The sequence below is a fragment of the Siniperca chuatsi genome, linkage group LG14 (genome assembly GCF_020085105.1).
Source record: "Siniperca chuatsi isolate FFG_IHB_CAS linkage group LG14, ASM2008510v1, whole genome shotgun sequence".
NCBI lineage: Eukaryota > Metazoa > Chordata > Actinopteri > Centrarchiformes > Sinipercidae > Siniperca > Siniperca chuatsi.
Genome location: NC_058055.1, coordinates 13,517,438 through 13,805,795, shown reverse-complemented (window position 1 = coordinate 13,805,795; position 288,358 = coordinate 13,517,438). Strand labels below are relative to the sequence as shown.

The window sequence follows — 288,358 nt, the reverse complement described above, 5'->3', positions numbered from 1 at the left end:
GTGGGAGGAGCAGAGATGGACAAAGTGGTGGGGTTCCCTAATGGGCTTTCATCATCTTCACTGTCAGAGGGGACATTGATCCTCTTGGTGTTCACCTCAGCTTTCAACAGGGGAAATGTCTCTTGAAAGGACTCCAGGTGTGCTTCATTTTCTTGGACCATGACCTTTCCTTTGGTGTAGTATGTGATGGTAAGCAGAGGGCCATCCTTGGCAAGGTGTTCATCTTTACAGATCTTTAATCTGCCTCCTGAGCCGATGCCCCTATAAACACTGGCAAAAAAAAACTGATCTATGCACAGTTTATCAGATATATTAATGTTACCAACAAGGATTCTTTAATTTTTCTTCTTGTCTTTATAGAGTACCTCTTCTGTTAGCTTCTTTAGTGCAGTTTCTCCTTTGGAATGTTGGTAATAGTAGCAGGTAGCAGTTAACAGTTGCTAGCTAGCTTAACAGTTAGCCAGTTGTTTTGATTTAAAAAATATATCCAAAGATGATATTACCTCTTCTGTCCTTGTTGATCAATGCAGTTATCTCTTCTTTAGAGTCCTTTCTGAAGATTATTTGAAGGTAATTTTGCAAAATGTCCTATGGATCCAAGTTTGAGTATTCAGGAGCTCATCTTTTCAAGCAGCTACTCTAATGGAATATTCTCTCTCACTGTCAGCATATATTCATCTGTGTTTGTGCACCAGTGGAGCAGTCTCAAGTGATGCCCAATAGGATTTCACATAGTGCCAGCATGCTGTTTGGGTAGCAATAAGAGGGTGATAGGCCATGGTCAGGGGAGGTTATCGTTACTGTGGTGGGTGAGTTACTGGAGGGTTAAAACAGATACAAATTAAAGTTTAGATCTATGACGTGTACATGAAAAATGTCACACTGCCGATTGGGCGTCAAATCAGAAACTGTGTCATTTTGGAGGACTTGTTGGAGACTTTGACAGCCTGAGTTAGCCAAATCATATTTTATTATATTTATTTACCTGTCATCACAACATCCAGCTCTGATAATGCAGGTGTTGAGTTAAACACTTCTTTGGTTTGACAGACACATACTTTCACCTCTATTATCATTAGCGTCATACAATTCTAGCATATAATTTTCTTTGCAGTAATCTCTAGGTCAATCACGTACAAAGACTGAGTGTGAATTTGCAAAAACACACACACACATACGAACAAATTATGAGGCTTTGATGTAAGCCATCCCCGTAATGATCAGGGCTTTGCTCATCTCATTTCCTTGATTGAAGCTGTACAGCAGCATAAATAATTCATTCTCATGTATATTGCAGTGTTTCGATTCATGTTTTTTAGATTTAAATTTGATCAGTCAATTCGGAACACATGTACACCTTTGCCAAGTTGTCTGTCCTAAATGTAATTCTATTTTAGATTGATCCCTCTGTAAGACAGGTGATTCTGTCTGAACATCTGCCTCCAAGATCAATTAACAAAGTGCTGTGTGACGGGACTAATGACTAAAATGAAAATGATGCAGATATCCTTTTTGCATGGCTGTTGTCCATATGTTTAACGATGTGTTTCTCTAATATTAGTAGTGCTAAACAACGTTTTATTTAAACATTGCTAAATTAACATACAAATGTATGTATTTTCTGTATTAGTCCATACAAATTTGGTGCAGTCCCTATTTTATAACTAGTCTCTTTCTTGCTGTCTTATTAGGTACATGTCATGATGTGTCGATGTCTTCTTATTTTTTATCACATACACATGGTAGGCTGCAAGTGAAATTTGCACAAAAACTTTTTGAGCCACTAAGTATCTGAGAGTGAAGAAACTGCTAATAAAGCCATTGTCACTTGGCAAAGCCCATTCATCCTGAAGCTCAGGGCCTTTAAAGCCCTACTAAAATTGCTTTTACAGCAGCACGAATACACAAGGTGAGATTCTGAGTTATTATTCATTCACACAAACAAGACGGCAATTAAACAATTACTACTTGTTAGTAACCGTGTGTCAAGGATAATTGGTGAAAAAATTTAGGTGTGTTTTTAAGTGGAAAGGAAATTAGTCCAGGCATCTTTTGTGAGTATACTTGTGGAATTGGGAACTTGATTTTTTTAAGTCCCTGAATGATTCCTGATTTCAACTTTGTCTTCATTAGATAACAGTAACCACATTCACCTTTAAAAACCTATTTATCTAAACATTTCCACAGCATCTTGCATCTCTCCTAAAATACCACATTATACAGATTTTATTGGACTTTTGTTTCTTCTTCTTCTTCATCAACAACTGCGCACAAACACCATTTGCATGATGTCCATCTGCTGCAGGTAGCACTGATGAAAAGTGAAAACATGAGAATATCAAAGCTTGCTGTCAGCACTGCCCTTCACAAAAAGTTCAATTTGTGTGTTTCCACATCAATTAATCAGAAGGGCATAGGTGTTGCAAGCTAAATGTGTCACTGAGTTCACTGCAACAAGGCTTGTTTGTTTGGTTGGCTGGAATGCTGTCAATTAGACAAACAAGTTTCATGCTGCTTTTCTGCAGGGAAGAGGCGGGTTTCTGTAGAGCCTCTGGTATGGTCTTCCTGTATGTGTGTGGTTCTACATGGCTCTGCTCAAGTTGTAGGGGGCAGAGTGGTCATTCTGTCACCACAGATGGACAGGAAAAGCCCAGGGGGCATCTGAAAAGCCGCAGGCAATGTAGTTTGCATACTGTGTATGTGCATGTGTTTGTGTGTGGCATTTGTGTGTGGTATTCTAGTATTTGTGTGTAAGTGTGTATGTGCCCGCCACAACAGTGTAGCTGACAGAAGCAGTACAACCCCCCTCTCATGTAACAAATGTCATCCCTGTCTGCTTGGGTTGCCCTCCAAATCATCAGATCAGTCACACACTAACACACGTATACACATAAATACATGCAAGCCCACACACATGCATTCACAGACACAATATGGCCATACAGAAACAAATATCTCTGGGACCAGATTATATTCAGAAAGGGCAGTTTAGCATCACTTGAACCAATGGCTTATTTATTTCCCTGGGTGATAAACTGTGCTGTCCTTCAGAACTACACACACTGAAAAGACAAACATGCATACAGGAGTAGTGTTAGAAATGATGGAGAGAGCAGAGTGAGATATTAATGACATGCCATGAGGAAAGGGGGGCAGGGGGGCTCCATGCTGCTAATCCTCAAACAGGCAAGTAGATGCAAAGCTAATTTACCCTCTGTCATATTTATTAATCTATGACCTAAAAGATTCAAAGTACTAAAAGTACAACTACAGCCAGAAAAATATTTAGATATTTAGATCTTCTATTTGTATACTGCCATCAATCATCCTGACCTTAATTGCAATCTACAGTATTTTGCCAAATCAGTCTGTGTGTTCTGTCCATAGGTTCTCCAAATAAAGAATAGAGATTTGTTTGCCAGTTGGCTGTCACAGCTGCTAATGAATTAATTAAAATTGCACACTGGAATATTCATAGTGCACCCCTCATCAGGAATAGCACACTCAACATAGCATTAAAGTGTAGTGCTAATTGGGGTGGTGTCAGCCATTTGCACCAGTTTACTGCTCTCTAGAGGTCAATGTCAATTTTGTAGTAACTGATACTTATTACATACGTTTTTTTGCACATCATGTTCATAGATAAATTACATCTAATTTGCAAATAAGTAATTATTTGTTAATGACCTGACACATAGAAATGTATGTTACAGTAATAAATACAAGTGTTCTTAGAACTGGCTTAGGCTGGAACAAAGTTTTCCTCAATATGTGGTCAGCAAACATGCCACTATAAAAAAAATTGGATATGTCAAACAAGACCTGTCTCTTAAATACCAGGGCATTTATTGCAGTAAGTACAATTAACAAACAACAAATCTAATCTTTGTCTGATTGCAGCACTGTCTGTGTATTGATAAATCCTTGTTTTTTTCCAAAACAGCACCAAACTCTAATATTTTGCTCTACTGATCTTAATTGTTACTGATTCAAGCCCCTAGAAGATATCTTAGTATCATGTTGAACACTCATGAGCATCTCATATTAATTGAGACAGATCTCATGTGGTCAGCGGAAGAGAAAGAGTCACCCTACAATATACCCACTTTCTGTCCCAAATCTGAATGTGACTTCCTGTGCACAAAAACACTCTGAGAAGTTTTTTGGACTTTTACTGTTTTAGAGCATCCACAGGGATGGAACATTTATGTAAGTGACTTTTAAAATACTGCAATATACTGTATGTTCCAATTCAGCATCAACCTTGAAACACTCTTAAACCTCTTTACTTTGTATGATGAGTCACCTTGCTAAGAGGCATGCTATTGACATGGAAATTACAGAAGCTCTGAAACAAACTTTTACCTTCACTGAAAAGGCTCATGAATTTTTTTTTTTTTTTTTTACTTTGCTTCAAAGCTCTTCTAACTGTGGTTAGAATACTAACATATAATGATGTCTTTATGCACTGATGAAAAACAGTAATTGTAAAGTTCCTTGCTTGCAAACCTAAAACTAATAAATAAGCGTAAATGAATGACTAATTACACAGACACAAAAAGGTATACATTTTATAAACTTTAATTAAATAATGTGTGTTTTTGTTCAGATGTATTTTGTTAAGGGAAACTGAGCTCCTTATACAGGTTATTTTACATTCTCTGTAATGTTTGGCGACATGAAGTAAACTGATCAAGCTTCAGAGACATTTAGCCTCATCTAGCAAGACTATCTATTTTTTTTTTAAAGTTAAAACCATGTTTCTGCTGGTGGGCCGGCAACCAGAAGGTGTTTCTCAGGTCAAATAAGGCTACCTGATATATCTCCATCATTTTATGTCAAACGTGCAGTATAATGAGTATGACCAATGCAGCGCAGTAACTACTGTGATTGTTTGAAATGTCATTTATAAAATGCAGCAAGTAAAATCCACCAAACCTGACTGTTGGCATCTGTTTTGACCTAACCTAAGCTGTGCAGTAATGCTTTGCAACAAGTTTGGTGGTTATCTGGTAAGCTTGATGATGAACGTTTTCTTTTTGAAGATTTTGGGAGATTGGAGAAGAGTGCGTCTAAATGTGTTGATGAAACATTGTAAACCTTGGGGTTATAATAGCATATTAGCAGTATGAATATATCAGTGTTAAGTGCACTAGTTTATAGCTTGGGTACTTGGAGATTTTGTTGAGGAAGTCACAAGGCCATTTCCTGGAGGAAATAATGACCTGAGTTGGCATTATCAGAGTTTTCAGCACAAAACTTTCTCTCATCTTAAGCTAGTGCTCGATGGTTCAACTTACTCTGGTCTTCACTGGTGTTATGGAAGGCATGCTGCAGTATTACAAGAGGATATCATGCCAGATTTCGGCATGATTTTCATTACGGGTTGCAAAATTGTTGTAAATTAATTGGTTTGTGCTTTGTTGTTTGCACAACATGAGAGAAAATGGTTGCTCTCTGTTTTGTTTTTTGTTGCTAAATAATTAATATATGTATGTAATTCTGCACGTTTGTTTCTCCAGCACATTTCTTTTGACTCTGATTGAGCAGGATGATGCAAAAATTTTACAGTGATGTGATGTGTCTTATATGTTTGTTGGTTCCTATTTAATGATAATGAACAACCGTAAAACCAATGAAAAGGTACTTAAAAAGCCAAGTAATGTAATGGACATCATTAAATGGTTCTGCTGAGTTGAGCAGCAGGAAATGAGTCCAGTGTGTGTGTGTGTGTGTGCATGTGTGTGTGTGTTAATCACAAGAAAAAACAACAACATGACAACAGATGTGAGGCTGGTTTTCTACCCCTGATGTATAGTATGGCTAAAGGCTCATAAAAGGGTGAGATAAAACTCTCAGGTCTCATTAAATATTTTTCATATCCCTATTAACCTAGTTACTGTGATCTGCTAGTAATAAAGCTGATTAGAGGTAATATGATTTTAAAGTGTATTAAATTTAGTTAATTTAGTTTGTGTCAGCAGGACATCTGTCCGATTTCCACCTCAAATCTCCCGGAAATCAATTTAACTTGAGATGAATGCTGTCTCAATGATCATGCATACCAGTGAATGATTGAATAGATGGATTCCTTTAAAAAAGAATTGAATGCAGTGTTATTCAGGCATTCAGACAGTAATATAGATGTGTAGACACATACACACAGACAAATGTAGTAGGTTTTCACCTATTGTTGGTGATGGGGCTTTTTGAGGAATCGGGGTTCCTGCTGATAAATGAACTCTTCTTGCCTTTCATACTCAATAATAACCCACAATTTCCTCACATTTGTTAATCCTGAATGATAGCAATCTATGTGAATTCCATCTCAGTCAATTTCTCTTAATGTCAGCAGGCCACTATTATTACCACATTATTTTAACCAAAACTACCCACCGCTGCCAACCACTTTTGTCACACAAGATAGATATTCTGCTGTAGAGCCCAGATGTGTAATCTGCACTGATCCTAGTGTCTCAGTTGAGGTTAGAATAGCATGTTTTCAATCAAAAACCTTTCTGTTCCTATAGTGTTTGTCAAAGAAAGTAACTCAATTTAGCATACTGTGCTTTTCAATCTTGTTGCGATAAAGGCTGAGCTACAGTACTCAAAAAAATTGTGTGTTATTAGGAAAAAAGATTTATAATAAAGAAAAATAAAACAGAAAAAATAGATGATAGAATAGATGTAAATCAGGAGGTAACATCACATTTTTGAAAGAAAAATATTTTTATTTCTGTCAGAAAATGAAAACAATGTGACAAAGACCATTTGACCATGATGTACCAATGTGTAAGTTTAATTCATCTCCAGTTATTCGTCCAACTAATTCTCAAAGGCAATGGAACAGTGTTGCTAATCTTAATTGTGTGTGTTGGATGTTTGAGGTTAACCCAAGCTGTAACAAGTACTTGCTTGCAACGTTTTATCTGATGGCGGAATGCTGATATACACCAACTACAGTAACCATTGCTGTATGTGTATATGTGTGGAAAACCTAGGATCTATTCTTCCACCAGCACACATGATTAAACTCATCAGGAAATATAGCTCTTATGCACCTCAATATGCTGATAATGGAATAAAGAAAATTGATATGCTGGATAGCTGGATTTGAAGGACAGGTATAGAAAAATGACAAAGATTTACATTATATTATTATTATATTAAGTACAGTATATTGGAGCAGGTTAGTGCCATTGGGCATAACCCACAGTATTTACATGCATAAAGTTTACATGCTTATCATAAGCCAGATTTTACGAGTTTTAGAATCAATTAGAAGCAGGATTTCTACTTGGGATTAAGGGCTGACTCTTAACCAGTATCTATCCACCACTGCTTGTAGGATCCTTCTAGCATGCTACTTCCCCCCCAAATGAGTAAATCCTTGTAGCCATCTGAAAGTAGCTAGATAAGGATGTGCAACCTGCAGTTATTTCGTGCACACGTTCAAACTACTGCCTAAGAATAAACATCGCTTTCACTGCGAGTACCTTGGTTAAATCTCCAGCCAGCACCATGTCACTGGCAACATGCATATTTGCTGCATGATCTTGTGCTCTCCACAGTAGGCTAAAACTTGGTAATAACTTTAAACAATCAATTGGTAACAATTTAAACAGGGGTACCCGAGCATGGACATTGACATTCTGGATGCACTAAACACACCAGCTCACATTGCTCCACGAAAGATCGTCAGGACATTTCAAAGTTTTCTCGCTACTCCTCCCTTTGAAACATATTTCACTGGATAAATGAAAACTTTGACCTGATGGTGGCACTAGAGGAACAGTCAGGGGATCACCCAAGTCATTAGGATTCATAATCTCAGCATCTGTACCAAATTTCAGATAGACAGCTAGATAGCTAGATAGATGCTTTATTACCACATTTATTTATTGCCACACAACAGTGTTGGTGGTAGTTGGTTTTGGTACAGCATGGTAGCTCAGTTCCAATGCAAACAGAAAGAGAGAGAGAAAAAAAACAAGCAAACAAGCACCATAAACCATTACAACAACGCACCCAAAAAGGAAACACATGAATGTGAAAATATGTATAGTGAATATATATGATATGTACAGTTCAGATCCCCAGCATATCAAGTAGCCCAACAGGCAGAAAGTACAATGATTGATATGCCAGTGCAAACAAGTTCAGTCCAGTGCCTGCAGAGCAATTCATGTCAGTATATGGGATCTTGTGGCAAGGGGAGCAAGCAAGGGGAGTTACGTGTTCTGACTGCTGTAGTAAAGAAGCTGGTTTCAAATCGAGTGGTATTGGTTAATATGGACCTGTAGTGCCTTCCAGAGGGAAGAAGCTGGAAGAGGTGGAAGGGGTCGCTGGTTATTTTAGCTGCCCGTTTGAAGGTGTGCTTTATATACAGTGAGTTAACTAGGGCAAGGTCACAGCCAATTATGTTGGAGGCTTTAGTGACATCTGTTCCAGTTTCCTCTTGGTGGGATTGTCTGAGCTCCCATACCAGACAGTGAGAGATGATGTTAGGATGCTCTCTATGATGGCTTTATAGAAGTGGACCAACAGGTGTTTTTTGACGTGATACTTTTTCAGTTGCCTGAGGAAGTAGTCTTTGCTGGGCCTTTTTGATGATGTAGTTGGTGCTGATGTTTCATTTCAGAGTATTACTGATGTAGGTGCCAAGGAATATGTCAGGGTTATGGGTTGGTCAGAGATATGAACTGGGGCTTTGATGTTTGTCCTTCTCCTGAGGTCCACAGCTATTTCCATTATTTTGGAGGTATTGATTAAGAGGTTGTTGTCCCTGCACCCGTGTACACCTCAATACACCTCTTGTCGGTATTTAGTCTCATCATTGTTATTGATGAGCACAATGATAGTGGTGTTGTCAGCGTACTTGAATATTTTGACTGAGCTGAACTTGTTGGCGTAAATGGAGAAAAGCAGGCAAACACAGCCTTGTGGTGCATCAGTACTGAGGTTCGGAGGGTGTGATGTAGCGTTGTTAACCTTGACAGATTGAAAGGTGTTTCTAAGAAAGTCCAGTATCCAGTAACACAGATCTGGGCTGATGTTCATGTCTTAAAGCCTGGTGAAGAGTGTGAGGGAATTAATGGTGTTAAAAGCTGAGCTAAAGTCTATAAACAGGACGAGAGCGTAGGTGTTAGTTGCTTCCAGGTGTTGCAGAGTGAAGTGAAGAGCCAGGTTTATAGAACATCAATTAGCCCAATAAGCAAACTGATATGGGTCCATCAGTGGGGATATACAGGACTTCAGGTAGGAAAGGACTAAGCGCTCAAACACTTTCATAGCCAATGAAGTCATTGATGCAGGTATTGAAAATGTCAGTGAATACAGTTGATCGCACAGTGGCTAAGCACAACAGCAGAGAGCTGATCTGGCTCCGTTTCTTTCCTTTTATTTTGTTTTTTGAAAATCTTCTTCACCTCAGCCTCCTGGAAGGAAATGGGAGGAGTGAGGGGAGGAGGGAGAGGGCTGATGAGTGCTGGGGTGTGTACATCCTCAAACCATGTGTAAAAATCATTGAGTCTGTCAGGGAGACTAGGGTCCTCATGTGGTGGTGAAGCGGGCCCCTTTTTGTAGTTTGTCATCTCCTTCAGGTTTTCCCAGACTGCTCTGGGGTTATTGGTTAGTGAGTTGTACCAATTTTTTTGGGAAATCAGATGTGTTTTTTCTGATTGCAGAGAGCAGTTCATATTTGGAAGACAATCATATCATCATTGGCAGACAATCATATCATGGCAACCAATTGAGCAGTTGTCAAGAGATTTCACAAAAAAACTGAAATATCAACCTTATGGTGGTGCTAGAGGAAAAGTCAGGGGATCATCAAAGTCATTAGGCTTCATGCTCTTGGGACCATGGGTGTCTGTACAGAGCTTCATGGCAATGCATCCAGTAGCTGTTGAGATATTTCAGTCTGGCCCCCCAAAGCAGTGGACCAACCAACAGAGAGACATTGCCATCCCTATAGCCAAGCTGCAAGCATGGCTAAAAATGTTCCTCACATTGGCTACATTTCATAGGTTGAAAGTAAGCCCTGTGCAACTGACATAGCACCAGGTTAAAACAATATTCTGTATGACATAATATTAAACTGTTGTACCAGTGTTGTTGTAATCAGTCAGTGCTGATTGAGAAAATGATAGTGTTCAGCTTACGCAAAACACAACACATTATGAGATTGATTAATTATAACTAATGATGGTACTGCCTGTGGAGAAATTGGTATCGCTCTGTAGAAATATTTTAAGTTTGGAGCAGATCTAGAGTATTTGCACTACACAATCAAATCATACTTAAATATACGTATACTGTATCTACAAAAGACGACTTGAGTGTAGGCTACTGTGACATATGGGCAGCTATGGCAAAGCGCATTCCTGTGATAAAGCCTTCCCTTTATCTCCTTGAGACTGACAGTGGAGTACTCCTGCCATCTCTCTGCCTTTTTTCCACAGGACCCTGAACAACACAAAAGTCGCCAGATCCCCAGAGAGCATTTCTCACAACTTTGCAAACACTGTTTTGATGTGTCTGGTTTTTGATGACGCAGTACGTTTCAGTGATCAAGGGCAGTTCAGAAGAGAACAGTAAAGGTGAACGGATAAGCACACACACGCACACACACACACACACACACACACACACATACACCCACTTTGAGTTGTTTGCCAGAACACCTGTGCGTTTGAAAAAGAGAGCAACACAAAGCATCCCTCTTTTCTATTCTGCAGCCATGAGGTGACACGCCATTGTTTTTCCCCATATTCCTCCCCTGTGCATTTTGATTCCTGCCAGAGAAAGGATGGACCTATTGAAGTACTATATGAGAGAGGCCATTAGACCCTGAGCTGGTCATCACTCTATTGTGAAAGGCATTCTACTGATGTGCTGTCCTTCATACAAGTAAACTTTTTCAAAAAAATGTGCATTTTGGTGTCCACAGGATTCAAATCCAGCTCCCAAAAGGAGGGAACATGTTTTCCAGAATATGGTACCACAGACATATACAACTTACAGATATATCTTTTTTTTTTATTTTGTCTATATTTTTATCTTTGAATTCCTGTTACGATGGGCCTAGTTGTGACAACTGGCTGATATCATTTGTGAATTAAGAGCCAAGATAGCCTATTATTTCATTGAAATAGATGTTGTTTCTTATACCAACATTACAGCATCCTCATTAGATTAGATCTATGTGATAAATGATGCAAAGCATTTGACTTAATCTGCACAATTACTGTGTTAAACTATAATTTCAAAATTACACTTGACGATCTTCAGATTCTAAAAATATAATTAAATATAATAAAATATTGATACAGATGTATCTCAAAAGAAATCCATAACAGAAGTATAATACTTCAGTATTAATCTGCTCACGGTAGTTGAGACTCCAAGACATCACACACCTGCAAATGCCAATGTCCTTGTCACTCATCCTTGAAATTTAGTACACTATGTGTTCACAATGGAAATCCTAACATGTTGCCTGGTTTTTAACCATTTAACCACCACCTTTAAGTCATTGTGATACCTACACATAAAAAAAACTAATATTTACCCTTGGACTATTTAAAAGTGATGACATGGCATTGACTCAATGAGACGGCACATTTTACTGTTTGATTCTCATAGTGACATTCAACTAATACAAATTAAATAATAAAATGCCACAATTCAAAATTTAAGTGCCTTCTAAACTGTGCAAGGTAAAAAAGCACAGCTCCAAAGTCTAAGATAATCAAAAGCCCAACATTTGTATAAATATTACCTGATGTTCAGCCCATTACAATGTATCAGATTGTAAGAAAAGCTTGTAAAATCAAAATAAAGAAGGAACCATACATTACACACACCCTGGATTTCATAGGCAAAACATTATCCAGATAACTTCCAAAATCAAATCAGTTGATCCTTCAGTCAAGGGATTCATGCACCAATTTCCAGCCCTTCTGAAGTATTGTATTGTGCAGATTGTGTTTCCCCCTGAAGTCTGAGATAGTAATCAACCAGGTGGATAACATTGCCCAGACTTAAGTCAAAATGTTTAGTCAGCCAACTCATGTGGATTTATTATATGAATACAGGCTTGAAATTACAGATTTGATATTTAAACTCCCTCAGCATAGACATGAAACTCAGTACAGTTGGGAATAGGGGTTACAACCAGGATTATCTACTGCAGGATCATCAGATGAGTACCATCCTGCTTCAACAAAAAATTCATTAGCTAAAAGCGACTATATTGGCATTATTTAGTTAAGTCAGCTGTTTGGCATTACATCATTTAAAAAATGAGAAGGCGAAGACCATGTTTATCCAGGATGTGGTTTTTTTATTGACAATATTGACTCAAAGGAAACCCATTCTCCTCCTGTGTGTGTGTGTGTGTGTGTGTGTGTGTGTGTGTGTGTTTGCATGTGCACATGTATGAGAGCAAATCCATCAGTGTAAACATATTGACCTGTCAATGGGGTGTCTGGTTCATTGAGTTACCCTGCCAATGGTGCTCAGTTCCAAATTAATCACACATGATGAGATGATTAATCCCGTTCATGTCCCTAGATCTGTCCACTGTACGAATCCATCTGTCCTCCTCTCTATGTCTCTGCTCAGCAGCGAAGGCTTTCTGCTGGAAGTACAGCCCAGTCTAATATCATTGACTGGGCTGTGCTCCCACTATATACACTAACATAAAGGCTTAGATGGAGTTCAACATTGTTCCCTTAAGCTGGTATATCTCTTATAGTGCAGTGCAGTGCATAACCTCTGTTGGTATCTTGACAGTCGAACACTGGTGTTCAACCAGCTTCACGTTTAGTATTTAGCTTCCATAGGCTTATGTTGTTTGTAAAATGAAACAAAGGATACACTTACACTGAGCTTTAAACTCTGACTTAAGACGGTCATTCTACATAATCATTTAATGCAATATATAAGCAATATAAAGGCATGCAAAGGGAGACAGGCAAAAAGCAATCCAATGTGATAAGAGAATGTTAAAATTTTAGACTAGGATGCACAGAAATGTGATCTCATAAATCATACTCTTTAGGGTCAGGTATCAAAACTTGCACTGAATGCCAAATTTAGCCATACTTTAAGATACTATGATGGAGAGCAAATAGTGACAATCACGCAGATAGGACAAAAAAGCAGGGGTAGTTGTATCTAGTTCTGCATGTAATTTAGCAACACCACTCATGCTAATTAAGTCAAAACAGTTTGGTGCTATCTGGTGCTTGTACTGTCTCTCTCCAAAGTGCTGAAATATTCAGACCCAGTCGCTCTGTCTGTGCCTCCCTGAGATTATTAACAGTATTAGTATTTAGTGGTCTCTCTGTCTGTCTGTCCCTCTCTCTAAGGTGCCAAAACAATTAAACCCAGTATGTTTTGTGTCTCATTCCAACATGCTGAAACATTCTTGCAAGGCTACTGCTCCTCTACGGTTTTTGTGCCACACATAATACATCAAAATGACCCACCCAGAATGACTATAGCAAACAATCCAGACATTCTTAAAGGCAAACAGCCAGTAACACCTACCAACCAACTAGTCACATCCAAGCTTATGGTTATTGGAGTTATACACCACTGTACATTCAGTGACTCAGGATAAATCCATGTTTACCATCATCCAACCCATTCCTGACCTAATGGATTTATTGTTGGTGTGGGTCTGACATTCTTCTGATATGACACTGGCTTCAATATGAAAGGGGGATTACTGGTTTCTCTAACAAAAAAAACATTACATTTATTATAGAATAACTGGAACACAATTTTACAGTGATATTGTTGCATTCATTTTAATAAGGTGAAAAAGAAAAGACACCACTTTGCCCAAACCATATGCCATGTTGAATCTCCAGAGTATGCACAGGTTGGTATTAAGCCTATGGGCATTGCTCCTTGTCACACCTATGGCATCACCAGTGCCTTTAAGCCAGCTGCCGGATCATCAGCTGGGAGCTATCCCTCCTTGAAGTTCACTCTTTAATCCCAGAACATCTTCTGTTGGTAGGGCCATGGTCTGGGACTTCTCCCTGCTCCGCCTGCAGCTGCACAATCCCTCATCTTCCAGCTGGTGTTCTTTCATCGTTGTTTTTGAACACTGTTTACACACATTTCAACATGTTTCTTTTTAGAAACAAACCGCAAACACCTAAACCCAGTAGTTTACATGGCTTCAGACAAACAAAAACACACTATTGGAAACCTGATATTCCAGTCACTGAAAGAACCTAAGTTTTAATCTTAATTGGACTTAGTTCATCACACCTTCTGTAACCTCTAGAAAATCTTGAAAAATAGAAAGTTATATTCAGAACATGGAGTCATCATTACTTCAGATCTAAACTCTTAACTAAAATGTTTTCTTTTAATCTAGTACACCACAACCAAAGTATATCATGAGTCTTAAAATCAAGTCAAATAATTGAGTCAAGTCTAAACATCTTCTTAAAATACGAAAGAAATTAACATGTTTGTAGATGTTCTGATGGAAATTACCAATAACCCTGATACAAGTTAAATGACGTTCTTACTGTTCTTGACTTTATCCTATTTTAAGATATTCATACTTGTTAATAAAAATACATGAAGTAAATGATACTGCATAAGAAACATATGAATTTTTCCCATTGCATGGATATAAGTCCATAAATTAAAGGCAGAATGAGTAGGATTTGTCGGTTGCTGTCTGTAAACACAGGATACAAAGTTGGCCCCGGCTCAACGAGCAAGAGAGAGAACAGCAGTGGTCGACCGAACTAGAGAGTGACTGAAGAGATGGAGCGGCGTTAGAACAAAGCAGTGAATCAGAGAAAGAAAAGGTTATTTTCTGATTGTTTCATTGCTTCATCCTGTCTGCCTCTGCTCTGCCTGTGTGTGTGTAGCTCAGCCCTGCCCTCAGTCAAACAGACACACAGACATCCATAGTCTTGCATAGCCAGACCTCTCTGCACACTTAATTTTAGCGCTGTGACAGCGCTGGAGATACATTCATGACACAGATAGAGAGCAAAGGAGAGAGACTGAGACAGCAATGTGGTCACTACATTTATAGAGTCCCACCCTCACAGCCTGTACACTGTTATTGGCTGGGGGCTACACACCACTGCCCAAAGGTTGATGCCCAAACACAGCTAAATAAGAAGAAACTAAGAAAATACAAGCAGAGGGAAGGGTCTCTGCAGATACAGACACCACCACACACTTCTAGTGGGTCATAAGTGATGATTGAGAGGGATTATTTTTGTATAGTTTTGAGTCTATACATTGTTTTTTTAGGAAAATCCTACTCATTCTGCCGTTAAAGTTCAAGTTAAAACTTACAACCATCACAAGAAACAATGCTTTAATACCAAATACTTAGCACTTACCATTCCACTACTGCGATTTTTACAACAATTTGCACCTCAAGTTATGTGACTTTGACATGATTTGCACCCAATCTTAACCACTCATTTTAGTGTGTGTGGTGTTGTCATGTTGGCCCAGTGGTCTAAGACACATACCACTTAATGGCAATGTCTCATGTTCGAATCCAGCCAACATAACAGTATTACATGAACCATGATATTCTTCCAAGATGTACACCTAACAAAATATAGCATTAAATATACATTATAAAGCTGTTTCCACAACATCTTCAGTCCTTCTTACTGTGGGTTTCCTTAATACAAAAGTCCTGTGTGGAGTAGAATATTGGACCATTCTTCAAGGACAGTCAGTTATGTAAGGGATGAAGTAAGAGTCAAGATGATATATTAGACCAAGTTACATTTCAAAATATTCAAGTTTTGCAATCCTTACACAAGGCTATGCATTGTTGTGATTTTCCTTGGGCATGAATGGCTTCTGAATGGCAGATTTGTTACAGTATAAAAGCTAGCATTGCAAAACTTATACTGTAAAGTGTTTTTTCAAATTGTCATATGATATATTCTGTCATCATTTTTGAGACCAAAGAGTTATGTTGTTAACAGAAAATGAGGATGGTTTTGCACATGTTACTATAAATCATACATACTATAGCAATACTAAGTGAATAAGTATGGGGACAGTGTTTTTGCAAAATAGACAGACAAATACCTGCCAATCACGTCACAATTATCCCAACAGATCCCATCTATCACAGGACAAACTTTTGAAACAACATCCAATCCTGACAGCTGTTATAATCAATGATTACAATATGTAGCACCCTCCATACACATTTTTCAGTTTAATGCACCATTCACTATAGGCTGTGATTCACTTGGGCGTGGCAGATGGGGAGACGTTATCATCACGCTTTGCACTGTGTGCTCTCTATTTGTGATACTTTATGTTTTATGCGTGTAGGTGACGGCCTAAAGCCTAAATATCAACTCTTTCCATATGTACATATACTAGTCTGGTCAAATCATCATATGAATCCCATCAAAACTACACTTTCTGTTTTAACAACGCTTAACAACCATTCATGATTAATATACAACTGTATTTTACAACATTGTCAAGATGACTGACTGCAGAACCCAAGACAAAGCAATTAAATGTGTCTGGTATCAGGGGACTGGGACACACTCCTCTAACCTTTTATTATATTGCTTCTGTCAAAGTACATACATTAACATGAATGCCTCTGATGTAATTAACTTTTCTATTAGCACACTGGCCTCAGAGGCAGCCAATGGCACATTTTAAAAAGGAGTTGTTCATTCAGAGTGCACAGTTTCAGATGACTCATTAATGATCCGGCCCTAATTAAAATGCAGAAAGACTTTATTGGCATGGTGATCTTTCCGAAATTCTAATGCCTTTACCCTTGTGGAGCAGCCTTCCAATTTTTGAGTAAAAAAGACGTAGTAGCTGGTTAATAACAAGTAATATGAAAAAATCAGATCATATTAACATCACCACAAGGCTAAATCAAGTCTTTGTCATCAAAACTGCAATGCTTCCAAGATATTGTGCTAGAAATGTTGTACAGATCTTTTGAAGTTGTTCAAAATTCAGCACACAGCTACTAAGTTTCATCTAATTAATATAATAAATTAATGTCTAACTATTAAAGAAAATATGACCCATATGAACACTGTGAGGCAGAACATTCTGAAATAATTATCAATGTTTTAAATGTGTACCATTACTTTTAATCAAGGTTGGTTTGTTATGTTTGTAACTCACCAAACCAGGATAACATCCCTTCCACAGCACCCTACATTAGTAACATGGTTGAAAAAATGAATAAATGAGTTGCTTTCCTACTTTTTTACTGTAATTTACACAATTTAGGGAGCTTTTCTCTTTACAAAACCTGGTTAATGACATTGTTTAAACCAATTAACTACTCTTGTTACTCTTGTGGAAGTGAAATTTAAATAATACATGGCACCATGTGTGAACACACCAAAATACATATAAGCTCTTTTTACTGTTGTGATACATGGAGAATGTGGACCCAAAAGCATGACTGACACAGAGAGAAATGGAGTGATTAGTTTCATTTTATTGCAAACACGAAGAGAGGGACACGCCGGGAGCTGGTGGACTAGGCGATGATGGCTGGCTGGCGAGGCAGGCGGAGCGAGGACAGCAGGCTGAGGTGGAGTGAAGGAGAATTTGTGGTGAGCGGTCGCTGATGGAGCTGGTGAGGGGTTGGAGACAGGTGTCGATAGATGAGGTGAGCCTGGACACAGGAATTCAGAAGGTTAGTAAAGGGTTCAGAAACACAAGCACGAGAATCTTTCATAAATCACAAGTCAGAGACGTAATACCACATAGGTAAATGGACGATCCGGCAAAGACTGGAGAGAAGAGCCGGGTATATATACTGTCAGGTGTTGATTAGTGGATGGAGAGCAGGTGGGTAACAGCAGGTGAGTAGCAGGTGTGTCAGTTCCTGATTGGAGGTTCCTCGGAGGCCGCGCCCTGCCAGCACACAAACACACACACATACACACTAACACAGGAGGAGAACCAACATGGGACAAATAAACAGAGACACTAGGAATGGTATGCTGTACCATGACAAAAGCATTGCAACAAAAAGAAGCATTGCTCATATTGGATGTCCTAAATATGCTCAAACTAGCCAAGGAAATTCTTCACATTCTTCAATTCTCTTATTAATGCACACATTTGAAACAGAATTAACCTTTGGAGAAATGCAACCTGACGTCATGCTGCGGTGGCCAATCTGGCCATCAGACCTGTCAAACTGCTTACAGTCACCCTGAAATATCACTGAAACTGGGCACTATCCAGGCGGAGTTCATGGACCAAACTATGATGCTCTCCCAGTTGTGTCCTTGCTTGGTTTATTTTGTGTAGTAGAGTCTGTGTCTGGCTTAGGATACACAATGGGTTTTGGTGAATAACACTAAATCTAAACAGAAACTTTGTTGACAAAGTCCACAGGGCACCTGTTAAGTTTAGTCTGTGATATAATCCTTAAAGTCATATGATCTCCAATAAAATCTTTCTGCTATGCTTTACTACAAGATTTAAAATATGAAGATTTATAACTAGGTTTGGGAACAAAGCCCACACCTCAAACACATCCCATTTGCACACAAATGTATATAAGCACACCTTATCTGTCCCCTTCCCCTTTTGACTCAGTTTTCACATGACCTGTGACAGACTAGTACAGAAAACACTTACCTTAAACCATGGAAATATTGGAAATTAAAATGTTTTTTAAGGGGCACCAAATTGTGTAGGTACAATCAATTATTTTTGGATATCAGAATTATCAAAGATAATAATAATTAATAACTTAATATTAAAGTTCCTTGGGGGCACCACCCTTAAAGAAGGGAACATGATGAATTGATTCAGTCTCATTAATAATTAAATGAATAACTACAACCAAAATTACCATCAATAGTTAGTTGGTTGAAGGATTTGGAGTTCGACATAGAAGATGATGCCAGCATTCACTCTTGTGCAACATTAAAGAAACCAGTATGCATATCCACATGCATTTATTAAAAAGATAAACGCAAAACACAGAATATTTAATCTAACTAAATGCACTTAGCTAAAGAACACAAGGAGTGTGTGTGCATGTGTATGTGAGAAGGGGAGCATGTGTGTGTGTGTGTGTGTGTGTGTGTGAGGTTGTGCATGGCTGGGTGCGTGTCAGAAAGAATGTGTGTCTGTTGCTTTGATCTGCACCATATGTTCAGTGTGCACGAGCATGGACACACGTGTTGCAGACAAAGAAAAGCACATGAAACAGGAGTTTTAAAGTTCCTCTCCGCCGTGTGTGGTTGTGTTTAAGGCTGATTCAAGATGTATGTGTTTGATCTGTGTAGGATAATGGTGCCAAGTAAAAAAAAAAAAGTTAGTTAGCATACAAAGACACTGTGTCTGCGTGGAGCAGAACTACATTATACAATAGCCTCACGTTAACCGTGGAAACAACCAATAAACCTCAAATAAAAATCTAATCAATACATGTAAGTTGCACTGACAAAAGTTAAGCAGTCCTGTGCTTGTATGCTAACGTGTGCTATGTTATGCCCAGTTAAGTTACATTACCAGTCCATGGAGGGAGTTATGTGTTAGCTGGCAATTCCTGTGGATGAGTCAGGCAGGGAACAATTGTGGTTTCTGATGCAGTCTTTGCTGTGCAGTGTTTTCCGATTGTGCATGCCAGAGGAAACCGGTCGCTCCGTCCTTTGTTCTTCTCACAGAGTTAGCAGCTTGGCATTAACTGGCTGTTTTGCTCCTGTTGCTTGTAGTTAGCTGGCAGACTTTGTGTTTGCTTCAGGCACTAAGCTTGTTTAATTAGGTTATCAGTACGTAAGCAGGAATCTTAAAGAAAAGGCAAGCTCTTGTGTTGCGACTTAATCCTGACCGTCATGATAAAAAGTTTAGGTTAAATCATACAAAATGAACAAATTAATCTGTAAAGTGATCCCTACAGTGATCTGTTTGAAGAAGATCAACAAACTCTTGAATTCTCTGAGTCCTTTCCATCTCCTAACATCCAACCTTGTCAGCAACCTCGTTTGTGCTCAGCAATCCATGTTCCCCAGCACTCTTGGCTTTCATCCTCTGACAACTCCAATGTTGTCAGGCCTTTGTCTTCCAGCTGCTCCAGGGGAAGATCCCGTGTTCGGAATTAGATGGACCTTGGCCCTTCCAGATGCCCCTCTCTGACCCGCCCGAGATCCAGGCACTCGAACAACAGGCGAAGCCACCAAGACCCAAATTCACTGTCCCGCAGCACCAAACATATCCGAATGGACAGTCGCTCGCCTGAAGCACGCACTCAGTCAGCGAAACATTCCTTTCCACTGCTCTGACAATAAATCAAAACTTTTTCAGCTGTTCGTGGACTTGCAGCAAAACACCACTCTCCCTCCCAAGCACTTCCGGGTTCCCAGCATCGTGTCCATGGTAACGCCATCACGCCACAGCCAAAGATACCCAGCCTTCCACATCAGCTCTCTCGTATCAAACCCTGTACAAACACTCTCTGTTTCAGAGCTATCTGATTCCTCCAGTATTTTCCCTCAGGCTTCACAAAAAACCCAAGCACATGCATCCCTCCATCCCAGCATCCTTTCCTCTTGTCTTGCTTCTACCTTTCCTATTCCATCTTCTTTGGCCACCTCAGCTACTCCCACCTCGATACCAGCCAACACAGCCGCACAGATCGCACCAATGACAACAATCCATGGCGCTGCCATTGGCCAAAACCCATCGTTTCCTCCCGTTTCTTCTTTTCCCCCCAGCTAGTTGACTTTCTTACTGTCTTGCCACCATCCTCTCCCTCATCAACACTCTGAGTTTCACATTTCACAAACGTCAGAGAAAACGGAAGGCCCCAGCACATCCATGGAATTTCTTGCCATCATCCTTGACTCTGTCTCACTCCAAGCATCCTCTCTCACTGCTAGGCCAACTCATCTACGGCATCTGTATCATCCCTCAAGGTCTAGCCTTCTCTTCACACCTCCTTTCTATAGCCGCCTCTGTTCTATCTCTCAGCCGCCTCTGTTCTATCTCTATGCTTGGATGAAGCATGCAAGATGAAGCTAAAACTGTGGCATCAGTTCCTCTCCTCCTGGAACGGCATCTCCGTCTTTTATGATGACCATGTCACCAAGCGAGAAGACATACAGCTGTGCAGCCACTTCAGTTGGCTTTGGCGGCTACTACGGTGGCAGGTGGTTCTCAGCAGAATGGCTGCCCGAATTCTCATCTCTCACTCCTTCCTCCACCATTTGCGAAATGTACCCTGTCATCATAGCAGCCAGTCTTTGGAGGCACGAATGGTACAAGAAGATCATCTACTCCAACAACAGCGCTGTCGTAGACATCATTAACAAAGGATGGTTGCATAGTCTAGATATAATGCAGTTAATTTCAGCTCAGCACCAGTTTATCATCTGAGCCTCCCACATCCGTGATCACGAAAACTCAATTGCTCACTTTCTATAAATTCAAATGATTGGCATCAGCCTCCGACCTTCTTCCGACTTCAGTCCCACTGTTTTCAGCTACCATCTTCAATTGACCCTGCAGTTGGAACATGATGTCATCCTCAACAGCATTGCTCCCCAAACACTCTCATCATATCTTGAACTGCTTCAAAGTTTTCCATACCTACAGCCTTTCATTCCCTTCACTCAATGTCCTGACCCTCTCTAGCTTTGTCATATTTTCCCATTCCGTTCTCAAGATTAAATCTTCCACTGTACAGGTCTACATCAGTGGAATTAACTTCTTTGTAAAACTGTCCTCAGGGGCACTATGTCCAGCTTTGTCCCACTCACACATCAGAATGTTAATCAAAGATCTCCGTAAGGCTGAACCACATCCTATGCCAAATTGTTTTCCCCTCACTTCAGACCTCCTTGCCTTTTCTGCATAGGAACTCTCTGCACAGGAGTTCAACCCCATCCCTTCGTCCCCCATCCCTCCCCTCCCTCTGGACCCTTAATCCATCCCTCCTACATCATCTTGGCTCTCCTTCATCCATAATATACAATAAACTATTCTAAATCCATATCATTATTGCCGTGGTCTTTGTTAGTGAAAGGATAATTATTAGTGGTCCCAAATACCCTGAATCTGTAAGAATTAGCTGCAGTTCCCCCCTGACCTGTCCTGGTGGGTGACAAGGCCCAACACCTACAGACGTGGCCCTGCCTGTCAGAATGTGAGTTGTGTAGCTGTATAGTAGTTACAGAAACGATGGGACCGAACAATCACAGTTTGTGTTGCTTTAACAATGAAACATTTCAGCCCATCCAGACTTTGGCACCTGGTTGAACAAAAGAACATGAGGGTTAGCAGGAGGTTCATTTTGGCAATAAGACTCAAAATTCAGTTAATTCAGTGTTATTTAGACAAAGTAGTAGTAGGGTACACTGGAAACAAATCATCCATTTATCATCACATCAGACAGCTACGCTACAGTAGTCCTCCACCTCCTTTCATGTGTTTGCACCCCATCAATGGCGGTGTTAGGAAGTATAGCTATGCCCCTGTAGAGGAACATAATTCAGAGGACAACCCAGATCTTGTTAATTTCACTGCTATAGCAACCAGTTTAACAGAACAGTTTTAGCATCAGCATGATCAGGGTTAAAGTATCCAAGACTTTGCAAACACAGACCCAGTGTGCTTAAAAAGTAGACATTACCCACTGGAAAGTGGGTAGCCACAGAGACAGATAAAATGAAGGCCATGCAAAGGCACTTATTATCATTTTCAGATTTAGCATCTCTTCCACTGACAAAACAGAACAGTCAGCATTAAGAACATACTGACCTTTATCAACAAAATCCATCTATAGACAGGCCCAGATGGTCAAAAACATCAGCAAAACTGAAATGTGGAGGAGGTTGTATCAACTAACTGAGGGAAAGAAAAAAGTAAGCCAATAATGTGCTGTAGATCACAAACCAACACCAAAAGACTACTGAAATACTGGAAGAATGAGGAAAAGAAGTGACCAACACCTGGTGACACAACTTTGAGGAACATACCATCAAATGGAGAAAGAAATGGGGGAGAGATGTCTCTCACGAGCTCCAAGACAACACTGCATCAGAAGGGGGGTAAGTAAATAAGGCAGTGGATGAAGAAATTGAAGAAATAAATACACACAGACACACACACACACACACACACATAAGCACATTCATGCTGCTCCTCCTGACATTCACACATCTGAGCAATAGAATTGCAGACTGGTTTGAGCCAGTGCAAACCTTTTTAAAGAGGTTGATCTATCCACATATCATCTTTAACTGTCTGGCGGGATGCCTATTTGTGGAGCTAGCCATCAGACATTACGTCAGCATTTTTTGTTCCCCCACACCAAATAAAATCTCCACACAACCATTATACTTAGCAGGCTGCATTCTTACTTTTTAGTCCAGGGTTGGCTTTAATTGCATCACAGAATGTCAAATGAAAAATCTATATTTTATTATTTCTACCACAAATCCTAAAGGGCATGGATTATTAAATAAATCTTGGAAACATAACCTAATTTAGTACAGCTATGTCCAGCACTTTTCATGTGAGCATAAATGAGAAAATAAAATATTTCAGAATTAGACTAAATACAAATGTTGTCAATGGTAGACTGTGTACATTGATATGCTTTTATGGTTTTTACTCAAGCCTGAAGGGGAATATGTTTTCATCCCTGTCTGTCTGATTGTTATCAACACGTCTTTAAAAGATGGATTTCAAAAAGTTAAAAAGCTTGGCTCATTTGATATGATTAGACATGATGATTCAGATATTGGCTTTCCAATTTTTTTCTTTAGTTTTTTTCACCTTGACTGTTATGATGCATTCATGTGCTGGTCAGAAGTGCTGATACGTTGCACTTGCATTTCATTTGAAAAACAGTATGGTATTATAGTGCTCTTTTTGATCACAAACAGCCTAAACAACCTTAAGATGGCTACATTTGAGCAGGCAGTTGTACTTAGTTGTACTATCCTTTCGTATCCCTTTTCATGTAACACTGTGAAGACTTCTTTTAAAGTTTGACAAAAACCAAAATTATTAGATAAGCCTGTGGTATAGCTAAGTCAAGCTAAGATATAAGTCAAAAGATGCTTGATCAAAGATTACTTTTAGAAGTTATGAGTAAACAAAATTCCACTGACATCTCATGTTTCTGCTAGTCCTCCTTGAGATGTGCAACACCAACAAATTGAATGTGTGTATGTCTGTGTGATGATCTGTATGCGTGTTACTGTCTTCATATTGACATGTTTTTTGCTACATGCATGAACTCAATCACAAGCCTTCATCTCACTGATGCCCACTCAATGGCACCATGACAAGAGGCTACATTTATTTGTATTTTGTTCCTCCCTCTAAATAAAATCCATATCTATCACTATTGATACCATCATGTCTTCCACAGTCCAGGCTTGTCGCCATCTATCTTCCTTTGTCACTTTCATCCTCATCACTTGTCTTCCTCCACTTCTTCCTCTCCTCTTAATGGTGTTGGTAATCCTGCCATTGTTGTTGTGATCATGTTTGTATTCCCAGCATAATTGGATGAAGTGCTGCTGTCTAGACGGGATTGGCACATCAATTGTTAGCCATCAGTCTCCTTTACAGATGACTTTACTGTGCCAGATGACTTTCCGTCTATGAAAAGAAAGAGAAGAAAAGAGATAGGGCTTTGGAGAAAGGGATGAATTATCCAAATTTTAAAGCCACTGAACAGATTTGAAAACTAGGGGCAAATATTCATATCAGGGCGTGTGTCTATTTGTTTTTTTATCATACATGCCTGTCCATGCAGATATGAGTGCACTTTCTGATACAGTATGTGTTGTTACATGACAGATTGAAGTGCTCATAGCCATTTAAACTGTTTTATGTATGCTAACTGGTGAAAACTGAAGAGACGAAGAAATAATCCAATGATCCTCTGTATTCTTTAAAAAGAAAGAACTCTCCTTGAATGTTAAATGTTTCAAAGAGCCAGGGTGCAGTGAGGAAGGCAATTTATTAACTGTATGCAGATGAACCCAGCTAACAGAAACACCACAGGACCAAAAATCACAGTGTTTCATTGAGAGAAATGTCAGGGTCTAAAAGACATTGCAGTGGCTCAAAACTTGAGCTGAATGTAAATGAGAAACTTGTGGTTTGTCATAATAATCTAGTTTTTTGAAAGTGATTTTTTCCCCCATATGACTGTTGTTTACTAGACAGAAAACAAAGCGATCGCAGAGTAGAAATAGATAACAAGACTGCTTCATGCTGTAAGCCTGAGGCCACTCTGAGCCACTGGGTGGTGCAGTGCTGCTAACAACCCATTAGCTGCTAAATGAGTGACCTAACGCAAAAAAGGATCTAACAGATCCAGCACTGAAATTATGAAAATATCACCGGTCACTCTCACATACAGTTTTCATCCTTTACCTTTCATCCTCTGCCACATTATCTCACTAAAGTTCTTGTTCATGACATTGAGAAAAAAATGGCACAGATGTATCGCTTGCAGTTGTACTGTATAAAAGCAGCTGATTAATATATCTTCTTTACATTAGGTATTCGTATGGTGGCTACTGGCAACAATGTAGTACTACTGAGAAAGTTGAATGCACCTGATGTTGATCAGGAAGCACACGACTGAAAGAGTTTCAAACTGAAAGTAGAAAATTGAAGGAGTGAAGGAGAATATATGATACCATAAACTATTACATGCTATATTTGTAACTTGAAGCCTGGCAAAATGGATTCTCAGGTGATCCCGCGTGATCTCGCAAATCCAGTTGCCTCGCAAGGTAACAGGTCTCTAATCACCTTTCAAGCCTACTTATAACTGGTTAACCCATCCTCTTCTGTTTGTCTTAGTTTTTCTCAACCCATCCTCTCTTCCCCTTTCCTTTGTCTATTTACTTTCCCGCCTCACCCCTCCCTCTGCCCATCCCCATTCACATTCATTGATCCTCTCATCCCCCGTTCCATGTATACCACTCCCATCTCTCCCTTCTCCAGGTACCGTCTAGTGCTCATAATAGCCTCTATTACCAGCCTAACCCGACGACTTCCTCCTCCTACAGTACGTTCATCACCACCCCCACGCTCAATGTTAAATATTTCCCTCATCACATACTGTTATGTTGTGCTTGTTTTAGGCATTTGAACAAACAACCAGTGCTGTCATTTCTCTACTGAGGACATTCTCCTTAGAGGACACTACTGAGCATGACCTTTAACCAAAATCAGATTGCACTTCTGATCTTACAGTATGTTTATAAAATGAGCATAAAACAGGTTAAAAGCCCCTTTAGGTATTGTATAAACTTTTTGCACAGTAAAAGCTCTTTGACGGCAACGTAAATCCATCTAAATCACTGCCTTTATTTAAGCCTTATTGTTTTTCTATGTAAGGTATGTGCAACATTATTCAATGCTTGTTCTATCTGTAAGTTTTTATATAAAGATTCGTATTACAATAAGGACCGGAGTATTGTGAAATAGATTTTGAAAATAAAAGTATATTTTAGAAATGTTCTTCATTAACACTCCAAAGTAAATTTAATCTTGCCTATTCAGCAACTGTAAGTTTGTCTTATTCAACTAAGGCCAAATCCCTATTTTTATAGTTAGGATACTGCATGGTAGAGATCCTTACCTAACTCAAATTCACTCTTTCTTGTCATAATTCACTGAATACTCCAGAATTGGTATAATAGCTCCGTTTAGCTTCTCTTCCTTATCAGGAAGTTGTATCAACTAAAAGTGTGCTGTTTTTTAATTGATATTTAATATTCGTAATTCTTCATCTTTTTAAAGCATAAAGCTCACATGTCTTTATCAGAAATTCCTGCCACTGTGGATAGACATAATGTAATTCTGCTGCTATACTGTACAGCCAGGATCCACTACTCCCTGCTATATACAAACTACTTCGCATTTGCTCCATTGTAAAATCTTCTTTGCATATCATTTTACTACCTGTTGTTGCAGTGGCCCTGCTTTACTTTCGAGATCATTAAATTTTCATCTAATCTATTTGAACCTGAATTAAGAACTCAGTTAAGGGATAGGTTAGACTTGAGGATTTTGTGAATGGCATTTGAAATGTCACCGCACGGCACAAGAAGGGCTCTTCATCTATAGTAATTAGATGAATATTTAACAAGCACATTATCTGTTCCTGGCGGCCAAAAACAGCCTAAAAAGATGGGCTCATTGTGTTTATCATGGACACAATGAGCCATTCCAGGTATTGTTAATTGCTCACTCTAAAGGTGACACTCCTTCTCTCACTGTCATTTACTCACTATTGATGACACAATGTGGTCATTTTGCATCCCATGGTAATGGTATTCAAACAACAACAACAGCTATACATTTTAAATGCCATCTTCCGCTGTCTTTCTCAACTACGTCCCATATCTCTTTCTTTCTCTGTCATACATGAATATTATGATTATCCTTTCATACTTCCTAGATTCCTTGCAGAAAGTGTCTTAATGTCTATTAAAATGAAAGACTGGTGGGTTTAATGTCTCCTGAAATTTTTGGTTACTTCCTGTGTGCATGTTAATGCTGTGTTTTACTTTTTTGGTAACATGTGCACTTTGATTACACCTGTGTGTGAGAGGACGAAATGGGTATTCCATGTTCTACACTAATACAATAATACTATTGTAGTCTGATAGGGCTACCAAATAGGCATTTGATAAATCTGACCTTAAGAAGCTGATTGTTTGAGTGTCAGACAGTTGTTGAGTCAACTATGCAAGTTTAGAGGCTGTAGTTGTTTGTGGTGCTGTTGAAATCTACTGATGTGTAGTAAATTATTTTTCTAATATTTTTGTAATTAGTGTTTCAATAAAGTATAGCTGATCGTAGTAGAAACAAAACACACCACATTGTGCTGAAGTGGGCAATCACAGGTATAAACACAACAAATTTTAAAGAAACAAATAATGATTACAGTACAAACTTGTGAAAGACCTACAATATTTCCAATATACACCAATTATGCAATCTGTGTGGATTACTTGTGTATGTAAAATAATTAGTTATTGATTCACTATTGCATTTCATAATATGACCAGTTATGATTTTTAGACCATTCTTGCCATATGACCATTGTTTACAGTCTCACAGTTTTAGCTAGTGTTTGCTAAAAAAGTAAAAAACATCAAAATTTGTTTTTCACCCAAAGCCAATGATAAATCATCACGCCTCAGAGAGATATGAAGTATAAGTCAAAAACTGTTTTACCATTTACTCAAATCACTGTGCTTTAGTCAGTTATAGTCTAATGAGGTCAGTAAAGCTCACCTTAATGTTTTGTCCTTCAGTACATAAGAAACAAACTATGAGCAGCTTCTAAAAACTGACAGAACTGTCAAAGATATTGGTAGGAGTGGCTAAATTTGTAAAGTTTGACCTCTGGGTGGCAGGATGTTTCTTCCTTTTGGGAGCATTAATGTCCACAATAAATGTCCTATTATATATCCTAATTCATTATATAATGTCTAATTGGCAAGTGAAATATTTACCACAAGACTGCATATTGACACATCCGATATACAAGAGAAATTTTTGGCCTAATGGTTGCAATACAGGAAAGGTCAAGGGGTCATTACAACCAAATTGCCTACTTTTTTCCCCTCTTTGAACATTATTAATGTGGACTATGCCATTAAAGACTGTATGAGTTGATTATGGTTACTTATCTGATCCAGAAATTATCACTGTCATTATTATCAGTGTTTCCTCACTAACATCTTGAGAATATGATTCAGATAAACTTGAGGTTTGTAATGTAACATGACTGCTGTCATTTTCAAATTTATGGAAATACAGTAGCTTGTAAATAATCTAAAAATCCTACAGTTATTGTCATTCAGGTCTACGTTTCTATACAAAAATATCCTATTCATCAATAGTGACATGAAGGAACAAATAGGGTATCTTGCTAAATATCACCTTGCTAACTAACTTAGCTGCTAAACCTTAAGTGAATTACCATTTCTAAATGCTTCTAGACAATGGAATGAATGTAAAATGCAGTAAATGCATAATAAAAGTAGTAAATAAAAAGGCAAGATATACTGTATGTATAGTGTCTTGTCAGTGCCCTTTGGGAAACCATCTCTACTTTTTGTGCTATATTATAACATTGCATAATGCACACGGTTCTTCTCAAGAGGAAAAACCTTTAAAAGGCAACATAGCACAGCTAATTATGCAGAGCTGACAAAACATGGCTCTTTCTCATATACCTGCTACTGTTTATTGTTAGCAACCCATATTGTTAATACCCCATTCCATAAGGGAATAACAATACAGTATGAGAATAACTAATTAGAGATGAGTTGATGAGACCAGTTGCCATACAATGGGATGAGTGTTCATGTTTCCCTGCTGTGTGTCCTTCTATCTCTGGAGCTGCATAATTCCAAGAGAAAGAATGAATAGTTGTGAGCGTGGGTCACTCTCTGACAATGTTTTGCATACCCCATGATGAGACACTGGCACCAGCGTATGAGCACTCAGCCCAGGGTGGCAGCTGCATGTGACGGTTATCAGCTTTGCTTATTCACACGTGTGCACATATGCAAAACACACACACACACACACACTCACACGCAGTGGGATCAGAAACAGCCACATATGGTTTTGATCCTGATCTGACTCATTTGAATGCTGCTCCATGTGACACTTGTCAGAAGGGTTGTTTAAGCCATTCACAGAAAGCATGATCATAGTCAGAGATGGATGTTTTTAAGGGGGTTTTATTTTGTATACCTGTGGAGGTGTGCTATGGTTTAATTTAGCAAGCACAGCTGTGTGTATTTTTACTTTACCTTTTCTCATGAACATACAGGTGTCTTTGACTTAGTAATTAGTGGATAACTGGATAACCAGAGAAGTGGAAACAATAGCAAACTCTGTCACACCTACATCTGTTCCAATTACCTTTATTCTGTTTGCATTTGCCTGCTATGTTTTCCTGTTTTACAGTTCACTCACATGTCCTACGGTTTCACGTCTCAAAGTGTTTAATAAAGACAGTAAAAAAAATAATAAAAGCTTCCTGCTGTTAATTTCTAAGCCTGTGCATAACCTCAGTCCCTGCCTGAGTCCCAAACCATTGCCCCTGGAATTGGCATTAATTGCTTGAGAGAGGAAAGTAATTATCTCAGGTAATTATTACTCTGGGTAGAGTGAGAAACTAGACAAGCCTTCTCTGTCGGTTCCCTGTGGAGAGAAGTAAAGAGAATTCTGCCTTTAACGTGTTATAATTGGAGGGGCTGGGCCCTCAAAGCTATAAGCTCTCACGGCTCAAGGGTTTATAGCACACACACATGTACCCATGAGGGGACACACACACACACAAACACACACACACACACACACACACACACAGTGACACAGACACCATCGCCTTCTCATTCATTTTGTACTCAGACTTTTAGGCCCAAACACAAATTAACTTAATGCATGAAAATTACTTTGGTGTCCACATTTACAATAATCTGTCTTAAAGAAGAAAAAAAACATTTCATGCACACTTATGCTTTTTTTCTTTTTAGGAAACCTAATCACCAGTTATTACAAATTTGTCTTTGCAGATACTTCTGAGGCACTTGAGCTAAAAATGCATGGGACCACTGATTAGTGTCACTGTTAAAGGCAATTTAATTAATCGTCAAACAAATAAAGCCACTAAAGGTAGCGAGTGAACTTAGAAAGTATGAAACAGGAACAAGGTTGTGTAATGACACGTCTGGAGATGTGCCCACACTACCTGCTGCGCAGCAAACATGCCAGTCAAGCACCAGGGGGTCAGTACCCTGCTAAGCATTCAAATCTGTAAACACACATAGACACAAAACACAAAACCACATTTACAACCACACATACACAGTTAATTTAGTTAAAGACAAGTAAAGAGTTGAACATTTAACATTTATTAATATCAATACAGATAAATGCAACCATGAGTAAAGATGAATACAGCAATGAATAATTAAATTAATGAATGGATGACTAGTTCACCAGATAAATCAGTGAATGAAAGATGTCTTAATTTGTGGAAACAAAGGATACTGGATAAAACCTTAAACTGGCCAATGAAATACCTTAATGTATCGTTCAGCAGCTGAAAGAAGTTGTGGAAGCACTTGTGAAATATTTCCCAATCATGACTGAATTGATGGGAGATTCTATTCCTGAGCTCACACTAAATTACTTTTAGTAATATATTAGCATCAACCGCTATATAACACAGGCAAATTGATGTTTTAACTTGGTGGTTGAGATAGCCAGGGGACAAGTCGCGCTGGAAGGGAGGAGGGAGGCACAGTCGATTCTCTTGTGAGGGCAGCTCTGCATGTTTAGATGCACTGAGTCCCATGCGCAGTTCGATCAGTGATTCATCTTGTGGAGCTCCCAAGAACATTGGCTTCTTCGGCCATTGTCGGTCCATGTTAAAACTCGGTCTCATCAGTTGCTGAAAAAGACTAAACACATTATATGAATAACAGGATATCATCCTTCTAAGTAATAGACTGGTAACCCAGGAAAATGTCATAAATGACAATCATGTTACATCTGTTATTATTAGACGGCATCAATTCTGCGTGGAATATTAAAATTTTTCACCATCATCATATTTCCTACATAACTGATAGTACCTGTGTACCAAGCACATGAGCTCATGTCATATATATGAATATATAGGAAATACCTTTGTTGACCTGAGTTTATTTTCATGGAAAGATATCCTCGTATCTCTGGGAAATAGAGGGACTGAAGACAGCTACTAAAACAGATTTATACACTTTGTTCACACAAATGTGACCACTGAAGTTTTTTTGCAGTCTCTGTTTATTAACCACAGCCAGCAGACATCACAGTACAGACTGGATGACAGCCCGCTAGCTGATGACAAGCACAGACTTGTGTGTGTGTGTGTATGTACAGCTTAGACTGAATTTAAAACTTACCAGGAACTTCAGGTCTTTTTCCCTTCTGCTTGTGTGCACTCAAATCCTACAATTGACCTTGTATGTAATCACATCGCCTCTAAAATTCACTCGGTGTTCAGTCTGAACACCTCTTAAAAGAACTTGGGGAGAGTGTTCTCTGATTTGCTAATCATCCAAAGACTTAGCTGCTCCCCTTTCGTTGAAAATATGTTGATCAGTGAAGCACACGGTGTACACTTTGACTTTGGAATGAAAACCTGCAGACCTTTTGGCCCCTGTGGCAATTTCTGTGCTAGAGGATGTGCAGACTGAATGAAGACATCACTGTATTCGTAGAGAAAAATCAATGAATGAATGTTACAAATCAGGTAAGAAACTGTCCTCGGATATTTAACATGGATTTTTAAAAGAAAACTAAGACAACTCACATGTTAATAGCTTCTGAGGATGCAACGTGAAGACAGCTGTGATGTAATTGGCCCTTTCCCAGCTAGGCCCCTGGCTGTTGCCAATACTGTGTACTTTTGAGTAAATCCACTTTTCAGTTTTCATTGGAATTTCACAATCGCATTGAATTTGGCACAAAATCACATGTGGGATTGTGTTTATCACAGCATAAACCACTGAAGTAAATCAGTGCACACTATGCTCTCTGTCAGAAACACTCAAGTAATACAAGTAAAGAAAATATTGATTTTAAATGTATCGCTTACCTGCTGGGGTCGCCAGTAGTGTTCAGCACATGGCTGTTACCAAGTTTAGAATTAGCAGCATAGGCACTTTGCTGAAGATTGATTTTGGCTTTATAAGGACCATCTGTGCACTGTTTGTACTTCTTTTAGAGCATTTATGATTTCTGTTGCTTTTGTGACAGATGGCAATATGTACATACTTTAACATCATAGCAGCATTGATTGATTACTCTTTAAAGGTACCACTGAAGATGGGCTTTGTCAGACTGCACTGTCGAGGTCTCATTAAATTGCGAGGTTAACTGTACTGTTGGTTCTTACTCAAAGTACAAATTGATGTCTTCTGTAACAATGACAACATCCTCTTTCTAAAAATGTAAGTAAGAATAAAAGATAAAATGGAGGACTGCAGTCCTGACTCAAAGGAAATTGCATTCCAGCTGGAGGGAAGACTTTTGACCAGATTGAGAAATGGATGGGTTACTACAGAGAACAGATTGCAAAACCTGCAGCAGCTGCGCAGTGCGCAATAGGAAGAGTAGTGCCGGATCATATTCTGGTGATGGAAGGAAAGTGCTACCTTTGTATCCTATGGAATGGACTCTGGCCCTGACCATCCTGAAAAATGAAGGTAATTTTGTAGTAACAAAATATCTGTGCACACTAAATGCCACAGGTGTGTACAACATCTTGCACAATTATGTGAAAACACTGGCTCACCACCTGATTCTCTGCCTTTTAGCATATAAGTGGGAATACATAGGAAACAATGTCTGGGGCAAAATGTGCCAGCAGCATAATAATATGACCAGTGTGACATGAAATGATTTGGAGGACAATGGATAAAGCAACAATAACTGTTACCATCATTAAGTCTTTAACTCTTCTTTTCACCGAAAGGTGAAAATTTAATTATTTTATATAGGTTGTCCCTTGAAAATATAGACCTGTACATATATATACCAAAGATACTTTATTTTATTCAACAACAGCTGCGCTTTTGAGAATTGCTTTGCAGTCATCACCTTGTACCATCGATCACTGAGAATATTTTGAGCTGAAAAAATGAGACCTGATCAATTGTCCTGTCTGTGATTTGTTGATGCCACACTCACATGAACCTTTTCAACAAGACCAAGCTTGGCTAGATTTCAAACATTATTTTAGTGAGAAAATATTGCTCATAAAACATTTTCATTCCCCCCCCCAAATTGATCATGAAACATAGTCTATTTATTTATTTTTGCTTATCAGAATCTGACGGACTCGTGTTCTTGCTCCACTTTATGCCATCACTCCTCTTTGTTGGTCATGCAAGACAGATAAAAGAGCAGCAGTGCAAAAGATTATATGTATTGCACAGCTAATACAACTAGGAATTGAAGTAAGCCAGTGTGAGGCTCTGTGACGTGCTTGTTTATTCGAGCTTTTCAGATTTCAGAAGGTAAAGCTCTGTTCTTTCAGGGGGCAATGAGGAGGAAACATGAGGAGGGAAAAATTTTCAGCTGGGTCCGGGATGAGTACATGCATTCACATTTTTTTCTTGAATTCATTAATCAGAGCAATGGCTATAACCTACATTTTAAATAGAGCGATTCTTTCCATAATTTAGAGAAACAGAAAGAGCCATTTGTCCAATTCATGTGTGCAAATGACTGAGATAAAAATAAACCAATCTATATTCTGGGCTGATTAACTATTTCAATTAGCCTTCTTCAAAATATGCAGCCTGCTATTGCAAAATACTGTGATATATATTTATAGTACCAATTTGACAAAAAGTCCTTGGGCAAAATATACCTGGTACCTGGTCACTCATTGTATTCATTGTTGTCATCAGTTTGGATATAAGCAAAACAGCAACAACCTTGAAATCTACGATATTTATTGTAACAAATATTTTCCTATATTACCTCTCCACTTTTTCTTCATATGGGCTTTGATCCAATATCTGCCAAATTACACAGCCAATTTATTTTTAGATGCACTGTCTACAGTATTTTAAAATTAGTCTTCGTGGTGGAATTAAAGGCTGTATTTTAATATGTGCTCCTCTCACTGGATTCCCCATAACTCCACCTTTGCTGCTGTGCATCAAATTCCAATCAGGTAAGCATCTGCTTAGAATTCACTAAACAACCCTTCATATTTACGCTGGGAAAAAAATTAAAGCTTTCTAGGATATTGCTCATTTTCTCCTTCTGCTGTTTGGGATAAGAGCTATGATTTATTCATTTCTAACCATTTTGGGCTCTACATGGTATTCAGGGCCAGTTTTCCCTTTTAATCAATGTTGAGATAAGCAGGAGTTGCATTTTGTAATTTATAGCACCATCCCTGCCTGACTCTATCTAAAGTCCCGAGTTTGTGTGTATCTTAGCGTGAGTGTGAGTATAAGCATGTATGTCCACACTTGCATACAATTGTGTTTTTGAGAGAGAGACAAAGACATGCATAATGTGGCTACATACAGTATTTGCTATTTTGTTCATATCTTTCTATGAATCTTTTGTGTGGGCTTGTTTACATCAGCATTTGTGTCAGAGTCCACATGTACATGCCAATTATTATGTGTGTTAAAAATGCTATATCAGATGCTATATCAGATATAGGCACTGAAATGAACACAGAACAGTGTGTAGATGAATGTGAGACATTGTAATGCATGCCTGAGGTTGTGATGCAGCGGGTGATTAAACTATTTTAAAAATAGCATCCCGCCCATGAGTAGGGACCAACACTCATTCAAACACACACACAAGAAGATCAATGAGTAAAAATAAACCAATATAGTATTTCACCTAGTTGGCATGATGGTACTTGACTACTGTGTTTGACATATTCATTCAACAGTTATGGTGACTGATTAAAGATACTTCTCTCTGCCTCAGCGTGGAGTTTTAGTTTGACATGCCCATTAAATCCTGTTTCTATGAGTGTGATGTGCTTTTACTCAGGCTTCTGGGCTCTGTTTTTGTATGTAGATCTCTCTGACAGATGCTCCTAATTTTCCCACAGCCTGCCTCCACTTGAGATAAAACTAATAAAGAGGAAGAATTAAAATTTATCTGGATTTATTCCACCCTTTTCATTTGTTTCTACATTTGTGAAGCATGACTTGTGTTTCGATCCACACTGTGTAAAAAAAAGGATGGAAATTGGATAGCCATGATTATGAATAGAGAGTAACCTGAGAGCATATTATTGCAACAGGCTGGGTATGGTGTGTGCGTGTATGTGTATTTGGAAGGGGAATACTGTATTGTTAACGGTGAGAATTTGTTGATATGAGCTTCATGTTAGTTGAGCTAAACTTAGTCAAATTTATTACAAAACATATCATCTAAACAGTGTCAGATTCACGGAGACAATATGTCATATCAGGCAGCAGCATATGTTAATATTCTGGACCATGGGAAGTTCCCTATTGTATCCTCAATTAATGCCAAAGGGAGAATGTTGTTCTCCAAACCCTGCAAAGGAGGCATAATCCACTAACCCAAAAATGTGTTATATTAACCACAAAAACAAGGGGTGTGTGTCTCCAGCTTTCTCCCCTTTATATTTAAATTGAAAGTAACAACAGAAGGACTTCTCCATCCCAGTTCTTGCCTAAGTTACACTGCTGATTGTTGACAATCAGTATGTCTGGATGGTTTAGTTTTTTTAGCAATTTAAAGCAATGCATGTTAATTGCATGTGATTTTTCAGTTGGATGCAAACCACCTGCAACTTTCTCAACACGCCACAGTTGGGCATTGCTCCTTTTGGATGTGATAATCAATCATGTTGGGGATTAAAAATTGTGATTTTTATCAGCAACAGGCAGAGTGAACCCACATGAGTACAACCAGAGCTATTCAGGACTGTCTAGTAACTAAGAATCTGTAATTGGGTAGGGACAATCCAGTCTGGGCTGAATTAAATTTGAACACAATGCCCTCTGCTTTGGCATCATTACAAACGTTTCACACTGAATAATGAAGTAGAGTGCAATGCTAATTCAGGATGAGTGTCAGAGTAACAATACTCATCCTAAGAGAACATTTCCATGTTATCATTAATTAAGAAACAAGAGCTCTCAGGTATGATGAGGGGGTAAAAAGTCTGGGATCTGAGAGACAATGCCAGATTGCACTCAAACATGTAGTAGCTGACCTTTCTTTTCTCACAGTGAATCTATCTGAAACTCAGATGCTTTGTTACAATCGATTAGGGGACAGATTTAATTTCTAGGAAATTGCAAATACTTTTTTTAAACACTGAAACCCTGCATGCAAGTACAGGCTATGCTAAACTTAATGCAGCACAACGGAGTTCAGAATAGCACAGACCGCAAATGTATATATCCTTCAAGAAAAAATTTGCTCAGTATAAGTCATTTAATGTGTAACTTAAAGGAATCAAGGCAAGCAACAAGAGAATGCATCACTTGTGTTCAGTTTTCATGTTCAGTATTTTATTAACTGTCAATAATATATAATTATTGTAATCACAGATGTGGCATCCACACTTTCTGTAATTAAAATATGATCGCTGCTATTGATAGACTGTGCTGGCAGATAGTGTCTAATTCTCTCTTAGGCTGATCAGAAGAGGCAAGACTGGATGGTCAGCTAAATTATATCCAAGGCTCTCTCTAAGCTGATCTGCTGTTATATCTCTGTTGACCTGTGTGCGAATGTGTAAGAGCATGTGTACGCGTGAAATAAAGTGTTAGTAGATTTGACTGTTGTCTAAATCAACACTGAGTAAAACAAATTGTATTCAACTTGTAGGTAACTGCAGTTCTGTTTTCTTATTATTCCATATTATGTTGGTGTGTAATCTCAATTAAGAGACTGTAAAGTTTTTATTGAATGAATTGAATCAATTTGAATAAAAAAAGTTTAATTTGATTGAAATGAAAAATTTCATTTTCTGAACATTGCTCCAATAATTAGCTATATTTTAAAGTCCTCTAAATTGACATTTAGGAAGATTCAAGTGTGATACTTCATGTTGACAAAGTGCACGTGCAGGATAAATCTGCAGCATTAACAAACTCTTTAATTATGAACCAGCAGTCATTTAAGGCACATCAACTATTAAAGAGAGAGAAAGCTCCCCAAACCATACCCAATCATGCTCCAAATTCTGAAACATCTCCTTTCACTCCCTTAACATTAAAATATTTTGCATGTCAACAAGCATCCATTGGCATAGCCAAAAAAGCAATTTGGGGGAAGAATGTTCAGCCAAGAGGAGGTAGGGTAGCAAAGTTCTGAAAGCCGATTAAAAACCTCAAACTCTGAGCCAAATAGGTTTGATATCCTGTGCTCAGGAGCATTGGATTGTGTATTCACCAATCTCTGCGCTGCTTGTTTTGTTGAACGTGCTGTCAGAATCCACAAGCTTCGAATGAGCAGAGCCTAATGATCTTTAGCAGTCCCAGTTCATTTTGGTTTGAAGTGATACATGAAAATGATTGCAGTGTTTACTTGTACAAATTTTGTAAACCTCTCTTCCGCTCTCCTATCAATTTTCACCAAGCCAGCTTAGCTCAGGCTACCTCAAGCATGGCTGGGAAAGTACCACACAATGGAGTCAATTCTGCACAAAAAGACAGCTGGGAACTGCTGCCCTCACACACACACACAAGCTCAGCACACTCAATATAGTAAGACTGGGCTGGTGCTGTAAATTACAAAATGCAATTCATTCTACACACAAACACTCATATGCATGCACACACACACATGTTGTGCCTCACCATTACATCCTGAACCTTAATCCCTACATTATTGTCAAGGTAAATCTAATAAGAATTCTAGCCATTACCCTTAAGATGCCTGGAAATCAATCTGTACAAATGATTACTTTTCTGGGTTTCCAGTTTTTTTCATGTCTTCGTGTGCAAATTGTATGTGTGTTAATTACACACATATAACTTGTATACCTAGATATGCTCTAGAATGTAGAGGGTTGTGGAAGTAGAAAATAATGTAAAAAACAAAACAAATTAGTTGTCATTTATTTACAGATCCTTCTGAAAAAGAAGAGTATTTTATTTGATGAGTACAAGTATTATTCTATTACTGTGGTGTGGGGAAAATGAATGTCTGTTTATCACTGCCATGTGCTAAATGAAAGATTCTGAGCTGTATTATAATGATTTAAAATCCATGTCATGTTTTAATGCTGCTGATGTCAGTAAAAAGAGCTCTGTTGCTACATTATAAGCTGGTGTTCAGCTCAACCATCTTACCCAACAAACTTGTTCATTCCATTTATCCAGATGACTTATCATCAGAGGGAGTAACTTTGCCTTAAGGTTCATATTTTACCATAATTCATATAGGTGGATACAACTCAAGTGCCTGCTTAATAGCATGCCTTGCTAGTTAACAAAACATTTCAAAAAACATGTCCTTGTATCCATTTCTCACTGAGTTTGTATCAATATTACAGTAACACATTCCTTGTTTGATTACTGCCACATCCAACATTTGCTCTAATGAAGTAACCTACTTTTAAGGCAGCACAGAAACAATTTGTGCTATTTAAAGAGCTACAGAGGGGCTACTCTAAAGTGACAACAATATAGTCATTCTAATATATTGTGTCTGTCTATTCATTCTCATTTACCAAATCAGTGGATCGTCTTGAGGGTCCAAATGTGTGCAGATTGAAGAAGGCTGGTTGTGAGGATGGCAACAGAAAGAGGATTCTGCTCAGCTTCTGTCACAGGCTGTGCAGCGGTGGGGGTGGAGGTTTGTCTCGGCTAGAATCTCTAGAAAACAGGGTGTAGAAGTCATTGGGGGACTGATTGTGTTACCTTGCTGTGTGTTCCTTGTAATTTCATTGTGGCGGGACTTTGGTAGTGCCTCTAACAGGCTGGGACGGAAGCCAGGTGTGTGAAGTGATGAACTGCCAGCCAGGGCTCTGGTGACTCCTCCTTCCATTTGTGTGCCATGCTCTTCTTTGTTTTCGCGTGCACCATCCATGGAGCAGCGATGGTTGGGCCCAGAGATTTCTGTTGTTATTTTGGTTATTCAAGTATCCCCGTTTTACCCCAGTTTTAATCTATTTAAGCTCATACTTATAACTCTGAAAAAATGGTAATGTGTATCACTCTACACTAAATGGTTCACTTTGGTATCTTACCATGTTCCCTCCATTCACTTTTGTTTTGGAATTTACGTATGTCAACAAAACTTAGCAGTACTTGGCATCATTTTTACCACTGGCATCATCATTTTTTTTCAAAGATTAAGGTATATGTAAATGTGGCTGTTGATGCAGGAGATGGATGCTGTGCGCTCTCTCATTTTACATCAGTGATAATTTCATATAACCCAAAAATAAGTGGCGACTCCCTAACTTTGAAGCCCTCATAAAGTCCCAATATGTGTCCATTCCTCGATTATTTACCGTATTTCCCACAAATAAGAGCCTGTGCTATTAATTTAAGTTTTACGGTATACACCTGTCAAGATTGATGCACTGATAGGACAGACCCACATTTTATGTTTGCCTGAATGTGTCAGTAAGAGTCACAAAATTGTGACCAGCAGGTTAACAACACTCTGCTTTATATGAATGGGTGAGCACTTGTTTTGGATTGCTAGTTACTATAGAATTATAGGAATACTGTAACCTTATAGCAGATAGTGGTGCTCTCTTAACCTTCTAATATATTCTGCTCTTTTTAATGACAGAGATTTTTGAACATGAGTGTAGAGTTGTACCATTTAATGTACAAAAGCTGACAGCTCCGTGTATTTCCACAAGGTCAGAATTCTATAGTTTGTCATTCCTGACCTGCGTTTTGTGTGAATGAAGGAGCCAAATGCATGACAGGTACAAATTGATCAAATGCGTGTTAAGCATGTGTTCAGTGTAATGCTTAAAATGTGGGTTGTATGTGTAAAAGTGGTATTATGCTGCCTTACAATGTGAGGACATGTTACTTTGGCTCTACTCTTGTATAATTTGGAGGATATATGCCATGGGTCTTCAATGTCTATTAATGTGTAAAAACACCACTTTGTAAGTGGAATATTATGACAATACCGGTGTTTCCCAAAGGCTTGGATGAATGCTGTCACACAGATGTCATCAGTCAGTTTTATTTCATGTAATATATAAGGTCATCTTGATTACCATTGGTGTCCAAGATATGATTTCACAAAGCATCAAGCAAACCACTTAGGGGTATGCATTAAAGTTACATGTATAATATGTGCCACTATAAGAGAACACAAAAGGAAGAAGTCACAGGTCCAAGTTTAATAATAATATGCTTTTAATAATATAAACTTTATGTCATGACTTTATGAGTAAGATTCATTTTAGATTGGTTGCCATCCATTGGCCTTTTTATCATGTAATTTCTTTTATTAATGTCATTAATGTTCATTGTCAAAATACAGTAGTCACTGTCAACAGTATAGTGCAGACAAAGCTGCACGTTAAAGTCTGAACAATACAGATCCTAATTCAGCCTTCACTCCACATGCCTATGTGATTTCCATCATAATAACTGTAAAGGTTTATGAGGCAGTGTGAGCATATGTGTGTGTGTGTGTGTGTGTGTGTGTGTGTGTGTGCATGTGTGTGCACATGCTCCCAGATGACCACTAAACAAAACAGAGAGCTGCAAAAGTCTAAAGATTTACAGCCGAGGCATGGGCTTTCAGGAGACATAAGTCACACAGGAACATTAAATATTGCAGTATCTCTTCTATGTGCGTGCCTCTGTCTGGGTTTGTCTGACTTTGTGCATGTGGGCACATGCATACTTGCTCCTCTCTCCACGAGCATAGCATACAGTGTTTGTACACATGCACATGTGTCCATTTAAGTCTGTGTGAATTTGCACGCATATCTCTTAATAGGGATATCATCCTCTCTTTCTTCCTTTACCCTTAATGGGTTTTTGGCTTGTTCACAGCCTCTTGTCATTAGCCAGTGACCAGCAGCAACAGTGTTGTTCTGAGCTGTTCTGCTCAGCCCAAGACAGAAGGGCGTAGCAGCATAGTGGAGAATGGATGACTAAAAGGGGTGAAGATAGAGAAGAGAGTGGGGTGATAGATGAGGGAGACTTGATTTAGGAGGGGTGGGTACAGGTGATCGCTGAAAGCCAATGAGTGAAATGGGGCGAAGAGGGTAAGAATAGGTGAGGAGAGATGAATGGGTGTCACATGGGTGGAATAGGTGGATACTGATATAAACGGCATAAGATGAAAGTGTGCTGGTGAAGAAAATATGGGAAACAGAGTGGGCTGAAGGCATGTGAGGAAAGATCAAACCTCCCTCCAAAGGACAACACTGATATATGAATACACCATTATATTATTAGAACCTCTTCATCGCTCTCCTCTGTCTCTGTCTCTTCTCCTTTGTCTCAATACTCATTTTAGACTATTATCTCCCATTCTTTTCTCTCTTTTCCTTTCCCTTACTTCTGAGTTTTCTATCAGTATGTCAATCTCATTGCTTTGTATCTTTCATCCATCCTGGGATATGATGATCTAATCTATTTCTGGATCCCAGTCATGTAACATACAGCATACTTTATGATTTGGACCTCATGACTTTCTGCTGTTATTTTACAGCATATCGTATAACCTTGTCCTCCTGCTGTTATTAGAATCAAATACCATCTCTATCTTGTTACCAAGCTGAACCCATCGGGTATCTAATAACCAGTAACACGTAAAAAAATACACATGAGGACGCAAACATGTGTATTTTTACCTGAATTAGAATTATTATTTTTTCAATATCATGTTTTCAGCATTTTTTGAGGGCATTTATTAAAAAAAAACACTGAGAAAGTGCAAAAAGCTGCAGAGGGTATTTCTTATGTTTTTTTCCTATACACATCTCTTCAGCTCTTGTGTTTTCTGTTTTGTTTTTTGTTTTGTATCAATGTTAAATTATATGGCTCAGAGTAAATTTAATAGTACATAAAAAGCTGTTCAGTGGTAATTGTAGTAGCTGTGTTTTGTGTAGGTTACAATATTAGATGCATTTAGATACATTGTTGGTGGCCATTGGTGTAGCAGTAGCAGCTGTAGGTGTAGTACTGATAGTAGAGGGAGTGTAAAGTGCACACAAAATTGTTCTAATAAGTGCTTACATCTTTGTTTACCATTGTTTGCTGCTATTAAGAGTGGCTATAAAGGTATAAGAAGTCACACCGTGCCAAAGCCCACAGCTCTTAGTGAGAAGTCACAGCTGTAGAAAAGTAATGAGACCCTTTTCTAGCAGAGAGAAGACATATTTCCCCACAGCCTGCCTCAAGCAATACAGTCCTCTAGGACTTGTAGTGGTGATCAAGGAAGATAAAGGATGAAAAGGAAGTATTTTGTGCTACACACTAATAAAGTTATACAATAATGTCAAATGGCAATTCAAAGGTCTTTACATTTTTAACTGGAACATGTTTAGGACACCTATCATTTGCATGCATTGATCTCTACAAATGCAGTAGTTATTTAGCGCCTATCTCAGACACAGGTTTCTGTGATAGGGTTCTCCCAGCCCAGTATCCATATGCAGTGTGTCCATATTGGACAAGTTCCGCACCTCACAATTTATTTCTATTAATGCCACCATTCAGTGCCACTACAGGAAGTAGTGTGTCCTATATGTAATGAGGTGGAAAGTAAGGGTGTAGAGGTTGGGGCTGTGGACGGGCATGTAGTGTGTTCAACATTCATGCTGGAGTCTGGAGTTGCACCAGAACTGCAATTCACGTTTGTATAATTCAACATAAGTGTTGCTGGAGTTTTGACCGCTTCAGACTATTTACTTTCAAGTAGGTGAAGTTGTGCCAGAGATCTGTACTCTGTATACCCTAACCCTACCCTCATTTTAACCAAAAGTTTTAGTTGTATAACCCTAACCATATCTTAACCATAATTTATTTGCCATAAGCACTATCTTTCCCTAACCTTAACCTCACCATAGCTGTCACAGATGCACAGATATTGTATTTTCTGACCTGTTTTTATAGTGTATTGTATTATATTTTTGTTAGTACTTTCTCCTGTGTGCACTGACGTAAAGCCGAGCTGCTGTAACAAAGAGTTTCCCTTCGGGGATCAATAAAGTATTTCTGATTCTGATTCTGATTCTGAAAAGTGAGAATTTTAAAATTGGGGGCAATAAAACATCTCATCATTGAACGTGATGCAGGGTTTTGTAGAATCATCCAATATCTGGCTATAAATTTGGTTCCTCCACACATGAAACCATCACTGTAGTGAAGCACTGAATTCGCCCATCCCTTTCTTTCTAACTAATTTGATTAGTTGAAAATGTTCTACCATTGCCTCTGCATCCAGAAAATAACTTTAAGCCAAAAAAAACATTATTTTTGGATAATAGCTGCTGTGGTAGTGGCAGTCTCTTTACTTAAAGATGCATATACATTGCAAAAGCAACATTTTCCTCACAGCTCACTGTTGATGTTATGAAACTCAATTCCATTCACAGCTGAGTTTCAAAATGTCATAGAGGAGCTGATAAGACATTTGGAAATTTTGGTGCACTGCTGGATACTACTGCATGAGAAAATCTTTATTTGATTTTACACTACACAGACTACTATGGGCAGCCTATACTATGAGAAACATAAGTGTGCACTTGTTGCCTAAGACTCTTGTATACAATTTCCACTCTTTCTAAGCAGCAGAATAAAAGTCCCATTGACCAAACTATCTTCCAACCACAGGTACTGGAGCTCAAACAAACACTGCAATAGGTAGCTGAAATTACACACAGGCTTAGCTACCTGACAACATGTTCACTGATATTACTGTTATGGGGGTCGCAGTGACTAAGAGTTGTGAGTCCCTGTAATGAAAAAGGTGGGAATACAGATCAGTTTTCCTAGACCCTTTGACAGTCATTGGTTTCCTGTTGCAGTTAAACAGGTGGTCCACACTGCATCTTCTCAAATTTGAGCTATCTGAAACTTTTTTTTTTTTGTCTCGCGCCCGGCAACAAAATAATAACTCACTGCAGCCCTGCACAGTTGGAATGCTACAAGTCCTCTGAAATACACAGCGTTCAAAACCTCTCTTTGAAGAAGCTCTAATGTCGTTCCCTAGTCTGTTACAATATACTGTAATTATCATCTCAATAGTTGCTGTTTTAAATGTACCTAAACTTGTCATAATCAAAATGAATCACAACAGAACTGAGAGACAAAAAGCAGTCTGAGCATTCTGTAATCAAAACATCAGATTTGGGTGTGCAAAAGAACATTTCAAAAATAGATGGCATTCCACCTGCTTGCAGCATGCTAGGATATTAATAGGCTACATATTTTATGCAATTACTGTTTGGCACTTGGAGGTAAATGAGCATAACAAGACATCAGTTCTTTGCAAAGTGATACTCTAGATTTAGGTTCAGAGGCATTCCCGCTATGATACACTTCCCTGAAGAGGATTAAAGGCACAGCAACCTTTAATTTCATGCTGATTTGTAATGACCCATTGCTTGATTTGACTTTGCCTGCTGGGTCAAACATTACAAACGACACTCCAAAGGAAGGCTAAAGACTTAGTAATAATAAACCAGGGGATCGTGGGTTTTGGTTTGTTAATAAAGCTCCTAGGTGTTACAGTGGATTGGAAAGTTCAAGACTTTGCCAGTTCCTTGTGGTAGTATCCAAAATGGCAGACAACGATGCATGCCACTTATACACAATATAATCGTGTTTATCCATATTAACCTCAAAAGTAACACATAAATAATTTATCAGCATGTTATTGAAATATGATTGTGTCCTTTTATCTAAGCTCTGAATTGTATTTTGTGGTAGAGATTGGAGGGTGCTTAATCTGTTCCAAAGCATTTTGTGTGCACTGCGGCAAAGCTACCAGAAAAGTATTTTTCTTGTGCTATGTTGAAGCAGCAGCTGGTCCTCACTAAACAAATTTTGATGTTTTCCCCCTTCTGATTGTGTGCTCAAATGTGTGTGTGTGTGTGTGTGTGTGTGTGTGTGTGTGTGTGTGTGTGTGTGTGTGTGTGTGTGTGTGTGTGTGTGTGTGTGTTAATAGTACAGGGAGGGCCTGTAAACTCAGTGAGCCTGATGACCAGAAAGTTTGTCAGCACCCAGGAACCCTTCAAGCCCATCATCATCTGGACCCCGTCATAAACCCAAGGTTTATTGTATATTTGGGTCTAGACATGCTCACCGACACCTCAGTCTTAAAAAAAAATAATAGGAGCGATTTGATGAGACAGTAAAGATGAAGGATCCAGCAAGGAGATTACTTGTACGTCAAAGGTTGCAGCCTGAAAACTGTGTAGTGGTGTGCTGTACCAACATGTTAGTAGAGTCACACTGTTTCTGAATTCCTTATCTGATGATCAGCCCTAACCTTTAATAAACTGGCCAGTGAAAACCTAAAAGTATCTAAACATGTTTTAATTTTGTCATAACTACGAAAAACAAATTTGCTTTTAGCTAGAACCACATGCATCTTTTCTTTGTATCCAATGAGCTTTGAATGGGCTTCACAGGGCCAAGAGTTGATTTTGGATCTGTATCAGACAGCTAAACCCCATAGTCATGTTTATGGTCAGAACTGGAAAACCAGCATACCAGATGCTAGTTGGATGAGGTCTAATGGTAACACACATTGCTGTCAGTCTCCTGCAATGTAGATGTAGTTGACGTTGGATGCAGGCTCCATTGTGTGTTTCTGCCCACAAGTGAAGTATTTGTATTTATTTTTTGCCTCTTGGAACCAACCTGTTTGCTTGGAACATATGAGTCAACATCACTGTTGTCACAGTACAGAATGGTTTTTTAATCTTTTAAAATCTTGCAGGCTTTATTTATATGTGTAAAAAAAAAACTTTTGACTTTCATCCCACATGTTTCATAATGGCTATAGGACCATGTGAAGATAATTAGAAAAAAGAACAGTCAAGCTTATTTAACTATTGTTTAGACTTTTTACAGATAGGATTTCGACCTATCAAAAAAATTGTAACAGGACAACCCTGTCTCCTAGAGATTATGTTTCTATACAACTAATTTGCAATAGCAAATACATTTTGGAGAAAATGCTATGCTGCTCGGATTACATTTTCTATTAACATAATGAGGAAATGTTGTTAATTAACATATCTATCAAGTCCCAAAAAATGATGATACTGAACGTATCATTAAAATGTTCACTGACAAAGTACTTAATTTGCTTTCAGCCAAATAGCCGATCTTGCAACACAATATCCACACGCAATAACTACAGCATTCTTAAACTTTTTTATGGTTATGGTTAGGCACTGGCAGCACTAGGATAAGGTTAGGGAAAGAACGTTGTCTTGGTTTAATTCAGAAAAAGTCTGCAGTAACGAGACATGACATGTTTATTAACATTTAACCAAAACCACAATCTTTCACTAACCTTAACTAAACTACAGATGGGACTTAAGCGATACATAGTGTCTGTTGAAAGTTATTGCTTACTGTACAATCAAAATGAGCAATGCATATCATATATAAAATATAGCAAGAGAGCAAAAACAGTGACTGGGAGATAACTGAGTAAATAAGCAACACTTTTGGCCATATGATGACAGCCGTAATGATGTTGGTACTCACACTGTACCAACTATATAGTCGGCAAAGAAGCAGCAGCAACACACAAAGACAAAGACTGAAAAAATGCTGCTTATATTGTATTAGCATGTTAAATTTTTAAAAGATAAGGGAACAACCACAGACAAAATTAATTCTTGACATTTCAGAATAAGTAGTTACATTGAGCTGAAAGTTGCTGAAAATGAAGTCATGTATTTTATTATCATCAGATCTATAATTGATCCAAGGGCAGCCTCAGCCAAGTGCTTGCCATGTTTAAACACTGGCAACAACAGTCATAAAGCCCCTGCAGCACCCCCAAAAGTTCAAAGCTGTGGCATCTATATTTTGTCAAAAATGCAGCTCAGGAATTTTTCCTCACACAGTTCTTTGTGTTTAAGTTCTTTAACAGTGCCACTGGGGATCCGATAGAGCAAGGCTATTGCACAAATAATGACCTCAGATCCAAATGTGATGTGGCACAATTGAATAAATGCAATGTCTAACCTGGCCAGGTGAATAATTTGATTGACAGGTGATCAGTCTTAGACATTTATGATCAGAAAGAAGGAGCCATGCTACCTACAAAGAAACTATTCTTGCTTGTTGAGTTGGGCTTCAGCTCACTTGAATGTTAAAATATATCTAATGAGCAAAACCATGAAGATAAGAAGATAACAGAGTGTCAGGGTGACAAAAACTGGGGAATCAGTCAGTCACAGACCCTTAGAAACCAGCACATGGAGAAATCCAGAACAGTGAGACAACATTTGTTCAAGTTTTGTTTATAATTTCTCAGTCTTAAGTTTTTCTTTTATCAATTTATTTAGCAACATTTGATCATCTACTCAATATCAGTGTTTTTTCCCTTGAGATGATTGCAACAGAATCTGGCATATAGCTGCATATTGGCTTTTATGTAAGGCAAATAGCGACCCCACTCAGGGGTCCTTGTACAAGAGCTGAGCACCGTAGCTCACCGAGCGTTTAGAGGAAAGGGATGAGTGCATCTATAATATGTTGGCATTTTCAAGTGAGCACCTCCAGTCACACAAGTTTCAGTCAGCTGATGCAACAACACATAAAGAAGGCTCAAAGGCATATTATAGCATCCTGTGACCAATCTCCTCTACACTCGCTTAGTGGCACTGATCTAACACACTAATCAACACTAGACTGCCATCAGCTCAACAGTCATCATCAGAATCAGAGATGCAGTCCTGAGTGCACTTTCTTGTTAAGTGTACTCAAATATTAAGGTGAAATATTTCTTTGACCTTAACTTTACATGTTATTTTAAGATTGGACTACTGTAAATTTCCATTTTTGATGAGTTTAGGGTGAAGGTTAGGAAATGAATGGAGTCAGTGCAGGATTTTACAGCGTAGTGATAAAAGTGTGAATGTGTTTGTTTCGTTTTTGTCTTTGTTGCCCTTTTTGTGGTGACTACACTACCTGCTGGCGCTGGATTAGTTTACTTTTAGTTCTCTCCTCTGAAGCAACTTTAGACACTTTTTATCTAACAGATAGTGTTAGAGACACAGCCAGCATCACAATTTGTTTCCAGTGTTTGGATAACATACAATGACTATTAAAATGTTTTGTTTTCCTGTCCAACAACAGCAAAGCAAAAATACTGAATACAAAACACTGGACTGAATTGTGTGGATACAGCTAGTAGATGAAGATAAATTATATATACATATTTTCCCCCAGTTTTGTTAATAAATATGTTGAAGGATCTCTATTGTAGGATTTCCATTTGGTTCAACAGTTGTATCACTATTCTTTTTTTCTTGGACAAATAGTAAAATGGATGTTATCACCAGAAAGAACACCTCTCTGGTATGAATGTGAACAGAGCCTCATTCCCCCTCTACTGTACCTCCCATTGCTTTGTTATAGAATAATAGTCTCCCAGGCTTTTAAGATTAATGTACACCTTAATTTGGGGTGAGGATAGTCAAAACTCAACAAAGATCTCTTGGAAGGAGATAGTGTGAAATCATCTTTTGTTTAAGGATTTAAAGACAGCTCTAACACTGCTCCAGCAATCCGATCTACTCTCTAGAATTATAGGTGTATTTGGTAAGGGACATGAGGCCCCAGCTTATTATTAAATGATATACGTAGCTTTGTTTTGGTGTAAAACCTGATGCTCTGAGGCTAACATGGGACAGGTATAGGTTACTCGTTTGTAGATAGAGCCTGGGGCTCAATCTGTAAGAATATCAAGAACATGTCTCTAGATTTAAAAATTTCATTGATGTAGTTTAAGATACTAAATTGTTGTTATTGAACCACATTTGAAATGTTTAGACTTATGATCAGAGGCAGATTGTTGTAAATGTCAAGGATGTGAATGCCCTTTAGTTCAGACTTATTGGTGGATTGTCTATACATGTTTTTTGTGTTTTTTCAGTTGTAGACACTCGCGTCATGCCCATTCCAACTGGGGGGCACATGCCCCACAAGATTTTTGATATCTGGATTATTATTTATTTTTTATTTTAATTTTATTTTATTTTGTATTTTATTACTATAATTTTTTATACTATGTAGTTATGATCATTTTATATTATTAGTCAAACATATTTTTCTAGCTATGTCATAGATCATACCTCAAAAAGTCACACACATGGTAATGGTTTCTTCCAAAATTTGCAGGATGAAATTGGTTTTCAACAGCAGGTAGACACGCACACAGCACTCTGTTGCGCATCAATGCTGGAGGAGATGTAGGCTCCAGCTTAACAGTGTGTTGCTGAAGTGGTTAGTAGAGCATCAATCCCTTTTGAAGTATGAAAATGAAATGCAAGAAATGCATTGCAATGCCTTAAAATCCTACACAAGCCCCCCCCCCCCCTTAGTTATATCAGTGTGTGTAGGTGTGGTTACAGGTTATATGTACTTAGGCTAGTGGTGATGATGGAGGCTGAGCAGTTTGGAAAATAGCTTACTAGTCTGCTCAGTCTGAGCTTTTATTGGCAGTGGAGCATCTGTACTCATGCTGCTTCCTGTGCATTGTGTGAAAATATAGCTGGCAGGTTCCTTCCATCTGTGGCTTTATTATCTATGTTCTCTAAATTAATTTGCCATGTGGATATACAGTAGTCTTTTTATGTGAATTTATGCCCTTACATTTTTGGGGGTGAAGCAGACAAGATTTAGCTCTTTTTCAAGAAAAGTGGCAGCAGTGTAGAAGCTAGTGTAGAAGTGAGTGAAGAAGTGAGTGTCATTTTCAATAACCATAACAGCACAAATAACTGACATGAACATCTCTAAACAAATATACAGTATTTACCCTGATATAAAGTACAAAGAAATTACTGAGCTACAAAAACCGATTCAGTTAGGTTTTGAAATAATACCCCCAAAGTCTTTCAATATACAGTATATGTCAAATTGTAGAAAATTGCGTCATTATTTCCTTTTTTCCTGCTCTAATTGTGTAAGTTTGCCTTGTTTTGAAAAATCTCATTCAGAATGACTATTATTTTATACATTATGTGATAAAAATTAGTGATCAGAAATCTCTGGAACGCAGGACAGTAAATATTTGTGTATGCAACTATGCATGTGTTTGTATATGTGGATGTATGTTGGTATCTATGTGTGTATATACAGGTGCATATATGTATGCATATACTGTATGCTTGCAGATGTGTATATTTATGCTCGTGTGAGTATGTATTCTTTCTTTTTTTTGTTTATATGTTGTTTTTGTTATGGTTTGCTTATTGAAGAATTGTTGTATTTATAAAATATAAATCAATAAAAAATGAGGTTGGACAAAGGTAAAATATATTAAATTAGAAGTTACTGGTGCCAGCATCCTAACACAAATACCCAACAAATGTCTTTTTTCACAGAATGAATTGTGTGAGTCCATTACCTAAATCCAGTCCTTTAGTACTTACGGAACTGACAGTGTTTTTCAGCTCAGCAAATCAAAAGGGATGCTTAGCATGAGCTTGATCATTCTAGCGTTGCTAGTGCACCTTTTGCCGTGCCTGATTACACAGACAATAATGAAATGGGTCTCTGATGAGGACAGGCTTTTTCAGGATGTTTAGGGTCTATGACACCTTCAGACATCTAAAAATCCCAGGTATCACTCTTATCAAGTGTGATGAGCTAGCTGTCAGCTTTCCCCAAAGGAGCTAACTTTGGAACAATAACCGTGATTTAGGGAAGCCATCACGTCTTTCTCTCTCTCTTTCACACAAACACACACACATGCGAGAGCTGTGGCCCATGGGGATATTTTTCTTTTGGCTGAGAGATCAGAAGGATGCGGAGCTGTGAATGCTTCAGTCCCGCTCTCCTCTGGTGTGCGCTCTCGCTCACACTGTGTTGGGAATTAATGACTTCTCTGTGGCCCATCAACAGCACAAAACACGTGGGGAGAAACCATAAGAGATGGAGTGTGGGAGAGCAACCAGGGGAGTAGAAAATAACAGATAAACATGGGACCTCAGGTTGAATTCTTTGGCCATGCACAGTACTGCGGCAGGAGAGGAGTTAAAGGATAATACTAAAAGGCGACTAGAGAGCAATAGGAATGAAGAGAAAAGAACAATAAGTTGGTGCTGAGTCAGATTGGTGATATTGCAGGAAGAGGTAATTTCATTTTGGCTTCCCACCAGACACCAGAGTGAAGAGAGTGAGGTTTAACACTTCATGCCCTTTCATTTCACCTTCTCACATTCAAGTTAAGACACACTCTCGTTCACTTCATCTTTTTGTCAGTTATACACACCTACAGTACATGTTGACACATGCATACAGAGCTTAAAGAGGAAACAGGAAATGTAGATAAAGGGAATAAAAGAGTAATAGCAAAAGGTTTAAGGGAAGGGATGGGATGGGACCAAGGATTGTAAGAGATTCCTTTCTTCATTTATGTAGCCTTTGATAACAGAAACATCTCAAAGGACATTTAACCTCTACCTCATTAAACAATAATTAATTCATATGCACAAATAAAAATTAACCATCACACATCAATTTAATTGCATCTACTGGCATATATTAAATAAGGTCAGCACTATGATATCCTTTATTTTGCCCACAGCCCCCATGAAGCCATTTATCCACCCACAGCCACTATAGCAGCAGCTTCCCACCTATAAGGCAAGGCAATGCAAGTTTATTTGTATAGCAGATGTCAACAATAAGGCACTCTTAGTGCTTAAAAGGCATTAAAAAAAGAAACACAAGTCAATGCAAAGACACATTTATATAAATAAGCCCACACATTGAAAGGACAAAAAGAGATGTGATTGTTTTAAGGTTATATAGTCCTGGTTTAGTCAGAGAGGGATCTTGAAGTCTTACCCAAAAGATTTTAGGGAAACTTTGGGAAGGGATCTAATTTTCTCAAGTTTTATACAGTGCAAAAACTCTTTGATCCAACTCTAACGTGCAAAGGGAAAGTCTTCAAAAAGTTACTTTTAACTAACCTGCTGAATCTGTTTCACCATCCAGGTAAATTGAACGCCTACGCCTACATTGTCCAATATCTCTAGGAATCATATTGGACTATTCTGTTACAGATGATTATTTTTTGTCCAATACCAATGTTTACTGTAAATGAACTTGTAGATGACCAAGTTGTTACAGGACATGTAACTGCAAAGATTGTATGTCTATTTTTTTTGTCCTGTATTAGTGTTTCTTCCCTCTTTCCCATTCGTTGTGGCTCAAATGGTGAGCTGACGGCACAGTGACTAAAAAAGGTGCTGACAGTGTGTTGGGTCTCAGCAGGCAAGCCTAGGCAAGGTAGCTCCCCTGAATTACCCTGCCTAAGCATTTTTTCTTATTTCAGGACTCCATAGGCCTTTACTAGCCAGCTCACCTGTTCCTATACTCACTCAACCATGACTGTCCCCACTCTTTAATTAACACACTATCCCATTATCTCCCGGCATTCTCAACTACCTGATCAGTTAAAGCTCTTACGTAAGCCTTCGCTTTGGCTGCTTACTAACAACTTTCTTTAAAGGTCCACTGTGTAGCATTTAGTGGCATCTAGCGGTGAAATTGCAGTTTCATACCATTTGAATACCGCTCGCCTCACCATCCCCTTCCAAGCGTGTAGGAGAAGCTACAGTGGCCGCGAAACTTGTGAAAAACGTGAAAGGCCCAATCTAGTGCCAGTGATTGGTTTGTCCGTTCTGGTGTACTGTAGAAACATGGCGGCCTCTGTGGAGGGGGACCTGCTCCCTCTGTAGATAAAAACTGCTTATTCTACAGTAATGAAAACACAATGATTCATATTTTCAGGTGATTATACAGTAATGAAAACATACTTATAAATGTTATATTCCATTTCTGCCAATAGCACCTTCTAAATGTTACATGCTGGAGCTTTAACTAAAATGCATCTTTTCATGAGCTTTATCCTTTAATTTGAGCCTGTGCTACTCCATGTGACTCATCTCAGTCATTTTGTGACACACTGTAAGTTACTGTACTCTGCAGATACTCAACATTGGATGTACTGTATGAACACATTTTATCAGAAATTGTGAATTTAAGATAAAAGATTGGTGTTTTGAATCCACAAAGATTTTGAGCCTGGATTTCTTTAGAAAAAGCATTGCAATATAAAAACAGGGGAATGCATGAATTCAGAAAGTATGGAAAAACATAGTGTTTCCAGAAAATGTAAAGAAAATCTTAATCAGAGGTGTAGTAAATCCACAATTTAAAGTGCATGGAGTGCACACATTAAAAGTACATATTATAGGGATCCTTGTGAAATGAAAGGTAAGAAAAATAAAAACATATATACCTTATAAGCCAACAAATCAAGTGTTTGGAATACTTATTGTGTTGCACAGAGAGCAGATTATAAACATGTTCCAATGCTGCTTTGGTGACAGAATGTAGCAAAGGTTTTCTACTCACAAAGCTGCTATTACCAGAGCTCTTGCTAATTACTGAACCTATGGCAGAAGTGCCAGCTGCAGTGGATTTACATGGGTCAAATAAGTAAGCTACAGAATAACAAAGCTTGTACCAGCAATACCAGCTATTCTAAAATGACAGTTGTATTCTTTCTATGTCTGCTTATGAAACAAATGCATGAACTCATCTACCCAGCTCCCAAACTTCATATTCTTATTCTTCTTATTTTCTATTGGGGTTTTTTGTGTTTAATATTTCGTCGTGAGTATACTGTAAGTTTGGTTACATGGTCAGCAAACACTGCATTAATAATTAAGATAGACAAACAAAAACTCATTTAAAAAAAGAAAAGTTTATTATTCATTCGTGGCTGTTCTGCATTATCAGGAGACATGGACACCTGCGCATTTGAAACCATAGAAACAAAAAAATAACAAATACAACTATACATCAAAGGCAACGGTGAGAGTTAATATCAAGAAGATTACACAAAGGAAAGAAAGGAGAGAAACAAACTAAAATACAAAGAATTTGTGTGTGTGTGTGTGTGTGTGTGTGTGTGTGTGTGTGTGTGTGTGTGTGAGTGAGTGAGTGAGTTGATGGTGATCCAGCAGCCATATGTTGAATGTATACAAATAGATTACAGCTGAAAAACTCTACAACATCGATTACAGAGGAGGTTTCCATTCAGTAGAAATAATTTTCTTAGCTGCCGGGAGGCATCATATAAGGTGCCTGAAGCCTCTATAAGCTGCACAAGGGGTCAGTCAGCTTACCCTACATGACCTTTATCTTTACTCAGTAAGTAGGATGTAAATCTATATCATCTTTTGACAACGTAGTAAGCTTAACCTGCTGGTGCATTTGTGAGAAGCACTCAACAAGTTGCAAATTGGTATAGAAAGTTCACCCAAAGGTTGGATATTATTAGGAGAGACTTCAGAGGTAAGATCCAAAGAATACTGGAGCACACAGGCTTAAGGCAACCAATTTTATTAAATGACTAATGTTCAAAGCACCTGGTGTCGAAACGTTAGTCATTCAATAAAGTTGATTGCCTTAAAGAGACAGTTCACCCCAAAATCAAAAATACATATTTTTCCTCTTACCTGCTATTTATCCATCTAGATTGTTTTGGCGTAAGTTGTCAAGTTTTGGAGATATCGGCCGTAGAGATGTCTGTCTTTTTGGAATATAATAGAAGTATATGGCACTTGGCTTGTTGTGCTCAAATTTGTTTCTTTCTACCGACAGTTCATGAAACTGCATGAATTATCTTGAGTAACTGCTCATCAGAACAAAGAAACTAAATCAGGCACACACACAATCACGCATCCCAATGGCACAGCCTTTGCCCAAGGACACTTCGACATGTGGGCTGGGGGAAGCCTGCTCTACCACCAAGCCACAGCCGCCAGAAGCATGTATAAGCACATGCTGCACATCCTCTGGAACACAAGAACCTGCCAACCAGTATTGCCAATGTCCTTACCTTTGCTGCCATGACTGCGCTAAAGAAATCCTTGGCTTCTTTGGGTGAAGCCAAGGAGTTGAGTATAACATTTTCTGTTTCTCAGCTCTGAGTCCACCATCCTGAGTTGGATTGATTGCAGAATTGACTTGTGGTTGCCTTAAGTACTGGAATTACACTAGACTGCTGACTTTAGCTTGCTCAGCTAAGAATTTATGGCACCAATACCCATGGCCAGTAAGGCCAACTTGCTTAGCTTGGATAGCCTTTAGGTTTGCATCAGTCCCTTTCTCCATCTGCTGGAACTGACAAAGCTGTAGTTTGAAGTGGTCACAATTTTTTTTCAGCAATATGTTCAAAGTCAGAGCAAGTTTCCCTTGAAGTAGAGGATGTAGGTGAAGAGGATTCTTTACTAAACTTAGTCACTGTAAAAGAGTAAATTAGACTTCACAAACAAAACAAAAAATATATTTAAAAAGATGAGTAACATGTGAACAGACCTAAACCTTTAACAGTTATTTAAGGGATGTTTTTTTTATTGTGGAAGAGACAGAAGGAACATCCTGACAAAAATGCAGACAGTGGGATTATAATTATAAAGGGATTATATAATGAATATAATTAAATCAAGCAAATAATTATGCAATTAATGACTGTAATGTACATGCATCATTGCATTTTACAATAGCTGTAAAAATGGGAGTTTTGATCACTAAACAAGCAGTGAAAAAATATAAAATTTATTTATTAATGATCTTGCCGCACTAACTGCACTGGTAACAATTAGACATGCAAATGCAGCCTTGTTGGAAGTAAGGTAATATTTGGTTCTGAACTACTTAAAGGCTGGATTTTACAAAGCAATCACTTCATTGTATAAAACAGTATTATTAATGCTGCTTTTGTTGAAGAAGATGAGTTTTAGAGCACAGCAGGGCATAGATCAGCAGTTTATTCACTCTAATGGAGTGATAATGCCCACACAGAAAAGCACTAGCATCTTTAAGTGACAGCTCATGCTGTCTGTTTTAGTGCTTACTGGTCTGAAGAAAGGTTACTGAATCCGTTTTGGATATACCTGGCTCTTTCGACAGTCTGTGTAGGCAGCCCGATTGGTGTGAACCAGCTGGCTGCAGTTCACAGATATGAACTGAGATTGGTTCCGTTAAAATCCCAATCAATACCAACAAAGCAGTTTTAATGAATTAGCAAGCAGCAAAAAAAAATAGTGGCTTGCAAAGGCAGGTACGTTGGCATTACCAGCTGTACTTGTTGGTAGAGAAACACAACACAGAGGTAGGAGTGCTGTAAGGAAATCTGGCAGCCTTTAGAAGTCCAAGTTTTGATTGATCCAAAGATGAATGAACCATAATTCTGTTGCAACAAATTATCACTTTCCAACTGATGACAGCCCATTTCTTGAAGTCAAAATAAAATGGGATGAAAGGCCAGATATAAGAAGACATGAACACATATTCTTTACTCAATGTCAACTTATCAGATATAATATGACATACAATTGCCCATCAGGAATTCTCTCTTATGTTTTGCTTTTTGAGTTTAGTTTCTGGTGACCTTAAAATGTCAGCAACAATTTGATAATCTTGCTTTTAAATATATAGAAATTTGTAGTGATGCCAACAGAAAATAATCCTGCTTTTTTTCTGATTACAGTATTTGCTTAATTTACATTTTGCTCCTAGTGTTAATGTGTTGTGCTTTTGTTTAGGTAATGCATTATTTCAAGAAAATGTACACATGTTTTTGTGTGCTTTTTTCTAGCATTTATGTCCATACCAACATTTGTGCTCTATCTCATGGCTGCAGCGTTCAACTCCCCCATCCGCCCCAGGTTATCCACAGTTGGATGCCAACTAACTGTCAACTTCCCAGGACCATGCCATTACCCTAGCTTCACCACATTCTCTTTCTGTCTTTTTTATGAACTTCATATCAAACTGGAAGCCAAAATGTGTCACTTTGTTTCCCTGCTCACTGACAAACACTTATTTACTTTAGAAAACATGGCAGAATTATTTTTTCCTGAATTGTTGACATTCATTGTTCGTGTTGACATACATCTAGTCTATCAAGAAGCTCGCATTTAACAAATTCTCTTTTAAAATTTTACTTTGACTTCTTTCATTTTCCACAAGATTATTTGACAGTCAAAGTAAGTCAAAGCAGTAACTGGCAAACCAGCCCATGTCACATGAATCTGTCATACAGCCATATCTTAAAACTGAGAGGTGAGAGTACTAGTCAACAGCTTAGCAAGCTGCTGAAAGGTGAATATACCTAATTATTTCTAAAGTGAAACAACTGCTAGATCCTCAGTCGATGTCCATGCTAGTACTGTATCACAGAGCTTCCTTCTGCAACAGATGATTTAACTGAAGACGACATCATTGCTACTGCTAATTTAGCAAGTCCCATCAATATCATCAGGACTGCTGCAGCTGCAGTATTCCTGGTCCCCACAACCCCAGGCATCTGAATTAGTACCAAGACATTTTCACTCTCCGTAATTTCTCTAGTTTTAAGAAGAGGAAAAATATTTGATCTATAAAAGATGGTGTCTGCCATGTTCTGCAGGCTACAAAGTTAAAGTCATGTTTGTTCTTTGTCCAACCAAAAGTCTCTTAGTATTGAACAGTCACTGTCTGCTCAATGTTGGCTTAAGAAGAAGGGACAGGACCAGTCCACAAGCTTTTGCTCACATTCCTTATTTGATGTGTCAAATATATCCACATGTAGCAGAAATACTTTACAAGAAAGAGAGAGTTAGGTAATGTCCATATTACTGTGGATTTAAAAATGTTATTTAAGATTTAAGATCGTGCCACGCAGAACTATAACTGATGTTCCTGAGCGCCAATCCACAGCTACACACACATACACATAACAGAGTGATGTATTTAAACGCTTGCTCCATCTTATTGCAACCGTTGCTGCTTTCTGTTATTGCTGCTGCTAACTGCTATTCACAGGCATGTGGATAGCATGCATTGCAAGCTGAAAACAAAATCACCCTGCATTCACCTATATGTCTTTCAGTTAAAGATATTGCTGAGTCCAACCAGTTCTAATTAGTATTCAGTGGCCATATACTGTCACGCAGCCTTTACCAATGATCAGTGTAAGTGATCACACAGGAAGTTGCAGGTAACAGAAAGTTGGCTTCTTAACATTGTTGCTAAGAGCAGTACTTTGGCCATGTTTGTGAAAGGTTGACAAGTGCATCAGCATTTTTTAAGTGCTGTTATTTTCCCGATCAACACTACAATGCCAGAGTGCATGTTTCCAAATGTATCCATCCAGGAGAGCAATGTCAAAAAGTTCAATTTATTGTGGTCAAAAATGCTAAAAATCTCATTGTAGATGGAAGGCCAATACAGAGAGAAACATTTATTTTTCAAATTCATCCCCATAAGTGTGGGCATTGTCTTATCAACATTTACTGGACTAAGGCTGCAGAAACAGTTTTTAAAGGTAAAGCCAGTGTCTGAGGAAGGATTTTTTTGAGGGAGATTAACAGACAGTTAAAGTAATGGCAATAATACCACAATGTGAACCTTGATTGCCAATCCATTTACAGGAGCAAAAAGGGAAAACCAGCATAATCTCTTTGACAAGAATCAATAACCAGTTATCAACACACAATTTTTAGCAATGACATTTTAAGATGTGAACACACAGTTCAAGCAAGCAAAACATCCAGTATTTTCTGGACCTTGAATGTGGCAATAAATGTGATAGTAATGAAGGTTTGTCTGTTTTCTACTACATGGCTGCATGAAGACTCTCTGTCAAGGGATGCAGTCAAATAGGTACAAGTAGAGCGAAACATCTGGATTAGTAGTAGCCAAGTTTTCTAGCAGCCTCTAGCAGTAATAAATACACCACACATACACACACATCTGTGTATCTGTATAAGCAACAAATTGAATTGCTCTTCACATAGAGCTTCCTTTTGGCAGAGTGTATGAAGGTGACATTCGGGAGTGAAAGGTAATTTAGACAAGACTGTACATTTAGCTAGGGATTTAGCAGATTGTGCACCCAGCTTTGCACCCACAAGCTGAAAAATCAAACAGTTCTTGTAATTTGTGTCCCTTACTATGAGATGAAGTCAGAATAGATGAGCTGCCAAATTACCCATTTTCCTACACTTACCTCTGTAGCCGTAAGATCAAATGAATTAAAACAAGAAAATGGTAGAAAAGTGCTGAGAGTGAGGTTTGGAAAATGTTATCTGCTAATTAGCCACATACACCCTTGGGCTTTGAAACTGTGTGAGCATTTGTAGTGTGCATCCATATGCAGCCAAGTTTGGGTTCCAGGTTCCACTTTAAAGTTTTAGACCAAAGACACATCATAACATACAATGTTTGCTCTTTCATAAATGTTTCATTGTTTCTCTGTTTTAGTGTTGTTTAAAAGTAAAGCACTTTGTAACTTTGTTAAGAAAAGTGCTGTTCAAATGAAGTTAATTTCTATGAAGATTGTCTGGAAAAAGACGTGGAACAAGTGTACTTGTCAAATAAACCTAATTCCAATTCATTTTCTTTAAAGAGGAAAGATCTTCTACATTTCTCTTTGTCCATGTTACAGGTTCTTTTATGTGAGGAGCTGATAAATTCTCACTTTCTGCCTTTTATTTTCCACTTCCTCCTTTCTAAATGTCAGTGCCGCCAGATCACTGTGCCGTCGTTCCACCCCTGAACACTCAAACGGAATTGAGGGGAGCCAAGAGGAACCGGAACAATTTGGCCTGATAGCACACCCTCTGCTCAACTTTGCTAAGCGACCACCGTGAACTCAATTTCGTGAGCCTTCCCTTACCTAGAGGCTAGAGCTAGTGAGTGAGAGAGTGTGCATGTGTGTGTTTGAGTGCGCTGAAAGCCAACCTCTCCACTGAATCATCCCAAAATCTGTGCAAGTTCTGGTCTGTTGGGTTTCAGTCTACACTTGGGCTCTGTGTATGTTCATGTGTAGTACTTGTGTGCATGTTTGCGTCCACATGGCATTTGTGTGGTTCTGCATGAGTGAGAGGTCTCTGGCCCAACTAGATACCTCAGCTGTGGACAGTCACACTCATATTGCAAATAAATGACAAATGATAGAGCATATTACTGTGTGTGTGTGTGTGTAAAAACATAGGCCTCAAATTGCTTAATATTTCAATATTAATAATAACTATATTTATGCTAAAAATATTCTTTAATATATATATAAACATTATTCTTTGTCTTTACAAATGTATGCTCCGTTTTTAAAAATATATTACAGATGTAAACAAAGTCTTAAGGTGGCTTCAGTAATAATCCATATTGTGCTTTAATTTCTTAGCAGCACTGAGGGTTGGCACATCTTTTTTTTAAAATTATATATATAATCTTTGAACGAGACTCCATAATTGCTCATGAATCCTGCACATCTACTGGGTAAATTGTCTACTCTTTTTTTCTCCATAGATAATGCACCAAAGAGCTATTTCTATTCATTTATTTCTTATAAATGCTATAACTATTCATCATTTTACATTCAGAATTTCCTCTTTCAGTGGCCTTAATCAGTTTTTTCTGCCATCATCACAGGGTATGGTTGGAAAATTGTAGCATCAGGAGCCTCTTTTTAGCATGTGATCTTAGCTTTACTCCCACTGATTTGGCATCACTGGCACTGCTTAGCTGAATATGGCAATCAAACACGGAAATGTAACTTAAATAGACTGGCTAATAATTTATCCCTGACTGCCAGGAAACAGTTGGTGTATTCAGCTCTGGCTACTTCCCTCCAGACCAGTGCTGGATCCAAGCGAATCAAATGATGTATTGTGTCCAAGCACATAGACAGACATGCAGGCAGGGAGAAAAATAACAAGCAGACAGAGGCACAAACATGCAGGCTAGGACTCCAGAAAACATCCATCCATCCATCCATTTTCTACCGCATAAAAATCCCAGTGACTTCGACAGACAGACAGAGGCACAAACAAAAACAAGAATACAGGCTAGACTAGACTCCAGCATTGTTTAATGGACATGTCAGGCATTCCACCCAGAGAGATACCCTTCTCATTGCTCATTCTCACTGTTTAATGGAATGAAACTTCATTGTCATTCTCTGCAAATGAAACTTCTTGCTTTGCTCACAGGAAAGGAACAAAGATGTTGCAAAAGGACTGACCAGTTTTAGATGTTAAGATGAAAGAGCACAGAGGAACAGTCTAGTCCAGTGTTGGACCTAGCACATTTGGTGCCCTAGGCAAGCCCCTCCCCCAAAAAAGCAATCAAATTTATTTATTTATTTTTTGCACTTTCAGACATTCCAATCAAAACAGTTCTATAATAAAAGTACTGCATTTATTTATTACAAACAAGAACAAGCGCTAATAAGAAATCAACACAAACACCAGCAGTAGCATTTTTAATGTCAAAATAAAAGAAAACATTTTTTTCTGGCCACAATTTTGGCGCCACCCACAGCTGCCTATGTCGCCTATAGGAAGCTATATCAGGACTATATCAAAGAAGTGGACATAGTTAGTTGATATTAATTGGGATGCTAATTTTGGCTAACGAAAAACAGGCTTAAAACTAAATGTACTTCTGACTCCTTAGAGTGTCTTTCAGTACAACCGAACACTGAACAAGACATTTTAAGGCGATCAAAATGTTACAATTAACTATCACGAACTGAAAACACACTGTGAAAGGGTCAAAGTTCTAAAACCAAAACACAAACAGCACCCAAAAACAAGTTCATGGCTAGTTAAATGTACACAGTGCAGTGGAGATGCATCGCCTCTATCCTGACTGACAGGTCACCGTGGTAGCAACCCCAGCAACCCAGGTAGCATACCCTGCTTTGTCAACTATTTTACTCAAAATATAATTACAAAATATTACTCTATAATTTACAAAATGAACATCATGCTGTATTTAAGAAGGCTTGAAACTAGAGATTGAGACCATAAACTCATTAGGAAAGTGTTTACTGAGGTAATAAATCATGTGGGAAGTAGAGTTATTTGGAGTCGCCCCCTGCTGGTTATTAGAAAGAATTCAGGTTTGAGTCACTTCCGCATTGGCTTCACATTTCAGACCCGGAGGTTGCCGCATGGTCTAGTCTTTACTTCTAACTGAGGACAGCCTAGTAATAATTAACATTGTAAGATTGTAACATTATATATAACTGAATCAGGAACATTACGTTTGCATTTGTTGTCACCTACAATAAGTAGGCCAACACAATTCAAACTATCTCTCTCACACCTCTCTTTGAAGATGCAAGTTTTGAAAAAAAAGACTGTTGCTGGTACAGGTGTTGTCTCTGAAATTACTGTGGCACACAAGCTATGTTGAACTACCAACATGACATAATGTGACATTTCACAGGCAACAGAACGTACAGGGAGACGATTCTGACCTTTTGAAGTTCAAATTTATGAATGAAACTGATACCTGCAGACACACACACACACACTGTTTTTCTGTCTCTCAAACAGGTTATATTTCAGCGTGATCTGCAAGTAGCATGGTCATTATTATGATCCTACAAGAAGATGAGGAACAAAGAACAATTCTGAAATTTAAAATATTTTTTATTTGATTTACTTAGTATTTCAAATATTTTCAATTTTTTCAGTTTTGTTTCCCCTGTAATGCAGATGAAACCTTTTTTTTTTACAACAGGCGTGTCTACAGAGTAGTATGTGGTATTAGAAATAATGATATTTTATAATGTAAGAATTAAATAATAAATAAAATAATTGAAAAGAGAAAACGAGGAGTGTTTATGACGGAGAATAACAGTGAGTGTGAGAAACAATGATGATAATAGTGTGTGAAATAATTAATATTTAATTAAAGTAAGGTTGCTTCATGAGATTTATGGGCTAAATCACGTGTCATACTGATGTTGTAGTTATTGTAGTGACTTCCTGACACATAGACCATTTCTACAACCACCACATAACAGTCAGAAAGGAGCACAAACTGAATTAACAGTGAGGACAACAAAAGGCAAATTACACAATTCCTAGTTAATGGGCTAAAAGGACACTAAACCACCAGTATGGTCTTTTAAAGACTGTAGCCAAATAGCCACAAACAGTAAATGTTCTGTTCCTGAATATGCCCGGATATGAACTTGACCTTAGTTACCAAGCAACACAACCAACACATTCTTTAGTTTTTGTCTCAATGCCTGGTATCCACTACAAATCAAACAGTGACACTCACAAAAACATATACTGGACAAGTACAGGCACATACATGTTTTAACATTCCATGTGTGAGAATAAATGTTATCCAGAAGGTGCGTCTACACAGTCTTTTACACCTCTGAATGGATGTGGAATGTTGCCACTCTCATTAACAAGAGGGCAATCCCTACCGTCTTTGTATTCAGAGTTTGGTCTAGGAACACTTTCCGAGTGAGTGGTACTGAAACAATTGGTGTGCCACTCTAATCTCAGCACTGCTGCTGAGCTTTGGATCTGGTTGCATTTGGCGGACAGTCTCCCCTTGTGGTGTGGCAGCCTGCAATGGCCCTGGTCTCTGTGGCACTTCATGGTTGCCAAATTCTGAGGAAAAGGTCATTTGTACTGCAGACACAGTGGGAGAAAAACATTCAGGTGTCTGCAAGAGAAACCGCCTGTCATACAGAAGTTATACATCCATTCTGGATAGTAGCTACTGGGCTGTGAAGCCTTTTCAGTTACTGGTGCGTTGTATTAGCTACATACCATTTACTTCCTCACAGTTTGCAATCTGTGCAGGAGCAGAACTTATCAATGTTCTTTTTTTTCTGTCTGGACTGAATGTATCGAATTTTCCAGCTTTGGCATGCATAGTGACTACACGGCATGTGTGCTGAACTGCACATACATGGATAAACTTAGCTAAAAGCAATATTATCACACATGATGTGATGAGCTCCAGCAGTCCTTAAATAGCTGTGATTTGAAATCAGTTAGTCATTTCATGCTTTTAAGCTGTTCCACATCACTGTTAACTTATCTACTAGGTGATGCCTTTTGCTTGAAGTAGCAGAAAAGAGCGCTCCACCCCCCAAAAAAAAATCCTGGCAACAACACCCACACACTTCCAGATGTCACACCACAACTTCTAAACGTTATGTTATTAAAATATGTCCTGAGCCCAAGAAAAGTGTGAAGGTGACATAATATGTAATATTATTTTTTTTTCCTCACCAGTCTTACCACTATCGGTTGCATCTCTATATTGTACCACATCTTCAGCTTACTGTGGTGGGTAATGGCTTCTGTGGTAAAAAAAAAGTAAATCTGATTTCATGACTGCAAATGAATAAATGAAACGTTTCAGGAAACTGAATTTGTTTTTAAAAACGCATTCATGACAGGCCTCCATAATCCCTTGTTTGATTTTCATTTATTTTATTTTACTTTTGAAATTCAATTATTATTTACTTATCTATTTCACATTTGTTATTGAGAATCTTTTGGTTTAGAATTAACAAAGTAGGTCATTCAATTGAACTCACATACACATAGACATGGATGAAAGAAAATTTCAATATAAAAGGTGAGGTGATTTATGTCGTGCCCCGCCTTGTTCCATCCAAGCCAAAGTGCTCGGCCCTCAGCTTGGCAACACGTGTCAGCCTACATTAGGTGGACCAGTGAACAATGGTCCCAGCCAGGAGCAGGTGGTGGTTACTTGAAACTCTGAGAGGAGGGTGTGCATTAGTGGCTGTGCATGTGTGTGTGTGTGTGTGTGTGCGTGTGTGTGTGACAGAGAGAGATAGAGAGAGGGGGACTGGTCTATCTGCCATCTGGAGCACCAGGACAATCCCAGGTGAGGCGGAAACTTGAATGTGCTGTTTCTATCAGCTCACTGACTGGCCTCTCTCCTGGATCCAAACGCTTTTTAGAGAAGACCCCGTGGTTCCTTGCTATGCCTCCAGTGATGGCACACACCAATTCTGAGAGTGTGAAATGAGCCATTACAAGGTGTGCAGCAGCCCCTCTTAAAGTGGATTGACCCAAAATGAGATCAGCAGGCCAAGTCAAGTCAAGTTTATTTATAGAACATCTTCCACAAACATTAAAATCTTTTACGGAAAACAAGGGACACCATAACGTGTGTGTGTGTGTGTGTGTGTGTGTGTGTGTGTGTGTGTGTGTGTGTGTGTGTGTGTGTGTGTGTGTACATGTATAGGACAGTAGATCTGTGTTTCTGAAAGTACCAGAAGAAGAGGGAAATGAAATGACTACAGCTGAGAGTCAAGGCAGGTTATGAGTAATGCTGTAGAGAATAAAATTGGTTCTAAATCTGAATTTTGCACCATGTCATCATTTTCATCAAATATGAGTCATACTTGTGAACTCTGGTAGTTCTAATGGACTATTTTCTAACAGAAAGTAAAGAGAAAATAATGGTATGACAAACAACATATGTGCTATATGTTTTCTTTGTGTTGTCTGGCGTGGGACATTCCTGCCAAGCAGCTTTAATTGTGTGATTAAATGACATTCGGTTGTTATTAGCATAGGTAGGCAACTTCAAATAAGCAAAGTTAATTTTATAAATAATGCATATGGTGTTTGCAGGAGTCATCTTAATAATCAAGCTAAAGATGCATTCTAAGGGAGAGATCCTGTGTCTTTGCCACAGAAATATGAATACATGAAAGATTAGACATACTGTGATACAGTGCGTGATTGCCAAATACATTTCATTACATAAAACATTTGATAGATCCATAACTAATTTCGCTTTTCAATCACATTATTTACATTTTACAAACACCTTATTAATTCATAAAGCCTCTGATTGCAAAGCTTCTGATGTCCCTCCTGAGATTAGGCTAATGATGCCTGACATTCATTTATACGTACAGTAATTACATAGTTCAAAGCAGTTTTGCAGGCTCTTCTATTCTATTCTATTCTATTCTATTGTGTTCTTTACAAAAGCCGTAAAGCCATATGGCTTTCTCTCTCTATATATATATATGTATATATATGATTTATATGCATTTTTCTGAGAAACAATCCTAAATTATTTCTGTGTTTGTTGCTACAGACACTATGGTTGGCAAATGGTCACAAGGCACTGTCATCTATTTAAAATATCCAAATTCTGTTCCTCAGCCCACCCCGCTTCTAAGTCTCTAAACATACAGATGGAATAGACATCCAAATAACCGAGGCAAACAATGCGTACCTCAGCCGTGGACTGTACACCTTCCTGCCTAAGCTGCTGTCTCTTCAACCCCTTGCATTGTGGAACCTGCTCTTTCTCTCTCCATTTTAGTTTTAACAGCTTTTTCGAAAGGGCCTTAGACCACTTCCACCCCATGTCCCCTACACCTATACACTGCCTTGTCCCATCACATCCCACCTAACCTCTCCACCCCTCTGATAGTCCTCTGCAAGACAATCTTCAAAGCTCTGGCAGTTGTCAACCTTAATACTTCACAGCCCTCGAACCTGGCTCATCACTATCAACTGAGCAGCGAGCAATGAAACATATGAGTTACCCAGTTTATGCGGAAGGACAGCTCACACCCAGAAGCATGTTTGCATGCTCTTTCTGTTTTGAATTCTGAGCCCATTCTACTTGTACACTGCAACAAATGATCAGCTTGCCTCTCGGCTTTTACCCTGATTTGGCTGACAATAATAAAGTCCATTTGAGACAAAGCAATGCATTTCCTGGGAGCAATGCATTCCATGCCATATTTTCACACACTGTAATCACAAATCACTTTCAAATAGCTGAAGCATTTTCCAAGTTTTGCAGTGGCTGACTCAGATAAGTGACAGCAGGCTTCCACATAACCTTCCACAACTTGCTCATCTTTGCTGCACCTCTTGCTGCTGCAGAGATTTCAACTTTAATATCTCAACGTTGTTATTTAAGTTTTTTGATTTTGAGTGGTGTGTCTACAATCATTTTCAGCTTCCCACCTCTCCACAGGTTTTATTTTTCTGTATATATGCGTTTATGTAGGTGTAAGTGTGTTAGTGTCTATGTAGGCTACAGTATGAAGTAAAAAAAACAAGTTCTGCCACTGAGGGGAAATAATTCCATTTTCCTCAAAACAGATCACTTTGGGAATTTTACAGATATTTGTCATTACAAGCTTTGGCATTTTTTCATGGAAAAGGGGGATTAACTCATCCCATTGGCATTTTTTCTGTTGAGACTAGTATTTTAACACTCAGTAAGTCTAAAAACCAGTAGACATTGATATTTTTTGCAGTGAGTCTCACGCACTCCCCCACCCCCCCACCCCCTCGCTTAGCCTTGGGTCTTCGTGATTGGTTCACCTTTCATGTCCGTCAAAAGCTGTGTAGGCGGGACTCAAACAATCCACTCGTGCTCAATGCGCTGTAGATTGTGCGCCAGAGAGCGGGGCAGACAGTACTACGGCAGCATCTACTCTGTTACCGGAGGACGACTGTTCTCAGTCCCTGAGGGTTACTGCTGTTGTGCAGAGTCCCGTAAACTGAGCCTGTAGGCTACGTTTTCGCTGGTGCATCCCTCAGAATATTCTGAGTATTGTTTTTTAGGAGCGTGGACATTTCCGTTTTCAAAAGAAACACAGTCTCTGGGTCTTGAAGTCGGTTGTGTTAACCCCGTTTTCCCAGAGACGCACAAACGACGCACTCCAGAGGAGTCCACCTGGATAGCTGACAAAGCCGTCCGGTCCCGTTCGAGGTCCTGTGGGGAGAGACGGTGAGGAGAAGTTAGCGCGAAAGGCAAGAGCGAGAGAAGACAGGATGAATCTCAAGAGTCATTTGATTTTCACCCTCTACACTATTTATGGGATTCTTCTGAAAGGTGAGACTGGGACGAGTGGTGCACGTAGCCTGCATGTTACAGGCCAACAGCAGGGCAGGGTGAAGTGGCAGAACGCGTGGTCACACGCGGGTCCTGGCAGAAAGATGCGTAGCTCTCTCTCACAGTCTCTCAATCTCATGTACATGTGAGTCTGTGCCTGCGCGCGTGTGTACGTGCGTTGCATGTGCAAACGTGCGTGATGAGAGACAGGCATTGGAGAGAGAGAGAGAGAGAGAGCTTGCCCTGTAACATTCGGGATCTCGTGGGCGTTAATGTTCAGGAATGAGGGGAATCCAATTTTCAGAATTGTACTTGTATGCTCAGGACACGACCTGGCCACGGCCGGGAAGTCACACAGACTGGTGCGTCTCCTGCGTCCTCGATCTCGTGTTGTGTCCTGTGCGTGAGAGGCGATGAAAAAATGAGCCCGCTAGGAAGACACACCTCACCGTGAAGTAACCAACCCCGCAGTTGTTTTTGACTTGCAGCACTTGGATGAGTCACGGAGACACTGGCAGCGTTTTACGCAGCGCAACTGTTAGATGCCGCTGATTACGACAGCGTTAGAAGTTCACAGACACGCAGAACATTTCCAGAATATTTTTTAGTTTCCCTTTATGATTTTGACTTATCTTTCTTCTGTACAGGTGTGCTGATTGTGGCTAGTGCGCACAGCAAGCTCCGGTGTGTTGTGTGCCTGCATGAGGTTTTAAAAAAGGCTATTGCCAATAACCTCAAACGAATTGTAGGAACAGATGTACAGGCCAGATTGCAATGACAATGTTCTCCATTAAATTCTCAGAAGTTTATTATGATAGCCGATAATATTAAATTCGTTCTTCCTCTGGGATTAAGCCTTATAGCCGACAGAGGACCCTGCTGCAAACTCTAGAGTAAGGTGACATTGGGGGTCAAGGTCACAGAATTGCGCGTGCCTGTGTGTTTTATAGGCATGCATTAAAGTAGAACTAGAATAGATAAATAACATGAAACTAAATGAAAATTAAAAAAGGTTTTGCTGAAACAGTGCCACCATATGCAACCTTTTAGGTTTCTTTTATGATTACATTTCTAAGTGTCTTACATAGATAAATGTGTAAGTAAGAACAGGGTATAGGATTTGGGCCAATGTAGTGTATGGAAAGACTTTATTATACCTCAAGTTGGAATTTGACCATCATTGTAAAACATTGTGTTCATATCAGGCTCCTATTTTGAGGATGCATACCACACTTCATACAGATGCTACTTCAGCACTGTTTTTATACTGTTTGTATTTGTCTGATATAAAGTCGCATGAGCACAACCCAGTGGTATTTGATGTGGTAATTTTTCAGCACACTTAAAATACAGTGTAGAAAACGATGCTAAGTATTGGATGGCATTCAAATCATGAGGCATCCAAGGGAATATAACAAAATTCTCATTCATGTGAGAAGTTAAAGAAGGAACACATCTTCTTGAGTTTCTGGCCTGGTACATTCACGCTGTGTGTAATAATGGCAGGAGGGTGATGGATTTACGCCGAAACAACTGTCAGTCTAACAACAGGGCCACATATGCCACACTGAGCTTCAGTTTTGTGATATAAAGTCCACTTTATCCCCCTCAAATCATATCAAGATGTATTTAAGGCACTGGATAACAAATCTATTAGCATGAAAGTCTTGACTTGAACTGTCGTTTTCCACACGCGTAAATGAGAAATCCCAAATGAGCGATTATTTGTGCTTGATTCCCTTGATCATTTGCTGTTGTCTCTTTGAAGTGCATGTGTGTGTGCATATGAGGGAGAAAGAGAGTGAGAGCAGTCCTTCCTTAATAACCAGGCATGATTAAGGCTACTCTTGACTTAAAGAATTGGTATGTAATGAGGTATCTTAGGGTATCTGGAATATCTAACAGCTCGCAATGCAGCATTTATTGACATTCCAGAGCCTTTCTTTACCTCTTTATTCTCCCAAGGGCGGCACACTCGTTATGAGTGTGTGTGATTGCATAAATTCCTGCAAATGTGTGCCCTGTTTGTATAACTTATGTTTGAAGAGGCCTAAGCAAAGACATAAGCATGCCGGTAACAGCAGAGCGCACGTCGGGCTCATTTCATGTGTGGCTCCCCACCACACACACACATCAGTCTCCTTCTCTCTCTTCCTCTCTCTCTCTAACCCTGAAGAGGATAATGCTAGGCTGCTTGATTTGAACAGTCATCTCTCAGTGCAAGACCTATTATTGTATAGGTTCCACACAGCAGGCAGGTCAGCCTCCTCCTGAATGAAGTGTATCTAGCCGAAGCCATATCCGTGCGCTCTGTAAATGACAGCTGTTTCAGCCCCTCTGGCCCGCTGCCAGCTGGCATCAGGAGATCCAGAGACACTGAATCTCTGTCACCGACTAGACCTGCGCACTATATAGTGTGAACGTGAAGTGTTGTGATGGAGGTTGTTGTTTACCAACAGCCCGAGTTGTTAACATATTATCCAGTGTGTCTCATGTGCCCATGCCGGAGCCAGAGAAAACAGCCTGTTATGCAAATGGGCCTCTTACATAAGAGCTCAGGGCTGAGCGGCAGGCGAGGGGAGATAGAGGCAGAGCGACAGAGAAAGAGGGAGATGTTCTAGAGGAGTTGATGTAAGAGTAATGTGGGAGGAGAGGTGTGGAGGAGGAGAAATGTGCAATCTCCTCAGCTAAAGTGTGTGATATGTGCACTGGTTGTTGTTTGCTGTTTAGATGCCTGTTTATCTCCACTGCTCTGTCTGTTTCCTGTCGCTCTGCCCGCCTGGTAGTCTGTCTGTTTTGAACTCTGATCTTGCTAGCCTAAATACAAACCCCCGCTGAGGGACGTGTTTATCCCCGCAGAGAGTCTAAGCTGCTGAAGGCTGACCCTCCATCCCTCTGTACTTCCGTCCATTCCTCCCTCACTTCATCCTTCCATCCTGGCGTGGAGCTTTGTACCACAGCAGCGTGGGAAAGCTTCTGATAACAAGCGGCCTTGTGTGTGTGTTTGCAGAGCCACTGATTACACAGGAGAAACAAGATGTTCTCTCTTTCTTGCTCACTTGCACTCTACCTCCCACTTCTGTGTGTTTGTGAATGTGTTCATTTTCATGGCCGTGCTTTGACGAGTAGAACATGTGAGGTGCTCTGTACCTTATACCAATGCCATGAAGCTTCAATGCTGAGAATCCTCAGTAGAGCAGCACTGGCTCAATGTGCATCACACAGACACTCAGACACACATGCATACACACACGGAGCTCCACTGTGGATTCACTGCCGCTCTGCCAAGGGATTTCCCATGATCAAAGCCAGTCTTTTGTTAGTCCAGGTGTTAAAAAAGTTAAAACAGAAAGGAGGAGGAGGCTGGAGGGGGACGTGGTAGGATTCGGAGTTTACAAGCTCTTCATGGCAGAGCAGAAATGTATCTCTCTAGAACTGCCCCAGAAACACTTACCGTGAACCTGAACTCTTTCTCATATCAGTAAACTAGTGCATTTGGGGCAGGTTTTGCTTGGGATGTACAACTATGACATGTTAAATACAGACGCTCTTACAGTGTGTTTAGACATAGGGATGAAATGAGGCAAGAAGAGGCAGGAGGCCAGTCATTGTTAAGCTTAATACACATGTCGCAAATGGCAGAAATTCACAGATTAGCCATTCACAGGTGGCAAAAAACGGAACCTAGCAAGACACCATGGAGGAGTTAAAAAGTTTTAAGCTTTATTTAAATATCCTCCGATGCGCACAGAGCCAACCAATAGCTCAGCTCCCAAACCAACCTAGGCTTTTATGAGCCTGCAAAATATGTGCCCACACCGAATGACGCAGCACAGACTGCAATGCCAGCCAGATCAGGCATCATTATTTTACTATACCAATCCAGTAATGTTAGATATCGAAAGGTGAGAAAGATTTTACCAAGCAAATATTCCCTTCAAAACATAAAAAGCAGCAGTAAATAAACTAATTTGTCAAGCACCAGTAATTGATATTATAGGCCTACTCTTTCTTTGCCATGATGGCAAACTCATGTTTGAATTACTGTATGTGCTCATTGCTAAATATCCCCAAAAGCTACAGATTCAGTGAGATGCAAGATTCAGCCTGTCTGTATGTCTGAACACACTGATATGAAGAATATGGCTTCTGAGAATATAGCCTTACAGTTGTCAGCTGCTGAGGTTTCATACGTAACTTCAAGGTTCCCAGCTCACCCGATTGTGTGGGCACACACACACACACACACACACACCCCTGAGCTGTAAAGCAGTCATTCAGTTTACTGAATACTGCAGTATAGGGATTTACTGATCCTGGCAAGAATCTTCTGAAAATAGAATGAATACTCTAGAGTAATTGGCTGTGTGATGGCAATGACGCACCATCACGGGTGGTTGTGTTAATCAATGCACATTTCAAGCATACAAATCAAAAACATCTATAATTATGTTGTCAGGCTTAAATTCAAGAACATGTCACATTTATAAGATATCAGTTTAATTCGAATAAATAGTATTAGTATTAGTAGTAGTATCATTTTAGCCACAGTGATAGGTATTATCTAATAGAATCATATGTTGGTGATGCTGTGAGCTAATGGCTTCCTGGTTACAAAAACAGAACATGTCAGCTACACTTCCAATCTGCAAATAAACATTTCTGTAGAGAATTATTGCAGAATAAATGTATATTTTTATTTTGGCATCTAGGATGTGTTTCATATTTTGTAGGCAGAGTGTAATTTAAAGCCAGCCCAAAGCGAGAGAAGGGAGAGATCAAATGCAGCCTCCCATGGAGAACGGTGAGAATACGAGCCCACAGGTGGATTTGGCTGCAATAGCAGCGGCAGCGAGTTTACACCCTAAATAGATCTCCCAGTAGGTGAAAGAAGTATGCAAGCTCAGCTAACATATCAGCTGATGGGGCTTTTCTTTAAAGTTAACATGTAGCTATTTATGCACACAAGTCAGAATATGAACTAATGTGCATTTATTGATGTGAGACTTATGTAATAATAATCCGCAAGTTGCCATTAAAGAATACCTTGTCAAATGCTCAAATGCAGAAACAAAGAAAACACCGTTATAGTTATAAAAGGATGCTGGACGTTGCGTAAGGTGTTCAATTTTATGTCAGCTTGCTCACTGTGAACTATAACACTGATTTTGATATGATGCATCATTCTCATAGAGAAACCCAGGGATTCTTAGGATTACCATTTTGGTCAGTTTATCTGATACGTCTTGATTGACAAGCAAACTTCTCCGATGTTTGGGTTCTTTTGTTTGAGTCAGACTTCAGCGACTAGATATAATCTACCCATACAAATTACACACAAGCACATATATTGGGAAAGTCATAGACTGTGTTATTGGGTGTGAGTGCATCGGTCTGTGTGTATGCGTGCATGCATATGTGATGTCTGTATTAGCATTGAGTTCCAAAGGATTAGCGAGTGGCTAATCTGAAACTCCAGTCTTTGACAAGCCATGTGTCACTAATCTCAGACACTCTGGAATAAAGAGACACAAACACAATCACCTTTTGGATTAAAACTCTCCATGCAGAGGGTGTTGTAATCTTTCATTCAAACCAGGAAAAGGGTAAAAGAAGGTTCGAACTGAAGAAAAAGAGAAATTAAAGAAAACCCAAGGTAATGGCCTCTCTCTCTCTCTCTCTCTCACTCACACACACACACACACACATACAGACAGTATACACACACTTACAAATAAGCAAACATATAAAGTGGGTTGATTTAACATGCACTTTCAGTTAGACCTAACATGCTCTAAAGGTCCATGTGTCGTCCCCTCTCTTAACAACTCTTAGCAAAGATAATGTTCTTTTTATGTTATGTGCCCTTTTATCTGACAGCTCCTTTTCATACAATTCCCCGAGGGTCAGAGTCTGGAGACTTGGTAGTACACGTTACAGTAATCATTTTTTTTCAAAAGAGATAAAGATATGGACAGCCGCGACTCTGCCTACTCCCTCTGCTCGCCTGCCCCAACTCTGATATTGTTTTGGGACTCTGTGTCTGTTCTTGACAGAAATGAATTCAGCCAAAGCAAAGTAGGCCCATTGTGTACAGAAACATTCTTACACATAGTGTATGTTTACACCAAACACACACACACACACACACACACATACACACACTCATTTTATTGCTGCTGTATTTATGACCCAGATACAGAGATATCTTTCTCTGTCTACATACAAACATATTATTCTGTCGAATCAGGGTTGACAGGAAGAGTGCATTCACTGGGAATATGTTGGTAAAGGTTGGAGGTGGAGCAACAGAATGGGGAAGGGAGAGAAAGATACAACTGCTATCTCCAGGCCCTAAGATTTGGGGTTGAGATAGGGACATACCAAGAAATCTCTTCTCTTCTCAATATACGTTATTGTCTATAAAGTCAAAGGTCCATAAAAGGGAAAGTCCAGTCAGTTTAGAAACTGAACCCATATATACAGAAAACCCCACAGGTGCTCCCCCAGTCATTTATTTATATTTTTCCAAATCACTGCTGCCCTTCCATAAAGTAATCCCTAAAATGAGTTGCATCCCTCTTTAATGACCGTGCTCATTTCCTCCTGATGGCTATTAACCATTTCTAATGGATACTCATACTTGTTCATTTCTCATTGCTATAATTTAGTTTTAAATCAGCTTCAAAATGCAGCTGCATTAGCTATATCTGCATAAGTCGCTCCCTGCGTATGCTTCATTTTAATTTGATGTTTTTTTAATATTGTGCAAAACATTATTAAGTGCTTAATTGCTTAACTTGTACTTATACAGTAACAATATGGAGTTATGTCATGATCCTAATTGAAAAGCAGGATTTACTGCATCCACAAATACACATCTATGCACTTGTTTTAGCATTGTGGTCTCAAAGGAAGCCTAGAAGTAGCTAAAGCTAATTGAAATATAATTCCCCAAAGACACATGTTCATGTTAATTGACTTTCTGTGTGCCTGTGTTTGTGTGTGTGTGTGTGTGTGTGTGTGTATTTTTGTATTCGTATTATCGCCAGAAGTCGCTTTCTATTCCCTTGTCTAATCATCAGCTTGAGGGTCCCCCACATCTTAATTTGGTGTTTGAAAGCTATTAGACACTCTTTTGCATGAGCACCATTTCTGTACATATCTAATGTAGTCAAATTATGCAGTTAGAATCAAGTTTTGTTGTCTTAAACTCAAATTGAACTGGTCCTTCCATTGCGGTTGGTGCACACCATAAATCAAAGCAGTTTTTACCGCTGTGTTGTTTCAGTTCTTGCAGTATATCTCAGGAAAGTGGTAATGTGCAGAACAATAGGGCTTTACATGGGAGAAAATGGAGTATCTTTGCAAGGCTGTGTGTATGTGTGTGCACAGGTCTCTGTGTGCTTTACATATGAAACTAGAGAGAACACATATTGTATTTAAAGCCTGTAATTACCTGATTACTTTTGAGAATTACAAGGGTGGAATTTCATCCAGTTGAAAAGGTTTCACACACATACCGCTGTTAACAGACACGCATACACATATGCACACACACACACACTAGAACATTATACAGTGCATAAGACAGTAAAACGTTTGACCTGAACATCAGAGTTGCAAACTGACTGATGTGGGCATTCAGAAGAGGTTTCTTTAGTGCGCTGGGTATACGTCCTTCTTGATGTGTGTAAATACAGGCATTAAAGTACATTTGATTTACACATTCATACACATACTGTATAATGATAGTGGCCATGCCATTTTATTCCACCAAATGTATCTGTTCTGCTCTGCTGTCATACTGTATGATGTTTTCCATTCAGTTGTGCTTAGAGAGTTCTTTATATTTTGTCTATCAGTGTGGATTCTGTTTCTAATGAGTATTCCAAAAAGCTATATTGGTTCTAAGTTTGGAGTGTGGTTGCTCTCTGTGTAGAGATTGCTCCAGGCTTGTTGTAGAGGGGAGGGAAGATGGAGTCAAGTGAGACAATTTATAACAGTTAAAAACCAAATGAACTGAGACCCTTGGCTTGGGTGAGCGAGCGGCAGCATACATAATGTGCCTTAGGGATTTCTTCTCCACACACATTGTGCTGTGCACAGTGTGTGTGTGTCCATGCTAGCAAACACATAGCACGCAGAAACACACAGCCACCTCCACCATCTGTCTCTGTTTGCCACATTGCAAATCCATTATATGCTACACAACATTATTCCCCCCATCCTAAGTGGCACACACCCCTGAGCTTACTTCCACTATCCTACTCAGTGGAACGGTGACAATTTGCTACCGCATACACATCTTTGTTAAAGATGCTGTGGCATGTTTCCAGCTGGATTTTAATACATATTTTCATGCTCCATTTGCATTTTTTGTAAGTTGGTGTTAAGCATTGATGCTTTGAGATTTTACAAGCCTGTTTGCTTGTTCCTGCTGCTTCATGTGGGAATTTGTGTGATGAGATATTTTCAACTGGTCTGTGTTGAACTGACACTGGACTTCAATAATCCTCCTCCAGTATTATTAGTTTTTACATTTTGGCAAACAGATTTAACACATACACACACACACACACACTGCATGAGTCTGGCTAAGGTTTGGCTCAGTAGTTTTATAGCTAACTCATCTCCAGTTCTAATCAAAAAGCTTCCCCAGTCCTGAACCTCCTGCTGAGGAAACAAAGAAGTTATTATGTTTTTAAATGGTCTCCAATTACGGGTAATTTCACCGCCTATCTTAAAGCTATTTGCTTTTCTCTCACTTTGCTCTGGTTGGGTTGAGCAAGCATTGTGCTTTGCAAAAACAACGAGTAGACAAGTTAGACATACAGCAGATGCATTCTTTTGGAAAACAGAATGGTCTGCCTTTCTTTGCACTCCCTCTTTGTCTCTCCTCATCTCTTATCATTAGAAATTGGAAACACAGTTAACTCATTTCCTCCTTTATCTTCCTCATTAGTGTTTGTCTCACAGTGCACTCAATTACTCAGCCCATCACTCTCCTACACACAAGTCAAAAGCTTCCACTGGCTGAAGTGAGTTATAATTCTCATGTAGTTAGAATCCAGTAAGACTCATTAGTGAGTGTGCGTAACATAAATATTTTCAATCCACGATATGGGTTTTCACAGCACTGCTTGTGTGCTTTGAAACTATTTTTAAAGAGTATAGCCTTATCATTTGGCAGCCTAGTGCTACAGTTTTATGCTTACATAACTTTTACACTGCTAGCCAGAACTGCTATGGCATTTTCATCATTTTAAATGTATCTGTGGCCCACCTGAGAAGTGAATTTAGCACAGCTGGATTAGTTTTGATGGATTGTATTTCAATTGTAACCTTTGCTGTAAGTTCTGGCTTTGGGCAGCAGTCATTTATTTTTGGATGGTATGACATTTCAATAACAACTTTTTTTCACCAAAGAATGAATAAATAAATAAAATTGTTATTGCTCCTAGTAGCATTCTTTTAATAGCTCATATCCATTTCACGTCTTAAAAAGAGGAGTAAAAGACTTTTCAGAAATGGACCTACTCGAGATGTAGAATACAAAGGTCAAACAATTAAAATTATAAATCATAATTAAAAGACTTTGGAAGTTTCTGAAACAAGCTTTTTGTATTGCTATTAAACCCATTTATGCAGCTGAATTAAATAACTACCTTTTTGAGATTTATTTTAGATTTTCTTGCAGCACTGAAGGTTCTCTTTTTGAAACTGTGCAACTGCCTTTCAGTTGTCTCTTCCTCACTGCTTCCTTCATGCTATGTTTACAATCCCAGACTAGTTTGCCAACATGCTAATGCTGCTGTATGTGTATCCAGTTCAAATGGACCAGCTAATGCTAATCTCTGCTAATCCTCTGAGAAGCACCCTCAGAGCAACATTATCATGCTACTCTGTAGTTGAGATGGATAGTGGAGGAGAGGGGACAACAAAATGGTGAATGGAGATATCAGCATAGCAAATATTAAATCATAACAGCTGACGCACACAAATCCTCCCACCAGTGGTCACCTTCCAACGCCCCACACACACACACACACACACACACACACACACACACAGAGCTGCAGACATGAGCTATTACTGAAGAGATAGCCACGGCAGTAATAATGAGACAGTGTTAACCACAGTTGCACTGAGCTGGTAAATGGTAGCCTACTCTCCAGGACTAAGCGCTGAGCCTAAGCCCGTCTCGTAATGCACTGGTCACCCTAATCCTGACCTTATTAAAAGTGAGCCTCTAACCAAAAAGGAGCCATATCTTTAGACTCAATGCAGAGGGGGTGACCTTCACATTACATAATCCTTGAGCTACCTTTTACCCCCGTAGACTTTATGATCACAGAGCTGAGGTCACTTCAGAGTTTGAGTTTCTGATGAATCTGAGAGCATTTCTTAATAAAAAAATTAGCTAATTGAATTCTAAGAAAAGTGCAGTTTGTAAACAGCGCAGAATCCAGAAATAGTAAGATTGTTATATGTGAGATTTTCTGTTGGATATGGATCGTTTCCATCTTTATACACTATGGCAGTTCAACGTGATACCCTGTAGTACAGAGAGTAGTGCTTCGTATCATATTGCACATGGCAGCAAGAAATAATTTGACCGTAATATGAAATAATGAGAAATCTTCTGTCAGCAGTAAATTTACACCATTTAAACTACATACTCATATCAACATGGCAAATATATAGTGATAACAACATTTTTTTTTTTTTAGATCTTTAATGAAAAGCTGTAGTTTTGATATATGTTCCTGACATCAAGGCCCACGCTAGCCTTGATGTCCTCTTATGTCCCGCATAACACAGCTCTACTGGTATGTAAAAATTAAATTGATCAATTAAAGATAATCATGAAATTGGTCAATTGCAGTCTCACCCTGTTCTCTCATAAACACATGGTTCTGTCATGCTGTTGGACTGGTGGAATGTGCTTTTTCCAGCGCTTATTTCTCACACTTTTGGGTCAATTATGTGTGAAAGTGTGACATTTAAATCAATGACACTTCTCTACTTTAAATTAAGCAAAACGCGGATATCACTGACATTATGGTGCATTACGTCTGTGCATGGTGATGCACAGTAAGGTATTATTACATCAAGAGTAGAGCAAGAAATAGCAGATACTACTGCTGAATGTACTTGTGAAGCATCTCAGTACACATTTGTTAGCTAATTTGTATCAAATTAGGCCTTTTAAAGTATGACGCTATACCAAACAGAAATATTACTTGAACAGCTTGCAGTGCTTTCATCCCTTTCCAGCATGATTAGAAAAATGAATAGCATAATCCCTGAAGTCTCAGCAGTTCTCCTGATATCCAGTGGGTACTTGTCATTCAAAGGAGACCACCTTTGATAGAAGAGATAACAGGAAAGAGAAAGGTAGGAGTACAAAAACACAAGCAGACAAAGACAGCAGAAAATGAAATAAGGAAAGGTGATGGGTTGTTTTGAAATGTTGAGTATATGTTGTGCCTATGGCTTGGCTGGGATCCTGAGTGACATGGGACTGGCTACTCCTGTGCCAATGCTCTCTTAAAGCCTCGCTGTGATTAGATGAAATGAGACAGGGACGAGGGTAACAGCAAAACATTGTTTGTGTGTGTGTGTGTTAGTGTGTGTGTGTGTGTGTGTGTGTGTGTGTGTGTGTGTCATAAATGGGTTGAGGGTGAGGAGGATGAGAGAATTAGAGGGATGGGGGTAACAGGATGGATGGGGGAGAACAGAGGAATTCCTATGTCACATCTGCTCCTCCACCATATACAGACAGGAATTTAGAGCAGAGACAGATTAACCCGGAGAATTTGAAAAAATAAATAAATAAATGAAAGACAGTTAGGTGGAAAAAATAACAGCCAAAAAAAGAACTGCAGCCATGCATGAGATATCCAGGAAATGAGCCTTGACACAGCTTCAGTCTTGTGCTCAAACACATAAACTCACAAACACACTATCTCACAAATGCAAATAGTATATGCAAGGACAAGTTTGAACCATGAATTATGTACAGTATGTAGACACAATCGCAGAGATAAACAGTAACAATGCAGAGGTGATGTTTTATAAGGTTCATTTCATTTCGCTCTTTGAGAAGCATCAAACTGAATGCAGTAAAAATGGTTGGTTCACATGTTTTTTTCCCCCTTTCCTTTTTCTTTGTCTCCCCTTCCAGTGCTCTTTCTCTTATTCCTATCTGGATGTTCCATTTCTCTCTTACCCTCAACACCTCACTCTCCAGCGTCACCCGGGGCTTTCATCTTGGCAGGGTGCTTCCTTTATGAGAATACTCCAATTGGCAGACAAGCGCACTTGTCAGACACCATTCATTGCACTTGCATAGATATGAAAAGTGTTTTAACAAGCACCACTGAGTTTTGCGGTGCAGCGGAAACTACATACCAATGGCAATGCAGATCCTGTGACCAAATTAAAGAGGCAGAGAAGTTTGGAGACAGTTATGTTGATATCCTTGTCAGACATTAAAGTTTCACTGCAGCAGCCCCAAGGTAGCTAGGAAATAAAGTTTGCTTTGCTTTGCTGATATCCGTGGATAATTTGGACTTAGAAACGCAGTAGTGAAGTTAACTGAACCGGATACTGTATCATATTTTCTGAATTTGATTTTCTTGCATTAAAATTGGTCAAATATATTTCCACTTAATATTGGCTGTCTCAACAATAACTTCCATTTGATATTCAGATACTAAAGTACATACTGTATAATTAGGTATGTTAAAGGGACAGTTCACCCCAAAATCAAAAATACTTTATCCATCTAGATTGTTTCGGTGTGAGTTTTCAAGATATCTGTCATGGATCTGCCTTTCTTGAATATAATGGAACTATATGGCACTCGGCTTGTGGTGCTCAAAATGCAAAACTATTTTCTTTCTACCGATAGTTCCTACATGAAACTGCTCACAACAAGGTCTGTGGATTAGCTTGAGTAACCAGGTCTTTATTTCTGGAAAGAGACATTGCTGTTGAGTTTTTCTAATGTATTTTCTTTTTTGGTACTTTGAGCACCACAAGCCAAGTTCCATATAGTCCCATTATATTCAAAAAATGCGGACATCTCTATCTAGACAATCTAGATGGATAAATAGCACTACAGGTAAGAGGAAAAAAAATATTTTTGATTTCGGGGTGAATTGTCCCTTTAATAGTTACTGTGTATTCTGATTTTCCTTCTCATATGAAACCTGCACGCTGTAGATTGTTGTCTGGAAACTCAGAAACCAGTGGGAGTTGATGACATGCCCATGTAAATTAAGAGTCTGCTGTGAGGTCACTTCAAGAGGGTGTAGGCCTTTTTGATAGATACATAGCTACTGAAGAGGTTATCGATGGTTCTGTGGTTGTTGGGGTCAGAATAAGGAAGTGGTGAAAGAGGTGTTTGGCCTGGGAGAAAGAAAAAAGGAAGAAAAATACACTGAAAATGAATGAGAGGTCTGGATGACTGTGTTAAAAAATGTCACCTGTTAAGCAATATTTTGGTCTTGCACCAAATAAAAAGTGTGAAACAGTGGATGTAACAGAACCTCTTTGTAAGTTATGCATAGCTAGCAGACTGGTGGGTGACTTGGTGGTGAAATTTCCCTCCCACCTTGCACAGTCAAAATGATTACTTCTGTTTTCCACCTGGTCCTTTTCTTTTTGTTGTTACAAATCGTAAAGTCCCTTTTGTTCCTGATCCTGAAGTTTTTTTTCACATTGACTCTAACAAATCTGCAACCCAAAGAACCTGTGAGGCTGAGACAGAACTTTTAAATTTGATAATCTTCTCTGTAATTTTTTTTATCAGGCTTTAACCTGTAACAAAGGCCTATATACAGTACCGTGTAACTAATAGTTTTTAAATATATCCATCCATCCATCCATTTTCTACCGCTTGGTCCCGTTAGGGGTCGCGGGTGACTGGAGCCTATCCCAGTGACTTTGGGCCTTAGGCAGGGTACACCCTGGACAGTGGCCAACTCGTCGCAGGGCTAACACAGACAGTTTTTAAATATATGTTGAGCGAATTATCCTTCACCTTTCATGTCATGGTGCATACTGACAATTCTAATCCCAGTAAGCCTTGATACCAACATGAGTTGATCATTACTGACTAGCCCTTATTGCATCTCTTCCCCCTTTTTGGAGCAGTTATGTTCACAGCAAGTCTTCAAAATATCAAATAGGTATGAGTGAGACAAATATGGCACTTGACAGGTATAAAGGTCTACCATATCATTATGTTGCTCCACTTCTATTTTGGCTGTCTGCCCTGGTCAAAATATGTGAATGGAATTTGGGAAACTCTATCCCTAATGTTCGCTTGATCTTCTGCAGTCAGCTACATAGAAACTAAATGGCTTAAAAGGAGGTGATGTCATCATAACTGAGTGTTCTACACCCACCGTTCAATGATCTAAGCCATAAGGATACTGTCTCTGAAAATATATAAAGCTGCTTTATAGACCATGACATATAATTTCCTCTCTTCAGAAGGATACGTACAGTGCTCTGTTTCCATCAGAATGCACCCAGGCTGTACTGATGAAACTGTTACACCAGCAAGTGACGTTCTTTTTGTTTTATTCTCTGTGTCCTTTGCACTCTCTTTCTCTCTCTCTGTCTATCTCTGGATGAAGTGAGACTACAGCTTTATATCAGTGCTAGGGCAATTCAGCTGCATAAAGGTTATGTGCATCCGAATGACAGTTAATATGCAGCGTCTGTCAGAGGGCTTAGATCATTTCTGACCTAAGTATGTCTGTGTCTTGTCCTGTATAATGTTTAGCATATAGCATACAAATTCTGCTAATGAAGACATCGATGGTGAAAGAAATGTGGATGTGACTTTTGGATGCAACCTCTTCCTGTAGATCATTTGAAGGGTTAATGAATTTGATTTGGAATAGGATTTCCTGACATCCTGACATCTGGTTACAACAGCAAGATGATTGGTTAAGAACAGGTGTGGAGAAATCGAATAGGTTAAATAGTTGAAACACGAAAAGGCAGCTGACAGTGTGTAAAATCCATGAATACAGTTCTTGTGACTGAACATTTGCTAACCTCCATTTGTCCCATAATGAAAATCTATCCATGGATAGATAATCACTTAAGCTTGCATCAAATTAAAATAAAAGGCACTTTACATTTTTATTCTACAAATGTAATTTAAAAGACAGAAAAAGCTTTTCAACCAGTCTAAAAAATGTTTAAACTTAGGAACAGTATTGCTTGTTTGTTGTAATATAATACAGCTAAATGAAGAAGAACAAAAAAACATAATATGGCAAGATTTGGACTAGGTGTTGAATCTCGTGGCTTGTTGAGCACCAAGTGAAATATGTCCATACCACCTAACAGAGGTGGAAGAAGTACTCAGATCTTGTACTTAAGTAAAAGTAACAATACTAGTGTGTCATTTTTACTCAAGTAAAAGTACAAAAGTATTGAAATCAAAATGTACTTAAAATACCAAAAGTAAAAGTTCATTTCAGAATAGTGTATATTATATGATTGGATTATTGGATTATATTGATGCATTAATGGGTACATCACTTTAATGGTGAAGCTGGTAAAGGTGGAGCTGATTTCAACTACTTTATATACTTATCTGCTGGGTAGTTTGTGAATTTACCCCCAGGGTTCAATAAAGATTAATCTAGAATATTATTTTGTAATTTATTTGTTTATTATATTTTGTATTATTAATCTGAATCTGCAAAGTAACTAGTAACTATTGTTATCAAATAAATGTAGTGGATTAAAAAGTACAATATTTGCCTCTGAAATGTTGTGGAGTAGAAGTATAAAGTAGCTGAAAATGGAAAGACTCAAGTAAAGTACCTCAAAATTGTACTTAAGTACAGTACTTGAGTAAATGTATTTATTTGGCATTATATGCTTGGTTAGATTTTTAGACTGGTTTACTTACTCTTTGATATTTGTTTAATTCATCATAATTTTGTGTTTTTTATATTGATAAAGTTATTGTACTGCTGCATTGTGTTAGGACAAAAGCATACATTTGATACATTTAGCTTTATGTGCTAGAAATAATAAAAGGGCTTTGTAGAAAAACATATTATTCTCAAAATAAGTATCAAAAAGGTATTGTTTTGGTATTGGTAACAAAACTCAGGTTCTGTTTTGGCTTTTGACTGTTATAGAAAACCTACTAAAAAAATAATGCTAAAAATAATACACAGCCCTAGGCATTGAACTGTAAAGGCCACTTATTGGTAAAATGCACATTATACAGGAATAGACACTGCACAGGACACAAAATGATCCAACTCTTAACAGCCATGTTAATTAGAATTTTAACAAGGCTTGATCACAGGTTCTTTTCTGCTGGTGTTAATTAAATCTGCACGATCTGCTAGCAAAAACAAAAGTTTGAAGTGGACAAAAAAAAGAGGTCTAACTATTTTCCACTTTCAATTGTACTAGGATAAAAATGATGCCATTAATTTCACGCAGTGGCATTTAGTGTGCTATTGTGTGCCTCACTGGACTCCATGCCACAGGTGACACAGAGACATTTAACATAATGAGACTGCATAAAACTTTCACGACAGACAATGATGTACATGTTGTAAGCTACTGAACAGCTGTAAGGAATCTCAAATCCCTCTGACTTTGCTTCTCTCTGTGTGTGTGTGTGTGTGTGTGTGTGTGTGTGTGTGTGTGTGTGTGTGTTTTCTTCTTGCTCTGTCTCCTGGAGGGGAAACATGACTTGTTTACAGTGTCTGTAGCGACAACTAAATGAAATCACATTTCCCATCAGTCAGTGGGCTAATTGAGGCTAGCTCTTCCATTAGTTGTCTGCTCACATCTTCTTTGTAGGGAGCCAGACCGATCAATGCTCAGCCAGAGTTGGATACTTGGGTGCATACACACGCACACACACACGCACGCACGCACGCACGCACACACACACACACACACACACATGCACACACATTTATACACAGCTCAAAGTATATGAATCAGTCAATAATTAATTATTGATTAAATATTAATCAATAATATCAATAATTTTGTTCTTTGTTTCATACTGAAAATACAGCTTTATCTTATCCTAGTGTTTTCATTTCAACTTTTTGTTCTTTCACTGCTGCATCAACCTCAGAGAAAGAAGGTGATACAACCAAGGATAATACTTTCACTGCTCTGAATTTATGTATTAGAGAATGGGAGTGTTGAGCTGCTCTTCCTCCATCTTTTGTGGTATAAGAAGGAATCTGGCTGTTCCCACAGTCTTGGCAAATCCTGCCTTCCCAAATCTTTTTCTCAGTAATTCTGTTGTCCCTCCAACGGTGAGTGAAAGCGCAGAAGTGCATTATGGACTGGTCATGCATGAGTAACGAGGGGCCCCTTTGAATGTGTGTGTGTGTTTTCTCTACTTTTCTGCCAAATGGAAACCTAGTTATTATGCAGTGGCCCTGTGCTCCTGAGTTGACACTCACACCTACACTCCAAAGTACGCACAAAAACCCCCACATATCAGCATTCATTAGAAACTTGCTTCTGCAGTTCACTGTAATGAATACACCCATGCCATCCTTCGGCACCCCCCCCCGGTGCATTTCCACACATAATCCATCTGTAGCAGGGAGGCATTAACAGTAAAACTCAGTGAGTATGATTTTATATGGGAACAGGTTGCCGTGAGCTTCTTTCACTGTAGACAAGCCAAGCCAAGACAAACCTGACTCTGTTAGTGGAAATCAAAGTGTGACAATTTTCCACACGCCAGCGAGAGATCATTTTGCTGTTGGACGAGGCAGCAGTTCGGATTCAGTGTTGTGAGGATTATGGTGATACATTAGTCCAATCTGTGTTGATCTAGCAAAGCAGGAGATGAACAGCCCGTATGTCAGATTGTCATTTGGATGGGTTTGGGTTTTTATCACGTCTGCTTTGGTCCAGTGTGTCTTGGCTAAGCTTTCGAAAGCTGTACCGTGTTTTTCAATACATTGCTCGTGCCAGTGCAGACAACTGTCATCAGCAGAAGCATGCACTGCCAATACCTGATTCAGCCATATAGATATATTTTATAACTCTGAATTAATTAATGTGTCCATGTTTATTTAATGGCATATTCATATGCACTCTGCAGGAGCTAGAAATAGGAACAATTTTTGCAGCTCAGTAACCCACTGAAATGAAAATGTATTTTACTTCAATGATACTGCAGGGATATTTCAGAAAACAGGCTTTTCTTTTGCACTTAAACATTGTCAGACTTAATGTCAGATCATCAGTTTGAGAATTGGGTCAAGCCATAGCTGCAGGATGGGCATTTCAAGGGTTTAACTATGATGTAGTCTTTACTTCCAAACTTCGCAATGCATGAAGAATAATTTCCCTCTCCACTGTCGGCATTTGATTCTATTCGAATGGAACAGATACCTGATTTTCTTTAAAAATCTCTGCTCAGTAGCTGTCTTGTCTCCTACGTCCCCCTTCTCCTCATTAACAATGACAAGGTGCAGACATGCATTAACGTCATAAGCAATTACTTTGTACGGCTGTACAACAAGAAGACACATGTTACATTTGACTCTGAGATGACCTGGCCTTGTGCATGTTGCTTACAGGTGCAGCAGCCTGTCACATAATATGTGCTTACTTGGAAGTAGATCCTTACAGTTCCACAATATCAAATAATTTGTTTCTAAAGAGTGGATATTAACTTCCCTGAATAATATAGAGTAACCAATTCCCAAGCATCCTGCCTTACATATGTGATTTCTCAAATACCACCCACCAAACACACACACGAACACACACACCCACAGTTCCACATGCACTGTCAGCTACCCGTGTCTTTCTGATCTCAGCCCATGTCAGTAGCTCAGTCACATGCAGGTCAGAAGTGATCAGTGTGGCTCTCTCACACACAGGCACACAGCTTTAACCAAGGTCATGTGTAACTCTTTCGGCATGCTGAGGTGTATTTGCTGATGTTGCGTCGCACTCTTTCCGCCCCCCTTCACCCTGTATACTGTTTGTTTTCATGTGTGGGGGTATGGCTCATGCATGTGTGTAAGCGCACAGACATGCTGTCATTTTCCCTTGCTACAGGCACAGTTTTGGTTTGGAAGCTGGTATTGTTTGGCTTTCTTTTAGTCACATTCTATTTTTGTTGTGCCTCAAATGCAGCATGACTTCTAGCCTACGGCACAGTATAGTGCAAAGTAACAGAATGCCAGCGCACAGGATTTGTGTTATGTCTTTGTTTATGTTTGTTTATGTGTCTATGCCTCCAATCAATGAAAGCCCACTGTTGCACAAGATGTGTAAATAAATGATTCAGTATCAGCAGAAATCTAATAGGTTTATCTTCGTTCCTCTCTCTGGAGTGTGTTTGTGTGGCTGTGAATGTGTGCATGAGTGTTTGCTTATGTGTCGTGATGATGTGAAAACTGCTCGTGAATGTTTAAATAATGACCAGTAGTGACAGAGACAGAAGATTTGAGGCTCTGGATTTGCTGTTTTCCTCAGCTTCTCAGCATACAGCCAGCCAGAGCCAAAATGGCTCTGCAGGGTCAGCTTTGGCCCCCTGACAGGCTGACGAAGCGAGCTCTGTCTGTCAGGGGCCAGGCCTATTAAATGATCAGAGACTACGTTCCCCTGACGCCGCTCTGGCTGAGAGGCCTCAACTCCCTCCTGGAAGCTGGGCCAGGGGTGTGTGTTTGTGTGCATGCATGCATGAAAAATGTATGTTTGAGCATGTTTGACTTCATTTTCAGTTGCTTTTTGAAGTTCTTGTAGTGTATAAAAACCCCAATACATCTTGATAATTAAGTAAATTAAATGATACAAAGCACCCTCATCCATGCATACTCATCCTAAATGTGCGTTAGAGAGAAGCGGGTAGAGTAGCAGACACATCAGAGTGTGTGTGGGCTTAGTCCACAGGGTGTTGTGCTGTATCTAGTGCAGTAGCCCAGGAGCTCGATTTATTCCTACAGAGCGATTTCAAGCAGGCATGGTTGTGCAAATTTGTTTGCATGCTGGGAGGCTGAGAGAAAAAATTAATTCAGACCCACAAATACTCTGTTTCTGTCACCGCTGGTCATTATTTGACCATTTGCCAACTGTTTCCCATGAGCAGCTATGATACAACTATACACAGGCACAGCGAATCATAAAGACAAACACTCACACACTTATACAGGTTCCTGCTGCTGGCTAGCCCTTATTATGTGGCAGGAAGCAGCATTCTATTTTAGCTCCTTCTCTACAGTTCGCTACTTCGTTATTGACAGAACTTAAACAAGCCCTACAGCAGAGTTCACAGGTTCTTAAAGTGTTTCTATGGACAACGGCATGGTTTTGAATATAATTGATGCAACCCTGTTTGGCCGTGCTCAGGAAGAGTTACCGAACCTGATTTCCAGGAGCCTTGAGGTGTCACCAGGAGTGCTGTGGATCACGATTGATCAAGCACCCATATTGTCACACCTGTAAACATCACAGAAGGTGATTTTTTTATGGTTTAGGATCTCTACAAGAAGTTTTGTGAACAAAATAGCTAATTCATCCCCTGAAGGGTTCTAAAGCGTTCAGCTTTGCTACCAGGGAACTAATGTAAGGTTTTTATAATTATGGCTATGTGTTATTTCAAACTGTAGTTTCTATGATGGTGTCATGGTGTGGAAAACCAAAAGTCAGTAATTTTCCCTTATTTATTCATCAAAACCTCTCCCAGCTTCTTAGTCTCTACTCCCTTTCTGTCTTTGTTTTGTTTTGTTTTCACCCACTATGTGTGGTTGGAAACTATGAGTTGCATATGGCAGACAGACAGCTTCAGATTTAATTAAAAAAACATCCACAACAACACTGCATAATGCCATCTCCAGGCCCATTGAGTTGGCTTTTGTGTTATAGTGTGTGTGTGTGTGTGTGTGTGTGTGTGTGTGTGTCTGCATTTGTGTACATGTATTCCATCTCTCTCACTCTGTCTCTGTGCATTGATTAAGTATTTTTAAAAATGTATTTATTTACTTACTTTCTAAAGTAAAACTGGATTTTAATAATAAGTCACACATGATAATTGACAACATGTTTTCTTCTACCTCCTGTAGTTCAGGAGGTAGAGCGAGTCGTCCACTAATTGCACGGTTTGATCCCTGAAGCCTTCCGTCCACATTTCGAAGTGTCCTTGGGCAAGACACTGAACTCCATATTGCTCCTGATGTTTAGGCAAGCGCCTTGTATGGTAGCTCGCTGCCATCAGTGACAGCAAAATGGAAGTGCTTCGGATAAAAGAACTTTATAAATGAATTTTAAAATGAAAAAAACTTGTTTTATAAAAGTAAAATCACTATAGTAGTTAGTGTGTCTCTGTGTGTGTGTGTGTGTGCGTGTGTACATTTATTGTGCATGCTCATGCTTTAGAGTGTCATTAATCAAGTGGAGTATTATTGTTTTCAGCATCTCGCCCAAGTCTACACATTACCATTTTAATGACATTACTCTCCTATTAATCTGCTTACCATACAGCCACTGGTGCAACTTATAAAACTATCAAAGAAGTACTTTGATAAAAAGAGAAGAAAAAAACAAGGCCATAAAGAGAGAGGGAACAGTAATTAAAAAGCCACTCTAATGAAAGAAAACTCATAAACAAGAAATAGGGATAAAAGAATGGAAAATGTGCATATGCTGCAGTCTTGAATTAGACATGCGACAAATAAATGGATGCTCTATACAGCACAGAAACACTGAGTGTGTGGCAAAACAAAGTCATACTCAGTGCCTCCAGCCATACCCACTATAATTGTAACTTAGCACGTTCCCCAGAGCCTAATCAGATAACTAAATTAAACCTGCCATCAACATCTTGCAGTCTAGATTTAGGGGCTTAGGAAACTCCAAATGGTTTTTAATGTCTGTCTGAAAGTTTCAAACTATGCATTATTTTCTCTGCTGTCTCAAGCATCATCTCAAGATTTTTCTTTACCAAATGATGAGCTGATTAACCTTAGTCGCCAGGTCTAATGAATCTGTGAAATTCATTTACATGGGGCGTAGGAGGATGACTTACGGGCATCCACAATGATGAAGGGTAAGTAAGGCCCGTGGGCTGCACCTTTTAAATCTAGGCCCTTCACCTCAATTTTCAACATATATGTTTTTTACTTGTAAATGGAAAAGAATTTAACCAGCAATTTCACAATATAAATACATCTTTTTCATTTATGTATACCTTATTATATACAATGAAATAATTCAGTCTTGCCTACTAGAAATGGTGTGAACAGGTGTTACAAGAGGGGGTTGCAAAAAGACTGCCTAGGGTTAAATGCCACTCTCAAACAAAAGGTGTGTGTGTGTGTGTGTGTGTGTGTGTGTGTGTGTGTGTGTGTGTGTGTGTGTGTGTGTGTGTCTATGGACGTGTGTGTAGAATACAAAGATAGCTTGCTGAGTGTTTCCCTGCTTGTAACACACAGCTTAAAGGAGACACATCCATTCCAAGCTTTGTTGTTCCTCAGCAGCAAGCATGATTTGGGGTTTGGAAAACAAATAAGTATGCTTAGCTTAACTTATCACAGGTTGGCTAAAAGGCTTAAAAATAGATTGAAGAGACTGAATATCAATCCCGTTTAATAACGTGACCAAATAGTAGCTGACACAAACAGTATGCTCTCATAAGCTCTTCTTGTGGGACTTTCTTCTCTTCAATTCACTCCCAGGAACACTGTGTCACTGTGTGTCTTAGCATTGGGCCTTGTATTACTGGTTGCTTGTAGTGATGCAGGAATTAAAGCTTATCCTACGGTTTTGCTCTTTGTAAGTTGCTCTGGAGTATGTATGTTCAGATCAATGCTTGATGAATTATTGATTGAATCTCTTAAGAATTGGTCAATCCAATGCAAATCCTGTTTTTAAACATTTTACCAAAATCCCTAGAATTAGAGGTCATGTTCAAGTCACCTCTTTTGCATTATGTTTAAGTAAGGTTACCCCCGTTATGTGCATAGTTGGGCTCACTATTCCAAATTATTATATATTAATAAATTCCTCAACTACTCATTTCGAATGTAATAGGCTAATATCCGAGGGACAGCGATTCATTACGTAATCTTACATATATTATATTACTAATATATTACTACACCTATAACATTCCATTACACCCTCAACATTGGCATTTCTGTCTGATTTTCTTTAAAATCCTGAACAATTATTCCTTCCTTGCAGCATTTTTACAACTCTTTTTTTGCATTGAGCCCCACTGTTGCTTTTGGGGTTGCAAAGTTGGTTTGGTTAAGAAACCATGTGTTAAAAACTTGCTGCTCTAAATCTAATTCTAACAATGCGAACACAACTTGCTTTTGATGGACCATTTTTGTTGAACAGCACAGCGGAGCTTGGTGGAACTGGACAGAACCGCCAAAACATCATGGAGGAAAGCCATTAGTCCTTGCTGTAATCAGGTATCCCTGCCTTTATGACCCATAGCTGACAGGTATCATGACCAAAATGCGAAGCTTGGTTTCCGTAGCTTGGTACTCAGTGAAATGGTAGAACAACGGCGAATGTTAAGTACTCAAGTGATCATGATTGGCAAAGCCCCGCTGATAATGATACAATTGGATTGGATCTGATCAGAATCGATCAGTGTACGTGTTCACCAGATGTTTAAAATGTAACATGAACATTTTTATGACAAAATGTCATCAAATAGACTGCTAATACAGTTTTTTCATAAAGGGGATATGAAAAAAAAAATCCAGACGTATCATTAACTCAATCTCAATATTGATAGAGTCTGAATGGAATTTTTGCTTTAAGAGAAACATAATGGAGGAAGAGATTGTGTAAGGGAATGGAGCAGAAACCGAAAGGATGAGAGTGAAAAGATAGGGAAAGATTGTATGAATGCCTGACATGGGTTCAGATAACGTAGGGGAGAAAATATCATACCATAGAGAGATGTCAGACTGTTGTGAGAAATGCCTGGTTCCCGTTTGTGTTGGCTTACATAAACAGATAAACAGATAGAAGATGTAGGACCTGCTGTTGTGGCTTCTGAATCCGAGCAGTCATACACATGCGACCAGCCTGACCGTAATTCACATCCACCCATTCAACTCCTCCCTTCTGCTCTCTCTCTCTCTCTCTCTCTCTCTCTCTCTCTCTCTCTCGCTTGTTTTCTCCCTCTCTCTCATTCTATCTCATTGCTCTTTCACTCTGTCTCTTTATATTCTCAGCAAATGTGTGCAAGTGTCATTTTTGATATATGCATAGATGCTCTGACTGGAAGAGGATTCCTGAAAGTCGTATCCCGGCAGCCCATATGTGCTGTCCAAGAAGAGGTCTTATTGGCTTATCGTGTGCTGAGAAGACCCACTCACATAATCCTTAAGCAGCTAGAATCCAGAACATCCATCCCTGTCAGCCATTGTTCTGTTCAGGAAAACGGATAGTGTGTGTGTGTGTGCGTGTGTGTGTGTGTGTGTGTGTGTGTGTGTGTGTGTGTGTGCGTGTGCATGTGCGTGTGTGTGTGTGCGTGTGCGTGTGTGCGCGTGCATGTGTGTTTGCCTGAAAGCATGGCACATACATAAAAAAAAATGCTGCCTACCCGTCCATGCTTTCATGGATCTTTGTTTGTCGCACAAACTGACTGTGCTGCAAATGTGTGTTTATGTGTGTGTGTCTACATGTCACTAGGAAAAGAATAGTAGTGCTTTGAAACGTGGAAATAAGTCTTTATTTAGATGATGGCAAGAGGAAGAGAAGCTTAACATAGTTGTTCGTCATTCTATTGTAAAATTAACCAAAAGAGGACTGAGCCTATTGTTGCCTATTTCCATTTCAAAAGCAGAGCTAAGTGCCTGTGATGGACACAAAAGCAGCCCATTACCACTGTCATTTTGCGCCACGTGAGCTCACAGGGCCATGTTTGCCATGGGATGTCCTTGTAGTCAAGGGGCAAACTTCACATGATATACTAGATAAAGTTGTGAACCCTTAATTGGGAATTAGTGCAGCACATCAGAACTGACCATCATTGTTGTAGTCAGGGTAAATGTCTATGCAGTTGTGGTTCTCAGTTTTTGTGTCTCTTGTGTGTGGGAGTGGGGCGAGGGGGGGCGGTGTTCCCCTGGCAACCTGACCAGGGTCAGCATGTCACTCTGTTTCACTGGCTGAGTGTGCTGCCATATGCAAATGAGGCCTGTGCCAGCCTTCAAACATTAGCATTAGTGAGCATTTGCATAATATCAACTTTTGCCGGTGGAAAAGTAGGGCATGAGAGAGAGAACAGAAAGAAAGAAAGAATTTGGCTTTGAAAAGAGAGTCAAATTCTTTAACAAAAAAAAACACATAGTATGAGGAGTAAAAAGGTGGCCTTGCCTTCTTTCCTGCAAACACATTATCAGATAACTCATACAAAAGAAATGCGTCTGTGTTCTCTAGTGGGGATGAAAGTGCTATTGATAGATGCCAACTATGTCATAATTGACATGATGTGCAGAAAAGAGCAAAACACTTTGTTTTCAGTGTCAAGTACACAGACACATTATTGTTAAAAGAGAAATAAAATCATACAATATGTCTTTCAAGTGTGTGTGTGTGTGTGTGTGTTTGTGTGTGTGTTTGTGTGCTTGAGTGTGTTGTATATAACACGGACTTGTCTCCAATCAGCTTTCCACAAACCAAGCCATTCTCCGGAGATCAAAGAGCCTACCTCTAAACTAGCTTGCTTGTGGATCAGGTGTTGAGATTCCAGCACGCACCCCTGTCTTTATCTGTGGATTGCACTCTCTCTGTCTCTGTTGCTCTATCAATTTTGTCTGTCTATGTTTTACCATCGCAGCCTGTTTTTGTCTCTACTACTGTGTGGGACAAAATGGACAGCCAGCTGAAAGCAAAAAATACTGTCAGATTAACAAACCACATCTTTTGCTTTTGCTCATTAGTTCCTCTTTATATGTACATTTGCGAGTTCGCTGATTGTGAGTTGTAGTAACAAAAAATAAAACTTACTTTAAAATGATTTTTTGGTAGGAATGACATTTACTGTGGCATAGTGCCAGGTACCTTGCAAAACTATCAAAGGACAAAGTGAATTTCATTTTATAGAGCCATGTACAGGATACTGTATTACACAAACTAATGCTAAAATAATGAATGAAAGAGGGAGGGAGAGAGGCATGGATGGAAGCCATAAGCATTTTCATATTTGTCCTTGTTTGGAAAATGTATCCAAGCCTCATTTTTATACCGTAAGAGTCTACATATGTTGTCCTAATTGTGAATTTGAAATGTGTGAATGTGTTAATTTTAGGAAATACAAACACTATTACTGCATGTGTGTGTCTGAGGAAGCCTGTTAGGCACAGATAAATGTCTGATGCTCCCTGGGGTTGGCTTTTAGTTCGCAGAGTGTAGTTTTTCACAGTGATTGGATATCGACAGAGGCATCATGCTCTGGGCCAGAAGTAGACCATACACACTTTCACATTCACATTCACACATGCACATATGCACACATACACACACACACACACACACACACACACACACACACACACACAATAGATAATGTATGGATGTAAGGATATTTAAAGATCATCAGATATACAAAACTGTGTAGAAAAAAGATAGATAAGGTTAGACTTTACAAAATATGTTTTCTAAATGTGCTAAAAATCCTGAAAGAAATTCAAATTATGTTTAATTTCCTTTCATGTCCTTCGTTTCTCATTCCCTACTGTTCTGTCTCCTTCCAGTCTTTCTTTCCTTACTCACTCACCCACCATTTTGCAAACCAAGGGAGCGGGTGATTGTCCATATGCAACAGTTATCATTTTAAAGCCCTTTTTGTTGCCTGCTGCTAAAAGCTCTTCCCCTGAAGGTGCCACAGGGAGTAACAAGCAACGACCATCTTTTACCTACACTCACCCAGTACTCACCTCCCATTGCATTGTCTTCCTGCTGTGTCTTCTGCATCACCTCATCCGTTCCCTCCCCATCTTTTTCAGTTCTCTTCCCTATCTCCCTATTTTACTTTCATGTTGAGCAACTGCCTGCTGTGAAAGCTTATGCAACATCCTCTGCTACACACACGCACATACCCATGCATACACACTGCACACAGTTAGAGAGCACACACAGTCACATACACAAACCGACTGACGAAGAAAGGGGTGAAGGAGAGCGCACTGACGGGAGAAAGAAGGGATGAGACTTTTTTTCTTTCACTCACACAAACCATAATAATGTTTTGAACCAGCATCATGGCAATGAAAGTGGATTGAGCAGTTGTTCTCTGTGATACATCTGGTAGTCTAATGTTTCCATATTTTTCATTGTTCTGTGGCATAACTTGACACCAGGCCAGATATTTGATTAGCTGGAAACAAACGATCAAGTTGTTGAGGAAGTCGGGTAATTTCTCCTGAGGAACTGTTTATGTGCTCTGCTGCCATATGATTTTTACATTCTTACTTGACTGTCTGAAATCTTAAGTAAGAACTCTTTTAATATAAAATTTAATATAAATGCTTCAACATTTTATTCTTGGAAAGAAACAAACAAGTGCATACAGTATAAGTCAGTCTATGTATTTTTTTGGTGACTACCTTGAAACTGGCATGTCTAATCTGGAGCAAAATGACTATGGAGTGTTTTGTTTGGGATGCAAATTGAAATTTTTATGGGGAAACAATAGGGGGTTAATGGGGTATGGGGTTAATAAAGTTAATAAAACAAAATCAGGCAATAAGACAAGAAGGACTGTGTAAAGATGCATAAGATAAAGCTGGAAAAAGACATTTATTTACTAATGGTTTGATAGCTGCTCAATATCTATCGTCCATTATATATCAACCCATTCAGCAAACTTATACCCACAGTATGCAGTAGTTAGATTTTTTACATTTTCCTAGTGTTGTTGTAGTAGCTTTTGTTTGTTTTGGCCTGCTCTGATTTCCCTGATGGAAACTTAAAGCATCTCCATTGATTTCTCTTAAAACCTGTTTTAAGAGAAACAAATTGAATGAAAAAATGTAATGCTTTTGCAATGTATAAACCGATCCGCTGTCCTGACGTCAAGTAAAAATGGTCATCTTGCTGTCTTATATTGTTAGCAAAGCACAGGCAATCAGTTTATCACAGCTACAGTACATTTACTTCCAGATGAGTTTCACTGCCAGATCTAAAGCTAAATTTTAAGATCACACAGGCCATCAGGTAGCACAAAGATGACTTGCTGTCATGGCCCCGACTAATTCTGAGGTATTCTTCATGCAAATGCAGTTCAAAGAACAAGTTTGTACCGTATGTGTGTGTTAGTGTCTATACTGTACGTGGGTGTATGTGTTACTGAGAATCCTTAAATCCCATATGGCATGCCACATATTGTGACAGGGGCTGTCCCCGCCCACAGCTTTGATTTTGTGGGAGAAAAGATAATTATTTCACCTTTCACTTGAAATTCATTATCAGAGGGAGAGAGAGACAGGTAAATGACAGGTAATTGCTTTTCAGAGTCAACACCATTCTTCCTCCAATATACCAGAGCAAGCGGGGAGATGTGAGGAATAGAAAAAGAGAGAAGCGAGACAGAGACAGAGTGGGATGAATGAGAAGGAAGGGCTAATTTCCATAATGAAAAGGTAATAATTTGTGGTGTTAGAGTTAGTTTCCGTCTCGTGTCTATGGCGTGTCAGCTCCTTGCTCGAGGTCATTGTGTGGTACCAGCCATGCATACTAATTCATTAACAAAACCTCGACCGCATGGCCTGCCCCCTCTCAAGAATGTTTCACCTTCCCTCTTTCCTCTCATCTTTCCAATCCCATCAACCCCCCACTTCCTTCCCACTCCAGCCTCCACAGCCAGCTTCCTCTCCTCCTTTTCTTTTCCCACATTTCCATCTTTTTCTTGCTCCAAGCAAGGGACCCATATGGGGATAAGGAATATACAAATGAATTATATCTCGTGAAATCCCACAAAGGCTATGGGATACTATTTCATCCATTGCTCCCTCTCACTTGTTCTATTCTTATATTGTAACATCAATAGAAGCCTCTCCTTTCTCTTCTCACGCACACAAACATACACACACACTCCCCTCCACCAAGCTACATGAATGATTTAGGAGCATGCACATTGACTATCTGCCACCTGCCTTGGGCTCCGCTCAGGCCCACCTAGTGGCTGCTGGCCCTGCATGTTAATGCCTACTGGATAGGGACTTGCATGTTAACATGAAGTGGGACACTAGGGTAGCTGACAGAGTGACAAGGAGCTGACACTGTGCACCTCCACTGCTGGTTAAAGGGCTAAGATAAGATATCAAGGAAGTTCTGCTTTTAAGTCGTTTTCACTTGTGGCATTGTGTGTGTTCAGCCGAATTAACTGATGTAATGATTGAACTATTGGACACAAGTTGGTCTTGATAAGAGCATCCACTGAATGCCTAAAATGTAAAGGATCTTAAAGGGGTTGCAGAATGGTACGTAAATGCCAAGTGAAAGCAAAACATAGCAAATGTCCTAGTCAAAGGCAGAGAGGTTTATTTTTTATCCTTTTTTCCACCCCTTTTTAACAAATGCTTTCGGGAAGCACTGCCGATGGCGGCTGCTGTTGCTATGTGACTAATGGAAACACGTTTGAAGTGCACTTCCCTTTTGCTAGCTAAAAGTTTGACTGTTTTTCTACTCCCAGCACTGTGAGCCCTAATCACATGCTAAGCTCTCAGAGCTGTTGGGAAAGAGCAGCAGCAGTGCGTTGTTTGTTGTAAACAGCGAGGAGAAGTGCTTTGTGTTGGGTCACACAGCAACAGTGAATCATGGAACAAGAAAAGAATGTACATGAGGTGAAAAGGCTGTAGGTCTGTGCCTGCTGTGCATTTTACACTGTTTAAAGGAAGTGGGAAGCATCATGAAGCTGGCCTTGGTGACTGACAAAAGTGGTGCATTGAGTCACTTAAGATAAAAGTTTCAGAAAACTAACACACTCTACATTATAACTTCTGTCTGTAAAACAGAGCAGAGTGCTTTAAGCTGAATTTTAAATTAGCTCATTATGCTTCTTACTGTACTTAATAATAAATTGTGAGTTTAGTATCCAATGTGATTGTGAGAGTTGTGGGTTTATAATGAATTCATGAATCTCATTTAATCTTTCATCACATGCTTACTTGCAAATGTTTTTAGCTTCTTATGTAAATATCATTTTGCAGCGGAATTGTTCTTTTTCTTGGTTTCTACACCTGGTCAGTGTGTGTTCATTGTCGTGCGATGTGAGCTAGTGTCTGAGCTCAGACAGCAGAGGAAGGTAATTGAAATTCATTGTATGTGTATGGTCACTTTCTCTTCATTAATTTCTGTTTCCAACTCACTTGCTTTTCTAAATAGACTTAATTATTTTTCAATATGAAAATATGTGCTTGAAGAATATTAATGTCTAACTTGCAGCTAATTTTGAGAGGTTGAATACATCACAGGTTTAGAGAAGACTGTTCCTGGAAATTTATTGGTGTTTTTAATAATCAAGCAGGCATCATTTTAGAGAAATGTATGCATTTGCATCAGAATGTGGACTTGGTAACACAACATCCTCTGTTTCTGTTTTAGTAACTACATTACATGGGAACTAATCTTAGTGTAGACGAATAAATGTTGCCCTGCTCGAAATATTATCTGAGGAAATCTTAAGTTACACCAATTCTACCATTTTAAAACTTGAACATGTAAAATAACTCAGTTTGGGTTTAACACATGGAAACCCGCTCCAATATTTAAGGTGTTGCTGTTTGATTTATGCATGTATGTGTTCTCTAGGTGAGACTGTGGTCTGTGCATAACTGTGTAACAGGATTAACCCAGCTGGGTTGCATATCTCTTCCCACTATCTCCCACTGGCAATGCAGAGTGTGTCAAGCTGAGGAGGCTGTCAGTGGGTGGGCGACATATTCTCTACAACTAGAGGGGGATTTTATAGAGTCTGGCAACCGCTACAAATAGGACACAGGCAGGCAACTCCCCTTCCTCTATCCACCTCCCTCCGCCGTCTGGGCTTGTCACTACTAAAAGGGGAACAAAGGCGAGAGCAGCAAAGGGATTTGATTGTTCTTGTTTGGAGGAGAAAGGTGTTAGTATGTTGCTAGCATTTTTAACAGGTTGTTTTGTAACATCCTGAACATGGGTTTATGCTAAAGGTGCGCAGGAAGTTGGCTGGCTCATCAAAACGTACACTTGTTCCACATTTATTTCCCTCCAGATAATCAACTCCTGAATATTCTCAGTTGCTAATATGCTGTCTCAGTGATGGCCTGTCCCATGTCCCATAAAGCAGACAGGCATGACTGCTAATTCAGGCACAGAAGCAACTGCATCAACACTTTGTCTCTCACAAATGGATCTGACATCCACAATGCTGTTTGACAACACAGTGAGAGTGCAGCTGACAGGACCATAACATAATGTGATGGATTACTGTACATCTCATATACACAAACACAAATGGCAAATGACAGAAACAGTACTGTAAATGGCAAACGACTGCAGTAAACATCAACATAGCCCGTTTTCAAATGCTGCAGGGTCCAAATAGTTCAATATGATGTTAATAATATACGCATTCTAATAATGAAATGATAAGTTGATTAATCGATTAGTTTGATTGACAGAAAATGTATAAAAATTGTTTAAGTAATATAATAACCAAAAATAGCTGCTTTCAGCTTCTTAAATGTGAGGATATCTTTGAAAAATTTATATTTTTGGACTCTTGGTTGGACAAACACAAAATATTTTTCAGCATTTCCTGACATTTTACAGACTAAGTAAATTGATTAATGGGAATAATGAACAGATTAATCAATAATGAAAATAACTGTGAGTTGCAGCCCTGCAGTACATATCATCTTACAACACACTGCAAAACTGTTGGTGCAGAAATAGAACAGAATTGCAAACGTACACACTCACAGAAGCGGCCACGTGTGCAAACACATGCAGACGCTTCAAGTGTTGTTGATTGAGCTCATTAGCACTCATAATCCTGGCTGCTGTCATCAAGTGAAGCAGTAATTGTTTTGTTTTTTTGCATTTGAGGCTGTTGATAAGGAAGAATTTATGAGACAGGAAACTCAATTGTGCCACTTTCAAAAGCGCTTACTTCTCAATTAACACAGGCATGCATTCACCCTCTGAGAGGAATATGTAAAATGCTGTGGCACACAGGGGCAGTATGTTGTTTACTTTGTCTTGTTTTATTTGTTTTTTACACAACTTGCTCACAAGCATGCACACGTTAGAGATAGTGGGTGAGTGTGAGAGGGAGAGAGACAGAGAGGGAGAGAGAATGACTTCCAATGTTTTCTTGTTGGCCACTGAGGCATGGATAAATATTCTACTTGTAACAATAAGTGGAAGAGACAGAGGTTGTCTGAGCGTACCCCTTCTCCCCTCCTCTCCCCTCCCCTCCCCTCCTCTCTTCTCCTCTCTTCTTCTCTCCTGCTCAATCTGGATCAAGATCCACTGTAGTTTGCAGAAGTGATGTTCAGAGTCTGCAGGGAAAGAGCTTTTCTTTTGTTTAGGCAATAACTGTCAGTTCACAAACTAGCAGCACAAAATGAGGATGCATAGCAGAAATGCAATAATTGGACTGGATATCCCTATATTTTCCCTTTATTTCTAGTTTCAAGTAATTTAATGCAGTTGGCATTTGCAATACATTAATGTGCTCTTTATAGTCTCTCTTAACGTCTGTTAGCTGATATGTTCACAATTAAACCTAGTGTCCATGTATGAGCCTATTAGGCCTGAGGTCTGACACTGAACTAGTCCCACCCCGCCTGCACACTCGAATGACTAGAATATTCAGTCGCAGCAATAGCTGCTCTGCTGGTTGTCAGCTTCCCCAGCCAGGAGAGTGTTGGTGACAGTTTCATTTCCGATTTCACAAGTTCCATGTTGTGGAGCAAACACACAGGCATTGATAATTCCTTTGACAATTTAAATCTCAGTGTATATAGCCATGCTGAAGTCACTGTAGTGTGTTAGGCTATAGCTGCAAATTAATGGCTGTGAGCAGTGTGGAAGCAGAGCGATTGACTCTTGTTGGACATGGGGATTTGAAAGCCAGCATGATGTCTCCAGTGGTGGATCCGTTCAAAGCTCAGTGGCTACAGGCTTTATCTCTCCACAGGGAACTTAAGGGAGAACACTCACACAGAAATACACTACCAAATACCCATGAACATAAATATATTACACAGTAAAATATTAAATTTTGGATATTTTAATGGTTGCGTGTTGAGAACAATATTCAGACCTCCAGGAATACAGACCCTGAGGGTGTTTTTTCATCGTTTACATGCTGTATTGGTCATGTAATTCTCATTTTGAAATCTACTGCATTATTATTGTACATAAAGTGTTTTAAAGAAGCATTTCTCCATGTGCATATCTCGAACACATCACAAGTTGTGTACAAATATATAAACCACCTACAATGAACACGACTGATGCACTGTTCAACTAGTATGATACTGGAGGGACTCTGCACGTGTGTGTGCATCGTGATTGTCTTGAGCAATTGCTCTGCCAGTTGGTGGACAGACAGACTGCCGTGCAGGGCACTCTGGGGACAGCAGACACTTTGCCTCCCCTGGGTCAGTGATGAGGGACAGAGGACACCACAGGGGGCCAGCTGACACCTGGGTCACTCTGAGAGAGTCTGCACTTCATCTGGCCTCTTTGTTTCACTTTCCAACTCCTAATGTCCTCTTTAGACATTTTGTAAATGCCATTTCTGTATTGGTATACAATGTGTTGTTGATGTTTTTTTCACATTTACAGCTTTCATATTTTGTGTATTTACATCCAAAAATTGGAAAATTGCTCAGATCTCAGGGAAGTAAGTGCCACTGCCAACTGTGCTCTTGCAGTACGGCAAGTATTCAAGTAGTTTAAAACACAAAATAATATTCGCATCTCAGGTGCACTTGTGCTCATGCATTACATACTGTAGTACACATAGAGAAAATAACCAATCTCAGGGAACAGGACTAATCTCCTATATTGTATTTGACAGTAAAGGACTTTTGTTTGTCATGGTGGTACTGCTGTAGATTTCTATGATTCCTGATGCTTTGTGATACTTTTATTTTTGTGGTATAGAACTGTATACATCCTGGGATAAGTGAGATTGCATCTGCTGGAACTACGTATATGCTTCACTGCAAAAAATAGGCCCTGAGTACAAGACAGTTCTGTCTGTAGTAATAGCATTCTCAGCGGGCTGAACCTGTGAGATACCGTCATCACAAACAACAGCTCCCTTTATTTTAGGTGTGATTCCCACTCATTGCTACCTCAAGCCTATGTTCTCGTGCTAATCAGGAATGAAACATTGATGCTAAAAAGAGGTACAGCCTTGATTGGAGCAGATGTGACATGTTTGTCAAATGACCTACTTCTGTCCCTATTATGAATTAAAATTGTATGATGAAGACTGGGGCAACTAATGAATGATACATGGTTGGGGTGAGGCCAAGTGCATGGAGAGGAAAAACAGAGTTTACATGAAAATAAATGTGTATTTATGCTTTTGTGATTATGCCGTGCATTTGTGGATACATGTGTAAATAACATATTACAGTTCATTTACCAAAAGATCGCATTAACCTAGTGAATAAGCACAAACACAAACAGGCACACTGACCCACACACCACCCACCGAGCCTGAGCGCTAATGGCTCTTTAATTGGTTGAGTGTTTGCAAGGAGGTAGCTGTAGACAGATGTTATCTGGCCCTGCTCTCTGTAGGAGGTGAGATTTGGGCTCTAATGGTCTGTGCATATGGAACCAGGACTTGGACCTGGGGTGGAGACACAGCCTGCTGATCTGGCCCCTTTAGCTACTTAGCTGATGAATTAGTTAGGAAGAAAGCTGACTGAAGGAAGTAATTTCCACATTTTGAACCAGAACCTATTGTGCCAACATCAGCAAACTGTGTGTCCACTGCTTGTGGTAACAGCACTCTTGCCCTTGTGGACAAACACAGGCTTTGGGTAGGATGATGTTTTTGATGAATGCACAGAGGCTTCTCTCAAGAAAAGTTGTATGTCTGTCTTGGCCCCCGCCCTCGTTTGTCTTTCTTAGTGACTCCTTCCTTCCCTCATCCTCCCCCTCTTTGTCTCCCTCCTCTCTCTCCATCTCGCTTGCTCCCTCTGGCTCAGTGAGGCACAACTGTGTGTCGTGAGAGATCATATCCTCTTGACCTTGCTCCAGGAGTTCTGATATATTTCATCTCTCATCGATTTTCTATCCTCTGCCATTTTTTTATCGCCCACTCCCTCCCTTCCATTGCCATCTTTCTATCTATCCACAAAATCATTTTCATCTCTCATCCCATACAAACATACTAACAGAATTTCTATTAGTCAAGGGAAAAAAAGAATGGAAAAAAGCAAGAAAGTGAGGGGATGGGACAAGATCGCATTTTCCATCAGAGTAAGAAAATGTCCACAAACAAATAGAAAAATACAGGTATGCTAGCAAAGTAAAGATGAGAAAAGAGGTGGAAATGAAAATCAATACACTCACGTGCACACACAAACACACACACACACACAATAAGGTGTGTGTTTAATGGATGGCCCCTACTTACAAAGCAGCCATTTACCTCTATACAATAACAGCAGCACTTCACTCTTCACTCTTTAAACACTTGGGCATCACTACCTGTGAATGGAAAGAAGAGACACAAAACAACTTCTTTCACCTAGCGACTTTTTGACCTTGATGCCCCTGCTAATGTGTTTTGACTAACACAGTCTGTCCCATTAGCATCCATGCTGTTGGAGGCCACGAGGTCACCCACCGTATGGTGTAACGGTCAGGGTTCAGGGTTATTGTTACGCAGGCGGCATAGGCATCGTGTTTACTGTCCATGGAGGTGACTTGGCTCACGACCCGCTGCCCTGCTGCATCTGAGTCCTCTCTGTGGAATGGCTCTTTCTCATTTTGTGCATCCGACCTCAGCTGTCACTCAAATCCTTTCATCACCTCTCATTGGTGTGCTTCATGCCTTGTTAGGGATGAGTAGTGAGAATAAACATAGGATGAAAGATGGCAAAACAAGAGACATCTCACAAAGGAATACGATGGTCAGGCTTTTCACTGTCAGTTCATTTCAGCAGTTTCCCTCATTTCATCATAGATAGACAGACAGACAGACAAACAGACAGACAGACACACACACATGCACCCTGCAGTGAACAGCTCCCAGAGAGCAGTACCTTTTGCTGGTCAACAAGATGAGTGAGTCAACATTTCTGGGTAGGGCGGCACAAACTAAGCAGCCAGAACAGACTCCCCATTGATTTGTCGGCTTGATTCAAAACAGGGTTATGCAATATCTTGCTCCATCTTCCTCGCCATTATAACTAATTATTCTCTTAATTTAGCCATCAACAAAATTTGGCGTGTGTGCGTGCACATGGAAGTGCTCATGTAATCAGATGAATTCATACACTGCCAGACATATTTATTATTGGAGAGAGAGATTTGGACTGTTATCTATTTTAATAATATTTCCATTGGGCAAAAAATTAAATTAGGTGCTTACATCGTTCTCTGTCTCATTGTTTTCTAACAATAATGCGTTTTGATGTTTTCCTCATTTTTCTTTTGTCTTGTGCTTTTGTTTTGTTTTGTTTTTTTGTTTTCTATAACAAGAGGAGACAGTGAGGGAACTTCAGTGTCAGTACATATGCATTTTTAAGCAGTCTACATTTAAGTATATATTTATGCCCAAACAGAAACAGCCAGGTTAGTCTCTTCTTATTTGTTTCCTCATCCTTTCTGCTGTCTGTCTGTATCTCTCATTGTGTGTGTACATGTGTACATGCTCTGTCTATGTGTCTCCTCACTGGACTGTCTAGCCTGCTAAAAAGAGAAAGGTTAGAGCACTGTAACCTTCCTGCCTTCTCCACTAATTGGAGAGACACAGATAGATAGATAAGCAAAATGGGTCGTACAGCAGATCGCATCAGCTCCTCTGTTATTCTATTGATTACGTATTGAAGTAGCAGAAATGATATTCAATGATGTAAAAAAAATAGATTTTAGTAACAAACTGATTTGGCTACTCCTCTGGCTTGTGGGTAAAACGAGAACTGTGACACAACTGTGAACTCTTTAATGATCTTACTGTTTAATGCAATTCAGATTTGTTTTAATTGTTTCATTTCCACTGTATTGTCTGAAAGACAATGTGATGCAAATTGACTTAAACTCTGTCGTAGCTGAGGAGTGGAAGAAGCTTTCTATGTGCTGATGATCCAGTCTGCATTCAGTCAGCCCCGAATCAAGAGAGTTGCCCTGTTTAAATAAGGAGAGACAACAGAGTAAATACGAGAGTTTTATTTTCTTTTAAGATATGGGAGAGGTTGAATGTTTTGACTGCAGGCTAGATCCCAGTGAAAAAAAAGTGAGAGGCAGCATATTTAGATCAGATTTAGCCACAGAAACAATCTTACAATATCTCTGTAGTATTGAGACTAAGGGTAATAAATGTATACATAGTAAAGATAATGAGTATTTCTGCTTTTTGTCCTGGTTTCTTATACAAGTACCACATGTACAGTCCAATAGGGTCAGTTTTCAGCTGATGTCTATATTAATTCTGCTGTAGTCGAGGGCAGGGCTTACTATAATGTCTGTCAGGAAGCCAACCGTATGTGTTCATTAGGCCAGTATGTGAAAAATGAGGAGCTCCATGGGTACACCGTAGATGTCACAGGCACTGGCTAACAGGCTGACAATTTGACAAAGATTCCTAAATTTAATATTGTTCCTTCATAATGTAATAATTTAAGGAGATCCAAACTGTTCATGTTACATGTTCTTGCATTAGAAAACAAAACAAGTTCATCATTTGCATATACGTATATTTTAGAGGCATGTTTTAATTGTTTGATTCTAAGATGTTCAACAGCTTCCAGCCGAACTTAATTGTACAGTATTTAAATAATAATTTTGCCCTCAAAGTAGTTGTGAGAAAACATAGCTGGAGCAATAACTTAAAGGGACAGTTCACCCCAAATCAAAAATACATATTTTTGCTCTTACTTGTAGTGCTATTTATGCATCTAGATTGTTTTGGTGTGAGTTGCAGAGTTTTGGAGATATCGGCCGCAGAGAAGCGCCAAAAGAATACATTTGAAAAACTCAACAGCAATGTCTCTTTCCAGAACTCATGACCCGACCTGGTTACTCAAGATAATCCACAGACCTTGTTGTGAGCAGGAACTATCGGTAGAAAGAAAATAGTTCCTACATGAAACTTATGGTGGCTGTGTTATTACCACTTTTCCAAGAGCATATATCAGGATGGAAAAAAGTTGGAATGAAACTCATTTTTACCATATGGGAAGATGTGTAATTTGTTTTGGTTTGGTTTTTTAATGGGGCGAGCTTTACCTCAACTCAACTTTGTATTATTAGCCGGCTTTTCTATGAGGATGCATCGATCTCTGCAGAAGCTCCTCATCAAGGGATGTGGAAAGTTGTGCTGCCCAGAAGAATGTATTCAGCTCTTCTACTTATTTTAATGGGGCTTTCACTGAGTTCACAAGCCATTCACACTTATTCCTTTAACAAACTGTTTTTGTTTTGCTACAATAAGCTGCCATGGCTTCTTGGTTTAATTGGTAGTTTGAACATGTTTCATTAGTTGTCTTTTGAGCACTGATCTTCCTGAGCTGTTACTGTACAAAGTATTGTGAATAACAAGTGCACAAGGCTAAGTAATGATGGTGATCATTTTCTCCTGATAATATCAATCTATAATATTAGCACACTTTCTAGTCTAGACTAGAACAAAATGTTTTGTTTGTTTTTGTATCATATCAGTGTGTTCAACAATTTTTTTAAAGCTGTCAATTTTGAGTTAAATGCGACATGATTAGGTGCTTCTGTTATTATTATTGACCACCTCGTGTTTTTGGAAAACACACTGTACAGCCATACTTTGAATACTTAAAATGTGATTTTACTCTTTACCGTTTAACACTTGAATCGCTGAGCCTTTACAAAATGTCTACACCCAGTCCTTGTGGTGTAGACATTTTGTGGTTTTCTATGGAAATTCCTTTTCATGGATCACTTTCTCTGCATCTGCATCTGGTCTGTGGCCTTACCCAACCCTGTCCATCTCATCAGAGAGAGTGGAGGACATGGTGGGAAGCTTGACCTCTGTGTATTTTCATGGCTGACTGGAAAAAACCTGAGTCTACCTGTCCCTGTGGAGAAGGAGAGGATTGTAGAGTGCAGGCCATGACAATCTATTCCCTGTGTGCCCATGGTTGGCCTCTGGTGGACAGCCAGTTCCACAGCTGACATTTACAGACAACTAATTTAGCTCTCAGAAAGAGGAAAGGCTGACAAGGGTGAGCGAGTATATGGGAAAAAAATGTAAGACTTAACTGACAAAAACTGAAAAAAGTCAGTAATTTACCCAATAATAGCAATCTGCTCATCAGATTATGTGATGTACTGCTGTTGTCACGTGATTACAAGCAAGGTATACCATAGACTCCGCATGTGGAGAATATTGCTCAACTCTTAAAACATTAGTTTTTCATTTTCAGACTTTGTTCTTATATTAGTTTCAGAAAACATACTGATTAACCAGTTTTAGTTCAACCCAGATATTACATCCAACATTCATTACAGTTTCTGTTATTTTTTTCAGCTTAATTTAGTGAAGCTGTAAGCAGTAGAGAATTAACCTGTGGAGTTCCTATTTGTGGATAATGTCTTGATTTGTGTTTGCATGTGTTAAATGTTGTATAACTAACAATCTGGAAATATAAATGTGTAAGTAAGTGTGTGTGTAACACTATCTGTTTAGATGTATTGTTGAAATGCAGTGTGTTCACAGGAAGCGGAACATTTCACAGTGTTCTAAATACTCACTTTCTTACACATACTGCATTATGTACAGAGTATTTCCTTGACTCTGACCTTCCTCTCTCTCTCTCCTTTTCTCTCTCTCTCTCTCTCTCTCTCTCTCTCTCTCTCATAGGTGAGTTCCAGGACCCTGGGTGCATATGTCATGGTTGTGAGAAGCACTGGGTTGGTCATCACAGTATGCACTCATTTTATATTCAGTCTTGCCTCTGCTTCTTAGATTCACTTGGTAAATTTACTGTGATTCTTGAGGGCATCTACACTTAACTTCCATGAGTAATGGCTGATTATAGTTGTGGGCGCTACAATAGATAATCGTTAGCCATATGCACTGTGTACTGGCATTGCTCAAGATTTAGAGTGCTGTCCATGGTGCTGAAAACAAATCTATCGCTGCCAATACATTTGCGCTCAGTTGTGTTACAGGTCTATTGTGTGTGCAAGAATCTGTGGGAGCATGTGCCAGTGTGTACCAGTCCATCTTTGCAGCGTGTGTGTGTGTTGGCATGTGTGTGTAGCTCCATTATCTTTGCGTCTGAACAGTTTTCCCGTCCCATGCATCATCCACCCCCGTCTGTCTCCATGTCAGGCCTGATAACAGCTCCTATTGCCCACAGAGATGACTAATCAATAACACACAACCATGGGAACAACAGCTTGTTGTCCAAGCACACACATGCACGCACACATGCACGCACACATGCACACACACACACAAGGCGGAAATATTGGCTCACTGTCCGCAAACATTGCATTGACTGCTGTAGGCTGACAAAGAATCTGTTGTTTTCTGATTTCAGAATATCTGGAAGACTCACACTTCCACAATACCCACCATCACTATTAACACTCCCACAGCTACACCACACCTTCACATAAAAAATAAAAAAATGCATGTGCTCACACACACACCAATCTGCCAATAGACCCACAATCAGTCATGCTTTATCAACCTGACAGTATCACTATGTGGTGCTGAGTAGTTTCTTTTAGTTTTAAAGAATCTTCAGTTTCTTTCTCCTTGCATCACGCTCACCATTTGTTCTGTTGCCTTCTTATCTATTCATGTTCTTCACTTTAATACTCTGCTAGTACGAGGCCTGTCGACTTCTTTGGAAGCTAAATCAACACCTCAGCTGAGTGGGACTGCGTACTGATTTCACTTGATTCAATGCTCCTCACCTTCAATCAGTATCTCAGTCGGCCTCAGTAGAATAACACAGGATAGATGAAAATAAATGCATAAAAAGCCTTAGAAGATACTGACAAAGCATTTTGCCTTCTTTCCCCTTTCTTTTTTAGTCTCTTTTCTTCCACCTCTCTGTAAGGTGTAATTCCCATAGACAGACTGGCCTGTATAAAAGCTTGTCTGCCGTTGTGATTCCCCCCCGAGGTGCCATTCTGACCCAATAACTCCTTCATTCCTCTCATGCTTCATTCACTCCTCTTTCTGCTTCCTTCCCTCCCTCTTATCCTCCTCTCACTCTCTCTCTCTGCCACTTGCTCTCTCTCCCTCCGGTGGCCAGAATGCTGTAATTTAGTTTTTTATTCAAGTCAATTAAAAGTGCAGGCCCAGCTAGAGACAAAACAAGTCTGCATAGTCGCTTTTTTCCTCGGGCTGCCTCGTTATTTATTCAATCCACTCTTTATATCACTCAGTAGCTAAGAAAGCATGGGGTGTGTACTTTCATTTCATATGTGTCATTAAACAGTTTTGACATTGTTTACAATGTAATTTATCTTTCTCTATGACGCCTCCCCTTCCCCCAAAAGAAATCCTATTTAAATGGTAATTCAAACTTCCATTAAGTTGGGGCCTTTGTGAATGCCATACAGAAGTTGCTCTATTCCTCCCCACTGCCTCAGCAGCCATCTGAGGCATGATTGTTTACTCCCAAAAAGCCAAATATTCATCAAACTGAAACACCGGCTATGTTGTCTTCAGTTGATAATGCTTTCCTATTCTCATTTAGCATCATATTTTGTTAGCCACTGATGTGATGAATGATAGTGCTAAGTTCATGGGGATCATCCAAGATGATAGAGCGTCATAACTATCTTTTGTCTCCCGATGCATAGTAACTTTGTAATCAGAGGGAAGGTTCACCAAGGTTTGAATGAGCTGGTCCACTTCAGACTTCGAGTTGAGTTTTGGGTACAAATTGATATGCAGATGTTGACACAAACTGTGCTACATATCACTACTTAAATGTTTTCTCTTCCTCGTTTAGGGAATTGCAATTCAGTTTGTGCAACGCAGAGATAGTGAAAGTCAAGGTGATGCTTTTCATATGCAAATGAGTAATGAAATGTGAGACTTGCAGCATTCATTAAAGAAAAGCAGAGATTTATGGTGGCTGTGTTGCTAATTTTCTTTAAATGCCTTAATCAGCAAACCTTTTGGAAGGCAAAACTCTGAAATGGATTTTGGCCTCTTCACACACACATGCAGGCACACGCACACACATATACACTGCTTAGAATATATTCCTGTTACAGAGAAGTAGGTTGCGGAGTTGAAGAAGAGAGCTGATATATTCCTATCTGTTTTCCAGGTCAATTGTCTATCAGTTCCTGATTAAAGAGCAGCTTTGTGCTACATAAGATACCCCACTGAGAAACTCAATTCAGTGTACTCCTTCGTACTCCTTTTTTTGCCATTTTGTAGGCAAATTATTCATTAGCGTTATTGTACTGTTGATAGCCCATTATATCATGTTGAATTTTGAGCAGACATGTCCTGCTAAAAGCTAAAGCCCTTGTATTATCATTGCACACTGAGAGAGAGGATACAGAATTGAAGACGCTTTTGAAACTCTCAGCATTATGATAAAATACTTAAGTCCCATTGAGGATTTAACCCCTCACATTATCGTCCCCAAACCGATGACCTTCTCTGATGATGCAGTGTGCTCTTTCTTTTACCAACAAATGACCTTCAGTAAGTAAACAACAATTACAAATAGACTGCTTCACTTCCAATAATCTAAACAGTAATGGATGACTTACAGAAGCAAACACTGCCCAGCTAACCTTGAGGTGTGAACATTTACAGCTATATTATCTTTGGTTGTGACCTGTGTTAATGGCCTGGTTGTTAGCCTTTCATTATTTACAGGAAGTTTGCATGTGAGCAGTGGAAATGCCATGAATAACTGGGGGAAGATAATTGATGTTGCCTGTAGACTGCAGAAGAGGATACATTTATTCAGTCAATACCTCTATCAATACCATCTTAAATGATTCAACTATAAGCAATGGCATTAATAACGTGGTTCAGGCATAACAGGATAGATGTGGCTGTTTGAGAAATAATTTTTTGCTAACAAAACATATTTCTAGCTCACAAATTGACTAGTCTGTTTTGTCAGACTTTTTTTCTTCTTCACTCAAATTGTTCACCTTTCTTTTATGCATGCTTGATGAGTTGGCATTTTCATGTTCATGGCTTGAAAAGACTGAAAACCACTGCATTAGAGCATTTGAGGCTTGTAAGCAAAGCAATGTTGATTCCGGGTGGTACGGCAGCTGGGCAGATTGAAATTGTTTTCTGTATCCAGAAGATCAGAGACTCATAAAAGTCTCCTTGAATAAAACACCAAACCCTATCCTTTCTTATTGTCACACACATTGGCACTTTACCATTTAGTTCAGGTAGCTGGTTGCTGATGTACCTGATGATGTGTAGCTTCATGTTCTCATTGGCAATCATTTGTAAGATGGTACATCATTGTTTTCAGCATCTAAATGAGGTTTCTGATTAGAAGCTCACCACAGGTTATGGCACAAAAGATTGTTACATTACATCCTGTTTACTGGTAAATACCACTGCACTCATTTTAATTGCTTTGGGTGAGAACACCGGCAAAATAACTAAAATGTAAATGGGGCATTGTTGTCTGTGACAAACAAAAACAACATTGATGAGGAAAGTTGACAGGGTGAGTTATTTTTGATGAGCTATCCTAACCTACCAGACCGATGATACCAAAAACACACATAGGAAAAATAAAGGCACACCAAAGACAGTTTTTAGATGATGATAAAGGCATAAACAGAGACTGATGTACAGAATCTTCTCTGCCCATCTGTCCACATATTCTGTGTTGTTGGACCGTTAAATGAGTTTGCAGAACAATGCTTTCTGATTTAACTTATACCCTGACACAACTGAGAATATTTTAAGCACAAAATACTACTCTATAATAAGTTTCATGTCCATAATTTCAAGAACTTGGGACCTGTGTCTTCAAATGTGACTCACCAATAACTGGTAACTGTGTATGTGACATCCATAACTGGAAATAGAAAATACAGGTAATACTTTGAGAGATGGTATTTTAAAGGTCAAGCCATAAGCCTGCAGCTATCAAATCTGTGTATTATTATTTGATATTTTAAGCTGTTTATCTGCCCTGAATTAACACATAAGTGAAACACTATCAGTAGTTGACATTTTAGAGTTCCTGCTGTACTGTAGCTGTAACATCCTTTGGCTTGTGAAAGGTTTACTCATGAACAGAACATTTCCTGAGTGACGACTTTAAGGCTTCCGTGTGAAGCTAGGGGAGTTTTAGTGTTGTTAAATACATACTGTGTGAATTTTGCATTGTAATAATTTGATCCATCAGTACGTCCATCCATCTGCACTGTACAAGAGTTCAGTCTTCCTTGTTCACCCACCTTTCTTCTTTCAAATCTCTCTGTTTCCATGGTTACTGAAGACTGTAAGAGGCAGGTAGAAGTTGAATATAGACTTTGAGTCTCTCTACTATTTGGACTTACCAGTTAGGAGTGCCAGGCTTAAAATCCTTAAGTGGATTGTTGTCCATTAAAATGATCTTAAGGGTACTGGTAGGAGTGCACGTGGGGTGCCCATTTCTAATGCATTTTCATTGTTACGACAACAACACAGTCAGGTCTGGTTTTCTTGTAACTCTTATTTGCCTGGCTTTTTGTTCAGCCTGGTTGTTTTGTGTGACATAATAAAAAAGGTTTCTTGTACAAGTACTGCACTGGAATATATGAGATTAGTGTTTACAGGGCATTCACAAGCTGGCAGTGCAACAACTACTGCAACCAATAGACAAGATTTGCATGAATGTGCATGCTACTATTGTAGCTAGATCAAAAGGTACACAGTCTCTGAGGGTTTTTTTATTATTCAAGGTATTCTGCTGTGAGTAAAGTGCATACCTGACCCAGTTCAGTGAGATTTGTAAAAAAATAAATTAATTAATTTTAAAAAATCGAATTTTAAGTCACTGCATTAAAACAAAATACACTTTTCTCAAATTAATATATATTAATATAATATATTTTTTATGAGCTATGCATTAATAATTCAAATGCCATTAATGCATGTTCCATCAAATAACACTCCCTTCTCACTCTATCTATAATCTATATATTTTCATGAAAAGCCTCTAAAGCTATGAGGGGTATAGTGAAGACAATGAGAGTAAGAATGTACACAAGAAATGGTGGGATGTTCAGAAAATGCTGAGATTGGTATAATCTCTCCCTCTTCCCTCACTTTTTCAAACCACAGTATTGTTATGTCTTATGTCTATCACTTCTCCCATAGCTGTTGTTATTATCAGATATTAGTCTTGGACTCTGAACCTCTGGCAGAAATCAATTCTTTACACACGCTAGCCACTGAGGATCCTCAATAGGCTCTTTTCTTTAGCTGTGATTAAGTTTGTGTCTGAACTATTAAATTTGAGTTTGATTCATTGGTTTTCGGCCAGAAGGTTCTTGTTATTGGCAAGTATCCTGTGATTTGACAGGACAGCGGTGTGGTATTGGAATAGCTCTCCTTCACTCAACCACTGAAATATGATTTGCTACACCACAGAGCACCTGCTGATATGATGTTTTGACAGATTGTAGGGAGGTTTATACAACAGTAGCTTTTTCCTGAGAGGTGGCCAAGAAGCAAACCACCTGCAAGTGTTTTTGCTTTGCATTATTTTTACTTTAATTTACTGTCTTTTTAGTGTTACAAGTAATAGTTTTGTCACATTTTGTCCTTTATCTTTAATTCAAGATGATGTTATCACTCATATTTTTAAAAATGTTTGAATGTTTGTTCCAGCTTGGTGCCCGCTTTAAAATGCACACCGATATTTATTTGTCTCTTTTTATAAAAAGAGTTGTTGTCTTCAAGTGGATAGTCAAGGTAGATGAACTTTGTTCATAGGGCACATTTTAAACCAACAAATTGACTTATGGACTCTTAGTTAATGGCATAAACAACAGGAGGAGTCAACCTGAGATACAAGCAAGGCATTTACAATTGGATTATAAGCAAGGAGAAGCACATTTCGGAATGAATTATTCACTGCACCATCCTCATAAAATCCTCTCATGCCCTTCACAAATACACAAACACACTCTTTCGATCTGTGCGCACTGAGTCTTGGCACAGTGCAGCGTAGTATGGATGGAGACCAGATACCTTTGTCAACTCACCTCAGCAGGATGTAATGATATTGATGACAGGAAGTCATCATGGAGGACATGTATCACACCTCTCTCTCTCTCTCTCTCTCTCTCTCTCTCTCTCTCTCTCTCTCTCTCTCACACACACACACACAACCTCAAACACATAGTAGGGTGACTTCAAGGCAAAAAAAGCTTAATTCACACCTGTGCCTCTGGTGATGTTGGAGAGGCCATACATAATCATCCTAGGGGACAACAGGGACGATCAGAAAAAGATCAAAAGAACTAAAATCTTGTGACACTGTGTCACATACTACAGTCCATACTTATCTGACTAAGTGTCATCATGTATAGCAAAGTCAAGTAAGTCCAACTGAAATCCCATTTAGTCATCCCTTTTGCAGTCAAAAATAATGCCAACATGTTTTTAAATGTATTGTTAATGTTTCTATTATTAAAAAGAAGAAAAAAGGTCTTTGGGGAAATATCAGAAATGTTCCCTTTCATTTCAGCTGTCTGGAGGGGCGTGTCAATGTTCATGTTTGATTGACAGCAACTGGTAGGCTGCCAGAGTGTCTGTGCTTCCATATAGGGAACGAGAGACATAGTAAACAAACTTGTGCTGTAGCCTACATGTCATGGGCAGACAGTATGTTGCTAGTGGTATTGAAGAGTAAGGACCACATCGGCATCTAACTGGACCGATGTGACATTTGCAGGTACGTTTACATGCTGTTTAATGTGCCGCAGCTGAGCAGTTAATTAGCTATATAGCTGGCGAACTGACTTTAGCAGTACATCTTTCCCCTGTGAATGTTTGTTTGGTTGCTCGTTCAACAAGCTAAGATGTGTTTATGAGACTTTAGCAGGAAAGCTAATGTGGTTGTTGTTCAAAGCAACCCCCTTTCATTTGATTGAACCCCTCGCTGATCATTTGCCCCAGCATGCTTCGACTGTCAATCACAGTCTGTCAATCCACACAGGAGTCTTAACTGTTTACAAAGTGAGAAACATGCCATTTTACCTAACTGCGATCATGGACTGAAAATAGAACATAGGAAAGATAGCCTAGCGTATATTATATGAACTGGCTTGGCCCACTGACTCAGCCAAACTTTAAATTAGCTAAAAGTAGGGTTGTGATGTCGCTGAAGTGCCGAACCACATACCATAAGTCAGGTTAAGTGGTGTAGAAATGTAATAAATTTGTTTTACATAATTTTATTTTTTTCTGGGGGAGGACCCGCAGACCCCCTCGCCAATTATGTATCTTTCCAAGTTTGCTCCCCCATTTTAATACATAACCAGGCACCCATGGTTCAAAGTCTTTGGCTCTTGTGTTGTGTAGCAGGCCGCTGTCTGGCTCAGTGTGACCGTCTGCTCTGCCCACTAACATTATATGCAAGATTTGATTGGCTGTATCAAAATCAGGTCTCCATCTACGTAGACGGATACCTTAACGGTATTCTGTCGAATTAATGCAAAGCTAGGGGGCCCATCATGAAACCAAAAAATATAATTATAAATTTCTCTTTTGATTTCTTTTTTTTCTCAAAGGAGAGCACAGGACAAGTGATTTTCGGAGCATGTATGATAATGCTGTAGTAAACAAAAAAATGCAATTTAATTTCAGTTGGACTTTAAGAACACAAATGTACCTGCAATTACTGCAACTGGAAAATGCACTAAAATGATATGGTGCAGATTTGAGCCTTGTACTAAAACATGGAGAAAAAAATGTATTATTTACAAGTCAAACAAGTGACATGTGGCATCAACTAAGCAGGATCAACAGTATGCCTCAAGGTTGAAAAGTTTCTTAGTGTAAGCAGATCAGGAAGGCTCAGCAGCCTGAAGTGGAAGGTTTACTCCTGGTAATATGATGTGTATTTGGATATCTTACCAGTGTGAAGAAAAATGCACATTAATGCATGGTATACTGTAAATGCCCACAACATGCACAGTAATGTGAATGTGATCGTGTTTGCCAGATCACCTCCGGATGCAGTCTGGCTTACATTGCGATTGGATGTCAGCCAGAGTCATCCAGGTGCAAATGCAGTCTGCACAGTGTGTTCACAGTTGCGAAAAGTAGTGCTCGCAGGGTTGAAACATTATGACACACACGTAACCTTCCACACAGCTATACCGAAGAAGTGCCATGTGATCTCCTCCCACCTGTCACTGCTCTTTCCCCTCATAGTGAAGAGGTCTCTGTACAGCTGCAAAGGTTGGTTCACCTGTTGTGGTATCTGATTCATCCTAACAACCAGTAAAGATTATGCTTTTTTCTCATTTCAGCTGACAAGTAAATACAGACTGCACCTGCCATATGTTTTTATTGACTGTGCTACCTCCCTACCTGCTCCACTGCTTTGCATAGTTCACATGAAAAATAACATAGCATCATAAAAAGATACTTATAAAAGCTGTGTGTAAATGCAAAGAGTGCAATGGAATTTTGCACTATCAAGTGTTGTGTTACTTTACATGGTTGTAGAATGAGCATTGTGGTAGGTAATGTTGTTCATCTAGGTAAAGTACATCTTAGTACAAATCATATTTTCTTTTTTTATTTGACCTAATTATTGTTTTATTATATGTATTACTATCTGACAGGTAGGAATTCATAAAAAGTCTCTCTCCTTCTCTTTCTCCATATGTGTCCACGTCTCCCGCTGAGCTGAAGAGAGTCTAGCTGTTCAGCTGAATCTACTAGTGAATTAGCAGCTCTACAGCCTGGCAGGTGCCTCATTAGAAATATATTAGAGCTGTTATCAGTAACCCAACACTCCCTGTTTAAACGTCTATAGGTGTGTGTGTGTGTGTGTGTGTGTGTGTGTGTGTGTGTGTGTGTGTGTGTGTGTGAGTGTGTGGTTTAATTGGAGCTGAGTTCATTCACCACAGCAGTTAAACTGAATGCGTTGATTTTCAGACCCCCAGATTTATTTTTGGTATGAAGTGCCTCTCAGGCAGCTGTGTGTGTGTGTGTGTGTGTGTGTGTGTGTGTGTGTGTGTGTGTGTGTGGGTTTCTGAGTGTCCTTAAACTTTCCTGAGTCAGCCAGGGACACATAATATTTCTTATGTGTAATAATAACTCAAAATATTGAGTTGAAGGCAAAATTATATTGACTTGTTTTTTATGTTTTCTAAGCCTCTTTTATCATGAATTATTAAACATGACAGATTATCTTGGTTAATTCAGCATGAACAGTAAAAGTCACTGAAGTCATCTACTGATACTGCTGTACAGTAAATTCATTTTCACAATATGTTGATAGCAGCCGAAGGATATCCAGATAGTAGTGGGCAGAAGCAGATCATACAGTGAATGGGGATTATCTGCACTGTGTGTGTGGCTATGCATGGACTGAAGATGTCAGAAATGCTTCTCTCAAGTGAGACTGGATGAGCTCATTCTCAAGCTGAAGCCATGCAGAATATTTTCAGAGAGGTCATAGAAGAAAATACTCTTTCACAGAGGTATCTTGTTGCAAAAAAAATAAATGAATAAAGGTAGAAGGTATTTCATCTCTTTTGGAGCCAAACTAAATTCTAATTTATAGAAGAGAATCTGATTCAGAAGGGATTCTGGGATCCTCCTCCTTGGTTGTTAGACTTCACCATTCCCATACATTTTTGTGTAAATGGGAAGTGACTGTGTCTTTCGGTGTTCCAAATTTTCCAAGGCACCACAGATTATGTTTAAACTGCTGTTTAATTCACCGCTAATTTAATATAAGTGTATGAATTTTGTGTGGCAAGCAACAATTTCTTTAATGAGGATGTAGAAAGGCTTTTGAAGATGCATCGAAGAGTGAGTGGTGTTGCACACTCTTTGGAGGGTTGTAGCTTTAATCCGGCCCATGCATGTGACATTTGAGGTCCCCTCTGCTCAGCATGACCCCAGAATTCCCATGATTTATCAGTGTGTAACTTCCTGTTTTCTTTGTAAAGCATACTTAGATAAAAATAAGATGCAAATCCCAAAGGCATTAGAAAATAAAATTTAAAACCTCTAACTACAACCCAAATCAGAAGCCAATAAATAAATTCAGCCCACATGGGGAAAGGAAATGTATTGCTGTATGAATATGTTTACCATTTTAACATTTCTTTCTCTTTTACCTTGATTTTTCATATCCGCTCAAGTCTGATGCTGAAATGAAATATAAATAAACAAATTTTTAGTGCAACTAAAAGACAAAAAATAAAGTGATGGAAAACTTTCTTGAGTGACTGCACGCCAAGTCTCCAACGTGTCTTTGTGCTCCAAACTGTGGTTTTTCAGTATGTGGTATTTACACATACTGCAGGTTGGAAAATGTGTTTTTCCCCTTGCCATTATTAGCAGAACATTTCACGAGAAAAATGAATTGAAAGAAACATTTGCTTTGCTGTCGCATTTTTCTTTTGACTTCAAACAAGGTTTCAGATATTTTGCAGTGTTTGTGTGTCAGGGCAAAAGGGATGAGGCTTTTGTGGTGAGGAGCAGAGAAACACAAAACTACAAAGTGTGGAAATTGACAGAGTTTAGTCTTTGGCTGCTGACAGAGTTAATTGGAGTGGAGCCGAGCTTTTCAGGCTGCTTCCACAGACAGTGAGATCTAAATTAACCGAGACTTTCAGACACAGTGTAACATATTGCTGGGCACTTTACCCATGGGTAAACATACAGTATGTGGGTGTTTGCAGACACAGAAACTCACATACACACTGAAAAATTATTATTTTCCATATTAAAGTTCCAAATTAAAGTTCCACAAAACAGAACAGAAAACAATCACAATCGGGTTTTTTGGCTCAAGATGTATTTTGAGAAAACATTTGAAAAAAGCACATTACTGTGTCTATGGGAGTAATGACAATGTTTAAGTTTCTTTTCAGCAATGCACAGGCAATGTATGCATGCATCATTTTGATAATAAATTGCAGACATTTGACAATGAATGTTGATTTAGCGACTGTGTACACCATTACTTTATCAGTTTGCTCACAAACAAGTGAATGTGGGCAATGAGACAATATGACATTTAACATAATAGGATGCTGGATGTCTCCAGGGGTAGCTGGTTTGTTATGAGAGTAGAAATATGCAGGCTATACAGTATACTGACGTTTTCCACTATTGATCATTTGAACAAACTCTAATGGTCAGAAAGTCTTTTAAGTTCTGCTCTGTAATTAGATGTTGTGAATTTGCCATGAATTTGTCCCTCCAAGTCAAGAATTATGGTACCCTGATTTACTACCAAACACAGCCAAGAACATATAACATTTGTAATCAAGATATTTTAGAAAGCTACCAATTACCTTAAATGTGCAATAAGTAAGATGTTCCATTATTGAGACTGACAATTAAAATTCATCATATCTGTTGATATATCAGGGGTTTTAGCAGTGACTCAATAATTTATTTGCCAAGTGCTGAATTTTACTAGCATTACAAAGCAATCTCAATTCAAAATAGCAAAAACGTTTTTATGATACATTTGGCATGGCTCCTGTACTGCTTAACTGTTACTTACCTTTCTATTTTAGAAAGGCCAGCCAGTGTTGCAAACCCTCGATCAACAGTAGCAGATTGTATAAGTTACAGATTAGTCAATGAGTCTTCAATGCTGCTTTTGATAATACAATACAATTCTAAACAACATAAACACACAGTCAGAGAGAACATAATAGTATGTCCTATAATGTCAGGGCTTGAGTTTGAGAATGGGAAACCCTTAATCTTTGGGTTTGACGAGATCATTTTTAATTCAATAAATGAGAATGAGCCCTAAAAATCTGGCCTTCAGTAGTTAGCTCTCACATTCACATACAGTAGCCAGTCTAAGTCAGACAAGGTCTATTTTCACTGCAAGAATTTGGTCTGCAAAACATCCACTGAGAATCAATTGAGTCTGGCAGCAGGAATGTTTTTAGCATGACTCTCCACCTCTCAAAACTCTTAAAAGGCATTTAACAGTCAGTTAAATTAATTCATTGCACAGCTTGAACTTTATATGGCACCAGAAAGAGGTAAAATAGGCTTGCAACATTCAGCCAGAGAGGGCAGTAACACTGCTCTTCAGTCTGGTGTGAAGTTACATAAGTTTATAGTTAATTGTATAATTTGGAGATATTGTTTTTTGTTTTTGTTTTTTTCTAAGCCAAGAATGCAGTTATCATTTAACATTTTCCTCTACTAAGCTAGTGTAGAAACACGTATCTTTTTTTAAGGTCCATTTATGATATTAACGATGACACCCAAGTCTTTCTCTGAAAGGTAGTTGTTGTTACTTTAAATGCAGCATAAAGAAAATTATAAATTGATGCTAAATAAATAAATGTAATTTGATGAATATACCTGAGACCAAATCTGTAGACCTTCAGTTTGGATTGCTGAATAGAATAGCATCTGAATACCAGAGGCAATATTTTCTACAGCGTAAGACTAATGGACTCTTTATGTGAAAAGCAAATGCACAGCAGATATCCATTAAACTAGAATTCAGGATAAAATAACGACCACTGCAGCTGCCCACAACATTTGTGAAATGGTTTGACTGCATGGTATTATAATTTAGAGGGTTTCAAATTGATGTATATTTTTATACATTTTAACATTTTTTGCATTTTACCTTTATTGACTAGCTTGACAATGTACAGTGACGGGAAATATGGGGGGAGAGAGAGAGAAGGGAATTATATACGATAAAGATCCCTGGTCAGACCCAGTCGTACCATGTGGCATCCTAGACCGATGGGCCACCAAAAAGTCCCCCAAATTTTTTTCTAACAAATCATGTTGCAGTGTGTGGTGTCTCTTGGTACATTGCCATCTCACTCTCTCTCCACTCTGCTTTTAACAGCTACATGTAGGAGGAAGGGGGTGAGAAAAATAGCCTGGCAAAGCTTACCCACATTTTCACTATTTCATTGTCATCTAGTAAGATGAATTTTAAGTAGTCATTTGAAGTATGGTGTATAATATGAGACTGATAGTTCTCTCCTTCATTTAGATTTCATTTATCATTATTTTTTTATACGCTGTCATTGGTCTTTACTTCTTCTGCTGTGGTTTTATGAGGCCAAGACAAACAGGACCCCATGCCTAATTAATTAATATCTTAAACCAAACTGCAGTGCACAGTGTACTCCTTGGCATCACAGCAATATTACACTACCAGGTGTTCTAAAAGATTATAAAAGAAAATTACAAATAAAAAACAGGTGCGAACTCCTGAGAATGTGTAGACCTCGTGATAATACATGAGCTGTTATAATAACAATAAAAAAAATGAATTTGGTAGCAGTTGTTCTTTCTTCCTCTCATTTATCACACACACTGTTTTCTCCCTCTGCCTCTATACTTGCGCCATAATCATCTAGGGGATTTACAAGCCATCACAAGGCTGCCCTGAGGTAGTGCTAAACAGGTAGCAGTAGACAAAAACATGACATCAGATATTTTGGTCTTTCTTGACTGAATGAGGCTGTGAGTGTGACAACAGCGATGTGCTTAGTTTTTGAGTCCCCTGTCCTTTACATTAACAGAGGAAGATACAGACCGCACTCTGAGGCTGTATAATTTCTGGCAACAATAGCTTCAAGGTGTAAATACAATCTGTGATTTGGTACTGTAGGGCAAACCTGAGTCTTGTTTTTGCATATGTGTGTGTGTGTGTGTGTATAAATATTCTATAAAGAATATTATCATGTCATTTACTTTGCCTGAATGGATGAGGATCATAAAACTAAGAAGGTAGCGATCCTACTTTTGATATTTAATATTTATGGATCCTCAATCTGATCTGCACATTTCATGCTGCTCCACTAGCAGAGTTTGGCTGCTCTGCTTGCAGTACTGCGTCACATGTCACAAGCACATGTGGTGAGACATTAGAGCTGGGCGCACTTGAACACACACACACACACACACACACACACACACACACACACACACACATCCACACGAGCACAGACACACACTCACTTTCACCTTGTCAGCACTTGCTCCAGATGCGTCTTGATGGGTAAAGTATCCATTAACACATTAGTGCGTCTTTATCCATGTCAGTGCAGCTGCACACCTCAGGATGTGCTCCTCCGTACTCACTGCTCAGCTTCCTGCAGCAGGTAGAGCTGCGCTTGTTGCACAGCAGCAACACCAGCAGGGCGAGCTGTGGCCGGGAGTTTGCTCATGATGACATTAAGTCAATTCACAGAGGCATTAATGTGTTTACTGAAGAAAAGTAACTATTTTCCACCTGCTAAAGATCACTTTGTTCATTGAGGTGAGTTTGACTGTCTAATGTTAGGTTTTATGTCAATGACCCGAGCTAATGTGCAAGCTCCCGGTTGACACATAAGCTATAGTGAGGTTTCTTAAGGCTCCGTCTTTGTGCCTCATTAGTTTTGCTATCACCGATTGGAGGAGATGAGCCTCTACTTTGCTTTTGACTTCAGACCAGGGCTCATTACCCCTAAACTCACACTCTCTGTCCATGCTTACTTTTTTCCCCTGTCTCTTTCTCCCTCATACACACACACATACATACATATAAACATACATACACATAAGCCATTTATATAGCAAGTGGAACCAGGCTTTCAAGAAATGTCATTCATGGATTTATTAGACTTGTCATTTATACGTCACACAATCTCTTATCAATAGCTGCAAATATATCAATCAAATACAATGACATTTTAAAAAAAAGCAGAAAACAGAGCCTCCTTCATAATTTGGCGCTGCCAATGATGGCTGACACTGAGCCACATCTCTCAGCATTTTACAAGATGCCAGAATCTCATCCGCCCACTTGCACTCTCGCACATGTCCTCTGAAACGCATACATAGAAATATACATACATGCATCCTTTCTGTCCTAATAAACACACTCTCCACCCCCTCAACAATCTCTAGCAGTCACTCAGCGGGAAAAGACGGATAGTCTCTCCTCTGATCCTCCTTCACTGTTTACTCTCCATTATGAAAGAGAAAAGACCTTACTGCCGTGTGTGAATGTGAATGCATTTATTGAAGCATCTTTTTAAGGATGCCTCAATAAATGCACACACAGTAATGCACATACAGTAATTTGCAATGTTACGAATGCAGTTTCACCTTGTATAACAGTTGTACAATACACATACGTTGTGTCCATTTCAAAGGGGAAATTCATTGTGTGAAATGATTTGGAATTTGATGCATTAAGGTGATGTGAACTATTGTTTTTCTATTAAACTGCATTCTCTCTGCTTTTCTCTCTAGCTCTGTCTCTCTAGGTGAGTCAATAATTTGTGGTGAAACCTACTCTGAAGTGCTATGGATTTGTGAGTGATGGGAACACACACTGTTTGTGCAGCAATGACAGGTCTACATTAAGCCTGTTTTAGAAACTTTTTGAGCACACACATTAAATCTCAACTTTTTCGAGTTCCTCAAATTAATTCATGCAGGCAAAAATGTAAAGCCGAACAGTGGTTCATCTTTCTCTCGGCTCCTATGAAAAATTTCAAAACGGGCCTATTCAATCGTTGCCAAGGAGTTTAAAGGTCTGGCAGTTCTGGCAGGTTTTCTAGCCGAGAGCCATCACAGATACATTTTCACTTGAAATGGGAGAGTCCATTTCAGTTCTTTGAACATGGGTTAACCAGGGGAGATCACCAAGCAATATTTTACTGCACACAGTTTGACATCTCAGCAGCAAATAAACCCTTGTAAACTCTAAGAGGCCCTTCCTGCCAATGTTATGTGCCCAAAAGCAGGGAATAAGCAGTACACTATTCCCTTCCTTTTTCTTGTGTTTCCAAGAATCCATTTGTCTGCTCCTGGAGCTAAACTTCTAGGCTCTGGTTGCTATGGTGTAAATCAAAATCATTCAGTTCAAGATGCACATGTGAAAGATGTCTAGGGGTTTTTAGTTACTCTAACCTGAAGCTGTGTTTTAATTTTAATATAATAATACATGGTTAGAAGGTAACACTAATTTGAAACAATGCTACACACCGGGTGGCAGCTTCTACTTGAGCTCCTGAACAGTGCAAGGCTTTCCCTTTCAGACATGCCATCCTAATCAGCTCTTGGAACAAATGAAAATACATTGACAATTTCTGCCAAAAGACAGTTGTTAGCAGTTTGTTTCAGTAGTAGTAGCTTTATCACAGGTCTGCATCAGCAAAGAATGTTGTGTACAGGTTGCAGCATTTTCTTTCCTGTGTTCATGCGGTCTGTTGGTTTAAACATGAAGTGCACTACTGACATCAGCTTAAAAGCCTCATGTGATCACTTCTTTTGGTGGCACTAGAGTATTGCACATGAACTACAAGGTTTTTTGCAGGTCATGGTTTATGTCTTCAGTACATGCTGTACTCTGTTACAAGTCTCTGCCATCTATTTTCTGATATCAGCTCTTCCTTTTCTTACAGCCATTTCAGTACTATTCGGTTTTGCTTCTTTTTTCAAAGTTTGAGCTGGAGGCATCATGTAAAAACTCATTAAACTTTGAATCCAGACAATGATGTAATCAGAGACACAAACTCAGGACAGCACTAATGCAGTTACATTTGTAAAGAGTGCCATCTGCTAACCTGAGCACATAGGCATGACTTTTAGTTTATTGGATTTGATTATTACATTATTTTGGTAATAGAAGGGCACAGTAAGAAAGTTATAATTAATTGTTTGTTAATATTAATGCAAACCATCTTTATTTATCTATTCTATCTATCTATCATCTATTTATTTATTGTAATATTGAGCAGTTATTCTCTTGTGGCCTCAGGTGGCTTATTGGGTGGTGGCTGGTACAGCTGGGAATCATAGTCTACCCTCTCCCCTCTGCTGTCTGTTGCTGTGAGACTGTTGACTATGGTTGTGCCTCAGGTATTTAAATTGGAAAATTGCATCTGACTTGATTTGCATAAATGTTCTTAATAAATTAGGTGCTAAACCACATAAATTTCCACCTATTAAGTCTTTGCAAACATAAGTAATTATTGCGTCTCTTAGTAAACAAGGCCCCACATCTTAAAACTCCACATGGAGCCACATGAATCTTCCTTACTCTGGGAAACTGTCAGCTCTGCTCTGTCCCTGGCATCATTTGTCATTACTAGGGAGAGTTTATGCATCAGTGTTCCAAACAAATCTATTTCGCCTTTTTGTATTGCACTTCCAGTCCTTTGTTATGTTTTCGATATGGCTTTCTTTCATGCAGATGATGCTATACCTGCAAGAAAATGACTGTATTCTACCAGACCTCCTCAGTCTACTTCACTTCCTCTTCTGAAATACAGAGCAACAGTCCTTTTTTTCTCTGATTTCAGTAATGTTAAAATAGTTTGTACTCCCAGTATCACCACTTGTAGATGAACCCAACCTATTACTGGTGTAGATGGCTTACTGAGAGTTTTGAAATATGTTGTTGTTGGTATGTGGTTATTATTAGCCTTATAAGTAATGGACTTTTCTTGTCTTTTATGTCGAACACATACATATTCACAGGGATCTGGAGAGCAAAACAGTGGAAGCAAAAAGAAAAGGTGATATAAAAAAAATCTCCCAACAAATATAACTTTGGTAACATTTTATTTTGATAGTTTAACGTGGTCCAGAGATTAACTATTCAACAAATAGAGATTTGCCTATTTGTTATTGACTTTAACCCTATAACTTTTTTTTGTTTGACCCTAATCCAAACTCTGACTCTTAACTAATTTTCTATACTTAAACTATCTACACATGAATCCCAGCAAAATTACTTTGCGCCCGGGTTGAGCCATTGTATTTCTATGGTTGGCTCTGCCTAGTGCTACTTTGGGAGTTGCACACTGCTGGGGTTTAGCACCTAGCCACTGACCTTTCAAATGGTGTCCGATCTGATTACAGGTGGTCAGGAAGCTTCAACACAGAGGAAATGCCTTTTGATTTTCCAGAGATGTAACAGTAGTCTAATTTAAAAATAAGCATGTATTGGATTTTACATAACCAGTATAACAAAAACAATTATATGATGACCTTGAGCATTGACGTGAACGCTCCCAACTGACTCTTTATCCAACCCAAAGGTGAATGCATTTCAGACCACTTATCTTGTGTAGATGGTGCAACCTTCCAATCCTCAACCCAAACTGACCCCATTTCAAACACTAACTCAATCTTTTCACTGACACATTACAATCGCTTGATAGGAATTTGAGTTTCAGCAGTGGACTATCAAAATAAAGTCTGACCATTACTCTTCAGTTTACTATTTCACTCGAACTGGGGCTCCATCATTCACATCTCTTTTCTCCAACCAATGGGTAACTCACAGGTAGTGCCTTAAATGCATGCTATCCTAAATTCTAGTCTGTTGACACATGCAGTATTTCACTTAAAACTGCTCTTGTTGTATAATGTTGGCAGGTGAAATCTGTTTTGTTGTTGTTTCCGGGCTAGCTTACTCTGCTTTTGTCAGTGGGATAGAATAAGGAAGTGGTTGACACTCCCTGTTGTCTGACATTATTGAGGTGTGAGCAAATCTGCATCACTGCTTGGCTGTCTTCACCCACCTGCAATAACCCAGACTCCCTCTGAGCTCACAGTAGCTCTTGTTTGTTCACTTTCTGTGGATATTTGTAACAACATTACATGAATAACTTTTAGATTCATGACATAATGGAAGCTTGAATATATTTTACAGTCAGTAGTTTTTATATTAACTGAATTTAACTTTTTCATAGTCATATTCTACTTGTTAATGAGTAGGATATCTTGAACTAAATTGTTGGTTTGTAGCGTGCCCTCAATGCTAGAGCACATTTTCATGCTTAACTGAACAAAAATCTCTAATACTTGCAGAGTATTCTAAAGCGAATTCTAAAATAAAATAAAAACAGAAATATTAACATATAAAGAGTAAGCAAGTTAATGGAGAAGCTTCAGAGGGTGAGATAGAGAGCAGAGAGGTACCATGAGCAAAAGGCAGGTTGAGTGTTTTTACTCCAGTGTCTTTCCTCTGAGACTGTGGTAGTGGGAATGAGATCAAGATAAACTTAATCAGACCCTTCACTTATTGGCACTTCCCCATAACTGACTCTTGCACACTAATGCATACATACAAACAAACACACACAAATGTATATGCAGTGTATTTTTCCTCTTTTGCACTTTTATTTGCACTTTGTAACTGCTCTTCTTCTCATCATCCTCACCTCTCTTCCATAAACCCAGTTTAATGAAGCTGCTGGTCTGAACTCAACCAACCCTCCATAACCTCATTCCCCGTCAGTCCTCCACCAGGACATTAACAGAGCAGCCACTCCCAATGTCCTCTGTCCTCTTTTTATACACACACATAGGCACACAAGCACTTGCACAGACAGAGAACATTCTGCCTGAACGCACACACACACACACACAGTTGAGCACAGGCACCCTCCCAGCTGTCTCTGGTAAAACATTAAGCACCCAGACTTTTGATCATGCAGAGTAAGCCTGCCTACAGAAATAGTAACAAATGAACCCTCAGCAAAAGTAGAACTGTTGTCCCATCTCAGTGTGCTTTGATTGGATCATACAGCAGGCAAACCCGCCATCCAAAAAAGACTGCGCTGCAGTGAAACCATGCTGTAGCAAAACACATGCATCTGGTCTGCATTAACACGGCATTACTCATCTGGGATACATGTCTGCCCCTGCAATGGAGACCACCCTTCTGTTTTCTCTTTCTTTAAGTGGTTACTGGAGTCATGAACTACTGGTTTGGCTCATCATGAAAGAAAAAAGAAATAAAGAATGAAAGTAAAACAAAAAGAATTACTATCAGCTATGCATTAACAGAAGACACCCAAATTAAACTTGTCATAAAGCACCATTTTTATTTTCTAAATTGTGTGTATTTTGTGTGTTTTATATTAGAAGTTTTATGATGTGCTACTTATAGACTAGTGTTCTTGCATAATCATCATATGATTTGACTTAAATGCTTGAATAGACGTGTGTAGCATTCATATGCGTATGTGGGGGAAAGTCCTTTGATGCTGTAGGGATTCTTCCTCCTCAGCCCATAGTTTCTGACCAATGAAAGCAAATTTTATTGCATTGGTTCTGCTCGTTGCATTTATGGCTAACCTAGGCTGTCCGGATTTACACAGGCCAGTGAACAAATACTGTGCTCAAAAGTCAATGAAAGCCTCAAGAAGAGATTTGCACATTTCTTTGTTTTTTTATGAACAGAAGATATAATCACACAAACAAAGAACACACTTGAAAGCTGTCAAATCTCATCACCCTCTGTGCCAGTTCCCCTTCCTTTCTTCCTTTCTTGTGTGATGTATCACATTTCGGGGGTGTAAACAACCTCCACACTGGCTCAGGACTAGCCTAGCCTCCCTTTGCAGACACCAGGAGCTGTCACATCCCTTTAGATGCCACATTAGATTGGGAACACAAACACACACATACAGGCAAACACACACAAACCCGCATAACCCTCAGGTTATTGGAAAGAGCTAAGCCCATGGAGCAGTTGGCTCATCTAGGCTCCACTGAAGCACCAAGAAACACATCAAATAGACCCAAATCTGTGACTGGATAGGCAAACACCAAGGCGCCAGTTGTACTAAAAAAACAGTTTTCCAAAAACTCGTAATTTGGCCTTTACTCTTTCAGAGCTGTTGGAAAAAGCAATAAATTCAAGTCATATGTAGTCCAAATTCAAAAGTGACTAACATACTCAAATAATTAATGAAATGTAAATTTTACTTAATAGTTGAGTAAGCTCCTATGTCAATGTGAAAATTAAAATCAGCTCATTAAGTGTAGTGGGCTACGGTGAAATCAGTATGTATATCAAGAGGGATTGTGATACTTCCACACATTTTATAAACACACTGTGCAGTCTCATTCTTCCTTGCTCATGCTTCTGTGAGCATGTACACACTCTGATTGAATCCCAAATTTCCTTAGGCCCAGATAGGTATATAGCTGCCGTGTTCTCTGCAGTGCATAGTGTGAGGTGTGTTTAGATAGGGAGGCTGTGCATGTGTGTGTTTGTGGCTAACTAAGGGAGATATGACTTAAGAGAGTTTGAAAGGCGGACAGAGAGGAGAAGGAAAAGTGTGTGTACAGTGTGTATGAACCTTGCCGTGTTTCTGTTATTGTATCGCTGAGGTTAACCTCAAGCTAAGGGAAGAGGCCAGCAATAACAGAGCTCAGAAACCCACAGTACAGTGTTTGCTGCTCTAATAGCCAATACAAACCTGAGCATTACTGATGTCTGGGAGCACTATAGGGCACACGCTTAAGTCATGACACATGGCAGGATAGTTAGAGCGACTGTCCTGTTTCTCAAAGGTCACAGATCTGAACCCACACAGCAGTCATACACACACACACACACACACATACACACACACACACACACACACACACTGCAGTACCCTGCCTACTCACCAAACCCTGCACCTGCATTTCAGCTTGATTCAGTTCACCTAAGCCTTTATTGGTATTAATGGTAACAAACCAGTAACATCAAAGCATTCTGGTAGCACAGCATTTATGCTTAACATTTGCTTTACATGTCCAGATATAAGATATAAAAGATTAAGAAAGAAATCATGAATTTAATGCTTGACATAGTACAACTTGATTAAATTAGACTGCAAACCTTTCAGTAACACACACACTTTCCATCTTCACCAGCTTCTATTTTGTAATTGAATACTTTTTTGTCATGAAGTAAACTATGTTAGAGCATCAGGTAGAAAGCATGAAATTTTCTAAAACCTTAATTTAACAATGTTTAAATAATATTCATGGGCGTGGGGGAAAAATACACCACAAGACAACACAGTGAACTGGTAGCTTATTTATTTTAAGGAAAGGACTAGTACAGTATTACTGTATATGAGACATCTAAACCCAGTTGATAAGAGCTGAATCACAAGAGCTATGTTGTACAGTGGCATTAAAAATGTCCTGTAAGATTATTTTACTACAGTGAATTTTTGTATATCTTAAATTGAAGCACAGGGCAGTGTGGTTTAAGGTTGGTTTAGCTTCTATTTTTATTCTGTGGGTTGTTATGAAATAGAACTTGGCTGCTTCATTTCTTTGGATATAAAATCATTGTGATTTTATATCTGTGGATATAAAAGCAGTGTGTACTAGAGCAGAGAGGGAGGGGTATAGAGCCTATTTCTCGACTTGTTTATTTTCCAAAAAGGTCCTCATATGTGTCCCAGATGAATTGCTGGAGATAAAAGTAGAGCCTTTTGGTGGATGTAAAATGGAGTTAGATTGAGTGGGAGGGAACTGTGGTCTGGGGTCTTGGCTTTGTTGCTGTTAAATATAGGCTTTAGAAACACCACAAATTGAGAGTCCAGCCTCTGTATTAGATCACTCTGGGGCCCCCTGGCACAAAAACACATTAATGAGAAACACACAGTTATGCACACAAAAACACACAATATTGTAGATTGTTTTAGTTTTTCTCCCTCTTTACTTACACACTTCAAAACTCTTTGAGGGTTGGAGAAGATCTTGCAATACATTGAACAAGAGAATTGGCTGAGCCTTATAGTATCATCTGGCTTCACTTGATGTTTTTATGTGGTCTTTGTTTCACAGTGTAATTTCAGTGTGGCATCTTATTAGTCTGTCTATTCTATGACCCCCTGATGTTCTGATGTCCTATAAAACTCTCACTGAGCCCCCCAAATTTGGTTTAAATTACCTCCTCTGCCACAAATTTACATCCAAGCTCTGGAGAATTTTTGTTTTAAACACAACAAACATACTTGTGAAGGGTCCTGATATCAATATCATGCCACAAGCAGTGCCGCTTCCCAGTTTCTTTTGTGCAGACCGAAGATCAAATACAGCAGTGATATGAGTTTGACCTGAAGGGGGCAGACACTCTCTTGGGAGGATTTACTGTGGACCAAGTGAAAGACAATAAACACTCCATTCAAACAGAGCGATGACACCGAACAGGCAGATATCTGTGTATGTGCTTGCATGTGTGTTTGGCCCTGTGCCGCATGTGCTCCATCTCGCTAGGTCCAAAGTATCCTGTGACACTTCAAGATCAGAGAACCCAGAAATTGGCACTTGTGAGCACCATTTACCAGGCTTTGATGTAAAATAATGGTTGAGGTTAAGGAAAGTGTTACGGGTGGAAAACTCATCGAAAGTCAAACAATTGTCCTTAACTATAACAGCACAAGGTTGCTTGGGCGCATACATGGTTTTTCTATTGATTTTTATCTTTGAGCAGTCTCATGAATCGTTAAGAGGGGATGTTACTGTCCTTTGCCCCATGAGAGTCTACATTGCCCCGCATGGAGAATGGAGGTTTGGGATTGGGGCTAAAGGTTGATTGCATTAGTGACTTCTATCAGGATTCATTTGAAGACTGGTTTAGAAACAAAGTGATGGTTTTTGAACTCTGAGGGTGACATTGACATTTGGGTGTCCAAGCAAACTAACCCAATGGGATGTGTGTGTCTGCATGTGTGTGTACATGTTGGCTGCAGTATATTCACAAGAGCATACAGTGAAGAACAGCATGCGGAGTAAATCTTTTTTTGTGCTTCTTTTTCTCTCTCCCTGATCGCAATATTTATTAATTATGTGCAAAAGCAAGTTCAAATGGTGCAACCGATTTTGGGAAATGTTTTTTTTTATAAAGATATGATCTGGCAGACAGATAATACAAATATGCAGACTGAGGAGAAACAGATGAGATGGGGCAGTTTAAGTACACATGAGGAGGAGAACCAGATCAAAAACTAGGATAGGGGTTAAGAAAAGATTCACTCACACACATATAGACACACACGTGAATGCACACACAAACACAAATGCACACCCCTGAGGGCACACACATGACAAGCTTTTTGCTCTGTGCTGACTGTGAAATAGAGCGTAGGTAGCCATGACGATAGTGTACATCATCATGGGAGTGGAAGTGAAGGAACAAAGGATGTGAAGGGAAAAAAGCACACCATGAATTCTACATTTATTTACCTCAACTGCAGTAATGTATTTAAAACAGGCATATTATAGAGACAATCCTTTATTTTTCCTGTTTTATATTTTATCATATTTTGATAAGACATCTCTCCATTTTCTGATCTGCTCATGTTTGAATTTGCTGTACACAATTCCTCCATGTTTAAGTGTTATATTGATAAATTCAGGATAATTAATTTCCACAGCATAAACTACATTGGGGCGTAAATGATAGGTTTAAATGATAGGTTCAACATTTTTCAAGTCTATCTTAAAACAATAGTGAGGTACCCATATGAACATTAAAACAGCTTTTGTTTTCTGTAATCATTCCTCCTTTTAATACTGGCCATAAAAAGATCCCTTTGTAAAGCAGTTTAAATGGAAGTGATGGGGGACAAAATCTACAATCCTCATTCTGTGCAAAAAATTATACAAAAGTTTATCTGAAGTTAATGTGAGGCTTCAGAAATCTGAGTTAGTGAAATCATGTCGATTTCTTTCAACGTCACTGTCTTTTTAGTATAAAATTCCCTCTTTGTGTTTCCCTAGACAGTGTTTCCTAACTGAGCTGCAGTGGAGGGATAGTAACAAAAAGAGGGAATTTGTACTAAAAAAAACTAACTTTGGACGATACCCTCTTGATCTGTCTCATTTGGACAGCTGAAGCCTCATATTAACATCAGATAAACTTTTGAATACATTTCTTCATCACTTACACTGGGAGCACAGTAGTAAGGGATTTCTTAAGTTCTAGTATAAACAGGATGAACAATAACAACATGCAAAACCTGTTTCAATGTTCATATAGGTACCTGACTATTGTTTAAAAACAGAAAAAATATGAACCTATCCTTTAAATGTGGGAGATCTGTACAGGAAGTGTTGAATTTTATTGACAGTAGTTTATGACCAAGTAAAAGGAAGGCAAAGTAGAAGCAACTTGAAAAATAGTACATTTTTACCTTGTGTTTATTAATAACTGGCTGTATTTGTTATTGTTGTGTTCATTCAACATAAAATAATTGTCAACTTTGTAACTGCTCTTATTGTACTGTATTTTACTGCACACAGATGAATATCTCAATGTTTGCAAATCAACACATAAAGCCTTCGTCTGACTGGAAGTGCTTTGAAAGGTCAGCCACAACCCGAGTCAAAGTTCAAATAACAATCTCGCCTCTCTCTGAAAAAAATATTTCAGCCTTCAAAAGTCAGCTGCTGTGTGTACTGGCCTTTACCATTCAGTACAACATTCAGTTTCTGGGTCTACAGTTTCAGGTGTTAAAGCGAAGCACATTTTCCACACATTTCCTCTTTTGTAACCCGAGTTATGAATGAGACATATTGTGTGAAGGAGAGAAGGAGAAAAATAAAGGAAAGCCTCTCGACGGAATAGTGACCTACATGGCAATATACAGTAAAATGCATTTCAGACTGCATCCATCCCTGCTTGTTACGTCACTGTCTTCCCCAGAAGGGATAGGAAGGTGGAGACAGACTGGATTGCAACCTTCGGCTTTGTCCTTCACAAAACAATAGCTCTAATAATCTTGCTTTCCCCCTGAGGTCAGTGGTAACGAACACACTTCGTCACATAGACAGAAACTCACATATTTGCTCACACACACAAAGACGGTTCGATGAGACCGCAGATTAAAGAAAACTGGCTTCAGAGCAGAAGTAAAAGACATAAAGTTACAGTTCAGTTATTGGTAGATGCTATTAAGAGACATTGTCCTTCCTCTCATCTCCTCTCCTCTCTACATTCTTTTGTATGTGTGTGTGTGTGATGGATGGGCTGTTCTATCATATGAGTAATACTAATATAGGCCTGTCTGCATGCACTGGCTCTAGCCCTTGCAAATTGAATTTGTCAGAAGCCTTTTTTTTCTGCCTGCGCTTTTTTTGTTCACTCCCTCACCTTTTTCACTGTGTGTGTCTAAGGGTGTGTGACTAAGCTGCCTAGGTTTTACATCATCTAAATACATTTTCGTTATTCTCCTCCTGTGGGAGTGTGTGGGTATATGTGTGGACCTTTTGAACAAACCATTCTGCATTCAAATGACCTTGTATCGACCCAGATCATGTCAGCTTTATCTAGAGAGAAAAGACTGAGTACTGAATCCACAGCCTTTTCTTTTCTTATCCACTATAACTAACTTTGTCAAGTCCCTGCTCCTGTTATAATCATTATTCTCATTTTCAAACCCCTTCTATTTTTTCATGATATCTAGTTCCAAAATCATATGTGGTTTTACCACACTGCTGCAGAACACTTACCCCTACCAAGTAGCAATTTTAAAAAATAGGCCCTTATTCTTTCTCCCTGTTCCCTCCCTGACTATGTCTGTGTGTGACTCCCATACTAAATGAGCCACTGTCCACTGCTAGCTGGGAGATGAAAGATAGACAGAGACAAGTCATACCCCACTTGCCTACTCCCTCCCTCCAACTCTTGTCTCTCTCTCTGTTTTTTACTCTCTCCTGCTGTCTTCCCCGCTGAGCTGTAATCTGACAGATGTTGAAAACACAAATTTCTTAATTGTGACTGTGTTTCTCCTCATCTGTGTGTGCGTGCGTTGACCAGCATGCGATGTGTGATCACGCATACACCTGGTGCATTTACACTTTGTTTTTCTCTCTCAGTCGTCAATATGCTGCTGAGGTGAAAGCTGGGTGTGATGATCCTGCCATGGCTGTCCAGCTGGCTGATGTCTGTCTGCTTGTTTGGATGGTAACACATTAACACTTGGGGAACAACATAGAAATACCAGGTTCCTCTCTCCTGCCTGCTATTGTATAGGAGCAGTGTCGGTGAACATGGCTGTATCCGACCTGTAAAAAGCTCAATTTTTACAGCCTTTGAATCTTTTTTATGGGTCATTTACCCACATTGTAGGTGTCTTGCTTCTTGGTATCTACAGTATCTCTTTATCACCCTCTCTCAATCATCCTGTCTGTTTCTATTTGTCTTTGCTGCACCAATTACAGTACCTCTCAGCCAAGCTTATACCAATTTCACTATCCCCTCCCTTACCTCTATCTCATCTCCTCCTCCACATTCACTTTAATCCCATCAACACATTCTTTCCAGCCGTTCTTTCCCTCCAGTGTGTTTTCTCACCTCTTCTTCACAACCCCATCTATCAGTTTTCCTACTCTCTTCACTCATCTCTCTCTGCCATCACCGTACAACCATCCCCTCAGTCTTTTTGAGCCTATCATTAGGGACCATTAAGGTTTCAGCTGTTCCACAGAGAATAAGGGAGTCATTCTGACACCTTCAGTGCAGAAATTAGGTGGGAGGTATGATGGAAGGGAGCAAATATGAGATAAAAATGAAGAGAGCAAGTTAATTAAAATATGAAAAATATATCAAAATCTGTTCTGGCAAATGTCAAGACTAACTAGAGAGACGCATGTGATGCATGAAAGTGTGGTAAAAGTACAGACAGGATTTCAGATTGATGATGATCATGAACTGGGTGATTAAGAAAAGGATAAAAACAATGTGACAATTTGAGGAATTATGATGATGATGATAATGATGATGATGATGATGTGATGCACATGCTTGTGTTATTGTTAATATTGGTAAATGACCAGGCAACATAAGGGTGAGATGCACACTATCAGAGTAATACGCTGTTGGTGTGTGTGTGTGTGTGTGTGTGTGTGGAGTAGCCATCAATCCCTACGGTATATGCATCTTGGGTATGGGTATGTTGTAACATATAATTCATGACTTTCAAGTACTTGACTGCTCAACCATTTTATTTGTCTTTGGCAGCTCCGGTTTTATACATGCAGTAGCAATGCTGTTGAACTGCTCTGGAGTTAAATGCACAAAACATTCAAAAACACACATGTACAATATCTATTATTACCTCATCTGTACTGGATGATCAGTAACGTATACCAATGAGTCAGTATGTGTGTGTGTAAGAGTGAGAGGGGGAGAGAAAGAGACGGAATGAGATCTATCAAAATTACATTTAAAGGCATGTAGACTCGTGTGCTGCTCAGCCAAAGTGGAGTAGAAGTCCTTTAGCTCATGCCTGGTACTCACACATCTATTTTAATTCCGCTGCTCACTGTCAGTCTTGCCAGACTAACATGTGATCAATATAGGCTGACATCCATGTAATTATGATAGATTGGATTTCTCTAAGCATGAATCTACTGACGTGAGGCAGGGGGATTGTGACATGTTTAGCGGGATGGTAGGACTGTTCTCATTAGTCAGTGCTTCAGTGCGTTCTTGTTTCCAGAATGTCTGCAGTTCAGCATGTTCTCCTACATCTGAAGTTCAGATAATTCATGCTGGTCTGTCTGGATAGTCTCCAGTCCTTCTACTAAATGCAGTGACAACTAGAATTACCGCCCCGCGGTTGTATGCCTCCGCCAACCAGTCAAGTTGCAGTTTACATTCATGTCTGTCCAGACTCATATAATATATGTAGTGAATACTTGGAAGAAATTGAATAAAATGTATGAAGTGTATTGTTTGTCTGAATGGGACAGACAGACAGACGGATGGACAATCTGAGAACATAATGCCTCCGGCCACAGTTGTCACCGGCGCAGAAGCATAAAAATATGACCTGTAAGTGTAGTGGTAAATTCAGGAAGATTCTATATGTGCTATTCAGTTGCATCTAATTTAAAAACCGTTAATGTTTCCATATTATTATATCACACTATAAATGATTTAGTGTGTTTATTCCATACCTTTGGAAAGAAACCTTTTTTTTCCAGCTTGGAGTCAAGGTAACAATCAACAACAACAACAATCAGTATTCACTAAGTCTTCTCTTGACGTTGTCATTCCCTCTGTCTATCACATCTCACATATCCCAGACTGTGTGTGTGTGTGTGTGTGTGTGTGTGTGTGTGTGTGTGCATGTGCTTGCATTTTGTGCACTTGTGTCAGTCACTTTTATTACTAGTGGAGCATTAATATAATTCCGATCTCTGGTCCATGCATTCTTATGGCTTATATCTGCATAGAATTGCATCCTTTATTGAGATAAATATATGCTGCACTTCCTAGAAAAGGCGCGCCTTGTTCCTCTAATGGGTTGAGGGATTGATGGACGCAGATGGAAGACCTGAATAATAGTGTACTACCGTTACTCTGGTTTCTACAGACACTTCTTTTTAAAAAACATTTTTCAATTCGATAAAAACAGAGAAAAATTGTGAAGTAAATAAGTCAAGTGCTAATTCTTAACAATTTAGAGAGTTTAGAGAAACTTTAAGTAGACATTCATGTCAGACAACAGAGAATTGAATTCTCTGTAGAAAGTATTAGCTTTCTGACAAATCACTAAATGTCAGATCGAATTGCCCAGATCAGAGTGAGTAAGATGTGAGACCCTTCAAACAAGAACAAAAGCACAGCATCCATTGTGGTTTTAAATGCAGAAATCTTCAGAAAGCTGTGATATTCAGCAGCCTCTACTGAAAGTTACTCATTATACTGTGCCTCAGGAAGTTAGTAGAACATTTTACAACAATTGGACCTGTGGTGTGTACATGGTTTTGTCAGTGGTTGCTTCATGGTGGAATGGGAATGGAAATGCTGCAAATTACCCAAACCAACTTCATTACTAAATATCATTACATTGTGCTGATATATATCAGCTTGAAGATATCAGAGAACTTAGCTGTGTGACATCAGTACAACTCATGCTGAAGAAGCTGTAGATAATAGAAAACCAGGTGTGAGTATGTTCAATTGTGGTGTAAGTGTTACTCCACTGACAGAATGTGGTTTGAACACCTTTTGGATTTCTGTGTTTTGGAAAGCAGCACTACTGAAGCCACAAGCTGTAGAAGCAAACAGAAAAACTGTGTAGCTCCAAAATTTACAAAAGTTAAAAAGAGCTTTGAGGTGGCCTTCAAAGTTTTGATTGTGGGGTTACTCCTGATGTTTAGAGGGAGGCTCTTCCACAGTCTAGGTGACCCAACAGCAAAGAGAGAGAGATCTGGAGGACACTTCAGGGGTTAAATTATCTGAGATGTATGGCGGGGCCATCTCATTAAGTGCCATAAAAACAAACAATAAGATGTTAAAATCAATTATTTTTCACACTAGAAGCAAGTGAAGAGAGGCCGGCACATGGGTGCCAGTTAGAAGTCCAACAACAGCATTTTGAGCAAGATGCAGACGGGATACACAACACTGAATAATATCAACATATAACGAGTAACAGTAGTCTAGGTGAGAGGAAATATTGGTGTTAATTACTTTCTGCAGATCACAAGGCAATAATGAATACAATCAATCATATGTATGGCAAAAGCCTAGAAAATAAGGCCTAGGTTGAATATAACCAGAATTAATGTCTTATCATATTTAGGACGTAAATGTACCATTACAATGAATTTGATACGAGTGTGATATGAAGTGGAAGCATAGCCTGAGCTGTGGGGAATTAGAAATTTAGTGCAGCAGTGCACCTCCACAAAGCCAGACTGTTTTTGCTGTGTTGAGTTTGATGATACAACAAAGAATGCAACATTTCCTGTGCTGACAAGCAAACATCACTGAATAACTCTAGCAAAGCATTTGCCAATCAACACACAGTAGCGCCAGTAAAAACATGCAGATTATTTCCTCTGTTTGAGTGGACTCCAGCAGGCACTTTTGATGCTGTGTTGGCACTGTGTGCATTTATCCAGTGAATAACAAGCAAGTCACACTTGTTTAGTTTATAAGAAGTGCAAATCAAATTTCATATGTCAGTCACAAGCGCCCAGTGAAAGCAAATGTTCAGTACTCAAATCTATGTTAATTTGCACTGCAGTGTGGGAATCATTACAGTCAGTGGTAGCCCAAAATCACTCATCATTGGCCCATGCAGTTTTAGGAGTTATACATTTTTTGTAATTAAATCGGCTGGATAGCTCGATTTGGTAGGCTACGGCACATTCAAGGGGGAACAAGGGTTCGAATCCCCTTCGGAGCGCAATGGGCAATGACCCATCATCCAGTGTGGGTCCTTAGGCAAGACCCTTCACGCTGCTGCCTACCTCATGATGATGATGAGTGACAATTAAATATATGACATGCCGGCTCAGACGTCGCCCGGCCAAACAAGGTCTGCGTCAGGTGTTGGGGAACCAGGGCATCGAGACGACAAATGGGCTACTGGAACAAGACGGAGATGGGCGAGATGCGATAATAAGGCTCTGTTGGAATGCTACTACTCCAGTAACCCTAGTCAGAGGGGTTACATGCACAGGATGTGGGATGAATGGTTACTTCGAAACCCACAATCAAGGCTTACAGCGAAGCAACTAGTAGCTCAGTGTTCCAACATCCACAAGCGGCAACTGCTATCACAACTTGAGATTGACGAGGTACAACACAAATGCTACGGCAAGGGGGAGCCAGGACTACAGGTCAGAGGGGAGCAACCACCAGCTCCCCAACCAGAGATTGGGTACGAAGCCCCAAGAGAAATCACGCTGAACGAGGCAGCAACTGACCTGAAAGATAAGATCATGGCGAGGATGAATACAAGGCAACCCCGACGCCAACTACAACGGCTAAGTGAAGTACCATCAGAAAGTCTCCTAGAAGATGTGAATGCAGCATTGAGAGCGATCCCTACCACAACCATCACTGAAACCAATGAGCTGATATACGCCTCAGCAGCAGTGATCCTAGAGATGCTTGGCTACAAGAGCAACCATGGGAGCTATGAGAGACAATACCCACCATGGAAACGAAGGTTGGAGGCAAAAATCAAGGAGGCCCGGAGAGAAGTGAGCCAACTGACAGAGGCTGAGAGAGGTGCAATGAGAAAGCAAGTACCCAAGAAGTACAACCAGATGCCCATACCTGAAACACTCGAAACTGCCAAACAAAGGCTCCAAGCCTTGGCCGGCCGGCTAAAGAGATACACGAGAGATAATGAAGCCAGAAGAATAAACCGGCTGTTCGCAACTCAACCTGCGAAAGTGTACGCTCAATGCTCGATGCGCTCAACTCTCGATGTAATAACAGCAGAGCAGACCCACCAAGGCTGGAAACGGAACAGTACTGGAAAAGTATATGGGAAAGGGAGGCATCACACAACAGCGATGCACAGTGGTGAGAAAGGACCACAGCAACCTCCCTGAACAGAATCCAGTCACCATCACAGCGGCAGACATCCAAGAAAGAGTCTCAGGTATGAAGAACTGGACAGCACCGGGCCCTGACAGGATCCACACCTACTGGCTAAAGAAGCTCACTGCACTCCATGAGCGCCTAGCAGCACAAATGAACCAGCTGCTAAGAGATGGGACGCACCCTGAATGGCTTACCGAAGGGCGCACAATCCTGATCCTGAAGGATCCCGCAAAGGGTACAGTCCCATCCAACTATCGGCCAATAACCTGTCTCTCCACAACATGGAAGCTCATGTCCGGCATCATCGCGGACACATGGATCAATACATGAGCAAAGCACAGAAGGGCATTGGCAGAGGAACCAGAGGAGCCAAACACCAACTCCTGGTTGACAGAACAGTCACACAAGACTGCAGAGCCCGACACACCAACCTGTGCACTGCCTGGATTGATTACAAGAAAGCATATGACTCAATGCCGCACACATGGATCACTGAATGCTTAGAGATGTACAACATCAACAGGACTACAAGAGACTTCATTGCAAACTCGATGAGGCTGTGGAAAACCACCCTTGAGGCCAATGGCAAGCCACTTGCACAAGTATCCATCGAATGTGGCATATACCACTGCTGTTCTGCATAGGTCTGAACCCCCTCAGCCAAATAATCAACAAGACTGGCTATGGAAACCGACTCAGGAACGGGGCCACCATCAGTCACCTCCTCTACATGGATGACATCAAGCTATATGCTAAGAGCGAGCGGGACATCGACTCACTGATCCACACCACCAGGATCTACAGCTCTGACATTGGGATGTCATTCGGGCTTGAGAAGTGCAGTCGAATGGTGACAAAGAGAGGTAAGGTAGTCCACACAGAAGGGGTCTCACTCCCAGAAGGAACAATAGCAGACATTGAGGATGGTTACAAGTACCTTGGAATACCACAGGCAAATGGCAACCTCGAAGAGGCAACAAGGAAGACGGCAACGGCCAAATACCTCCAACGAGTAAGGCAAGTCCTAAGAAGTCAGCTCAATGGCAAGAACAAGGCCCAGGCAATAAACAGCTACGCCCTGCCAGTGATCAGGTACCCTGCAGGAATAATAAGGTGGCCAAAGGAAGAGATACAGACCACAGACGTTAAGACGCGAAAGCTCCTCACCATGCATGGAGGGTTCCATCCCAAATCCAGCACCCTGAGACTGTACGCTAGCCGTAAGGAAGGCGGCCGTGGACTAGTGAGTGTGAGAGCCACTATCCAGGATGAAACATCCAAGATCCACAAGTACATCCAAGATAAGGCCCCAACAGATGACGTGCTCAGGGAATGTCTCAGGCAATGGGGAACAGAGGAAGACGTGCTGGAGGAAGGACCATCATGGGAGGACAAACCCCTACATGGGATGTACCACCAGAACATAACTGAAGTGGCTGATATCAAGAAGTCCTACCAATGGCTAGAGGGGGCTGGATTGAAGGACAGCACAGAGGCACTCATCATGGCTGCACAGGAGCAGGCCCTGAGCACCAGAGCAATAGAGGCCCAGATCTACCACACCAGACAAGACCCAAGGTGTAGGCTGTGCAAAGAGGCCGCTGAGACAATCCAGCTCATAACTGCAGGGTGTAAGATGCTGGCAGGGAAAGCATACATGGAGCGCCATAACCAAGTAGCTGGCATAGTGTACAGGAACATCTGCACTGAGTATGGACTGGAAACCCCGAGGTCAAAGTGGGAAACACCTCCAAAGGTGGTAGAGAATGACCGAGCCAAGATCCTGTGGGACTTCCAGATCCAGACTGACAGAATGGTAATGGCGAACCAGCCTGACATCGTGGTGGTTGACAAACAGCAGAGGAAAGCCGTTGTGGTTGACGTGGCAATACCAAGCGATGGCAACATCAGGGAAAAGGAACATGAAAAACTAGAGAAGTACCAAGGGCTAAGAGAAGAGCTGGAGAAGGCCTGGAAGCTGAAGGCAACAGTGGTGCCCGTGGTCATCGGAGCACTCGGGGCAGTGACCCCCAAACTGGAGGAGTGGCTACAGCAGATCCCTGGAAGAACACCAGACATCTCGGTCCAGAAGAGTGCAGTACTGGGAACAGCAAAGATACTGCGCAGAACCCTCAAGCTCCCAGGCCTCTGGTAGAGGACCCGAGCTCGAAGGATGAGACCACCCGTGGAGGGTGAAGGACAAAGTTTTTTTTTTTTGTATGTATATATATATGTATGTGTGTATATATATATATATATGTGTATATATATATATATATATATATATATATATATATATATATATATATATATATATATATATATATATATATATATGTATGTATATGTATATGTATATATATATATATATATATGTATATATATATATATATATATATATGTGTATATATATGTATATGTATCTATATATAAATGCAGCCTTGATAATCTATAATAATAATATAATAATAATATTCTGTTGCTTTTGACCTAATACGAAACCAACTCAAAATGTACCATTAAGACTGAAGACAAACAAGTACTGTGCAATATTGGTGTCTATGTGAGAGAAAGAAATATTTTTCAAAGATGCAAAGAGAAAAATAAATCCAAAACTAAGTGTCAGCATAACATTTATCTTTGTCTGGCCACAAGTGCAGTCCCAGCTACTCAGAATTGCCGCTCCCAGCCGGAGGCTCTCTGGCTGCCAGCCGGCTGGGATCCAGTTTCCAGCTGTTATCCAGCCAATGTGAGTGCCCCCTTCCCTCTTCCTGTTGCCTGACAAGGCATGTCTAGATTCCACAATAAACACACCCATTCAACTGCCATCTTCCAACTGCAGGGTGCATTTAATAAACAGTGTGTCGATTGTGGCTGGTTTCGATTGAGATACTATTAACACATTAGACCTGTTTTGTTACATTGAAATAAAAAACACTGTACTGTATATTGTGTTATTGGCTATGAATACCACACACAAAAGGAAGCAGGGGCACAATCTAAAGTGTTTGTGAGCATACTGTCTGTTTCAACTGATTCCACACACAACCTGCAATTACTGTGAATTATGTCAAAATATTTTTCATTTTTTTCAGTGGCCGACTGTAAAAGAAATGAAAACATATACAATATATCCCTACTATATATTGCTTCAGGGTTTGTCTGTGGAAGCAGTTTATATATCTTTATTATGTAATTTGTCACTGGTTGTTTTATTGCCCCGTGTGCTACATTATTGCCTCATAGCATAGAAGTAGTTTGTGCTGCATATTTAAAGGTTCCCCATCCCTGTGTTAAGCTGTTGTTGTTTCTGAAGAACAGGAAAGTTCATAGGAGTGGGGGGAAATGGCAAAATAGGTTGTGGAAAAGGGTTGCAGAAATTCAAATACTCATTATGAGGATATGAGGGTGAGGAGAGCCAAGCAGAGGCGACGTGTCAGCCATGCTGCCAGACAGTGAAGGTTCACCTCAGCACCCCACTAAGAGGGTGTTGGGCACGGGTAGAGAGGTTTGCTGTTCTCCTGTCTAACTCTGTCACAGCCTCGCTATGGGAGTCTGCCATGTGTCAGCAACCTTAATTACTACACCTCATCTCCTCAAAGATTAATGACGCCTCTGTTCTCCCAGTATTTATCATCTTATCTGCTCATTTACATTCTGCTGTGCATAATACTGTATGTGTGTGTGTGCCGGTGTGTGAATGTGTGCATGTGTGCAGCAGCCACAGTGATATGCTTATCCTCAGTGTTATTTTTTCGGCATATTTGTGATTCACACTAAAGACTGTTTGCGTACTTACTAAAATTAAGTGAAATGCCTTCAAACCAGAGCATGCTGTTAAAGGCATTTGTTTTCTTAAATACCTGCCGTGCTCAAAGCTCCTGTTTGCCTCAGTGTTGAGGCCCTTCCTGGTGAGGCTTTGTTTTGGCTTTTGTTCATGTTTTATTATTAGTCTTATTATTTCGTACAGCTTGACGTGTGTTAATGTGTGAAATCTGTCTCTTTGTCGATGCCGTTAGTCGCCCATTGTTTGACACTAACATCAATATGTGGATGTTAGAAGCTGCTTTTGTATGTATTTGTGTGTATCATTAAGAATAGTTTACAGGGGGTATTATTGGTACTGAAGCTCAGCTACAAATAACGATGCATCATATTAACTTGGTCCAGACATTCACAGTGCATCAGCTCAAACCGGAGTAGACTTTCAAACACCATGTTTAGACAGAGACCAACAAAAAGAGCAACACACATGGGTAAGGTCAGGAGGGTCTGTCTGTCTCTATCATCTCCTGCTTGCTTTATGTAATATTTATGTTGTGACGTCCTTACTCTCTGCCCCACTGATCCACACACCATGATCCACCAGCCAGATCACTCATCTGGTTCAAATTCCAGTAAACTACAGCCCAGTTGAAGGACACTGCCCTACCGTGTAATTGTTCATTTTAATAGAGATCAAGAGTCAGGTCTCCTTCAATTGGCTACCTTTGTACGGGTGTCTGAATGTGTGGCATGTCAGTGAATCCATTCTAAGTCAATCCCCTAGTGGTACGTATTCATTTAAATAATTGTTCAGATGTGAATTACCACGAAAATTAGCCCTGATTATCATGCACAACTGCAAATGTATCCTTGAGTCCCCTTTTCTCTTCAAGTTAGCAAGTGTTCATTTTTCTGAATAATGTCACAAATACAAACAAAATGTGAAACTAGCTGGGCAAGACGCTGCCAGCCAAATCACAGTTATTAATATCAATTTATTCCCAACCTTGCGTCTTTCCTACAGTTTCTGCATAATCAAGCTGTCATCAGGCAGAAATATAGAGATAGGGAGGATGTGGGTTAGAAGGGTAGAGAGGGAAAGTGAAAAAGAGAGATAAACATAGTTGAAACCTCAGGGAAAATGTATTTCTCTTCAATTTGCTCTGCACAGTAACTGAGCGCGACACTGCATGGAGTCTGTCAGGAGTTTGAAAAGTATTGGTGCTGAGCGTATGTGTGTGTGTCTGTGTGTGCTCAGGGGGAAGCACTCATTGACATTGGCTAACAATACATACAAGGATGTGTGTGTGTGTGTGTGTGTACATTTTGATTACAGGCAGATAGTTGGATTAATAGTTTAAGGAGACATTTATATTTGATAATATTGAGAAAAGCTTAAAATCCAGCTGGGAGAGAACATTTAAATGTCCCTGCTGTCAACGACGACAGTTGTGTATTGTGCTTTTTAATTATTCTTATTATCTCTGATTATCTGAAGCACTGAGAAGGATCAGTGTCTTAATTGATTGAAGAGCCGTTAATTTACATGATAATGTGGCGGAAAAAAATACAACCCTGTGTGACAGATGACGGATGATGATAGGCAACTTAATAGCCGGGTAATTAATGCAAGCAGCAGCATTTTGTGAAATATTGCAGTTAGATTTGTACTTCTTTTACCAAGATTAAACTCCAGATTATATTTTAGGACGGTAATTTGTGATTTGGCTCATATTGGGATTTTTAAGGGTTTGTTCAGGCTCGTTTGAACTGTTGACATGAACTGTAGTGAAAGCCTTGTGGGCACTGTGATCCAATGCTTGTACTATGTTTGTCATTAACAGTTTCTCACTTATCACTATGAAGCTTACTGAATTCTGAATTCTGAAAGTATACTTGGAAAAAACAGCAACATATACAGATCCTTATGAACACACTCTTAGTCTGTATTTTCAAGGACAATACTTTTACATATTAACAACAGGCTGTTCTCTTTGAATGGAGTAAGTACAGGTCATGGAAGTACATATTATAAGACCTGGATACCATGTTCACCCATTCACTACAAAGAAAATCAATCACCGAGTACAAACTCTGAAATAACTCTTCAGCTCCTGCATTTTTGGGTCCAAAGCTCATGTTCATTAGAGTCTTTTCATGGCAGGAACGTTTGTAAGTACATGACTGAAAAACCGAATGAAGGGACCCTTTTACTGGCCCAGCTCAAATATACTTGCACACGCCACACAAAGGTGAGATTTATGCTTTACTTTAAGCAGTTTAAAACAATATGTTCAACTTTTACAACAGAAAACATGGACAATACTGTTGGATGAGTTTGGCAAATTGATCTCAGATAAAATTAGAGGGTAGGCCAATGTTGCTACCTTTAATACTGCCTTAGTAAGCAAGTCCCAAATGGAACAGGGCAAAGGAGCCATTATTGTCTTATATTTGAAGAAAGAACTGATTTGATGTGGCTGTTTTTTGTGAGACTATTTTCTGTTGTTCCAATAATTATTAATAACTTTGTGGGATAAAGCAGCTTGTGACCCAACAGCAGTAGACTGGCTCAGACGTTGGACTGCCAAGTCACATTGCGCTTACAGATACTGAAAACCTGTAGTTAATTAAGAGTAGAAATTGATGGTGCTGTCACTTTGCAACAAGTACTACTTATTATGAAAAAAAATCTGTCAAAAACAATGTCAAATGATAAAAATTTGCACTTTTGTCATACACCTGGTCCATAATCAGTTATTGGATATTATGTGTGTGTCTATTAGCCACAGCTTATGGGTCTGGAACTGACACATGCTATAGCAATTAACCTTGAGACTTTTCTACACGGCAGCATAAGTCAAATGGGTCATAGCCTATTAAATCAGTGGATGGTGTGTGCATGATGCTGCAAGTTGTGTTTCTGATTATGTCTGTGTGCACTATACAAATATGAATGAATTTTTACATTCTGTGATGTCAGATGCTCAAGATCAGAAAGAAGAAAGGGGGACATTTTTGAAAATTTTAACAGATAATATGGTTAATTGACAATAATGTATCACAACAATGTTCATTAATAATCTGTGCAGAGTGCAACTTTAGGTATTGAAAGTCCTGTATCAAAATAGACCATTTTTAGGCTCCTCTTTAAAATGACTGCCATCACTTAACCTTGCAAAATACTATAAAATCTAGTCTGTGGGCACTTAAAAATATAGCTCATGGGTTTTTAAGTATTGTGCCATGGTGTATTATGGTTCCAATATTCTTATGGAATCACACAAGATATTTCTAACTAACCTTGGGCTGAGAAAGGGCTGAGGAGGGAGAGGCAGTAGCAAATAGGAGTATTAATCCCCACACACACACACACAAACACACACCACCCCCCACCCCACACACACAAACAAACTATTTAACAGGCGGCTTCAGCCACATACATGGAACTCCCTGTCAGACAGAACCAATCATTCTTGGCGAGGCAATGAGATCCCTGATGAGCAGCATCAATAGCAATCATAGAATTTGCCATGACGGTGATGGATTTTTATGCCTTTTTGCCCTCATTACAGGCCAGTCTGATAGCTTAGCTAAATTCATATTTACTTAGCTAAACTCATAAATAGTAACATCAGTATGTTTATTGATAAGTATTGTTAAGTATAATTCTTCAGAATTTGGTAAAACAATAGTTTTATTTTATTCTATTTTACAATTTTATTTTGATTCAGTGTTATTTTACTATAACTCATTATTTTACATATGGACATGGCAGCTGATTGTTTGACTCACTGAACCCAATTTTTGTTGGAAATGATTCTTCCGTTAAGGGCATGAAGTTTCAAGTTTAGCCACTATGATTGTCAATAACTGAACACAGAGTGTTTCCCATTATTGCAGTAACTTGGCTTATGTCTGTAGTGCTTTTTTATTTTATATTATTATTTAGTATTTTGCTCTGTATAATGTATTACTGTCTGGGTGTTTGTGTTGTGTTGTGTATCCTCATTTTTCAAATTTGTTCAAAATTCATTTGAACTGAGTGGGCTGTTTCACTGTCAACAGGCCCTTTCTTTGATCCAAATTTGCTCTGTAGCTCTATTGGCAACAATTATCTCATTTCAACACTCCCACAGTGCTAATGCTGGGTTGAAATTACAGTACATGCAGTAACAGCTTGCTTGAAGTAAAATCAGTTTGATTTGTTATTTATATGGGGCACTGTAAAACAAACATCCCTATTGGATAAATGCTGAGGAGCTCCTGCCTGCTGTTAGATCAAAAGAAGCCATTTTGGTGAATGGTGAAATGTCTTAACCTGTAAAAATACAGACCAGTGGTTAGTTTTATTTCTAACTGAAAGTAAAAGAATATTTTTTTTCTAACTTGATTACCTTCCACCAATGAATGTCAATGAAACCTTACAAGCCAGTCATTAAGTAGTAAAGAAAGAAATGTCACTTTTCTTGTCAGTCTTTATATTTATCTGAATAAAAAAGCTACCAATTACATTTTCAAAGACCTGTAACTATGCTGAAAATGAATATGCAACTAATAAAAATAATGTCACTTATGGGAATCCAATGCATCACAGTTTTACTCAGTAATAGAATGTTGAATGTATTTACTGATATGCCATTTTAAATGTGTCTGTCTTTATCTTCAATCAATCAGTTATTTATTCTGAGATTATTACAGATTAGTGATGACATGAAGTGAGACAGGACATGAGAGAATGTGGGGGAAGGGAGGAGGGAGGGTGGAATGAGACCTTTACCAGGTCATGGAAGAGTGGAGAGGGTATCTGAAGGTTAAGCTGAACTGTTGGGTAAACAAACACAACCCTGCAGCACAGGCAGGTCTGTAGGAGTGTTGTTGTGTGTGTGTGTGTGTGTGTGTGGTATGAAGGGTATTGTAACCTTTGTTATTGCAGCACACAAATAAGAGCATTAGGGGGCAAACATTACCCTAATTGGTCATTTGGTTCCTTTTTTCCCAGGTTATGTGCACATATTAAATTTAACCTGCTAGGAAGCACATGGGATGCCTAGCTCATCTCTTGCTGAGTAGGTGTGCATGTGCCTACACATATGGAGCTTATATCTGTAAACACATATGGGATTAGTATATCTCATATATAGTAGAAACCCACACACACCTTTGTGATGAACCCACATTTTGTCCACCAGAGCTTTCAGTCGCACTTCTCTTCCCTATCTACTTTACACTAGTTTATCTCGCTCTTCCTGCAGAGGTCATGGATACATACGTACAGTACCAAGCTCTACTTGTCATGCACAGCACACAAAAACAGACACAAATATGCACAAACACACACATACACCGTGACTGCCTCAGTGGAGTAATTAGCGATAAACATGAGGTAATCATTACTAGTGGACATATTTTTAGACTCTAATTAAACGCTGGTCCTGCCAAGAGAGCACAGCATGTCACACACCACTCGATGAGTGAGATACATGACTCTAGTGCTCTTTTTTCCTGCCTCATCTTTGTTCTGTTCAAAATAAGATCTATGATATGCCACAGGTACATAACTGCAGTCTTGTTCAGCTTTAGTTCATATCAGAATTTCCAAAGTGTCTGAAAATTCATGTTTCGTATGAGTGAGTCCACTGGGAATCAAATCCCATCTCAAAAGCGTTTGCTCTTCTGTCTTAAGCTATAGATAATTTTATGGTAAAGTTGTAGCCTTTTTGATTATGGCATATTTAGAAGCAGAGTTTTGAGCAAGGAACTTTTTCCTGACGGCAGAAAGATAAAGGAATAGCAGCATGAAATGAGTCAACGAAAAACAGACATAAGAAATTGACGGAGAAAAGGTTTAAAGAAATAAGAGAGAGTTAGAAGGAGAGATTAGGCAGGTTGTTATAGACTGTCTTGCTGTTGTTTCCAAGGGAACAGCTATGCCGTGTGTGGAGGTTGCTGCAACCCCTGAATTCTCAGGCATTACTTTTGGCTATGGGCTGAAATTGGCTGGGATAAAACAGGATAACATCTAATCTCTTCAATTAGATCCACCAGGGGTCTTCCCACTGTGTGTGTCTGTGTGTATTAGCTTACATTCTTGTGTGTGTGTATGTGTGACAATCTGTTCTCACGCAATGGGAAAAAAGAACAGTTTTGTCACAGGCATAGAAACATGTATCATTCAGTAATTGTAATGCATTACAGAGCACAATGCAAACAAAGAATTCATGGTATGGTGTGTGGAAAATGTGCTCTTTACATGAATGACTCTCTGTCCAAAATGTAAGCTTTAATGTCCTTTTCTTACACTCTTCAATAGCCATCTAAGTACATACTCAATACTCTTTACGTTAGCATACATAATGTATAATTATTTATGCTCTGCACTCCACAAAGTGCTGCACTTTAACCGATTTTCAGTCTTATTCTCCTATATCCTTTTTCCCATCTGTCCATGGGGCACAAAATGTTTTCCTCTCATCTCTCATGAGGCATAATTCTCTTTCTCACTCTGTCTTTCTGTCTCACACTCTCTCGGCTGCCTGCATCTTTTTCTTGCAACATCATTTTCTAGTTTGTGACGTGTATTAAGCAAATAATTATTAACTATTTTTAGGATCAATAGTGTTTCATGATTGCCTGTGAAATTTGCAGTAAATAAGATTGAAAACTGTAACGATAGTAGTCTATTGGCCTTTGGCCTAATATCATCTTTGCCTAGGAAGGATGGGACACTGTGACTGTCTGTCTGTCAAACATGACATGATGTGTTTTGACTCACTTTAGCGAAACTTACAAGGATTATTGATTTAAGCATTATGACATTAAAAGATGCACAGTAATTGACCAGATGGAGGTCAACTTTTCTAAATCTGAAAGGCCTTAATTACACCAGCGGTATCTGGTGGCGTTTCTCACTAAGACACATTGTATTGAGTCCAAAAAGTATTACAAACACTGAATACATTTCCTACCTCATTTCCTAATGTTTGAAAACCCTTTTTCCTGAATGTTTTGAATCCTGCAGTATTTACATTAGATTGTTGTTTTCTTTTTCGGCCTTACTAAAATTATTACTTCACTAGTGTTCATCATATCTAGCAACAAATATACTTAGATAATTGTGGCTAACTGTGCTTCAAGGAAGTTAACATAATTTACTAGTCCAGTGTAAACATTGGTAGGGGTGGAAATGAGAGGCAGAATATGTCAAGGGTTAGACGAAGATGGAGAAATAGGGTAAGCAATATGAGAATGTGTCTATTTTACCAAGGACAGTCACACAGGTTTTGCCTTCTAACAGGCACTACAGGCTTGCCCAATCACTACTACAGTGCAGCATACTGAACATTCCATACACTATGCTGGTTCTTCCAATCACAATGGAACTATAAATGCCTCCCTGTACTAGACATAAAATTGGCATTTATACACTTACCCAACATTCACTTTCTTCTCTTCTAACGTTACAGCTTTACGGTCTGAGCAAGCTAGCTGCTGGGTGCTAATCAAAGTTACACTATGTTGCCAAGCAAATTAATTCTGCAGTTTAACCATTTCGTTTTCACACATAGCTATATTGTTACCTTGAGGGCATGTCTATCAAGTAAATTTACATAAAGCAGCAACACATACACACACACACATACTGGCAAGGATCCCGGAGCAGAACGGGCTTCTGTATAACAACAACGCTAACGCTAGCTGAGCTAGTGCTGCAGTAATAAAGTTCCACAAAAAGCAACATGAAAAAATAGTTACTGGCATCCATTCTACTACTTTCGTTGTTTAGTTGGCTTCAAATAAGGCTTAACGGTCACACAGTTTCTTTTCACTGTCAATATTACAACATTGGTCCAACATCGCCCAGAGTACCACCCTAGCCTATAACGTTAGCTATTACTTTGTTGGCTAAAACATAGTGTTAGGTGACAAAAATACTCACTCATCTCCCCTTTCAGCCCTGCTGGTCTTGGTTGTCTTTTCCAGTTTGTCTCCACCTCACCTCTGTCAAAGTTTGGTGTAAAACTTTCATGCATAGTAACGCACACAGGGGGGTTTCGCTTTGGCGACAGCATCCAACAAAAACTGCCCACACTGAAATTCATTGCAGCAGAATGATTCAGTCTCTGTTGGTATTGGAGGACAATTTCAGCAAAAGCATGACCAGTCGCTGTATGCTCTCGGCAGCTCAGGTTCTGGAGGGTCACCACCAGCCATATCCTCTTGCAAGGCTAATGCAACCGCAGCCTCGGCCTCTCTCCACTGCATTTCTTCAGCCGTATACTCTGGCACGAATAAATACGGCTGAATATCAGCCAAAACACTGTAAAATGCATTCTTGTCCATAACATCATCTGCACACATACATATTTTGGGATACCAGTCACAGTTGGAAACGTAGCTAGTTGGCAATACAAGCAAATTCAAAAAGGAAGTTCTGTCTTTGAGTGGCATCTTGAGCACGACCCCTTGCTACCCAGAGGTGGAAGCTAGAAATCCAATCTGAAATCACCTGTAGTTCTTCCTTGCCTCCAACTACGTCACTGTCACGTCAAATGACGGCGCTGGATGCAGGAAGAACTAATTGCAAATCTCCGCTTTCTCTGTCAATATAGTATGAAACTGAGGAATGTATTGCTTCAATTTACTACATTTGCCATCAACACTGACTGGACAAGGTGCTGGATTTTCCCTTTAGGAATATCAGACATGCTTTCAACTCCAGGGCCATGCAATTCAATGCTTGCATTGGCGTTTCATATGCCTGTGACCTGGTTGGCTTGGATCTTGCAGGTGCTGTGAGGGTGCACTCTCTTTGTTCACTTCTATTCTAAGACATTTCTGGATCTTTCTCCAAGTCCTTGCTCTGTCTTGGTACTACAGATTTTTAGGAGAACTTAGGCTATCATTCTGTGTTCCTACCTTTGATGGATAAAGGCAGATTGGTAGGTGATGTGTAAATTGTAGGATACCTTACCTCTTCTCTGGGTCTGTAATTTCACACTTGGAAATAGATGTGTTCTAGTTGAAAAAGTGCTTGATTTTTCTGATTGCTACACCTACACTATGATCTGCAAACGTAGTTAGCCTGCACCTCCCTGCTTGGCTGCATGATTAGCCATCCTGGGATTTTGTCTCCTCCATATAGTAGTGTTTCTAGATTCCCCTACAGATGTTGTGTTTTTCAGGGACTAACATGGGTGTACAGTACAGAGGTTCTTTCCCCTATCTTTTAACTTTTCAGGGGGTTTAGACGTATGTTTTGTTGTGCTGGTTGTTGTGTTACTGTGTGTAAGCCTCCCTACCCAACTGGGGATGGGTGCATGACCCAATGCCACAGCCTTTTGCTGTGCTGATTTCATGGGAGTAATTGTAAATTTTTTGCTAGCCCCTTTAAGCCCATATCTGTTAGAAGTGCCTGTATGAAATAGAGCAAGGATTAAGCTTTGTAACTCTAGTTATATAGGAAAAGGTGGGACCCCCTAAATGTAGATGTATGTGCTAATCTAAAAACAATCATTTTTTTAAATTATTAATTTATTTATGTTTGCTATATTTAATTTTTTGCAAAAGCAGGACAAGTCAAATGCACAATGTAATTTGTGATATCACGCCAAATTGCTTGAATAATTGTCGCACTCTAGTAACACCACCCCACCACCGCCGCCATCCCTCTTAAGGTGCTGCAAGCGGTCAATTTAAGAATGAGATAATCAGTATAATCTGATGGTTTACTCCCATACATCCCACATACTGTAGCTGTCTTGGGCCTTTGATGTGCGATACATTACAATAGTCAGAGTACAGCATAGACATACATATACACAAACACACACACACACACACACACACACACTAATGGACAACACAGATTACCTTAGCAGTGACAGATAGGTCTCCTAGTGAAGGACACAGTCCCACAGAAAGGATAAAAAGTTGTTTCTAACAAATATGAAAACGAGGGTCCCCTTAAAGTGGTAATCCCTAAAGATTTCAGTCATGGTTGATTTGGCTACACCTAGTTACTGTCGGTAACAGCAAATGTGGTTTAATACTACAGGTCACAGAATTCTGCTGTCAGAAAAACTTTTGTTGTTTTAATAAAGAAGTCAAATAATTGGCCTTTGCCCTGCACACGGCATGAGTCTGCGAACAGCAGGGCTCAGTGAAAGGAGTTGGTTACCTCACTGAGAAGTTGGAGGTGTGCAGCCTGTCGCCTGAAGCTCTTCATCTGTGGCTGCTCCTTCTTGTTCCTTTACTCCATGCAATATTTCAAACTGATCCACTGTCAAAAAATGCAGAAAATGTCTTGTCTTGTTTTGTAGACGCATTTTTGATGAACGATAGCAGTCAGTGTCAAGCTAACTAACAAACACACACATTTCCTGTGACTACTTCATAATAAAAGTCAACTTGTGTTTCACCAGTTAAATGATTTTAATGTGAAGCTGCAGCAATATGACATGTTCGGTTTGCATTAGCAGTAACTTAATGCAGCAATTTTCCCAGAAATGTTGCCACAGACAACCGGTTTGTAATACTGCAAATGCAAGGACTTTCATATAATTTCATCAGTGCGCCATAGGCTCACTCACCATTGTGTTAACTCATTTGGCAATAGATAGTGACTTAACAGACATTTATTTAAATGAAAATCTTTTAGATTGCCACTTTAAACATTTTCTAAGAAAATTCCTCTTATTCAGTGACTGTGTCATTTAAACTGCTATCTGAAGCATGTTATCGGTAGTGAAACACCCATGAGAAAATGTATTTTTGAGTAATACTTTCAACTCATTAGATGTCCTTATCTTTGTCTCTGATGTTGCTATACTCATTGTTTTTCCACCAAAACGGAGTCCATATGAAACCAATTCAAAGAAAAGTTTTTATTTAATATATTTTATATTAATTTATTTAAGCATTCATGCGGTTCAAAAACACCCTCCATTTGTGTGTTATTGGATTAATTAACTTTTGTTGAAAATACAAAAGTGGGTGCTTTTGCCACATAAGGCAAGTCTCACATCAAACCAAAATACTCTCCACAAGGCAGCACTTTCAGGAAAGTGTTAGACACTTAAATTTTCAGGTGAACTTGTTCAAATGTTCTACTTACCCGCAGGGAGCCAGGTGATTTCCAAATGATGCAATGTGAGTTCAAGCTAAAAGTGTTCCACCAAGCAATCAGCTCGAGTACCTTTTTCTTTTCAAAACATTGAACGTTTGCAATGAGAGAAAGAGGTTAGGCAGCATGCCTCTGTAATAATGCTAGGATTTTGTTTATCATCTAATGTATATGGGTTTTTTTAAGAGAATGCCTCCAGAGGGAATGTAGTGATGGAAATGTCTGATGCTATCAATAAAGAATAACTGAATTTGTTTGGATTTCTCATATTTTAAACTAAATCTGATTTAAGGGAATCTCATAGAGCAAGGTGACAACACTATGATGGATTCTTCTGATTCCAGTTAAAGTATGATGCAGTTTTGAGTGTCTGTCTATAAACCTTTCACACGTGTTCACACCTGTAATTATAACGTCAATTAAGGCATTATTGTGTAAATGACACCCAAAGTCCAATTTCTCAAAAAACAGTTTGGTGTTTTGAGTAAAATATCATATGAAAATCTTCAACATATCCTCATACAATGGATTGTAGATATCTTACGAAAAGTAATGCACAATTTTTCGTGCATAATCCTATGAATGTCCAGCAATCAGCAACAGGCGTACCATATTTTGGTTAGCTTTAGGCACCAAAACTACTTGGTTAGGTTTAGGAAAAGCTCACGGTTACGTTTAAAATAAGTAAGTTACCTTAGTAACTCACAGTAAGTCACGTGACGTAAACACGTAAGTCATGTGAAGTAAATTATGTAACTTACGTACTTACGTACATAACTTAAAATAAGTAAGCGTAATAACTCAACGTTGACTTTTGGTTTCACACGGGACACAAAACCCGGTCTCCCTGGTGAAAGTCCTGTGTTTGACCCATCCCTCCACCCCGTCCATCCGCCTACATGGACTTTGACGCTCTTTATACTTCCTCATCTGACTTCCTCCTTTGATCCCGTCATAATTACTGAGGCCGCAAGAGGTCGCATCCAAAAGATAAACGTAACTGCCTCGTGGCTCCCGTTTACATGGGTTTTATACGAATTATAGTGCATTACTTTTAGGTATAACTACGAAAAATGAAACAGCCTCAAATCTTATATGCAATTACATTATCAGAATGAGCTTGCACGACTTGAGCATGTAAGTTATTGTGCTGATTGGACAATATGAAAAGATCCCAAATTGGACTGATAGCAAAAATTAAAAAAAAGAAAGCTGAACAGCCAGGCATGGGAAAAAATGTTGTCGGCAGCTGTCAGGGATGGTTAAAGATGCAGTTATTAAAAATGCGGCACATGGAGGAAAATCCTAGATAATTAGCAAACTGAATTCCCTTGCCAGAGAGATTTATTTTAAAAATAAATGACCAGCATTACAAAATGACAGACTAAGCTGTCCGTATTACCAACTCAAGCAGTCTATCTGGTGGAGCAGTCATTAGTTGTTTGAGTAAGCCACATCTTCTACCTACACAAGCTGCTTCTATATTCCATGAGTGACAAGCAGTTGTGTGTGCGTGCTTTTCTGCAATCACAAAATGATATAATCTGACTAAAGATAGCCATAGCCCAGAGAACAAGACATTACTGCACCACTATCTAATTGGAATATATAGCGAGGACAAAGAGAGAAATAAAATGAGAGCTGTCACTCTCCTCTATCTTAGCTCAGCTAACATAACACTGGTCTTTTTCAAACTCACATGTCATAACAAATCAGCCTCACTGGAGTTAAATTTACTTAATTTATTAAATTTTATTAATGCTTTTTAAATATGTTTTCCTAATGACATTCACATGCTGAACTACCAACGAGAGTAACATGTCACAGTTTATGTTCCCACTGTCGACTTATTCTTCCCTCCTTGGGATTGTTCCTCTTTCCTGTAAAGCTGTGCGACCTTTAAGTGTGGGCTAATCTCAGTTTGCCGTCTGCCTGCTGGGTCTTAATCCACTGACTCTCTTTATTCTTTATTCAATCTCTTTATTCACTCTTTATAACACTTAGAGACCCACACTAATCTTTGTCCAACAAATGTTACACACTGTGCCCACTCTCCCTCCCTCACTTTCGCTCCGAAGACACAGGCTCACATGCAAACATTTAGCTCTTTTTGTCTTCTCCAAATTGATTTTTCCTACAGTAATTTGCTCATATTGCACGGCCTAATAGTCAAGATTACCCTGTTTTTGTAGCGTCAGCACAACACAGATAGTAATAAAGCATGTATGAGATATTGTGAAAACGGTGGAGGAAATAGAGGCTCCAGGTTGTATCCAAAGACTTTATTACTGTATTTGTTTAGGACTAGGGATATAGTTGTGTGGTAGTGTAAGACTACTTTAAATGAGGAGTCTTGGATATTTTTTTTCTTTTTGAGAAAGAAAGAAAACTTTATTGCTTACTTTCTCACTGACACCCATGCCAAACCCAAGATCGTAAGATGAGGTTATGAAATGCAAGTGAGTATAAAGAATTACAAATAAACATCAGCTTTCTTCTTATGCGATGGCAGCGTTAAGCAAGAGGGCTTTTGGATCAACATGCTGCAGCACGCTGATGCTCACACCTTGGGAGAGCTAAGACTAGGTCAGGAGGACTTTTGGCTCAGCGGGTCTGTTGCATTGGTACTGTAGAATAAATAGCTGTTCTATGCCTTTGTGTGTGTGTGTGTGTGTGTGTGTGTGTGTGTGTGTGTGTGTGTGTGTGTGTGTGTCTGAGTGTGTTGGGAGAGCAGGTGGGTGAGCAGAGTCTTCTGTGAGTGTTGGGCTGTGAAACAGCTGTCTGAGACGATGACTCTGACGAAGATGGATGAGATGGCTACTCAAGGCGCTGTCCACTAGCCAGGTACATACTGCCCTAAAGCAAGAAAATACAAACACACACGCACACACATACACTCATTATGTATCTCTATTTTCTTCTGTCTTATATACAGTATAACACTCTTACATGCGCCAAAAATGCAGTGCATCTCAGAAGGTAGCTCTGAAGCTCCACTGTGTCGCTGTATTGCTGAACTGGCAACTAGAAAGAATGGCTGCTCTGAGATTAGCTAAATCTGAAAATCCTAATGCCATGCTTGTCTGTGCCAGCTGACACAGGACCAGACTCTCACTGACATAAACACTGTGTGTTTACACAAACACACACATACACACTGAACTAGCCTTACATCACATGCTGCATTTCCTGACAGATAACATATTCATTGGATTTGTCTTCTTTGTCAACTATAGTGTCACCCAGCGGTCATCACTCACAAGTTGCGCACACACACACACACGCATGGTCACAGATCACAGATTTACCAATGGCATACCAGCTAATACCAAACAATTTCTGTTGGGGTTTTTTGTTGTTGTTTTTTTTTTAAACATACAGTTATGAAGAGTGAAAGAATGAGGACTTGTAGTTGTTGTTTCTTATTTGTCTCCACCATTTCAGCTTTAGGGTATTTTGTTTTATTTCTTTTTTTTGGGGGGGGGGGGTTGGGATGTTGCTAGACAGGTAGACAGATAAAAGGAGGCAGAAATAGAGACAGAGAGAGCAAAAGTGAGACTAAGGCCAGGAGTACTCACACACATAGTTTTCCTCAGTAACACTCACTCACGCATGCACACACACAAACACAAAGAAAGTGAGAGGAGCTGTCGCTTGTCACTGCCAGTCACTTAGTCACAGAGGCGTGGACAGCCACATTGTACAGAATGCGTTTATATACAGAGAGAAGACAGAGAGGCACGGCAAGGGTGGAAGGTTCAGAGATACAGCGGGTTAGAGAGCAAAACACATGGCAGCAATAAAAAAATAACATCAGAACAAAATTTACAGAAACAAAATCTCTGGCATGAAAACTTTTGACTGCTCTATGAAGAAACAAGATTACCGCTGAATTGGATAGGCTTCTAGAGAGCCTGGGCTTTTCCTGATGTTGTTCCTCTGTTTACCTTTTAATTTTTCTACACCCCCATTTACTAACTTCATTACTTACTGTATGATGCTAGAGTAGTGGTCTAGCATCACAAGTGGGCAAGTGGTTGCAGAAATATCTGTTACATACTCTTCAATGATTATAAAAAGTTCTAAAAAGAGATTAACACCTTTACTGTATATCTTCTGTGGTATGTGTGTTACTTTTCAACACATGGTATGCTGTAGTTTTGCACATGTAACCTTAATCCCATTAACTACAAATTGTGTATATTTTTAGATTTAGATTTTTGATTTGTGACCTACTTGTGAGGTAGCCACTTTTTTCGGTTAATGCCACTGGAGTATGAAAATCAACACGCAGCGACTTGAAAAAGTTGGTGCTGTGTGTGTTTGGCAAGGTGAAGATGGATTGTTCCTTCATCATTATTGTCAGGGTGTTTCCATGGTGATTCTAGGTAGCTGCTAGGTGGTCACAGAATATAAATATTGTCTTCTGGCCAAATTATAAGATTATATCGCAGACAACTCTGTTGGTTGACTTATCCTTATACAATCACAGAGCCAGCTTCCCTCTGAGTTATATAAGAGAATTTTTATGATTCCATTTATAAACATGCTTCTTCTTAGGGCCTTAGATTGTGTTTACCATTCTGCTCTCAGGTTCATTACTGTAGATAATAACCATGCTCACCACTGCATTTTATATAAGGTTAGTTGGTCTTCCCTGATTGAGAGACATAATAACCATTGCATATATTTATTGCTTCGGAACTCTGGTCCATATTTAAATGGTATTTTTTCTGCGTGTCCTGTGGGGGCGCTATTGTGGTATAATGGCACCAAAAAGGAAATGTTTGCAATTGAAATGATGTTTGTTTGTTGATATGGATGTCAGAGAGTGGTGTGTGTAAAAAAAAAAAAAAAAAAAATGTTTGCAATTGAAATGATGTGTGTGTGTCTGTGTGTGTGTCTGTGTGTGTGTGTATCCAGCTAAGTCATCATTGAGAGATAGAAATGACAAATCGCAGAAGTTAGAATTTCGCTCTTTGAAGATGTGTGTGTGTGTGTGCGTGTGTTTGTGTGTGTGCATATGTGTGTGCGTATGCACGTGTGTGTGTGTGTGATTTGTACTACAGGGGTGTACTTGTGTAATTTGCATGACCTCATGAGCCAAGAGCAAATGGTTCTCATGGCATTTGTTTTCATTCGCTCTGTTTCATGTGTCTTTGCTGTACAGAGATAAAACGTGAGCTTGACTTTGATATAGAAGTGCAAATTCCCTCTATAATTTCTTCTTATATGCTTGCAACACACACCTACACAGAGGCACATACACACCCACACATGCACTCCTTCAAGTAATAAAAACATGGGGCATCTTGCAGCGCTTCAGCTGTGGGTAAAATCAAAACAAATGCTGGCTTTGTTTTTGAGACCATCAGTGAGTTTATGCAACTATAAGTATATCAAGCTTGAGGGGATATTAATTTCATACCTGGCAAGATGGAGAAAAGATCTTTCACAGTGCAGGAAGTTATGGATGCAGTCATGCAATCCAAAAGCGAGGAGGAGCATGAGGAAACTAAGAAGGACTCAGTAAAAGGAAAACTTTTTTTTTTTGTCCTCTAATGCACTGAGTGTGAGTTGTTTGTTTTTTTAAAATCTAACACTGCACAAAAAATAATAATGTATAAAAATCAATGTTGTTGTTAATCATTGACATGTCCCAGGCTGTGATAACCCCCCCCCCCAAAAAAGCCAGTTTGCATTCAGTATATGGAGCATATTTCATTTCTTGTGTTTTTCTCATAAACAACAACAGTGGCATCATGTCAAACAAATTGACAATTACAGGGTTAAAATCCTGAAAATGAATGAATATTTAATTGTTATGATCAGGACTGATGTGGGTTAAAAAATAACTAATTGAAAGTGGAAAAAATATTTATATATAACATTTTTATGGCAGTTTTTTGACACGGACATTTGTCCTCTATGCATTTGAGTGTGAGTGTTTTCTTTACATCTAGGACGGCACAAAAAAAAATTCATAAAAATCTATTTTGTTGTTAATCATTGACATATCCCAGGCTGTGATAATCCCCTAAAAAAAAAAAAAAAAATCCAGTTTGCATTTAGTATATGGAAAATATTTCATTTTTGTGTTTTTATCATAAAATTTACAGTAGCATCATGTAAACACATTGGCAATTAAAGGGTTAAAATCCTGAAAATGAATGAATATTTAATTGTTATGATTAGGACTGATGTGGGTTAAAAAAATTAATCAGTGAAAGTGGAATTTTTTTAATATATAATATTCTTATGCCAGTTATTTGATACGGACATGTTTTGTCCTCCATACTTTTTTGCAGGTGTGAATTTTGCTTTAAATGTCACGCTGCACAAAAAAAATAATAATGCATAAAAACAATGTTGTTGTTAATCATTGACATATCCCAGGCTGTGATAATCCCCCCTAAAAAAGTCCAGTTTGCATTTAGTATATGGAAAATATTTCATTTTTTTGTGTTTTTATCATAAAAATTTACAGTAGCATCATGTAAACACATTGGCAATTAAAGGGTTAAAATCCTGAAAATGAATGAATATTTAATTGTTATGATCAGGACTGATGTGGGTTAAAAAAAATAACTCATTGAAAGTGGAAAAAAATATTAATATATAATATTTTTATGGCAATAATTTGTACAGTACATTTTTTTCCCACTAATACACTGAGGGTGAGTTTTTTTTTAAATCTGGCACTGCACAAAAAATAATAATGCATAAAAATCAATTTTGTTGTTAATCATTGACATATCCCAGGCTGTGATAATCCCCCCTAAAAAAGTCCAGTTTGCATTTAGTATATGGAAAATATTTCATTTTTTTGTGTTTTTATCATAAAAATTTACAGTAGCATCATGTAAACACATTGGCAATTAAAGGGTTAAAATCCTGAAAATGAATGAATATTTAATTGTTATGATCAGGACTGATGTTAAAAAATAACTCATTGAAAGTGGAAAAAAAATTAAAATAATAACTCATTGAAAGTGGCATAAAAATATTAATATATAATATTTTCCAGTTTGCATGGCAATAATTTTTACAGTACAGTACATTTTTTTCCCAGGACTATGTGGGTACACTGAGGGAGGGTGAGTTTTTTTAAATCTGGCACTGCACAAAAATAATAATGCATAAAAATCTATTTTGTTGTTAATCATTGACATATCCCAGGCTGTGATAATCCCCTAAAAAGTCCAGTTTGCATTTAGTATATGGAAAATATTTCATTTTTTTGTGTTTTTATCATAAAAATTTACAGTAGCATCATGTAAACACGTTGGCAATTAAAGGGTTAAAATCCTGAAAATGAATGAATATTGCTTACCTGACTGGATGACATGTCAGGAACTTCTTACCAGAGCAGTTCTATAGGAAACATTACTTTACTGTGCACCAGTCTCATGAAATAATACGCAAATCCAAATCAAAACAGTTATATCCCTCTGTAACTTCAAGGCCATTATGATAATCACCCTATACTGGCTTGTACTCTTGTGAAGCACTGTGTGACCTTGCTCTGTGATAGGTGCTATACTAAATAAACTTTACTGTAAATGCTTTTACTGAGCCTGCATTCAGTTTTTCTATTATTCTGTTCAGTTTTGTTTGGGGGGAAAATGTTTTCCCATAAAGTTTGTGAAAAATGTTACACAGACAACCAAAACTGTGAGAGGTTGAACACTGAAAAAGTGGCTGAAGAATAATGATAAGCTTGCAAAATAATAGTAGATAATATACATTTTTAAATTATTGGTATAAAACAACTTGTGTTGAAAGCTAACACAAATTGGCTCAAGGCAGACATACAGGTGTAGTGAACATAAAGAAAGTCCTGTGGACAAAGAAAACAAAGAAAGAGCCATGTTTGGTGCTGGTAAAGATACACAACAGACTAGGCCCCAATGGCTAACTAACTAGACCCTTTGTCCCATATGGCCCATGTGATCAGTATGCTTACCATTCTTATATCTGTTATCAGATAAGGGTAAACAAGACTTTTTAATAATTTTTTTTTTAATAACAGATTGGGTTCACCATTTAAAAAAATAATCTTGTTTGTCTACGTTTTCTCACTCTGTACGTGCTATTTAACGATTCTCTTGCATGCTCCTTGTTGTGTTTGTACTGCTTTAATCATGACAAAATAACTTGTGTTTTTTAATGCTGTGTGCTGCCATATTGTTTTTGTGTTGTGTTGTTAAGTCTCCACTGCTTGTGAACCTGTTAGCTCCCTTGTATTGTTGCCATCCTCCTTCTCTCTTACATTCACCAGCTGATGTGAAGCAAGGCCACCTTGTAGTGCCTGCTGTCTATTTACTCCCATTCAGGGGATTCACTTGAGAGGCCACAGCTCAAATAAATTCACTCAACAGCCACTGCTCAGAAGGGACATCTCTCTCCCTTCCCCGCTTGCTAGCTCATTCTCTCTCCACCTCTCTCTCTACCTCCCTCTGACTCCTCTATTCTTTCTCTACATCTTTTTATGTTTGTTCATTTCTCTTTCTTTCCCTGTCTTTCTGTCTCCCTGACTTAGTGTCATTCTGTCCATGTATTGCTCTACGGCCTTTATGTTTTTCTCCTTCAAACTGATGTAGCAACACTTTGGTTTAACACCAGAGCGATCTCCCAGCACCATGGAAAACTGTGGTGCTGGAAGACTTAAAACAGGAACTGCTGGGTTGCTTAAAACAAGCGTTACTTAAAACAATGTAATTTGTTGCAGATGACTTGGGTTGTGCTGTGTTAAGGTGTTTGTGTGGCAGTGGTGGAGATGTGTGGCAGGGTTTGCATTTGTTGGTTGGGTATACCTATTGCAGAATCCATGTTTTTTTTTCTTCAAAGCTTTTGACCATTGATTATTCAGTACATTTTCAAAAGCAGGATGTATTCCTCTGGTGAGGCAGATGAGCGTGAACACACACATACTGAATGTGCACATAGGCTCACAAATATACACACGTGTGCACACACAGACACCTGATCTTGTGTTTCTCCTTTCCAGAAGGAGCATGAATAAAACAGGAGTGCAGAGACTGGCAGATCTCTCTGCAGCAGTGGCAGTGTGTTCGTGCCACAATCTCCTTGTCTGGACTTACAGGATTAGCTTGGACGCTGTATGCTCTGAGAATACACACTCTTTTTGTTAACCTGTCTGTACAAACATGCACACACACAAGTATAGACACCCATGTGCACACACACCTGCTACACACCACACTATCCCTGCCACTTCCAACACTTCCAAACTACAAAAAATACTTAGTTTATTAAGACATTTTATATACTGTGCAGTAGTTTATTTTTCCTGATAAATGATAATAAAAAGACAATAGGATGTGGTCATTTTAGTTATTTCTAATGTTGTAATTCAAAATCAAGTGGCCATGCCATCTTCAGATTAGCTTTTCAGTCCACTTTCACTTCTCAGTTCAATTATATATAATAACATATAATAAATATACACATTTAAAACAGAGATGTCATCTGTTCTGTAAATAGGAACAGATTATCTATTGGTAGATATATCAGAAACTCAATTATGTGCCATTCTCACTTAAAAATATTGACATCAGTAGTAGACTGAAACCATGCGTGTGTGTGTGTGTGTGTGTGTGTATGTGTGTGTGTGTTTGTGTGTGTCAATCTACTTGCTCTCTTAACTGGTCTCCAAATCAATACTTCAAAATCTCCAGGGTTTCTTTGCCCTGCTAGTGAAGCAGTTATGAATTCTGAAGACTCAGCTGAATGAACCTCTGACCCTGAAAATCGCCCACTGAATAGAAATGAACGCTGCCACTATGTTATTTCAGTCTCTGCAGACAAATGGAATGTGGAACGTGAAAAAATGCAATGCCTTTCATTGCTTTTAATATTTGATTCTCCTGAACGACCTCAATTCTCAGAAGGTCTGAAAGAAGAGTCTCATTCCAAAATGAGATGTCCACTATCTGGAAAAAAAAGTAACACCTATTCTGAAAGCATGACTGATAGCAAAAGGTACAAATAAGTTTTTAAAGGATTGTAGGTGGCTTGAGTCCTTGGCTAAAGAAAACTTTCACAGGTTGATTCTAGAAGTACTGAATAACTAAGCAAAATTATTTTAGAAATTTACTCTGCAAAACATGTTACCAAAATGAGATGGAGTATTGACTTGATATTGACTTTTTTTTCTTGATGACATTGTCACAGACACGCCAGGCTCCACCATCAGCCAGTCACAGCACACTCCCTCACTGGACACTCACCAGGGTACTAATCACACACACCTGCTCCCTATCACACACCTGCTCCCCATCAGCACCTCATCACTGCTAGGATAAAAGCACACCACTCACCTCAGCCAGTTGTCTGGTCTTGTTGGAATGTAAGGACGCAAAATGTGGATGTTGCAAGACTTCCCCATTCTACGCCAGTGTATTCTCCCCATCTCTGTGCTTCATCAACGGTCTACGGGACAGTAAGACTAAGGACAGTAGCAATAGCCAGTATTCAGCCTATAACAAATCCATATCCTCACCTGTTACCTGCACACCTGTTTACGCCGTGCTGTAATCCAATAAACCATCATTGGTGTCTCCTACCTATCTGTAGGTAACAGACAAGAGATTTGTAATAATTGAGGACACAAAAGCATTTTAAGGCTGATTGTAAAATCCATCTAACAAACCTTTTTAAGCTTAAGAGGTGTTTCCTAAGTGCATTTAACTTAAGAATCAAACCTTCGAGGCACTTGTAAATTTACGTTAATTTAAGTTTAAGTATCTTAAGTTAAACACCTCTTAAGCTTAAGAAAGTTTGGAAGATGGATTTTATAGTAATCTTAGCCTTACAATGCTTTTGGGAATTGGGGGAAAGATCATGCAGTTCTGAAAGCATAGATATATCAGTGCTGTTTTTATTTAATTACTCTAGTATCCCCACAGATTTATAGGTTGAGTTTGAAGAAAACAAACAAGCCTTAAAATTTACATATGCTATTTGCAGGATCTGAATGTACGTTGTGTCTATCTGTTGTGTATGTGTGCACGTATTTGGGTGCGCAAGCATGTTTGTCTTTACTCATAAGTGTGCGTGCAGCTTGGCCTGCTAGTTTGTCAGATAAGAGGAGCAGTGGGAAGCCTATGAAAGCTTAATGTGCAGCTTCATATTTAAAAAGAAGTGCATTAGGGGCTCTGTGCCCCCATCAGTCCTCTCACAGCATCCCTCTCCTGCCTGCAGCCCTGCTGAAATCCCTCTCAAAACCAGCGACCCAAGCTCTCTCCACCTCTGTCGCAGCAATGGAATGTAGTCACGAATGAATGAGTGCGCATTTAGTTGGAAATTTCCTCTGAATAGCTCAGTTCAAGTTAGCAAATGCAGCACAAGTGAGCCAATATGTTGCTGACAGTGAACAGAGGAATTGGCAGACAATCATGTTTTTGTTTGAATTTCATTTGATATAACTTTAGGAATTGAACTGGAAGATAGCAATCACAAAACCTCGTCAAATTAAATCAAGTAAATGTCATGGTTCATTTGAATGGATATTGTGAACTGATAAACGCATCTGACAGCCAACTACTGAATGGGGAATGAGCCTGTGCAGTTCTTTGCTTAAAGTGACTCTATGTAACTTTTGCAGAGTGGCAGCAAATGTGGTCACGAGCGGCAAATACAGGACAATGAGAAATGCTAAAATGTAGCATGGGGGGAAGAAGTAAAGTAAAAAAACTGACTCACTAATGTCCTTTATACAACAATATATAGTTAAAGTTTGTTAACATTAGCCAACATAAGTTACTGGTCATACCAGACCAAGTGAGGCTGTAGCAGCGAAAATCCTGACTGTATCCAATTGACCGAGGGTTTCTTTCATTGCTTGTGAATTTAGCTTTGCATTTGTAAGCGGAGGATTGTTATTTCTTCTTCGCTTTAAGGTCAAACTTTTTCAGCTTGAATGAATCTTTGACTCTGCATCATTTCATCAAGTTCTTTGGCTGGTTTCATTGCCCTTACTGTATCAATGACTGGGCCACAAAGATTTCTTATATTTCCGGGAAATCCTATTTGTAGCAGTTTAAGATTTTACCTGACTTTGTTGCGTTCACTGTGGATGTTCAAAGCAACAATCAAGGTGATTGTGCAATAATAGCAGGAAACCACATTTCTCCAGTAGAACAGCTTTTTGTTTCAATGGATGGAGCAAGACAAAAAGGTTGCACTATAGTTTGGATTTGTAGGTTTCCTCTACAGCTTAATGTCAGGTTTATCTAGTTGTTGTAGAGCGACTGCAGGGTTGAGAAAGGTCAGTTTGTTGTTCCACATCTCCTCTTTTCGATGTGATATAGGGCATGCTGAAATGATATCGGTTCAGCTTAAATGACTTCATACCAAAGCATAAATACACTATGTATTCAGTCAGTAAACAGCCCCCAAATGCATGATGCAGCATAGAAGAACCCCTTTGGTCAAGACCCACACCTGCAGGACTATAAACACAGCTTTGACACATAATAGTTTGAAATTTTACACATAATAGTTTGGAAGAAACATCTTTATCTTGGCAGTTCTCAGACAGCTTAGTCCCATTCACAACCTGGAGGACATGACATTATGGTCATCAACAGAGGTCCAGGCTGGGAAATTCCCCACTGCTCAGTAGTAACATTTTTAACTCTTAAACAGGTGCCCAATGAATTTTTTTTTTTTTTTTTTGTATATTTAAGACAGGTTCAATCTAACATACCTCTCCTAGAGTAGTCTACTGTCTTTTATTTGATTTTAGTGCTTGTAAAAAAGTGAATTTTTGCTGCATCATTGGCATCCTGTTTGCATATCAATGCACATGTTTGTGTGTGCTGTTTCCATTTTTGGCAGATCTCTGTTTTTCTAAGAGTAGCTTATGCAGAGTTGGCCTGGTCTGCGTTTTACGTGATGGTGCACAAACTCTACTACAATACCTCAGTGTTTGTGCTTTGCTTTCCAATGCCGTCTTTGCAGTAGGAACACAACAGAGAAGCAGTCTTGCTGAAGAGAATGCAAGTGGGAGACCATACTAACAAAAAACAACAGAAGAATAAAGATGCTGCTTTGATTTCTGGAATAAATACATACACTGAAAAGAGTGTCAGTGAATCCTTTACGTTTGACTAGGGAAAACTTGATCGGGACATCCCTACATTTAGTTACACTCTACTTTTCCATTTGGCTCATATCCCCATATTTACAATATGTCCGTATTCTATTGTAATAATTGCATTTGGAACACTTTCTATTGTATGATCTATTAATTCATATCAGCCCTTTTCCCTCTTTTATTGTACATTAAGGTGAAGGAAGAACTAATTGCATTCACATCTTTGTGTGAATTACACAAAACCTTCTGTTTTTCCCCCTTAATTATTATCTTAATGTGTGCATTTAAACTGAACTTGTCTTTATGAAACTTTGAAATTATTTTTTACATGGTGATTAAGACCAAGAATGTGAATTCCCTCTCTTTCTCTCTGTCTCACACGCACAGTATTAGCTTCACACTCATCACTTCCCTCGTCCTGCATCATAGTCTCCCAATTACTCAGAGTCAGTGTGGTTCAATGCAGAACAAAGGCTAATTTGAGGCATGTCACTAGCTAATTTGTGACATGTGGGTAGCTCTTTGAAATGATATCACACATAGGCTGTTGGGGTGTCATGAATGAATCAAGCTGCGAGGAAACAGCTCTCCACTTTGATCTCATTAGCAGGCTTTGTTCCACTTTGCTTCTTGTTGCACGCTGGAGCTGGACTCACTGTTTATCAGCTCTATAAAAGAGGAAACCGGGCCTTTAATTGAAACAGGCTATTACAGTAGACATGCCTTTTATTAGTAATTTCCCCAGTATTATAAGTGAGTTTTATCATATTTTAGTAACAAGCCCCCCCCCCCCGCTATGTTAACTTACTGTTGCTGCAGTTTGCTTTCAATGCAAACTCAACACTTCCTCTAGGCTGTTTCACATTAAAAGGGGTCCAGTTGTTCACAACCCATAATCCTTTCCCTTGCATGGAAGGCTTTTATTGTGAAGTGTCTGCAGGTAGCATGAGATTCAGTAACAGCAGCTACACACAGGTACAGCAAAGTATTTCTATCACAGTAGGAACTTTTATCTCAGCTCGTAGTACAAGTCACAAGCAGGAGCCAGCCTTTGGTTAGTGTCATAAACATCTACAGAGCAGGAAGAATTGTAGCTCGCTAAATACCCAAATGCAACACAATGTAAATGTGTGATTTCAAATTACAGAAATGAAACAGTCCTGTTATACACCACTGCACCACTACAGCATGTTGGTATCAACAGGTGGACTTTTTGAAACTTGCATAGTTTCACTCATTCCATTTATACCCCACCCCCACCACAACCCCAAGATCATAACAAAGTGCAAACATCTGTAATTTGAATAACATTAGATGATTTCTTGATTAATGGCTTGCTTTAATGATTCTCCAACAAATGTGAAAAACATTGTGTGTACTCTGCACTATGCAAACTTTTCTAATCAGTGCTGAGCTAAATTCTTGCTTTGTAATTTTGGCCCACATATTATCGTCGGTGTGTTTAGCGGTGGTGGCTTATAGCCAGACGAGACAGATTTTTTTTTCTTCCCTCTCGTTCAGCTCAATAGGCTCCGTAATTAGCTTGAGTGTGTCTGGGCAGAGGAAGAGCACAGGGGCCTTGATACCCAGACGTGACCATGAAAAGTATTTTCTTGTTGGGCTCAAAGCACTAAATGATGTCTTCTCCCTGCGTGGGCCAGGTGATCTACCACGTCCTGATCTGAGGGGCCTTGCCCTGATCGACCCATGATAAAGCTTTGATTTCTCATAATTTCCCAGTGCATCTTGTATCTAATGGAGAGGTATCAGGTATGAAAAGATCATTGTAAGCAGCAATGTATAGTGATTAGTTTAATGTAGTTTCTGTGCATTTCCAGACTGTGCGTTCAGTTTGAGATAAACTGTAAGAGAAACACTTGATTGTAAAGAAAACGTGTGGTAAATGTACATAACCCTTGTTCATCAAACTAATGCAAATTCACTTCTGATCCTAAAATAGGTGCAGATTGTTTAGTTCAATCATTCCATCTGTAACACTAGTCTTTCATCTGCAGGGATATTGGATATACTTATTTCACTGAAGTTGAATGTGTAATGCAATTGCTTTTGAAAAATGGAAACATTAATGATTCGTATCATGCTGTATGACAAATCATAATGTTCTGTTAACTTTTCTTCCCCGTGGAGAATACTGCACAATATGCATTTTTTTATAATTATTGTAATTTTGTGTAAAAGCGTTGAAGCCTAGTTTAAATCTAAAAAAAATGCATAGGCTATTTATGCAAAACTGCATTACTGCCACTAAGCGATTCTGTGGTAGTTTAGGTGTTGTGACTTCCTGGTTTATTTTGTAGTAATCTCCTTCCCTTGTGTGTCTTGTGTTTTTACTTCCTGTCTTTGTTTTCCCTCCAGTTTTGATTGTTGGTCCTTCCTTGATTGTTTGCACCTGAGTCTCGTTGTGTCACCTCCCCTAGGGTATTTAGGGTCTCTTCTTTGTTCAGTGTTGGATCATCGTTGCACACATGGTGTTGTTCCTGCCGAGCATTGTCACTGTAAGTTTGTGTTGGATTCTTTGTTCTCCCATGGACCTTGTTTGGATTTTGGGTTTTTGGATTTTGCCTGCTCCCTTGTGAACTGTTTTTTCCACCCTGGACTCACTCCCCTGCTTTCACCTCTGCCTGTACATGCCTGCATTCCACCCCACAATAAACACGGTAATGCAGCATCCCTTACGACAGATTCATGTAGGCTTGCACTGAATACTGTGAAGACAAAAATGTTTTTCTGTTTTCAGTCCCCCATACAACAGTTGATTTTATGCTCTTTACATGAGGGCAGATATTTGAGACTCCCCAGCAGCAATGGCGTAAACTGAGGTGAACTTAGGTTAAGTTTTCTCTTTCAAATACTGGATGGTAAGCTTGTTTGGTTACTTGTTTTTTTTGCAGGACATAGACTGTTTGAATCTGAAATAAGTTAAAATGACATGATGCTGATCTCAACAGGGGAAAAAAGAAAACAGCATGAAGTAAGGCTAAAATGAATACATTATACGTTTATTGCCCATGTCCCATGCCCAAGTTATCTCAATGCACTTTTCTTATAGAGCAGGTCTAGACCGAACTCTTTAATAGTATTTACAGAGACCTACCCAACAAATCCAACCATGAGCAAGCACTTGGCGGCAGTGGCAAGGAAAAACTTCCTTTTAAGAGGCAGAAACCTCGGGCAGAACCACCTCAAAGGTGGGCGGTCATCCACCCCTGCCGTGTTGGGTTGAGAGAGAGGGTAGGGGGGTGCAGAGAGTGAGAAGGAGAGGAGCTTGATAACTGAAGGCTCTGGCTCCCATTCTACTTTTGGACACTCTAGGAACCAAAAGTAACCCTGCATTCTGGGAGCACAGTGTTCTAGTGGGGTAATAAGGTATTGTGAGCTCTTTAAGATACGATGGTGCCTGACCATTAAGAGCGTTGTAGGTGAGGAGAAGATTTTATTCTGGATTTTATAGGGAGCCAGTGCAGAGAAGCTAATATTGGAGAAATATGATCTCTTTTCCTAGTTATTGTCAGTACACATGCTGCAGCATTCTGGATCAACTGGAGTCTTAAAGGACTTATTCTGGCAGTCTGATAATAAGGAATTGCAATAGTCCAGCCTAAAAGTAACAAATGCATGGACTAGTTTTTTGGCATCATTTTGAGACAGGATGTGCTTGATTTTTGTGGGAGTTAAAGGATAAATCCTGATCAAAGATAACTTCGAGGTTACTTACAATGGTGCTGCAGGCCAGGGCAATGCCATCTAGAGCAACTATATCTTTAGATAATGTGTCTCTGAGGTGTTAGGGGCAAAGGACAATAACTTCAGTTTTGTCAGAGTTTAACATCAGAAAATTGCAGGTCATTCAGGTTTTTATGTCCTTAAGGAATGCTTGAAGTTTAGCTAACTGGTTAGTTTCATCTGGCTTGATCAATAGATATAATTGGGTATCATCCGCACAACAATAAAAGTTTATGGAGAGTTTCCTAATAATATTGCCTAAAGGAAGCATATATAAGATGAATAGAATCGGTCCAAGCACAGAACCTTGTGGAACTCCGTGACTAACTTTGGCGTGCACGGACTCACCGTTAACATGTACAATCTGAGAGAGATTCGATTTAAACCAGCTTAGTGCGGTTCCTTTAATGCCAATTGAATGTTCCAGTCTCTGTAATAGGATGTGATGGTCAATGGTGTCGAATGCAGCACTAAGATCTAACAAGACAAGTACAGGGACAGCCCATTGTCTGATGCAATTAAAAGGTCATTTGTAATTTTCACCAGTGCTGGCTATGATGCACTCAATCATAAAATCTTCACCTCTTAGGATTTTCTTGGACAGGTATAAAGATAATAAAAAACATACTGTATGTGTTTTTCTCAGCTTTGTTTTACTCCATGTTCAAACATTAATGTAAACAAATCTTTTATATCAGAAAACATTAATGGCTCAGATATAGTTGCTTATGTTAGTCAGTTTAATTAAATAACCTGTCAGTAAATTTGAGTGAAAGCAGGTTTCCATTGTGTAACATTAACGGTGGGGTTACTCTTTTGTTTACATTTGGAGTACAGACCCTTAGTTTAGGGATTTAACACTAACACAGCCTGAAAGCAACAAAATCATAATGAGGTGTCTGAATGAAAGGCCACTTAAACAGTAGATAATCCTCCAGAAGGTGGAATCATCCATTCTCTATCTCTCTTTCCTGCTGTGTTTTTCATCCCCCCTACTTTCTGTCCCCTCTTTACCTTTTCAAACTATCCTGTTGAGTTGGTTACAAAAGGTTTTCACTCCTCTGGCCCTCCAAATGCTATTTCAGCCTTCATAGACACAATGAAATTTTAATCTATCACATTTGATTTGTTGGCTCTTGTATTGTTTTGATAAACTTTGTGTCAGTGTCTGGGAAGCTCAAATCAGCCGACTCCAGGTTAGTGTTCCTTGCGCTGCAGTAACTATAGTAACAAACGTGGTGATTTCACTGAATAGAATAAAGTCAGTCTTCCTTTGTCAGAAAGCTGCCATTTACTGTGAATGCTGCCAATTACTGGAAATGTCTGTGTCTGACTGACCCTAAACACTTCAACTTATAATTCCCAACTAGCAGACACTGCAGCTCCACATTTGTGTTCACATAACAGATATTCCTCCACACTGGGTACCTTTTTATAGATAGGAATTGGGAGAATAACACAGTAGGAATTGATGCTATTGAAAGCTTCAGATTTTTCTGTTTGGGATGGGGGGTTGTGTTTATAAGCTCTCTCACACACATCAATACTGTGCCTTTCTTACCCAATGTGATTAGAAAAGTCTTTCCTGTTCAGCTAATTGCGGTGTTGTTTTGCTTTGACCTCACTGTATGACCACTGTGACTCATGCACACACACACATACTGTACACAGAGCGCCCCTGTCATCCCAGTGGTTGTCTTTTCTTCAGTGCCTCTCTGTTGTGAGAAAGTTACTGCAGATGTCCCAGGCACGGTAAATAAAACATTGTATTGGCAGTTTAAAAACTTATTCACTTTATACTGTCTTATATTAGACAGACTACTGTCTAAGACCTCTTCTTGTGGAATTAGGCCTTCGGCTTCTCAGCCAATGTTGTCAAAAGCAAAGTCGTGCAAAGTCTGGAATTCAGCCTTCGACTTCCCAGCCAATGTTATCAGCAACTCTTGATGTCCAGCAGAGGCAGAAAGAGATTCTCTGAAACGATTGGGGAAATCACGACTCAGAAACAGGATGTAGGGAAAAGTCACAGTCTTTACTTGCCAAAACAGGTTCGGTACACAGGTAGTCAATCAGAGACAGGCAAACAAATCCAGCAGGGAGAATGCAAAGGCGAGGTCAGGAAAACAGGCAAAATCCAAAAACCAAGGTAACGCTAAAGTAATGAAATAATAATGCTGGAACGCTAGGCACTGGGTACTAAGACGAACTGGCACTGAGTGAGGGCAACACACAAACTAAATACACTAAAGAGGGGAGGATAACAATGGATAGGTGAAACTAATCAGGGCGGGGCAGACAATGACACAGGCGGGACAAGGGCAGGGAGTGAACTGATCTGAAACGAGAGAAGAGCTGAGTAACAAAATAAAACAGGAAACACTGAATCAATGAATGACAATGAAAACATAACCTAGGAAGCAGAATGGGATGTTATCACTCTCTAGACATAAGGTTGTAAATCTACATAGACAAAACAGTTTGTGTTTAAAGACACCTGCTAAGGATGAGAATATGTATAAGAACCTTTTATCTGAACTTCATTCAGTAAGCTCAAAGGTCCATTTGCAAATGTGTGATTTGAATATTGCCATAAACTCTGAAAGACAACTTGTTCTTTGTGACTTCATCTCTAAAATGCCACCACAACATCCTCCCACCAGTGGTGAAATATTGAACAGACAAGGCTTGTCTAAGGTAGGGGGGTAGAGGGCCAGAAGGGTTGTGGATGCAGAAAAAGGAGAGCGAAAAGCACTATGGTTAGGGTGAAACAGAGTGAAGATACGGGTGAAAACACATCACCACAGAGATTCCAGTTGGAAGAAATGGTACTAAAAGACAAGAATGATGGGAAGAAAATGGAACTATTAATGGACTGCAGGCAGGGCTGCTCCATCTTCCTGTTCCTTTTCCGCTTTTTGACTCTCACACTCAACAATTCGTACATAAACTGTGCACAGAAGCAGAGGTGAATGCAGGCGTTGGTGGCTTTTCAGTTTGAGATGTGTCTCTTTGTTCCTTCATTAAGTCCTTGCTGAGTCATTCTCCAGAAGCTGCACATAGCCTCACACTATCTCAAACCTATTGTCACATCAACACTACCACATGCCTGGGAGGCTGCAGTAGCAGCAAAGCACAACACAGCTCTCTTTCTCTCTTTTACACATGCAGAAAAGGGGGGCAAACTGTTATTCATTCTGTAAACACAGGACATTCCTAGTTGCTTGTTGTGTGGTCATGTATTTCATTTTTTCCACCCATAAATCGTACAAATTCTTACAAATCTTAAATAGATTCTACATTTTTTTCCTAATTCTTCTGGACAGTATAAAACGTTTCCTGATAAGAAAAGAGTTAATGAAAACGAGAAAGTAAATGAAAGACAGTGCTTCTTTTTCCCCTCTACCTATGATTACCCATGCTTGTGCATCAGGTATAAAGTGTACAAAACATCCAATCAGGCCTCCAAAATCACTCCATCCCTTGCCAGAAAATGTTGAATTGAACATGTACAGTAAATCTTGCTTGATTCTGTATGCATTTGTTTACAGGTTTACATAATGTGTCACAGCTCTTGTCAATCAGATTTATTGCACTTTCTAATATCATGTACACTTCAACTGATAACAAACAATTGATTCCCATGGTACTTTGTGCTTCAATGTGGGACACTGTACTTTGTCCTTTCACTGCTATTTAAAACTTTTCAAAACCAGCAAAACTTCTCAGATATTGCAACATAGCATTGTACTGTAGGTACATCAACTGAAATCTGAAATGAAAATATACCTGCTCCATGCACACTAACAAAGTCAACAAATGTTATTTTCTTCAATAAAAAAAGAAAATGGAATGTGGTGGGATTCCCTGCTGTGTCTAAAGATGTAATTTTGCCAACCCCTTCCTGTGTACCACCACAGCACCAAAGACACTAATTACTACTTTTCAGCTTGGAACCACAAAGGAAACTAGCACCTATAACAAACCTTAAATCAAATGCCTCCATTATTTTGATTGGCATTTGTGTGGCATAAATGGGTACGGTAAAACATTTCCTCACTCTGTTTTTGAAGTGTTTTTAAGTTGTCAGTCAGGATTCTGTGCAGATACAATGGATGTGAAAGGAAGAAGAAGAAGACAAAGTAAATGGGCTTGTATGTGTATGTGGGTGTATATACATGTTCCTGTGTGAAGGTGCATGTCAGTTCACTTCTCAAGAGAAAGTGCACCTGAATGCCATGTACCTGCTGAGATAAACACAGATCATACACTGGAAAAATCGAAACCACAGTACTTCCAGCCTACAGGCAGGTCTGTGTGTGCTCATGTGCACTCTCATGCGCATGCAATGCACCACTCCTTACTAATTCTTCTTCACTGATGAAAGTGAAAGAAGCAGTCCAAAGACAATGGCCAAACAAACACACTTTTACTTGCTGTTTATGTATAGCATTAAATGCTGTTCCAGAGCTTTGAATTGCTTCCAGGTAAGAAGTGAAGCCTTAACTATAGATAAAGGGGCAGAATTCTCATATTCGTTAAACCAGCAAAACAGTAAATTAATCATTAATCAAGTTTCAAAATAGTCACACCAGCTGTTTGCCTCAGTGTAACCTATTCCAAACTTACCTAAAATAAAAGTAGTCCACATTTTCCACAACACTAGGGCTGCACCTAACGATATATTTTTTTAATCGATTAATCTAACGATTTCTTTGATTAGTTGATTAATCTAATGACTAATTTATTGATTATTCTAAAGATAATTTTTTATTACTTGATTAATATAACAATTAATTTACCCAAAATAAATATCAAAAACTTGTCTCTATTTTATATATTTCAGTATTTTATTCAATAATTTCCTCTTAAAAACAAACAAATATAACAAGAAAGAAAATATGTACTGCAGGGCATTATTCTGTCTCTCTCTTTCTGTTTCTCTCTTCCTGTATGTGTCTGCACGGTTGACTGAGAAAATACGTCGATATGCAAATCAACGTATTTCTGTAATCGATAATGTTGATGAATCGTCACTAAGGAAAATTATTCTCTCTAACTAACAATTCAACAACCAAAAAACCAGAACAACATAAATGACAATACTGGAAAATGGGAAAGATGAATATAGATTAATTAATATTTTACCCAATATTTAGTAAAGCAGCATAGACAAACACTAGTAAATGGGCATGTAATCAAAAAGAAAGGAGAACAAGTCTAGTGGGCAATAAAACCCAAGTCAAAGATTTATTTCTTACGTCTAAAAGATTTTGTGGGAACAGCATATAATACATGTGCCCAAAGCACCAACCTTTAAATATTTACAAATATCACTTGTATTGTGTGTTTCATGAATGACTTTGAAAGTTTCAATATGCATTCTTCATCACTGCAAATCATTTTTCCCCACGCCTCCATTATATCAAGTCTTTTAGGATTGTAATTAAATAAACTCTTAATGTGATTAGATAGCTGCTGTATACCAGCTACTAATGTAAGCATTGGCTGTAATGGGAGGTAATGATGCTAGATTTGATGCTACCAGACAGAAGGACATGAATCAGAAGATTAATGGACTCATTCAAGCCATTAACCATTAGGAGTAGTTAACTGAGGTGAATCAACGGATACAGCCACAGGCTGAAAAAAGGAAAGCTCTGTCAATTTAAACTGATTTCGTCATCTTTAAGATCTCAAAAATTGTTCTGTGTATTTGTCAGTTTGAGGGTTGCAAAACTAGGTATTCCACACAGACTTCCTTTTGAGAAAACTGGAATATATAACACACCATTTGACTCACCACATTCTAAATGTAGAACAACAAATCTTCAATTTAATTGATTCTCTTTAGCTCGGCTTAGATATTGGCAGATCATTCTCTTGAAAGTCGCTGCGAGTATGAATGAGAAATCCAACAGGCGGGCCATCTGTACACCAAACTCGAGTCCAAGAATGAAAAAAGTGCTCATGAAGTCTTTGTTGGTACACATTTTGTCAACCGATACAGCATCCCACACGCTGATGTATTATTTTATTCAAATATAAGAAAGAAGAAAGACTGATTGGTTGATTTGTGTAAATAATGTGTAGCTCCTACCACTCTACCTTCACAATGGTTTCAGACACATGCAGCCCTGACACAGTATTATTTATTATTACTGGCAGATTCCCAAACAGTTGAATAAAGAGATTAAAGTTGCTTTTATTATTGAAAATTAGCAGGCTATTGAAGTTTTAATGCTTTTTTGGTGTAGTTATTCTTCATCACAAAACTGTTTTTTGGGAAACACCTTTTTTATTGTAAATAAAAGATAAAGATCCTTGCATGCAGCTTAAGCCTTTCATGACCATGTCAGACCACCGCATATCACTACCTTTTAATTAATTATCAACAGATAATTGCTATTCCATTTAATTCAATACACCTCTTGTTTTGGGGCTGTTTTAGAAACTACAATAAATGAGAGAGGGTTGCACTCAGAAGTTAACATTCAATTGAGTTTACTTAAACGTGTGTCTGGTAACATACAAAACGTTTTCGGCCATCCAGCCTTCATCAGCGCATACAAAAAACAATGATATCATCCTATTTAAATAGGTCAGGTGAGTTAACAGGTGAATGTAATCACTGCGGCCTCACTCAGAATGGAATCACATAATCAACAGGTGAATACAATCATCGCGATTCTACTCAGACTTGAGCTGCATATAGCCTCAAAGACAATCGTTGTTAAGCATTGAAACTCATTAAAAACATTACAAAACAACTATGCTAATCACTGTTGACATCAGGTTTCTCACCGTTCATAAAACAAGTTAAACCAATAGTTGCCATAACAAATATATTTGAGTATCAAAACCAAGTGAACATTATAACTTCCAAAAGATTCATTATTCGTTATTCAAGCCATTTGTGATATCCGCGATGATAAAGTAATGAATGTTTTTCTCAATTCCTTGCAAATATATTATTATAGTAACTATTAGTAGAAAAAAATAAAATAAATTTTGTACAGTAGGTGATAATCTGGAAGTTAACATGTCACTGGATTTACAAAGAAGAGGTAAAGTTATTTTCCTCATTCATGCCAGTAGGATGCAGAGTTTTCAGATGATGAATCCAATAGCACTCCCATTGTAAAAGCAGTTTTTTTCATGATTACTACCTCTGCGGTTATGCCACACTTTTTCACTTCCAATACATTTCAGATCCTCCATTTTATAAAGAAATTTTTTATTTAGAAATTACGTGCCACGGGTAATGTCATGTCTGTCTGTCTAATACTACTACTGTGTTCATTGATCCAAATTTTGAACTTTCTGGATGTTTGACCAATGTAGTATTAATTGCATTGACAGAATAGTAGATAAATTACATGGGTAGTGTTGCAAGTAATGAGGGAATTGATGTTATACTCCTTTCCTGTGTGTACGTCATTTGAAACTACAAAAATACATCAGCATAGATAGGTGACAACGTTTATCACTCTGCGTGTGTTTGTTAATGTGCATACTGCATGTGAGTGGGTGCCTGTATCTGGGTATTATCTATGTGCATGATGGTGTGCTTGTGTATATGTGTGTGCATCTGTGTTTGTACAAAAGCAAACACATTTATATAAAATGGCTAATTTAATTGAGCAGAAGCATCTGGACATGATGATTTTTAATTAGTTTTTATTTCCTTAGCTGTCATTACCTCTGTGTTACACTTTTAAAAATAATACAGAGAATGCATTGGGAAATTGTTTTTGTTGTGGTAGAGTGATGCCTGAAGAATATCAACAATCAGCCAAATTCTTAGCCAACATATTGGTTACCAGTTGCAGGAATGTACCGAGGATGTTAGAAGGGCAAGGGCCCAAATTCATAAAAGGTGATTTTTGGAATAATGAAATAAATATATGCCTGGAATAACTGTTAAAGGGATATTAAAATGTATGTATTTCAAACAAACCCATGACTGAGGTTGGTTCAAACACTGCTACATGACAGTTAAGATCTTTGCATGTATTATTAATTAAGTGTATTTTAGTAAATTCTTCTCACATGTTAACCAGCGCAACTCTTACCTAGCCCTCTAACTGACATCCTTACTTGCAGAAGCTCAACTTAATACTGCTGACAAAGATACACTTCCTCTGGCTGCATGATTTGCCTCCATATTCGTCTCTTACCACCTCTCCACAGAAGGCATAATTGCTTTCAGAAGATACAGAGAGAGAGAGAGAGAGAATTAAAAAGCAAAACGTCAACAAATGGTTTGATCGAGAATACAAGACCATCAGAAAAGACTTGAGAAAAATAGCAAATGAAAACATCGCCAACCAACCAACCCAGCCTTACGCATTAGGTACAATGACATTTTAAACATACTATTGACAATATAAATGTACAATTAGAAACAAAAAAAGAAAATTATACCCACAAGAAACTTGAAGATATTGAAAATAAATCAAAATGAATCAAAATCAATTCTGGGCTATGTGGAACAACTTCAACACAAAGCAACTGGAGAGCACAATTTGAAAATCTGTACAAAGACATACCAATAAATCTCATTAATTGAGATCAATGTGTTATAAAAAAAAACTCCAAACATTAGAAGAAACAATTAAAGACAACCAAACCCCCCCTGACTTCCCAATTACCTGGGAAGAACTGACCACACAGATAAAGTCTCTCCAGCTAAGAAAAGCTTGTGGTCCGGACAGCATTAAAAATGAAATGCTCAAATGCAGCACCCCAGAGATGCAGGGTGCAGTGTTGAAGTTGTTCAATTTCATACTACAGTCAGAATGTTTTCCCGACATCTGGTGCAAAGGGCTCATTTCCCACACTCATAAAAGTGGGAACAAATCAGACCCTAGTAACTACCGTGGCATCTGTGTCAGCAGTTGTCTAGGTAAACTATTCTAGTATTCTAGTATTCTAAATAAAATAATACTAGATTTCCTTGAAGAGCACTCTTCTTGAGTAAAAATCTAATTGGCTTCCTCCCAAAACACTGCACCACCGACCATGTATTTACGTGTATACCCTTCACACAACAAACAAAAAATGGTAAGATATTCGCTTGTTTTATTGACTTCAAGAAAGCTTTCGACTCTATTTGGCATGAAGGGCTCTATTACAGACTTTTACATTGTGGTATAGGGGGCAAAATGTATGATTGGGTTAAATCACTGTATTTGGAACTATAAAAATTGGAGACCAACAAACTGAAACCTTCACCCAGAGAAGAAGTGTTCATCAGGGCTGCAATTTAAGCCTGACTTGATTTAATGTGTATATAAATGAACTTGCTGTACAGTTGGATCAATGTGCTGCTCCTGGACTCTCCCTCCTAGATAGAAAGGTGAAGTCTCTGTTTTACGCTGATGACCTTGTTCTACTGTCTCCTACTGAACAAGGACTACAGCAAAAGCTGGACATAGTAGAAAAGTGCTGTCAGAACTGGGCTCTGGCAGTAATTATGAAGAAAACTAATGTCAATAATAATGTCATAGTGCCAATGCATGCGTATGCATACAATTTCGGGTGCGTGCGTTCTTTCACGATAGAAAGGCTCGGTGCCCACACGGTGCTCACCGCTGCGGCAAGAAACCAGGAGGGAGGGAGGGAAGAGGGCATCGCCCGGGAGCACCAATCTCCCAAGCTGATATTTAGATTCAATCAATATATCTGTTCGGTAGGGCAGGCTATGCGCAAGCAAGAATTTATTTATTAAAAAAACAGAAAAAGGGCACCTTCTCTCTAGGAGGCCAAAAGACAGGTGCTCAAGCCCCCTTTGAGGTCTATCTGCATGTGCCAGACCAGTTGTGTGCAGAGAGGCAGTTAGAATCAGCACGAAAGTTCTAATGTGGTCTGTGTATGATTGTAACTCATCTCTTGGAAGTGACTCAATGATTCAGATCAATATAAAGCACATTTAATTATGATTCTTTCTTTCTTTCTGATTAGTACCTCTTCACTGCATAACTGACTGCACTGAACCTGCTGCGCAAGTGAGCATAAAAACAATTTGGGGCAGTATTGACAACATTCCAACATTTTTATTTTCTCACCTGCTGAACAACAAAACTTCAGAAACAATGAACCTGTGACAGTGTTTGCCTCTGAAATGTGCAGCCTGTTTATTACCAGTGATAAGTTCTACCTGTAGTTTAGACATTGGCTAAATTATTTGTGGAAAATCAAAACAACACACACCAACAAAACATAAAAATTGCATTGCCTGCAATGCACACACAGATGCTCACACAAACACACACACTGTAAAGCATCTGGTGGTTATATTGTATTTGCCTTTTAAGTGACTAACAGCTGTCCCCTGGTTGATTTCTAATTAGAAAGCTATTGATTACACTCAATACCAAACTTCCACTTTAAGCCTGATGAGCAAACACAACAGATGTTTCAAAACATCAATATGGGAGTCATTATTTAATGAATGCCATCAATGCCATTTTCACTTAGTTTTAGTACCCTATTTCAAAACATAAGTACCAAAAACTTTCCAATATTAATGAGCTGCAGGTGCCACCACAATCTGAGACCAATGTTGCAGTTTTACACCAGAAGTTTAAGGTTTAGTTTTTTTTTTTTAGCAACTAAATAGAAACATTTGAAATCTAGCCAATATTTTAAAAAGGCAGAATGTTGCACTTTCTGCACAAAATCTTATATAATCCAGTGGGATTAAATCCATCAACATGTTGTAGTTACTTGTAGTGCTGAAACGATTAGTCAATTAATCAATGAGTCAATCAACGGAAAATTAATTGACAGCAATATTCAGAATTGATTGATTATTTAAGTCATGTATTAAGTAAAGTGCCAAACATTTCAAATGTGAGGATTTTCTGCTTTTCTTTGTTTTCTACCAATTTGAAATTAATATCTTTAGGTTAATATCTATTAGAAATTTTAGTGGAGAAAAGCAATTTGAAGATACTATCTTTGGCTCAGAGAAATTTTAATTAGCACTACTGGTAAGTCTAAATTTAATTTTTTACTGGCTTTTAAGTAAGACCTGGTGCAATAGATTACTTTGGATGTTTAATGTTGATTTAGAAATTTTGACAGCTATTAAACATGCCTCAGGTTCAAAGTCATGTTTCAGCCACGGGTGCTTCAGTCATGTCCCTGCCCATGTGGTTCACCCTGCAGAGGGTCTCTAATGAGAGCTGTTTCCTAGTTTTTAGTTTTTTGCTCCTTTGGTCATTGTGTTTGTGTGTCAGCTCTTCTTCCCCACTGAGGAAGCAGTCAAACAAAGAGACAGACATATAGCAGTTTAAGTATACACTGCTAGGAAAGGTTACAATCAAAAGTTTTGTGTCCAGTGGTCCTGTTGGCTTCTGCTGTTTTGGAAGTAATGTCCGGCTTCCTTTGATTAGTCCAGCCTTAGTCGATAGTCAATCTGTCCTCTTTCCTGTCAGCTGATCATGACAACCTGTGTATTGACTGATTGTACCTGCCACATGCATACCCTGCACTCTGAACAGACACTCTTTCACAACACACATATACATACCACCTTACACCTCGACACTGGTAGTAAGTAATGCTGGTTTAAAAGCCACACACTGCGATCTTACTATAACGAGGAACATTGTGATCCCATCGTGAAATTGGCTGTGACTGCTCAGCCTTTTAGTTGTCCCGTGAGAGACTGGGAAATGACATTATCTGTTAAATGGGACTATTTCTCACCAGAGGAAATAGAGTTGAGGTGCAGTGCCAAGAAGGTTGTTGTCCTCTACAGTAATCAGCACAGATAGAATTACTTGGTAGTATGAATTCTTGTTGTTTGTTGTATACATAAAGGTTTGTTTGTTTATTGGATTCACCTGTAGGGAACTGCCTGCAAAACCATATTTTCAGAAACGTATTTGTTTCCTTTATTCTTTAATTATACTAACAATCATTCATTCTCTTCAATGAATGTGCATGTGTGTATGCACGCATGCACTTTGCCCATGTGATGTGTGTATGTGACATCACACACAGCAAACCCTCACTAAACCCTCTTATCCTTCCTCTGGGGGCACAGCTTAGTGTAAACAAAGGGGGAGAGAGCGAAGAAAGGGAGAAGCGGAGTGGATTATCTTCCCTCTCCTCTTGAATCCGGGGGAGATCAGCAAGTCATTTACACAACATAATTCATTTAAAACGTAATATTCCCCAAAAACTAATGGACTTAAACAGCTGTTGCCAGCTTATGACACACTCCAGTCTGTTAAAACAACCAATCAAGGCTAGGGTGTCATTGCAGTTTGGTGTCCCAGCATTTAAGCTTTTCACCTTGGTACCCTAGGAAGTGTGTGTTTTTCTCTTCCTCTTTTTTTTCATCTCACCGGGCTCCAGTCCTGAGCTTCATTTAAGTGAGATGGGTGGGATTTCTATACTGTATGTACTTCTTCTTTCATATATAGTTCTTCCACACACACACACACACACACACACACACACACACACACACACACACACACATACATACACCAGGCTTGCCCCTAAAGAGCCAGGTCCCTCACTGAGTGCAGGAATAGGTATATCCGTTGCTACCTTGATGACTAATTTGTTGTAGAGCCAAGAAACACACAAACACACACACACACACCTTAACCCAGCATTGCCACATGAAAGCAGAGATAGCCTTGTCCTCTTTAACAATAGCATCATAACAAAAATGAATGAATTGTTGTAAACATCGTTGCCCTGTTGCAATGGTCTTTTAATTTTGCAAAACATACATTTTCATTAGGCTTTTTTTGCTAACAATAATCCATACTCATTTCTCCTGTTTCTCTAATTTTTTCTTTCATTTCCTCTCCCTGCTGGCTTGGCTGTTACCTGACTGCTGTTGTTTCATCAACAGGTAAGCTCACAATTTCCTGTACTCTGACTAAAGTCTGTTATCTGACTTGGTTCCACTCCCCTTGAACACATCCATTTGTCCCTCACTTGATCAAAGCATTTTTGCCTGGCAGGTGACTAAACATTAGTGATGCTGCTAATATTACATTCAGTCCTCAGAAGTGAAAATTGAGGCCAAAATTATATTTTTACGCTGAATATCAAAGAAATTGGATTCCTGATGGAGAAGTCCTATTTCACTTTCAATCCCAAGTTTTTGGCATCCATTGTGGCATTTATATGTAGATATCTACCCTGTCACTCTCTGCTTTCTTCTATCTAGTAACTGAATACGTCTTTTCTTATAAGATTTGTACTGTATTGAGATAAAGTGATAAGGGTCAATCAATCTTTGCAGTCCTGCCTTATGTTTTGTTTTTGTTTTTTACCACATTGACAATGGTAAAATTACCAAAAGAATTGGGATGTCTTAGGTAACTGGCAACCTCCCTAGAAATGCTAAGAACTGCTCCTATTTTTACTAATTGGCTCTAAAACCTACATCTCTATTGTCATTAATGCCTCATTTCCCGTCAGCTGGATTGCCGTACAGTCATGATGTCATATAATGCATTCTCCAGAGCCAAGCAGCACATTACTGAATGGTGCAATACTGACATTCAACATATACAAAATGTTATTTCAGGAGCAGAATAATGAGCTGCCAAACTTTAGCATAAGCTAAAGAGCCTTGGACAGACCTATCTAGAGTGTCTCTAGATATTGATGAATTTGATGTGGTTCAAATTTATTATCCATCACAATAAATCCTTTAATATGTACCATTTTTATTTTTGAGGAACACATACACAAAGAAACAAACAAAACAAAACTTACATGTCATAATATTTTAATTAAATATGCCAAAATGTGACAGTTTTAAAATGCACCATCATGTAACAGAGAATTATGACTGCATTCCTTTTAACTCAATAGTTATGAATATAAATAAACACAAATCTGTTTGGTCCTTATATCTAGCCTATATAAGATATTTAAGCTGTGTGCAAGTGCCAATAGGCTGCACCCACAGGCATGAAAATGAGCAAGGAAACAAATCACTATTGAATGTTTCTGATAGTGAAAACTAAGTGCTGAAAACTAAGCTTGTGAGTATGCTCAGAGTGTCAAGCACAAGCAATTAAAACTGCAGACCCTTAAGCAAAATGTGTCATTCTTCCAGTGCTGTGTGACTAGTCTTACAGGAAAAGCAAAAACCCCATGCAGCAGCAACCTGAGCATCTGTTTAACAGTGATATCTTAAAAAAGGTGTTCTGTGGGGACAGGGCCTTAGTTAGTTAGGAGTTAGAGGTTAGTGGGAAGCTTTCAGGGGTCAAGCCACTGATGGTGGCCACAGTAAATATTGGTAATGGCCAATAATAAACAGAGAACATATAAGGTCCCTGCTACTGTCAGCAGAAAGCTCGGTACTACATCTTTCTAATGGCCTCCCAAATGGACAATGTCTGCCACTGTCTCTAAGCACCTAAGGCAAGAACAGCCACCACCCCTTTATCTCTTTAACTACTCAAGGCCTGGAGAAATACACCTTGTGGTACCTCATAAGATCTTACCATCCACCACAATAAAATTCAGTCCAATGAAAAGGTCTAATATTAGTCCTGTGCTGCCAGTTTAACTGGCTTGCTTTAGTGTTGGATGGGACCAGTGTGTGAAGAACTAGGCAGTAAATTTTGGTTCTGCTCTGGAGCCATTACCCACCTGCACTTATCCAACAAATGTAGGACATGGATTCAAATCATTATATGTACAAGGGATTTATCAGAATAACCAATAATTGTCATACAAATTAAATTAACTCAATAATAACAATGTGACTAATACAAACACTTTTAAAATGTTCTAGGGTAAGCTTGGAGTGTCATTAACTTGTGCTGACCCTAGATCAGTATAACAGTGTGAGCTTAGGAGAGATTGTGCAGTATTGTGTTCATTTGAATACATACAGAACAACTGCACATACATGCACACACATACACACTCTCACACAAAGGCATGCTCCCATAGCATGAGTCACGGCGGACCATTGGTCATACTGTACAGTATAGGCCCACAGTCAATAATGTTAATATCCACTGTCTTCTCGTATATGGCATGTACTGCAATCATGCAGGCCAAAAATCCAGGTGCACACACTGCCAAATGGTAATGTTTTTTGTCCTTGTCCATGCCAGGGCCTCATCGAGGGTACTGAACTTAAAATTCTTTGTGTAGGGCTTGTCTGCCACCCCTGCAAACACCTGTCCCCCCCAAAAAGGTGCTATAACATACAAAGGCACTATAACACAACATCTTTTTGGCAGGGGGTGCATCTGCTAAATGTGTTAGATATTTGAGATAGAAGGAAAGATTAAGGAACAGATGGTGAAACGGAGGGCCGTGATGGATTTGTTGGATTTGTGGGAATGAAAAGTTGTGTGCATGTGTTCATGTGCAACGACTATGTTGAACAAGCGCTGCATATAAACTGCAGACGCAGAGCTGACTTAACATATTGACATAATGTAGAGTAAACAGAAATGGCGCTGTATCATGGACAGTGGCTTTGATAAACTCAGATCATATTTATTTGTGGGTTTGACTGTGTAGAATATAGGGAGGAGCAAACCAGGTATCCGTTACATGTCCTGTGAGTACAATTTGCATCGCCTCAGCTGTAGCACTGCCACAGCACAATCATAAGTATTGGAGCTTATTGTACGGATCCAGTTTTGAATAAGATGTGATTGGCATAACTCTAACACAATATGCTGCAAAGAAACGAGCAGTGTAAAATATAATACAACAATATGACAAGTGACAGTTGAAGTTTGTTTGATGTTCCAGGTTTCACTATATTGACATTGTCACATTTGGAGAATAGCATATTGAATGTACATAGCATGGTTAGCACAAAGTAGACGCTGTTTAATTCAGCATCTAACCATCGGCTGCCAGCACCGGGTCCCTCATTACCCATCAGCCCATTTGCCAGCTGCCTCATCATTACCCATCTCCCCTGGCGGCTCCTGTCACTCAAAATGCCTCGGATGAAGCTGAAATGAAAGTCAATTAATGTGTGTTGTATGCAAGCATGCCTGTCTGCCCGCTTGCGTGTGTGTGTGTGTGTGTGTGTAAGATACAGCAAGAGGGTGGGTACGTGTAGATAGTGTCTGAGTGAATGGTATGTATTCAGTACTGTAGGTTAACTATTCCTGTCCTTTGAGTCATTTTCTGAAGATACACTGTTGTCCTTGATTTATGACCAATGTAAAGTGCTGGGTTATGTGCACAAGAACGACGTATTCAACGTATTCATTCACTTGACATGACATCATTTTACATGACTTTCCAGAGAAAGTTGTAGAAATGTTTTTTCTAAGAATTTAACTTGTTTCTTAACTCACCAATATGATGTATAACCAAACCAACTACATATTTGTGTTGCATTGCATCAAATTGTAATCCCAGTGCATCAGCATGCATAATGATGCTTTGCTTCAGTGCAGTGCTTTTGTCAAATTAGTTGCTGCAGATGAACCAGCCTTCAGTTGGCCGAAGAGAGTCAATGTTCTGAAAGGAAAAGTCTTCATACTGCCTAAAAGCAGTTTTGCTTTAGCTACTGGTAAGACTAATCCATTAAGCTTTAGTATCCGTAAATATTGGCATTATTTCTATAATCACATTGAACTTGTATTTTTATGTTAATATGGATATTTCTAATGGAAATGTATAATTAGTGTTTACCATCAGCATTATTCTGTAATTCTCCCATTACATTTGGACTCGCTATAGAGCTATCAGGTTATCAAGTAAGTAAGTTTGCCTTACCAGAGAAAGTTTTTACTTAGTTTGGTTATGTGGGTAAGAAAGGTTGCTCACAAAAAAAAACTAGGCAGATTTTCTTGAATTTTGTAAGGAATATTCAGGACAGAGGCATGAAAAGCAAATTCCCTAGTACTACAAAAGTACAGTATATTGAAGACACAGATATTTCACAACCAGATGTTTTTGCCAATTGGCTCCATTTGCAAGTAGCCGGTGTACCAATTTCAAATTCAGTGGGAGGTGTAGCTTGAATTTCTCAGGTCTAATGTGTTGGGCTAGGATGAAGTGCATGTGGGTAGTTGAGTGTTTACATCATCTGAAAATGTCAAAACAGATGACACTAAAGTAGAAGCAAATGAACAGATGATGAGACGTGTAGGGGGTGAGAAAGGAAGGAGGGAAGAGAGAAAGAGAAAGTTTTCTCAATGCCAGATGGAAGAGCAGTTGGCACCTCTCTCATTACTGTGGGGATAGATTTTCCTCTATCATACCAACACACACACATAGAATCGCACATACAAACATGCATGCACACACATGCAGAGCTACCTCCTGTCACTCGACACCACCTGCCCAACACCTGGTCATCAGAGCAAGACCAAGGAGGGCTCTCATCTTTAGTGGAGAGAGAGAGAGAGAATTGGAGCAATGGAGGAAGGAGTGGAAGGGCACTAATGCCTTTCAACTTTGGTTGTTGCAGCTCTATGTCGATGCACGATTCTTCCCTTAATATAATAATCATCAATTTAACTGAATCAGCGTTCTCTCATCTCCTGCCATATTACATCCCCTTCTTTCTCTCTGCTGTGTGTGTGTTCGAGTCTGAGCAGACATGTGTATCTGTGTCACGCCCTCGCCATCAAGGCAAGCGAGGCCTGTCGTGCCTGCGATAAATTAAATGTGACACAGATGGGTGGAGTAGCTTCCTCCTTTGATCCAAGCAGTGCAACAGAAGGACAGACCCTGACCAACACATGTCAGACAAAACTGTTGGGCACCACCAAAGATAGCTTTATGGTCTCATTGGATGTGGGCCAGGGGTTGAAACCATAGAGGGAGTTGGACACACACACACACACACACATTTACAGAAATGGGACCATGGACAGAAACACAGCTGCAATTATTGAATTTGAAGAGTCACAAATTCTATGGTGTGAACAAAAGTGTGGGATACAATGTGGGATAGTGATACAACACATCGTTTTGAAATCTACTTACACACTAAGTTCTGAAAAAAAAAAAAAACATTTCTGCAAGTGTGAACTTCTGTCTCTTAGCCTGTCAAGCTGGATCTCTTCTCCAGCTGTAGCTGGAAGGTGACAGTCAGAGCTGAACAATGTGCTCCAATCAAAATGTACTCAGCCCCATTGTCTGGCAGATATGTCACTCAAACAAGAGCAGACAGCAGCATTAAGTTGCTAAGTGCTCAGAATGATCTGATGTACAACAACATAGTGAACATGATTATTGATGCTCGAACTGTGTGGCAGTTCCATTCTCATCTTTTTTTACTTTTGAAAAAACACTTGGTAAGTGTTAGAAACAAATTTTGGTGGATAATTATGGAGAAATTTTAGACTTAAAAGTGGTGCTTTTTTTCTGTTTGGGTGAAGGAAGGTAATTTTTGCTTTGACTGAAAGAAGAAGAAAGTTTATTATGCCTTGACCATAAGATATATGTGGTGTTGTGTGTTGAATGGCATTATAATGCAATACAAAATACTATGAACACCTTACAATACCATGCAACTGACAAAGGTACTTCTGTCAAAATACACAGGTGTTCATGATATTGTGTCCAGCTTCTGTATACAGAGGTGCCACCAGTAGGTGGTTATGGGAGAAAAACCTTCAGGGGGTCCTAAGCAAAAGGTCTTTGGACATGTGAGGTGATATTTCACTAAACAGGATACATTAATGTAAAGGACCTTTTGTCAGAGGGCCCAGAATGTGTTACACCTGCTCTTATGTTAATGTTAGGAATGCATTGTCATTTAAATTCATATTGATAATTGCACCCATGTTGTGAATTAATTCACACTTGCATTTATTAACACCTTGATATTATTCATACTTGTTGTGTAGACAGACAGGAGACAGTTTGTCTATGAACTAGGCTAAATAAGTCTATTGATATTAAAATGGCTGTTTTGATTGTAATGTAATACATGTATCTAAAAATGCATGTGTCCTAATGGCATACTCAGGACTATTTTTAATGCTATAGACTTGAAATATAATAGTTACTATGAGATATAATACCAGGGCTTGCTTCTAAATTGGGTGGAGGGTGAAGGAAAATCATTTTGCTCCCACCCTAATGTCTTTGGATATAATAGCCTATTAGATTCCTGCTTTATAGCATGGGTATTGCAGTACTTACACCAAACTGTCTCCAACCAGCCTGGGTTATTCAGGCCTGGAAACCTAATGAGAACAATGACCTTGTTTTCCATTTGGATGGGTGGATAGTCTGCCTATCTCTGCCCCCACCCTCTACAGATGTCCGTCTTTAAGAATTTCCTCCTTTCTTCATTCTTTTTCTTCTCTTTTATTTCCACCGGCATGTTTAGTCATCCTTTCAACTCACTTTCTATCTCTCATTGTCTCTTTCTCCTCACAGTGTATTCCATTGGGCTCTGCACAGGCATCCTAAATACAATTACAGTCCACAGCTGAATGGAGAGGAAGGGTCCTCGGGGATCCCTAGAAACAGGAAATGGTCAGTAGGGTTGGACTGAAGAGGGAATGGCAAATCCCTAATTCAATTGACTGAACCTTGGCAACAAGCCCCCAGCGACTCTTACTGTGGAATCAGTGGAATCAAACAATGCGGCTCAAACCACAAGAGAGATTTTCATCCACACTGGCAAACACACTCACAAACTGACACAAATGCATCTCATTTTCTCTTTCCCCAGCCTTAGGTTTCTCCTTATTCTTCGTATTCTCCAATTTACAGGTTGCACAATACTTGATATTGGCCACCAAGTGTTAGCTTGCAATAATGAATCAACTTAAGATTCTCACCGAGTCTCCATATCCCTGCATGTTGTTCTGAACTGTTAAGATAAATGAAGAGGTGATCAATAACTGTTCTATGTGTCAGCGATGATGACCTCCAACCCAGGGTTTATGGGTTGCAATTCATTATTGAGGAGCTGCATGGCACTCAACCCACTCACTCATACACACAAACATACAGACAGGAGTGTGTGTAGGAGGAGAATAAGAAAATCAATCTGTAACAACACTAAATCTTTTAATCTACACTGTGGGTGTTCATTGGCAACCCAGAGAAAAGGCCAGTCAGCATGTGTACATGCACATAAGCATTAATAACTAATGTCTTGTGGCATGAATATAGAAGCGACTATGAGAAAATCTCAGTTGTCACACTATTAATAATTTCAGGCCTACTTTTTGGAAAGTATAGGCAGTATAACGATTTTTCCCTCTAAATTGTCTCTCAGCAAATAGCTGTGATCACTGTAACCTCAAAACTCAGGGTTTTGAAATAAGAACTGCAAATGCCACTATATCTAACTGTGATTACAAATGCCATCATCATGCAATCATAACCCCAACCTTTCATTAATACCATGTCGTGTGGCTATAGCCAGTGACCCGAAGATAATAAACTGAAGTCATCCGTCAGCTTTAAGACATTTACAAATGACTGAAAGCATTTCTATCTTTGCTCTATGTCACAAATAAATTGCAACAATTTGCTTTCATTCAGCTATTTGCCAAAAAATGTTATTATATAAAGGCTGATAGAAAAAAACAAACAAAGTAGCCATCAGATCTGAAAATACAGGTTACTGCATACCAATGCTCTGGACACAAACACACAATGTGGTCATGTTTTGTCTTGACTGACTAACCCAAAAAGGTTGGGTTGGGAGATTCATGGTATAGAAGCTGCCCAGGGATCTGTCCTCCAATCTTTAAAAAGGTGCATAAAAATAACCTGAATTATTTATTTATTGCATCATATCATGTTCTTTTCTCCCCTCTCCTTCGGCTCTGCATCTTCTGCATCATCATCCTCTCTCCTCCTCTGCTGAGCCAGCTCCATTCTCAGATGTGGTTGCCTCTGTTGCTCTAATGCTTGTGTGAATAGAAGTATTAGGCCCCATACCCTTACTGATAATTGGAACAAAGTGGGGGATCGATGCAGAGGGCACACACACATACACAACAATATAAACACACACTGGTGCATTCACATACACACAGAGGACTGGAGCACTGGAATCAATACAACTCAGAGGCAGGATTTTCTACTGCATTTATGCTCAAGACAATCCTGCATTGAACATTTTGTGAAGCAGATACAAAAAAGACTGCCATGTTTGAAGTTTAAACACAAACTAAACACTGAAAGCTTTGTTTTTTTTCTGTGTATTTTCTTGACTGAGATGCTTTAAACACTGTGGCAAAATGTGGTCATTCTTACAGCTCCTAACCATCTGGCTGGCAAGGCTTATGGAGTGCTTCTGCACAGCATACACATGTGTAATCAAATATTATTTCATCAGAATTTGGCATTACACATCAATGTCAGTTTTCAGTGACACCTCTCTAACTCAGACAAAAATGGGATGAGGGATCATGCGTCTGTCTCGCCATGTATAAATGTCTGTCTACATTCATGTGCATTTGGCATGCATGGATGCACATGCATTTGTTCCTCTAACAAAAAAAAAGCCTCTTCTTTTACGGAGTTTCTCCCAGGGGAGGAAAGAGCAACCATCTGAGACTAACAGGCAGGTCTAAGTGGAAGCGTGCTGATGTAGGAGGTTACTACATCCCATTAAAACAGCAAAGATATTTGATCATGGCCTCCAGTTGTCCTTTCAGGACAACAGCACTATAAATGTCAGTGCAGACAGTCAGTGTTTGTCTCGCCACAGGTAGCCTATTTGTCTGTTCACTGGTGGAGAACCAGTGAACAGACAAATAGATGACTTTGATGTTGTCTTGTCTTTTGTTCGCGCTGAAATATGGGAAAGTCACAAATGATGCAGGAATTAAGTAGTCCTAATACTTGGAACAAAACGTAGCCTAATGACGTTTCACTTTTTGTATGTTGTTAGAAATCCCAAAATGCCAGCTTCTCAGGTGCTTTTCATAGTGAAAATCCAGTTTTGAAGTACTCCAGTGGGTTTTGAAAGAATTTGATAAGAGAAATTTCTTGGCCAACAGAGCTAGATGAAGTATTGATTTAAGAATTAAGAATTAAGAATTTAAAAAATGAAAAACAAAATTGTTATATACATGTTCTTCTCAAGTACAGTTCATAATGATAACGTATGAATTTTAGATTTTATCTCTTTTAATGACACAACACAGTATGTACACTTTCTATTGTAAAAATTTAAACAAAATGATTTATGTAACGTTTAATGTTCACCTTCGTTTAGACCTCCAGTGAAGTGAGCGAAACAAAACAGCCATGCTCAGCTACTGTTCTGGATATTTCAATTGGGTGTATTAAAATTTACCTATCCAGGATGTGGGCTAAGTGAAGAAGAAAGCTAATGTCTTTTGTTTGCCTGAGTGTAATTGATTTCTCTGAGGTGACTTTTTTTCACATTGATACTGTTAGAGGGGAAATATTACCATATCATTTAACAGTTAAATCAAATTGTCTGCTGCTGGCAAAATGTAACTGAATTCAATAACAGATTGTTAACAGCATGGACATACTTCTTATATTACATATTAAATTTTAATTTGTTTTAGGTTTAAAATATAAAACCAGAGCAGAAGCCAACAGTGAACTGGGGGTTTCATGTTTTAAACTTGGGTATCAATAGTCTTAACAGTCCTAATTATGTAACTTGAGATATTGAGTATTTTCTTTAAATTGTTGTGGTAGCTATAATTTCACAGCATCACTAATGCACACATCCCTGAATGTCATGGTGAGTCAAGCAGGTTACACAGGGATTTGGACCCCCATGCAGGCAGGGCAGGAACAGTTCAGTGATTTTAATGAGAACACAAAAGGCTTACACAGATTTCTGGCAGGCAGTGGTCAAAATCAGGACAGTAGTCCAAAAGGGCAAACAAATCCAATGAGTAGCAACACACAGACTTAAATACACTCGGGTAGGAGCAACAACGAGACACAGCTGAAACTGATCAGATACTCAAAAATGGCAGGATAAAGCACACAGAGAGGAAGTAAATGCACAAGACACATGAGGGAAGGAGAATATTACAAAATAAAACAGGAAATAACATACATGAACCCTCAAACTATGACATTGTAAGATCCTTGAACTTCTCTTAGATGTACCTCACATCAAATTAAATTCAGTCTTTCTACAATTACAGATGTAATTATATCTGTGTGTATTTATTCGCAGTATTCAAGTTACTGTTTAGCCATAACTAAATCGATCTACATGTACTTGCAAACAATTAAATATTTTGATTATTTTATCATACTGCAAAGATACTTGTAATTGCATAGTTGATTTTTAAGTTTTATTTTAGAAGTCAATGATTCACTGTTTTAGTGCATCATTATGCTTTGAAAACGTGGTGACATTGATTTCATTATCTCAGGGACACAATATAAGGGACGCTATCTTTCCTTTGCAAAATGCAGGGGGCAATGTACCCACTTTGTTTGACTCATGAACATATATTATTGTTCTACTGAATATTCTTAACTTGCCTCCTGCTCTTTGCACCAAAAAATGTCTGAAACTTATGTCATGTTACTGTTTTACAGCTCATTTAGTCAGAGACTGACCATGTACGTAATTTGCTGTGCACTTTGTTTCCTTGGTATATTTAAGCTATCTGGCTATTTCCAAGACATTTTCGAAAAGTGCAGAAAAATTCAGACAAAAATCTGACATTTAACCACGTTAAACACTTGATTTCCTGGCTCAAGTTCACCTCTCTCAGGTCAGAAGATTTTTGCACACCTGAGTTGAACTGCAGTATTTCATTTAACATGACAGATATTAAAGGGCCTTTAGTCTGCTCTTAACAGTTCTAAATCTTCATAACATACATTTTAACAGCTGCTAGTGTAAAAAGAATAATTTTTATTTTGTTTTGTAGATCTCACTTTTTCCTCTTCATGTCTGCTTTTGGTTTTGCTCCAAACACTAGTATGCCCTCTCACATTGTCGCACAAAGCCTGGGATATTGTGATTGTGTTAAGGAGCTTCGCAGCAGTCATGTATGTGTGTGCATGTGTGAGGAAGAAACCAAAGAGAAAGTAATATGTGAGCTTAGTAGTTAACAGTATTTGTGTATGTACATACATATCATGTCTGTTTGTGTCAGATTTACATCACTGATAATTGAAACAGACTTCCATTATTTAAAGCTGTAAATAGAATTTTCCTCCTTTTTGCAAACAATTACTCTTTATTTTAAAGGACATCACAGACATCATAAGGCCTAATCACACTCAGACACCTTTGCATACATGTGCTTTGATACAACACTGATGAACTTTTCTACACTGAAAGTGCTGTGTGTGTCTTGAATGAATAGTGTATGAAGTGTAAAGGAGTGATTTTAAGATATACTATATATAAAATAGTATATACATCAATCTTGTTATGCATTGTTGATGATATAATCTAATATCTCAATTAAGCAATCCAACAGCTTTATATAGTTTTAAGTTCATAAAACTGGAAGGGAGGTGGCTGATTTCTTGCCTTCAGCAGGAAGAACATTATTATCTGATAATGTTAGGATATACAGAAAGGCCTTAAAGTTCAAGCAGTTAGGTGAAAAGCATGCAAGGAGCAATCGTTGTTATTTACCTGAAATGAAAGGAACTAAAAATAGTAAGCTTAAAAAAAGAAGAAAGTGGTGGGGAAATGAGAAACTGCAGTAAGATTGTTTTTGTGTTCTTGTGCAGTGTTAACAGGAAAGTCACAGAATGCCAAGACTGTTGAAGAATAAAGGAAATTAGATGTTGGTAAATAATTGTAATTGTATGATGCAGTGATGTTGTTGAAGTGTTGTTGTAATTGTGGCCATATGCTAAATATATCAATTTTGGGGGGCGTTTAGTGATCTTTATAGAAACTCTAAATTTTCAGAATTCTGAATTGAATCTTTCTTCTGAGAAAATAAAACTGTCCAACCATAAAATTCACCTGAAAATGCATCAATCTTGAAATTCATTTGAATTGTTATATACACTGTAATTGTTTATTTTATGTCAGTTACCAGAACATATTTGCTAAAATGGGCATTTTGAAATCAACAGTTCCGTTTTAGAGCCGTACTATGCTATATGCAAAATAAGATTACATCTAGATTACACTTTAGGCAAGTATGCTTATCAAGAGACAATAGTCAATAAGATCATCTTAAAACATCTGAATAAATGTGTGGAACGTGTTGATGTACAAAAATCACGTAAGAGACATAACTATAAAATAAAAAAGACCCAAAAAGGAAGGTATGAATACAAAACTTTGCAGGCTGAAGTAAATCAAGGAATATGAGGAACCAGAGAAACAATATATTGGAGAACATGATTCAAGTGAGGGCAAGAAAACATATTTCTTAGAGATATTAATTTTATTTTACGATAAAAGACAGGAATTGCCTTGGAGGCATTTTTGGAGCTGAAGACATTACTTCAAGAGCCTAGAATGAAGGTAGCTGTAATATTAGATGGAAGACAAATAACAAGACCTGGGCAGTCAGCGTCCCTATTGTGAATGTGTGTCAGTGGAAGTCATGCAGAGCACACCAAAAGTTGTTTCTGCAGTCTACAGGATTTGTGATAGTTTAGAGTCACTGTGAAATCAACAGCGACTGGATTTTATTGGCTGGTGAAAAAGTGACACAGCCAATCAGTTTCATGTGGAGGGAAAATAGGATGGGGCCAAGGACAGCGGCCTGAGGAACCTCACAGGGGATACATTTAAAAGAGGCTCACGTTCCTCTGGGATATTCAGGTACTCCGTCCTTACTCTATGCAGTTAGAAGAGTCATCAGAGTGCAGACCCAGTGATCTCCAGGCCAGTGAAGCCAAGTGGTGGTTGACAGATTCAAAAGCAGCAGACCAGTATAGGTGGGTGGGCATCTCCTGTTGAAAGGAGTGCTGTAGTGACAGCAGTGAGTCTAGTCTCATAATGGTCTGAAGTCTGAGAGATTGGGATACGAAGTTACAGGAAACTGGATTTAGTGTTTCTTCCATATCTAAATGCCATCATATACTGTAAATATGATTGTTATGGATTTTCTCACAGAACTCCAGACGCCAGGACGGCATAGGCGTTACAATAACATGCAAATAAAATTAAGAGGACTGTGGAAATACCAAAGCCACTTACTTGTAGGTAAGGTTACTTACGTGTAGGTTGCTATGGAAACACACAAACATGGCACACAGTGTAAAAGGTGAAATTCATGCAGCACACAAATATCTTTTTTCTTTGTCTCTTGGAAAAAGCTCCTTGGACGTTTTACAGTTCACCTGTTATTGTCCTTGCACTGATTAACACTTCACAGAAGTCAACGTTAATGTGACTATTGACTGTCAATCACACATCGAAGCTGATGCCCAGGTGATAGCATGTTCCCTATATTTGGACCTATTTTTCCGTGGCTTGAAACCCAGCGTCTGACCCAGGAAATACAAATAATAAAATGCAGGTAAAGAAACAACATTGGAGCAATTTACAGCAATTGATTGAGGTTTCTAAGAGCTGATGGTAAGACAACATACATAATTAGCAACTATTTAACTACAAATTCTTGATCTTCGTGAACACACAACTAGGAGAGATGTCTAAAAACTTTGTTGGGATGTCTCATTTGGAAGGAATAAGACACTAAACTCTATTGCTTGACATCAGGTAGGCTGTGGGTCCGTTTTTTAGGAGTTCTGTTGTCCAGCTGGTATCTATGGGGAGACTGATACTTTAAAGTGAAATGTCATTCTTTCAGACTGTCCGACAGTAGTAAACTGTTTCATTATTCGGTTCAGTTACTTCACCCCACCTTCTGAACCCTGATGTAAAAACAAAGAAGAAGAAGCAAAGAAGTTTGCTGTTTTCATGAGTTTGCTGCACTTGTGATTGTTGAAGCCCAACAATCCAGTTGCAAGCTGCTACTGAAGTCATTACAAAGGTAGAGAGGAAACCCAAACGGTGCAGTGCTGCATTTCTAAATTTCAAATCAGTGCCTTTTGTGAAATAATATGCTTTACGGAATCATCCAATCATTGATTTGTCAATAAGACCATTACTGCAAGATCATTTTTACATGTACATGGAAAGATATAAACAAATAAATAAACAAAGTTTATTTGTCTTTAGGTAATTGAAAAGTTCCCAAGATATTCTGAGATACAAAATCGCTACTGTTGGAAACCTTTATTTTTTCTTATTCTCTCTCTCTATCTGCTATTGGGAAGCTCTAATCTTGATTTTACATAAACAACTAAATAAGTTCAGATTCTATATAGTTCCTAGATGCATTTGTGGTGATGACATACAGTATTGTTCTTTTTTGATAATCCAAAGGATTTGTGGGAGTTGTGTGCAATTCTGCAGGTAAGGTGTGAAGCTCCATTGTTAAATTCTCTCAACAGTATATCTGAAGTATAACATTTTGGTGAGGTTTGACAGTCTCACACCTGACTGAGCAATCTGAATGTGTCTCTTGATGGCCGTGGCGCTTTAGCGATAGCTGCCTCATTTCCATAAGTGCTGATTTGCCAGAGTTGACAGGTGTGATTGTACCAACTGAATACTTGCCTCAGAGGATGAAAACATATTCATTCATTAAATCTCAGTGGACTGCTCCTCTTGAGCTTTATATATGCAGTGGCCTTTTTCCTGAGTTGCCAACTGACAATCACTGGTTACCACCCATCTATGAGAGCATGGCTATGTGTCAGGTAACTGACATTTGAATGGCCTCCTCACTCACTGTGTGGTGTTGAGGTGTCAACACCTTTGTCTGGCCCTGACAGAAAGTCAGCTCTGATGGATATGACATTGCAGCTCCTTGACATTATTGCTCCCATTGAGAGGTCCGTAGGAGCCCACACCTACAGGATACACAATGTCTGTTTCACACACACACACACACACACACACTCACACATTCACATGCACATACACATGTGAATTGAGCATAAAGGCATAAAGCCAAATGACATAATCCTTCAATGATCCATCAAGTGTTTGAGTAGCCATTGTGTCCTGACCATTAACTGGGCGAGGAGAGCATCTTTGAAATGGTAATGTTGCCGCTCTCATGTAGCACATAGCCAAGACAAAATGCCAACTGCTAATGAGAGAGAGAGAGAGAGAGAGAGAGAGAGAGAGAGAGAGAGAGAGAGAGAGAGAGAGAGAGAGAGAGAGAGAGAGAGAGAGAGAGAGAGAGAGAGAGAGAGAGAGAGAGAGAGAGAGAGAGAGAGAGAGAGAGAGAGAGAGAGAGAGAGAGAGAGAGAGAGAGAGAGAGAGAGAGAGAGAGAGAGAGAGAGAGAGAGAGAGAGAGAGAGAGAGAGAGAGAGAGAGAGAGAGAGAGAGAGAGAGAGAGAGAGAGAGAGAGAGAGAGAGAGAGAGAGAGAGAGAGAGAGAGAGAGAGAGAGAGAGAGAGATTCGCATAGACACTCTGCCTCATTATTTGTGTGGATAACCTATCATAATCCAGCCAATAATTGGGTTTTTGTTGGGAATCTTATGGAATGCAGTGGATGCTCAGTATTTATGTAAACATTCTATGAGGAATGAACAATACCAGCCATTAGACAAGGAGTGGAGCACAATTAGTGGGTAACTGGTGACAGCAAGTTCCAGCCAAAGGTACAGCTACAACAACTACTGCTACTTGTTTTGTATGAACAAAGTTTTTTTTGCCCAAACTCTTAACGTAGTATTTTTCTTTTCTAACCCTGTAGTTAAGTAATTGGTAGACGTTTTTGATCACTTGGTGCTAAACTGAGATGGAGAGAGATATTTTACATCTTATTTTATCACTTAAATTGAATTAAATGCTTCATTTATAGTAAAACTTAAGCAGATGAAATTTGCTCTTTATGACTTAACTAAGTGAGTAGCAGTATACACACAGTATAATATTTGAGCCACACTGCTTAAATACAGAACTTGACCCTTTTGTTGTACCGTAGGAACTGTTTGTGTGTGGGAGATTTCCACCTCTCTGATACTTCATTGTATAATAAAGTAATTTGCTGTAATATTATTCTAATACATGCTACTACAAATCATCTACATCTAATGTTACTGGACCTCCTGATTTACAAACTAAGTTCTTTCTACACAGACACAAGAGTGGCCAGAACACATTTGTGAGACTGAATGCAGTACCTGTGCTCAATATATTCAGGGATCTGTGAATTGAAGGAGAAGGGAAGTCTCTACCCAAACACAGTGCAACACATGCATGCCCACACAAATGTGCAGCATGGTGCATTGGGATGTTTGGGCGCATTGTGTGGTGCACTGTGATGTTGGGGGCGGACATTGAACAGATGGCGCCAGTTACCTCCCAGGATAGTAATGTTCAATTATCTGTGTCCAATTTACACCTTTGTAATGGCTGAGAAAGACCAGGAGAGAGGAAAGTGAGAGAGAGTTGGTTTAAATGAAAGCAAGGATAGATTAGACACATTGGAGGGGGTGTATCAATGATGAGAATATGGAGGGTTTTTTTTCTAATAATAAGCTGGGTTATGTGCATTCTCCTCTGGAGGCTGCATCACAGTTTAGCAGCGCTGTGTCCACCTCCCCCCTTTCCCTTCCTATACACAGCTCCCATGGGCGTATGCCTGTGGATGGCTTTAATAGGAACGTGTTGAGGTCAACTTTAATTTGATGGGGAAAAAAGCAAACAAGTCACCATTTTATTTATTTATTTAGTTCAATTGTAACACTCGGAAGGAATTAGTTCCAGCTCAATTTGTTCAAAATGACCCAGATGAGTTCAAATTTGTCTTTGGTAATTGAACACAGTTTTTTTTCCTTTGTTCTTCTGTAAATATAAGCTGAGGCATGAAATGGAATTTATTCATGTCTAACAGCCTTGGGTGAAAGGCAATGGGTGAGGGAAGGTGTGTCAATACCTGGATACAAAAAAAACCAAAACTTTGTCCTTCACCCTCCGCGGGTGGTCTCATCCTTCGAGCTCGGGTCCTCTACCAGAGGCCTGGGAGCTTGAGGGTTCTGCGCAGTATCTTTGCTGTTCCCAGTACTGCGCTCTTCTGGACCGAGATGTCTGGTGTTCTTCCAGGGATCTGCTGTAGCCACTCCTCCAGTTTGGGGGTCACTGCCCCGAGTGCTCCGATGACCACAGGCACCACTGTCGCCTTCACCTTCCAGGCCTTCTCCAGCTCTTCTCTGAGCCCTTGGTACTTCTCTAGTTTTTCATGTTCCTTTTTCCTGATGTTGCCATCACTTGGTATCGCCACGTCAACCACAACGGCTTTCCTCTGCTGTTTGTCAACCACCACGATGTCAGGCTGGTTCGCCATTACCATTCTGTCAGTCTGGATCTGGAAGTCCCACAGGATCTTGGCTCGGTCATTCTCTACCACCTTTGGAGGTGTTTCCCACTTTGACCTCGGGGTTTCCAGTCCATACTCAGTGCAGATGTTCCTGTACACTATGCCAGCTACTTGGTTATGGCGCTCCATGTATGCTTTCCCTGCCAGCATCTTACACCCTGCAGTTATGTGCTGGATTGTCTCAGGGGCCTCTTTGCACAGCCTACACCTTGGGTCTTGTCTGGTGTGGTAGATCTGGGCCTCTATTGCTCTGGTGCTCAGGGCCTGCTCCTCATGGCTGCATATATATATATATATTTATTTATTAAGTATATTGGTATGTTTTAAGTATATTACATTCTGCCTCAAAAATACATATAATATTTGTTTGTATCACAATAGCATTGTTACATTTATCATATATGTGATAAAGACCTGTTTCAGCATATTTGCATACAAGACTTGCTGTGTCTTCACATCTGTAATTTTGTGTCAGTGAAAACAGTTTCATTCTAACTGAGCTTAATCAATAAGACCTTATCCACCATCTAAGATTTTCACCAAATTGCTTTAATAAATGAAACGGGCTGCTCATCAGATTAATCTGCATACAGAAAGTAATATACCTAGTGAATGACTGGGTTAGAAGATATTAGAGACAGGATAGAAAGAGCTTGTTTTTTTTTTTGTTTTTTTTTAAGTTTAATACATTTAAACATACCTATGTCTGATTGGTTGGGTGGTTATAAACAAATGCAACATTTAACCAGGCACATCACTTACAAACAAATTCTTATCACAAGGACGACCTGGCAGGACTCTTGCCAGGCCAGCCCGGCAGGTGGCAGGCACACCCACACGATCACACAAAATATAAAGGACAAAAAGATGGACTGGGGAAAGGGGGGTGCAAAGCTCTGACTAACATCAGTAATGTAACTCAATGGACAGGTAAAAGCAATAGAAAAGAAGAGATTCAATGGGGAAATATGCAGAAAGTATAAACTTAGGTATGTGGAAGAAGCTTTTGCCACTTTCAGGTTGAATTAATCATAATATACACTTAACACAGTGCTTGTAAGGAAATTTGTGCAATTTTTGCATGCTAAAAATATGTCTATTCAGGAGGTAGTATAGCTCCATACAGAAATAAGGCTTATAGTCAGGTATTGTTCTGTACATCACTGCTCCATCTACTCCACAGATGGGAAGTGAGCAGCCACCTTTTAGGCTCATAGCTGCTCTCCTGTACATTAGCTGAATCCCTAATTAACAGAATTACTAAGTAATAGCTTTTCCTATGGAATAACACTTTTATAACAGCATAGGAGTGTGAAGTGAGAATATTCTGTTCTGATTTATATAATGTAGGCTGTGCTTGCAGCACATTTACTGTACCAATGTGGCCAGATTGATGGGTGGGTTAAAAAATAGTATCTCTTCTGAGAGGTAATGTAGAGAAGGAGAAGGGAGGACTATGAACAACATGGCAAAATATAAGATAAAGAAAATATTATAAGATTGAAGTTATTATCAAGGATTTGTATGTACCGGAGAAGCTGAGACACAGGAGGCGGAGATGTCCGAGCAGACGATCCTTGCAGGAGGCCTGGCTGACCTGGTTAGCTGGAGCTGGTTTAAATCCTATGGGAAACCTTTGTGTTGCAGAACTGCTCACCTCACTACAGTAGCTTCATTAGAAACTCTAATGCACTTTCCTGTCTCTCACATGTGTGTTGGTATATATGGTCTTTAATTTATGTGAATCCACATCACCCACACACACACTTGCTTGAGTTTTTCTTAAGAAACACTGTATGAATAATGCAAGCTACTGAAGTGGAATGAATTCTTTAACACATACACAGGCCACACACAAACACGCAAAGTGAGCCATTCTTCTACCTCTGCCTGCCCCCCGCTACTTGCTCTCAGCTTCTCCACTTGCCCGCCCAGGGATTGAACAACATAGTGTATTGTTGATTGAAAAACTAAAAACACCATTGAGTTGGAAAGCTGCAGGTGTAGGGATAAAAGGGAGGAGAATGAAAGACAAAAGAGAGAAAACTATAGTCATGGACTTGAAATAAGGATGAATCCATATGTATCTTTGATCCCTTTCTTCTTCCCTTTTTCATTTATAGCTGCGATCTTCAGTGAACTGCTGCCCACTGAGACAGGCTACAGTCCTGATGCCCTAGAGATTGCCTATTGCCATCATTACAAAAGCCCCCTGGCACTGCAGCACTTCACACACACACACACACACACACACACATCTGCATGTAAATGTGCAAGAGAGCACACAGTATTTTGCTTCTAAACAAACTCACAAAATCTTAACTCACACATGCACATACATGCAGCATTCATTAGGGGCCCCACAGGTCCCAAGCTTTCATTCCCTCCTGTTGGAAGTCTATTCTCTTCTCGACCTGCTGGAATGCCACAGAAACACAATGCTCTAAATAGAATGGGGTCTATAGGTGATGATTTGAAAATACGAGGTAACAGCCTGGCGGTGACTGAAGCAGTAACAATCACAGGGAGCTTGCACTGTTTGATGCCAAATGGTCCCTTGAGGGCGAGGCTCACCGGTCAGCTCCCTACAGAGACACAGTGAACACTTTGCCAATTTACCACTATTCTCACCTTTGTAATGCAACACAGCACAAACATGCCTTTGTTCACTGACCTTTGAATAATTCAGCTCGAGCTAAATGCTGTGACACATTTTTGATCAAAGTCTCACTATCAAGGGGAGGAGGCATTTTCCAGACACTATGTGTTCCTTTCCACTGAGGATAAAAGTTTCTCTCCTCAATACGATCTCTGACTAACAGTAAGGATAAAGCAACAGACTAGAAAATCCCTCTGAAATATATGATAATCCATATGTTTGAATTAAAGAGAGCACCCGAATAAAGCATTACTGCCACATAACTCCTTATCCTGTAGGGATTTGACCTCTGCACACGGTAACAAAATGAAGCTTGAAATTTTCCTTGGAAATCTCCTGTCCCGTCTCCCTGTGACGAATGGCTGGAGATTACAGGTTGGTGACCAGGCATACGCATCCACTTCAAAGCTTTGTCTGGAGGAAGCCATTTGTTACCCCCAAGGCATCTATCACAATATAACTTCACCTTCTAAACTATTCATTTGAAGAAGCAGTGGAAACAAAAAGCATCTGCTGAATTATAGGCTGTACCTGGACTGTCCATCATCCAACCGGCAGCACCTGTTTGACAGTGCTGTGTGTGTGTGTGTGTGTGTGTGTGTGTGTGTGTGTGTGTGTGTGTGTGTGTGTGTGTGTGTGTGTGTGTCCATCATCCTATAGCAATTCTTGTTTGACTTTTCTTGTTGGGGAGATTCATGATTTCGATATCCCTCGGGTGTTTTGTGGAAATTGAAATGTGCTTCACGAGCCCAGGGGGAATTTCTTAAAGGCTTTAAATGGCAAAATTTTATGGGCTGTGTGGGTGTATGCACATGCATGTGCCTGTATTTGTTTTTTGCAGTCAAAGGGCAGTTTTTATGAGATGACCATAGTCAAACCTACACTTGTCTGTTATCTTCTCTCTCCTGGTCTGCTCCTCGTTCATCTTCGCCTCTCTCTTTTACACCACCCACTGCACTATGATGAATAAAAATGTTGCATACTATATTACCCACAATAACATGATAAGAGTGAATTGAAGAATTCTGTGATAGGGGGCTGCCACAGTTACAGTCCAGAGGGTGTCTTAAGGGGATTAATCAGATACGTTTGGTGCTCCTGTCTTGTCAGTTTTTAGACAGAAGTCAATAAGTATTAACTGATAAGTTTGGACGCTTATGCAGAAAAGCAGAATTCTAAATAGTCCAAAGGGTCATAATTCATGTTGACTCTCCTTTTTATTTATTTTGTGTGGGAAGGGTTTGGTTGTTTGTCAGGCATGCGTTAATAACATGAGACAAACCCATGGCTCTGTGTTTCTGTAGAGGGCCTCTGCTACATGATAAAGATGGCTGCTACTGTGGATATACCTGCCAGTAGACAGATGTGGCTGTATTAGGTATACAGGCCTAAACAGCTATCAAGCAGCCTGGCTAACAACATAAGCTTATACATGTTAACAAGATAGATAGTCTTTCTGGCAACAGAACACAATCACAAAAATCAGATTGTTACTTTCCATCATAAGAATGTCACTTCACACAGACAGAGGCTATACTTGAAAACCTCTGCGTAAAGGTTTGGCTTTTGAGACAATTCACATATCTGTGAAAAAGGAGAAATGGAGAGAAAATCATAGATCCTTCAGTAAGTAATTTCAAAGTCACAGTAATAATTACTTATTACTGACTGGCATCACAGGTATTACTGGCACGGTGTGCAAAATACAGCTTGTGGTTTTAGTTGTGCTTGGAAGCCTACAAGTTTAAAATCAAAGGTTCACTCTTTGGGTTAAATATTTAAGAAAACGTATTTTTTGCCATCCGGGATGTCAAATCTTTGATGTTTAATATCTCAGAACTGAGCTCCATCCAGATAAAGCCGGATAGTTCAAAGCTCACCATTTGTCTAGCAGAGTCCCAGTTAATTAACATATATAATATGGGGAAAAGATCAGTTCAGGATTCTGTGCAGTACATACAGCATAGTGTCACTTGTTTCTGATAAGGTCTGCTGCATGCGTGGGAGGGTGTGATATATGGCAGCATGGATGTGCACTCTGTGAATAAAACCTGTGAGGTATGCATTTGGTAACACATTTTGTTATGTACAGTGTGTCCGTTGTATGCGTGTGAATGTCCAAGAATATGTGTAGTTGTAGTGAGTAGTGTACACGTGTATTGTTGTGTAGCTGTGCCTGCCGTGACCTTTCTTACAGAACCATAGTAACAATGAGCTTAATGCTATGCCAATGGTTAAACTTTTCAGTTGGTTTAACTTAATGCTCTTTGGTAAGTGGGCACATGTGATAATGCCTTTTCCATTGTTTTCATATACTGTATCCTGGACACATCATTATTTATCACTGACGTTTTCCATCACTTCTGCTTCAGAAACATTGAAATATTAGAAAATCATTATTTATTTATTATTTATTTACCAGGGACAATGCACATCAATGTAAATGTGCTGGAGTTAGCTAATGAGCTAAGTTTCATCCGTAGTCCCTGGGCAGATTATAACAAATAGTGCCTAATGTCATAAATAACATGCTTCTTCAAGTACTACAATACAATACAAGTCCATGTAAGACCTTAAAGATGAGGCAAGCATCTGCAAAATGTTTAAAACTATCTAAATTAAATAAATTGTACTTTTGTATTATATTGCAAAGGCAATAGCTATTGGCCTTTCTGTCAAGTGTTTTTAGTGTAAAGGGACTCAATTGGCTTCAGAGTTGTCATGCTTGCTCGTGGCCATCTTGTAAAACAGTATGCTATGTGGGAAAAGATCATAACATGTATAAAGAGGTTGGCTATAGGTATGGTCTTATATGCCTACATTTAGCCAGGTTGAATTTGATTGTACTGGCTAATTTTTTAGAACTCAGTTGCCTAGAGAAGAAAATTAATAATACCTTCCTGTCTCATTTATGCATCTCCTGTGAGCAAAGCAAAGAAGGAAAATAAGATGAATAAAGAAGAACAAAGTATTAGCTACTGTGTGTGTAACTGCCCCCACACCTCACAATATTTCTGTATTGTATAACATGGCATATGGTGTTCCACTGACTTCAATATAACCCTGTTATAGTCAGGGGGAGTCCTTGATTTCCAGAGGGCACAGAGCAGATGTGTCAGTAAAGAAATATTTCACAACTTTTGGCTATTTAATATCTGACTCCTTCCTTCTTTTTATCCATTTGTCTTTCTGTTGGTGCATTCTTTGTTGTTTATTTACATGTATTTTATCTATTTATGTGTTTATATTTGTTTGTGTATTAATGCACAACTAAAGCCAGAAAATAACAAAAGCCAATAGGTGTTCTGATTAAGTGAAAGCATAACTGTGTTATGGAACAACATTGTGTTGTTCCACTCAACTTTTAGTCACGCTTCCCTCAAGTCCGTTCCCATTTCGATGCAAGTTATGTCATGAAGGACCATTGAATTACCAAAGGCACAGAGAGGAAAACCAGACTTGCAAATAAGCTGCCATTTTGCTGGGTCAGCTTCACTGTACTTGATCTACACAAACACAAAAACAAGGCCCAAAGTGGTGGCAATCCCTCAGGTGCAAAGCCCCTATGTAAAGTGTGAATCCCTTGAGTCATCATCTTTGCATATTACCTCCAGATGATGGCCTCGTTGTCACCACAGCACAACACAGGTGTGACAAAGAAGTAAAAAAAATAATCATATTGCATAGTCTTGAGTTTCATAATATTTCAAACATTCCCAGACCATATTCTCATGATTCAATTAAACATTCTCAATTCTTGACCTCCGTCAAAATAAAGCCATTACTTAGAGCCCCTATTATGTAACAGTTATTAAGCCAGACCACTGTTTTACAATGCTAACATGTTGTTAACTGTATTAGACAAAAAGGCTGTTTTTATAATTATTGATATAGGAACTATACAGCACCAACAAGAGTTTATCACTGTGTTGTTAAGAGAACACAGAAAACTAAAAAAAAAAGCTCTGGGGTCCAGATTGCTTGGTGTCATTCACACATGGTCTGGTGATGGTGATTCACCAGATTTGGTTATTTTCAGTATGAAAAAAAAAATCTGGAAGGCGTTCATTCTGAATCCATAAACACTGCTGTAGACCATCTTTAGTAAGGATGAAACAAATGTTATGAAGTGTGTGTGTATGTGTCATCAACTTGTGTGCCTTTGTGCATGTGCACGTGTGTGTGTGTGTGTGTTTTATGGGCGTTTGGCTTATGAGCAGATGATTCTACCATGGACAGGGTATGTATGTATAATTGTGTTAAGGAGTGGAAATCAAATATGCTAAATTAAATGACAAACAAACAGATGTGTGTCTGCCTGTAATGCAAGAAAACAAGGACGAGGTAGACAGATCTAATAAAGCAGGCAGTATGGTGGCAATAAGCTGAATTAAGTAAGCTTCATTCCATCTATTAACACTGTTTACCATCTCCTTTATTACCCTAAGATGAACTGTGGCCCTTAGCAAAAGCTGTGCTAAATTAAATAAGATTTAAATACATTTGCTGCTAAATCAAATACAAGTTAAATACATTCGCTCGTATTCATTTGGAGCTATTTTTATGCTGATGATTCTTTTGAAATCAAAATAGTCACAAATGTGTGTAGGCCTTGCTATGAATATGTGTCGCAATGTAAATTTTCCTCAATGTCTTTACACTCTTGTGTAAGCAATGATTGATGGCTCCATGTACAGCAAAGTCATAAGGTGACAAAGAGTGTGTTAAGGTTTTACAGCAATCTGCTCACCGGTGGAATATTGGTTGGATTCCAAGGGCCTAGAGTACATCAAACATATGGTAAAACAGCTGCTGCTGTACGAAAGATAAGCTAAACTCTCCATCATGCCATGTGACATCACAGAAAACCACGTTAGACACATCGATCTCCATAGGCTTTTCGCTGCATGTCAGACTCTGAATATATCTGCCACAGTAAAAAAGGTAGCCCGAGGGAGCAAGGAAATACAGGAGGGGAGAGAAAGATGCAGGTAAGGAAAGGGTTAATAAGGAGAGTAAAAAGGCAGGTGAGACAAACTCCTGAATGAGCACAAGTTGAAGGGAAAAGAACAGAGAAGGAAAAGAAGAGGAAAACAGGAAGGATGTTGCAATTGAACGCATGTCCTCCCAGGAGACATATACCCTAAGGGAATACCATGATCACTGCATTGTGTGTGTGTGTGTGTGTGTGTGTCACAGTAGGTGGTGTCTGTATGAACTATCACACAGTTTATTTATGACAGCATCCCGCTGATGGTTGCAGAGACAGAGAATAACCTGCTTACAATTCAGTGCTTTTCTGTTCCACCAACATACAGTCACTTACCTTTCATTCTCTTAGATAAAGTGTGTGTGTGTTTACATACACACAATGCTTAGACCAATAGCTTCAAGCCTGGTTTATGTAAATACTGGGAAAAGTGGTTTACATGGATCTTCATGTTTATATCACAATTATTCCTCAACATAAAATAAAAAACAAAACTCTGAAAGTTTATCTAAAATGTAAGGTATTAATCACAAGGCCTTTGTGATGATCAGTTAAATAAAATTTATTCAAAAAGTGTATTTAGGTGAGAGTATATTTAAATATGTGTAATGCAGATTTTAAATATTTTCAACTTGCAGGACAGATCAAACTTCATTCAGCTGACTCTGAGTTCTCTTCTGTAAATGTCAGTGGGTATTCACCTTCAGAGTTTTTAAAGTCAAGGCACTGTGTAACATTCACTAGACACTATTTTTTTCATACTCAAGATACCATGAAATAAGGTTAAAGCCACATAAAGTGGTTTTTGACCACTAGGGGGTAGGAAAATTTCAATTTACCACAACAAAGAATGCATACAATCAGATTATTAATTTCTTATCATGCTAGCAAACTACTGAATAGTTACGCAGCCAGCAGAAACAGAGCAACATTCACTACCTGTTGAATGTACAGTAAGTCCAATATTGCTGCTGTTGTAGCCCCAGTTTGGTCCACCAACTACAGACATTGCGACAACAGTCCAATGAACCAAAATCCCAGACATGACTGCCTCGAATGTCGATTTCCTAAAAAAACAAAACATGTATTGCTCATCATAGAAAAATTGTGGACACAATACTGTAAGACTTGCAATACCGAGTACTTTAGTTCTTCTTGTAACTTCAAGAGGGGTTTTTTTTATCCAAGGAGAGCGTATTAGGTTGAAATACTGTATAGAAAAATAGCCAAATTTGACTCGACCCAGGGGCTAGTTTCTTTTGTATCTTTAGTGTATTCTGTCGAATCAGGAGTATTGAGAGCATGTGAGAGGTGGCCATTGTGTAATCCATTGGGAATACTCTGCTCATGGCATGGTAAAATGGGGGAATGAGAGAGTGGAATGAAAAGTGTTTTATTCAATTTCAGCTTGCCAGGACTTACCGAACTGTTGTGTTGGTTGCCTGGTAACTGTAATACTCGGAGATACAAGTGCAGAGAGTGTAGTGGAGAAGTCCCTCCGTTTTTCTCTTTTCTTCGCTGCTAGTGTTCACTCACTCTCTTTCTCTCTCTCTCCCTATAGCTCTATATGATCAGCGGTTGTTACGAGTGAATGGTGTTAAAAATATGTATTTTTCCATCTTTTGTCTCCAGGATCTGTCTTTTGTCTTTTTTTTCCCATGGGTATTGACTGGGAGAGATCATAGAGCCACAGTTGTGACAGCGAACTCATACCTTGACAGCAGGGATGAAAGGCAGGAATAGAGCGAGGTCAGACTTTGCTGAGGGAATATTTCACAAAGCCATCAGTCTCATGTAGGAAGCAGTGTGGGTAGAGATGTGCCCTGTTTCTCTGTTTGTCTCTCTCCCTCTTGACCAGTGGCACAGCAGTAAGGTGTGAAATTTTCACCGGCTGCCTGTGTGTGTGCATGTGTGAGAGAGGAATAGTGTAGCTTTGTGCTCACGATAATTTTTCTCTATATGATGATTTTTGCTTTTTGTTCCTCTCCCATTTGCCCCCTGTGGTGTGCCACTGAATATGCTGTGGTGCTGAAGACCAAAAATGTGTGCAAATTAAGTTTCACTAAACAATCAGGAAATTCTCTCTTTTACTTTCTCACTTTCTCACTCTATCTATCTTGCACCTTGGCGAGCTGTGAAATAGCACTAACAAAACATATCTCCATCAGCCACTTAAAATTGGCTATCAGGATTTGATGGCACTCAAATATAAACAACACAATATGTATGTGAGAGTTGAAAGAGTGGTTAGACTGTAGCAGACAGCAGCTGGCTTGTATCTGCTTTCAGGATTACTTTTGCTCCCTCTCTGACAATGAATTCAAACCTATTTACAGTATGTTGATCAACCAAAATGGAAAATTCTATAGTTGTTGTGTACAGACAGAGTGATTTATTAATCTGTAATCGAAAAGAAAGCACAATCATTTTTATAGCCTGCAGACTTGCCACCTGCAGTGATATTCTCTTTGTTCTTCCTCTCTCATTCTTTTTCAGGCGCCGTTTCTCAGAGCTGTACAGGTTTTCAGGCTCACTGGAGGCATTCCAATAGATCCATCAATTTGGCAAAGCAGTGTGTGTGAAGCATAAGAGTCATTCCCTCGGGATGCACACGCAAATACACAGACACATGCAGACACTAATAGACAATCTATGTTGTTTGTTTGGCTCTCCTCTGTGTTTTTACCAGCAGGATGTCTCAGAGGTGATGCTCTTGTTGTTGGTTAGATCCTCTGTGTTGTGGTTCCCTTTGTTTTTATACATGGCTATTCAGTATTTTGGCCTATATGGTTTTCCCTCCCATATCATGGCATATCCTCTGGTAGGCGACAGTCCTGCCTGTGCTTCTCCTCACTGATTACAGTGCTGTCAGTCACACCCTAATATGATGGTGCACCAGTGTGTGCAAGCATGACTGTAGTCTGTCCTGAGCACACACACACACACACACACACAAACAGACAAATCATTACTTCCTGTATGTCCACATACAACTGGAGCCATATAGACATCAGCTAAAACAAGATAGTCCACTGTAGAAAGTCTGTAATTTCCTAATTTCCACTAGAAATCAAATGAAGCACAGCATTCACTAATCAACAACATGATATCTATCTGCCCATATCCTTATGGGTCTTGCAAGCTCTTTAGAACGCAACAAGCTTCCTTGCATGATCCAGATGATGTGACGGGACTAATTAAAAGGTGCCACACTGTAAGGTCTCAATTTGCTGATGAGCTAAATCAGGACATTCTCTTTCAGGCTTGAACGATCGAACGGTTTCAGTACTCTTGGTTGACATTCAAGATAAAGACAATGCTGTTTCTGTATATACGTGACAGATACAAGCACACTGTTCTTCCTACAGTTATCTAATCAGCTGCTCTGTCTTCTGTCTTTGTTCTTTTTCCTATCTGTTTTCTGGCATCTGCCTCTCTTGCTGTCCATCCAACCCCCTCTTGTCTACTTGGGGACTCCAGTGATGGCTTCAAAGGGCAAAGTTCGAGGTGAGTTGTGGCTACGTTTCCCTGCTGTGCCTCTAACTCAGCCTGACAAAACTAACATCAGTAAAGTGAAACTGAATTTACCTTTATTCTCTTGCTTTTACATTTTTGTTCGCTTATTTCCAGAAAAGTCGTATTGTAATCTTTTGATGTAAGGCACTTTTTGAAGGGCCAAGGAGGTTTTTTAAAGGTTTTTGTCATGCAGCAATTTCAAATTCCATTTCAGCTTTCAAATACGCTGTTTTGTGCGTAATGGAATTTTTAGTGTACTTTAGTAAACACACTAAACTGCACTATGCATTGTTTACTCGTCACTACCCCAACAGTGGAAAACAGATCAGAATGTGTTTTCTGGTTTTAAAATGGTAGCACCACTACAACATAAAGCTCATGTTAGTGTCAATATTCATAGATTGTTTCCATATTTGCTAGTAAATCAATCAAGCTCGTAAACACTGAAGAGGACAGCCTGAGGTCACAAGATTAATAATCGAGTATTTAATTGTGTGATGTTGCCCTTTACCATTGCCAGACTCTGGAAAGGTGGCAGTAAATTACAATGATCAAAATCTTCTCCATCATTCCCTGTGTCTGCAGGATGGCAGTGAGGACAGATTATAGATCAGAGAGAGTCAGAGAGAAGAGGCAGAGTGTTTATTTGAGAGGAGATAACCTGATTTCATTCAGCTGTGTGCTTCAGTAAATATGCCTCTCAAAATTTAGTCAACCACATTCTGTTTAGTTACCATCTTTGGCTAATGATTATAGAAGCACAAGTCGTGGATACATCCTGAGCAGAGGTGTGATAATAAATCTGATGAAAAGATAAACATCAGCTTAGAGAGGCATACCTAACAAACTTGTTTATATATGTACAAATTGTATTAACAAATAATTAGTGGAATGCATTTTTAGTTATTGGTGGAAGTGATAAAGTCATTCTAAGTATCTCCTATTAAGCATTTTCCTTAAACGATCAGAATCTGAGACAAAATACAGTATATTCACAATATGAAAATATATGTGCCCAAATGTAAATGTGTTTATATTTTGCAGATAATCAGAATAATAACCAACCAGGGTAAAAACACCTCATGTAAACACCTTGGTCAGAATCGAGTGGCCCATCTACAGAAATAATCTAATATGTCGACAGATAAGAAATTGTTGTGTAAATGCTCTTTCCAATTAATTTCAGTTTTCAGAAAATCTATACTCTTTCTGCACATGCTCATGCAGAGGAGTCGAAAGTGTTCCCCTGGGAAGACGCACCACCCTCTCTTCCATTGTTTGTCGTTCATGAGCACTCTCCACCACTTTTCCATGTGGTGCATCTTTCCCAGGGGACCTGTATTTAAAAAAAGTGACGTTTACCAGGAAATTCTGAATGAGTAGCTGGCCTTCTGCTTTTGTACAAGCAAATTATTATTACCTTGAAGCAAGGTTCATCGTTTTCAATTCAATTCAATTCAAAGGGCTTTATTGGCATGAAAGTTTAAAGAAGATGTTACCAAAGCATCAAAATATATTTGTCCAAATATTTGGATAGCACACAATAAAAGTAATATGAACATTAACACAACATTATTAAGATTGATATCCCCAATTAACAGTAATGTTATGGATTGTATGTAGGAACAGAGTAACTCACCCAGTAACCATCTCCTCATTACATTACAACAGATCATATCACACTGTGTGTGTGTGTGTGTGTGTGTGTGTGTATGTGTATGTGTGTCTAGATCATTCATTGTCACTCAGGTTGTGGCATGTTGATGCATACTGGGCAGCAAGATATGCCCTGTCTGCTTCTCCTAGGAGTATTTTTTATTTTAAAAGGTCATATTCAGTATCTGAAATTACAGAGTTTTCAATATTGTGTACCTTTTCCTCCACCTGCTCATCATCACCCTCAGCAGTAGCAAAGGTAGTAACAGCACCAACATCACGTTTCCCCTCTACACTTCACTATGCAGGATGTCCACGCTTTCCTGCTGCATCTGAATGCGTGATTAATTCAAACCATCTCTCATTCTGACTGTGAGATCTCCATCTCATCCACTATTGACCCCCTCCTCTCTTTAAAGGCCACCCTAACCTGGCTATCATCCTTTTTTATCTTACTGTGACAGAAGAGGAAATCCATTGCACTCACCCTTAACAGAGAAAGAGAGGATGTGTAGATCAGAGCCAAGCACATGTCTCCCTCCTGCCTCTCTCACCGTTATAATGAGGCTTATTGGTAGGAAAACATAACAAGCCAGATAAGATTCATGCTGATCAGTGGGCAGATAAAGGCTCAGTTCACCAGTGTGAGAGAGAGATATGTATGTGACTGAAAGACTGAGTGACAGGTTGAGGGGGCCTTTTGTATATATTCATTTGTAAATGTGTATGTAGTACAGCCATTGACTGTATACAGCACCAAAGTTAAATTTTCCAATCCCTACACTTTACTGGTAGAAGATTACATCACAGATATTTTAAGAAAATGTGACAACATAATGGCATCACTGTCGGGATGCAAATGAGCATGAAAAAGGACCTCATTAAACACAACACACAGAAATATGGCACCTGTAAAGAATATGTGTGTGTGTGTGTGTGTGTGTGTGTGTGTGTGTGTGTGTGTGTGTGTGTACCTAGAAACACAGTTTCTAGGTACCTTTAACCTGTTTCTTTGAAATTGCTTTGAATTCGAATCCATTATGGTCATTGTGAGTGTTCTGTTACACAATGTGTGTGCCATGGTTTCCAAGTTCCTGATACCAACTAAAGGTTATATATTAGAAATAATACTTCAAATTAGGGGTAAAATCTGACACTGTGACCCCCATGACAAAATCAAGACAACTGCTCGCCCCCACCAGCAACCCCCACCCCAACTGTTCCAGGAATATAATATGTTTATGGGACATTCTGAGCCTTAGTAATGTCAAACATGTGTATCTTGGTAGTGCAACACGAAAAAAATAATAATACTAATGGATTTTGCAACTCATATTATTACTTATTTGTCTTACTTCTATTTAGAAGATAAGCATGCACAAAATTTTTTAACTACAGTTTCTATAATGCTTTGGGGGATGTGCTGATGTCAAAAGGAGCATCTTTTTTCTGTGATTTCTTAGAAAATGTATGGACATTTATTCATTTATGGACATCGAAGATATTTAGATGGTTGTAAGAGTTTCCTCAAATTATGTACTCAGATGTACTCATGCTGGGTCAGACCAGTCTGAGCTTAGCTTTGAGACAAGATATTCAGTTTTAACCCTGCCTCTGTGGGCCCTGAGTGGAAGTTGTGGTAAAAGAGCATTGCAGCAAAGTAAGTCAAATGATAAAGCTGCTTTTAAAACCAGCACTTTCTGCTCACTGACTCTTGTGGATCTCCCCTGGGGTGAGAAGCATTTCCCCAGATCACTCTTAAATGAACAGTATCTGTCAACACATCACCACACATTAAAAAATCACACTGTGGCATGTTGAGTTGGGGAATTTGGGAGTTTTTGGTGGCAACAGTGATTAGTCTGATTTCCCTCATGAATGCCACCCTAGTCTGCTATCATCCTGCTCTCACCCCGTATGAAAGCATAAGAAATGAATCGCTTCCTGTGATAAAAAGAAGAATTTCTCTTCCACATCAGTTTGAGAAAATTTGAGAATTTCAATAGCCACAATAAATCTGATTTCCCTGACCTTATGCTTTTATGACATTTAATTTACAAAACCTACTAAGCCAGCAAGCTGATATTGCTTTGCCATTGCTTGGCCTTATGTTTATAGAGTGGAATATTTGAGGCTGTGTATAGCCAAAGCTCTGCCTTCTGTGTCCTTGTAGTGCTGAAAATAGAACATATTTTGGGATTTTGCACGATTTTTGAACTCAAAATAACTTATAACACTTATAATACTTATTGTATATAGCACTGCTCACTTTCAACCAGCTTCTCATTGGTAACACACTATCCACACTTGTACATGTACAAAGAGGTGAAATGTACTTTTACCTGCAGAATAATTTAAATGCCTGTTTCTCACATGTCTGCTTAATATCTCAGCAAATGCGACCATGTGAGAAACAGGTCCTCTTTGGCTAGAAGGAAGCGTTTAAGATATTGCTCCTTTGTTTACTCCATTCCCTCCTTCCTTGCTTTCACAAAATATGTACTTCTGTCCTTACCTAGCTCGTCTTTACTGTCAGCTTCTTCTGCTCGCTTTTGCCAGCTGGAAGAAAGCAGTGTATGAAGTGTTTATAAAGGCCAGGTTCACCTCTGTCATAAAACCAAGAGATGTCTGCCCTTGGCTCAGAAGGAACAGTGAGATCTCTGGCCATTCTGGACTGAGCGAGTTCAAACTCAGGCAGCACACACACAGAGAACGGGTAGAGGTTTATATCTCTGCCCTTTAAATTGATGTGGCTGAATCAAGGGCAGGAATACTGGGCAAATGATATTGGTGTCTGGCAGCGTGTCTGGTCACCAATTTGAAATTAGTGTGTGGGCTTTTATAAATGATGATATATAGGACTCACTCCTACATTACACAAAAGTTCAGCCGTGGGAGTTTTTCCTCTGCAACAAAAAAAATAAAGAGAAACTGCTGTGTGCTCTGGCATGTTTGTTTCTTCTAGTGCTTTGTACACACAAGAAGGTGCTATCATAGGAGAAATTCTTCGTGGATGTTCTGTCACTACCTTGACATCATCTGTTAACGCCTTTCACACTCCACATGCTACTGGAAACATCCTCCCCCCTATCTCAAAAACATGCCAAAAAGACTTCACTCTCCCCTCTGACAGCTCGTGACTCCTACCAAACTGTCCTCTCTCTGTCACTCCATGCCACGCTTAAACACCTAATAGCACCATGGAGAAGTAGGTGATATTTTGTTGATCTGACTCCAGGGGTTGAGTTGGACGTCAAGTTTGTGATGGCAGCACCAGCAGCTGCCCAGTCTAATTACTGTATGTAAATGACAACAGCACTGCCATAGCCAGCATTTCTGGTGCTGGATAATTAATTTCATATCTCCAGATCAGAAATGTCTATCCTGAGGTGGTTGGACGCCAGCGCTGAATACAAAGGTAGCTCCGCCCTCTGCAGGGGTTGCATTCAATTTGCTCACAGCAGGAATCTTATCACTGTCAAAATAGCAAGTTTAGATTGTAAATGTGCACACACACACACGGAAATTAGCATACAGCTCATTCAGAAACACAGAAGAAAGCAGAAAAAAAGATCACTTCAGTTATAGGAACCAGAATGGAGAGATGCTACATTACCCAATTTATGGCTATTTGCATAATAATAATGTGATTTATATAAATATTTCTAACTCATAGAGTTAAGTTCATTAAATGTCACTAAACTTAAAATAAAATGTCATTACGCATTATTACCTGCCAGCATGGTGTCTATGAACGGAATATATTAGGCATACATTTATACATCATGTGTATGCCTTGATTGTTAGATATCAGTTAGTTGCAGCACGTACATTAGGGAAATGTCGATATTGTTAGGGACGAAAATGAAAAAGAAGATGGAGATCCACATTACAAATTGATATTCAGATAGTATCTCCATAAAGCTTATTTGAGTTTTTCATGGGCAAATGCATATATCTTGAGATATATGAAAGATAAATTGAGAGTATTTTCACTTAGTGCATCGTGCCTGCAATGAAGCAAATGTTAACATAACCATGTCCCCATTCCAACCAGAACCACTCTAAATGCTCTTCATTTTGTTTTTATTCCTTCATTCAGTACAAAATATTATGGCTTGCAGAAGACAGATATATGACAGCTGGCTTGCTCAAACATGAGAGCTCATAGCGAAAGAAAAAGAAACAAGTCATGTTCCTAAGAAAAAGGAAGGAGTTTGTGTGAAAATTGTCACTATGGGACTAAGAGTCCCAGAGCAAGGGCAGGCAGTGATGATGCACCTGTCTGCTATGTTAGCTTCTGTTCCAGGAAGTTACTAACAACATTTTGTGCTCCATATTATCAGCTAAAATTGGTTCTTGCCCAGAAAAATAAATAAATCCCTGCCTGGAAGTTCCGGTACATTTGTATTTTCAACATTTTGTTGATGCTCTGAGGTTGGGGATACGTTTTTTTGCTCAAGGACACTGTGACAGAATACATGGCTGGTTTATGAATTCACACCAGCTCTTGAGATGATCAAACTCTTGACCTTGTACAGTCGCTCCAATCACTAGGCCACCCTGCTGTCAGACACTCTGAGAATCACTCAGTCTGAGAAGCTTGTGTATCCAGCTGTGTAGCCACCTGTGTAACCTTATAGACACTAACTGGTCATGGCAAAGCTGTCATGTCCTATGTAATCTTTTGCATCTCATTCATGATCTTCTGAGTGGGATGCATTTTGAAAAGTGAGCCACTGTTTTACAGTGCTGTGCAATGGTGCCTACACTTTATGTGGTGAAACAAATACATTTTTAACATTACATGATACATGATAACAACAACAGCATGTGTTCATAATTCCTTTTTATCTTGAGTTTAAACATAAGTAACATTAATAATGAAATATTGCTCTATAAAGGCAATGCAGTTTTAATATGATTTTCACCAACCTTGAGTATTGTAAGGGGAAATTCTGTTCCTAAACAAACCCAAAGGTTAGCCAAACTTATTTGGAAGAGAAAAGGCGAACAATAAGATTATCTAAGATTATGACCTAAACTGTCCTTTGTAAATATCTGTTACAGTTTGCATATGCTGTAGTAACTTTTTGGTTCAACTCTGACCTTACTGTAGTATAGCGTTTCTCAACAGGGGCGTTCAGAGAGGGTGTTGAGGTGTTTTGGGGGGGCATTTGTTTAAGGCAGATTTACACCAAAGATTCAGTTCAATCAGATTGAATCTTGCAGTTACTTGCAAAATACTGTGGTCTGCAGCATTCGAAAACTTGCCACTTTATACCAATGCAGCTAGAAGAGACGGTGGATTGTTTCCAAGCAACAACTCTGTACTTCAGTGTTTTTTTCAGCTTTCTGTAGCACAGCTCCATGCTGTTTTCCCGAGAACGGGACGTCAGAGTATCATCTATAAAATTTCACCAACACGGCATTTACTGTCAACTCAGGAAAATGGACGCTTTCTTCCTTGATATTCCCTGTGGAGGAAATTAAGAGTTTCTACTTCTTGAAAGCATTCACTTCTCCAGAGGATAGGCCTACACCGTGAACGCTATGTTATCGCTGTGGTTACAAATTTACAAGAGGGATCTTCCGCTGTTGGACTTCCCGTGAAAGCAATTTAGTATCCAGACACACACTATAACACTATTCAAGTGGCTTTATTGGCATGACTGCATAGGATACAACGTTGCCAAAGCATATCAACACATATGATCATAATAAACATAAATAAACAATTTTCTAAAACAATATTCTAAAACCAGACACCTGCCACCTGACAAGCTGAGTAACAGTAATGGCATCAGTTGGCTTGATTCCAGCTGAGACTGGGGAGTCTACACCCCTGCAACTTTTCTCTGCAGCATTCTAAAATGGTTTCGTCTAGTCGTGAAATTTAAAGTCTTCATTAAACATGTTTAATATGTCTATGAATAAAAGGAAATATGAAATCCCAAATCATGGGATGTTTAATTTGCTTGGAATAGCAAAAAACAATCTCAGACCAAACTCCATTCAAAAATCTGCTAAATTAATTCTGCCCTATTTAATGCCAAAAGCTAGACTATATTGACTTATCTGGAAATATCGGCCTATGTATGCATTATATATATAAACAAACATTTATAGACTAATTAGCAATAAAATAACCAGTTCACAATTGGATAATCCAAAAATCTGCACCAAGAACAATTTGCTGGTTGCGGGCTACTCAGTGGCAAAAATTCACAAGGGGGCCCCACCAACCAGTATTCATCACCATTATGTTATAAATAATATGACACTGACGAAACATGTTCACAATCTTTTTTTTATATATAATGTTCACAATAGTAGTTTTTTAAACACTATTAATATTAAGAACATTAAAAGGCTTGTAATTTTCGAAATATAAAAGAACATTAAAAACCTAAATAAATAATGAAATAACTTTAGGAACTGATATAACAAAAAAACAAAGTATATATTGTCATAAAGAATCTAGGGCATGTGTAATCAGTTAAAGTTAAATTTATTGAACTCACAGTTATCAGTATCAGCACTGATCTGCCTGTGTCGGTGTATCTTCCTGCTCATGACAGGCAGGAGGTGGAGTGGCCGTCATCCTGCTGGAGGTGGAAACTGACTTAACTGATATGACAAAAAAAAAAACATGGTATATATTGTCATACAGAATCTTTAGAGAGCATGGCATACGTTATCAATTAATGTGGAACACTGAAGTTACAGGTTTCATTATCAGCATTTGGAGGGGGCACTTTATCCTTCTTTTTTGCTGCTGCCAGAAACTTCAATAATGATCCTGAGGAGAGATAAGAAAGTGATATAGTAGCCTATATGATACTTTTTTATAATAGCATGTTAATTAAGTCAATTTGAAATGCTCTCACACTATAGAATTAGAATTCCTCAAGTTCAGCTTTTAAATGTTCTCCTTGGACATAGCTTTCAATATTCATAGCATATTCATCATTTAAGTTAACTTACAGAAAAAGCTATTGTCCAACAGTTAGCTGTTTTTTCCCCTCTAAACCACTCTATTGCTCATACCATAGGTCTACTCTAGGAATAGAAGACAACATTTATTGCATTAACATTGCCTGGGGTTGAATGGTTGTGTGAAGTTTCAGTACTGTAGTTTATTCACTTTCTTTCAGCCTGCTAGTTAGCAAGTTAGTCGAGTGCCACACTCAGCCCTGTCACAGCCAGCTAGGTTAACTAACAAAAAACATGAAAAAATAAACACCATTAGTCTAATTTTAATGCTAGCTGAAGTGATTCAAATGTCTTCCCCATAATTAAAGCTAACATTACCTAGACTAAATAACAGCATTCAGACAGTTATTTACTGTTATACAACTTAATCATCATATCTGCTCCACTTACCACTGTCTTGCTTTCTTTTTTCCTCATCCTCTTTTTTGTCTTTGTTTCTTTCACTTCCAGGCACTTCTTCATTTTCCTTCATTGACTTCAATTCAAACTTCATATCATGGTAGTTTGACGGGACAAATGACATGGGGCCCCATGGAAACCATAGGGAGGTTTCCTACTAAGATGTCATTGCAAAAAGTCCATTGTTTGTTTAAGGGGGAGGGGGTTGCGGTCACTGCGGTTGCAGTTGAGACATTGCTGTGGAGTAAAGTTTGTCAGCACTCGGGGGCCCCTAACAACCTGGGGCCCCAAACAGTTGCCTGGCTTCCCTGTTCACAAGTTGCAACTCTGAGGCTACTCATTTTAGTAAATATTAGTCAAAGATAACACAAGTGAACACAAAATGCAGTTTTGAAATGTAGGTACTACTAATAATAATAATAATGTAGTATGTTATTATTAAGGGAAAACAAAATCCAAACCTACATGGCCCTGTGTGAAAAAGTGATTGCCCCCTAAACCTATTAACTGGTTTGGCCACCCTTAGCAGCAACAACTGCAATCAAGCGTTTGCCATAACTTGCAATGAGTCTTTTACAGCGCTGTGGAGGAATTTTGGCCCACTCACCTTTGCAGAATTGTTGTAATTCAATTCCTTTTTAAGGTCATGCCACAGCATCTCAATAGGATTCAGGTCAGGACTTTGACTAGACCACTCCAAAGTCTTCATTTTGTTCTTCTTCAGCAATTCAGAGGTGGACTTGCTGGTGTGTTTTGGATCATTGTCCTGCTGCAGAACCCAAGTTCGCTTCAGCTTGAGGTCACGAACAGATGGCCGGACATTCTCCTTCAGGAGTTTTTGGTAGACAGCAGAATTCATGGTTCCATATATCACAGCAAGTCTTCCAGGTCCTGAAGCAGCAAAACAGCCCCAGACCATCACACTACCACCACCATATTTTACTGTTGGTATGATGTTCTTTTTCTGAAATGCAGTGTTACTTTTACACCAGATGTAATGGGACACACACCTTCCAAAAAGTTCAACTTTTGTCTCATCAGTCCACAGAGTATTTTCCCAAAAGTCTTGGGGATCACCAAGATGTTTTCTAGCAAAAATGAGATGGGCCTTAATGTTCTTTTTGCTCAGCAGTGGTTTTTGTTTTGGAACTCTGCCATGCAGGCCATTTTTGCCCAGTCTCTTTCTTATGGTGGAGTCATGAACACTGACCATACTGAGGCAAGTGAGGCCTGCAGTTCTTTGGATGTTGTTGTGGGGTCTCTGAATGGCTGAAGAAGAACAAAATGAAGACTTTGGAGTGGCCTAGTGGAGATAAGTTGCAAACTGTTTGCGAATGTTTATTCAACATCTGTTGCATAATAGCCGAACCTTATATGGATTCAGATGTGAATTTGATACAGCATTCTAGTGAGGCTGACAGACGAAGAAGAAGAACAAAATGAAGACTTTGGAGTGGTCTAGTCAAAGTCCTGACCTGAAACCTATTGAGATGCTGTGGCATGACCTTAAAAAGGCAGTTCATGCTCGAAAACCCTCCAATGTGGCTGAATTACAACAGATCTGCTAAGATGAGTGGGCCAAAATTCCTCCACAGTGCTGTAAGTTGCAAGTTATCACAAACGCTTGATTGCAGTTGTTGCTGCTAAGGGTGACCCAACCAGTTATTAAGTTTAGGGGGCAATCACTATTTCACACAGGGCCGTGTAGGTTTGGATTTAGTTTTCCCTTAATAATAACAACTTTCATTTAAAAACTGCATTTTGTGTTTACGTGTGTTATCTTTGACTAATATTTAAATTTGTTTGATGATCTGAAACATTTAAGTGTGACAAACATGCAAAAACATAAGAAATCAGGAAAGGGGCAAACACTTTTTCACTTCACTGTATGTCCAGCGTTACCCAGCTCTCTGAGAGAAGACCAGGTTGCTTCTTCTTGTTTTCCCAACAACATATCTCGTTGAGCAGGGATTCAGCCAGGTCCTGCAGTCCAAGTACAGCAATTGCTTGGACTACAGCTACAGCTGAAATTAAAGCTTTGTTTATACTCGCGCAAGACACTGTTGCATGTGCCTCCCAGGGTTGCCAGGTCTGTGTGACAAAACCAGCCCAATGGCCAATCAAAATCAGCCCTATTGCTTTGTCTTTTCGCTTTCTCTTCCCTTTTCCCGCTTCCTCCTTGCCTGGACTACATGAATGTACTGTTTTTGCTTATGTATTTACTGTAGTTAATTTAATACCTGATTTTAACTGAAACACCTTATCATGTTGCTTCACTATATTTTAATCATATACTTAAGTAATGTTTCTCCCTGGGGTTGCTAGCTAGCTAGCTAGTTGTTAACTTTGCTAACAAGCTGTCGAGTTGGGATCGAGAAGCAGCGAGCATTAGGCATGTCGTGTGTGTGTGTGCTTTTATGTGTGTGTGTGTGTGTGTGTGTCGTGTCTCATGTCCATGTGTGTACGTGCTGATCTGGAGTCAGTTTGGTAGGATTTGGGTATAAGTTAATCATTTTATTTATAATATGGATTTTTATTTATGTGTGTAATTTGCATGCAAGCGGACAAAATATTCTACCCGCGGCAACACTTCAAGAGTAGCCCAATTCTGTGGGAAAACCGCAGACCTGGCAACCCTGGTGCCTCTGCAGAGCTGCGAGCATGCACAGAGGCATTTATGCTCAATCCGTCGTCCGTTTCAGTATTCTCATACAAACAAAATATCATGTGAATAAGCAAGAAGTCAACAAGTGTTACTGAAAGAATGTCATTAACCACCATGGTGATCCCTCATACTTTTCCACACTTACTTAGAAAATTACTCATCTTTTGCCAGGGTGGTGGTGGCAAACTCTCTCCATAAATTGAGAGTTATTTGGCTGTCCCTGTGGTCTCTCAAAGAAGGGTGGTAGAGGTGTTTGTAGAGGTGAACCTGCTCTGCCAGTCTAACTTTGGCATCCATGTTGTAATGAAAGTGCACCTAGGGTGCCTAGTTACAAAAATTCAGAGGTGCACGACCAAGCACCACGACAGTTTGCGGCCCAACGCGAAAGATGCAATGACATCATTTTTGGCCCGCGGACCCTTGCGCCGGGGACGCTGTGACCATAAACCAGGTTTAACTTCACTGCAACCTGCAGTGAAGAAACTGGCAGAGAACCACCACGCGCAGGGCTCACACTAACTTTCAAAGCCTATTTCCTTTGAAAGTTAAGATAAATCCTTTTTCTCATAGCTTCACACCTTTTCTTTGGTAGGCTGCTCTTGTTTTCCATTGCAACAAAGAATGCTTCTTTTTTGGAATTTCTGCTTGGCTGCTGTTTGTGATAAAAAACGACACCTAATTAAAGTTTGAATGTCAAATTTCTAACCATTGCATTTGTTTAACACATAAATATAATTTCTATTCACATGGCTTTTTTTTGCTCCCTGGGAAACTAATGATAATGATATTCCAGCTGTCCAGTTAAATCAAATCTGTTATTTGGCATTCAATGACATGCTTTTTTATGATAAAACACATAATAATAAGCATAATAATAAAAATATAATAGGAATATATATGAATAATAAACATATCAATAGAATAATATAAATCATAATCAGAAACACAGAATAATAATCAACATTAATATTCAGGGCCTACATCTTATTTGATGGGGGCGGTAAGGGACCTGGATAATAGATAGGGAGGCACTGGTCCAAATAAGGTTGAGAACCACACAGTTCTTATGTTGCAATGCCATTTTATTACCAACCTTATGAGTATGCTAGCTTTTGGAATTACCTAATACCCAGATTTCAGGTATTTTCATAACCGATAGAAATGATAACACTGTGAAAACAAAACTCTGGAATGATCCTTTGAATTTAAATTTGCAGTGACTAAATCCCAAGTCTGCATTTATAAGGTATGTACGACAGGATTAAAAGGCTAATCAAAACTGTGGACTGCCTCTATCCATTTTGTAATCCTGTATTCCCAGCCATACATCATAGCTCTACAGCTCAGTTGAGCTTCAGTCCTGGTATAAAGGTCAGTAGCTCCAGGCTGTCCGTCTGTCTGCCTGGATCTCTCTCTTTTTCTCTGCTTCTTGAATGCCTAAATAAGAAAGGTTAGTAGACTCAGCTGCTCTTGCTTGAAAGGTCATGTCAGAGAGCAGACAGGAAGCATCCAGGATACTCGTATCAGTATTATTTGTCCGGTAGTTTGCTTTGGCAACAGGTACTGTGTGTCTGAATGTGCTTTCGTGTCCTGTGAATATCTCTACTGGCCGCACAGGAATATATTTTGGGATAAGTAATAGTTCGGTCTTTTGAGAAATATTGGATGCAGTGCTTTTTGTGGTGGGAAGTTCAAATGATTGTGGGGAAGCTTTGCAGCCAGCCTTGATTATTAGCCAGTACATACACTGGTGGAGAGAGGGTATTGAGTGGTCCCATTAAAACGAAAGATTCAGCTCATCTGGGGAGACAGCTGTGTGGAGGGTAAAGTGTGAGAATGAGCTCTGGTTTAGTGTCTCTAGAGGAAATAATCATTTTCTATTTGTTTAGAGGCAGCTATAGCATTGTTCTATAGTATATGCCATTTATGGTATATTATCCAATTCAAGCTAAATAAAGCAAAGGTAATTTCATTATGTCATTACTTCATTAAGTCATGCAGATGAGGACGTTGTTGACCTGGCTTAGCCTTGGCATGTCAGTCAAAGTGGAGGGCAATTAAACTGACCCCACTCTCCATGAGAGATAGAGCACAACTGAGCACAAGAAAGGAGGTAGGATCAAGATAAATTTGAAAGACTAGGGTGCAGAGAGAGAGACAGAGAGAATATGAAAAGGAGAGACAAAGAAAGTGGAAATGCCACCCTTCAGGGATCAACTAGAGGAGGAAGTGCGACAGAGAGAAAAAGGAATTGAGTGGAATGGATGTGAACTGGAAAAGATAGAGCAAGAAACTGAAAATAGGAGAAAGTGTGGAGTTGAAGAGAGGGAAGGACCTAAATTTAGACATGGAAATCAGGAGAGAACAGCTGCCTCCTTCCCTCAGGAGATACATTAAAATCAGGTCTGGGTGGCCAGAGGGGAGAATGGGAGAACCTACCCCACTGGCCAATTAGGTGCACAGAGCACTGCACTAGTTCTAATATAACCATCATTGTGGCCCCTTTGGCCCTTTCAGTCCCACTGGACGTGTAGCACCAGACACTGACGCAGGGCTTAGGCAGAGGGATCCCCGGACTATTGTAAATTTGTGTAGGAGAGGAAAGGAGAGGAGAAAAGGGAAAGACAGGAAAAAAGAAACTTTGATATTTCATTTAATTTTTAGCTTCTGTCCTGATAAGTAAACTTATCTTTTTTCTCTAAATTGCTCATTCTGTCTCTTTTACCGCATTTTAAACTGTGCAGAAATGTAAGAAATATTGGCCAAAACATGTCTACAGTATAATATGTAGTATATATCTTTCCACACACATTGATTTCTTGCAGCACAATTCAAATGCTTTTGTATTGTGATGTGTTCTTGTTTCATAGTCTTCTAAGAAAATCTGGATAGATAAAACATTTTGGAAGCACCCATATTCCCAAGGGGCATGTTTAGCACTAAATAATGAAATCACTCAAATCTCCTTTTTTCTTATTTGTCTAAAGCACAGCATTCGGAGAATAAACAGATTGCAGATTATATTTTTAGTGATGAGTGCAAAGTTGATTCTACAACAAGCGAGCATATCCCCAGACTGTCTCCATCATCAATGACAATTTGCAGTGACACATCCACTGCAGTAATGAACTAAAATGATACACTACGTTGTATTGTGCAGAACCTCACTCAAAAATCATAATTTCTACCATTCAATATGGAGGTTAACCATTAACTTCCCTTTGTGGCCAGCACAAAGGAAATAAAATGTATCACACTGTGCTGTATGTCGCCCAACTGCGTGAGTGAGAAAAATGACAAAATGTAAGTGATTTAAAGAGAGGAAGTAATAAAGAGAGCTAGGGCAGGCGCAGGAGAACGGTAAATCGTTGGCAGATCATGCCTCATGCAAAACTTTCATGAATAAAACATATTCCTAGCCTCCCATAGCTCAGATACATTTTTCCTCCGTTTTCCTCTCTATCTCTCACACACATGATTAACCTCGGGAGACCTTAATCAACACTGGAAATGACCCGTGCTCCTTGACTTACCTCTCTCTGCCTCTCCTTCCCTCCTTCATCTCATCCTCTCTCCTCCCAACACGTCCTTCACCACAGGTCTGTCAGTGATGGGGTTTACCTCACCTGCTACCCCAGTAGACGAGCGCTATTTGATTTGTTTGTTTATCTTACCTGTGCAGTCATTAGCTGAAGTAAAGAAAACACATTAATTGCCTGCTGACTGTGATCCAACACATTATCATTGATTGAATGGAAAGGTATCAATGCTATACCAATATTTAAAAACTCCGCATTTCTAAATATTTCTTATTTTTTTCTTTCCTTATGTATCTTTTTTTCAGTTTTATGATCCTTTCCTGGGGGGATGGTGGTTGAAGACGGGAGAGTTAGCTGGGGATGAATAATCTTTCTTACCTAAGCCTTTATTCACAGTCTTTAAAACCTGTCCTCTGGGGATGGGGACAGGGATAGATTTATGGTTATTCTTATTTACTTGCTTACAGACTCCTTATACACACACATACACACGCTAAAGCATACACACACACACACGCACGCACGCACACACACACACACACACAACACTATGAGCTGTCCAGAGTTCTGAAAGCTGGCAGGCAGCTATTGACAAACCAGTTGCAAAAGCGACCTGTCCATGGTGCTGAAAAGTAGCTCTACTCGGCTTAGAGGCCACACCAAATTATATAACTCTGTTTATGCTTCTGTTTCTCTCCACACATGCACACAAGTCTACAAAGAACGTTTTTTAATTGGTCTTCCCTGTGTAGCTGAGGTTTCAGGGTTGGTACCACAGGCTAAATGCCCCCTGTGTGTTCTATGTTAGGGTCCAATTTAGCACACAGTAGTGACTGGCCATCCTGCCTGAACATTTGCTTTTTAATTAGGGTGTTAAGCTTTTTTTTAAAGACATAAACCAGATTACCTCTCTTTGTCCTGTAGTGTGAGGAGCTTATTTACTGAAGTATTTTCTTTCTTTTTTTATACATCTTTATGAACCAACTGGATAAAATCACATTACTTTATAGTCTACCTTCATAGTTTTCATTTTATATGATCATTGTTATGCTGAATGCTTAATGCTTAATGCTGCTATTTAAATGTCTTAAGCAAATTTAATTAACAAAGCAACCTTACAAATCAAGCATATCAAAAATGTACCATCTGTCTCACTCTGTTTACCTCTGTATCTTACTCTCCCTCCCTCCGGATGCATCCTCATCTCCTCTTACATGTTTCTCTTATGTGTCATGTTGCAGGCATTAGCGGTCAGTACCCTCTGGTTCAGAACATGACGGTGACAGAGGGTGGGACGGCGAACCTGACCTGCCGTGTGGAGTATAATGACAACACCTCCCTCCAGTGGTCAAACCCAGCACAGCAGACCCTCTTTTTCGGGGACAAGAAAGGTGAGTTGGAGATTGACAGACAGTAGCAGCCACATGACAGATGCAGTCTTACAAAGTATTCCCTGTGTTAGGTTTGAGGTGGTTGAGAAATGCACAAAACCCACAAAAACTGGATTATTATTATTTTTTAGGCTGGAGAGCAACCTGAAAAAATCCCTTCCTTATTCCTATGTGTTTGTCACTTGAATAAGCTGCTGTCTTTGTTGTGTCATAGCATCTGTCCCACATTTCATGTGTCTGTTTCCCATCGGTGCTCTGTTTTCAGCAAGTGCATTCACAGTACTTAGAAAAAGATACGCATTTCCTCTTGGGATGGATAGTATATGGCTATTGTTATTTTATTTTATTCATCCCTCAACCTTAAACACACACACACACACACACACACACACACACACACTCAAACAGACAAAATGACATGTAGACACACACACTAACCCCTCTGCTAAGGAGAACACTTGCTGGTGAGAATAAATATGGCCATCTCTCTTTCTGACTTGTTTTGGGGGGTAGAATAGGATAAACACTGGTGAGCATCACCTGCCATGAACAATTCGGGGGCTTTAATGTTTCGGTTTGTTTGTTTGTGTGCAGTCCATTTTACTTCAGTGTCAGACATGTTTATTGTGTATATTTGATAGTTGAAAAGCAGAAATGGATAAACACAGGTGTAATTTGGTTGGATTTCAAGATCAGCATTGGTACAAAGAGCAAGCAACTGTAGATAGCTGCAGTATCTTTGGAGATTGCTGTCATTGATTTATATTGCTCTACATCCTTGACTACATTGACTACATCCCATGGAAAGGAAGTGGTGTATGAAAACAGTTGGGTTTTTTTTATACTTTTCGATCTGAATCAGAACATGCATGTTCAAAAGTTTAATACTGTTGTTCAAATCAAGTTAGAACATCAGCCCACACACTCTCAAAGTCAGCCATTCACCCTGCTGTGCAAGTGCCCTTCACTGTAATCCTGTAGTACTTTGCTTGCACTGCCTCTAGCACGTATGAATTCAATTTCAGCTAAACGAACAAACCCCAATCACCTGAGCCTTAGATGGTTCAGCATTTTAGCCTTGTGTATAATTGATGGTGTGAGAGCATTAAATTGATTACACATAATCAAAGACCCACTTTCACATTTTGAGATACAGCATGAACAGTTATTGGCAATGGACTGTACCTTGCTTTGCACCCAATTAGCTATTTGGTGGTATATTTTTTTCAAGGTATTGCAGTGGGTTACAGACCAAAATGAAGACAACATAACACTGTAGCACACAACCACAGTGGAATTTTGTAGCACAAAAATATCAATGATGAAGGTTAGAGTAGCCACAATAATGGACCCTAACAGGCAAATGATACTTGAAATGATGTAAAATTAATGAGTGGAGATTTTCCAATTCAATACTTTAAACATGCCCAATGGGAAGGATTTCACTCATGTTTTAGAAAAGAGAGGAAGTAAAAATAAGTCTTCTTGTTAAAATGTGTTAACTGTGAATTTAGGTACATTTTGCAATATTAAAAATAGCACATAAATTAAGCTGAATAATAAGCTATTAAGCTAAAATTACTGTAACTTCAATACTGTCTTTATTAAACTACTAATATACAGTATATTATATAAACTGAAGAAAGACAGTTTTGTAATATAGGACTTTAAAAACCTCACACCCCACTTCCTGAGAGAAAATAGCCTGAGAATGATGTGATCTGCAGAAAAGACTCCAAGCTCTGTATAATCTGTATAAACAGTTTCTGTACTGGATACCTGCACGGTCCCGCAGAGAAATTCCTTCCATTAAACGGATGCAAACCTTCGCTATCTTTGTACACATTTACAGACACAGTAATGCACACACACTAACAAATACACACACACAAAGCCACCAATGTTTTAATGGCTAATAAGTACAAAGGGGTTTTTCCTGACCTTTCACATCCTCTTCAGTAAAGTCCCCATAAAGAGGATTCACGGGTGTTATTTTGTTGGTTCATGCCTGCTGAAATGATTGTGCCCTGTGCGTCTCTCAGCTGTATTAGCCAAGTGTAATAGAGTATGAATCACACTCTCTTGTAAGTGTCTGGATTAAGCACATATGGGATTTACACAGTCTTCTTCCATTATCCTTCGGCCCACTGGGCTGCCTTGTGCATTCGTGTGTTCACGCACTGTCTGCGTGTGTGTGTGCATGTGTGTGTGTCTGTGTTTGTATGTATTTTTCCATACAATAAGTGAATGCATGCATGTGCAAAGTATCTCAATTTCCAACCATTCACATTTTCACTTACCTACCATTTTTCGGAAAGAGCAGCATTAAAAACCTGCATTGAACATCAAATTCAACAGTTGATGTTTTCTGCAGGTTATTCCATATCACGCCAGGGGTTAGGGTTGGGGGTCTATTTCATGGCATTTCCAGTGCAGAACTCTGAGATTGGAAATGAAAAAGCAGCCAAGGACTCTCTTATTATCAGAAAGCAAAGGGATACTACTGAGGCCTCAGAATTGCATTTCTGTTTTGGGTTGGGGTGTGTGTGTGCGTCTGTGTGTGCTTTGGGAGTTGTCGTGCAGAACGTGGCAAATTCAGATGCACATGCTGATGGGAGCACTGAGATGGTGAGTGTTTCCAAAGTGCCAATGGCAGTGTGACAAAGGAAAGATGTCTCAGCTGCAAACGCCTTTGAGCACAGTAGGTTTCAGATTAATTTTCCTTGCTGCCTGTTGGGAAGAAGAAGATGGGGATTAGGGCAAGCACACAGTTGCTGAAAAATACAACCCCATCTTACCAACTTTTTGCATACTTTTCTCTGTTGCAATTAGTTGAAAAATATGTTTTTGTTCACTGTGCCAACATACAAGAAATTGTTTTTTATAAAGTTCAACATGCACCTTCTTTAAGGTTACTGGTTGACTCCACATAAGTATTTGCAAACACAATATGAGTTCTTAACTGATTAAAATACAAAAGTTTTTCCTGTATAAGTTTTACTTAGAAGCCAGTTAGGGCAGATATTTGAACTGGAAAATGAGCCACAATCAAGATATCTGCTCTTTTTGAGTTTTCTAATATTTTAGAGCATAGAAAATATGAATTTTCCACTTATATCATACAGAATATATTAATAGTACAGACTGTATATGTGGGCAACTATCCAAAAAAATCTGCTGAATCTATAATGTTTGTTGTCTAAGTCAACAGATTGTTGTCTGTGCACAAGTGCCTCCATGTCCATGTGTCGTATCCCAAAGCGTGTCACTTACATCCTCTATTTAAAGGCAGCCACAGAGCATTAGCATAAACATATTGTTTTTTCAAAGACAAATGCAGTAACTGACTCCATTACAGTCCTTTGAGTGGTACCGGTTTCGCGGCTGTTGTTGTTTAATGTCAGGGCTGAAGCTCACCTCTAAGACGTTTAGTCGGATGAAAGAGACTCCTCTCCTCCGTCCTCTCAAAGGTGCTCCGATGGCTGTGAAGAGTTGTTTGAATTTCAAATAAGTCATTGTCCCGAAAGTAGCCAATTTTGTCCTTTCCATCACTTACTACTGAGGGAGTTAAGCTTTGCTTCGACAGTGAGAGAGATGAGCACTGGGCAAGAGGGATTATCTCTTTTATAAGATTCAAAAGAGGCTAATATCTTTTTACAAATTGCTCTTTTGGTTTCATGTAATTCAAGACTTGATAATAGCTTCATTTCCTGGATGGAGAAATTTTGCAATGAAGCATAATTACAATTTCTTCGTTATTCCCACACTAGAAAGACCCAATATGTAATTACGTTCCAGGCTAAATTTGCAGGCCTATTTAGTGGACTCATCATGTGTGAGCACTGGCTAAAGTATGACATTTAAATCATTTATTCAACACGGTTATTGTAATTTGCTAACCCTTTTTCATCCCACTTCTTTTCCAACACCCACATCTGTATTTTCATTTCAACCTACAGTACTCCCTTGATCCCTGTCTCTTCTCTCTAATTATCTGTCCACCTCTGCCTTCCAGAGTCTGGCAGGATCATGGTTTACCTGTCCTTACAAGCATCATAAAGTATACTATAGCACACATTTGGTAGACCTGAATACATTATAGCTTTGTCCAAAATGTGGCTAATGCAGCTGGCACATGTATTGGCAGATGTATGAAAACAAAAGATGCTGTGCATGTTTCTCAGGTAGGGTGTCAGTTGTTACTTAAGCGGCGTGACAGGGTGTCAAGGTAGAGAGAATCTGGGTGCAGGATGAAACTTGCTTCATGGTAGTAGGGTTCTTTTTTCAAGCTCATAGTTCAAGAGTCTTGGGTTTCTTTTGGAATTGATTGCATTTTTATTCAGTCTTGACTCACTTTCTGATATCAGGAAATTATTTCAAGCATTCTCTAATAATGTTTTCTTTGTTGTTGTTGTTTTAATATCACTGGATCTTAAAGTAAGTTTTGCAGGAATCAAAAGGTTCATTTAATGATTTGGAAGAATAAGCAAACATGATTTTTGTTACTTAATATATTGTATTTTGTATGGGTCAACAGTGTTTACATTAACAAATGTAATATCAAATTAATATTTCTTCCGCATAACCACTACATTACCTTGTGCATGATCCAGTTAATTTACACCAATATTCTTCCATGTAGTCTATTATATTGTTGAGTATTTATTTGTATACATCTGAGATGACAATTAAATTATTAAACATTACGAATATGGACTGCAGTAATACAGACATCACTGTAACAAAATACTTGATTTATGTTTTAAAATGTTGCCAGATAAATGCAAATTTTTGGGCCACACTATTTATGGTCTTGAGTTAGATTGGTCTTGGCTCATACTGTTTCATGGACGCAAAGACAAACTGAATGACTTACTGAACATGAAAAGGTCACAGTAACTGTGTATTTCCCCTCAGTCTGAACTCAGTGAGTCACCACACACATGCATTGCTGCATTAGTATAATACAGTTTCTCTACATGTATAGTAACAGTATCTGCTGCAATAATATATCTTGATGATGCAAAATTACCAAAGTGCCCACTGCGGATATATTGAATCTGATTAAACATTAAGATTAGTGTTATGGTTGAACAGCTAAGGGCCAAATGCTCATTTTTGGGCCCCTGAGCTGTTGAATATGAAGCTATTCGGGGCCTCAGATGTCAAATATTCAGCTGTCTGAATCAATTTGCTGGCTGTTTGTGGTTGTGTGAGTGTGTTTGTGTGTGTATCTAAGTGCACATATACATGTGTATATGTGGAATGTCAAGCATTCCACCTCCCCCAGTATGCAACCATGAAAGCTTTGATGCATTCAGAGTATCTGTGCCTGAGCAATTTAGGGGATAGGCTTTTAAAAGTTTTCCAAAGTAAATAACAAAATAAGAAATGCCTGACAGACTTTTTATTTAACAGATAGCAGAACTTTTTCTCAAAACTTAATCTTAGCAGGAAAGTTAAACTTTTGAGACAGCTGTCTTTTTTTTTATTTCCTGGAAGAGTGCCTCTATGAAACATCCTTTCATATCGTCCTGAAGATTGGTACGGTGTTCTCTCTGATAGAAAAAAACTTGACTGTAAATCTCCAAAGATCCCTAACAAGTCCCCTCTCTCCAAGACAAGGACCATAAAACATGAGATGAGGAACAAGAGGAAAAAGGAGATGGAATGTAGGCCTTGGTGGGATAAAGGAGAGGAATTAAGGAGGCATTTTATGAGAGCTTTCAGTTGCAGTTATCACCTCTGAAAGACACAGGAAAACTTTTCTTTGACCTTGAGCATTCTGTGTCTTCTTTCTTTGCCACCGCTCTTTACACGTGTCTGTATTGGAGTATAACATTCAGCTTTTGATTTAAAAGCTTTTTCTACTTACTTGTGTTTGCATTGTATTTAGAGGTGCAGACAGGTATAATAATTAAAAGCAGAGATCTGTATAGTTGTCACTGACTGTGAGTGTTGCCTGTGGATCAGAGAAACCAGTGTCAGGCAAATGTCAGCTTTGTTTCTTCTGCTGTAAAGCTGTAAAGCAGGTTAGGGAGTGAACAAAACAACATTGTCAAATGAAGCAATAGATCCAGTTATTACTGCCATTATTAGTACAGCCACTCATCATATGAGAAAAATACCTGAAGCAAATGGGAATAATTAGCTCACACTTAATAGCAGGCTTATTCTTCCTCTCTTCCGGGAGAAAGTTCTGGAGCACAGAGTTGGGGAAAATAAACCATATTTTATAACAGAATTGAAAATCAAGAATTATTTACGAGGTGTTTTTTAGGCATTATCAAAGAGAAGATGTGGCTCTGCAAACATTGTCCACTTTCCTTCAAAAGCTTTTCAAAGTCATTTTGAAAGATAGCTGTATTGGGTACCCTAGAAAAATATGAAACTCCTTATAGACCAAGGTACCTGTTCTTCTACTCTTGAGCTGGAGGGGAAAAATGTATTCCTATGCAAAATACAATAGGGTTTATAGGCAAGAACTGTCTCCTCACTGACCTGCTTCTCACAAGGACTTAATGAAGTAGGGCTGGTGGAGGTGTCCCACTGAACTCGGCATGGCAGGTAGAAACTGATGAAAGAAAATCATTTCTGTCACAGGAAAAATCTCCACAAGCCAATTACTGTATGGAGTGTGGCACATTTTACATTCTAAAAAGCTGTTGTGCCTCGGAAAGGTATAACAGGTAATGGAGGTTGAGGAACGGCTGAGATACAGAATATACATTCAATGAACAATGCATGCATTCGGTTTGCTTCTCTCTCTCTCTCTCTATCACTCACTCACACACACATACACGCAGACAAACTCAAGTCCCCAGATGGATTGTTGACAAGGAAAAGAGAACAGTCACAGCCAGCTGAATGTATATTCTGAAATTTGCACTTTTCTCATTATAAAACTGTGTCACTTGAATGAGCAAACACCTGCCAAGGTTCTATACTAATACATACTGTCCCTGGATAGATGAAGGGACAGAGGGGGGGAAGAAGGGGAGGTCAGAGGAAAGGATGGGAGAGGAAAGGGCAGGAGGAAACAGAAGGAAGGGAAATAAAGAGACAAAATGAAATGTGCAAGTATGATAGGCTTAAAGTGAATGAATTTAGAGTCATGACTATTTGCTTATGCGTGCACTCTGTATGCCTATACAATAAACACATCCTTAATGTACAAATCTTATTACCTTTCATACAGGTACACACATACATGCACATGCCCACACACACCATGTTTACTCAACTGCTGTTTTTAAAGATGGAGGGGAGAAGCCGTGGAGAGCTGCTGGATATTCAGCCAATTTAGATATGTAAGTATGTGCTGTATGCCTACACAGCACACCTGCTACATATTACATAGAGTACGTCTGCATGGTGATGTGTGGCAATTTTAGTGAGGCTCTGGCAACATACTGATGAATCACAAAACCATCAGCTGTGGTGTGATAATAGATTTAGGTTTCCTCATGTTAAGCTGTGAAATTCCTTTTTGGACTCTAAAGTCGCTTTCATACCTAAAGTTTGGTTCCCTTGGTCTGAAACAAATGAAAAAAAGCTAAATGATTGCCTTTTAGTTGTAAACATGAAGGTTAATCATTTATTGGACAGTTTTGGGGTCCCATGTCATCCTGCATCCTAGGGTAATAGTGATCAAAATGAAACACAGGCATTTACAGCATTCACTACTACACCTGACTGTGTCATAGTCAGATGTGGATACTCAACCAAAAGACCAAGCCCCATAACTAGTAATTGTGTTTGGAGCAGGGGAAAAAGCGGATGTTGTGTTGTGTCTTTGTGTGTGTGCTTGTGGTGCATTCATGGGTTGTCAAATAGTCTGGCATTCACAAGATACAGTACAAAATGTTGTTAAAACCAAAAAACAAATAATTAGCAGGGTGTTGTGAAAAAACAAATATGATGTGGGAAGCATCTTTCATGGAGAAAAAAAAGCTGAGCCTGAAGTGAGAGAGAGGTGAAATGTTGACCCAAAAGAGGAAAAATCTAAGGAACACACTTTGTTTTTATTAAACTGTTACTCATGAATTGTTCACCAGCTGACTGAACGTCTTCACTCAGAATACAAATGTCACTTTTAATTTAAAAAGTGACCTTCTGTCTGTGCAGCTTCTCTCTCTCTCTCTCTCTCTGTCCTTTCTTCTGATCCTCTATGGATTTTATTGTAAAGAAATAGCTGACACTTCCCCCTCTCTGTTTTGTCCCTTTCTGAATATACTGTTTGGGAACAGAGAGTGTTGTGGCTTTGGTGTTATCTGATCAGTCATGGTCAACCTCAACAGGGACGGCTCCTCTGAGCCGACAACGGTCATCAGCACTCATAATAAGATCTTTCCACCCCCACTGGGTTTCTGAATATCAAACTGCATCTGCTTTGGCCAAAAAAAAAACTCATGTCTCAAGGTAGGTTGTTGCAGAAACAAATCAAACTGTAGCTTTGCTTTCTGTCTCTTTCTATGCACACAGAGAGATGCAGACTAAGGCTAGATGAGCAAAAAATATGGTTGTACATTCAGTTAGTAGTTATTGTGGAATACAAACCTCCACTCTTTGATGCTGACAACATTGTCGTCCTCCATGAACACATTCAGGACTGTCGGCACTAATGGTCTCTAATGGATGGCAGGCAGCTGCAGCACCTTAGCAGACAAATAGCAAAGGATACATTCCTCTCTCTCTCTGATATCTAACCTTTCACTAGACATAGAATGAGAGACTGGAGATTCCTTTGCGAAGGGAGAAGAAAAGTGAGAGGAAAAAATAAATGGAAGACTTTGTACTTTGTTGAACATTTAATAGAAAACTCAGAGTCATCTGTACTGTATGTGTGTGTGTATTCACTCCTTTCTTATTGTATATGAATGGTCAGCTGTCAAGTTTATTTAAATGTATATGTCCGATTAAAATGAAATAAGACAAATAAGCTTTAACACTATCCTAACTCTAAGAATTTAAAGACAAAAGTCAGAGTTTGGATGGAGAAAATAACGAAAGACAAAAGAATCTTGGCAGGATTGTTTGTCATATGCTGTCCAACTGGTCTTTCTATTGATGTGGGACTCCTTTCCAGTATTTTTTGACTGTATTATAGTATTTTTACCAGTTATATTGTGATTTAATGGTTATATGCATCACCTTTCATGTTTCTAAATCCAGCCTGAATCCATCCTTCCAGGAGGATCAGGATGATCCTGCTTTTTGGCATCTAAGCTATCCTGATCTCCGCCTGTAACCACTGAAAAAAATGCAGAAACAACACTTCAAATCTAGATTCTAATCTGAATGATCAGAATCTTCAGATTCAATGAAACTGGAGTTTTGAAATCCTATATTTTTATCTGTGTTCCTTGCTGTATCATGCAGGCGATGATTGACAAGACATTTTAACATTTAACCCTAACCCCCATTTTATTCAATCAAGTTGCTTCAGCCGAATCACGTTACAAATAGACCCTATTATTATAAACACAAATGTAGGGTTATCACAGCTTTTCAAGTTACTGAGTTTATGTCCTCATTACCTTGCTTAGGAAGACCAACAAGTCACAATATTCAATATACCTTTTCAAAGAGTCCCTCACTCTCACACAAACAACTTCCCAGAATGGGCTGTTGAGGAGAGGCAAGGAAAAAAGCAGAGTTGCATCGCAACAGCTAGCAAGCCAGCAACAGTAAATGTATTTTCTGACATTTGCCTGCTCATACTTCCTTGCCCAAAGCAAATAAGACAACAGTTGAAAAGAAGCATTGTTTAACTTGTACACATTCACAGGTTAGTGGAGCTGCCTGAGTCGACAGAATGAGGTCTGTGGGGGTAGGAGGAAGGAGAGAAACTGAGAGACTGACAGAAAGAAAGACTGAAAGATATACAGAGGCAAAGATAATCTATAATTTGTCTAGAATTAGTCCAAATAGTCTATTCTTTGTCCTAGTTTATTCTTTGCTGAGACTAGGTGTACATATTTGTATGTATACATACTGCATGAACATGAACAACTATCTTTTCAGGACAGCTCTCACCATTAACTGAACTGGCAGTGCGTTAGACTAAATCTAATTCGGGGGTCTTGCATTGATGTACTCATACACACACACACATAGAAACAGGAATGTACTGTCACCAGTGACAAGCCTAAGGATATGTCATGTGCTCATATCAACGTGTCACGCCTGCTCAGGCTCAGTACACAGCATGTAGAGATAACCGGTGTTGCGAGGGAGGGGAAGGGACAGAACAAATGCAATAATAAATGAGAAAGCAGCTGTCATTTAGCCAAACTGATTACAACTCTACTGCCATTTACTGTAGATGTGTAGCCTGGAACCAGCAAAGCAAGGCTATCCATCCCCCGGCAGACGAAATGACATGAGATAGTGTGCTCACTGACATTTCTCTACATTTGTCAGTTCTGTGATCACTGCAGCAATGCATACGCAGGAGCTGTAAAAGGAATGCAGCTTATGTGCCTAACACCTCAAGGGCTGGACATTTAACAGTGACTGACAAATTACAGCTGCAAGTGGGTAACAACACAGTTGATACTGTAGCTGTTGGTACTGATTTAATCAATCTATTGTAAGACTGGCAATACAACTAATTGCCACAAGTTACATTTTAAACAGTGATAATGTCTGTACTATGTTCTAAAAGCTCTTTCCAAAGATTACTTGACTGTTTCTGTAATCAACGTCCTTGGAAAATAACACATTTTATATTTTTGTAATACTTTGTGTTTGGTATAAAGTAAAAAGTAATTAAGGTTTACATTCTAGTTTGAGAAAGAGTTAAATGATGTGTGTGGGTTGGGGAAGGTTAAGGTATCTGGGAAAGAAAAATGACTTTTGTAATGCTGGCTTAAAGCTGTAGGATGTTGAAACACAGTTTCAGTTCTTTAGATACCTCAGGTATCGTTTCTCACCATTCAGCCAGCCACTCTTTAAAGTGCTCTACAAACAGACTGTCTAATGGCCTTTAGTCTTCAGATCTTTGCAGAGAGGTTACAGCAGCAGGGTGCTCTATTTTTTATATGATTTCTCACAAATTACCATAAGATAAGAATATTCTTTCATGTGGCCTCACATGAAAGAAAATATAAACACCTGCGCACAAATAATCATGCCTCTTTTCTGCCGAGCCCAAACATAGACACACACACACACACACACACACACACTGCACTTGAACGAGGATTGCTCCAAGTCACTTTGATGGAGAGTGAAAGCAAAGTAGCCTTGGCTGCTCATATTAAATGAGATTTGTAGAAAGGCGTTGTACTTGCAAAAGGACGGCTTAAATGAACTCTTGAGCAGCCAAGGCCACAGAAACGGAATTACTGACATTTTTACACACTCAACAATCCACGTGGTCTTTTCTTAATGCACAAACACTAGTTTTGTGCGATTTTGTTACAGTGCACCCCCTGGACACAACAGCCATGAATCATGTCATTTTCAAGGTGTCACCACATTCTAAAATCTCAGTGCATGCTCCCAGTGTATCACAGATATGAAGTATAAAGTCTACCACAGAGTTTCTTTCAACAAGTCATCCAATTTCAGCAGATCCATTTCAACTCTCACTTCTCATTAGGCCTCTTTCTCAGCCTGTTATTGCAATATTGATTTCCATTCCCATTATGTCTTTTGGAAGATTACATTTTCATATAAGTAAAATGTCTACGAGGGTTTCCAGCAGAGAAGACTGTATGAGTATGGTTTACTGTAGAGGTGTACTGATGCATTCATTTTCAGATGCAACAGAAAGTTCAGTTTTGGAGTCGCATTTCGTGACAGTTTATGGATTTAAATCTATTCATACATACATTACTTACACTACACAGCTTGGTTTGGCTGGCACAAGTACTATTTTTATTTCAAAGTAGCAAACAATGAAAATGAGCCTTACACATTTTGGTATTGTCAATAACCATACTATACCACCAAGTTTAGCACTTCAAAATGAATGGGTGAAATTGCATATCCTTGTGCAAACAGCTGTAGTTATAGAACAGTTCAAAAAGCACATTTGTAAATAATGCCAAAAGCTGAATTGTCCATTGTTGAGGGGCATTACTTATACTGGCATATTTGTAGTGTTACAGTTGGATACGACTAATGTTTGAGTGGTTAAGATGGCACTCTGCTGTTGTTTTGTCAGCAATATGCACCTGCTTAGCATCATATAATAGAGGGGCCGCAAAATATTAACATACCACTGATACCACTCTCTCTGTTTCCTGCTGCTGCCATCTCACATTCGTTAATGTCTCTCAGTGTGCCTCCTCTACTCTATCTTTGTCTAAAATACAGAAGAGCAACTATTAATGCAATACAAAAAACATAATATAAACTAGTTTTACCTAATCAAAAAAGAGCACAAGAGAAAGAGGGTCAACTAAATTGTTTCTCAATATTACTCTGTATCAAATGTTACAGTTAAAATCATGACACTGATCATACTGTAGGAGTTGAAGTGTGCATCCCAGCAACACTGCTTAGATAGCCCTCATCACTTTAGTTTGCTGATATTTAAACAGTTTGTAATGTTTACTAACTCTCTGTCTGTCTCTCTGTCCAGCTTTAAGGGACAACAGGATTGAGCTGGTGCGTGCATCATGGTCAGAGTTGACCATCAGTATCAGCGATGTCACGCTGTCTGATGAAGGCATGTACACCTGTTCCCTCTTCACCATGCCCGTCAGAACAGCCAAAGCCTACCTGACTGTTCTAGGTAAGTACAGGATCTAAACAAAAATGTAATTCCTGCAAGAAGTAAATGTTAATTTGTGTATACACTTACATAACATCAGTCTGTAATAGCGTAGTTTGTCAATGAACACACCTTTCCTCAACCTGTCTGGTTTACCACAGTTTAGAAAATCTTACATTTCCCAGAATTACTTTGAACAGCGTTCGAACAGCAGGTGTGACTTTATTGCTTTCAGCTGTGGACCACACATATTTGTAGTGCAATCAAAAGTGGTAGGTTAGTTAGAAGAAGAGAGCAAAGAAAAAGTTGCATCCCTCACTCAGACATTTCTTTTGGCTGCAATGCCTTATGGTCTACATAGGCTACTGTTAGTGGGAAAAAATAGTATCTCTGCATCTTCTATACTAATTTCTTTCTCTTGTTCTTTGAATCTTAGGAGCTGACCAATATTAAAAACAGTTTAGTTTGGAAGTTTTTAAAACAATAATACATCACCAAACATAAGATGGGCCCAAAAATGCAAGGGATAGTACATTGCCAATGAAAAAGGTTTCAATGAAATTAGATAGACAGTAAGACCATGGGCCAAGGAAAAATGTAATTATTTTTTGTTCAGATCCCAGAATATTTCAAAGGTTTGTTAACATTGTGAGACAGGGCATTTTTTAACATTTTGCTAGATTTTGTAGTGTGGTGCAATCACTTTGAAAAAAACAATCGCTGGCACATGTATGCAATGATTCTATCATGTGTATTCCATTTTGTGTGTGTTAATTTCAAAACATAACTAAAATACTAAAATAACACCTCTAGACAATTGTGCAACCTTGGTGGAGGTTAAGCTTTGAGTGCTTTCTAGTTGCAACATGTGTATTTTGGTAGATTTTTCAGTCAGGTTTTGTTGTGGGGTTTTTCACAACCAATTGACTATGGTTACAAATAGCATGTTGCTTATGCCTGCATCTGCAGACAAATAAAAACATACTGTTAAGCCCTCTAGTAATGTTTGTGTTGTGATCATCGCCCCACACAAACATTGTCTCATTTTCTGCCACCGGGCTTATTATCTTGCCAATTAGTTTTCGCTAATGTTAATAGATGTGCTAGTGCACTCCAGGACCATTAGCTGGCTCTCTGCGTTAACAAGCATTCTGAGAATTAGAGACATTAAAGGCTATAGCTCAATAAGGATATGGAGAAAATTATTTTGCAATACTGAACAATAGTTAATGGTGCAAGCCAGGAAACAGAGAGGGAAATTTAATAAACATAGAAAATGGTCTGGGAACGGCCTGGTTTATCTGCCACTATTTCAGGACAGTGAGTGCTGGGAATGAAAACACTGAAAATGATTTGGACAAACTGTTAAATAAATGTGCAAAAGTGAGGTTCACATTCAAATCTTCTCAAAATATTTTGGTGAGTTAATACACCATTACCATTAACACAATTATTAAAACAATATAAATACAATCATAAATAAATCAAAAAAATGATACAAGTGTTAAATTTTTGCCTCGGCTCTGTGAGCTAGCTAGTTAGCTAAATGCTAACGTCAGGATGCTAACATGCTCACAATGACTATGCTAACATGGTGAAGTTTAGCAGGTGTAATAGTTTAGCATGTTTACCATTCCAGCATTTGATAATTAGCACTAATTATGTGGTCATAGAACAAAGTATTAGATAGAAAGTTTGACCTGATGGTGGCGCTAGATGTAAAAGTGAGGAGATCACCAAAGTCATTAGAATTCATCCACTGGGGGTTATGAAAGCCTGTGCAAAATTTTGTGGCAATCCATCCAATAGAAATTTCAGTCTGGACCAAAGTAGCGGATCGACTGACAGACTGACATTGCCATCCCTAGCTAGCTTGACTAAAAATGCACAACATGTCAGGCTTAGCATTCAATCCAGACGTAAAAAAACACAACTCAAAAGTTCAAGTATTATTAGTAACTGATTTTGATTAAAGTTCTAAATAACTTCTTCTAAATCATTATACTAAACTGTATAAAATGTATATTTATAAAATTTGTAGATTACCATAATGCAGTGTGATCACAATGACCACAGGAATTATTAGTGAAATCCAGTGTTTGCTTGTTTTTTCGCCACCCATCAGAAATCAAGCTCTCATTTCTTTTTCATGTCTTGAAAAAGCTGTTGGTCATGCTTAAACAGTCATGTACACGAATACAACACAGCACGGGCAAATCCATGATGCACAAATGAGCAGAGAAACACACAATGCTCTACCTTCACACACACATGCACACACACTCACACACAGAGAGAAGGATTAAAGCTTTGCAGTCTCTAGCCACCCAAGGGGAACGTGACTGTATATGAACATTGTATTTGATCTGTTCTTGTTCAGTCTCTGGAGAAAAAACATCACTTTTCTGAGTCAAGCCACACTTATTCATTCACATACTTATGCACGCACCACAGTGCTTAGTTAGATTTAGTGACACTTGCACTTTACATACTTGAAAACTATGCATTGAACCAATTTGCATAGAAAAACATGCACGTTGAAAATTACATGTTAGATAAGGAGGGATAGATCTCACTCACACGGTATCAACCAAGCAGCAGCTATTGTTAGGATTGTGTTTGTTTGTTCAAAAGGATGGTAAAACAGGAGGACCTTTAAGTCTGGTAATAAACCTTACAGGAGGTGGTGAGACAGACAAGGCCAGAGTCAGTCAATGACATTGACTGACAGACCTTTCATTCACTCAGCCTGAGACAGACTTATTACTCATTGACATTAGAAGGGCAGACACTACACACTTAAAATATTCATTATAGGAAAGGCCAGCAATTAACATTTTCTAAACAAGCCTTTGCTTACCCACATGTACACACAGACACACACACACACACACACACACACACACACACAAACAAAAAACATATTAATCAACTTACACCTTGTGCTATTTAGCCATAAAGATATTTATGGTTTTCTGTTGTCATAGATACTATTTGTTAGTAGAAAAAGTAGAAAACTGAAGACACCAAGGTCTGTAGAGTACCCAGAGAAACCTGGACATTTGTTCTGGGAAATACATTTCTGTTGAATTTGTTTAATGTAATTTTTAAATTCTGTGAGCATCACAAAAAAACTATTCACCTCTATTGTATTTGAGTTGAGGCAGAGACAGATATCAGAGAATCAACACTATCTGCATGGCTACCACTAGATGTATGTGAGAAAATATGTTTCTTTGTAATTTGGGTGAACCGACCCTTAAAGAAGGGGATGGCCCAGTGGTTAGGGAGGCCATCCCCTGATGTGTCAGCAAGAATCCTCCCTGATGTGTTCTCGAGCAGGACACTGCTCAGGGATGCTGCTCTGTAGTCTGCTCTCTAATCTCCCTGCAGGAGCGCGAGCTGGAGGAGAATTTCCAGTAAGGCATAGTAATATTATTGTTGCATAATGACTTACCGCTGTGTGTGAATTAGTTCCATCGCTGTGATTTCCATTCCATCCTTCAGGTGTGCCAGAGAAGCCGGAGATCGATGGCCTGACAAAGCCTGCCATGGAGGGAGACCACATCACTCTGACCTGCATCACTCAGGGCAGCAAGCCCGCCGCTGACCTCCGCTGGTTCAGGAATGAAAAGGAGGTCAAAGGTATGTAACATTTATTGCATTTACATCTGCATCACTGCTATGGCTAAACAGACTGTGAAACATAGGGTAGTCAAGGGTTTCAGAATGAGAGTTATGGTCAATGAAAACACATTTTTAGGGGAAATTCCGATAAAATTATCCCTTATTCTATAACCAGGCATGGGAACGCTTGCTTTTCTATTTACTGAAAACAGGCTGATTGTAGGCTTGTTTTTGACATTATGAAGTTGGGCACCTTTCATCATTTAGGTTTTGCTATTTCAAAACATGGCAAATCTATTTTTATAGGCAAAATCAAAGATGTTCCTGATTAATTAGACTAAATATTTGTTATTGATAGCATTTTATCAATGAAGCAATTTCTGACTTACTATAGTTTTAAAAGGACAAAGATAATCATTCTGTGCTATTATTGATGTTGTTACAGTAATAATTATTTACTTATTGACTGATATTTCTACTTTCCCTTTGCTGCTCAATTAGGCCCACAGCTTTAAATGTTCTCTTTGGAGAGTCATCCGTGTCTCCACTGTGTTGTCAGATATTAAAAAATATTGATTATCACATTTCAGCATGGCTAGGACGGACCTTTGTAATAAACAAACATACCACAAATGTGCCAGAAATTACAAATGTTTTTTTTTTAAATGGGCAGAAGGTCTTTTTCATAAAACTGGCACCATGAAACTGCTGCGGTGGATGTGTCAACAGTGTATTTTTGTTCCGAACAAGTTGTTTCTAATAGAGCAGATTCAGCATGTGTCCTCTGGCCTGAGACCGAGACATTAACCTCTCTTGTTATCAGAGAGCTGTTCTAAATCACACTGACTGGACTACACACCTCATTTCCACCCTGCTCTGTTGTAGTTGATGAACCATTCGCTTTGTAATTGTTTGAACGGTGGAGAGAGACCAAAAGACAGAAAGAATGAGAGAGAATATTGAAGAAAAGAGAGATAGAGACATGAAATGATGAAATTAGGTTTTTGGAAGAGAGAAACAAATGCAGTTATGTAACAAATAAAATGCAGACCCCGGTGGGACAGACTGTCACAGATCACCAGCACAGTTGCAGAACTTTTACAAAGGTTTCTCTCTTGTTTCAAAAAGCAGATTAAAGGCAGATAACAAAATGCAAATCACCTTTTTCTAATTTAAATGGCTGCAAGTGTAAACAAAGAGATAGGATTGAGAATCACAATTTTACTTTTTTTTTTTGAAGAACTGCCAAAAAACAAAGCAGGTTTGGAAAGAACCTTTCAAAATCAAAAAAATGGATCACTGAAACTCAGTAGTGAGAATAACAAGCAGCCAGGTGTTGCACATCCTAAATGCCCAATTAAATGTACTAAAATGTAAAGTGAAATCGCATTTGGGATGCAAAATACACCACAGACACTTCCCTGCTTATACAAAGGATTAATAAACCACAAAAATCATTTTTGTCAAAGCATGCATGACTTTAGCTTATTAACTTTGCATTTTAATACTTTCTCTTTATGCTATCAGTTTTTTTGGCTTCTCTGGTATCACCGACAACAGACTAGGTCTGTCTTCTGTCTGGCACACATTTATTCCTGTTCTTAAATGAATGTACAATGTGTATTTTATGTATAGTATTTTAAATAACTTTTGCAACACAAGTTTCTACTACAATAGGCACACCTTAACAATTGTGAACTGGTAACTGAGAGGTTTTTTCTTCCCCAAATAGCACTGAACCAGCATGCTAACTGTTAATAGTCTTCCTATCCTTGTGCTCATTAACTGACAAAACCTCATGTGTTTTCACATCATTCATTAAAATTAAACATGTTACTCTCTATAACCAGCATCACACTTTTATGTCCTGTAAACAATAATCTTTTTTTTTTTTTTTTTTTTTTTTTTTTTTACAGTTTTGTAATCTAATCAGCATGTTTTTGGAAAGTATTATAGTAGGTTGTCACTCCACTTTATATTTCCTCTTGTTTCCCTTCTAAAGAACATGAAGCTTATAGAAACAGAATATACACTAATTAGCAGAGTGAGTATTTTTCCTTACAGGCTTATCGTGTCTCTACGGGCGATTATTGCTTCTCCCAGTGGCCCACTACTGAGAGAAAAGCTCCCTGTAAAGCAAATAGAAACATAGCCAGGACATAATGTTCTTTTAATTTACCACAGAAAGTTAACAGGTAGTCAGAGATATCCTTGGTGGTTTGAAGTGAAGGTAGTCCCAAGCGGATGCTTTCTTATTAAGGTCAGGTGCTATTATTCTCTCCTCAACTTGGCGCACGACTATCTTTAATTTGGGCCTTGTACAATTTTATATCAGTATATTATTCACTGTGACAAGGTTGTAGTTCTTTACCCAGAAAGGACACGAATAGTGTGTTCAGGTTCGCCCTTCTGTGTAAATGCATTCTGTAATTCATGTGCCTTACAACACTTAAGATTGTTGAAACTAATAATATAGGAGGCAGTTTATATATATATATATATATATATATATATATAATATATATATATATATATATATATAGTATATGTAAAGAAATCAAAAAGAACATCAGCATTACATAGTAATTTTTCTCTTTTTAGAAGAAATCTTGTCCCAGAACAGAAAGCAGAACCTTGATACTTTATACAAATGTCAGATTAGAAGATTCTTGTCAGATCTGCTATTGGACTCGTCAAGAATTTCGATCACAGCTTCGGCCCTCACTGAATTCACTGAAAAGCTCTCTCAGTGTCTGCCATTACACCCTTTCTACCCAAGCTTAAGCCCAGACAGCTCAGCCTGCTATCTCGCATTAGGGTTTCCCAGGGTCCAGATAAGCAAGCAGATAAGCCCAAATCAATGCTGGTTTTCCACACAGTTTTAAGCAGGTATCATGGTATCTTTCCATTTAATTGACTGTAGTTGGGAGATGATATTGAATCTATGTCATCACGTTTATTCGGACTTCCTCAGAACATCCTCTATGCTAAAAAAGCTACGTTAATCTCACACACTGACTCTGGACAGAGTGAAGACAAATTCCCAATCTGCTTTTTAACACCACAAAAGGTCACCTCTAATCAAACCAAATCCATGAATTTTTATATACATTTTTCCCTTAGTGGCTAGCTAAACTTGTTACCATTATCTTTTTATTATATCCATAGAAATAATATATTCACTTAGAAAAGTATGTATAAATGCCGAAACGCCTGCTGGTTTCAAAGTGAAGGAAACATTGATCCATTAATACCCTGTCTTTCCTGACAAATATGTGTCTGTTTTTAATTAGCAGTACATTTCTCAGTGTGATGCTTTTGTCAGATGTATTCAGAACAAATTTAGTTCAAGAAAAAAAGTCTATTCTCGAGATTGACACACACACTTACACATTTAGTTCTTCTATGTCACACCATAAATGCATTTCTGCCACTAATTGGTCCACTTTGTTGTAGTAATAAGAAGGTGTGAATTATTGTCTGGATACAGCCATTCTGACTTGTTATATATGACACCAATGAAGAGTTTATTTGTGTGTAAATGTACAGGCAGCTGCGTGTTACATTTAAATGGGGAAAGCGAAACTAACCCAGCAAGCCACTCACACTGGCAGTCTGACCTTCTTTCCACATTTAAAACTGACTAAATAAAGGAACATGAACGCAAGCAAAAACAAAGGGCAACATTTTTATACACAATGTATGTATGCATGTGTAGGTGTGTGTGTGTGTGTGTGTGAGAGTGCACTTGAAGTGTTCATCATTCTGACAGAATCAGGGTGTGTTCAATGTGAAAAGCCATCTGATTGTGGGCGACCATGCTGGGAATAAATGACAATTGTGACATATTGGTGTGGGATCTGGGGGAATAGAGAAGATTATATTACCGGCAGAGCCACTGAAGCAGTCCATCACCCATTCGCATGCAGTTAACGGACACCCTATGCTAAGTGTGTTCGTGTGTGTATCTGCGTATATGAGTGTGTCTGCGTGAGCGAAACAGACAGATGGAGCAGACAGCCTGCATGTAAGGACATAAGCTTGTGTGTGTGGAACGGAATCCAATATTCTTATTTCTGTCTCTTTGTCCCTCAGATCCCCTCAGTCCCCACCCAGTAATGATATATTTCTATCTCAGTTACACACCGTAACCTAGAGAGACCTCTGCCAATATCACCACATGTAGCGCTTGTTTACACACCACTGAACCAGAGGGAGCTGTGTGGAGACCAAGCAAGGCAAAGATGAAATGAATATTTATTTCAAATAAGGGTGGGGATGTTCGCTATCGGACTAGTATTATCATATTCTCTGACCTAAACTGTAGAGGTTATTGCTTCATCATGTTACGTGATAACTCTATTCCAAGGGGGCTTAAGGAAAGAAACACAAAGATTTGATTCAAATTCGCTTGCAGTCACATACCTATTCTGTTGTCAAACTTGTTAGTCAAGGACAAGGAACTATTACTGCATACATACCTCGCACTATTGTAGGTCGTTGTCTGCTGACTTTTCAATACGCTATCTCTCAAGTCTGCCTGTTCACTGAAGAGCTGAACAGTGGCTCGACTACTGTGAGTGAGAACAGAATAAGGTTGCCATCATTATTCTAAGGTTTGCTCTGGAAAGAGCTATTGAGGAAAGTGAATAAGGCAATACCTCCAGAGAGGATGATGTTGAAGTGGATGAGACTGCTGGTGACATTGTGAACACTACAATAAGAATTGAGTTCAGGAATTTAAAGAAGTTTTCTAGTTAAAAGAAAATACATTTTCAGTCATTTCAGCAGTGTTAGACAACCTAGCACACTACTTAAAAAGTCTGTGTTGGGACTACATTTATACTATCCAGCTCCCTGGGGTGGAGTGGATCAATGACCATTAAAGATATAATTTCAAGATGGCTCCTGCAAGTCACAGTGGCATGTATAAAAGATGCCCAAGTTACACACACAAAAAACACATATTCACCCTCACTGTCCTGTACATGTGCAGCACAAACAAATTACTTGCATGCATGCACACACGTACTGTACAAGCACATGCCTGAAATGAGATCTGTGGAAATCTATTAGATTGGTATAATAATTAACATCAAGGCACTGGGCTCAGATGAGGTAAAGCTCTCTGTTTTTTTGTTGTCTTATGTATTTTTGTAGCATCACAACATTAAGTTAAATAATTCAGTTTATTAGCTAGAATGAAGAGCAGAAATATCTTGAGCACAAATATATCTTCCTCTACTTTATTTCTTTCTTTAAACATGTATCACCTTGATTAAATATGCCCATGTAGAGGTGTATCTCACTTTTCTTCTGTCTCTGGCATCATTAGAGTGTGTGATCAGGTTAAAAGATTTAGACTTGAGCACTGTAGCGAAAGAAGAGGAGGTCAGGTTGCTACACCCACTGTCTATGCCCATTAAGAGCAACATCCTGGAGGTGGAGCACCTGTCCAGTTTTAAATGCCAAGGCACAGAGACCGACCGGACCTCTTCTTTTGAGGGCCAGTGAAAAACCGTCTTCGTGGATCCACAGTAGAAACTTCTTCGCTGTGAATGCTCAGGAAGTTTCATGTCAGAAAGGACATTATGATACGGGTCTACCAGGCACTGATAGAAACTCGTCTAACATTTAACAGTGCTCTGTGGTTGTAGTCACCTGTCAGTTAAGCGCAGAATCGAGCAGGTAAGACAGGTCAGACAGGGGAGGATGCTTACAGGCTGCCAACAGGTCCCTGAAATCTGCACAGCAGCCAGAATAAGTGAAAAGATGGTGGAGGGCACAATATATCATCTCCACACCTCACTGGAGCTGGAGCCTGCTGTGTATTAATGCTCTTGTTTTAAAGTTTAGTCACCTATTGCTGTGCAGCTCATCTGACAGGAAAATGAAAGCACACAGATTAGGTACTTACAGTATATAATATTTTTATTTCTGTTTGCATAATGATTTTTATTGTATTTAAATTTGTGTTTTGTACTACTATATATTTTGATTATCCTTGCCCTCAACCACAGATGATTTTACATTGTTCTTGCTTGAGCAAATTGTTTTAAATCTCAGATGGGATGCAGTTCAGGGTATGCTGAGTCCGCCCTCGGACCCCTGCTGCCAGGATTACTCAGCTCTGTCGCTGTTGTTGATGATTCCACCCCCACCCCAGCAGTCCTCCTCTGTCTTTCTTGTCTGTCCCTTCATCTTCTTTTCTTGTGTCGTCCCTCTCTCCTGTGAAATGGCATGAAAGGGTCAGATTCTCACATTTTTACGCCTGTCATTTCCATTTCTAATCCTCCAAGGCTCTGGCTTGGCTCACTCCAACGATGCGGAGCTCTGAGCACCCACCCACAGAACAGCGTGCCGCAGTCACAGCCAAATACTGCCAGGCTTTTTGTTAAGGAGAGGTACCACAGGTGAATATGGTAGGATGGTATTCATTTTGACTATTTGAAAAAACACAGTGACAGAGATCTTTTTTTCTACATGTTGAGTTTACCAATAATGATCAAGTAAATCATGTGTAAAAACTGTATAGATTTATACCTTGGTAAATCTGTCAGTTTATAGCTGTTTGGCCATTATAAATAAGCTATTTTACTGATTGTGAGCTAGTAATTAAAAAACAAACAAAACAAAATAAGTTGTTCCTTTTTGTCCCTCCCTGCCAGTGCCAACATCCAATACAAGTATATGGACTCACATATGCAACACATAAAATCCATGGCAAGCTTTTATATTTTCCCGCTCTTTCATTTGGTAGCTAATTTTCTGACCAAATCAAAATCAACCCAAAAAACACTGTAGCTTAAAAAAAACTATTCTAACAACGAAAACAGCAATTTAGCTGATGAGAGACATGTAATAATAATAATATAATAATAACAGTATAATGTGAGCGGGCTGTTTTAGACACTACACGTGGGGTTGCTGGCTGCACTTAAAATATATATACATATTCATAATGACAGGCCCAAGAGCTTAAAGGAGATGCATTTTTTAGCTTGCTTGCCATTTAAATTGAAAGTATCATGAAGAGAATTCAAGCTGGGTTTGCTACTTTTATATAGAAAAAACATATGATTATGTACATGTTATGAGGCCTCTATCATGAAGTAGTTTAATAACTCACTCTTAATATTTTATGATATTGATTTGAGTGTTTTATTCTGAATCACAAAGAAGCGCTGCAAACTAAAAGAACACTTGTCCCCATTTAAGACTCCATGTTTCACTATTTTTTCCAATACAATTTGATGAGTACTGATAGAAATACTGCAGCGTGTATTTCTTCCACAGAGAAAGCAAGAGTCACCAACGATGGCTGAACCTGCTCACCATCTTTGCTCATTCAAGCAGATGAAGAAGACATTTGCTCTCAATCAAGTTACACAATTTCTGGATAGAAAGATTTCAAACAATCCTCCAGCAATTCTGGGTGTTATTTTTGCCCAACATTATGCACCATAAAGCCACCATCATGTGAAGTTGCCAGTGGCAGCTTAAAGTAACTCAGTAGCTGCTATATAACATAATTTTTGATCAGTTCCAACAATAACTGTCTTGATAGGGCAAATATTTTTACAGATCAGGTGTGATCACCAAACAGCGTATGTGTGGTATGAGACTGGTCAGATGAGCTTTTTGATTGACAAGCGTGAGCTTTAATGGCAGCTCAATGTCAGCTGCTCCTTTCAGCTGCACTTAAAATGTGATAAGATATTTATAGACCAATTATACCTACTCTCACCCACACACATGCACACACATACACACACACACAACAGTGCAGAAGCCAACAGAGTGGCTGCAGATTGACGCACTTTAACAACGTGGGACTACTTGCTGTTAGACAACTGTTATTATGTTCTTAAAGTAAATCTTAGAAGCCTTTGGACCAAAAAATGATATTAATGAACTCGAACTTTGTGTGAGCGCGTAAGTTTTTGTAGTACTCTTATCCTGAATCACGCAGAGGCAATCAGAGTCCATTCAAATCACAATGAGTCAAGAATCCAAATGGGTCTACACTTAAATAACACAGCAGAATTATATAGAAAGTGAGTTTCTCGATCTCTCCAATAGTGTTGTTTTAGTTTGAAGCGCATTTACAGTCAGGAACCTCTTAGATAGAAATATTATGAACAAACTTTGAGAAGTTATCTTGTGTTTTTTGCTGAAAGCCAACCTATAATAATAAATAGAGGAGTTTAAGTACAGACAGAACATTATGTTAGTTGCTACAGGGCCATCGCTGAGTGCCTATCACATTGATTGAAGTGCTTAAATTCTGGTCTTGAACAGCATAACATATGAGCACAATCAAACTGCACAATTCAAGATGATTTATTCAGTTTATTCAGACAAAGCCATTATAATATTTTGAATTGACTTTTTTTAAATGAAAAAAACACTAAAAGTTATAATCCTCTTTTCAGATGGACTGCTAAGACAAAAATATAGACAAATTAGAAACAGCTGTCTGGTAAAAAAAAAAAGTAACATAACCCTTTTGAAATGGAGTGATTTTATTTTCCAGATAAGTCAGTGTGTAATTGAAATTTGATGATAATTTTCAAATTCAGCCACCTGATTGACTAAATGTACTATTAGCTATTCACCAAAGAAAATGCATTTCATGAAACCTAATAGGACTCATCTCATATATCATCGTGTCAGTTGAATTAAATCATCAGTGTCCAACTACTCATTAACCCCAATACTAATCTCAACAATAACGTACAAATATTAACAGGTGAATAGAGAAAACAGACAAAAAGACTGTTTTGAAAACAGTATATCTGTGGAAGGAACCTTCTAGCGCTGCAGACAGAAAGACAAGTTTAACTCATGGAGAGACAAAGAGGCAAGGAGAAGCAGTCTATGAGGACGTGGAATAACTAATAGAAATAGTAGAAGAACGTTTGCATCTTCTAAAGCATGTCATGATATTAGATATTCTATGTCCTCTCTCTCCAGCCCTCCATTCTTTTCCACTCTCCTTTGTCTCCTGCACTTTCTTCTTTGTGAAGAAATCCAGCCATTTTCCCTCTCTCCTGTTGTCTGGGTGGATGTTGCTAACACTGCAGACCTGTCAGTCATTCATCTCTGGGGGAGGCGGGCTCATTGCTTCACTTGGGGGAAGTGACTGAGTGGAATAGTTGATTGGCAGAATCGAGAGGGAGAGGAGACAGTGGGGTGGAATGCTTAGAAAGTGGAGCAGATGAGCGCAGAGGAGAGAAAGATATGGAGCGTAAACAGTCTCTTTAGGAGATACAAACAAAGGCGGCCAGCATGAGAGAGAGAGACTGTACATTCACTGATGCTTTCTTGAATTTGCTATGATGAAAAATGAAAAAGGGATACAATTTTACAACGCAGTGCGACACCTGAATGCAGAGATAAGCCTGGACAGCTGAATACAGTATAAAAGCTCTTTTGAAAAAAAACCTTGTAGGAGTATGGATGAACATGGTTGATATGGTTTAAAATACTGGCTGCTGGCATGATTTGAGCAGACCAACCACCCCCAGAAGACTTGTTGAACAGATGTGATTGAAAAGCAGAATGCGTTAAAAATACCTGCTTGGAGGTGGATACGTATAAGCAATTAAGCTGTGAAACAGCTAGTAGGTAAAAGCAAATCTGCCGGTGGTGAGTTGTGACTGTTGGCTTAAGTGTTTGGTCTGGAAGAGGATGGCCACTTGCATTACATAATGCATACTTAACAGTTTCTGAATTAAGGATAACGATCATGTCATATGTGTAGCCTGAGGTGTTGTCAAAAATTGGCAAATATTGTCAAATGTCATCTGTTACCTGAACAGAGCCACAGCTCTTAAATTAATTAGGGATGAATTTGTGCAGGATCACTTTAGAGGACACTAAAGTTTCCCAAATCCAGAGGGGAATTCTTTCTTCAACTTTATTATTATAGGCTGGTAAAAACAACTTGGAAAGTGTTAAACAGTAAGAATCAGTAAGGTGTTCTTAGGTATCCAAAGAGAATGTCAGTCTAATACTGGATCCGTGTTTCTGTGTGGCACTGGTCATCTGGACAGTGCACAGGGCACCCTGACCAGGTACAGAGTGTCGAGCTCAAGGACAGTTTGACGGGGATGGAGGAAGTCAGTGGTGTGGGAGTCAACTCTGACATTCTAGTTAGAAGGGCCTCTCTACCTACTAGGCCTGATGTTGATTTATTACAAGCCAATAAGATTTCAAGGACACCAATGTGGTGGTCAAAAATTGGTGTCATGAGGGCTGGTCACAAAACTTTAATCAAACACATTTGGCTTATCTGAAGCCTATATCACTGGGGAGGCATATGAAGCAAAAAGTGGAATGATGTGATTAAGGAGCAAGCCAAATTTCAGGACATCATGTAGATAATTTGAGGATGCTGGGTTCTCTAATGCCTTGGCAATGATTGGGGTGTTGATGGGCATAGAGAAGTGGATCAGCTGTTTGGTTGGGATAACAAGGCAGGTGTTGCAGGGATAGCTGTGAGAACATGTTGTACAGATGGAGAGGACTGTGGCATAATGATACTTTGCAACAAGGTTGATTGAAGTTATTGCCAAACGTATGATTGGTCCTGGTATTGTTTTTGTCCCAATGAGAACATGGAACATGGTTGTCAGGTAGAAGGACTGGAGGGAGAGGTAGAAGTTAAGTGCCTGAAACTGTTTGGTAAGATTTAGACATTGTGTGGGAACAGTGAAGCCCAGGAAGCCACAGACAGAGATGGTAGGTGAGGTCAGAAGTGGTTAAAAAGGCCTATGGTATACATATACACATTACATTACAAGAGTCCCAACCTAGAGGTGAGGCAGGTGGATTTTGTTAAGAGCCCTGAGTGGAATTGGATGTTTCCTCTAGAGATGCCAAAGCAGCATTCAGGCAGATATGTGATGTGAGCTGGACTTTTTTGCTCATTTGTGTGTTTGATTGTTCCTTCTTTTGTGTGTGTTTCTTTTTGCGTTTTTTCAATGCGGAATCTTTACAGGAATAATGGTATGCATAATTCTCCCAAAATTCCCAAGAACTATGATGAAGATATAACCAGTATCAGTGTAAAGATACTGTGAAATTTCCATTTAGGTGCTTGTTGCATTGCATGATAAGCCCTTGTCTATATATGGATAGAAGACCCTGGTGGAGTCTGGCTGTGGTTGTAAAGCAGGGCTTAACCGAACTGTTGAACACAGGGGCATCATGTTGGTGTGTGGCCATCACACCTTGCAAGATAAATGTGCTGCATCTGTGACGGTATGCAACTCTCTCCAAAGGTGCCAAAGAGGTGAATGCAAGTGGGAAGACATTTACAGTACGGAGCTCTCTGCAGCTGCACGTGGACAGAAATGATGATGGAGTGGCCTACACCTGTAAAGTGGACCATGTGGCACTCACACAGACACCACAGCAGGCCACTGAAGTACTGGAGGTCCACTGTGAGTGTTCACACAGGGACATGCATACACTCAAACACGCACATGGAGTGTACACGTGGACAAAAATACATGAAAGAGGAAGTAACTAAATCGCCTTTGCAGTGGAGTTTTTACGAATCCTGTTGGCATTCAACCTGTTTATAATTCCGTTATTTCACAGTTGAAGAATCTTTTTTTCTGTGTTTCCATTATTTACAGTTTCCATTACATTTATAGTACATGTGTTTTCATCATACAATATCAAGCTGGTCTGAAGGAGGAGAAAAAAATGATTGTCCATGAAAATCTCCATGTGCTCATGATAATATTGTTATAATGACATATCATGAATCACAATTATATTTTGTGTGATATTTTATTTTAAAATAAACTGTCACAGGGAGACATCTTAGATAATTATATTTCAATTATATTTTGAAAATTATAGTATTTTCTTCAAGGAAAACTCAATGGGATGAACTATTTTTGTCTCATGCCTTTTTACCATTTGATGTTGAATAGTAAATTGTTACATCATAACACAATATCAAGATAATCATGGGATAGTTATGTTAATATAAATGTATTCCATATCGTCTACCCCTCACTTCGAGCCATCTCTTTCTGTCCTAGATGCTCCTCGTGTGGAGATCATCCACTCCCTTGCAGTCCCTCAGGAGGGTCAGTACTTAAAGCTGGAATGTGTGTCCAAAGGAAACCCTTCGTAAGTCACTCAAATTCTGTATTAGTTGATGTCACCCTTTTATATAATGCTTCAGACAGGTATATGTAACATGCCTTGTTTCTCTCTCACATCCCCTAACCTCACAGGCCAGATCCTGTGATGTGGACAAAGGACGGGGGTGAACTTCCTGACCTGGACCGGATGATTGTAGAGGGGAGGGAGCTCACCTTCACTTCACTCAACAAGACAGACAATGGCACCTACCGCTGTGAAGCCAGCAACCACCTAGGGACCAGCAATGCTGAATATGTACTCTACGTCTATGGTGAGTTCAGAGGAAAGGCTGATATGTGGGTAATCATATTTCATGTCAACACGTCCAAAAGTAAAGGAATAGAGAGAAATCTTCATCAGTTACTCATTTGACACCACTGACAGATGAAAGACCTGAAAAAGGAATGAGGATACGTTGGACTCCAGTAACGCTACCTATAAATAGTGGAGTGTATGAACCTCATAGACACAAACACCAAACCCCATTCTGCATACTGTATCAGTGCTAAGAGTGATTAGTAGTACCATCTCTCACAGGGAGAATAAGGGACGCCTTTCCTTAAATAAACCTGCGTCCTAGATCCTCCACACACACACACACACACACACACACACACACACCAGGAGGGAAATGTGTAAGGGAGGCAGAATTTAGTGCTGCGTTATCAGGAATATCACCAGGAAGGATAAGTAATTCCTAGTAACACCAGAGGAGGTGGAGGCTAAAGGGACTCAGTGTGGGGAAAAACAGATAGCTTTTCCGTTTCTCCACTGCCTTTTGTCTCTTGGCATTAAGTAATAATGCTTTTTTTTTTTAAACAGAGCAGTGACACATCTCTTTTCCCTCTGTTTTAGGACAGTGTGTGATGAGGGACAAAAAGGCAAGCAGTTCTTATCCAGAGAGATCATAGGACTGGAGGCAAAAGAGAATTTCCCAAAGTGGATCAATAAAATATTACATTATTATTATTACATGCACCCAGGGGGATGTTTCATTTGCTCTCCTATTTAAAAGCAGACCTAATCTGATGAAAAACATGAGAGAATAAGATGCCGATGGCTATGCTTTGCCTGAGCTAGAGTGATTTCTAATATGTTCTTGACTGTCCTTGGTGGGCGTACAGTAATAACCAGATGTGGAGCCAATGAAGGATGCAACCAAGGTTACTATCAATAGTTCATGAAGTGCATTCTGCTGGTCATAGCCAAGGCCACAGCAAAACGTGAAAAGTCAGGAATGTTCAAAAATGTAATTGCTACAATTGCTAAACAACACACACTTTTAGGTACCCCAATTCTGTAATTTAATACATTTAGTCTAGACACTCCACAGTATGAGCCAATGTGTATTTTCTGCATCTTCATGGCTGCAAGGGTCTGTGCGACATAAATGCCGCTACTTGCCCATGTACCCAAGGACTGTACGTGCCGACAACCATGTGTAAACATGCAGACACCCAACGTAGTAAGGGGCAGATACAGTCCAAAAATAAACACAGTTTTGTTTATACCATTGGCTGTCTGCATACACTGATGTGTTCACAAGTTTGTCGGCACAGTCAGAAATCTTGCGGCCATGTGGAAGCAGAACCATGTGCATGTACTGTCCACGCCCCGTAAGGTGCAAAGTTTGTATGCTAGCCAGGGTGGCCTGTTACAAAGCAGTAATCAGGCATATAGCATATTTATTTCTCTAACAAGAGAATGTCATTACACAAATGAGGACATGGACAGTCAAGTGCTTTAATAGATCCATGTATCAAAATAAGAGTGTAAATGTCATATAAATATAATGTCATCTCCTAAATGAAAGGTATTTTTAATGGCTTACAACTTGATCTTCAGATGGCAGTGCTCAGTAGTGTGTGCTGAGTAAAATTAAAATGGGTAAAATCGAGGTGAAGGTAAAATCCCAATGTTATACAACTCAAAATTTTAATAATCTCTAATTTAATAAACTCTAATTAGTAATGCTATCATCATACTATATTTTTGATTTTGTACTCACTCATCCTACACAGTGGCTACTGAGACAAGACAAGAATGTAAAGATATATACTTGCTTCATGTATTTGTATGTACTGTATAAAGACCTTTTTCAACCACCCCAAATGCAGTAATGCCAACATTTACAGTTCTCTTTCTAAGATATGTACTTAAGACAAATCATTTATGTCACATCTGCTACATTTGCATTCAAAGCCACAAAATAGGTCAGCAGTAGTGATACATGCCATTTGATATTTATGATACTTTTTCCTTCAAATTCAAATCTTGTGTGAAGGCTGTGTTAAAGTGGAGAGAGATGTGAAGTTCACAAGCAGAATTCACATACAGATAAGCAGGGGAGAAAATGCGCTGCCTACCCCAGTTAAATAGTTAAAAAAGAGCATTCAGCAGCATAGTGATTAGGGTTACCAAATTGACAGATAAATAATGTAATTATCTCCTTTAATAATTTATTGGTCCACTCAATTAGGTTTATCAGAGCCCTTTATTAGTTAATACGTTATTACGAGCTTTTGCATTTCCTTACCTAATTGCCCCACATGCCTTGGTGCCTGTGTGCACCTAACAATTTCTTGAAATGCCAGCTGAATGTAACAACAATAATAACCAATGCACCTAATGACAGTGATGTTATTAAACTGACAAATTCTACGCCACAAGAAAGGCAATTGGGTATGGGAGGGTCAAATAGTCCTATTCAGATTCATTACTTGTTCTTTTGAAATGGCACCCTGTCTGTTCCTACCCTTCATTAGTGATTAGCACACCTTTTAGCCTTTCACAATTGCCACCATAATTCTTGGAAAATACCTTTTTAATGGTTCCCCTTCAACGAGCGAGACGTTTTCTCTCTTCCCTTTTTCCTGAAGACATGCACTTAGCTGCTTAGTGATTCACGCTCAGGCTAAAATGTCAGCGAGACACGCAGGACAGTTGGCCCTGAGAAAGAGTACCACAGCCAATTAAAAGCCTCTAGCTCACCATAAAAAGCAGAGTGACATAAACATAAAAGCCAAGGTGGTAGTGTAATCTCATTAACTGTCACACAATGTTTCAGTCCCATTTTTCCTGTGTCTTTAACATGTGAGAGTGAGGAACACTGCCTTGGATGAATCACTTTTACCATGATTCTGTAGTGTGAAGTCATGTGTGAAGCATGGTAATGATGGCTTGGCTACCTTTTCCTGAAATCACCTTTCAAATATGGATAATTGGCACAGATCATCTATCAAATTACTGTCTTCATTTGGTGTAATTCAACTTTCTTCTCTTTCATATGTTGAGAGGTTCCCAGTGCAGGATCTATCTTCACAGACATCAGCCAACATTAGCAGATTCTGTTCTCTTGCTACAGAAATGACCCCTACATTCAAAGACACGACATTTTAAATCATAATGACAAGGGAAATATAGAGGATCGGGACTCTAACATAACGTGAAGATGTCAACTTGCAACATTTTTCTTGCATTACACTTAAGTGCATATTGTATCACTCTTTTTAAGATATAGCCACAGGCTACTCCCACCCATCAAGAAAAAGTCTGAATATAGCCCATACCTACTCCTGTCTTTTCCTTAATGAACATGCTTTATTTATGAATTGTAGCCCTCACACTCTATACAGTATCTGCTATACAATTATAACACTAAAGTACATATGAGACGTTCAGCTATTCAACATTGTGTTTGTCTTTTCAAATATGACTCATGTGAACAGTGACCCAAACAGAACCATTAAAAGTCAGTCATATGAGAGGCTTTAATTCGACAGCTACCCAATTTTGAAGTAATAGAGATTGTTTAAGGTTCATAAACTACACAGAAAAAACATTATAAGATATACGATATAAATATATATATCAGTGTTCCATGAAATGCTCCTTTTTGATTTAGTGAGAAAGCCTTGCTGACCCACAAATAAAGATCAGCAATGCTTGAATTAATGTATGTTGTGTAGTGCATCACTTTGCACCAACAGTAATTCATTATTGCATTTTAGAAAGTGTATGTTTTCAAAAATCTTGTGTTTGTGCTTTGAAATGTGTCATAATTTTGCCCTTTTTTGTTTCCCATCAGCCTTAGACCAGTTTGTGTTGCTCTTTTAAAGTATCTAACTAGCCCCATGTGAATTCATTTTTTGTTATTCTTGTATTGTTTTTGTGTATATGTGTCTGTCTGTCCCCTCCACCAGACGTCCCCACAACTCTGCCTCCATCCACCACTCCCCCCCTACATCCCATCCCTCCAGATCCTACTGCTCTATTAGGCACCCACGCCTCAGACCCCACAGTCACTGGCAACAGAGGTACAGTACCGCCCCACACATCTCCACAGCCCCTCAGCATGCTACTGTATATTCCCACTTCCCTGTTACTTCCCTCTGTCCCATTACCTCTCTCTCAGCTGCTTCACTGCCTCAAGCGTCAGTGTTTCTGTCTCATGTGGATGCTGAGACATGGAGACACTGAGAACTGGAAAAATATCTAATGACAAACGTCTTCTTTTTTTTTCTTTTTACCCCTGTAGGACTGTAAACATAAACTGTATGTCTTTTCGATGGACAATGACATTCATTTCCATTGAAGTTTACTTGTTTTGTATTTTTACATTAAGGACATTATTTGACACTCCAGGTCATTGTATTCAAAAAGAGTCTAGCTGTTTAAATACTCCATCCATTGTCCCCTTGGCATTTCAAAGACTTCAGTACTTCTGTGCCCTGAAACCTCAAAGAAGCAAATGTCATGTCCAACTGAAAATGTCTGGCCACTGGAGATGTCTCATCATGACTCCTAATGCTGTATTAAATCTTAGAGAATTCTGACTTGAAAAGCTCTTACCATTGTAGCCACCACATGGACATCTTACCCCTATTTGGTGTTCTTAAAGAATCTATTTCTGAGAGGTATGAATGCTGTTGATATAATCTTTTATAGCATTATAATTATAATACAAAATGAATAATGGGATGTCGTCTATAATAAGGCTGAAAAAGAAACATTAGAGAGGCATAAAATGCTGAGGTATCTCATTCCTGCAGATGCTGACGACATGCAGAGAGTTATGGTTATGGCTTTAAAACTTTAAAATCACTGATATGCAGCATAAATTTAATTGCCCTCTCCGTCCTGCAGAACAACCATCCACACAAAGCATGTTTTCTAGACCCCAAAACCCCTGTAATAGTGTTAATGTCTCACCAAATCGAGAACATCTTGACATGTCAAAAAGATTTCTTAGCTCACAAACCCCACAATATGGTCCCACCACATATGGGCTGGTGTGCTGCCAGTCAGATGGCAGGCAAAGGTGAAGGTCTTAGTATGTTGACCCCATGGCTCCTTGGAGGTTGAATGTCACTTTTCTGGTGAGGAAGAAGCTGGAGATATTGTATGACATGGAGGGATACCTCCAGGGGAATATTTGCTGCATTTTGGGCAAGGTTGGGGACATGGTATTTGAGTGGGCCAAGCTCAAATACCATGTACCACCAGGGTGTCCGTTTTGGTGACCTCAGACAGCTCTTAATGCCATGAATGTAGTTCTGTTGTCCTCTAGTGCATGTTGCCTTCGATTTTCTAGTCTATCTTTGCCCCAGCCATCCCCCATGTTATCTGTTTGCATTAAAAGGAGTCAGTTGAGTTCATTCAAGAATCTGATCAAGATGCCCTCCTCTGAAAGGTGTTTCAGCATGTCCAACTGAACTGGCTCTGTATTTAAAGGAGCCAGTTGAGTTGGTTTGGGCATCTGACCAAGATGCCCACTCTAGAGAGGCTCTCTGGCACATCCAGCTGGGAGACCATGGGGGAGACCCCAAACATGCTGGAGGGATTGCATATCCCACCTGGCTTGTGAGAGCCTCAGGCTCCTTCAGGAGGAGCTGGAGGATATGGCTGGGGAAAAGGATGTTTTGGCATCACTGTGACCCGCAAACAGCAGTAACTAGACAGATGGAATGGATATAACAAACCTCTAGGAGGGTATAGTTGCTCTAGCCTATTAGCCTGTATCTCCAAAGGATATCTGTATAATACAAACATCCATTCATGGTGAATGTAGTGACTATGTGATCTTCCATCATTTATTTTAAGCTTTACCTTCATAATCCAAAGTGAACAGAGTTAGACTCTCTTTGTTTAACCAACATTAGTTTTCTTAGCAGCTGGACAGGAAGTGGGGAAATATCCCAATTACTTACACATTTAATTACACAAAGGACAAAGACCTACTTTGGATAAAGTTAAAATTACCATTGTTTGATTGACTTGCTGTTTATCTAGCAATTCTGTCTCTTTGCATGTTGCAAAACTACAACAATAATGCTGACATGGCACCATGTCTACTACAGTAGAGTGATATGTCAATCAAAGTTTTTGACTGTTAACTCAATTCTCTACAGTTTTTCTCTGCAGTTCTCTGCAGCTTCATTCATTTTCATTTAAATGTCCATTCTCTCGCCATATAGATGTAGCAGAGTTTACCTTCTGTCTTGTCTCTGCTTTTTTACTCCCTCTCTCCCCATCTTTCAACTTCATGGTGCTCCATAGTCTCATTCACTCAGAATAATTTCTTCTCATCACCGCTGCTTTCTCTAAATTACCATCTTTAAAGTTCTTCAGGAGTCTTGACTCCCCTTCTACCTTCCCTCTGCTGCTTTGCTTTCTATCAAAGCTTTTGTTTCAATTTTCCCTCACCCGCTCCTTCTCTTCTACCCTCACATCCCTCTGAAGACCCTGTTAGATAACAGGCTTCCACGCGTTGTTGGATATTCCTCATCAGCGTGTCTTGATTCTTCTCTGATGTCTGTTTGTGTAGTGCAGAGACACAAGAGGAGCTAAGCCTCTCAGTGTATCTTCAGGGAATCTAAATATCAGACTCCTTCACTGCGTCCCCAGTCACAGGATACTACACTATCTGCTTTCATGTGTCTACTTGATTTATTACCAGGTCTTGTCACCAGCTCTGGATGAAAGCAAACAACTGTGGAGCTGTACCAGCCCTGAAACATTTTGTCTTTTAATAAAGTTGTCTTCCTGTGCAAAGGAAATACACATTTTAGGTTCAGGACTATAGCCTGTATGCAGAATAACAGCATAGTATATACATGATGAGCTGTTTCAGGTACACCTTTTTCTATTCTGCCATCTTTCTTATACTAGTCTTGTATCTTTCCTCTCTTGCCCTTCATCAGCATATTGGATTTTTCCAAACGGCACAAGACTACCACAACTAAGGCTGAGGTATCTTCCAACACAAAACAGTTTGGGTGGAGAAGAGATAAGCAGTTGGTGGTAAAAAGAAGATAAATAGATAGAAATAAAGTAAAAAAGCAGTTATACAGAATACTTTCACAAGAAGGACTCTAGATGCACACTTTGTTGGTTAAGCCCTGCCAACTTCAAACCCAAGAAAAAAAAATACAGAAATCTCTCATGTGAAATAACCAAACCTGTTCAAACTTTGGCAGAAAATAGTGTTTTCGTGTAGGATCCCATCACTCATAGTTAGACATTTATTGAGAAAATTAGTTTTCAAGGTCTATAAGGTTTTGCTTGAAAGGCTGAAGTATGAAGAAATCACAATGAATGCCAATATGTAGTTTTCTTCTTCATCATTACAGTAAAGCTGATTTTAATAAGCCCTGGGCTTTTTGACCAGGAAAAAACTGAATGATTTTAGAGAACATTGAGTTCCAGATGCAATTAATATGGATTTTGTGCTTTTCACTTCAGGTGTGCTAAAAAATAGCCTTTAATTGACCAACAAGATATCATCTGTGCATGATCCAAGAGTGAGAGAGTAATAGTATTTGCATGACAGGCGTAAATTGGCCACAGAGCTGAAAACAACTGCCTGCACTTTCTCTCTCTGTACATAGCAATGACTTGTGTTCCTCTCAGTACTTATAGGATTAAATACTCTGCATTTACAAGAATGTGTTTGTAAGATATGAAATGTGACATTAATTTTCTGTATGATTTTATAACAATAGATTTTTTAATGTTTTATTTTGCTGACATGGTAACAGTAAGTATTAGTGGCCAATACAATAATGTACCATTTAATGGAAGCATTTACTCACCCTTGCAGGAATATTAGTGAATAAATATTTTATACAATAGACTCGCGGTTCTAATGGGAAATTCAAATTTGGCAGTAACCCATGCCTTTAATCCTAACTGTTGTTGACCTTTGGAGTGTAGCTAGTGCGCAGGTATACAAGAGATTCCTCTGTTTTTCATCCATACTGTATAATGCCAGGACTGATGCATAACTGCAGCCTCTGATTCACTTTATTAATGAAGTGCTGGCAGGTATGCCCAACACACACACTGCCTCAATTGCCCAGCCAGCCTTAATGGCTATAATAATTCTTTCACTAAGTATCAGAGGTCTGTGCAATGTCATCAGACCCCCCTTCCACAAACACACACACACACATATACACCCCCCCCCACAACCACTGAGTTCTCTAAAATTTGCCAAATGCTTTTTCATAGCTTGCAAATTAGCTTTGACCTTGTGAAGCTGAGAGGTTGACTCATGCACAAGGGTTTCTTTAGTGCCTAAAATATTTACTATTCACTTCTCATAATCAGCATTCGTGTGGCCAACCCCAGCCCCTGTAGCCTAATATTGCCGCAGAAAAAGGGCCCACTGCCGAGAAGACAGAAATTATTCATGCCTAGTGTCCCTGCCTGTGGAGAAGACAGAAAAACTAAAATAATACCCATCTACCTCCTTGCAGAGTAAAGTTCTCTTTTCTTTGGCCCATTAGTTGTTCCCCGAGAGGAACAGAAGATAAAAGTAAAGAAATGCACCAACAACCTTGAGACTCTTAATCAGTGTATACTATAACTTGCGAAATTGTCTTAAATTAATACCAGAAGGCTGGTTGCTAGCTAACGTCAGTGGGTACTAGTGGATGTTACCATGGTAGTGCATAGGGGCCTTGGTTTTTATGGTCAGTACTCTAAAGCAAAACACAAAGGATCTCTACACTCCACTTGAAGTTGATAGCAGTGACTACACACTCACGGTGAATTCAAGAGTGGAGGCAGGTCAGGGTTCAAAAGTCGGGATTAGTCTAAGCTTTCTCCCTTTTCGAGTGAGTGCTGGCCGAAAAGCTGCATATGAATAGTATGTCATTAAAACAGGACCACTCTTACCCTGGTTGGCTTCCTGAGACTTGAGCCAGCTGATCTATGCTGAGACTGCTTACCAGCCTCACAAACATCAGTGCACTAATCTTAGCTATCTGTTTTAGGCAACGGTAATGACTTCATCTGAGGATTTTTGTTTTACCAATGGAGATGATTTGAGATATATGAGAATTGAAAGAACACATATCCTTTGTGTAATGTGATGTTGTATAAAAAATAGCTTAAAGCTGTTCATTTGTCTCAATCAAAGGTGTTGTCTAAGTGAGAAGTTTCATCCAAGTGAATAAAACTGTTGGGAATTATTTCATCTAGTGTTCGGTGTTTCTGATCCAAAAGGCTTGATTGTTATATTCCTGTGATAAATCCTCTCGTTTTTAAGAATCAACATTGGAGATAAACTAAAAGATATTAGCATGCATATCAAAAGTTTGTATTTGTTTAGCTCTTTATTTGGTCAGAGTGTTTTTCAGCTCTCATTCAGATCCATCAGAAAGGAACAGAAGAGGGTAAACTGACATGACAATGTAGTATAAAATATCTAATACTCAAGCTATCCATGTTGAAATCTGCCTTTACCAAATTGCACATCCCTCACATCTTAAAATAAGGGGGAAAAAGTTGAGAAGAAATCACGAGTTAATAAGAAAACTTGGAGCAGAGAATAAATGAGCTAAAGGTGATCAAAACTACAGGGTTATTACTCCACGGGTAATGTTTTATGTCTTTAACCCCACATTCACCTATTCAAGATGCTTTAGACCGAGGACAAACCTTTTGTGAAAACTCGATAAGAGATGGGACAATTTTCATCCCTTGGAGGGGTTTGTAACTGCTTTATTCCATTGCTATTGATCTTGTTTTAAATAGGGAGCACAGGTTAGGCCATATGATGAGCAAAAGACATATTTTCTTGAGGTCAAGTGTCCAGGGCAGCTGGTTGGTTGCTGTGTTTAAACCAGAAGAGAGAGCTATGTTCAGGTTGCAGCATCCGCGGGGGGGGGGTTAAATTGAACAGTACCGACCATCTTCTCTCCATTTTCTCTTCCACTCTCCACCATAAAGCTGAGGAGCACAGGAGAAATTAAAACATAATGCAAAGGTCCTTCCACTTATTGCTGGGCAATTATTATTGATGACCTGTCACATTGGGAAGAATTATAGCAACAATTTGGAATTAAGTGTAGAACAGAAAAAGGGAAATCATTAGATCCTGGGGCTAGTGTTATGAATTACATGTAATAGCCCTTCTATTCATTAAATCTCAATGGCAGGGGACACTTTCAGCAATCTTGCACTCACATGCACACACACAGTTGAGGCAGTCTAATTTTCATGTGTTGACATGAAGTTTCATTTGGTCCTTTGTTAATTTTTCTCTGCTTGTCTCCCTCAGGGGGATTGTTGGGCTTGTGGTGGCAACTTGCTTCCTCCAAAATCATTAATTTCTGTGTGGGCTACTGTTTCTGCTGCTCTTTTTTTGCTGTTGTCTCACACAATGCAATTCTCCAAACTAACCGGCAGCATAATGCAGTTTATAGCAGAAAAGCAACAGCAATATAGTCATGATTAAGTTACCACAGGTGTAACATTGATGTTATCTTCCTGCCTCTTCCTTTATTGTATTGTATTGCTGTTTTTAAGCGGTTATGGATTTTGCCGAACGTAGAGCTGCTTTGATAGATTGATTCTTGCGTGCAACTTAATGAATTTATATGATTAATTATCTTGCTTTACTTATAGCATGCCGTTACCCTGCTGACCACAATTTCTTTTCATTCTGAGAAGAGAGAACAAGGTTGTTGAATATTCACGATAGTCCACGTGTGGGCTTTATTGAATGAATAGCAGAAGTAATTTGTTTTCAGAATCTAATTAATCCACTCTGAACCAGCAAGCAGTAATGTAAAAGGACACAAACAAACACACACACACGTGTCTCAGTAATGTCTCCTTTTTTCTGTCTTTCTAACTCTCTCACATGCATGGGTGCATGCATTGATAAAGTGTACGCACGTGTGTCTTTCGGCCCTCTGTTACAGCCTCCAGGGACTCTTTCATCTTGGCAGTAGAGCCAGCATTTGATGCAGATTGGTGAATTTCCAGTCTCAGCCAAAAAGTTGGGCATAATTGACTAATCGAAGAAGTGAAGTCTGCAGGCACTTTTCACTACTTTCTCTCCTTTACTTTCTCTCTGTTTGCAAGCAGTCTTTATCACGGCAGCAGAATTAATGCGGGGTAATATGTGTCTCAATATGTTTCACATTTAGTTATGTAATGTGCAGTGTTTTCAAACACTATGGAAGCCATTAGAGGCGAAGCGTAACGGTTTTATTTATTTTTGGTCACAGTTTATTTCAGGTGATCAGGCTACATCTTATGTAAGTGTATCTCATAAATACACAAGAAACATCATATTAACTGTAAAAAAACTACAAACCAAAAAAGTCACACCTTACCTCCCAGGGCTTCCAAAGATTTTTCAGTGTTTCTCATGAATCTGAGTTCCTCTTAACGCAAACTAATATTGTCTATTTTAGACATATACACACACACACACACACACACACACACACACACACACACTCCTGACCCACAACACAGTCACAAGGACACTGCAGGTCTAATAAGCCCATGCTTAACCTAGCTACTGCTTTATTGATCTGAGCAACTGAAACCATTGCTTCACAGAGCTATATCTAAGATAGAAAGAGGAAAAAGTGTAATCCAAAAGAAGAAAAAGATGCCTGCAGGGGATGAATTTTAATATTAACAAAATTAATACCAAGGGGGAAAGAGAGAGAGAGAGAAATGTATGTCAAGATATGATGGATTTAAGGACGCTGCGTTTGACCAGTTGAGATTATTAATTTAAAAGATGAAGACTTTAGATGAAAGGCAGTGCAGCGGATGGTATGGTGTCCGGCCCAAGAGATGCTGTAACAATGCTTTACAGAATGGCAAACATCTCCTGTGAAGTTCTTCAGACATTCACAGCGAATATGATGTTTGAAGAATGAGATAAGGACACGTATTACATACAGACAAACAGTAAGAACAAGCATTTTTGAAATTTTATCCTTCAAATTTTATGAAAAGGAAAGTTTTAGGTTTCATTCACTTAAATATTGTAAGCATTACTCAGCATGAAAAATTGGACCAGCTGAAAGTCCTGGTAATGCAAACAGATCCTGATATTCTGGTTTTATCTGAAACCTGGTTAAGATGCACTGTGAGTGATTCTGAGGTGGCCTTGGATGAATACAACCTTTTTAGAATGGATAGAAATTTAAGAGGAGGAGGTGTGGCCACTTATTCAAGATAATGTTTTACTTGTACTGTTCTTAATGCAGTCACAGTGGAAAAATGCTTAGAGTTTTTGGCTCTGATAGATAGATAGGCTCTGATGCAAAATAATTCTGTTTTTGTGGTTGGAGTGTACAGACCTCCTACTGCTCCCTCCTCAGCTATCGATAAGATAGCTGATCTTTTAGCTCCATATAAAAATTTGGAGATGATTATTTTAGGTGATTTTAGCTTAAATTGGTTGAGTTCTGTGATTCTTTAAAAGGAGTCTGTGGCAATATCAGTCTTTCACAGATAATTCCCAAACTTAAAAGACCCCTCTAAGTCATCTTTAATTAACTTAATTCTAACATACAGAAAAGAAAAAATACTGTCTCAAGAGTATTTGAGCTCTGTTTTAGTGATGTCCAAAAACCTGCATTAGAAGTACCAGGATGAGAAAACTATGTCCGTGTATGCTGGTTACATGGAATTTCAAACATTTTGATGAGCAGGTCTTCTTGAATGATGTATTGGAAAATGACATTCATGATACTGCTAAAATCCCAGATGTTGATTTAGCTCTTAACCATTTTTGTAAATCTTTTAACAACTTTTTTTTTACAACTATAGACCGATTTCTAAATTATCATACCTAGCAAAACTACTAGAATCTCTAGTAAATAAACTTAAAATATTCCTCTCAGCACATTCTATTGAGTGTATTGAAGTGTTCACCAATTGGGTTTTAGAGAAAAACACACCACTGTTACTGCCACCACTCTTGTTTTAAATGACATTATCTCGGCTTTGGATAAAAAGAAACACTGTGCAGCTCTTTTTATTGATCTTTCAAAGGCATTCGATACAGTTGATCATGCATTGCTTTTAAAAAAAAACTTTGTGGTATTGGATTTGCATTTGCAAGCTGAACCTCCTTGCTCTTCCTGAGGTTTTTTTTTTCTTTTTTATATCTGATGGACAGTTAAGTATCAACTTTAACTAACCAAACCAACCTTTAGGTACTCAAACTGCTCAGCCACTCCAGTCAGCTTCCTTCTTCTTAGATATTTAATAGGTTTCCCATTCACATTTTATAAAGGGATGAAGAAACTAGAGTTCACCACTTAATGTATGATTTTGCAGCAGTTAAGGTCAGATTAGGCTAGTATAAAAAGGAGGTGATGACCTGACTGAAGGAGGGGGGCAGACTTTTCTTATAGGCACATCATTTGTTCTGGAAGTTTGACTTACAATGTATAGCAGCCATCACACATGCTTTTATTTTGATGTACAGTGTGCTTCACATTCCTTCCAGAAATGTAATTATATGATTAATGTCATTTAATCTTACCAGATAATATGACTCTAAATTACATTGTTTCCATCCTCTTGGAAACCCACACAGTATCCCTATCACATATCTCCACACCATATGGAGCCAGCATCAATGAAACAGATCAGATGAGGAGTTGGTGGGGCAGTTTAAGAGTAACACTTTTGGTTCAGTCCAGCCAAGCAGTGGCTCACAGAAGCCCTGAACCCCTTTAATTTATTAAACAAGCCCAACTCGCAAGGCCAGGCGACAAGGAGAGCGTTATAAATATTAAAAGAGGAGTTTGCTCTGCCACGCTCCCATATTAAATCACCCAGAAGAATGTATGTGCCCTTATTAAAAGATAATGTGTTTTGGAGCCATAAAAATGTATAACCCTCCTCTCTAGATCCCTCTCCTCCTTGTCGTCTTTCCTTTCCCATCTTCCTCCAACTGAAATTTCAGCCTTTTCCCGTCCATCAATCTCTATTTTTTTTTCCTTCCCTTTCTCTGTGTGTCTTCATTCGCCCTTGCTGTATTTTTCTCCTTACGTGAGCAGTGGACTAGAACAGAATACATAGAACTCATATGAAAAGTATTTACATGTTGTAAGTTATGATGAATTTATGTCACAGGCTTGTGTTGCTTCATGAGTATGAAGTTAATGGAATACTCCACTGAAAATCTGATCTTGAGTATCAAATACTATGAGGAGCGAGCTACAGGTCTGGTAAGCTCACTTCTTTCTAACTCCACATGCCCAGATTTTTTTCATTGTCACACTTGTAGTCTTCAGCACCAACCAACACTGACTCAAGTGACATCACTTGAGATGATTTATCAGACTTTGTACACATAGTCCTCCCTGAGACCTGTAAAGAGACTTAGATGGGTAAAATTGGTGAAGTTCCCCTGTAAATTGTGTAGCTAGCTATTTTGCAGACAATTGCTGTAGTCAGCCTGTGTTTAGAGTAGCTTTAAAATGGCAATGCAATGCTGTCCTGGCAACAAAAAAAAAAAAAAGCATTAAAACATTCATAGAAATGTCTTAAACTGCTACTGCAGCATAATCAGCTTCCCCATCATTGATCTGTATGCTCAGTATGTGGAAAATAATTGACACTTTGCTAGTAAATCACTAAATATGCTACTTATATGGTAGAGCTTTGGAGCTATAGGCAATAGCATGTATCGTAAGTAGAATATTTATCAATGTTGTGGAGAAACAGTGAGTGTTTGGAACATATTGAACGTACAAATCAACACTGAAAAATGACTTGAGGTCACCATTGTAATCTATACAAACCTCCACAAAGGAGCGAAGCTACAATCTTTTCAGAGCAACCTTTCAATTCTACTCAGAAGACAGATTTTTGGTAGAGTATTTCTTTAAGGAAGTGATGCAGTAATGCAGTAGCAGCAGGACCAGACAACATGTTCTGGAATTGTCAAGGGCTGTAATGTACAGCCCAACCTCTTGGACATGACACCAGCATATCGCATGGCTGAAGTGTGTAGTACTCTATAGGCTGACATGCGACTGTATGTCAAGGCTTGTTTGTGACTGCGCTGGCTTGTAATAGCCGGACTGAAGCGCAGCAGTAGGACAGTGAGTGTGTATGATAGTAAAAAAAATACTCACCGTCCTGACAGAGAGAGGTGAAGAGACACAGCCATGTGTGTAACTAAACGCCAGAGTCCTTGCCTTGCTGGGCCGTGCCAGGGGAACATTCCTCTACTCTCTGCTCCACTGACCAAGCAGAACTGCAGCACAGTGAAACCACACTATGCACGTCTGTGTGTACCAGTGAGTGTGCGCCGCTATGAGTGTGTGTTTGTCCACTGGGAGGCAGTGAAGTGTGACGGCCTGGTCACTCAGACCATGGAGAGTTATGGAGCGAGAGCAAGCCAGCTGTTCAATTTGGCCACATGGGCGGACACAGAAAGAAAAGGAGAATACTGAAGAGAAACAGTATCAATATTCGACGTGTGCTGTGTGTCTAAACCACCCTTCTATCACTGCTTACCCTCCTCTGACATAGCAATATTTTAGTTATCCTGAGCCCACATACACACAAAGTGACAGGGTTGTATATGGCATACCCTGGCACTCGGAGGAGGATAATGAGATGAGTGCTAATTTCTCAGGTGTCATGGACTGATATGAATAATACAGGCTATTCGGTCACCATCTTCCCCCACTGCTGTCACTGTCAACTTTTTTTGATTCACCTACAGTGGATGCAGACAGTGTCACGTACTTACTCTTACCCTGAATAGCCTGCAAGCCAGACTTTGTGAAAAAAGGAAGTCAAGGTGAATAAAGGAAATAAGCTATTGTTGAAGTTGAGGGAAACCTTTGATGGGATTTTGCACTTCATTGTTTTTTTTGGGGTTTTTTTGCTATGAACAGCCTCATCATGCAGATTCTTCACTCTTTCATGACTCCACTCATTTCGACAGCTTTTCCAACAGCTGGGGACCTGTAGCAACTCTCTACCACCCAATTCATGTTACTAACAACAATCCTTCCTCGCCAAGAAACAGAAAAAGATTGATCTCTCCTTTTTTTTTCCATGTGATGATTTATTTACTGTGTACTACTCTTCCACTGCTGCCCTGGTTTGTATGTTTGGGACTCCTGCGGAACCGTGGGGGTGATCCTGAATTATTCACTTATTTTTTCCGAGTCCCTCTTTCATTCTCTCTTTCCTTCATTTTGCAGGGCGAATGTGTGTCTGCCTGTAGCTGCTCTTTGTGTCAATGTCGTGTCTGTCTCTCTTCCTCTCTCTCTCCATTTTATTATTCTCATAGAGCTAGACAGCTCTGCTCTGACTGCATGATGTGAAAGGAGAAAGGAATGACAGCAGCTCATTAGAGCAGGAACGAGCTGGAAATAATCTTTTTTTCCCTCCTTGCTCTGTTTTGTATTGTCTGTCTTTTGCTGTTCCTCTGCTCTCACTCCCTCACCTCACCAACCGGCACCTTCATCTGCTGTCTTTGTTTCTCTCTCTGTCTCTCCTCAGATCCCAATGCTGTGGGGCAGCACGGCACTGACCATGCCTTGATCGGAGGAGTGGTGGCTGTAGTGGTCTTTGTCACCTTGTGTTTAATCATTGTTCTGGGAAGATATCTGGCCAGGCATAAAGGTAAAATCACAGTGGACCAAACCTGAGTCTCTCAAGGCTCATGGATCTAGTGGAGCATGTCCTACTTGTCTCTAGACATCAGAGTTCTTCCCCAATTCCCAAGTTACAAGTGTATGACATACCTGCACTGGAGAAAAAAAGAATGAAGGCTTAAGTCTTACACACATTATATGATGCCACTAGTGCATAAACAGTACTCATTGGGTTATTATTTTTTCTGTTTTTCAAAAGCAATCCAGAAATGTCATTGTATTTATTTTGAATATCAATATTATATTGGGAAGAGAGAGAGGGCTATGACATAATTTTACTTTAACCCCTTGCCACGTTTTTGCATCAAAGATTGTACTCAGTCATAACTTACTCACTCTGAACACACATATTTTTAGATTCAGTGGGTGCTCTTCATAACTCCAGAACTTGCCGGAGAATCATCGTAATTTTACGCTTTCTTCAGTATCAAAGTAATCCAGTAATAGTTGTTTATACATTCATGGGTACATTGCAAACATTCACTGCTAATAGCTAATTTGGCATACTTTTAATGGTCCAATTTGCAAAAATGTAAATAAATCTAAAGGGGGGCTCAAGTTGTAGCCCACAGCTTAACTCACTGAATCCATGGCGACATCATTCTTCCTGTTTACATCCCCCAAAGCATTATGGGAACTGTAGTTCAAAAACTTATAGCATTTGTATCCCCCAAATAGAAGTAAAACAAAGAATAACAGTACTTAGGCTCAGAGTGTCCCATAAACATGGCTCTTATATTCCTGGAACACTGACACTCTCCTTTATCCATTCATATACAGTATGAGTATATAGTGACTCTTAGAGAAAAAGAGAGAGAGAAAAAGAGTAAAAAAGCAGAGGGTTCAAAATTAACGGCCAGTTTCCAACACTGATGCTACAAAATTGAGCTGTTAGTTAAAACTGAGAGCTGCATCCCATTATTTGGATGTCTAACTTTCAGCCTTGACTGCCACCATTGAGGACAATGAAGGTATATGTTGATGCAGGGTTTTACATACTTACTTTCTGCTGTATTTACATATCCTGTACTATCCTAGCTTCTCATTGTTCTGTATATGAATTATGTAGCATTACTGATGTTGTCTTCAGATGTGTTTTTCGCCTCAGGCAGAAAACACCATGCAGGGCTGCTCGGTATTTGTTTTCCTTGATATAGGTTTTGTTTTTCATTTCCTCAGGAACATACTTGACAAACGAGGCCAAAGGAGCAGACGATGCGCCCGACGCCGACACAGCCATCATCAACGCTGAGGGCAACCATGCACACGCAGAAGAAAAGAAAGAATACTTCATTTAGACTGCAGAGGGAGCTGTGCAGCTCTCTCCTTCCCCTTTCCCTCTTTTAATCTCTGTATCTCTTTTTCTCTCTCTCTTTCTCCCCCGTTTCTTCTCCACCTCTGACCACTGCCCACATCGTGTCAACAAGGAACCCGCCGGCAGTCCATAGACAGAGGGGTTCCCCAAGTGTTTTCATATTATTGCCTTTTGTTGAGCCCATTTCTATCATTTACATCTTGTCTTTCTTTCTGGCTTTTATTTTCCTTTTTTTAGGCAGCCGGTTTTCACAGGCAACTTGCTGTTGCTCCTGAAGCTGTCCCCTTTCTCATATTTTTCCTCATCTCTGACATGAATTCCTGGAAGTCTGTATATCTACCATGACTGCTTCTTACATGACCCCAAGTTCATCCTCTCTCCCTCCAAGCAGACACCCAAACACATACTATATTCCCTTTGTTCACACACATCCACAAACACATATCATATCTCACATCAACACGGTGCCTAAAAATACAGACGCCATTGAACTTCTGTCAATGCCTTCATGTATCGTCTGTCAGTAGCAATGTAAATGCTTCGTAGATGGTTAACTGGACCATCATTTCATTGCTTATCTCACAGCTTTTGATTATGCATTGCGTCTTTTTTATTTGAATGAAGATCTTTGCTGTTTACGCCTTATACATGTCTATCACACTGAATATGGTACTTTTAGATGATCCACCTCCCTCCAATCCCATCCCCTCTAAATACACTTGTAATTAAACAGTTGACCCTTGTAAGATAAGAAGAAGGTTTTGTGTAACACTGTAGCAAGGTTTGTCAGATAAGTGTATAGTATGATTTTCATTATTAGGGTAGGGGTAATAAAAAGGTAGTGTGGTGTTGTTTAGAGCAGAGAATACACACAGATGCTAGATGAAGCATTCCATCAAATAAACACAATCAAGTATATAAAACCATTTGCTAAATCTGCTGTCCCTATGTACTTTTGTCTGTATATTCCTGCACTGTCCAGGCTGCAGTTTAGCGAAACACCAACACCCTCAGTGTCCTCTTGACAGCTTACAGTAGTTTGTGATTCACATAAAGGGTTCAGGTGTACAGAATGAGTCAATCTCCTCTCTCTCTAAAAGTTGTATAAATTGTATTGAAATGAGTTTAGCTTTTCACGTTGAATTATTTTGTTTATGTTTATGTCACATTGGAATCATTTTAAGGCTTAAGGACCCCGTGAAATGTAAAATTAAACATTAGGACGTAATACAGGAAAAAAATAAGTTCACAGTTACAGTATGTACAGGAAATTTAGTGTTAAATAAATTTTCCTCACTCTTTTAGTAATGTCATTTTGATCGATACCTCTTGTAAGCTTGAGGTCCAGGCAGCTTTCCACAGTGGTTTGTATACAACTTCCTGTTCATTTACTGGCCCATAGATAAGCATCTAATCATATTATGATTTTATACAAAAAGTGATAATGTCAGTTTGACTAAAATCACATTTTCTGTTTGTATCGCCACCTAAAAAATTTAAACAGTTTCTAACAATTTAGTTGATGTAGATATCACCAACGTGTTGTACACTCCCACCTGTCAAACTGCATAACTGCTCTTCTTGTTTCCATTTTGTCAGAGTTGCTCTCCATGAACTGAACTTTGATTTCCATTTCATGGGGTCTTCAAGGGAAAAAAAGAAAGGAAATAGTGTGTGAGTGCCAGGTCATAGATCTGCAGGGGCCTCCTTTCCAAAACTAAAAACTGAAGACAAATAGAGAAGCACAAAAATGTCTGAATGAGTAAATGTGTTCCTTTGCCAACAACTAGATTGCCTTGGGAATGGTTCTTCTATTCAAATGGGTAGTGGAAAGATGACAAGGCTGTCTTTGATTAAATTCTGGAAGAAAAAAAATACAGTGCATCTTTTTCAAAATGTAAGCTAAATCATGTTTTTTATAAAAAAAAATGTTTCTAATATTTTTGGTTTAAATGGTTCTAAGCTCCCTGCTGTATATTGTGTCTGCTAAAATGTGGTTGATTGTGAAAATTGCTGTTAAATTCTGGATTCCCATATTCCTTCAAATTTGTATATTAGCCACCTTATCTATTTACTTTGTTTCATTTTTCATTGCATAATCCTTATTAGAAAACTTTTAAACAAATGTATTTTGTTTTTGGCACAAGGCATGTATATAATGTGTGAAAACTAAACTTTGGTAATACACATTAGCATGTTTTTGTTTGGTTCTTTTTCATGTTTAATTTATTTGAACTGAAGTTATTTAAGAGCGAACCACAGTGAAAGTATGTTTGTAATTTAATTTTGGAGAACAATGGCTTCTTGTGTTTGTGGCGTGCTCTTGGGTGCTACAGATCAGAAGGATTTGGTGTTTTAGAAAATATGATTAACAAAAAAAGAAACATTACAAAACTCAGTGAAACAAATTATGGTGTCCCGTACATTGGCCTTTTTAAATTGGAATTCCATTAAAAGAAAATAAAAGTTTCACACACACTAAGACAAACATAACATATCCTAGTCAACACCTTCTGTTTCTTTTCATATATCCTTGCCATTTTTGTTTCATTACTATTGGAAGAATTTTGATTTACTCTCCTATGAAAGGGCGATAAACACTGTGGCCTCTGGAACTAAAGACTTAAAGGCAAGGCACTAATCTACTAAGAGTGAGCAAATTATTACCAAGGGCAATAAAATAGTGAGCCCAGCTGTCTCCAATCCGATGGCCAATTTACATCATTATGCAAATAAGTTCAGCAAGTAAGGTCTTTCTCTGTGTGTTATAACGCAGGCACTGCTGGAGTGAATCACAAGTTGGGAATCATTAGATCGATCACCTCAGTTTTTGCCCCATTTAGGTTGCGTATTACATTTTAATACGTTAATTATTTGTTTTAAAAAGCTTAAGCTTTGCCACAGTTTCCATATTTTACTATTTTAATGCACTTCATTCAATACACCACTATTTACAGGTTTAACTTCATCCTCACCACGAACCTTCAGCAGATCCAGACTAAAGTGTTCTAGACTGCCTCTGGTCTTTAGAAACCTTCTGTATCACACGTGTGTGTATAGATGCATTTATCACAATGAAGTAATGTCTTGTTCTCTTTTTTTTTTACTTTTCTATCTAGTTCTTTCCGTTGTGTCTTAAATCAGTGACGTGCATTCACATTTTCTGTTGCTTTACGCCCATGTATCCATCTCAGAAATAAGAGTGGTCGAACCGATTTGTTGATTCTGAAGTCAGAGAAACAGACTGTTTTATATTAAATGAACACTCATAAATTACCATGCCTGCAGTGATGAGTCGGTGTGTGCATTAGAAATGAAACAGGTGCCATTTACTGAATTATGCATTCTAATTTGATGGATATTTCTTAGTAAATGGTGAAATGTGTTTTGTTTGTCTTTCTGAAAACCACATGTAAATATTTGTTTTGACATGATAGTAATGAGCTAATTTGTTGCAAATGGCTTTTTATGACAGTTAGACCAAACCTGAATCTTTTTTTAATTTGTTATTCTAACAGCCTGGCACATATCAACATGCACTACGTTACTATGATAGAATCAACAGTAGCTCTGTTACAGCTTGGGGTCAGATATTAGTTGTATTTGCTTTTTGTTGTCGGTCGAAACTAAGCTTTAAACTTGTTGCCTTCTTGCTTTCCAACATATATCGGTTAACATCTACATCATGGGCCTCTAATTTCATCCTGGCGGCAAGATTGTAACAGCACTAATGTAGTTGCAGTACCATTTTCATTGAGCTCAAGTCCATTTTTTAGACTAGTCTCTGTTTGGCACTTTCCTGGCTCCAAACAAACCCACTTTCTTTGACTGAAGGTGGGAGTGGTGCAGCTGAGGTTATGTGTTTATGCAGATCAGGCAGTGCAATACTGGCAGTAATTTTGGCATGTAATTTCGCACAATTTTGAGAACAATTTTCATTGGTGGTGGCACATACAGACCTGTGCAAAATCACAAAAAACACATTCATGTATGCATGAGTTTTGCCTCTTTCACTGTAAATGACCTACCTACCTAGTTTGTAATGGGTTCAATAAATGGGTAAATTCCAGCAGTATTGTTATTCACAGCTGCTTATAGGATTGTAGGATCGTTCCCTTTCAGTTAATTAAACCTGCAGCCATCAGCAGCAGGAATCATGTGCGTGTGTTCTACCTGTATTAGGCAACAGACAGTAATAATAGAAACACATTTTATTATACTACGAGTTACTGCCGATGTTGACTCACATCACAAGATTTCTGTGCATCCTGAAATGTAAACTCAACTCAAAAATCAGATATCAGAACATTCTTGGACGCATGTTTGGGGAGCTGTTCATTTGTGCCTTGCATCTCCGCACCTCCAGTTTGCTTCTTCACCCTCCTACTGCCTCTGCTTTTTTTTTAAAGAGGGATGAGATGAGCTGATGCGATTGGTGATTATTGAGGCTTGTCCAAACTCCACCTGCTGATACTGCATTATGTATTCATCCTGCTACAGCCTTTTCACCACACTGCACTGCCACAAGAGCACCTCTGCTCACAAAATATTGGAGTCAGTCGGGCACACACATACACGTACTTGGCCCCAGGTTTACGCTAGCAATTGTCCCCAGTTTCAGGAAATTAGAGGCCCTTATCAACTAAAAATATCAACTCTGAATCCCTGATTAAAAAGGGGTGAATAAGAAGGTAATGGCCACTTTCAGTCATAATCTGTCTGAACTAATTCTTTTTTTAACTGGATTGGTTTAAATTGTGTTTAAACTCTTGGTATTAATGGTTTTGTTCTCCACGGCAGTGATGATAGCATGACCTGGTCCAGTCCTGTCGCTCCTCCTCTGACCCCTCACATGTCTTTGCTGTACAGTTTGGCTTCAGTGCACTTCTTTGTTCCTCTGCAATACTGACACTAGAATCAATCAGCCCAATCTCCATATAGTCACAATGATGACAGCAACATCTGAAACAATCGCATGTAGTAATGTTTAATCTTTTTTTTCCTTTTGATTATATCTGTTTATTTTATTTTGCATCTCAGGAATATATTTCATTTAGATATTTTTTGTTTGTTTGTTTGTTTGTTTTCTGTCTTAAAACAGGGACTTGTGACCACTTCTCACTCTGCTAGTCCCTGAATGCTGACACCATGTATTTTGTTGAGTTTAAGATTATCACAACGTTAATAAAATTATTCAGTGATTCTTCAGTTATTCTGTCATCTTGCTGTCATTGGGATATTAGACTTAAGAAAAAGTTTTTTGATATGATCACTGACTTGAAATACTGACATCTAGAAATATGCTGCAAATAATCATGAGTTTATAAGTTGTGTTTATTCACAATGTTATCTCATTTTAGCTTATGGTATGTAAGCAGTTCAATGCTTTTGTCCTCTATCATAATGTTTTCCTTGTAGCAACACACTTTATGTATATCAGTCTTTAGATGGAAGGAGTTGTAATGAACTATCACTCACGAAATACAAAATATCCACAGTAAAGCTCAGCAAAGATCAGGATTAGAGCTATTAGACGCGTTAGTTCAGCTTCTGATGTACCTTGGTGAAATAAGGGGTTTTATATCAAGCTGTTGAGAGGGCTTGATTCGATATATAGCACCGTAATGGAGGTGTTTTTCTCCCATTGTCTGTGGGATTTATTATATTTAATTTAGAGGTTCGTTCTCATGTATGAAATAAAAATTGTTGAATAAATAGTTGCCAGAACATCTGTATAAGCCTGATTGTATTGTTTTGTTTTGTTTTTATCAGCGTTTTCCTTTTGGAAGCCTCTTACCTCTGAACTGAGAGATAAGCACTGATGATACACTATGACTACTGCTGCTTTGGAACATCTGAATTTGTTCTCACAAAGATCCATGCACACACACACACACACACACAAACACGCTCACAAAAACACAAGCAAACACATGCACAGACACATGTTCGTGAATTTTTATTAACAAGAGTCATTTATGTGTGCATTTTTGCTCCCCTATCTGCATGCTGTGGTGGTGTTATGATGCCAGTCAATTTGTCATGTCGAGGCTTTCAGCTGTCTGAGCGGTATTTTTCCCGTATTAGTCAGCCGTCTTTACTTGCAAACACAGCACTGCCTGTGATATACAGTATAAGAACTTTTAGAACTTTAAGAAAATATTAGTCCCAATAAATCTGGACTGAGTCGTGTAGAGAAACGTAATTGAAAAGAATGAGGAAAACCTGTGATTCATTTTGACATTAAAGTCCATGTTGCTGGAAAAAAAATCACTTGCAGACTGAAATGGGAGAGGTAAAACTTGAAAGAAACTGTAGGTGACAACTTCTTAAAGTTTCTTTCCAGGGACTCTTCATGAATAAACCCTCATTAATACGTATATAGTACTATAATAAGTATAGTTTCTACAAGTTTTACACTTTTCTTACAGTTTTAGATTTCGAAATGTATCACAGTAAATCCCTGAAACTTAAACACTTGAGCATGCATCATATTATAGTGCAATAATAAGATCTATATGCTTTCACTTGTAGAAGCTTTTAGTACTTGTGGTCAGATGTATGGTATTTGCTCGGGATATGGCTATGTCTGGTGGTGGTGAAGTTCTGTTCCAACAGTATCAGGAGAGTGAAGAATGTGCATAAATGTAAGGTAAGATGAAGCACATAAAGACGGATATAAGAATATGAAAAGGGTGGGACTGAGAAAAGGTGTGGATGCAACTGAGCCTGACAGACAGAAAGGAGAAGTATCCACCTTTCTCAGTGAGTCAAAAGATGATGACTGAGGGGAGAATTAAGTGATGGCAAAAAGACGTCATGTTAGACTGAAGAAAGCAGCTGCACTCAGCCCACCTGTCAGGAATAAATGCTGCCTGGAGAGGGTTGAGGTGTGATTCTTCTCCTGATGAAAATTGAGGGGTCAACTCAATTACCACTCAATCAGTTAGAGCAGTTTTGTGAACTGGGACAGGAAGGTCGAGGAAGACAGAAATTGCTTTTCATGCACAATGTTGTTTTTTTGTGTTTTTTTTCCATCCTTCCTTATTGTCAAGCAGGTTTTGCAGCCAACTATTTCCACAGTGTTTGCATTCCCTGGAGAAAATTAAGGTAAAACTTCCCCAAATTTTGCTGAAAGTTTTTAGTTTTCCACTTTTGTTAGACTGTGTAGAAGAATAACAGGACAGATGGAAGAGACAGTTGGGATGACAGGCGACAATGGATTTGAAGCCATGCAATGAATGAATAGCATGCAACATAGTCCACTGAGCTGTCACAAAAGCCAAACCCACCGCTGTATTTTTGTACGCCTATGTTCAACACCTTGTCAACATCATGCTTCATGGCCAATCACACCCTAAATGTAATGTTAAAGTGAATGTTGCAGTTCTATCCCATAACCATATTACCCAAAAAAGTGTCGTTTTTTTTTTTTTTTATAAAACAAAGTCATCTCTTCAGAACGGCAACAATTCTTCAAACTCATTATTGAGAAACCCAAAAGCCTTACAGCTAGAGTTTAGACTTTCTCCAAATACAAGCTTTCTGAAATCTTATTTTTCTTTTCTTGCTCTCGGTTATTTCACTTTCTGCAATAAATATTGAATTTGTCAGTACGTTTCTTAGTGAAAAGAGGACAATGTGCAGGCTAAGTTACTAAGTCATTATTCTGTATTCTTTTCACAAAAGGAAACAACTGATGATTTTGGCTCAACATTAATAAATGACCTCGCATTTGTATAGTTACAAAGGGATTGACTGATAATTTGACCGTCATTCAAAAAACTCCAGAGTAAAACCAGATACAGAAGTGTTATATTAAACTGAAGAAAGATGACAAAATATATTGTCCTTAACTTGCCAATTTGTACTGCCTGTTTAAGATTTGCTGCTTTGTCGCCACCAGTAAAATGACAAGGGAATAAAGCAGGATGGGAAGGAAAGGGGGATATTGATTGATGTATTCATTTAGGTTTGTCAGTGCAAGACTGTTTCAGAATGAAGAATAGCCCACCTCTTGGCCAAGCAACAAAGTCAAACATGGTCATGTAGGACATTTCGATACAAAGCTGAGATCCAAAGATAATGAAGTCCTAAAATCATCAGCACAGACACATACCTCAGGTTTTCATATAATGTAATTGCGTGAATGTTCACCGTTCGATAAAACACTTTCCTGCCCCGTGGTTTAACTTTGGGAGCGAGAGAACAGAAAACTGTAGAGAAGGGAATGACAATTAGAAGGAAGGACACAGATGGATGTGCTGGGGAAAAGAGAGAGAACTGATACAGTGTGTCTCTATTTTTGAAGGCTGCTGCACAAAGGGCTGTTTAAGATGAATGGTGCCCTCTCCACACACACAGACACACACACACAACTCTCGTTAAGTGTCACTTTCTGAATGTGCCACGATGCCGAGCCTCACACCTGCCCAGTGCTGTCAGTCTGCCAGCTGTGAGAGCCGGAGCTGTCTCGAAGGTATCAGCCGCTCCATATGCAAATACATTCCTCTTCTTTATGATGCAGACTCACTTGCCTACATCTCTGGTCGCCTCCTTTCACTCTTTCAGTCAGATCCACTTCATTCCATCCCTCTATCAATCCCAATCTTTTCCTTAATCGCTTTCCTCCATTGTATCACCTGCCCTCAACACAGGCCCCTTAACTCATCTTCGTTTCCCTCTCCTTCCTCCTCTGCAGTATTCTGTGCAGCCAGATCTCTGTTTGCTTTGCAGGATGACTCACTTTGGAGGGGTCGACCAGGGATGACAGCAGAGATGTTAGTAGCCTTTGATGTTCAGTAATTGTGCTGACCGTGTGTAGCCACAACCACACTCACATATAGTCCAGACACGCACACACACACACACTATGACCTGTTTGCTGTGCAAGATGCCATCAGAGAGAATGTGTGCAGAAAAAGGCTTTGATGTCTACAAGCTTTACTTTGAGGGAATTTTCCCCACATGAGCCCATGAACACACTGAGATCCTCAAGCAACACCTCTGTGACATTTCTGAAGTTCAGGCCAAAGACCAGAGGTGACCAGGCAGGTGACCTCCAGTTAAGACATTTTACAGGCATAGTCCACCCCATGTCAGGGGGACATGCAGTGAATATAGACATCTTTCATATGTTTTGAAAACAAAATAAAGATACAATAGTTTAAAGGTTAAGAGTCTCGTGATGACGTGCGAGCAGATGTGATGTCCCATGTCTTTGTGTCTCAACCTTAAGGGAAAATGCACAGTTTTGGTGCATTTAACTTGTCAAAGAGCCCAAGCACACTAACATTTGATGCCAGAGATGACAACACAAGAACATTGAGCCTGAACACAGCTTGTTGACTGGATGTGTGCAAGTGTGTGAGTGTGAAGCAGTGTGTTGCTGGAAGAGCATTTGTGTCTAATAAACCCTACATCAGTTAAATAAATGTTTACAAAAATAACCAAAAAAAAAATCATCATCTGATTATTGTATCATGACTATTTGCACAGCTTTTGGTGCACTGGCACTGGGTAAAGTTCACAAAACGTGAAAGAAGTTTTCCTACTGCTCATTTCATGTGGGAGAACATATCCATTAAAGCTGACAGTCTGGACATGAAACTAATAGCTGTGCAGTTCCACATCTAAAGTAATAACAGCACATAGCCAAAACATCACTGCATGTATGTCCAAATGCCTATGAAGCTCGTTTTACGTGAGACACCGGTGTAGCAGGGAGTATATCAGGGTGGAATGTGAGCTTTATGGAGGAGTGCAAAGTATTAGTTGGCCTTTTGCTGGTTTAACCTATATAGACTAACTATATAGATATAAATTAGCAGTGTCACTGCTGTGGTTGCAGTCAAACTGCTAATTTATATCTATATAGTTTATTAGAACAGATAACACTCTCTTTGCATGTTTGTCTCCATTTCATGCCCACATACACTGTACAGATAAACACACACACACACACACACACACACACACACACACTATCAGAGCTGACAGTTGTGTTGTATAATTGCTGCATGCAAGTTCAAACCAAAAAGCAGTTCGGCAGGAGCAATCATTCCCTTTCACTTCTACTCTGTATGAGACAGGCAAACCTAATCCATTCTCACTAAACCTTGTATTTCTAATTTTATTTCAAAATAGATTCTGAACGATGTCATGAATAACGTGTTATTCTCAGTAACTCCATTGGAGGCAAGACCATATCGTTGTGATTTCTTTTTTATTGAAATCATGTTTCATACGGATGTCCACATTCTTACCTCAAAGCTTCATTGTACAACCAGAGTTAAGAGTTCTACTTTAACTTTTTATTGGTCAAATAAACTTCTTCTATATTCAGTCCTTATTAAATTGTTTTCAGTCATTTTCCAGAACCATACCTCATTTCCTAAATGCCTTTAATCAACTCTTAACCTAAAGAATGTCGAGCTCTGTAACACTTTACTTGGATAGTCCGTCTGTAGATAGTTTATAAAGTATTTGCAACATTTCAACTGTTTCGCTGTTGTCTGTAGATGTTTGACAGATTATCAATAAAGTATATGTGACAATTCATAAGCATACTCTGACCAAGATGTTTTTTGTGCCTAAACCTAACCAAACCTTTATTTGTGAAACAGTTGAATTGTTGAATCTCAACTAATAAGCTGTTGAAATGTTACAAATTCTCTATAAAC

At 39.0% G+C, this 288,358-nt stretch overlaps 1 protein-coding gene and 1 long non-coding RNA gene across 7 annotated transcripts; both read left to right on the top strand.

Annotated features, from left to right (window-relative positions):
* Positions 1 to 4,908: 4,908 nt before the first annotated feature.
* LOC122888463 lies at positions 4,909 to 10,879 on the top strand. The gene is made up of 3 exons (XR_006380706.1): positions 4,909 to 5,012; positions 10,464 to 10,601; positions 10,740 to 10,879. It is a non-coding gene; the product is annotated as an uncharacterized LOC122888463 (long non-coding RNA).
* Positions 10,880 to 68,021: 57,142 nt separating this feature from the next.
* cadm2a (cell adhesion molecule 2a) lies at positions 68,022 to 283,403 on the top strand. Of its 6 annotated transcripts, XM_044222355.1 has the most exons (11): positions 68,023 to 68,489; positions 214,206 to 214,232; positions 230,738 to 230,887; positions 243,483 to 243,635; positions 247,122 to 247,259; positions 258,530 to 258,691; positions 259,304 to 259,394; positions 259,502 to 259,680; positions 263,612 to 263,725; positions 276,207 to 276,329; positions 277,541 to 283,403. In XM_044222355.1, the coding sequence occupies exons 1-11, from the start codon at positions 68,429 to 68,431 to the stop codon at positions 277,657 to 277,659; spliced, it is 1,317 nt and encodes a 438-aa protein (XP_044078290.1). In that variant the 5' UTR covers positions 68,023 to 68,428; the 3' UTR covers positions 277,660 to 283,403. The 6 variants fall into 6 exon arrangements, with proteins under 6 accessions (XP_044078296.1, XP_044078290.1, XP_044078291.1 ...); XM_044222356.1 differs by lacking the exon at positions 214,206 to 214,232; XM_044222357.1 differs by lacking the exon at positions 263,612 to 263,725.
* Positions 283,404 to 288,358: the final 4,955 nt, after the last annotated feature.

What these genes read in the sequence shown, in the direction of transcription:
- cadm2a (XM_044222355.1), top strand. Translation starts at nt 68,429, where the DNA reads ATGAATCTCAAGAGTCATTTGATTTTCACCCTCTACACTATTTATGGG. An exon ending in TGAAGTACTGGAGGTCCACT is followed by an intron (nt 258,692 to 259,303) that starts GTGAGTGTTCAC and finishes TTTCTGTCCTAG; the next exon opens with ATGCTCCTCGTGTGGAGATC. An exon ending in GTGTCCAAAGGAAACCCTTC is followed by an intron (nt 259,395 to 259,501) that starts GTAAGTCACTCA and finishes CTAACCTCACAG; the next exon opens with GCCAGATCCTGTGATGTGGA.